Raw genomic sequence first — 242,612 nt, 5'->3', positions numbered from 1 at the left:
AATGTTTTCTTGGTTTATTTTGAGGCCAGCTCCAAACGTATTGGTTAGGACCTGGCGCTGCTGGTTGGAGTCCCAGCTGCTCCACATCCCATCCAGCTCCCTGCCAATGCTCTTAGGAAAGTAGTGGGGCCCCTGCACCCACGTGGGAGACCCTGAAGAAGCTCCTGGCTTTGGCCCAGCCCCTGCCATTGCAGCCACTTGGGATGGAAGCTCTCTCTTCTCTGTAACTCTTTTAAAAAAATAGATAAATAAAATCTTAAAACCGCATGTCAGTTGCTCCACTGAATTCTTGGAAAAAAAAAGAAAACATATTGATGAGAGGGCTGAGGTGGATCATGAACCCTGATTTCACAGGGAAAATTTGCTTCCTGGGCCTCCTGCTGCAATGGGGAGAGGTGAGACTGCCTTCTCTCCCACCAGTGGCCAGGGGAAGCGGACTCCCATGGGGCAGTATCTTTTCTTGCAGATTAATTCACTTTACGCCAAGAAGAAAACTGAGGGAAGTCCAGAGGGCGTTCTCAAACGTGGGGCAGTGATGGGTGGTCTGAGATCTGGTAGAGGGGCTTTATCCACAGCTTGTGGGCGGGGTCCCCACCCCCCAACCGAAACGCTGACCTGGGGGCCAGTGGGTTACACTTCCGGGTTAGGCTAACGACCTCAAGCGCCCTCAGCTCATCAAGGGCAGGACCGTGGCGCTGCAGGAGACAGAAAGGAGTCAGAGAGGGCGCGCGAGAGAACCAGTGGACAATACAGGAGATAACTTTATTGAAACGCAAATGGCATCGAACAGATGAATCCCGCTGGGAGGAGACAGGCCTGGTGGACAGAGGGCCTGGGGGAGGGGCCTCCGTGGTGATGATGGAGGAAGGCCTCTTCAGCTGGCCTCGGCACGAATTCAGTTTTCAACCAATGACTGAGGGGACAGCCCAGGTCTCTTCATGATTGTTACCGCAACTATATACAACAGTCTGCTTTCCACATCCCGCTTTGCTTTTTCTACAGTAGTTACACAAAGGGGGTTGGTTGAAAGAGAGGAGGGTCAGATGAGAAAAGAACATAAACACACAGAGACACACATATCCTGGTTTGGGGTTTTGCACCCAATAAATTAAGTGTTGCAAACATTCCGGCCCACCCTCCACCTGAGGAGCGCCACGCATCTGAGAAAGACTCCATCACACAGACTGCCCGAAACAGGCGGGGCGGGGAGGAAGCTAGCAGGGGCTGTGTTAAAAACAAACAACAACATTAGGAAATGGGAAGCCACTGCACAGCAGTAGCCCAGAGACTGGAGGCAACGCGGGAGCCCTGGCCGTATCCTCATAGTATGGACATTCTCAGAAATGGCCAGAAGCAGAGAGACCCCACGGGAGATGGTTAAAGGGCCCCTCATCAGCCTTCTGGGGCCTGAGGGGTGGGTTTAGGGCAATCACTTTGCACTGGCTTTCCCTAGGCCCCAGTCTTTCCCAGTCTTAGTTCCAGAACTCAGAAGAACTCCAGAGTTTCACTATGCTCTCTGCCCCACCCCCAGGAAGTTGACACGCTCGAAACAAAACCAGCTCTAGACAGCCTCGCTTCCCTCATTCCCATCTGCTCGACTGTGGCTCTGAGATACAAAGCTCTTTTCAGATTCTTTAAAAAAAGTATTTTATTCTCTCGCCTTGGCTGAGTGGCTCCGTGTCCAGGTTGCAATGTGGGGAAAGTCTGGGCTGTAGGCGAAGGCACCCCGCACCGTGTTCACTCACGCACAACTCTCTCCTGCGAGCTGAGGGGCTGGCCTGGGGTCCTGGAGCCCTGCACCTGCTCGCCATCTTGGGGAAGGGGTTCCGACCGGTTCTCAGAGCCAGCAGTGCCTTTTATAACTCAAATCAAGGGAGGGATGTTGCTGGGAGAACACGTTGTCATGGAAATAAGGTGACTTTTTTCACCGTCTGATGACATCATCAGAAACAGGCTCAGAATAGACACAAGTTTCCCAGCAGAAGAGGAATCTGGAAGAGACCTCCAACTGCTTTCCTCTGGCAGAGGCCCTCAGTTTGCAGGTGGAAGTTTCTGGGCAGATTTTTCTCGGAAAGCTGTCCCACTCACAAAGGTGCAAGCACTCCCCTAACTCTGCCCAGAAGCACACGTACTTTTCCTTTGTTCAGATCAAAGGCAAAACAAACACAGAGAAGGATGAGAAAGGTGACTTTTGAAATTCGCGTTGAAGTCTGGATTAGGACCTAGAATCTTCTTATTCGGTCCCAAAGCCCCTTAGTGTGAGAACACCGACGGCTGGATTTGCCTTACAGTCAGTCTCCAACTTCAGTCTGCATCAGTCATCAGGAGGGTTTGTTACAATGTGGCTTGCGGGGCCCTAGCCCCTGGAGTTGCTGACTCAGTAGATTCCGAGGTGGAGCCTAAAAAGCTCACTTCTAAGGCTCCAGGAGCTGCAGCTTTGGACCCACACTTTGAAAACCACTGATTTCAAGGAACCAAAGGGTTGACTCAAGGAACTAGGGGTTCACCTACTTCCACAACAACCCTTGTCACATTAAAATTCCTCGTGGCATAATCATCGAGAAAAATGGCCAAAGCATCAAAAAGGAAGGGTCCAGTAAACACTGGTTTAATTTCCAGCTGTCTTGGTCTCAATGGTGTCCTCCCTTCAAGATCTTCCAGTTTATTTCTACCTTTTCTAGGATCTGTGGCTGGCAGTGCTTGGGGCCAGAGCTAGGCTGAGCATTCACACATACATCGCCCTGGGTGGCGGGACAGCCAAGCTGGCTACCCCACGTGTTCCTGATCAGGTTGACTGAGGTCTCGTGAAAATCTAAAGCTGATTCAGTCATCAGGGGCAGCATCTTCAGGCTTTGGGGAACAGTGTCCCTAAGGTCTGTTACTTAACAGCTTTTGCTTGGCCAATGCCCAGTTCAAAGTGTGATGCATGAGGAGGAGCTGTGTTTGGTGGTCTGGGCTATTTCAGCACTTGAACCCTGTGTTAAATATGCAGTTAGGACAGCTTCCCTTCCCCAACACCTTGCAATGAAGACTCCCTAAAGTCTTGTGTAAGTATCTCCTTGATCCTGTAGGAGTTCCATTCAGTTTGGCAATTTTCACCTGTGGGTAGTGATCCCGAATATGGGTGCCTTCCCAGGTGATGATGTATGATGTGAGTTCTACTTTCTGCCCCTGAACGTGTGTCCCTTGTCTCAGGGAGCTGGATGTGGACAGCAAGATTAGGTCCACGGAGAGTCATGTAAACAAGGAAAATCAGAAAGGAGCACAGAAATCATTAGTTCATCTTACATCCTTAAGGATTATCGATAGATTACTTAGGAGGTTGGGAATTCAAGAGCAAAACATATTCTACCAACCCACACAGACTTCACCGTAGGGGCTGTCCAAGCTCTGGCAACAGATTCTTCCCTGTCAGCCTCTACCTTCCCAATGGTTAGACTCCATGAAAGACACTGGCATAAGGAGCTACACAGACAGAGATAAGCACCGTAGAGTTGCCACAAAGCATAGATTTTTTAAAAAATACTCTATGAAGCCTCAGAAGGAAACAGCAACAGCAAACTGCTCTTCTGTGACACACACACACACACACACACACAGACGCATCAGGTCCCAGGTTAGCCTCCAATTACCTAGTATTTTATTTTTAGTGCCTAGGCAGGGACTGAGAAACAAGTACATTGGACAAAATGTGTTGGTCGTCTTCATCCAGAGATGAGAGGGACTCTGCTGGGGAGCCTCTCCTGGACGTGTGGCTCTCCCCACAGGGTGACGTTGGGTACTGAACCAAGTCATGTACCAGCCAACTCTGGTGAAGGATGGAGTTGAGGGGCTGGAGAGGAGGGGTGTAGCACAGGTTCCAGCATTAGGCTGGATTTTTCTGAAGGTGCCTGGGATTGAGAATTTAGCCAGGGGACCCAGTTTCTCTTTGCTAAGGGATCCCAGTGTTCTCTACCAAAAAAACAGCCGTGAAGATGGGACACAAGTCTGTGGATTTGCTCTTTGTTGTTAGTTCCAGGGCAGTGATGGGGCAGCTCCGGTTTTCTGCTTCAGAGAAGTCTGATGAGCATCCCAAGGGGTTATAGCACCGTGAGGCTCAACGTCTTGCAGTTGCTGCCAGCCACGATTCCTCTGTGAGATGATTGATCCCCTTGGCGAGGGGCCCAGATGTGCAACTGTAAACAGGGTCCCAGGCTCCAGAGGCTTCACCAACACCTCCCCAGATGGGAACACACTTTCCGGGGGAAATCACTGGAGACCTGGGCTAAATGCAGAGGTCGACTCGAAGGGTGGTGGATCCCAGGCACAGAAACGCAGTCACAGCACAAGCAGCCTTCAGAACCAACCTGCCAAGGATCCAGGTAAGAGTCACGGTGGTATCCACAGTTACCAGAGAGTCAAGAATCCCTTTAGGGTCTGAGGCAGCTAGAGTGGAAGAAGGGTCTCCCCTCTCCTCCTTCTCAAGTAGCCAGCAACATCCATGACAGAAGGCACTGGCTGGGCAGCACCAGAAAGCAGAGAATTAAGGGCTCGGCTATCCGATTAAAATGGCGATAGAAGCCTGAGCCTGGCCATGCAATGGAGCTCCGGCTGGCGATCAAGAGGCCTAGGTCTGGTCTGGTCTTCTCTTCCTGCTAAGCTGGAACCCTTGGCTTTGAGGCCTCCTCATTCTGCACAGCAGAGACCTTAAGGCAGTGAGTTCAGCACCATCCTCGGACAGCTCCATCTCACCCCAGAATTGCACGTTGCACAGCCAAGTTGGTTGGGGATCTTCACAGCTCATGGAATTAGCAGCAATAGCAATAAGTTTCCAGCATAGATGACCCTGTCGTCCTCAGGACCTGCCAGGTGAATGCAGAAGCTTGGGGAAGGGAGGGGGAGTGTCACCTGCACCACGTCGCGGACCTAAATGAAAACGTTCTCCTTTGAAGATTCAGATGGGCAGAGCAGGGATCCAGGTTAGTACAGCTGAAGATTCTGATGGAGTCTTGTGCCACTTAGGAATCTGAAGAGCAAACACCTGGGTGCAGGCCCCGCACATATCCCTGATCTACAGAGACCTGAAACAGCTTCTCAGGCAGCTCAGCCGGGAATCTCGCCCCAGCAAGGCCTTCAGAAATGGCAGGGAGCAGACTTGCCACTCCAGACAAGCCACATTCCATAGCCCCGCAGGCTTTATCTTAACTGATCTTCCACCCTGATGTGCTGGACATCTAATCAAAGGTTTCTTTTTCGCTCACGCCCTGGGTTCCAGCTATGTTTCTTAGACGATCCCAATGTGTAGATAACGAGGAGGCATGCACTGAATGGAGCTTCCCTTTCCTACTAGACTTGAACTTGAGGACCCAGATCTTTTTTTTTTCAATCTAGAGTCTGCTACTAAGTATTCAGCAAGCACTTCTCAAGAGAAGAACAGACTCCCAGCTCTTCAGGGTAAGAGGAAAGGGGCCACAGGTGGGATCTTTGGAAGGCAGATGTTGGTCACCAATCAAACTCCCTGAGCCTCCTCTTCTGACTGTGGTACCTCTCATGGGAGATCCAGTCTCCTCTAAGTGAATATTTACTCGTCAGTCAGCAGGGGCTAGTCAGGAATTGAGATTCACTCAGGCAAAGTGGCTACTGTTGGAACAGTGCAGTGAGGAGCCAGAAAGTCACAAGACAGAGGAATATTTCCAATTCCTTGTCTTCCTCCAGTCCGTGATGAAGCTCAGAGTAGATCTGTCCAGCTGCGGCTCTCCCCTCCCACACCAGAGGCTGGCAGTTGGGCTCCCAGGCAGATTGTGTGCTTTTTCAGAAGGGAATCAAGGGAACTCGGCTCCTCTTCTCCCGCTACGTCTGAGCCAGAGTTTGGTGTCTCATCGAAGCCCCACAGCCACAGCTGCCAAGGACAGCGGCGTGGCAGGGGTCTAGCTGGTACCAGCTGGATGGCATCAGATTCTCCAAAGGATTTCCCTTGGAAAAGCCAAACCAGCCACTGGAAAAGTAGCCCAGCATCTTGTGGACAAGTGAGGAAATGGAAGAAGCAAAACAAAGGAAAATAAGAAAGCAAATGCGAGGGGGGAAAATAGAAACAAAATTAAAAAGCAGAAATAAAAAATAAAGAAGTAGGGTTTATTGACTCTCGTGTGTGTGTGTGTGTGTGTGTGTGTGTGTGTTAAATAGAGAGCAGGTGTCTCTGCAGGCTGCGATGCCATTTCTGTGGTCTGCTCACTTAGCCTGGCGGCCACGGCATCAACCTCCCCTTGTCAAGTGGAAGGCAGAGCGGGCAGCGCTCTTTCTGCCGGGGCAACTGGTTCCCCCTCTCCAGCTTCATCTTCTCCATGTTTTTTTTTTTTTTTTTTTTAAACCTTTTATGGGTTGATTTAAACATTGTGTGAACTACATGCTTCATTTTCTGGGCTCCAGCCAGATCTCGGGAAGCGTCGTTGGCAGCGGTGATGGACTTGGGGAGGGGCTGTGAGAAAATCTGGGGGCTTCCTGCCTCCCTCAGCTTTCCCCACACGTTCGCAAGAATCAGGAACGCTGCAGTTTTTCCATGTCTTCGGAATCCACCCCCCTCCAGAAAGCCCAGGAGTTTGTAATTGAGACAGGAAATGGAGGAAAAGACCTATAATCATCTTTTCCCCAAAGTCACGAGAGGAGGCCAGTACATGTATTTAGGGGACACAAGTTCCCAACTCGACCCCACCAATCCTGACTAGGAAGTCCTGAAGGTGCAGCACCAAGAACCTGCCCGCCTTCTCCCACCTCCTCCTCCCTCCTGTTCTCCTCCTGGGGCTGGAGCCGGTGCTTGAGGAGAAGGGAGGGCAGAGGAGGAGCTGATGCAGCCGATGCCAGCCCTCTGCCGTCTGGGGTGCCAGTGAGCCCTGTGCCCTCACAGCGTGGCCTGGAGGTTGGGGTCCAGGATGGTCTCCCGATCTGGAGACTCAATGTAGTTGGCAGCTTCTTGAAGTTTCAGCAGCATGGCCATCTAAAGGGGGTAACGAGATGGGTCATGAGTCAGGACTCTGGGCTCTGCCTGCCCACAGAAGGGAAGCAGGAAAACCTAGAGCATGGATCCTGATCCTTGGTTTGTGATTACGAGCTTGGAGTTTATGGGGGAACGAGGTGGGGGGGATTAGGTACAATGGTTAAGGAGCCTGCATTTCATATCAGAGTGTCTGGGTTTGAATCCCAACCCCACTCCCAGTTCCAGCCTCCTGCTAATACGCCCTGGGAGGCACAGGCTCAAGGAGTTGTCTCTGCCACCCATGAGACCTGGGCTGAATGCTCAGCTCCTGGCTTCAGCTCAGCTGTTGCAGGCATCTGGGGGGTGAACCAGCAGATGGGAGATCTCTCTCTTTCTCTTTCATTCTCTGCCTTTCAAATAAAGTAAAATTTTAAAAAATTGTTTTTAAAGACCTTGGAGGGGCAAGTGTTGTAGTGCAGCAAGTGGCTGCTTAGGCTACTCACATCCCATATCATAGTGCCTGCTTTGAGTCCTGACTACTGCAGGCAGTGGAGGATGGCCCAAGTCCTTGGGCCCCTGCACCCACGTAGGGGACCTGGAGGGAGTTCCTGACTTTGGATAAGCCCAGCTCTGGCCATTGTGGCCATTTGAGGAGTGAACCAGAGGATGGAAGACCTCTCTCTCTCTCTCTGCAACTCTGCCTTCCAAATAAATACATAAATCTTAAAAAAAAAAAAAAAAAAAAAAAAAAAGTGAGTGGGCACAGCCTCCAGGATTCTATCAGAGGAGAGGCAGAAGTGGGGCAAGGGCTCATGCATCCTACTGCTCCACTCCTCTGGTTGCTACCCTGCCGTGGGATCGGCTTCACATCTGCATCTTAGCTTAGTTGAAGCCCAGCCCCGAGCATGCGATCTTTAAAACCCAGGACTGTGACGTTCAGAGCTCTTTGCTGGACTCCTCCTGGCCCTGGCCTTGCCAACACTCCTCAGCGTCCAGGTCCCCATCAGGGCGTGTGACAAAGGGTGTGACAAACTCAGCCCACAGTGCTCTCACTTTTATCCACGAACGGCTTCTACTCACCAGGGGATCTGAGTCTAGAGAACTCGGGGTGCTGTCTTTGACCGTCCTGTCCTCAGGAGGTGAGGCGATGCTGTGAGGGCCTACGGTGGGCGGGGGCAGGTGGTACAGCTTGGACTGGTCTTGTTGAGCTGACGGCCATGGGAGAGTGTCCCGGACCCACTCCACTGGGTCCTCCCAAGCAGCTTTCTGTCCATGGACCTGGAGAGCAGGAGAGACAGGAACACTGAGTGGGGCTCCACAGAACAGAGGCTCATCCCTGTGCTCTCTCTCAAGTCCCCATAAAGCATATTCCTTGGAAATGTGCACTTCGGCCAACGTAAAGTTGTGATGCTGTGGTCCCACAGAACTTCCCCGAGTCTCCCAACCAGGAACTAAGTTGCTGTGGACCAGTAACACTGTTCCGGAGGGGCCGGCATTGTGGCACAGCAGGCTGAGCCAGCCTTGTGATACCTCCCATCCCACAGAGGAGTGTAGGTGGAGACCTGGCTGCTTTGCCTCGGCCCCAGCTCCCTGCCGATGTGCATGGTAAAGCAGCAAGGATGGCCTAAATGATTGGACCCACGCCACCCACATGGAAGACCCTGATGGAATTCCAGGCTCCTTGCTTCATCCTGGCCCTGTCCCAGCTGTTGCAGCCCTTTGGGGAGTAAACCAGTGGATGGAAGATCTCTCTCTCTTTCTGTATCACCTTGCCTTTCAAATAAATAAAATACATCTATTCAACAATACATCTATTCATCATTCTGGAGATTGTGTTAAATTGTAGTGAAACTTAAAAAAAACTTTTTAGCTTTTATTTTCTAATTTTTTTAGTTGGCAAGTACAATTGTATGTATCTTTGATGTGTAACACAATGTTTTGAAATATATACATGTTGTAGAATGGCTATATTGAGCTGATTAGCATATGCCATAACTTACAGATTTTTTTGGTGTTGTGAGGACACTTAAAAATTTTTATTATGTCAGTGAGTTCTAGAGGGTAATACATTGTTACTAGCTACAGTTACTATGTTGTACAACAGATCTCTTGAATTCATTACTCCTCTCAAACTGAAATTTTGTATACTTTGACTCACACCTCCCCAGCCGCTGGTAACTACTGCTCTACTCTGTCTCTCTCAATTCCAGTTCTTTAGATTTCACCTACAAGTGAAGTCATGTACCATTTGCATTTGCATGTCTGGCTCATTTTATTTCATGTAGTGTTCTCCAGCCTCTCCCATGTTGTTACAAATGACAACCTTTCTCTTTTTTCTTAAGGTTGAATAGTACTCCATTGTGATGTGTACCACAATTTTCTTCTCCATCTACTGGTGGGTACCTAGGTTTGTGCGTTAAAAATATGCACAAATCTCGTGATCCTGCAATTCTGCTTCTCAAGTAGGAAATAATACCTTTACTCAATACTTTTCTAAAACTTGGCTTTCATTTTGGAAAGGTTTATTTTTATCTACTTGAAAGGCAGAATGACAGAGAGAGAAACACACAGAGAGCGAGAAATCTTCTGTTGTCTAGTTCACTCTCCAAATGCCTGCAACAGTTGGAGCCAGGCCATGCAAAAGCTGGGGCCCAGAACTCCACCTTGGTCTCCCACATGGGTGGCAGGGGCTCAAGCATTTGAGCCATCATCTGCTGCCTCCCAGGATGTGTTCACAGGAAGCAAGATCCAAACTGGAGCAGCTTAGACTTAAACCAGCACTCTGATATAGGACCTGGGCATCCCAAGCAGCCTGCCCTTGACTTTGAAATAAATTATTTATTTATTTTATGTGCAAGGCAGAGAGACAGAGAAAGAGATGCTGAGACTTCTCCTATTCACTGGTTCACTCCCCACATACCTGAGAGCTGGGCACTCAACTCAGGTCCCCCATGTAGGGAACAAGGACCCAACCACCATAAGGAGTAGAGCCAGGACTTGAACCCAGGCACTCTGTCTTAACCACTGCACCAAATGCCTGCTTCAAAATTATTTTCTTAAACACATACTACGTGAAAATGCTTCTAAAACTGTCAAACATCACACAAAATTTCCCCATACTATCATAAATTTATAAATGAAATAGTGGTTTCTGGCATCACTCTGATAGACAGCATCTCTAGAAATTTACTAGGTCACCAAGAGATATCTGTCTCAATGACAAAGTGCTTTCAGGGGTGCCCAGTCATTGTATCCTAGCTCATTAGTGCTGGGATGGACTTTAGTGATCATAATGGCCTCAGGACATTTCAAGAAACGACCTCTGCCATTTGTACAAAGTTTTCATTCTAACTTCAAGAAAAAAAAAATTTTTTTTTTTTTTTTAACTTGAGAGAGAGAGAGGAAGAGAAGTGCCATCCATTAGTTCACTCCCCAAATGCCTGCCATGACGGAGCTTAGCTGGTAAAGGCTTAGGGTAAAGCCAGGAGCTGGGAATTCCAACCAGGTCTCTCACTGCCTCCCAGGCTCCACGTCAGCAGGAAGCTGGAGCCAGGAGCTGCAGATGGGTGTCAAAGCCAGGTCCTTTGAGGTGGGAAGCAGGCATCTTAACCACCTTACCTGCTAGGCCAAATGCCTGCTCCTAGTCTAACTTTTAAAATCTGTTCAGACATTTCATTTTGTTTTTAAAACAATCTACTGATTTAGGTAGAACATATGAGGCCATTAAAATCAATGTAACATGTTTTTAGCAGTTAGTAAGTAGCTACAGCTGAAATGGGTGGGTTACTAAATTCTTAGCCAAATTATCATTTTTATTTGCTCTGATTACTGGAGATGGTTTGAATTGGACTTAGAGCCAGCAGGCCAAGGACTGGAGAGAAGGCCCCAGAGCCATTAGCTGAATGATGGCTGGAGGCAGGACAGCGGCTCCACCCTTCCAGCGCCTTGTTCCACCTGTTAGGGGGCCCTGTGCCTAATGTTAAAGAAACGCTTCCACTCTCCTAAGCAGGACAGTTTGACCTTGAGATCGGAGTGGGGTCAGAGGGTGGGGCTCACCTTGATCCCATCCTTAGCCCCTTCCTGGAGATAAGGAATGATGGAGTTGTTCCACAGGTCAATGAACCAGGTCCGGAAGTCCTCGATGCCAATGGGACAGGACAGAAAGAAGCAAGGGCCTGAGGAGAGAGGAGGGGGCCAGGCCGAGAGTCGAGAACCTGGGTATGTCCAGTCCGGGGATTCTCGCACTGCCTAGGCACGCAGAGGGGTCTGCTGTGCAAAGGGCGAGAGGAGATGTAGAGATGCCGAGGCCACCGGGTGCTGGCTGCCCCGCTGCCAATCTCCAAGCCATGCCTCAAGGTGGAATCTCTTAAACTCCCTCCTGCACACCTTCGCTCCTCTTCCCCATTAACCAGGCGAGCAAAGATGAGGGAGAGGGGCTGGGAGTCCACGGTTAGCATGAAATACCCAGATCCCAGTGCTCTCTGCACCGGGAACAGCTGCCGAGACTCCAGAGAGCAAAGGGGCCCCCCCGGGGCGGCAAAGTAGAACAGGGCAGCTGCCTCCCGGCCCCGTACCGATGAGGAAGTCGGAGGTGCTGTGCTTCTCCAGGAAGGTGTGGAGGTGGTACCAGAGCTTGGGCACCCAGTCCAGCACCCGCAGCAGCTCCTCCTTGTTGGCGTTCACGTCGCTGTCCGACTCCACCAGCTTCCTCCGTAGGTAGCGGACCAGGAAGCCGTTGGCTGGCTCCACGTTGTTGGAGAAGGTCAGCATCCTGCAGCCCGCGATGGGGAGAGGAAGGTCACGACGGCAGGGGGCGCTGTCAGTGCTCACCCCCCGCCAGCCTGTCCTCCAGGCCACCTCCCTCGGCCAATAACCGAACTTGGCTGGCAGAGCTCACTCTCACATCAGGACTCTGCCCGCACGGGCCCAGATCGGGGTGAGGCCGAGAATCCTGCCCACAGCAGCCTTCCTAGTCGGGCTCAGTCTTGCAGCTCTCTGCTCAAGGGTTTTCCTCCACCCTGGGACTCACATGGCAAATACGTCCACTTCTGGCTACGTCCCTTTCCCTCCCCATACCCTACTTCCCTGCACACTAGGGCCTGGAAGTTAACTAATTTGCAGGCCCTTGGGTAGGGTCAGGGGTGTATCTGGGGCACATATCTTACCTGAAGCTCAAGTGCAAGCCATGGTTGGGTGTCATTTTTACCGGCTGATTGGTGGTGCCTATAATATATGGACTGTGGGGAAGGAGGGAGGTAAGATTCACTTAGCCTTGTCACACTTGCTTTTTTTTTTTTTTTTTTTTGACAGGCAGAGTTAGAGAGACAGAGAAAAAGGTCTTCCTTCCATTGGTTCACCCCCCAAATGGCTGCTACAGGTGGCGTGCTGCGCTGATTCGAAGCCAGGAGCCAGGTGCCCTCCCCTCCACCCCCCGGTCTCCCATGCAGGTGCAGGGCCCAAGCACTTGGGCCATCCTCCACTGCCTTCCCGGGCCACAGCAGAGAGCTGGACTGGAAGAGGGGCAACTGGGACAGAATCCGGCACCCTAAGTAGGACTAGAACCCGGGGTGCCGGTGCCACAGGCGGAGGATTAGCCTAGTGAGCCACAGCGCTGGCCCACGTACACACACAGCAGAGCACGGTGAGGCCGGTCCTGACCACAGCTTACCATTTGTGGTACTTGCAGGTGAGGGCCCCATTGACCAGCTCACTGATGGAACCTGCTTCACTCAGGTCGTCCAAGAGGATCACTAGGGGCACGTCCCCCATCCCCGTGTCCCGGTCTATCTGGTTGGCCAGGTTAGAGAGGTACAGCTGCAGATCCTGGAATAAAAGGGGGCAGCAGGTGGGCGCGCAGGAGTCAGCACTGGCAGCAGCCTCAGAGGGCGGACGCTGGCGAAGCTTTGCTGGTTCTGGAATTCTCGTGTCTGATGCACTCGGGGACATTTGATCACAGAACCAGAACCAACAATGCAGTGACCCGTAAGTTCTCCAAAGGTGGGGGCACACATGGAGTTTCCTAAATGGTTTTTTTTGTTGGGGGGGGGTTGGCATAAATTACCATTAAAGGATGAACCTCCCCAAGCTGGGCAGAGCCAAGATTTGAACCAACACCAGCGTACTCAGGGGACTGGGCAGGGTTGGGGGCAGGGTGCCATTGTGAGTGCTTCTTCCCAGAAAGCCCAAGGTGAGAGCGTAACACTGAAAAGGAGGGGAGAGGGGAGAAGACAGCAGGGACAGTGGCAGGTTGGAATGGGGCAGGGCGTGGCCACATCAGTGAGCCACTGACGGAAAGAAGCTCAGCAGAGCAAGGGAACGCGTGGAGTGAGGAGGCTGACGCGAGTCTCGGAGGATGTCGGGCAGTGCGGGGATGAGAGAGGGCGGGGAGGGAATGGACGCCTGAGGAGAGGGAGGAAGATGAAGCTGGGGCGGGGGAGGGGAACAGCAAAGGCCAGGGCAGGCTGGGGCTCGGGGAGGCTGTGGGGAGACCGAGGCGGGAGCAAGCAGGGTCAGGGCACGGTGGGGCAGGCACCTTGCACGACTGCTGGTGCATGTTGAAGGTGCTGACGATGCCCTCGGTGACCTCGCGGCCCGAGCGCTCCACCAGGTACTCGGCCAGCCGGTTGGTCAGGTAGGTCTTGCCCGTGCCGCTGGGGCCCGAGAGCACGAGGCGCCGGTGCTTGAGCAGGAGGCCGATGTAGTGCTGCATCATGGGCTTGGGGATGAGCGTCTCGAAGGCCAGGCTGTCCACGCACTTCTCCTTCAGACCTGGACCCGCCCCAGAGCTGTGTGAGTCTTGCCCAGCGCCCGGAGGGTGGCCAGGGACCCCAAAGAGTGCTTCTCTCTGCAGCTGGGAGCCCACTGAGGAAACCCTGAGCCACCCGCACTGGCGCCCTGCGGGAATCCTTTAACCCTGACTTTGATCTCTCTCTCTCTCTCTCTCTCTCTTTTTTTTTTTTTTTTTTTTTTTTTTTTTTTTTTTGCCATGCAGAGTTAGACAGTGAGAGAGAGAGACAGAGAGAAAGGTCTTCCTTCTGTTGGTTCACTCCCCTAATGGCTGCTACAGCTGGCGCTGTGCCGACCTGAAGCCAGGAGCCAGGTGCTTCTCCTGGTCTCCCATGCGGGTGCAGGGCCCAAGCACTTGGGCCATCCTCCACTGCACTCCTGGGCCACAGCAGAGAGCTGGCCTGGGACAGAATCCGGCGCCCCAACCGGGACTAGAACCCGGGGTGCCGGCGCCGCAAGGCAGAGGATTAGCCTAGTGAGCCGTGGCACCGGCCGAAAACTCTGATCTCATTTTCAAGGACACGCTGAGCTAGAGGTGAGGTGTGGCCTGGCAAAAATGCCTGAGAACGGATGCCGGAGCTGGTCTGAGGCACCTGCGTCTCACGTTACGCCAGCACCTTCGCACGGGAGCTTCTCAGGAAGTTCTCAGTGAATTCCATGGACGCATGATGGGTTCTCTCACCATCCTGCCCCTGCCTCCGAGCCACAGCCCTCACCCCACAGACAAGGACCGACCTTTGAGAGACACGGAGATGTTGTTGACACCGCGGCGACAAGGGGGCAGCTCGGGGGGCTCTGCGTCCAGCACACGCTTCACGTGGCTGATGCTGTAGCCGTGGATGGACTCAGTGCTGAGTCCCAGGGTGGAGGCTGGGTCCATTTTGGAAATATAGTCCTGCCAGAAGGAACAGAACGGGAGATGGCGAGGAGCGCGGGTGTCCACGCCGCACGGAAGTCTGAGTGCCAGACGAAGACTCACAGGTGCAGACAGACAAGGGCGCGTGTGTTTCCTGTTCTCCAGGATGTAGCCCAGGTCCCCAGGACCCCCACGCCCGCGTGGCTCCATGTCCCGTGAGTCCACATGTCCCTTTACCTTGAATACTTGGAAAACAGCTTCATCCAGCATCTTCCAGTCAACTTTTCCACTGACTTTGCTACAGCCCAGGAAGAACTCCTGCTGCTTCAAGTCCTGTGAGGACAAGAGAGCACAGGAGCCTCAGGCCAGCTGACTCCAGGAGAAGGGGAGCTTCAATGGCCCCAGGAGCTCGGTGCTCCAGCCGGGGGAGCACTGAGAGCCCAGAGCTTCTGGCATGGATATGACGGCACAGACGCTCTTACACTGCCAATGGTGGTAGGTCCCGACAGAACCATCCGAAGCTGACAATGTACGCAACATGCCTAACAAACACCCTGGCTGAGCCACAGAGTGTCCATAGGCTATTGGTCAGGTCTCCGTAGGACTGCGTGGCAGACCAGGGGCTCTGGCTTGCTGCCACTGCCCAGTGTGCAAAATACAACAGAACTGCACATCCAGAGCTCAAGAAAGTTCAAGATGCAAACTATGAAGCAGAGTTGCTCCTGAACACACATCACTCGTGCACAAGCGTGGAGGTGGGGACCATCTGTATCATGCCGGTTTCTCCACCAGCCCTCCCCGAGGTTCCTCACCCCTTTGATGATGTGCTGGGGGGGCATCCGGACCACCACCCGCAGGGTCACTTCCTCCTTGGGACCGCAAGTGCTGATGCCATCCATGGGTGACAGTTCTGTGGGGTTGGAAAGGACTAATTGGTGTTAGGAGTCCATGCAGCCTTTCTTGAACTTGCTGGTCCTGAGCCTCTCCCAACAAGTCTATTTACTACCAGGAAGAAACTCAGTCCCCCAAGCTGCCAAGGTCTTGGGGTGGAAGGTCCACAGTGACTCTTGGTGGCTCAGGACACCAGCATCTGCTCCTCACCACCCCGGTCCAGGGCTGAGCAGGTGGCATGGCATCACAGTGAGACGAACCCTTTCCTCCTTCCACCCCAACAGGTGCGTCTCCCGAACAGGTACCTGTGTCCGTGAGACTTGGGCTGAAGGACTGGGTGAGTGCAAGGCCCAGGGAGCGGCGAGGGGACGACAGAGCAGATGATCCAGGGACCTGCCCTGGGGTGCAGCCTGAGGAGGGGCCGGGGGCTACCTTCAGCCGGTCGTTCTCTGCTTTCAGCAGGTCCACCTCCAACTGTGGGGGACAGACAGGGTAGGGCGGCAGGGCTGGGCAGGTCTCAGGCCGCAGGCTCCCTCTCCTGCGCTCTCTGCCCAGACGCCAACCTGCATGTTGTGCATGGTCTCCCGAAGCTGGTCCAGCTGGTGGGCCGAGTTGAGGGCCTCCAGGCGGATGTCCGTCAGCTTCATCTCCTTCTCCCACAGTTCAGAGCGCAGCTCCGAGACCTCTTTTTTCTCCGGCTCCTCTTCCTCATTGCTGTGGAACAGCCTGGTAGTGTGGGGAACTGGGTGGGCAGGGCCCCTGCAAGAAACCAAGAGTTAGGCCAGGCTACAATGGAGAAGCGGCAGAGTGACCATGGGCGGCGAGATGTGTGGGTGGCAGCTGTGACTCCTGCCCGTGGCTGCTCGCTCATGGGAGAGACAGGGTCCACCTGCTGGTCCCACACACCCAGGGAGAGGGAGGTCTAAGGTGCTAATTATTGTCCAGGGCCAACTCTGGCCAGCTGCTGACACTGCTGCCAGGCTGCGGGGTGGGGGGGGGCAGGTGGCTAGACAGCACTTACTCGGGGACATCAGTGCCCACGGAGGAGGAGTTGGAGGACTTGATGGAGGGCGAGGCAGTCTCTGTGGAAGCGTGCTGGAGCTTGGGGGACGAGGGGGCGGACGAGTCGGGCGTGGCGATCTCCTCAATGTCCGAGTACGAGGAAGCAGACTTGGGTCCCTTTTTTATACTGAAGGCTTTGTTAAAGGAACTGCGTAGCTGAAAAAGAGCAGATCCGGGCGGAGAGCTCAGGGCTCCACTCTGCAGAGGTCTGAGGCGTCGGCCACAGAGGAAGGTGCAGGTGGGGGAGGGGCTTGTACTTAAGCTTCCCTCCAGGCTCCACTTGACTGGTGGAGGTGGGCAGAAGTGCTGGGGGTGGCAGTTAGGGTTGAGGGCAGGAGTGGGCTCTTGTGGTTTGCGGCTGTCGCAGGCCGTGGGGACCTCCTGGGTCTTCTCTCTCCCACGGTGGGGACTGGGTCCCTGATGGGGACAGAGGGATGTCTCCAGAGGTCCCGGGTCTATCTCTCAGTGATTTAGCCCTGCCTGCTCACGCAGACCTGCACTGCTCAGTGAAGAAGCCCACCTCCAACCTCAGGCTGAGGCCTGTGACCAACCCAGCACCTGCCAGCCAGAGACAGACAGCCTGAGTCTGCAAGGAGTGACAGAAGGCAGTGCGATCAAGTTTCTTTGAGTATTTCTTCTGCCCAGCCCAGAATGGTTGAAACAACCAGAAAAAGCACATGTTACTATTTCCAAGGTCCTAGAACACACAATGTTTCCTAGTATCTCCTTAGAACACCTGGGGCGCTACAGTGCGACCACGGCTTGTTGGATCTCGGGGTTGATGAGCGTGGGGGTTAGGGATGGAAGCCGGAGATGCAAACCAGAGTCCTGTCCCGCACCCATCCACATGCCTCCAGACAGCATGCACACACACACACACAGGGACACAGACACGGAATGGCAGCAAGAGACAGAGAGTAAAGGAGGGTCCACGGCTGCAGGGGACAAAGGCAAACCCATCTCGGAGGCAGTGAGAAAAGAAGTGAGATCTGAGCATCCTCTCTAAGTGTCTCTCCAGCGAGGTGACGGGTGGAGCTGCTGGGTGGTGTGTGCTGGGTGTCTGCTAGGAAGATACACAGGCCCACTCTGGCCATCTGGGGATGAGTGAGCCAGGGTGTGTGCAGTTGGCTGGTGGCGGGGGGCAGACAGGGTTCAGAAGTACAATGGCTGTGCACACACATGTGCATGCCCAGAGAGATCTTGTGACCACAATCTGCCTGGAGCATCAGTCCTCGAAGACCAATGAGCTCCCAAAGCCAAGAACAGTGTTCCATGTGGAGTTTTGTATCTGAAAGCCAAAACCACTGGGCAATGTTTGGTATCATGTGGCTAACGGCTCCATGGTTAAATGAATTCTGGAAACAGTGGATTAAACAACCTGAGATGGGATTCTCGCTTGCCTAGGGGAGGGCTCAGAACGTCTCCAGTGCAGACATGAGCTGCAGAAATGCAGTACTTCTCACATTTATTTCACAATGGCATCACTATTTAAGGAGTCTCATTGGACAGGTGATCTGTGGGACATGCTTCAGGCAACGCTATTCTAAACAACCAAGTTTAAATGACTACAGGTCTTCCCTGCTAAGCTGCGCCACACCTGGCCAAGGCTATGCCTTCTCCCTGCCCTACTGCTTCCCTTCCGACCAGTGTCTGCAGATAAAGTATTCCAACACTTTCCTCTCTGCCTATCACCATGCCCACTCGCTCCGTGTCCTCTGTGGTGTGTTCCATGTCCTCTGTCACCAGGAACTCCTGTAGCACTTACTGCTCCAGTGCTTTGTCACCACTGGATTGTTCCCAGTTTTATATGCACAGCTGTATCTGTCCGCCCAGCAATGCTGCAGCCTCCCTGCCACTGAGACAAGATTCCATCTTTTTTTTTTTTTTTTGAGATTTTAAAAGCAAGATTTATTAGAGTCAAAGACCTGCAGTCAGAGTGGCATAGAAGGGGGCTTGCAGGAGAAGAAAACACCTGAAGGGCTGGTGGCAGTGGGGTTTTTATGTACAATTTGGGGGAAGAAACTGTCGATCAATAAGGTAAGGACAAAACAACAAGACCCTGTCTGGCTTGCTCATAATAAAACAAAACAGCCATCACCGGGTGGGACACCTAATTAGTGTTACAGTAAACTGGGAGTTCAGAGGGGTGGAGTCACCACTCCCTTGCTGTTCTCATGCTAAGATGGGACACTCCCAAGGAGTGGCAGGCAGGCAGGCACTTCTGACCTTGCTAAGGATAACAGATTCCACCTTTGTTATCTTGACAACACTTAGCACAAAGGTAGGAGAGGGTTCAAGTGGACCTCGGGGTCTGGCTTGGAACAGGCACTCTATGCCCTCTTTCTGCTGGCCTTGGGCTATGGGCTCTGATCCCTGAAACACCTCCAGGAACTCCATGAATGCTTAAAGCTTCGGGGTGACTTCAGTGCGCCCCAGACTGGACCATGCCCCTCCTCTACCTCTGCTACATCTACTCTAGGGGGATCTTCAGGCTACATCCAGACGGAACTGTCCTCAGGGAATCGTCATTACGAAGAGAACCTTCATCCACTCTTTCTAGGTCTCATGGAACCAAAGTCAAAAAGGCTCATGTTGTGGACAGAGGAGCTCGATTTGTAACAGAGGAAGACAGCAGGAGACAAATGTGGGTTTTGGTTGATGTCCCCATTGACCCCCAGCCTGACCACTCCTCTGTTGTGAGGCGGGGCAGCTGTGGATGGACCATGCAGTGGAGTGAGTCAGGGGCTCTGGGGTGGTGGGTGTGGTTAGTGTTATGAGTGGTCGTTCTTTTTTTAGGAGGTGGGGGTTGCTTGGGAAACAGGTAAGGTATGGCAAAGGAGAAGAGAAAATAGGGAAAGGAACCGGGTCTCTTACCTCATAGACCTGGAAAAAAATAGGGATTTGAAGTCAGCATTTTGAAGGAAACAAAAACAAAAAAGCAACACTTAATCGCTCATTTCACACAGCTGGTGCCCATCTGCATTGCACAAAGGTGTGGCGGGGTGCTTCCTGAACAGGGGACAGAAGAGCAAGACACCTCACCCAGAAATGCTCTCCCTACCCTAGCCAGCAAGCTGCTCAGAGCATTCTAGACTCGACTAGAGACTTTCAGTAAAGTCGTCTCAAAATCGGGTTAGGGTCTTCTGCGGGGGGGGGAGAACACACACACACACACGCACGGACACACACACACACAATTACTTCTGGGTCAGCAATCTAAAGGGTCCTTTTGAAAGCTCCACAAATGCTCTACAGATGGAAGATATGACCTCCAGGATCATCACGTCTAACTGGCTTTGTCCATAATCTCTCCATAGTCTAGAAGGAGATGGGGGGTGGGAGGAGGGAACTGATAAGCCATTCCCTTCTGTTTGCTGCCAATCAGTATGGAGAGCCCAAGCAAAGCAGGTGGACATAAAGGCTGCAGGGATAGCCTGGGGACAAGCAGGGAATGACCTGGGGAAGGGGGGAGCTCAGCAGACATCCAACTGGCGCTTAGCACTACGGAAAACTACACTTCGGTTAATTCTGGAGGGATGCATCCCCGCGCCAAGGCGGAGATGGTTCTACACCATGGTTCTACACAGCTCCCTCCCCCAAAACCTTTACCTACCCAGCTCTTTTTCTTCTTCTTTTTCGCATCAGCATCCTTGCCACTGCCAATGCTGGAATGGCTAGTGATGCTGTTGAGGCTTGAGATGCTGTCTGAGGAGTTCTGTCTCTTGATCCGAAGTTCTAGGGAGCAAACACAAATGGGCAGAACACAGTATTAGCTGCAGAGGGTAAGAGGGGGAGGGAACCAACCAACTCCTAGGTCCAAGTTATTTACTGGGGCTGGTGTTGTGGCGCAGCGGGTTAAGGCACCACCTGTGATGCTGGGTCCCATGCTAGAGCACCGGTTCAAGTCCCGGCTGATCCACTTCCAATCCAGCTCCCTGCTCATGGATCTGGGAAAGCAGCGGAGGATGGCTCAAGTGTTTGGACCCCTGCACCCATTGGGGAGATCTCAAAGAAACTCCTGGCACCCGGGTTTGGCCTGGCTCAGTCCTGGCTGTTGTGGCCATTTAGGGAATGAACCAACAGATGGAAGATATCTCGCTCTGTCTTTCCTTCTCTCTCTGTAACTCTACCTATAAAATAAATAAGTAAATCTTTTTTTTTTTTTTTTATTTTTGACAGGCAGAGTGGACAGTGAGAGAGAGAGACAGAGAGGGAAAGGTCTTCCTTTGCCGTTGGTTCACCCTCCAATGGCCGCCGCTGCAGCCGGCGCACCGCGCTGATCCGATGGCAGGAGCCAGGATCCAGGTGCTTTTCCTGGTCTCCCATGGGGTGCAGGGCCCAAGCACCTGGGCCATCCTCCACTGCACTCCCTGGCCATAGCAGAGAGCTGGCCTGGAAGAGGGGCAACCGGGACAGAATCCGGCGCCCCAACCGGGACTAGAACCCGGTGTGCCGGCGCCGCAAGGTGGAGGATTAGCCTATTGAGCCACGGCGCCGGCTCAATAAATAAGTAAATCTTAAAAAAAAAAAAAAAAGATGAAGAGGCAGACATCACTTAGTAAGCTAATGAAAGGCTATTGTAAACACCAGGGTTTGTCAATGAGGCAGCTTAGACTGCAGTTTGTCAGTGAATCAGACACACCTGCATAGCTGGAACTGGAGGTGAAGACACAACTGGTGTGTTCCAGTGGCACAGACCATGTCTATTAACAGGGGAACCCGCTGCTTCACTCCAGAACTCCGATCTTGCAGACCAAGGATACACTCAGCGAGAACACTGCAGTGTGGGTCCATCACGTTCTGACAACTGCCCTATCTCATTTTCCCCTTCCCCATCCCGTTATTGTGCATAAAGTAACTGGTGTGTTGCATATTGCATTTTCTTTCTTTTTAACTAAACGGCTGATGGCATTTTAAATAAATACTTAACTTCTATGTATTTATTTATTTTTAAAGATTTATTTATTTATTTGAGTTACACAGGGGCAGAGGCAGAGGTCTTCCATCTGCTGGTTCACTCTCCAAATGGCCACAATGGCCAGAGCTGGGCCCATCCAAAGCTGGGAGCCAGGAGCTTCTGGGTCTCCCACGTGGGTGCAGGGGCCCAGGCACTTGGGCCCTCCTCTGCTGCTTCCCCAGACCATGTGCAGGGAGCTGGATCAGAAGTGGAGCAGCCAGGACTCCAACCAGCACCCACATGGGATACTGGCACCAAAGGCGGAGGCTTAACCCGCTACACCACAGTGCCTGCCCTGCCAATGGTATGTTTTGACTGACATCAAATGGAGATTAAATGGGGAAAAACGCTGGTTCTGGGAGAATATGCCCTTTCTCCATTGGTGGCACAGGCATTCAGCTCTTATCTTCATATTCCAGTAAGCTATCTCACTGTTTTAACAACAACCAACAAAAATTAAAAATCTTTGCATACCTTTTTTGATTGGAGAATTTTAATGTTTTTCATTTATCATTGTAAACACAAGGACAATTTTATAACTTTCTTGTATGCAGTTATTACATGTAGGGCAATCTCTCTTTAAGTAGGGGAAAATGACTCTTTTATTTGAGAGGTAGAGTTACAGAGAGAGGGAGAGACAGAGAGAAAGGTCCTCCATCTGCTAATTCACTCTCCAAATGGCCTGAGTTGGGCAATCCAAAGTCAGGAGCCAGGAGCTTCTTCCAGGTCTCCCACATGGGTGCAGGGACCCAAGCACTTGGGCCATCTTCTACTGGGTTCCCAGCCATAGCAGAGAGCTGGACTGGAAGAGGAGCAGCCGGGACTAGAACCAGCACTCATGTGGGATCCTGGTGCCACAGGCAGAGGCTTAGCTTACTATGCCACAGCGCTGACCCTGGGGAAAATTACTCCTCAAAGAATGCATCAAAGATAGTTGTCCCTTCAAGACAAGCATCTTGTTGTTTAAATAAACTTCTTGTTTTTAAAACAGTAGAGTTTAATATATTAACAACGAGGAAGATGAAGTGGAGGGAACTCAGCTAGAGGCTGGAGACCAGGTAGGGGGTTACTTCCTCTGCTGCTTTTCTTAGGGAGCTGGAGTGGGAGTGGAGGACCAGGGACTCGAACCGGTGTCCATAAGGGATGCCAGCACTGCAGGCAGAGGCTTAACCTGCTACACCACAGTGCTGCTCCCGCCTCATGAAATGGATTGTTAATTTTCCCTTGATAATAGACAGAAAACAGGATCCCCATATCTGATGTTGAAACTACCAAAGCTTACATAGCACCTGGCAATGAGTATCAAGTTTACGATATTACAGAGTACTTCTGTTATCTTAAAAGGTGCAGAAAATTCAAGAGAATATGCTGAGTTAAAGTGAAGAAATTTTCATCAGTATAAAAAATGATTATACGTATATATGTATATATTCGTATATAAAGTATGCATGGATAGGGGACCTTAAATTGCTGTGAGCAAATGGAATTAAAAAATCAGGGGTGAGCCTTTGCACAGTGGTTAAGACGCTACTGAGGCTACCCACACCCCATACAGGAATGCCCAGGTCGGAGTCCTGGTTCCACTGCTGCTACCAGCTTCCTGCTGATGCACAGTCTGGCAGGCAGCAGGTGATGGCTCAAGTAGCTGGGTCTGTGCCACCCACGTGGGAGACCCAGGTTGAGTTCTGGGATCCTGGCTTTGGTCTGACCCAGCCCTGGCTGTTGCAGGCATTTGGGGGAGTGAACCAGCAGATGGAAGCGCTCTGTTTGCCTGTCTGTCTCCCTGCCTCTCAACTATACATAGAAACTTAAAAAGAGGGGCCAGTGCTGTGGCATAGTAGGCTAAGCCTCTGCCTGCAGTGCTGGTATCCCATATGGGTGCCGGTTCAAGTCCTGGCTGCTCCTCTTCTGATCCAGCTCTCTGCTATGGCCTGGGAAAGCAATAGAAGATGGCCCAAGTGCCTGGGCCCCTGCAACCCACGTGGGAGACCTGGAAGAAGCTCCTGGCTCCTGACTTCGGATCAGCATAGCTCCAGCCATTGCGGCCATTTGGGGAGTAAACCAGCAGATGGAGGACCTTTCTCTCTGTCTCTCTCTCTCCCTCTCACTGTCTGTAACTCTACCTCTCAAAAAATAAATAAATAAATGAAATCTTTAAAAAAAAAAACTTAAAAAGATAAAAAAAAACTTTATATCGCAGCGTAAGCTCCAGTAAGTTCAAGACACTTCACATAAAACGTATACTTCTTATACCAGCACTTTACCCATCCCCAAAGAGACAAGGTCTTGTGATTTAGCCTTGTCAACAGTTTTTTACATCACTGACTGAAGATTAAACATTGTTAATGAGTAGGACCCCCCAGGCCTATCAGGTGGATACCTAATTACTTCCCATGGAAAGCCGAGCAAAAACTGCCCTTGTCTGAGCAGAGAGAAGGGGACTGTGCAGGAGAAGGACTCCGGGGAAGCTTCCCAGGTCTCCTCTGCTCCGGCTTTGGCTCACTTTCGCCACCCTCCTGATAGGCAGAGGTCATCATTCTTTGGCCTCCCAGACAGCCAGCAAGCCCGGTGCATTCAGTATCCCAAAAACCTGTTGCCATGACGTTTGCTCTTGGCTGGTCCACTGCTCTCGCTCTGCCCTCAGGAGGACACTGGAAAAGCCGTATTTCGTCACCTGCTACACTTTTCCAGAGAAGTTTCAGAAGCTTGTTTTAGAACTTCCACGCAAAGCTCTGCCCTTGCCTGCGGCTGATCTGGGCACCCCAGTTTCGGCAGCCATTCAGCAGAAAGTTTGCTCCATTTGGATTTTCCAGTGAGAACTGTGTAAGCTGAACCAGTTGAGATTGTCTGTGGTGTCGGCTATGATTTCTGCTGTTAATCATTGGTCACACGCAGGGCACAAACAAAATTAATTTTTTTCCTTGAAAATTAATGTGGATTGTCTGCCACTGCGGGCTTCATCTTCAACTTCACCTTGTCCCTTCTTAAAATGACTTCTGCATTCATAACCTGCTGACTTCTTGGTGGCATTGTTCCCATAAACTTGTCATAAAGCATCAATGATTTCACCATTCCTCTACTCAGGCTTCAGCATAAATCTGATCTTTGTTCTTGCTCTAAATTTAGCAGGATTCGGGTTGCTATGATAGGAGCTGTTTTTAAACCAATGTCTCACCCTCCTCAGTGCCTCAAACTAGATCCTGCTCAGACATGTCATAGCAGGTTAGTATGAGTTTATTTGGGTGCAAAATAATTCAGAAATCCATATTCAGAAATCCATGCATAGTTTTTTCATAATATGCACTTTGCACATGAAACCTTTTGAAGAGCTCTTGTATGTTTGTTTGCAAACATGGATTATTATTTCGGGAAAGAATTGCAAGAACTATTAGCAATACCTACCTCTGGGGAATGGGTTTCTTGAGGGGTAGTTGGGAGGGTAGGGATTTTGTGTTTAACCATAAACCCTTTTGTGCAGTTTCCCTCAGGCAGTGGCAAATGTTTGCTGTAGTCAGCTCTGCTGTGTTAGCACTAAAGGAGCCACAGTCGATATGCAAATTAATGATGTAATCGTGTACAACAAAACTATATTTAAACAGGGGCCAGTGCTGTGGTGCAGCAGGTTAACGCCCTGGCCTGGAGCACCGGCACCCATACAGGCGCCGGTTCATGACCCGGCTGCTCCACTTCCCATCCAGCTCTCTGCTATGGCTTGGGAAAGCAGTAGAAGATGGCTCAAATCCTTGGGCCCCTGCACCCATGTGGGAGACCTGGAAGAAGCTCCTGGCTCCTGGTTTCAGATCTGCTCAGCTCTGGCTGTTGTGGCCATTTGGGGAGTAGGCCAGCAGATGGAAGACCTCTCTCTCTGCTCTCCTCTCTCTAACTCTGACTTTCAAATAAAAACAAACAAACAAACAAAAAAAACTATATTTAAACACTGGTGTTAAGCAATATTTGGCTGATGGGCCTACCACTAGTTTCTATTTCCCCCCAGAACGTGCACTGCGTTTAGGACAGAAAGCAGTTTAACTGGGGACTGCCGTTGTAGTGCAGTGGGTTAAGCCACCGCCTGCAACACCAGTATACCACGTTTTCACTGGCTGCTCCTCTTCCAATCCAGCTCCCTGCTAATGTGCCTGAGAAAGCAGCACAAGATGGCCGCAGTGGTTTGGCGCCTGCCACCCACATGGGAGTCCCGGATGGAGTTCCAGGCTCCTGGCTTCTGTCTGGCTCAGCCCTATTTGGAGAGTGAATCAGCAGAGATCTCTCTTTCTCTCCTTCAGCGTCTCAAATAAATCTTCTAAAACATCAGTTTAACTGATATTAGTTAATTAAAAACAAAAAATGAAGGGTAACAAAATACGTGCATACATCTGTCTTCCATCAGTTATCTCTCTCTCTCTTTTTTGTTATTTCAATTTCAATGAGTGGTGAACCTATCAGGTATGTTATATAGTATGCTTAAGAGCAAAGGCTAGGTTGTAGAAACAATTTTCACAAAGTTATGACATCTTCGGTGCTTTTTGAATTTTGTGCCATGTGCCTTCAGTAAAACTAGCAAATAACCACAAGACAATAAGCTGGTATCATCTGTCATCAAGAATATAAAAATCAGGGCTGGCATTGTAGCACAGTGGGTTGCACACAGGCATCCCATATCAGAGCCATGGCTCTGTCCCAGATGCTCCCCTGCTAATGCACCTGAACAGCAGCAGAAGATGGCCCAAGTTCATGGGTCCCTGCCACTCACGTGGGAGACCCAGATGGGTTCCTGGCTCCTGGCTTCTGCCTGGCCCAGCCCCAGCCACTGTGGCCACTTGGGGAGTGAAATGGCGATTGGAACCCTCCTCGTCTGTCTTTCCCTCTCTCAAAGCCGCAGGGAGATGTCACTTCACACCTACTAGAATGGCTGTCAGAAGAGAGAGGGCAGGGAGAGTGTGGGCCAGGAGTCAAGGAACTGGGACCTGCACACAATGCTGGCAGGCCCATGAAAGGGTTCAGGTGCTTTGGACAGCAGCTTTCTACAAAGCCAAACCCAGAGTCACCACAACCACCAGTCCCACTCCCAGGTGTATGTCCATGAGAGCATACACCTGTCCGTGAACGTCCATGGCAGCATTACTCATGAGAGGCCAGGAGCAGAAACAACCGGGGTGCACCAACTGATGAACGGATAAACAGCCACAGCATATCCATGCGATGGAATACTGGTCAGCCCCAAGGAGGAACGGAGTGCTGATACAGGAAGCAACATGGATGGATCCCGAAAACGCTTTGCCCATCACAGGAGACCACACGGCCTACGATCCTGCCCATGTGAAGTGCCCACAAGAGGCAAATCCCCAGAGACCGAGCGCAGGTGCGGCGTTCACGGGGAGTGGGAGGAGAAGAGAGGGGGACTGGGGCTTCTTTGTGAGCTGCTGGAAGGGGGGTGGGATTACACAGAGGTGATGGCTGCACAACCCTGCAAACAGGCTAAAAGCCACTGAACTGTGTGTTTCACAAAGAGCGAGTTTTATAGCGTACCAATCAGATCTCAGCTTCTATAAAAATGTGCAGGAGCTATAGGTAGATACGAACATCAGGGAAAACGAGTAGAGACGTAGACAGAAAGGTGAGGATGGAGCCCTGGGAAAATCCAGTACTGGAGGAGGGTCCACGAAGGAACAGAGTAGGGGGAGATGGGAAGGACTCAGATCCCAGGTGAAGAGGCGCAGACAACGAGCCTTGTGGCTCCAGTGCCAGCTGAGACAACACGTCACGTGTCAGAGTGCCTGGATCCCAGCTTCCGTGTACCCCGGCAGGCAGTGCTGATGGATCAAGCGGTTGCATCCTAGCCACCAACATGGGAGGTCACATTGAGTCCCCAGCTCCTGGCTTTGGCCTGACCCAGTTCGATGCTCACTGTGGGCCTCTGGGGAGTGACCTAGTGCATGGGAACTCTGTATCTCTCTGTGTCTCCCATATAAATAAATAAAAAGAAGCTAAGGGAGGATTCAATGATGAAAGAAAGGGTTAACAGGGCTGCGTTTTGGGGAATGGGCAGTGTGCGTGCGTGGGAGAAGCGCTGTCTGAACACCATATGCCGGTGCTGTGGTGCCAACACACCTTCTCTGATCTCAAACAACAAACTTCTGAATAGGTGTTATCTCCGTCACACAGCAGCCAAGGAAAATAAGTGGTAAAAACAGTAAGTTGGATTTTGGAGAAATGGGGGTCACTGGGGACTTCAGAGAAAGTGGTTTTGTAGAGTGATGGTGACAAGAATAAAAATTACAGCAGACTTAGATGTGAGGTGGAGGTAAGGCTGACTGCGGAGGGGGAGAGAGCTCGGACGACAGAAAGTCAGGTCGATACACAGATATGTCTTTTCCCCCTTTGAGAGGCTAGAGCCTTAGCGGGTCTGTAACAGAGGAGAGTGCGTAGAGCAAAAGTCAGAGACGTGGGAGGGAGGGAGAGGGAGAGAGAGAGGGAGCAGAGTGAGAGGGGAGAGAGGGAGCAGAGTGGGCATCCTTGGCCAGAAGGAACAGCTCCTTCGGACAAAACGGGAGACAGAGAAATACAGGCTGGATAGACTTAAATCGATGCAGTGGACAGGAGTCGATGGGATTCCTGCTTGAAGATGCCCACTGCCCAACGAGGGAGGCAGGGGCTGCGATCAGCAGGCTGAGGTGTCCGTGGTGGGGTGAGGAGCTTGAGAAAAGTGAAAGCTAACTCGGATGGGAGCAGAAGTGCCAGTGTCCCGAGGGCCTCGCTGGGGGCACGGACCACAGCTGTTCTGGGCGTCAGACTCCCAGACCCGTGACTGTCCGCTACGGAGCGGCAGACCTGCCATTTGAACCCTGCAACCTGCAGCTGGGCTGCTCGCTGGCGTCCCCATTGAGGGGCACCCCGTGTGAGCGTGGGCACACGGCACAGCTGCATGAAGTGCAGCACAGCCTGAATGGTGGCCTCAGACAGCTCTTTGGCGCAGCCTGACGACTGATTACGGGTCTCCTCTGCATGCCATCACCCCCGGCACCTCTCGTTGACCAGCTGCTGGAGGGCAGCTCTGAGCCCTCACCTTCTAGGAGTTTGCTACAGCGTCTCGCGTATCGTGGGCCCAGACAACACTCCGCAAAAACCTCCCACTCTCCCTGCACCTGCAGCCGGGCATCTCACCTTTGGGCGTGGCTTCTGAGGCATTGAGGGCTCCCTGAATGACGGCCTGGGCCTCGGAGTTCTTCTTCTTCAGAAAATCGATGGTTTCTCGCAGATCCAGCAGTTCGGTGTCCTACGACAGAAGCAGGAAGGTGTCCCTGTGGGGACGGGCGGCAGCACTCACCAAGCACCAGGCGGTGGGCCGGGCACTGGAGCCCCAGGGTGGGGGCTAGGCACAAGGAGTCTGTCCCCGCTGTCCAGGGAGCAGGCTGAGAAGCCGGGGGACAGTCGGGCAGGGAGGAACTGGCACTCGTGCGTGTGGCAGGGAGGCGGGCTGGCCCTGGCTGGGCTGTTCAGGGGAGCTCCCCGCCCAGGCACCTCACCTTCTCCTCGGCTGTCTCTGCCAAGTGTCGCAGGCGGGACGTCATATTCACCAGGCTCTGCTCGAAGGCAGCCACGAGGTTAGCCTGCCACAAACACACAGAGAGGCGCCTCACTTGCACGGGGCTGGGCAGAGCAGTGACGGCCATGGCAAGTAGCCCTACTGGGTTTTCTGTGTCTCGGAGCTGACTGAGGCTAAGGAACCCCCAGGGGTTTACTCCTCGACCGTGTAGTGGGCTGGCCCCCGGGGGACCAAACGCCCTCTCTGGGGAAGCTGCTGGGACACCTGCCCCTCTGCTCCCAGGTGGCCTCCACTCTGAAGTTGGGCTTGCTTGGAAGCTGCTGCTTTGCAGGGCACAGCTCCACTTGCAGGGCTGGGAGAGCTCGTGCAGTTCGAGGGCATGCCACCGTTTGGCCACTAGGTGTCAGGCGTGTTTCACAAGAGCTGGAGGAAGACACAGAGGCAGCCCAGGGAGAGCTGAGCTGGGAGCCAAGGCCCCAGGGGTGCACGGTTCCAACTCTGGGCCAATCAGCGGCCAGAAGTCTAGACAAGTGAAGGGACGAGGCCCTGGACGACGCAGGGGGAACCTTGGGGACAGAGAAACAGCCATCAGTGAGCAGGCTGGTGAGCCCCGCAAGCGGCGATGGGCACAGCCCAGGATGCTCCCATGTTTACCCATCCGTCAAGGCCTGGACCCCAAGAGCTTTTCTGCAGGGAGGGCCTGGGCTCTTTGGCAGGAAGGCATCCCGACCTGGGCTGTTCCCCTCCACCTGCTGGACAGCGGCCTTCTGTCTTCTCCACCTCGGGCTCACCCCAAGAACCCCAGCTTCCCACGTGCTCTTCCCAGCTCGGGCCTGGGCTATCTCACCCTCCCACCTGTGTGTCTCCCTACTCTGCACTTCCCCCTAATCCCAGCCTCAGGCCACGGTGCCAGCCAGACCCCCAGGCTAAGCAGTGGGTCTGCAGGCAGGCTAGCATTCGGGTGGGCTCAGTGGCTGGAGCCCCTCCTGGTCCATCCAGGCTGTGCCCTCCACTTCAGCAGCCAGCAAGTTCCACAGAACCTGGGATCGCAGGACCCCGAAGAGGACTGTGGGACCTTCCGGGAGTCCTGACTTCGCACCTCCTTCCCAGGGGGCGGGGCTCCAACCCTGGGTGAAAACCTGCCTCTGGGATTCATGGGCCTGGGTGCCTGGGTGCTGAGTGAGTTCTTGCTTAGCCAAATGGAACTTCCTGTTCTAAGAAAAAAATCACCGTCTACATTCGTTTTCTTGGCTGCAACCCAGCCTTGACAGCACGATGGCTGGCAGATTGCAGCGTCAGTGAATCAGACATAATAAGGTTCTCTGCCTCCCCGGCGCCTCTCGCTCCGGCATCTCCCAGACATGAATTTCCTGGGGTGTGCGGGACGTGACCCAGCCACCGGCCATGGAGGGTGCGGCACCAGGGAGGGGGAAGAAGGTTCTTGATTTGTTAAAGGTCCCCCAGAGTGGGAGAAAGTGTGGCAACACGCTAGTCCGTGTGCACCCGGTGAACCGTGGGTCTGCGGGAAGCGGATCGAGAGGAAGAGCCGTGTACTGGGGAACTGCTGCCGAAACAGACTGGGAACACCCAAGGTCGGGGTGGGGGAGTCCTCTCCCCGACTCCAGGGGACAGACCCCAGGCCCGACAGCTGGGCTCCCTGGAGAGGAAAGGAAGGGAGAGAACCAGAAGCCACTGTGGAAACTGCAGACATGGCTCTTTTTGTGTGAACACTTGGAAAGCTCCCGCAGATCCGGCTCAGCTGTTGTTTACAGCTTTGGGGAAAATGGCTCCTGTGTTCTGCGTCTGCAGCTCGGCCACAGGGGAGGAACCGCGCGGTTAGAGGAGGTGGCTTCGGCACGCCCGACCTCACCACGCAGCCAGAGCAAGGCCAAAGGGAAAAAAAAAGGAAGTCACCGAGGGCGGACCCTGGCCGGGATCCTTTCAGCCAGCCGTCCAGGACTGGGAGAGGCAGTTGTGAACGAGGGAGTTGGGCTTCTGTGGTCACCAGAGAGGATTCTAATGACCAAATCAGTGCCTGCCCAGGGACAGACGAGACACACCCAGGGCAGTGGGCACAGGATTTCGGGGCCGTGTGACCACGGCCAACAGCAAGGTTGCTTGCACCTCCACACAGAACCTCTGACAATACCCTCTCTCTCCCTCTCCCTGTCTCCCTCTCTCTCTCTCCCTCTCTCTCTCCCTCTCTCTTCCTCTCTCTCTCTTCCCCTCTCTCTCCCTTTCTCCCTCTCTCTTCCTCTCTCTCTCTTCCCCTCTCTCTCTCTCCCTCTCTCTTTCTCCCTCTCTCTCTCCCTTCCCCCCTCTCTCTCTCCCTCTCCCTCTCTGTCTCTCTTCCTCTCTCTCTCCCCCTCTCTGTCTCTCTTCCTCTCTTTCTCTCCCTCTTTCTCCCTCTCTTCCTCTCTTTCTCCCTCTCTCTTCCTCTTTCTTCCCCCCTCTCTCCCTCTCTTTCTCCCTCTCCCTCTCTCTTCCTCTCTCTCTCTCCCTCTCCCTCTCTCCCTCTCTTTCTCCCTCTCCCTTTCTCTTCCTCTCTCTCTCTCTTCCCCTCTCTCTCTCTCCCTCCCCCTCTCTCCCTCTCTCTCTCTCTCCCTCTCTTCCTTGGGGTTTCCAAGGCCACCAGACACGAGCACAGCCATTCCTGTTTCTTAGGTAAAGGGGGCAAAACAGTTCTTTATAAAAACTGGGACTCGGAAAAGGGCAGTGCCCTGATCTCCATGTGTGAACTGGAAAGAAGCCCACGCCCTCGGGGCCCACGCCCAGGGCGATCTGTGTCAGATGGGTCTGCTCCCTCCGTGGAACTCATCCAACTCCGGCTAAAATAACTTCCCGGGCCGTTCCCCACACCACGGCACTCACATTGGCTGAAAGCTGAGACGTCAAGGTGGCCACTTTTTCCTGGGATGACTCCAGCTCCCTACGAAGCTTCCGGATTTGCTGTGAAAGGAAGAGAAAGAAACTACTGGTGGCAGAAGATGTACGGGAAGTGGGCGGACACGGGGTGCAGCAGCATTAACGAGCAGAGACGAAGCTTCGCGCCCTACCTCGGATTGCATCCTCTCCTCAGCCTGAAGAAGGGTGCAAGGAAGGAGAGAGAGAGGAGGTGGTTACTACGGAGGCAAAGCAGCCGGGCCCCGGAGCAAGCGAGAGGCGCCGAGAGGCAGGAGGCTGAAGACTTGGGGTCCCAGCCCCGGCTCCTCATGGGACTCGGCTCAGGTTTAAATAAATGGATTTCTCTGGAGTTCACCTCCAGCCAACTTTGTCACGGCCACGAAGGCTGGGCAACGAGACGCTGATCAGTTGGAAAATGAACCCTGACAGCCACCAACTAGAGTCAACCTAGCTCCAACAACCAAGGAAGCCCCAACAGCCAAGAGCCAAGGGCTGCAGGCCGCTCAGCCACCGCCCCATATCCACAAGGTGGAAGGAAGGCACTGCAGGCCCTGCCCAGCTATCCCGGGGAGCACAGAGCAGAGCGGGGCAGGGGGAGAAGTTCATGCTCTTACTGAGGAGTACGTGGAGGAGGCGCTGGAGGCCAGGGACAGCACGGAGCCGTGGACTGAAAGAAAGAGAACACACAGAGTTAGCAGGTGTTCCTGGTACAAGCAGGTCCTGGGTGCAGCCCTAAGGCAGGAGTTTGGATTCTGACTCTGGAGGGCAGCTGGAGCAAACAGGAAGAACCCAAGTGGTGTCACAGCAGCCCAAAGCCGGCAGGTAGCCCCAGGGAGACAGGGTCCCCAGCACCAGCCTCCTGTCTGTCTATAGTCTCTGGCAGCCCAGGGATGGCGTCCCGGCTCAGCCTGCTTGGAGGGGCAGAGGGGAAGGAGGTGTGCAGGGATGGTCGCATCTCATCTTCCCAGGCCAGAAAGGGCCTGGGCTGCGGGGAGGGGGGGGGAGGCTCTCATCAAAGCTGCTGGGAACCACAACTGCCTTCTGCCTGGGCCTCCTCTTCGCAGCCCAGGGGCACGTGCCTGGGCACCGCTCAGGTGGAAACAGTGAGGAAGGGAGGGATCCTCGTCTGAGGAAGCGGCAGAGAACGAGAGCCCATCTGCAAGCAATGCGTCCTGCCAACACTGCCAGGAGGTCTAGTCCACCACGAGGCCTGGGCTTCTAGCCCCTGAGCCACACCAACACTCAGATCACCACCAACAGCCAGATGGGCCCATGAAGCTACTCTTCAGAACATTCTGGAAAGAGGAATCAGATGCCTAACTCTTTGCAAGGATTGAAGAGCTGCCATTAGGTCCTGGTATCAGAGACTGTGGGGAGGAAAGATTGCGGCCAGAAAGAGGGGGTGCAAGACAGGGCTTTTCTGAGCACCCCGAAGGTACCACTTAACCCCTCCACGCTCGGTCTCCCACCCCAGCCCCAATGACAGATGCTCCATCCCAAAGGCCCGTGCCAGGCGGTGCCACCCAAGGCTTCTGGGCCCCCAGACCCTTCAAAGGTATGGGAAGAAAGAGCTGAAATGGCCCAGCTTGATGTGAATTGTGTGTGTGTGCGCGTGCATGTGTGGTGGTGGTGGTGGAGGTGGAGGCGGCTGGGGGACCCAGCAGGGCTGGAATGGGTGCGAACCGCGCTGGCGTGGAGTCTCACCATCATCCGCGGGGTCTCGGAAGGATCCTGACCGAATCATCCCCTTAGGTCTCTCGGCCAGGGACAGGGTGCTCCCCATTTGGGAGCCGCCGTACAGCTCGAAGGCGGCCTCGTGGGTGGGGATGCTGTTGGAGCGAGTGATTCTCGGCGTGGTGGCCGCAGTGGGACTCACTAGAAGGACAGAGGGAAGGGGACGGGAGAGGGAGGGGAGGGCAGGAGAAGAGGCAGGGTCATGAGCTCTCCGGGCCCTTGGCGGGTGGCGCACCGGGAGCGGAAGAGGCCAACGGGGGTCGGGGGACAGGAGAGGAGGGGTGGGGGGCCGGTGGGAGTGTGCAGGCAGCTGATGGTTAGGAGAGCAAGCCTGGAAGGGAGGGGGGTCTTCCCTGACCCTGCCTGCCTCGGGGCTGCAGCTCAGGAAGCCCGGGTTGGGGGCTTGGCAGCTCTTCGGAAACCCTGCCATCGCGGGGGTGCGCTGGTGAGAATGGGATGCTGCAGTTCTCTGGAGCACGGCTGGCGACAGCTTGGGAGGACTGGAATTCAGACCAAGACTCGGATCTGAACGATGCTAAAGATCCGGCCAGAGAAAGGGGCCAGGCTGCGACCCCCACGGGGCGTGGCCCTATGGCAGGGAGTCTCCCCACGAAGCTGTCTTGCTCTGTGTTGCTTCGGGTTAGCTCTAAAGCATCAGGAACCATGGCCCTCCATGCTCAGCCTTCCCATGTCTGGAAGGCCAGACAAACAGCTGCAAAGCAGCGGGCTCGGCTTGCAGGGTCCCTCTCACCTGCAGGACCCTTGCCCCTGCCCCTGAAGGGAGGACAGCCCCTCGGGGCACGCGCCCACACGGAGCTCCCTGCTCTGTCTCTGGCCTCCCCTTGGGTGCACGGTCTTCTAACCTGCGCCTGAAGACCCACGCAGAAGATTTCACACCTCTCTGGCCCGGCCCTTCCCAGTCCACCTGCTGACGATGGTCTAGCCCACTCCATCACTGTCCAGTATAAACACATTGTTCTCGCTTGGTCCTCAACCCTCATGGACAGCACACAGGCCCTACTGCGCCCTCAATGGTCCTTCAGAGGCCAGATGATCCTCCCTCCTGCCTTTCCTCCTCCTCCCCGCCGTCTTGCAGTTACAACTCCTTGTCCTGTGTCGACTGCTTGCCCTCACTCAGCTCAAAGAAGACACGGGTCTAGAGAGATGCAGCAGGCGGCCACAGGCCTCTCCCAGCTCCTGAGCAGGACTCCTAGGGCGCCCACCCTGGCAGCTGCTTCCCAAAACCAGGGCTGCCATGCTTCTGTGCCGGGCCTCCGCCCCCAGCGCCTGCCCCGCCCCGGCTCTGAATCACAGAGCCATTTCCTTCTGTCTTCTCGTCTCCCTGGCCTTCAGAAAGGGTGTGGCCAGCACAGGCCTTCGTCAGCTCTGGCCCAGAAAGGGCGGTTGGGGGATCTGGACTTTTCAGGTTCTGAAGGCCGGGCGCACCCTTGGCAATCAACGACTGCTCCCTGCTTCCTCCCTGCCAGCCGAGCCTTTCCGCACTGCCCTCCCACCAGCCGTCCCGGTGCTACGGGGTGCGGCTGCGCCCTTCCGGCAGCTCCATGTGCCAGCTCACCGCACTGGCCTGATCCCCAGCCTTTAGCTTCTGGCTCTTCCACGCCATCATTCAGACTCTCTGATGCTACAAGGACCCCCACCACCTGTGCTCAGGGGCAACTTTGTAATGTGGCATCCTGCAGCACTCTGCATCCAATCTCATCTCGGCGGACAAACCGAGGCTCCACGAAGCAGCCCATAGCATAGGTGCACGCCGCCTCGTGGGGCCCTCTTCACCCCATGCCACAGTTGGGAAACACTGACCTACGTTGGTAAGCTGGCCCTTTGCACTCAAGGACATGGAGAGTGCAGGGGGAGAAGGCAGCTCGGACTGGTCGTCGGACTCGGGCAGCCCGCCGATGGTGTGGGAGTGCCGCCTCTCCTTGGTGTCCTCCTGGGACTGCAGCTGGTACCTGTAGACAGCAGCAGCAGGACTCAGTCTGGGGCCTGGGCCTGGGCCCGACACAGCAGGACACAGTGCTGGCAGCACGGAGGGTGTGGGAGAGCAGGACAGGGGAGGAGGGGGGCACCAATGCCACTCAAGTCCCTTCTCCCAGGCCCTCCGTGTTCCCGGCAGGGGCTCACTTCAGAGCCTCCTGCTTCTGGCTGTGCACTCTGGCTGCAGGAGCCCCCGCCCCACGGAACGACCTCATGGAGATATAGTAAGGGAGAACCACACAGGGCTTGTGAGCAACCCCACAGGCAGGCTGCTCGCCTCACGCTAAGGGAGAAAGAGTACAACAGGCAGGTGCAGGCAAGTGTGGGATTCCCAGCTGCAAACTTGTCTCCCCTACGGCCCCACCACCATCAAGGAACCCCTGCTGTGAAAGCTGGGGCAGGCTGCTAGGTTTCATCCATGCAGGACCACACAGAAATGATGCGGCTCAATGGGTCACTGGACTCATGGCTGGGGCCGGGGCCGGGGCACACTATTAGTTTTCGTACAGACAAGGAGTCAGTCCCAGGCCCAGGGGAGAAAAAACACATTTAAGGGTTACCTGAGCCCTTTTTTGGGAAGAGTGTTCCGATCCCGCTGGTTACTGTGGAGACAGAGAGAGAGAAAGTCAGAGAGAAGTACATGGGTCCATCTTAGAAACCAGAGTTTGGGGCCTGCATCATGCCCATGTCACCGGCACCTCATGTGAGCCCGATTCAAGCCCTGGCTGCTCCACTTCAGATCCAGCTCCCTGCTAATGTGCCAGGGGAAGCAGCAGAAGATGGCCCAATGACCTGGGCCCCTGCATCCACATGGGAGACCTGGATGGAGTTCCAGGCTCCTGGCTTCAGCCTGGCTCAGCCCTGGCTATTACGGAGATTTGGGGTGTGAACCAGTAGATGGAAGATCTCTCTTTCTCTGTCTGTCCCTCTCCATCTCTGCAACTCTGCCTTTCAAATAAATAAATAAGCATTTTAAAAAAGCACAAAGAAACCAAAGTTTAGAACCACAGATTGGCCGGCGCCACGGATCAATAGGCTAATCCTCCACCTAGCGGCGCCGGCACACCGGGTTCTAGTCCCGGTCGGGGCGCCGGATTCTGTCCCGGTTGCCCCTCTTCCAGGCTAGCTCTCTGCTGTGGCCCGGGAAAGCAGTGGAGGATGGCCCAAGTGCTTGGGCCCTGCACCTGCATGGGAGACCAGGAGAAGCACCTGGCTCCTGCCTTCGGATCAGCGCCGTGCGCCAGCCACAGCGCACCAGCCGTAGTGGCCATTGGAGGGTGAACCAACGGCAAAGGAAGACCTTTCTCTCTGTCTCTCTCTCTCACTGTCCACTCTGCCTGTAAAAAAAAAAAAAAAAACACACAGACTGAAGGGATCTAGACCTGGAAGAGTGGACAGCAAACACAAGTCCATTTCCTCCCCATACCCAAAACAGAGAGGCTGCAGCCTTTGCCTGGCTCCAGCTCGGGAGATTCGTTGGGAATACTGAACGTTTTTTCTCCGGCTGGGACTTGAGGTGTGGTTAGCTATGGAAGAGCTCCTGGACAGGAGACCAAGACCAGGCTGTGACAGAACAGAAATGAATCTGGGCTGGGACGCAGATGCTCCGGGTGACAGGCTCAACAAATCCTGAGTACTTGACATCTCTGTGCACCGTGTCCCCATGTGGCAGACGAGAACAATAATCACACAGAACCCAAAAGATCCTAAGGCGTTGCACAGCAAATGAGATTACCTAATATATGTGAGCGTTTTTGAAAGTCACACAGAGACAATCGAATACGGAATAGCACTGCTAGGGGACAAAGGAGCCTGTAGCACAGGGACAGGCCGCAGCTCAGCTCTGGCCCGGCCACCTACCCGTCCAACTGCCCGGCTCTGGGGCTTCCAGTCCAGCTCAGCTCTTCAGCCTCTTCCTCTGGGGGGGCAGCAGCTGGGGCAGGGGGGGCAGGGACGGGTGGACTGCTGGGGAAGGCACTGGGTAGGCTCATCGGCATCTGGAGGGACTCCATGCTCCTGTGCAGGCCCGAGAGTTTGGGGTACATGCGGCTCTCCTTTGGGACACTGAAACCGCTCATGAGCTCCAGGCCCTGGGAGAAGCTGGCGGAGTTAATATTGAGGATGGGCGCTGGACTAGGGGTGAAGCAAGAAGGGAGAGCACCCCCCGAGGTGGAGCTTGTGGGATGAAGATCTGGGACTTTGGAAGCATGGGGGTCGCTGGACGATGGTAGGTCCAGGCTGTTGGAGTTGACCTTGTCCAGGTTGGCGAGTGAGGGCGGCTTGACAAAGCCCTTAGCCGTGGTCCTGGGAGAAGCAGAGAGAATATACTTAGGATAACAGAAGTAGAGAGCAAGAGGATATGGAACCTCAGCTTTAGAGGAACCTGGGCATGGTACCTTGGTTCCTGGCTATTCGTCAGGTTCAGAGAGGCTTATCCTAACACTGCTGCGAAATCTGATACCCGACTTGGGGCATCTTCGGTGTTAAGGAGGGAAGACAGCAGGTGCACACAGGAGACATAAGTGAGTTACATGCAAACAGGCATCCGTGTGTCACCACACATAGTAACGTGCTGAAGACAGGTTAAGGGTGGATCGGGGCATTGTGGGGAAGAGATGAGTGTCCAACACGGTTGTCAAAGAGGAAGAAGAGAATTGCACAGAGGATCAGGGGGTGGGGGGAGACCCACACACAGGCCTAGAGACAATGGCGGGGGGGAACAGGTCACACCCCCCCCAGTCTAAGCGGGGTACCTTACCTGAGAGGGGTCGGCGGCAGCTCCGCCAGCTTGGCGGCCGGCGGGTGGTTTGCTTGGTTCTTGGGAGTACTTTCCGGGGAGCCGATGCTCTTCAGGGAGATGTTGTCCGCGTCCAAGGCCACTGCCTTGGCTTTGGCCTTCTCCTTTTCCCGGTCCGTCTGGTTGACAGGAGCCGGTGGGGTCCGCCCACTGGCCACTTTGGAAGGCTCCTTCAGTCTGGAGGGAGTGAGGCCCCCTTGCTTGGTGCTGAGGAGGCTGGGGTCAATGCTACTGCTGACGGGGCGCGGTCCACCCCGCCCACCGGTCACGCTCATGGAGCTGGACTTGGCCGGCCGGGGCAGGCTGCGGTACTGGATGTTGGAACGGGCTCCGGGAGCCAGGAAGCCGGGCTCTGCGCTGTTAGACACATCCAAGCTCGTCTTGCGCCCGTTAACGGGCTTCACCGGGATGCCCGAGGACTTCTGGATCTTGCCCAGAGTGGCCGAGCCACCCGTCTGCATGACGGTGGCGGTGCCTGTGGCAGGAGGGGGCTTCTTGTAGCCGAAAGACCCCGAAGTGGAGGGCCGGGCGATGCCTGACGGCGGCTTTTTGGCATCACTCAGGCGGTCCCGGCCGGCGTCGGAGGAGGAGCGCTGCAGCCCAGTGTTTCTCACAGCAAGCTTGCCCTTGTCCGTGGCTTTGCCTTCTGGTTTGCCTGCAGGAAGTAGGAGGAGAGTGGCTGAAATGGACCAGAACCGTAGGAATTCTTCCCTCTTGTTTGTGAGAGCAGGGGAAGCCCTCAGGGTGTTGCAGAATTCTACGGGCTTCAGTGTGGGCAGGCAGCTACTGGACAAGCTCATGAAGCTTCTTGCCGGGGGACCCTCGGTGGGTGGGGTTGGGAGGGTAGGGGTTTCGTTGTTTTCTGTGGCAAGGTCCATTTTGGTTAAAATGAAAGAGGCAGGAGCCATCACAGTGGCACAGCAGGCTAAGCCAGCATCCCATATGGGCACTGGTTCAAGTCCTGGCTGCTCCTCTTCCAACCCAGCTCTCTGCTTATGGCCTGGGAAAGCAGCGGAAGATTCTCAAGTGCTTTGGCCCCCTGCACCCACGTGGGAGACCCAGAGGAAGCTGCTGGCTCCTGGCTTCAGATCAGCCCAGCTCCAGCAGTTGTGGCCATTTGGGGGGTGAACCAGGTGGATGGAAGACCTTTCTCTCTGTAACTCAGCCACAAAAGTGATCAAGAAAGGACTATATCTAATAAGCCGGCAAGGAAGAGAAGATAAGGAGAGGAAGTCGCGGGACAGAGCATCAGCTCCCAGTCACCCATGACTGGCTGGAAATGCCCGTCCCTGCTGCAAGGGCTGATGGGTCACCATCCTCCTGGGATGTCAAGCGAGTGTCTGGGGACAGGAAGAACACCGCTAACGTCATCCCTGCAGTCATGTGACTCAGCACGTTCCCAGGGCCTCCCGGCACCCTGCCAAGCACCACCTTGTGAAGACGAGCGCACCGACAGGTGTCTCGGGAGAGGAAAGAGCGAATGGCAGGGCCAGCCCTGGAGGGAGGCCGCCCCGGCCTCGGGACGTGGACGTCACATCTCACTGCGCTGCCTCTCAGGCTGCGCGCTTCCGGCCCAGCCACTCACCCTCATCGCATTTCTCTCCAGAGAATGTTGGCACATTTGTAAAGTAGAGTGAGTAACACTTATGCTTCCTGAGTCTCAGGGCGGCCCCGAGCCCAGACGGGGAAAGGCAGACACAGTCACCACCCAGGGCAAAGGACCATTAGGAAAAGGGCCACGCGTTTCCTTTCCTGCAGGCTTACCTGCGACTCTGAGGCCGCTCTGCGCCGTATGGGTGATGGGGGAAGTGACAGCCACCGGGGGGGTCTTGCCCTTCTTCAGGGAGCCGGGGTGCCCCAGGATGATGGGCTTCTTCAGCTCCCCACCCTTGGACGAATCGTCACAGCTCTCGGGCCGCTCCCTCCGCCACTTGGAAGTCCCAGGTTCCATCTTCAGGCTCCCGCTGTCGTACTCCAGTTTCTTGGGGGCCTTCTCCTCGGATTCGCTGAACCAGCTCAGCCCACTTTCTGCCAGGGAGCGCTTCTCTGAGTCAGTGCGTAGCTAAAGAGAGGGAACAAGGCAGAGTGAGACACTCACGTGAGTGAGACACTCACGTGGGGACAGGGGAATAGACAGGGAGGGGGGTCTTCTGTGGTGAGCAGGTGGTCAAGCGAGGGTCTCCACCCAACTACTCTGTGCACATGCAAGCTCCCCCCCCCACCCCCCCCCCCATCAGCACAGGTGCTGCCCTGTCGGCCCTGGGGCTCATCCTGAGCAGGTGGCTGCAGAGTCCCGTACCACTACTGTAGAGTTCCTGCGGGAAGCCGTGGGAGTGGTCGGGAGGGAGTTGAGTGAGGAGCTGGCGTTGAACTCTTCCGAGCTGAGGTTGTCCGAGGCATCGCTGAGCCCGCTGCTGATGGAACTGCTCTCATCCCAGCTGCAGGGAGAGATCAAGGTCAGCAGTTAAAACAGAAGCCAAGGCAAGAAGTAAATTTTTTGTCCTGATGGAAGAATGGCGCTGGACCACTGTATAGACTGGCCAAGAAGAGAAAGCTGGGGCTTAGTTCTGGGGATTGCCAGTAACTCAAATGTTTCCCTGCATCTGGGTGGTTTCTGTCTTTTCTTTTTTTTAAACAAAGGGAAGAGACTCTTTTTATCTGGTAAACGATGTTTTATCTCCTTAACAGAAAGCTCTGTTATAAAGACAAGGTCATTTTTGGATCAATTTAATTATACAATTTCCTCCCCCTATAACTGGCCTCCATCTTCAGCACTACCTCACCTTTGCTCATTTTCAGACGTGTTCTCCAGGTATCGCTTTCCCTCAAAATGCCCATTCCTGGTAACAAGGGGCCAGACAAAGACATTTCTAGAGTCACCTAGAGCTGACCTGCGTGTGCCCTCTCAAGGGCTCTCCATTCCTCCAGTCTACCCCTCCTGGACCAGATCCTGCCTCTCAACAGCTAGGACGGCTGTGCAGGTAAATGGGCCAATCGGGAGGGCTGTGCCAAGCAGAGGTGCCAGACCCACGCTGGATGGTTGCATTTCTCCAGCCGCTTGGGCTCTCAGCGTCCTGGCATCCAGCGAGAGACCGCTGTTAGGCGTCTGTCTCTGAGAACCCTGGTCCACGGACTAAGACCTTCCACAGCGGCCACATGTTTACAGCTGATGCGCCAATCATCTTCAGGTTTAAGCAGGTTTGTCTATAACATCTGCACGGAACAGCCTCTCTACCACTGACACCAGTTTTCTCTTGTTCTAGCCTTGCTGGTCCCATGTTTCTTGTTCGTCACATTCATCATTTTCTACCTCCTACAGTCTGTCTTCAAGGGCCTCGTTTTCCAAGTCTTTCACAATTCTTCTGGACCCTAACAAGTTCTTCAGATTTCACTCAAGTTTGGGAGCCTCGAGCTGACCACTGAAGTTCGGTGAGACGGCTCCACATTAGCATCTGTTTGTGCAGGGTAAGGGGCATCGTTCCATCCCGGTGTCTGAGTCCAGAGCGTGTCCGTTTGTCAGCTTCACACGTGTGCAGGAACGAACAAGGCTTGAGATGTTTTTGGTGAATTGGCCAGTATGTGGACATTTTTTTCTTTTTGGTTTATTTTGAGTTTCACATCATGGAACAAAAATCAGACATACAAGCCATCTAAGTGCTTGGCCCAGATTTCAGCTGGCCTCCCTCTAATTCATGTGCTGGGAATAGGGAAGTGGGTGGTTTGGACATTTGGCTTGGCTGCTCTGCAGTGATTTATCCAATACGTTGAGAAACAGCAAAGAAAGCACGGAGTTGAGAGCATACTACAGAGTTGTTTCAATAGCGCTGTTGTGACACACAGCCATTATCAAGTGACAACCAACCTCCCCTGGTTCTGACACATCTTAAAGCTCACATCTGTCCTGGACTGAGATATCCCACACCACCCATCCTGAAGAGAATACGGAGGACACATATCTGAAGCTGGTTTTATGACCCTATCAGCCCTTCCAGGGCAAGATAAGATCTCTGGCAAGCAAACAAACAAGTATTCACAGCATGCTTCTCTGAGGTCGGAGACAGAGGAAGCCTGGAGCGCCAAATCTTTCATCTGAGATTAATTACTGGGAAGCAAGGTCTTGGAGCAGAGCGGAGAAAGCTCTTACGGACTGGCCCTTCGAAAAGAAAGACTGCCAGAGCCCCAGAGTCCTGAAAGAAACCTTCCTTTGCCCTAGCTATGGGAAGCCCGACACTGAAATGGATGAGGGAGGTCTGCCTTCTAGGAGCGCTGGGACCTCCAAAGTGCTTCTTCCACAGACACAAAGCAGAAGCCCCAAATTATCAAGCAGGGTTGCTCTGCAGGTTCTGAACCCAAGGAAAATTCTGGTGTTGCTACCCAAGGGTTAACATCTGCATTGGTGAGGCACAGCTCCTTTCTTTAAAGAGTTAGGGAAGTAATGCACGCGAGGGTGGAGATTCAAGCAGCCCATGAAACTGTAAGGAGAAATGTCCCTTATCTGCCTTCCTATTTTTAATTCCACCGCAACCACCACCGTTAAGTTTCCCACGCTTCCTTCCAAAGCACCCCTGTGTCTCTGTCTGCTGGCTGTTTGTCCTCTGGCTCTGCTCAACAGGGCAGGGGAGGGGGCGGGGCACACCGCACCAACCTGGGGATTCGCCCCACGCCTCTGTTTCAGTGGAGTGCAGGTACGTGCCCGGGACAGGACGCTTTCTAAGACCTCACATATCACAAGATGCCTGTATTGGAGCTTGTGAGATTCTGGTTAGGCTGAAAACACGCCCTCAGGATGTGAAGGCAGCACCCACTGCTTCTGCCTCGGGCTGCTTCCACAGCCATTCTGCTTCCTTGTTCTTAGTGTGGGACCTGCTTTCTTCCTCTCTGGGACTTGTAGCATCTTCGCGTCCTGCCACACCATCAAGGGTGTGCCCTTTTACTTCTCAAGCTGTGTCCATCATTTCAACTCTGACTTTGGACGCTCTGTACCTTCAGCTCTGGGAGATCACCCTGAAACTGCTTTTTCTTCTTTTATCCTCTTCCTTTTCTGGTTCTCTCTTCTAGAACGTCCATTAATCAGGAGGTGGATACTCTGATTTTCTCATCTTCCAGTTCCATCTCCCCCCCCACCCCCCAGGATTTATTTACTTGAAAAGCACAGTTACAGAGAGAAGAAGGGAGGGAGGAAAAGGGAAGAGGGAGTGATGGGGGAGGGGGGGAGTTTCCATCTGTTGGTTCACACCCCAAATGGCCACAATGGCAGACAAAGGGCCAGCCGAAGCCAGGGGCCCCAAGCACCTGGGCCATGCTCTGCTGCTTTCCCAGGCACATGAACAGGGAGCTAGATTGGAAGTGGAGCAGCCGGGACACAAGCTGGACTCATATACACGCCAGCATCACAGGCAGCAGCTAACCTGTTGTGCCACACCAGCAGCCCCAGCACCATCTTTCTAGAAGCCCTACTTGTGGGGCAGTGGCCACGTGTTACCTCCCGTCTAGTAAGTTTTTCATGTCTGCTACCATATTTTTAATTTCCAAGGAGTCTTTGTTCTTGAAAATACAGCACCTTGCTCTTTCAGAGACTCTGTTCACTCCTTTGGAAGGCAGTTTACGATCTCTGCGTAGGTCTGGTTGCAAGCTGATTGTAGGTTCTGTCTGCATAGGTGAGACTTTCCTGCTAGACGCCTTCTCAGCCGTCTGATGATGCTTAGCTGTTTGCTCCCGTGAGAGCCTGGGCCACCCACTGCACGTTACTTGGAAGCTCTGCGCACACAGGGCTGGGCCTGTGGACCACGGCTTCAGTAAGGGGATGTGTTTGGGCTGATTCACTCAAGCTTTTTCTCCTGGGCTGGTCAGATTTCCTGGCGATGACTGTCTCAGACGCCCACCTTCAGGGTCTTAAAGACCACTGTCCTGAGAGCAGAGCTGCAGAAGAGCCTTGGCTGCTTCAACATTCAACATGCAAGCTTTCACTCAGTCCCCTGTGTCTGGGTCGAAGTCTATGCCCTCACCGCGCCAGGAGTCCATAGGGCCTGCTCCACCCTTTGCAGAGTGGGCTGCCCGTGTTAGGACAGCTGCCTTCCTGGCCTGGGAGCCGCAGACCCAGCGTCTGTGTCCACCCAGTCTTCCTGTTTTCAGCTTTACTTCCCCTGCCCTTGAGGTGCCCGAGGCCATCCAGCACCAAGCTTTCTAAGGTGCACAGAGCTGCCGCCCAGCTTCCCCTACTGCTGGCTTGGGAGTCGGCATTAAGTCTAACCGATGAGTTCACCCTCGCCGTTCTCATTACCAGAGCCTCATGGCTGGCATCTTTTCTTTATCCTTTTTTTTTTTTTTTTTTTTTTTGGTTCACCCCCCAAATGGCTGCTATGGCTGGAGCTGCGCCAATCCGAAGCCAGGAGCCAGGTGCTTCCTCCTGGCCTCCCACGTGGGTGCAGGGCCCAAGCACTTGGGCCATCCTCCACTGCACTCCCGGGCCACAGCAGAGAGCTGGACAGAACGAGGAGCAACCAGGACAGAATCCAGTACCCCAACCGGGACTAGAACCCGGGGTGCCGGTGCCGCAGGTGGAGGATTAGCCAAGTGAGCTGCGGCGCCGGCCTATCCTATTTTTTTTTTAGTTTTTTTTTTTTTTTTAATAGACTTATTTTATTTATTTGAAAGGCAGAGATACAAAGAGAAGGAGAGAGAGAGAGAGAGCTCTTCCATCCATCAGTTCACTCCCCAAATGGCTACAATGGCCAGGGCTGGGCCAGGCTGAAGCCAGGAGCCAGGAGCTTCCTCTGGGTCTCCCAGTGGGTGCAGGGGTCCAAGCACGTGGGCCATCTTCTGCTGCTTTACCAGGTGCATTAGCAGGGAGCTGGATCAGAAGTGGCGCACCAGGACTTGAAATGGTGTCCATATGGGATGCCAGCCCTGCAGGCAGAGGCTTAACCTTCTATGCCAGAGCGCTGGCCCCTCTCCTATTTTTTTTTTTTTTTTTCACCCTGTGGTTTTATGACTTAAGGGAAAAAAAAAACCAAAACCCTTTATTGCCAGTCTGCTCCTATGGCAGTTGTGAAATACAGTAAGCTGATTTTATCAGCCGCAAAATGCCCCCGAATGACACTTAACAGAGCCTGCTCTTTTGGAAACAGCGTCCTGGTGGGTAGGTGACCTTTGCGGGGAGGGAGAAAAGGGGACACTGGCTCGGAGTTTCATCATCACATCAAGCAGAGGCCGAGGGAGGCATCTGGATGGCTTGTGGGAGAATCGGCATCTGTGAGCAGAATGAGGCTTGGTGGACACTGCCCCCCGGAAACATAAAATCGCTTAGGGTGCAGGGACAGAAAATCTGGGGAAGAGTTTGCAGAATTGGTCTCTCAAGTAGATCTCGGGTAAAAGAGAACTGGGCAGCAGTGAGCCAGGCCTAAATTCATGAGGACTTGAAAACAACAGAGAACTGAGAGCCCAGTATTTCTTTATAATCCAATCTGTGCATAAATTCAAGGCACCACCGCCAACAGGCAAGTGTGTGTAAGAGAAACGGTGCAGGCCGGCGCTGCGGCTCACTAGGCTAATCCTCCCCCTTGCGGCGCCGGCACACCAGGTTCTAGTCCCGGTTGGGGTGCCGGATTCTGTCCCGGTTGCCCCTCTTCCAGGCCAGCTCTCTGCTGTGGCCCGGGAGTGCAGTGGAGGATGGCCCAAGTGCTTGGGCCCTGCACCTGCATGGGAGACCAGGAGAAGCACCTGGCTCCTGCCTTCGGATCAGCGCGCTGCGCTGGCCACAGCGCGCCGGCCGCGGTGGCCACTGGACGGTGAACCAATGGCAAAAGGAAGACCTTTCTCTCTGTCTCTCTCTCTCACTGTCCACTCTGCCTGTCAAAAAATAAAAAACAAATAAAAATTAAAAAAAGAGAAACGGTGCAGAAGTTTTCCTCCTGATAAGGTTCTTCTAAGACCACCGACACATCGCCACGTCCCTCTGCCCTCAGAGCAGGAGAGGAGACGAAGCTGAGCTGCAGGGCGACATGAAGCCCGACGGAAACGGGGTGACAGAAATGCAGGTCCTCGTCCATGGATACTTGAGTGCTGGACTGCAACGGGTTACAGAGCAAACTCGAGGAGTTCTCTCCACTGGACAGCTACTTCCCCACTCACTGCTCTCCTTCTCCCCAGCCCGCCCTCTCCGACTTACACCTGTTCTTTATTTCCACTGAAACAATCACCACTTTTCCCTGGAGCGCTATCAAAACGCGGTCTGTCTGCAGCCTCCCCGGAGAACCCTCGCTGCCTGCACTGCCATCGCGTCTTTGTCTCCTCTGCGCGTCCCCTGCCTTTGCTCTGGTTCAGCGCCTGCTCTCCTCTCCCTGGAACTCCTGAGGGAAGTCCTCATCAGCCCACTCTGCAATTCTGCCTCCCTCCAGACATGCCCAGCACATCGAACCCACTGGCCCGCAGGTGTCATGCTCAGCTCCTCGGATTCTATAGCCCATAGCCATCCCTAATGCAGTGGAGTGATTAAGAGCCCGGATCCTGGGGCCAAACTATCTGGGTTTAAATGTTACTAACTCAGCCCAGGGTTACATTCAACAGGCAAACATTCACTGGGCTCCCCATATCTACAAGGCACAGTGCCAGCTATTACGAGCACTCAACAATGAGTGGCTGCCCCAAATGAGCTTTTAAACCACAGTGGAGGAGCTGGTACTGTGGCATAGAGGGTAGAGCCGCCAACTGCAGTGCCAGCATCCCATATGGGCGCTGTTCCCATATGGGTGGCTGTTCCACTTCCGATCCAGCTCTCTGCTATGGCCTGGGAAAGCAGTAGAAGATGGCCCAAGTCCTTGGGCCCCTGTACCCACGTGGGAGACATGGAAGAAGCTCCTGGCTCTTGGCTTCTGATCAGTGCAGCTCTGGTCATTGTGGCTAACTGGGGAGTAAACCAGCAGATGGAAGACCTCTCTCTCTCTGCTTCTCCTTCTCTCTGTGTGTAACTCTGACTTTCAAATAAATAAATAAATCTTAAAAAAAATAAACCACGGGTAGAGAAAGATGTACAAACACAGTAAACCCAATGACAGATGTACAGATAATGTACATAAGGGAATACAAAGGGGTGACTTAGTTCTCCAACAAAACCCCCAAATCTGATTTTGCCATGTCAGCATACCGATTAACATACTGCTTATGCTCTCTCCTCTATCCCATGCCACTCCTACCTCCTACATCCCTTAGGATTCCTAATGGGTGACCAGCTCTCTCATCTAATCTCCTTTTAGAAACCCAGGCTTGCATGAGGAGACACTCCTGTCATCAGGAAAGCAGTGGAAGATGGCCCAAGTCCTTGGGCCCCTGCACCCGCCCACGTAGGAGACCTGAAGAAGCTCCTGGCCCCTGGCTTCGGATCGGCGCAGATCTGGCTCTTGCGGCCAATTGGGGGGTGAACCAGGGATGGAAGACTTCTCTCTCTCTCTGTCTCTCCCTCTCTCTCTATGTAACTCTGATTTTCATATAAATAAATAAATAAATCTTTAAAAAAAAATTCATTTACTTGACAAGCAGAGAGAAAGAGAGAGAGAGATTTGTCATCTGCTGATTTACTCCCCAAATGGCCACAATGGCTGGGAGCCAGGAACTCCATCTCCGTCTCCCCCATGTCTAGCAGGGACCCAGGCACCTGCTTTCCCAGGTGCATCAATAGGGACCTGGACCAGAAGTGGAGCAGCCTGGCCTTGACCCAGTGCTCCAATGCGTGATGTTTGCCTTGCACGTGGTGGCTTAACCCTCGGTGCCACCGTGCTGGCCCAGGGGCTGTGGTTTCAGAGCTGCTATTTTTACATTCTCCAAAACTGACCAGTATCGGTTTCCAAATAGTCCTCGCTTTGTGTGGGGGACAGGTGGGGGAAGGGAGGGGGGAGGGGGAATTCCTAAGCATTCTCTTTTTAGGACTTTCAGTTCTCTGCTGAAATTCCCCATCCGTTCAAGAACACAACTCTCCTTTTCTATCAGATCCTTAAACGTGTTTGTGAAAAGCATCTTACAACCTGTCTCCTAGTCCTAACGCTAGGTCACCCGTAGGTCGCTCCTATTGAGTAACTTTACTCAGTCATGTTTTCTGTCCTCCGCCCCAGGCCTTCGTAACCTTCTGTTATGTGCCAGTTGTTGTGTGTGAAAGAATCACAATGAAGGTACCCAGAAAAGGATGTACGCCTTCCTCCGTCCGGCTGTCAGCGTGGAGAACAGAACCAGGGCCAGGCCTGCTGTCGCTTTGGTTACAATCAGTTCAGCGCTGGTTTCTAGTGTTTCGAGGGCAAGATCAGCAGGGCTTGGGCCCTGAGCACGGTGACACTGCAGAGCTCTCCGTGTGCCACGCGGCCGGCCACCAGCTGTCTGGGCTGCTCCAGCACGGTGGGCCGCGGCGCGCACCAAGTGAAGGGTCCTCACGTTGGAGGGGTCTTTCTCGACCTCCTGCCCTGCTCTCAGACTTCAGCGTGTAGTGCTGGTGCTGTGTACTGGGGGAAGACCCTGTGCTTGCTGGGTGGAGAGGGGCTGTCTTCCTGAGCTTTCTGCCCTGCCCTCAGTCTTCAGCAGGTGATGGTCCAGCTACAGCGGTTCCTGCCACCCACATGGGAGACCCAGATTCCTGACGTCAGCACAACCCAGCCCTGGTTCTTGCAAACACTAGGAGGGGTGCAATCTGTTCTCGCTCCCCTCTCTGCAACTCCTATCCCCTGCCACTTCACTCTGTCAAAAAAAAAAAAAAAAATTTTTTTTTTGACAGACAGAGTGGATAGTGAGAGAGAGAGAGACAGAGAGAAAGGTCTTCCTTTGCCGTTGGTTCACCCTCCAATGGCCGCCACAGCTGGCGCACTGTGGCCGGCGCATCGCGCTGATCTGAAGGCAGGAGCCAGGTGCTTCTCCTGGTCTCCCATGGGGTGCAGGGCCCAAGCACTTGGGCCATCCTCCACTGCACTCCCTGGCCACAGCAGAGAGCTGGACTGGAAGAGGGGCAACCGGGACAGAATCCGGTGCCCCAACCGGGACTAGAACCCGGTGTGCCGGCGCCTCAAGGCGGAGGATTAGCCTGTTGAGCCGCGGCGCCGGCCGCGTCAAAAATTTTTTTCTCTTTAGTTCAGCTCTTCTCCCTTTCCTCATCTATCATGAGTCTGCCTGGCCACACCCCGAGATGAAACAGCCATCCATTTCTGCTCCCCTAGGAGAGCTCACCCCTTCCTGGAATTTGGTTCAGTGAGAAGACTTTGCATCTTTAGATAGCTTTTTTTTTTTTTTTTTTAAGTTACAATGTTGCTTCTCCAGCTCAGTCCTGTTGTCAGGGTGAGAATAACAGTGTTGTCATACTACACCATCTCTTTCAATAAACCATCCCTGAAGAATAAATAAAGCCCTTCAGCTAGGGCTGTAAGAAGGGCAACTGACTCCTCTTCTTGTTTGCTTGCCCACTTCCTAGCACTGATACCATGGTCTACGGAACTCTCTGGTGCACCCCATCTCCTCTGTAGGATGAAAAGCGAGACTGTGAGGAGGCCAGCTAACCGAACACTGCTCTACTTGTGTCTGTGCAGACACGTGGCCACGCACGGGGCAGGGAGCACCCCTCCCCTCTGGGAAGAGCACCAACACTAACACAGCTCTTGGCTAGCATTGGCCACCCCTCCCAGACTTCTCGCAGGCTGTCTGCTCCCCACATTTTGGGCCCATGGGTCTTGAATGGCCAAGGGAGCCTGCAGGCAGCCAGAGGGCCAAGGGTGTGGGCTTGGGCTAGCTAACTGGGTGGGTGGGCCAGTGTGTGACTGTGCAGGAAAAAATCCTCACTGCTTCTCTGCCGCAGCCTGCTTCCCGCAGGTCAGACCTGAACGCCGACCGGGTTCCCCTTCAGTCCCGAATACGCGTGCCTGCGGAACTGGAAACCAAGTTTCTGGGACTATTTACTTCTTAATGGATGAGAGTGTGTACGTGCAACCTTACTTTCTCCTCGGACAGCAGAGAAGCATCTGCAACAGGCTGAGAATAATAGCTGGGGACCCCCACCCCCAGATTTATTTTTATTCCCAAGTAAGGTTTATGGAATTGGAAGTCTAATATTGCATCTCCAAGAGGTACCCAGGGCTTCCCGCTTGTCCATCTAGGAAAGGGAGAAGAGCTGTCCTTGCAGGCTGAACGAGAAACAGGCACCCACAGGGAAGCTGCTGACCAACACAATGTGCCCAGCTCTGGGGAGCTGCAGCCCCAGAGCAGTCACGGGAAGAAGCCACAGTCAGAGCGACAAGGACTGTCAGGCTCCATCGCCCTACCATCCAGCTCCACGGCGTATTCTACCACACGTGCGTAGAGCAAATGGGGCAGAGGAGTGAAGGCCCCGGCAGCCCCCGCCTTGGGGTCTCACCTGCTAGAGCTGACCAGCGGTGGCCTTCGTTAGGTGGTTAAGTGGAAAGCAATGACAAAGTGGGAGAGAGACCTCGGGCCTGAGAGCGATTTCACAGCCAAGATAGGCAGGAAGTTAGCCACTGGGATGGGCCTGGCCCCAGCTTCCCTGAGGCCCAGAATGCCTATCGGTCAAAATACAGGAACATTCGCCGAAAGCCCAGGCTTTAGATGAGCTGTTGTCTCATGACATCTGCCCCTGAAACTCCAGCCACTCACAGCACTTTGAGACGAGTACATCAAGATGCACATGGGATTAGCCTGAGTTAGGAGAAAGCTATAGAGACTAAAAACTGGGTAACTACTGGCTAGAAATGACCTCAAAGAATCTGCTTCTACAGCCCCGAATACATTCTGATACCTGCTCTACTTTTGAAAATTCCCAGAACATTTTTGGAACTACACCAGGATAGAGTTAAGCAACAACTTCCCTTGCTCAGCACTTCAAGAACATTCTTGCCACATACGATGACTTAACAGGTTAAACCATAACGACACTGCCAATCTTGTAGGTAAAAACCAGTCTGACATGAGGTATGTTCATTTTCATAGTTAGCCTATGCTTCAGTATTTGTCTGCTACAAAATCGTGATGGTGGTTTCTAAACTCGTAACAGGAAGACACCAAGTGCTGGAATCTTAGCAAACATCAGAAATGATGGCCTGTCCCAGCTCACCCCTAGTTCAGTGCACCTGAACAAGGGAGCATGTCCTGGCTTCTCCTCAATCAGGAGCCACACAGCCTGTTCTCCGTCAGTCTTCTGGGCCCCTTCAAGGCCACTCCTGGAGGTGAGCCACTCGGTCCAGGCAGACCACGCTTCCCCAAAGGTCACTCCATCACAAAGATGTGGGTCCCTAATGAGGGACCTGGGCAGTCATGCTCCTTGTCTGGCCCCTGAGAAAGTGGACTCCCTTGATCTCCTTTATGGATGAGACAGTGATCTAGATCTGCATTAGCGTGGAAGCCACCAGCCGTACGTAGCTACTGAGTACTAGAAATGGGGCTGAGACAAGCAGTAAGGTTTCCAACATTCCATAGGAAAAGGAATCTAAACTATTTTATTAATGACTTCTCTGTCAGTGACATCTTAAAATAATATTGTTGTTCTAGTATGTTAAAGAAGACATAATTAATTTCATTTGTTTTATTTTTTAAACTGTTTCTACCGGAAAAGTTAAAATGACACACGTGGCTGGAACTGCACTGCCGTCAGAAAGCGCTGCTCTACATAGGAAACTTTCGGTCGATGAGATGTTCGCTGTGAAGACCTGGAGCCTGTTAGCTGCCACAGTGGTTACGTCTGTTTGGTTCATGACCTGAAAAAGCTACGGTCTGCACTTACACCTCACCCGTGCCTTCTCTTGGCGGCACCAAATGTGGAATTGTTAGGTTCACATGTTGAATGATGAGCCACAGTCCTCAGGGAACACTCAGGAGGTTAAAGAGGGCAAGTGATTAAAAAAAAAAAAAAAGAGGAATCAGAGTGGAATCGGGCAATTTTGTGATTCTTGCTTTTAAAAACACATCCAGACCATCTAGAGACTGACATTCCGCTGAAGGACTGCCAGGGCTCGCAGTCAGTACCCTCCCCTGCTCCCAGCCCCACGTGGCCTCAGAGACCAGGAGCGGGGGGTGCAGTGTCTACTTCATTACATGTCTGTGGCTTGGCAGGGGCCGCGGCAGGCAGCCTGATTTGGCCAACAAGGCAGGCATCGGAGAAGAGGGAGAATTGCACAGGGTAAGAGATTTAGGGAAAGAGAGGCTGGAGCAGCGAGACGCCAAGGCAAATTTTTGGGGAGCTAAGAGTGTGCCAAGTCTTCATCGAGGGTAAAGATCACCAAGAAAAAGGGACTCTGAAGAGCAAGGTAAGCGGTGCAGTCAGGGGACAGGTATAATTAGGAAAATGTATCTGGCAGTGAGCTAGGGCTGTCCCAGTCCTTCAGGAAGGCAAACGGTTTCAGTAACAAGTTGTTCATGCCTCCTGACTGCCACGTTGAATCATACAACCACCCGACCCATTTGCTCAGTTCTCAGGTGGAAAGACTGATTTCACGCCTGCACCATGGGCTGCAGGTTCCCAGTCTCGGAAATGAATCTTTCAGACGGGTAACACAGCACTGCTGGCACCACTGAAACACCTCCAAAAACAACCGCGGAGTCCGCCGGCTCCGAGCACCTGTGGCGGCCTCGGGGTGGCAAATCCCGACTCAGACACAGCTCCGATTCTGAAGACTGCTGCCACCGATTCTGAGGTGCAAGCCGACTGCGCCCCACTGCCCTGCTGCACCTCTGAGACCACTCAGCTGCGTCTTCTACAGTGACTTCCAAGCTCCCTGGGCCAGAGAGACAGGGGTCAGCGGGAGCGAACACAAGGCCACTCCCCTCCCCTCCCCTCCCCACGGAGAGGGGACCTCTGCTGGTACTTCTGATGACGGCCTGCTACAATGAAACAGTGAGCGCACACCTGTCTGCCTGGGCCCAGCTTCCTCACCTTGCCCTTCCTGGCTGGCGTTCTAACCACCTGCAGCACACGCCCACTTCGGGCAATCCCCTTCCCTCTGAGGGTCTTCACTTCGACGACAGCAGGACCACAGGCCCATCCTGGCAGAAGCCCACTCAGCCAACACACAGCCCTGCATCTCTGTGCCTGTGCTGTACAGAAGCCATCGCACCAGTAGCAAAACAATGTTTTTAGAGAGAAGTATCAGTCTCCTAGCATGGAGCACCTCGTGGGCCCGGAGAACCGGCTGCCCTGCAATTACAGGCAACCTTCTGTGCATCTGTGTAATTTTCTGCTATTTGGTCATATTTCCAGATTCTCAAATGTTCATGACCCAGAAAAATTTCTTTAAAATCATCGTCTTGCCTCCCAGCGTCCTGCTTCAAGCCGTCTCTTCTTTTCTGGCACTCCAAGGTTCAGTTTCTTACCCTTTGATGGTTGTTAGGTACTGATTCATGTCCCTCCCCAAAGCAAAGGCGGGAGCCCTGCCTCCCCGTGGCTGTGTGTGGAGACTGGACCTCCAAGGAGGTAATGAAGGCTGAATGGAGTCCTGGGGTGAGGGTGTCATCGGAGAGGAATGGCGTCCACAGAAGAGGAGGAAGGAACACCAGAGCTCTCCTTGTGTGTCCACAGGGAAGACACAGGGAAGAGACAGCTGTCTACTGGGCAGAGAGGAGGGAGGCCGCATCAGAACCAACCCTGCTAGCACCTTGATCTTGGACCTCTAGCATCTAGAACCACGAGGCAAGAAATTTCTATTAAGTCATCCAGCCTGTGGTGTTTTGTATGGCTGCCTGGGCAGTCCCGCATACACATGAGGCCATGGAATGAGATTATGTATTTGTACATCAATATCCCCCCTGGGCTGCATCGATCATGGATTACTTCCAGGATTCAGTAGAGTTTTCAGCTTAGAGATGTGTTCATCTTAGGTTTCCGACCACGATACCATAGGTCACTGAGCCGAAATAAAAGAACCCAACTCGGTCAGCTGGGCACAACAGAAGCTGCAGACTGAGAGAATCAAGGGGTGGAGCTTAGTGGAAGCAATTATCATTGCTGCTTTCTCTGGGCGGCCAAACCGCCCTAGGGAAACTCCATCTTTCTGCAATGAATCGAGGTTCTATGTTTGCTCCCCTAAAGACAGGATGCACAACCACCCGGCCCTGCAAACAGCTTGGACAGCACTTTGTGGCACCAAATGGATGTAATTGGATTAGAGGCATCGATATGTTTTATTGGGGTCTTACTGTGGGCAAGGGTAATTGAAGGGTAGCAGGGGACAGACTGAGAAGCGAGTCTAAGAAGGAGACACGAGAGGCTGTTTCCGAGGTGTGGGTTAAGCTTTGCCATGTCAGCTGGCGGCGCAGCGCGAGCAGAAAGCAGAGCTGTTTCACGCGAGTCTCCCTAATCAGGACCAACTGTGGGTGAGGAATGCTGACTCTGCTCCCGCAACTTGTTTGAGTTTCCCTTTCAGCCTGCCCCAGCCTCTCCCCGCCTCGACGTCTTGCACAGGGGTAGGAATGAAAAAACAAGGCACCGTCCTCTGTTTTTCAGACGTTTCCAAGACAGGAAATTGAAATCCTTCAGACACTGAAGCGTCACCAGGAGTCTCTCAAGAAATGAGAAAGTGCTCCGGGCTGCGTGCAGTCCTCTCCCAAAGGGTCAAAGGCAGCCCGTCGGGCCACTCCAGAACACTGAACCGTGCGCGGCTCGTCATGGTCATGGCCAGAGCTGAACTAGCGAGCTCCACCTGGCCTCCACTCCCCCGCATGTAAACAAGTAACTCCACACCCGCCAACCAGGGAAAGTCATTCTGGTTCTGGTTCTTTTTTTTTTTTTTTTTTTTTTTTTTGACAGGCAGAGTGGACAGTGAGAGAGAGAGACAGAGAGAAAGGTCTTCCTTTGCCGTTGGTTCACCCTCCAATGGCCGCCACGGCTGGCGCGCTGCGGCCGGCGCACCGCGCTGATCCGATGGTAGGAGCCAGGTACTTCTCCTGGTCTCCCATGGGGTGCAGGGCCCAAGCACCTGGGCCATCCTCCACTGCACTCCCTGGCCACAGCAGAGAGCTGGCCTGGAAGAGGGGCAACCAGGACAGAATCCGGCGCCCCAACCGGGACTAGAACCCGGTGTGCCAGCGCCGCTAGGCGGAGGATTAGCCCAGTGAGCTGCGGCGCCGGCCCATTCTGGTTCTTAACACAGTCAAGAGAGCATGTGCGAGAGTTTGGACAACATTTCCCTTCTCTTTCTAAAACCAGTACAGAGGCCCCATTTTATAGATTTTTTGGAAAGGGACGCAAGTGGGATTTGACAAGAAAATGTCATGAGGTAGTTCCTCCTTCCTCCCCACGGCTTCACCCACATTCTCCCTGCTGCTTCCCGAGGAGCCTGCAAGCTACCTGCCAAATCCCGGCTAACTGGAAGGAAACCAGTGTAGGCACCTCGACGTCGTCTTTAAACCAGAAAGGACGGAGGAGAGAAGCGGCAGTCTCCCGAAAGGTGGGAAGGCTGGGGCAAGGGCCCAGGCCGTGCAAAAGTTGGAGAATTATCTTCCGTAAGGGGCAGGAGAGGAAGCACTGCAGGCTTTGCAGGCCACACGGCCTCTGTGCACCCAACTCTGCCGCTGAAGCACGAAGGCAGCTGCAGACAACACGTAAGCAAATGGAAGCAGCTCTGTCCCCATAAAACTTTATATTCCACATCACCGTCATGGGTCACAGAATACTACGTCTTCTGGGGCGGGCGTCGGGCCTGGTGGCGAAGGTGCTCGTGACCCACAGAGTACCTGAGCCTGAGTCCCTGCTCTGGTTCCGGTCTCCAGCTTCCAGCTAATGATGACCCTGGGAGATAGCAGTGACAGCTCAAGTGGTTGGGTCACTGCCACACGTTTGGACGACCTGAATGAGTTCCCAGACCCCAGCTTTGACCACACACACACACACACACACACGTCTTCCGTTTCAATCATTTAAAAGTGTAAGAACCATGCATGCTTAGTTTGTAGGCCATGTACAAGCAGGCAGCGGAGCGGAAGTAGCCCAACAGGCCAAAGTTTGCCAGCCCTGCTGCCAGCCAAAACAAGACCCTCCTGAAACAAGATTCCTCAACCAACAAGTCCTGGCTAAAGAAAGCAACTCCGGACTAAGAATGATCTCTGGGATCTCCTGCATTTTCCCCCTTCTTTCAGTGCCTTCCTGACCTAACCTGCCCAGTCGATCATCAAAACATGGTTTTTCTTACTGGCTCAGTTTTGAATTCAGGAATAAAAACAGAGGACGAACAAAGAAGAAAAGAATCAAAAGTGTTGTGAGGCCGGCACCGTGGCTCACTTGGTTAATCCTCCGCCTGCAGGGACGGCATCCCATATGGGCATCGGGTTCTAGTCCTGGTTGCCCCTCTTCCAGTCCAGCTCTCTGCTGCGGCCCGGGAAGGCAGTGGAGGATGGCTCAAGTGCTTGGGCCCCTGCACCTGCATGGGAGACCAGGAGGAAGCACCTGGCTCCTGGCTTCGGATTGGCACAGCGCTGGCCATAGCAGCCATTTGGGGTTGAACCAACAACGGAAGGAAGACCTTTCTTTCTGTCTCTCTCTCTCACTGTCTAACTCTATCTGTCAAATAAAAAAAAAAAGTGTTGCTTGCCCCCTACTGTCAGCCCCCCATTCTGGAATCCAGCAACGCCTGTGGGCTTGAATATACGTAGCTTCTAGGGTGATCTCTGTAGGGCTGACAGAAGCAAACGCCCTTTTCAGTCAGAAACACACCCTGGCCCACACAGGGTGGCAGCAGTCACGCGCAGTGTGTACGTCCTGCACGCGTTCCCCTTACACACACAGCAACAGATCAAAGTCCTCCCTGCCCACCTGCCGCCAGGCATCTCTGGATCCCTGATGACCCCGCCAGCTCTGAGTGAGCAAGACGGGCGCAAGGGTGCGAGTCAGGCCCTGCCCTCGCACTAGGAGGCTAAGGATGTGTGCAGCTCGGAGCAGCTGCTGGCAGCGTGGAGAGGTTCGGGGCCGACTGCTGGTGTGAAACTCTGATCTGGCAATAAACACCTCTGGCCTGTGAGCTCCTCTCGCCTCACGGCCTGAGACTTCCCGCCACAGCGCCGACGGACGGCCAGGCCTCCCTCGGAACACACCACTCCCTCCCCTGCCTTCTCTGCCTCACATCTACCGGAATCCCCGGCCTTCCATTATCACCTCCTTCCTCTTTCACTCCATTAAACCAGAAGTCCACTTGCCAACCTCTTCCTTAGCGTCTCCACGTAAGCAATGCAGACCGTCCTTTTTCTGTTCACTGAGAGCCTCTCTGTTGGGTCAGAACTTTTAAAATCTTGACTCCAAGGAAGAAGGCGAGCGCACCACCCAAGCTTTGCTGGCCACAGCTACCCAGAGGCGGCACACATTCAATCTACAGATGCAAAGCAAAACAAGGAACTTCGAAAACAAAGCCAGCAAAACAGAAACAAGCAAGCCCCAAAGCCCAAAACCCGAACAGAAAAACACTGGGTGCTAATTCCCCAAGCCTATCTGCTTGACCACTCCACACTGAATCACCCTGCACAGAAAGACCACGGGGCCCCTCTGGGACTTGGCCAAGGGGAACGAAGCCCAGGCACGTGACAGAACAGGTTGTAACACACATGAAGAGAATGTCACCTGAACCCAGGCAGTCACCTCCGCCACTCAGGTGGTAAAGTATTTGTTGCAAGCCACACTGAGACCCCTCGACTTTCTCCCAGGAATCCTCATGAGAAAGTCCGGGACCGACCCTGGATGAAGACTGTGTCTCTAGCACAAGCTAAACGTGGGGCTGCACAAAAGCAGTTCTCTCTAACTCTAGAGGAAAACCAGCACGCGGCTGGCTGCAGACTGAGGAAAAGGGTCCACGCAGAGGCCGCGTTCCAGGTCACAGGAGCTTCTGCTGCAACCTCCGGACACGCTACGAGGCGTCCTCGAAGTGCGGACCTTGGCGACTCTGCCTGGAGCTCTCCACTCCCATAACGCTCACGGCTCCTTTCCGTGCGCCCATCCTCATGGACGTTCCAAACTGAAAACGCTGACCAGGTAGGGCAGCAGCCACGGGGAGCGAGCAGCAGACGCTCGGGTTCTCTTTCACGTGTCCACGAGGACCGTACGCTGAGCAGGGCGGAAGTCTGTGTTGCGCGGGAGGTTCACGGCTCCGCCAGGGGAGGCCCCCTGACAGCACTACTTGAAAAGAAACAGTCCTGAGAGAGCAGGGAGGACGGAAGGACTCATTTCATTACTCAGCACTTTTTAGTCCGTGCGGATTCAGCAAAGCCATCCACGAAAAAGTCCGAGACTGCTCTGGGGACAGCTGCTGTTCACAGAATCACCAGGCGGGCTGGGATCAGACAGCACGGGCTGTGACTTCCACCCACCCAAGCACCAGCCACATAAGCTCTGTGACCCTGGACAAACAGGCGGCACTAACCCGCCCTCAACTAGAGCGAAGTCTGCGGGTTCTGCCAAGATTCACGGCTCGGAAACGCAGCAGCAAAGAATATAAGAGCCTGAGAAGACAACGTAACGAGCACTCAGACCTTTGCATCCTGTTGTCTGACAGCAGACCCGGGATCCCCCTACAGTCTGTGGAGCTGCCGCAGTTAGCCCTCTCACTCGTTGGGGTGCACTGGGTCAAACACTATCTTACTTCTCTGCTCACCAAGCCGCTGGGGAGACCCAGCGCTTCTTAAACACTATTAAAGGCATCTTAATACGCTGCCTTTTATAATGACCCACGGCACTTGCCTTTGTCGAAGAGGCAGGCATTTTACATTATATTTCTAGTGGAGCTGCCATGGTCGTGTTTATCAATGCAAATATTCTGATCTTATCGTGGGTGTGACCATGGTCAGCTATCACTACTGGAACAATAGTCACCCTGTGGCTAACATCTAAAAACCTTTGCTAGGCACTCTTGAACCCAGTTTGTATTAATCCTGAGACACATATTGCTTAAGGAGAAACTTAGGTAAAGTTACATGCCTAAGGGTCACGGCCAGTAAGGCGAGACAGAACCAACTTAGTACCAAGGTCTGTCTGGCTCCGAAAGAGCCTCTTTCTAAGGACCACATACACTCCAAGTACTCCCAGCACGAGACACAGAACTGCAGTGCTGGGAGGCCACAGGGTAGCAGCAGCACTCGGCATTTACTCCTGGCACCAGGGGACTGCCTGCCATGACTGCCCAGTGCATTACGTCTGGAAGCTTTCCAGATCGTGTTGTGCCGGAGAGAGAAGCTCACTTACAGGATCTTATGCATCTCCAGGGGCTCTTCGAGCAAAAAGGTGGTCTCAGGTCAAATTTAATTTGTGTCCGCTCTGTCACTGCTACACCGCACCTCAGTTATTTCTGAGGTCGGGGAGTTAGACTCATGAAAAAGAAATGAGGTTCGTTCTCAACAAGCCTGCAAACCAAAACACGATTTGCTCGAAGGAGTGACATATGCCTGGCTAGCTACAGGAGGGGCCTGGGCACAAAGAAGGTCAGACAGGATAGGACCTTGACATAAACCTTCCACATTCGCACAGTCTGGTTCCTACGATTTCTAAAGGCAAACCGGCCCGCTCCTTTCAACAGCGTCACTGCCATATAAAATCCCCGCACCAGGCAACTGCAGGGAAAACCAACTGATGCCGAGGAGTCCCCCAGAGGGCGGCTCTGATCACTGAACCGCCACAGCACCCGGCTGCCGAGGCTCCCGTCTCCGACTGCTCCATTCCAACCTTGCCGCTAGGAAACCTTACGGAGGACCCAGCCTGGGCCTTGAGCATTCAGTTCTGGGCCTTGCTTCGAAAAGGAGGTCTTTACAACTTCCGGGCAAGAATCCAAACACCACTCTCTCAGGGTGGGGAGAGGAGGGAGCGCTGGAGCCCCTGTATTGAGGCAGTCATCTCTGGGAGGGAGTTCTGTGGCACGCGGTGGGGGGGCCCCCGGTGCGGCCAACTGACTTCATGGGTCGCCTGGACATTGGCTGCAAATCCACACGGTTTCTCATCCCACCTCCCGCAGGCTGGGCAGGGGGCCCCGGCGCGTTCTTTTCCAGCCTGGGTTAGTTTTCAGAGTCGAAGGCATCAGTGCTGCAGCTCCCCGTGGTGGAGGCACCGGGCTCAACAGCTCCAGCTTAGCGGCAGCTGCTCGCCGGGTCCTATCAGAGCAAGTCCTGCTCCCTGGCTTCCTCTCTCTTAGCGCCCGCTGATTAGTCTTCTAGGCACTTGACGTCTCAGCTGTTCATTGTCTTTCCTTCTGGTTGTCACCTTGACGGTGGTGCAAAATCCAGAGGCTTATTTAGGGAGTGGCACGGTTTAGGTGGATAATTTTTGCCACAAAGTATTTGTGATAAAGTAGGGTCCTGGGCTGGGTATGGGTACGAGGGACCTCTAAGGACTTCTTCCTGGGACTGGCGCTGTGGCACAGTGGGTCACTCCAGCATCCCACGAGAGCACCAGTTGGAGTCCCAGCTGCTCCACTTCCATCCAGCTCCCTGCTAACACGCCTGGGAAAGCAGCAGAGGATGGCCCAAGTGCTGGGGCCCCTGTCACCCTCACTGAGACCCAGGTGGAGTTCCTGGCTCCTGGCTTCAGCCTAGCCCTGTCTCAGCCATCACGGCCATTTGGTGAGTGAACCAGTGGGTGCAAGATATCTCTCTGTCTGTCCTTCAAATAAATAAGGAAATCTTTAAAAAAAAAAAAAAAAAAAGACTCCTTCTCCATGTAAAAGTTGTTCACCCAATCCTTCCAAGAACCACAGGCGCGGGAGCACTGGGCGGCTCCAAGGTCAAGAGGAAATGTTCCCCAGCTGCGCCGGTCAGCTGACGTGGGGGACTGAAGACGTGGCTTATGTGCAGTCTAGCAGGCAGGAGGTCACATCCGGTTCCTGAAAGAAGTCTCAAACCGGTGCGCAGGAAATGCTGACTTCTCAAGTGGGCCATGGCAGGTAGGGCATCCACGTCAGGTGTAGGGGCGGGGTTTAGAACGCAGACTATCGGGGACTGGGCTTTGTGGAACAGGAGTGCACCGTGCGCGGTGGGGTAAGAACCACAGCGTTGCATTGGTCAGCGTAACGGCAGCGGTTTCATAACAGGAGAGCGCATTGGTCAGTGTAACGGTAGCGCTTTTCTAACAGAGGAGCGCACTGGTCAGTGTAATTGTAGTGCTTTTCTAACAGAAGAGCGCACTGGTCAGTGTAATGGTAGTGCTTTTATAACAGGACAGCGCATTGGTCAGTGTAACGGTAGCGCTTTTCTAACAGAAGAGCGCATTGGTCAGTGTAACGGTAGCGCTTTTCCAACAGAAGAGCGCATTGGTCAGTGTAACAGTAGCGCTTTTCTAACAGGACAGCGCATTGGTCAGCATAACGGTAGCACTTTTATAATAGGAAAGTGCGCTTTACCTTTCTCTTAAGCCAGCACTGCTACCATTAAATTACCTGACCCTAGAAAGAAACCTTTGGGGCTAAGATGGCTAAAGTTAAAAAAAAAAAAAAAAAGAAGATTGTTAGTCCGCGCCCCTTTCGAAAGGCTGGAGAGAAGAAGGCCCCACGCGGGAAGGGAGAAAGCTGGTGTGGAGAAGGTGTTTCTCTTCAGGGTGAAAATGCAGCGAGTTCTGCTGGGTCAGATGACGGGGACACGCGGACACCAGGCCAGGCAGCAAGGCAGCGGGCGTCCGCGGCGTGTGGAGGCGGCCGCTCTCCCAGAGCCCCCTGCCCGTCCTGCAGGCCGCGTGTTCTGTCAGCGAACGTGGGGCCCTGGTAGAGACGACACGGTGTGGGGCTGGGCACTAGAGCCGCGTTTCCAGGCAACTTCAGAAACGCCAAGAGCCAAGGCTTTAGGCCTTTCGGAGGCGCTGCGCTGGGCCCCGTCTGCTTACTTCTCCCTTTGTTTTCTTCTGGTTCTTGGAACATTGCTCCTTGGCAGTAAACTGGTAAACGGAAAATCTGTCCTTTTCTTTTTCAACAATTTATCTATTTGAAAAGCAGAGTCACAGACAGGGGTGGAGACAGAGAGCGAGCGAGACTGACCATCCACCCGCTGCTTCATTTCCCACATGGCTGCAACAGCCAAGGCTGGGCCAGGCCGAAGCCTGCCGCCTAGACCTCCATCCGGGTCCCTCATTGGGTGCAGGGACCCAAGCACTTGGGCCATCTTCCCTTGCTCTCCTAGGCTCGTCAGCAGGGAGCTGGACTGGGAATAGTCGCCGGAACTTAACTGGCACTCATGGGATGCCAGTGTCCCAAGCAGTGGCTTAACCTGCTGCGCCACGATGCAGGTCCCAAGAGGCAACTTTTCCACGCTGGAGCTAATCTGCCCTCCTCCAAAATTAAAAATAATGATAATAATAAAGTTTTCCTTCTAGAAGTATCCTCCTCATTCCAGGCAACGGAGTGAGCTCCATCAGCTGCCAAACCACACAAGCTGCACTACCGGGATTCTTAGGTTAACGTCCTCTAAGTAAAGTCAAACCGAGACTACAAGTTACTTCTCAGCCCATATATGGTCATGGAAACCGACCTACTTCCTACCTTGTACCATCGTAGATGGCCAGTCTTCACTGCCCCCTTCAAACAAGAACCAACTTAAGCTAACACACGTATACCCTTCTTCCAACTTGTTTGTTTAATGTTTTTATGAAAAAGATTCTGATTTGGAATAAGAGGTTCTTTCTAGTTGTTGAAAGTAGTTGTAGTGTGTCGTGTGCAAAATGTCAGCTGGGACGTATTTAAGGGGTGGTAAGAAGTAACATGTTTTTACTCTGAATTCTTATTCCTGATATCTGTGGGCACTAATTTCTCTAAAGTTGTATCTCAACTTTGTTCCTGACTGACATTTGCGAAAAGAAAACATTATACTTGACAGTAGTGTAATTCCACCATGTGAAACAAATTATCCATCTACTCCACTGCTAGGTTTACTTGGGAAGACCATTATACATGCTGAATGAAATGGATTATTTCCCTATTTTAAAATAAATTCTACCCAGTGGTACAAAGAACGCAAAGGGTAACTTTCCAGCTCATAGAACTAAACGGTAGAAGCAGCCGGAGCAGGTGCTGATTCCATCTCGCTGATCCTGCTGCCTCAGGACCACATAGGAAGGGTTTTCCATCTACACGTGGGAGCTGCCTGTCCCTCAACCCATCCTCGTCCACCGTCCTAGGCTCCTCGCTCATGGACACCTGGCCTCCACTCCCTCCACTTCGCCCGAATCTCTGGCAAGAGCTACACAGACCTGACTTACTGCTGTTCTTTGTCTGCCTATCCTCCCAGGAGCCCTGTCTCACTGGTACCAGGACAGCAGGGTATCTTCCTGCCTAGGGGGACAGAGGTTGGTAGAAGGGTCTGGACAAAGCATTTTCCAGAAACACTTGTTGAGAGGTGGGCATTTGGCACAGCAGTTGGGACACCACTTGGGATGCCCGGACCCCATACTGGAGTGCCTGAGTTTGAATCCCAGCTCTGCTCTCCATTCTGGCTCCCAGTTAATGGGCACCCTGGCAGGCAGCAGCTGAGGGCTCAAGTAGTCAGGTCCCTGCCATCCATGTGGGAGACTCCTGGCTTTGGCCTGGCCCAGCCCCTGGCTATTGTGGGCATTTGGGAAGGGAATCAGTGGATGGGAGCTCTCTCTCTCTTTCTGTTTTTGCCTTTCAAATAAAATATTTTTTGCCTTTCGATCAAAATAAATTTGCAAATGCTTATTGAACAACTGAACAGCAGTCTGAGGGCAGGCGCCGTGGTGCAGCCTGTTGGGCCGCCACTTGGGGACACCTGCATCCCATGTCTGAGTGCCGGGGATGGAGTCCTGCTCCTCCACTTCCAATCCAGCTTCCCGCTAATGAGCCTGGGAGGCAGCAGAGGATGGCCCAACTACCCATGTGGGAGACCTAGAGGAGTTCCTGGCTCCCGGCTTTTATCTAGCCTAGTAGCCATGGCTGTTGCAGGCATTTGGGGAGTGAATGAGCAGCTGGGGACCTCTCTCTTCTCTCTCTGCCACTCTGCCTTTTAAATAAAGAAATAAATACTTTCTTAAAAACACAAAATCTTTCCCAAGAACACAGATGATGAGAGAAGCCTACCAGGCTTGGGGCAGGAAAGAAGGCAATATGGGAAAATGACATTTGCTATGTATTGTCTTCAAGACAAGTTTAGCCCGCAGGAAGCCCCAGGTCCCAGCTCACTCACACTTCTCCCTTCTTTGGGGATCCATCTGCCCGCAAACCAGCAACAAACCTGCTTCTGGCAAAGGGCTTAACAGCTGCACCACGGGCTGCTACAGGCGGGGAAGCCACGCCAGGGCTTTGCGGGAGCCATCTTTGGTGTAGCAATGATAATCCGACATATTTACCCACCGAACAGACGCCATCCCTTTACGCTTCTGATGTATTTCCAGAAAGTCATCCTAGGCGGAGTTTGCTAGAAAGCTTAGGAACGGCAAGGCGGAAGCCGAATTTGCTGTGCAATCATTTGGAGGTGAGACTGTCTGACCTCTCTCGACGAGAACACTTTCCCTGGCCCATGAAAACTCAGAGGCTCAGGTAGGAACTGCCACGTTGCAGGGATCACTGGAGGACCACTACTTTCTTACAGAATTTGTTTTTCATCTACTTGAAAGGGAGAATGAGAAAGAGAGAGACAGGCAGACAGAGAGGTCTTCCATCCGCTGGTTCACTCCCCAAGTGGCTGCAATGCCCAGAGCTGCGCCGATCCAAAGCCAGGAGCCAAGAGCTTCTTCCGGGGCTCCCATGTGGGTGCAGGGGCCCAAGGACCTCTGCTGCTTTCCCAGGCCATAGCAGGGAGCTGGATCAGAAGTGGAGCAGCCGGGGGAACTTGAATCGGCACCCATGTGAGATGTGGGCACTGCAAGCCAGGGTTTTAACCCTCTACATCACAGCGCCAGCCCCTGATTCCTCACTCTTCAAATGCCCACAATAGCCAGGGCTGGACCAAACCAGAGTCAGGAGCCCAGAGCTCCATCTGGGCCTCTCAGCGGGTGGTGGGGGCCCTAGCACTTTAGCATCACCTGCTGCCTCCCAGGTGTGCATTAGCAGGAGCTAGATTGAAAGCAGAGGAGCGGAGACACAAGCCAGGCCCTCCGATATGGGATGTGGGCGTCCCAAGAGGTGGCTTACCCCGCTGTACCCTGCCTGCCCTAGGGAAGCACCACCAAGGGCCACATCACCCAGCCCGCTCCTCCAGGAAGGGCCCCTGAAAGACGGGTCTGACCCCAGCTTTACCCAGACTTCGTGAAGTCACCAAATTCTCCTGTCCTACAGTGGGGAGTGGAATTTAATTAAATAAGAGGCTTCGCTAGTTACCCAATTATGGGCTGAAATTTAATACAGCCCAACTGCTTCTGCCTTGCGCATCTGTGACACACTCCACGTAGCTCTCACAGAGGCTCATGCGTTCCGTCTCGGAGCAGCGGCCACAGTGGCCCTGAGACAGCCCCCTTCGAGAGGCACTTCCATGATCATCCTCCCCGCCCCCTGCCCTGCAGTAGTCATTCTGCTTACACACACACAAGCTCCTCATCCAGGAACACGAGAGTAACCAAGAACGCCCCCTCTGTGTGGGGGATGTGGGTTTCCAATCCACGCTCAGACCCCAGGCACATCTGAGACTTCTGCCAGGTAATCTTTAATTACTGCCCCCGACCCCCGCCCAACAACCCATACATTTTTTCCCAATGTAAAGATTTCCAATAACAGCATAAAACTAGCAGTTAATAATAGGTCCCAGCATGTCAATTACAGCGGTCTCCAAAAATAAAAGCTTCATGCGGCAAAAATTTGCAAGTTACCGCTGGGAGGTGGTGGCAGTGCACCGCGGAAGTCTGGAAGTCTCTGCCCTCAGAGCCGGTTTTCCTGTGCGTGGAAACCCAGCTATGCCTCTCCCCCACCTCGCCCCTCTGCCTCCCTGTCCTCAACCAACCCCCCAGTTACACACCCAAGCCTAAGTCTTTCCTTTCTGGAGAACAGTAAGGCTAACCCGGCAAAGCTGTCCTCTGCTACCTCCTCGGGCCCTTTGTGTGAGGGGCTGAGTCGTTGGTGCCGCCGAGACCCTCAGACCAAGAGTGCTCTTAAGGATTCAAAAGCAGCGCTCCCTCCCGCGAGGCCCGGGATTCGCACATCCCAAAGCGCGAAGCGCCTCCTCCCCCACGGTGATTCTCTTCTCTTCTCTCAATTCCTCCAAGGAGCACCGGGCAGGAAGAAATCAGTAAAAGAATTGTGGCCTAGAAAGTTCGCTTGTCTCTTTAATTAAGGAAGGCTGGGGGGAGGGGGGCACCCCAGGGGAGGGGAGAGCAGTGATCCGGCCTAGGGGGCTTTGTAATTTTTACAGGCCTCTTGCCCTGCCCTTTATTTCAAAATTAACCGCCTTCTCATCTGAAGTCATTTAGTTCATGGCCGGCTTACTCCCGGAGAAATATCTTTGTGGAAGGCTCTGAAGGTTTCCACTTCAGAGAACAGGACAGCTGAATGCCACATTGTGCCCGAGGGTCAAAGGTCACCAGTGCAGTGAAAACCCAGCGAATGCATTGTGAGCCGCCTTCCTTTCCATGCATGTGAAAGTAGGCACATCGCTCACCTACTGCAAAGCTTTGAACAGAAAGAACGAACAGAAAAAGGACTCAGTTCTTAGGCGGCCGGCGCCCGAAGGGAAGAGCCTACTCTAGAGAAACAAACCTACGCAGGTGTTCAGACAAGGTAACCAGCCCCCGTCACCTGCCCTCCGGTGCCTACTCGCAGTGGAAGAATGAATGGAGGGAAATCAACAGCCCATGAAGAGCTGTTAGCTTCTCAATCCAGCGCTGGATTCCCCGAGCAGGGGGAAGCAGAGGCTTTGCAGCACCTGGACCGACGGCTCTGCAACTGCGGAGTTGCTTTCAACTCCCAAGGGACCAGATGTGTATTTCCGCAGGGAACCCTTGCTGAGCACATCCCGTCCACCCAGGACGCCTCTCTCCCGGATCCATCTCATCTCATCTCATGCTTGCCCTGTGCCCCTCAGCTGCTGGTGGTCTCCAACCGCCTTCAAAGGGGGAAACCGAGGCTGGAGGCTGTGCTCTGGGGGATGGAACAAGTCAGTGGTGGAGCCAGCCTTGGATTTCTGGGGGCTTCTCCCTTCTCTTCTTCAATGCCCAAAATGCACCCCAGCACTGGCTGGACACAAACACCCCCTTCAGCCCTCCTCCCTGCACCTCTGCAGGGCCCCCTGCTCCTCGTCTCCCCCAGGTGGAGAGAGGGGACTCTGGTTATCTAGATGCATATCATAGGGGGAAAAATAACAATTTTGAGAGGACAGGAAATGACTGGCTAGGAAATGACTTGGTCACCTGAGGGTGAAATCCCTGTTCTGAGGCTTTCTGGTCAGTCTGGGGCTTTGGGCATAATCCTCCAAGAAGCCCAACGAAGGAAGACTGAAATTAAAAGAAGGGAAAGTTAATCAAAATCGAACTAGAGGAGGCAGCCTCGAGGAGCAGACAGAACAAAAACAGTCCCTGCCTCCTCAGTCGGTCCTGGGGCAGGGGGGACCCAGACGCTTTCTGGGTTTATAAGAGGGGTCCTCACAACCCCACCCCACCCTACAGCCCTCCTCCAACAGAGCTCCGTGCCCAGGATTCCCGCTTTGTGAGAGCCCTGCAGCACTAAGTCCCTGCTTTAGAAGGTGACGCGGGCAGGGGCGGTGACTGTCGTTCCAAGCACCAGAACCCGAGCTGTCCCTTGCACATGGCTCCTTTTCCAGTTCCACGCTTCGCACGCACCCCACATGCACCACTAGGTCCAGCGTCAAGTTCTTTAAAGCGGATGGAGATTTTTAGCGACATCCAGGAAAATCCTGCTGGGGCTGTATAAGCTACTCTAGCCTGTCAAGTCCTACAGCTGCCTCAACAGTTTTCGTAGCGATTTGCCTTTTCTATGCAGTTTTTATAGAAAGCCTTATTTTTGATGCTCACATTTCATCAATGTGTGTGATAACTAAAGTGGTACAAGTTCAACAGGCAGGTCTGGGAATAAATACAACTTTGGAAAGCAGGCCCTCGACTAGGGGGAGCAGAGGACGCAGGCTCCTGGTAGCCCAGGTCATGCCTTGGTGTGCAAAAGGCACAGGCCAGGGATGTGGGATGCGGGTATCCCATACTGGCACGCCTGCTTCCCATCCAGCTTCCTGCTCACGTGCACCCTGGGAGGCAGCCGATGACGGCTCAAGTGCTCGTGTCCCTGCCACCCGGGTGGGAGACCCAGAATGGGCTCTGTCTCCGTGTCTGCCTTACAAATACAATAAATGCACACAGTTCAAAGGAAGAGCGCAAGTTGGGGCAGAGGGCCCTGCTGTATCTGATGCCCGGAACTGTTTTAGGAGAGTGAAACGCACAAGGCCAGCGAGATTCCCGGGCTCCTCTTCCAGCTTTGCTGCTTTCCCTTGTCGTTCCGGTTTACCTCTCACCTCCTCTGCTGAAGGCAAAGGCCAGAGGTCGCTGGGGGTGAGAAAGTGAAGCTAGCAGGAAGGAAAGTTCTTGCGATTTCCTTCCCGTGGAGGCTCAGCTCATGCGTCCAGCCTTGTTGTTCTACCTGGATGTCTCACAGAGCAAGCGTCTGAGCTCAACTTCCTAAGACATGTGGCTTAGCTACAAGGCTTACCACAGCAGACTGTCGCATGAAAACCAGACACCGAACCCAGGAGCCTCGACTTCTTTGGGGGGTCCTACAGGGCTCCATTGCCTCTCTGGCCCAGCAGACTTTTTTCCAAGGGCTTTTGGTCTCCCGGGATCAAAGCTCCGTTCACAATGACCACCTCTGTGCAAATTCCCAGAACTGGTTTCCCAGATAGGAAAGCGCCCAACCCAGGTTGCGCATGAGTGAGCAATGACTTCTTCCCCCTCAAAGAGGCCCCGGTTAGTTTCTCACACAGAGGAGGATTGGTCCCTTTTGCCCCCTGGGGTTCTGAGGCCAGGGGTGGAGTTTGGTGGAGGCAAATTTGCAGCCCAGATTCCAAATCTCTTTCTCAACAAGGGCACTGCTGATGCTCCGGGCACAGTGCAGAGTGCGGCCAGGGCTCTCCAGACAAGGACCCCAGCAAAGAAACCCACTAGGGAGAGGACGGCGAAGATGAGCCACATCTATAAAGGATGGAAGTGATTTCCACACATCGCAGGAACAGACTGGGGTACGTGTGCCTCCTCCTTCACATTTGAAAAAAGTAGTTTTTTATTTGAAAAGCAGAGCAACAGACACACATGCACATACAAATAGATCCACCCACCAAATGTCTGCAGCAGCTGGGCTGGGCAAGACTGTAGCAAGGAGCCAGGAGCTCCACCCAGGTCCCCGCATGGGTGGCAGAGACTCAAGCACTTGGCATCACGGGCTGCCTCTCAGATTGCACATCAGCAAGAAGCTGGACTGGAAGCAGACATGGGACTGGACCCCACGTACTCTAATGGATGCAGGTTTCCCAAGCATGAGTCTAATCCGCTCGTTCACCTTTAACTTATACGCATGGAGGATGAGGGTCCTGTTAACAATGGGACGAGGAAAACCAATAAATCAACACACTGCTCACTACACTTAAGCACCAAGAAGAGTGGCCTCCGTGCCCTCTCCCCATTCAGAGCCACCTTCCCTGGAAAAGCCAAGTCAGAGCTCTCTGTAGTGAGCTCAATGCCATTGTTGGCTTTGCAGGGCTGAGCACGGTTCTTGGCACGTGCTAGATCATTAAAAAAGTGCTTGCTGCTCGGGGCCAGCGCCCTGGCACAGTAGGTTAATCCTCCGGCTGCGGCGCTGGCATCCCATGTGGGCGCTGGTTCTAGTCCCCGCTGCTCCTCTTCCTATCCGGCTCTCTGCTGTGTCCTGGGAAAGCAGTAGAGGAAGGCCCAAGTGCTTGGGCCCTTGAACCCGTGTGGGAGACTGGGAGGAAGCTCCTGGCTCCTGGCTCCGGATTGGTGCAGCTCCAGCTGTTGCAGCCATGTGGGGAGTGAGCCAGTGAATGGAAGACCTTTCTCTGTGTCTCTCCCTCTCAATTAAATAACAAATCTTTAAAAATAAATAATACTTGCTGCTGGATTGGCTTTCATCTTCCATAGCTGAGGACATGTTTTGACTCCATCTGAAGAACGCTAAGTATAATGTGACACAGGATAAACGTGGCACAGCCAAAGAGGGACTGACACACGTAAGCTCTTAAGATGGTTTTCTTGGCCGGCGCTGCGGCTCACTAGGCTAATCCTCCCCCTTGCGGCGCCGGCACACCGGGTTCTAGTCCCGGTCGGGGTGCCAGATTCTGTCCCGGTTGCCCCTCTTCCAGGCCAGCTCTCTGCTGTGGCCAGGGAGTGCAGTGGAGGATGGCCCAAGTACTTGGGCCCTGCACCCCATGGGAGACCAGGAAAAGCACCTGGCTCCTGCCTTCGGAGCGGTGCGGTGCGCCGGCCGCAGCGCGCCAGCCGTGGCGGCCATTGGAGGGTGAACCAACGGCAAAAGGAAGACCTTTCTCTCTGTCTCTCTCTCTCACTGTCCACTCTGCCTGTCCAAAAAAAAAAAAAAAAAAAAAAAAAAAGATGGTTTTCTGAGGCCGGTGCAGTTGCTCGATGGGTTAACGCCCTGGCCTGAAGGGCCAGCATCCCATATGGACGCTGGATCTAGTCCCTCCTGCTCCACTTCTGATCCAGCTCTCTGCTGTGGCCTGGGAAAGCAGTAGAAGATGGCCCAAGTGCTTGGGCCCCTGCACCCACGTGGGAGACCCAGAAGAAGCTCCTGGCTCCTGGCTTCAGATCGGCACAGTTCCAGCCGTTGTGGCCAATTGGGGAGTGAACCAATGGATGGAAGACCTCTCTCTCTCTGCCTGTCCTCTCTGTGTAACTGTGACTTTCAAATAAGTAAATAAATCTTAAAAAAAAAAAATAAAAAGATAGTTTTCTACCAGCTATTCTTTTGTCGGCATCAGAAGACTTATTATCAAACTCTGCATATGCATTAAGTAAATGTCTCCAGCCTCTAGGAACTTGTGATTGGGCAAAACTCCCACCATATAATGAGCGACTCTGGGAAAAGTATAGACACAGATGTATGGAGGAGAACTTCCTCGTGGGGGGAATCTCATGAGCAGCTCTCCTCTGCAGAAAACTGCCATCTCAAAAGGGAGCATAGGTAAGCCCAGGCCTGAGAAAGGCAAACTCCCGGCCCTGGCATTTAGTCCAGAGAGGAAGGGCTGTGCAGCAGGCCAGACGGGGTCTGAACTTCTGCCCCACTACGCTGACCCAAAATGCTTGGGACCCCAAGTCTTTCAGATTTCAGAGTTTTTGTTGGAAATACTTGCATAGATTTTACCAGCTGAACACCCACAAATTTCAAAATTTGAAATCTGGGGGCCGGTGCTGTGGTACAACGAGTTAAGCCACCTGCTGCAGTGCCGGCTTCCCATATGGACGCCAGTTCGAGTCCCGGGTGCTCCATTTCCCATCCCGCTCCCTGCTAATGCCTTGGGAAGAATAGTGGAGGATGACTTAAGTGTTTGGGTCCCTGCCACCCATGTGGGAGACCCAAATGAGAATTCTGGCTCCTGGCTTTGGCCTGGCCCAGCCCTGGCCATTGCAGCCATCTGGGGAGTGAACTAGCAGATAAAAGATCTCTCTTTCTCTCTCTCTCCCCCTCTCCAAATAAATAAAATATTTAAAAAAACAGGTTGCGTCACCATCAGTCTTTCTGGGTAGCTGGAGGGGTACATAAGGCACCCAAAGCATCCAGGTCCGTCCCTAACAAACCTGGGTAGCTCCCCAACTTCCCTCTGCTCCCTGTTGTCGAAAGCACCCCGCCCCAGCTCAGGCGGCACCTGCAGCACTAGCTCACGGGGACGCTTGGCGCCCTTGCCAAGTCCGTGGGCTCCAGCCGGAGCAGCAGCCTGGAGGCCGTGCGTGTGCCGGCGGAGGTCCCGCAGAGCTTTCTTTCCCGTATTTCTAGCCCAGAGTCATCAGCGTCTTCTGGAGACTGAGGGTCCTCGGGCTTCCCCGTCCAACAGCGTCCAGGGACGGGGCATTTCTAGGAATTCCTGAAGCATCGCGAGAATATCAGGCGGAGGCCGGAGTCTCACGCTCCGCGCGGCTGGATTATCTGACTCTGCTTTAGGAGCCAAGGCAAGGGCAGTCTCTGGCTCCGTGAACGAGGGGAAACCTCTCCTGTTCCCTTCTCCCATCCCTCTGGAAAACTCTCTTCCACCTCCCCTGGGAAGCCTTCCACGTCCACGTCCACGCCAACTGTGGCTTCTCCCCGCCTGCTTCCCGTCGCTGCCCACGCGGCCTGGAACCACAGCCTTGGCTCCCTGGCCTCCTCTACCAACATGGCATCCTCCTGCACCAGCAGCCCCGCGAACATTTCTCCCACTCTGAACGAACGCATTGATGTGTTGGTTCATGTCTCCTTGTCTGTTGCCACGGTATGGAGACCCGCTTCCAGGAGGCAGGGGCTAGTGCTGCCCTGCGGCTCCCTCCGGCTCCCTCCACACTCCAGCTCTGCGCCTGGATCCTGGAAGGGACTGGAGTTTGCTGAATGCACGAATGCACAAATGCTTAGGGCCCAGCTCCGTTTCACCAGTCTCCAGGCCAGCAGCTGGCACAGAACTGTCACACAGGGAAGACTGAATGATTATATGGTTGCTTTAAAAAAAAAAAAAAGACATTTTAAAAAGTGGTTTATTTTTATGTAAACTGCTATCGAAAATAGGATGCATAAATACGCCATCCTAATTAGCACAGTTTTGGGCTGGATAGGAATCTGAAGATGGGTAACTACAAATTTAGGTAAAAACGAAGACATATTCTGGTTAGACTGCTACACCAACAGGCACTGCCATCTGAGGACTGGAGAAAGCAGGGGCAGGGCCTCACCCGCTCACCATCGCACTCACAAACACCCCCGGCTTCTCCCATCAACTTGCTGTCATTTCTACATCCCCAAAGGAGAGATCAGGCATTCCAGTCTACAGAGCAGCAGCCGGAGACCCATCGGTGACGTCACAAACCCACAAAGTGGTGCAGAAACTCCCACTCAGACACCCCCACCGGCGCCCAAGCCACCTCGAGACCCTCGCTCAGGCCTCAAATTGCCCTCAGCATCTGTATCCTCAGCTTTCAGTATTGCCAGGGCCTGAACAGTGTGCTCACGGCATGGCCAGGGTTGGCTTGAGTCAGACCTAGGTGTGGGGACAAACCCCACCCCTGTGACCTTGGCCACTGCTCTCCCTGCCTCAGTCCCTTCATCTGTGAAATGGGATAATCACAAACACACACACACACACACGCACACACACACGCACACACAGCAGCTCCTGGGCCAAGGGCAGGGCTTTTGCCGGAAGGGTGACTTGGCCTGCCCAGCCCCACATTTGTCCTCTCACAGTGGCCGCGCGTGGGTGCCAAGTGAGGCCCTCCGCTCCAGGGAGCCTCTGGCTGATGCGTAAGGGGCTTACCCCCACGGACCCCCAGGCTCGAGCTAGGAGTCCTTTCCTGGGAGGGAGTCGGGAGGGCTGAATGGGGCAGATGCCTGGGTTCCAAACGCTGGAGGCTTGGGTTTGCTGGGCAGAGGAGAGACCACAGGCTAAAGGCTGAGTGTGGCTCCTGGTGACAGCCTGGTGACAGCCTGCGGGGTGTGTGTGTGTGTGTGTGTGTGTGTGTGCAACGTTCCCTCCCGGGCATCTGCTTGCAGGCAAATGCAGGCTGGGGTGGGGCTGCGTGCAGCTCACTCATCAGCCCTCACCCTGCCCCTCCCTCTCTGGAGCTCCAGGGGGACCCTGAGCCAGCAGGGAAAGCGACTCTTTGATCCCTGCTGGCCTCAAAGAAACCTCGAGTACAGGGCAGGGTTTGAGTGGTCCCCAGAGCACAGGCTGGGGCTCAGCCCTCCTCGGCGAGATCGCAGCCAGCCTAGTTAAACTTTATACTCCAAGTGTGGCACTTTACAACATCCCGGCTCTGCTGGCCACCAGCAACAATGGGCCTGGAAGGGAAGGAAACCACAGGCCGGCCCCAGCCCCGCAGGCAGCAGACGGGGTCGGTGTAACCTGACCCGCTCTCCTCCCGGCCCCGCCCGACACACCTGCCCAGCAATGTGCTCCAGGGGAAAAGCTGGGAGAGTGCGCCACAACCCTGGCCCCAGGATAAGACACCCAGCTCACTCTGCAAGCCAGGGGCCCCGGGGGCTGGGGCGGGGCCCTGGAGGGGGGCAGGGAGGATGAGTGGGGCAGACTAGAGAAACAGGAAGTGAGGGGCGTGGGCAGGGGGCACTAGGGCACCACTCAGGGTCTTCCCAGAACCTCAGAGTAGAACCAGGGCAAACTTGGGCTGGGAGGCCCTAGTCTCCCCGGCACACCCCGCGAGGACCATAAAAGATTCCAACTGGGGTGGAAGGTGGGGGAGGGGCCCCTCCTCCTGGGCCGGGAGATGGACACCCACCTCCCACTAGTCATTTTTGCAAAGTGACCTCAAGGGTCCCAGGCACCCTCTGGTGAGGATGCCGGGCTGCAGTCGGCTGGTGTGTGGTGGGGCACACAAGTCTGGGGCCAGTAGGACTCCGGGTGCCCCTGGAGCAGAAGCTGTGTCTGTCTCCCCCCAACCCCCGCCCGTCCGCCCACTTCTCTGCTCCTAACCCCAGCCTTTGTGTGCAGGGTTCTCTGCAGAAGACCAGGCGCTCTCTAGGGAGCAGGAGCAAGCACCCGCTGTAAGTCTGCGGGGCCTCTCACCTCCATCTTCCAGCAGAGGGAGGCTGGGAGAAGGAGTGTGTACGCTGGGCTGAGAGCTGCCCCGGGCCGGGGGGAGGGGGGCCTCCCAGAAGCAACAGAAAGCCCCAGCCCTGTGTTTCAGGCTGCGGGAGTTTCCTAACCCTCCCTTGGAAGTGCAGCTTCCAAGTCAGCAGAGGGTCCCCGGGCTGGCTGTGGCCACATCACTTCCCCTTCGCGAAGGCACTCCTGTGTGTCACCCTCACCACCCCAAATTGCGGCTCTCACCCCTTCCCTGCATGGACCCTTGGCTTCACTCCCCCACACAGGATCCAACCAGCGGGAAGTCACAATTTCAAGAGCCCCCCCCCCCCCCAGGTCTCTCTTCCATCCAGGACGGCCCCAGGGGTCAGGGAGCCCCTTGCTGAGCCGGCCTAGGGCTGCAGGGCCCCCTCCGTCCACCAGCCTGGTCCCTGAGGCTCCCCGAACCCCCCATCCCTGGGCTCCATGCACTGCAGTAACCATGAACTTCAATCAAGTTGTGCCATTGTCTCAGCTCTGTCCAGGAAGTTCTAAATGCCCTGGCTTCTAGCCCCGCTCCGACACCCCCAGCCCCACCGGCCAGCAAGCCAAACGCAGGGGTCCGGAAGGCTCCCGCAGTCCCGGCACCCCTCCCTGTGGTGGAAAAGCCGGCGCTGCCAAGACCTTCCTTCTTGCGGACCCCACACCCAGAGGCTGCAGCTGTGGGGGGGGGGGGCTGGGGGCTGGGCACAGCAGGTCACCACCCAGCCCCAGCCCCCAGCCCTGCAGTCTGGCCCCCAAGCTTACCTGCAGGGGAGTTTCCTTGTCGCTCCCGACCTGGGCAGGGCCAGATGAAGCATCTTCTGCAGCTCAAGCGGCCATCCGCGGGGCTGGGCACCCAGCACCCCCCCGCCCCGAGACTACCTTTGCCTGGCACCCGGCACACAGCCACCAAAGTACAAGAGCTGCAGGCCACGCGGAGGGCCCGAAACCCAGCCCTCGCCGGCCCTCCGCTCCCTTTTCTCTCCACCACCCCGGCTCCGACTTACGGCTCCAGCTGTACTTAAAGCGACAGTGCCCCATTTCCCCGTCGCTGACTTCTGTCCCGAGCCCTGGTGATGCAGGCTGCCAGCGGGCTCTTTAAGGCCCAGAGCAGGTAGACAAAGAGCCACCGCAGCCTCCAATGCCCCGGTGGCCTTGGAAGCCCAGAGGTGCTGAAGAAGGCTGGGGGCCTCGACCTCCACCTAGGCTGTTCCAGAGTTAACCCCTGCAATGCCAGGTATGGCCCCTGGGCTGGTGTGCACGCTACAGGAGGCAGAAGGAGGCGTGAGCAGCCATGCCCCACTAGGTCCCTCCTTGGGGCTGTGCACAAGTAGGTACCGGTACCGGGTTGGGAAGACCCAGGCAGAACCCGACCCACAGAGGGCCTCCTCCTAGCCCCTTTCTAGACTTTTAGGCACGAGTCAGAATTGGAGCAAGAGATCATCCGCACATTGCCTAAAACCGGGTCTGCAGAGAGATGTGAGCCGGATGAAGGTCAGACAGGGTACAGATTGCCAGAGGTGGCTCAGAACCGCTTAGAGCAGGGGCGGCTAAGCTGGTGCAAGCGCTCTGGAAGTCCTGACACCCTCAGGGGATGGGCGACAGACGTCACCCCAACACCAACATTCGGAAGATGCTGACTGGGAGGAAGGTATGCCTGCTGGGGGAGGCTGTGGGGACAAAGACCAGTTCACAGCACGCAAGGCTCTGCACCTTCCTCCAGGAGGCATTTGCAGCTGATTTCTTGGGAAACAAAGATTTTGTTGTAGGGTTAAAAAACAAAAAAACAGTGGGACCCAGTAGCAGGGCCCTTCCACTGGCTGGCCCTCTTCCAGCCCTCACTCTTCACCCTGCAAGGGGCCCAGTGTCTAAGGCTGGTCCCAGTCCCACCATAAGCTGCACAAACAGGAAGACTCCATCGAAGAAATGGACTGAGTACACCTGCCTTCTTGAAGCAACAACCAACAGCAACTCCTTCTTTTCAAAGCCCTCCCCCCCAAAGCTGGGCCATCTGGTGTGGCTTGGGACACCCACAATCCCATCCTGGGGTTCCTGGGCTCCAGCCGCAGTGTCAGCTCTCCTCTGCTAACATGCACTCTGGCTCAAGTACTTGGGTCCCTGCCACCCACATGGGAGACCCTGGGTTGAGTTCCTGGCTTCCGGCTTTGGCCTGGCCCAGTGCTGGCCAGCGTGGGCACTGCAGGAGTGAACCAGCAGATTCAGCAAGTGCGCGCTCGCGCTCTCTCCCTTTCACACAATAATTTTTTAAAGGTCTCCGAAAGTGCTGGACTAAAGTGGGTGCAAAACACAGAGTGGCTGGCTGCCTTTGGCGCTGGGCAGCTCGGTGTGAGTGAGCCCCAGGTCTCACACCCCTGGAGCTTTCTGGGCCTCAGTTTCCACAAATGTCCTGTGTGTGTTTGGGGTGGGGGATTCACACTCCTCCTGAACTGCCCAGGCCTTGAAGAAAGTCCAGATGGTGCTTTGATGCCAGAAATCCTCAGAAGAGGGGGCTCTGTCCTGGGCCCGGGGCAGGCTGGGTTGGGGGAGAGGTCTTCTCCTGTCCCTGCGTTTCCCAAATCTCCCGTCAAAGGGGAGTAAGGTTCGGCAGTGACCCCAGACCCATCTCTCAGACTACCCATGCACACCAGGCAAACAGGTTTCCACTTCCTGCACTCTGCTGTGAATGGCTGGGTGGTGAGACTTAGGAGAGACACCGCGGCTCCCAGGCAGGCAGCTGTGGGAGATGGGAGAGAGGCAGGTGGGTGTCCTGTTCTCCGCCTCAGTCCAGCATGGGGTGCCTGGACCAGACCCTCTTGCTGGCTCTCCTGGTCCTGTGCTGTCCCAGAAGGGGAGGGCACTGGGTTCTCTGGGGATTTCTGTCCGCAGCCCGCAGCCGTGCTGAGCGTCTGCAGAGGCATCGGGGGAACAGCTCACGGCACACAGAAGGGATTCTCCTTAGCTTGAGCCAGCAGGATCCCTCGGCAGCAGGGTGCCTGCCCCCAGACCCAGCTGCAGGTTTGCCCTACACTTTCTTCCTTTGTGGTTTTCCGGCCAGGGGCCAGGAGACGTGGAGGGGGCACCATCTTTCCGGCCAGGGGCCAGGAGACGTGGAGGGGGTGCCATCTGAGGCCTGGATGGGGCAGGGCACAGAGGGGCTTACTTGGAGGGAACGGGACTGTCCCTGAACAGCGCTGGGGGCCCACGTGGCCCTCACAGCAAGCCCACCCTGCCTGCATTCACCCCCACCCCACTGGGGCTGGGGCACAAGTCTCAACCTGCAGTTCGGCCCAGGGGGGCCAGGGTGCTCAGCTGTCTGAGGACTCCACACCCCTCCTCCTGGGGCTCCATGCAGAGTCCCAGGCTGCCACCTCCATGTACCCCTGTCTCCTCCTGGATGGGGAAGGTGGGGCATGTGGTGGAGACAAGCCCCCTGCTGCTGGGGGCCAGAAGGGGCTTTTACAGCGCAGGGGTAGGGCCCAAGAGGCTTTGCAATCTGCACCTGCTATTTCAGCACCCAGGCCAAGGCAGCCTGGGTACCTGCACAGCCGCACCAAAGAGAAATGTGGTCTGGGGGCTTTTGGGAAGAGAGGAAAGCGGTCTCCCCATCAACGGCCCTGACGCTGCCCACCCCAGGGCTGTAGCCCAAGCAGCTGAGGCACACGCAGGCTGGAGGGGAAGACACCTACTGCTGAGAGGGAGCTGTTGTCCAGTAAACATTTTTCCAGGAAAAAAAAACAAAACAAAACAAAACAAAACAAAAAAAAACAAAAACCACAGCCACTGACGGGGAGAGGGAAGAGGAGAGGCCTGAGAGAAGTGGGAGCCCTGAGCTCATGTGGCCCCAGGTCTGCACCATCAGAGTGGGGGAAACTGAGGTACACAAAGACCTGTCTGAAGCAGAGGGCAGACCCCTGAGTGATGTGCACGAGGCCCCTCAGCCAGACTCTTGTGTGCCTGTGCATGCGTGTCGGGGTCAGGGGAGGCTCCCCCCACTTCCCCCACCTCGAAGGATGCCTGGAGCCACCCGGGCTCAGGTTCAGTCGTCCCAGCCAAAGTTCCATGTCCAGCACTGACATCCAGAGGTCAGTGAGGTTGGTTAGGGTGGGGCAAGAGGGAGGAGAGAGACAGAGGGAGGGAGGTGGGAGAGAGGGAGAGACTTGCCAAGCCCCTGGGTGCTGGTGTCCTGGGTTCCCCTGCTATCTGTCTGGGGCCTGACCGCGCCCCTGGTTTCTCGGGGGAGCCCCAGAAATGAGACCCTGGAGAAGATCAGAGGCCAAGGTAGGCGTCCACTCTGCCCCGCCCTTGTTTCTCTCTCCCTCAGTTATGAGCTGTTTAGTTCCTACGTGGAAAATCTCCTGCCCCACCCACAAGTCTGGGCCCAAGACCCCTCCACACCTCGGCCAGGCTGAGCTGGCAGTGTCGGGACAAACAGCCAATTACAACCCAGGGACTGGAAAGAGGAGGAACGGGACCAGAGTGGAGGATTTGTGGGGGGGGGGGGGGGGGGCATGAGAGGGAGCTTGGTAGATGAACCCTTTCCTTAGGGAATCACCTGGCCACTCCTCCAGTCCCAGCTTTCAAACCCCTACCCCCACCCCCAGACCCCTGAGTGACCCCACAGAACCCTGGGGTTGTGACCTTGACTGCAGGGTCTGGAAAAGTCACTGCCAGCCCTCTGCATAGCAGAAGCTTCCAGTACTTCCAGGTCGATGACATCATCCTATTTCCAACCAATCAGGATCTGAGGTGAGGCAGGTGCCACTGCACCACTTCAGCACAGTCAAGGCCACAGAGATTAGAAGAGGGGACCAAGACAGTAGGCCCAGGCCACGGCTCCCCAACATTTCTTTTTCTTTTCTTTCTTTTTTGAGAGGCAGAAAGACAATAAGAGGGGAAGGGTGGGGGGGGAGAGAGAGAGAGAGAGAGAGAGAGAGAGAGCGCTCCCGCATCCACTGGTTCATTCCCCAAATGCAAGCACAGGCTGAGCGTGGGCCAAGGCTGAAGCCAGGAATCAGGAACTCAATCCAGGTCTCAACTACTTGAGCCGTCACCACTGCCTGCTGGGGTCTTGCCTGAGCAGGAAGCTGGAGCGATGGATGTGGGACCCAGATATCCCAGCTGGGGTCACAGGACCAGGTCAAGTGCCCGCCCCCAGGGGATCTCCTGGCCTATCAGCAATGCTGGGTTTTCCAGGGTTCCTTGTGCACGAACCTGGCCAGCATCTCCCCTGCCCTGACCCAGTGAAGCTGTGACCTTCTCCACCAACTTCCAGGCTCTCCCCAGGGGGCCTGAGCCAGACCCATGTCGCGTGGTCGGAGAATCCAAAATGTCAGAGCCCAACAGGATTGGTTTGGACAGGAGGGGCAGGCACGTGGCTCAAGATCCCTGCACACCACCCGGGCTTCCTGGCTCCTTGCCACCAGACGGTGGCACCTGTTCTTGCCACCTTCACCTGTGGGGCCAGCCCAGGACCCAGTCCGGAAGCTTTTGAAGGCAGGCAGCAGAGTTAGAACTGGGGGCCCAACAGATGCACAGTGCAACGTGCCAGAGCCCGGCGGAGACCCCTCCAGATGGCAAATGGGCCAGCTGGAGGGAGGAGCCTGCTCCCAGCTGTGCTACCGCTCTGCAAATATTTACATGACCTTTGAGGGGACTCGCGTTTCCCACCACCGTCCTTACCGTCCTTACCGCTGGGAGCAGCAGCAGAGAGGGGAGCCCCTAGATCTCACCAGCTCCCACCATCCTGAGGACCCCGGGCCACAGGACGAGGCTGGGAGGGGGGCTGCCTCTGCAGTGGGGGCCTGCAGGGTCCTCAGGGCAGGTCACTAGGAGGATTCCTAGGGGTGCCGTGTGCATGCATCTGTCTGTGTACAACCGCTCTAGCTCAGGAGACCCCGACACCAGGAGCAACTACTTCAGAACAGCCCGAGCGCCCACGACCCCAGCCTCCCCGGTGCCGAGTGGGACCCCAAGTCTCTGGGAGGCAGGGCCGAGATCTCGTGCAGTTGAGTGAGGGTGGACCTCTAACCCTGCACCCTCCTGCCTCCCTCCACCCCGCATCCTGGGCTGGGCCACCACCTGCTCCACCTGGAGTCTCGGGGGCCCCTTCCCCTCATAGCAGAGCACATTAGATGCTACCGCCCCCTCCCTGAAGTCCTCCAGGGCTTCTCCTCGTACACGGGGCCCTCTTTACCTGGCCCCTGGCTACCTCCTGACCTCACTTCTGGCCACACTCCCCATTCCTAGCCCTGGGTCAGACACGCTGAGCCTCCTTGAGCTCGTGCCCACTTTGCCTCTGGGCCCTTGCACGTGCTCTGCTGTTTGCCTGGATGGTTCCATCCTGTTATCTGCATAATTTACCACAGAAGCCTTCCCTGGCCACCCTATCTCCACGCTCGGCCCCTCCCCCGGCACACAGCACCCCCAACCTGTACATTTAGTTTTGTACATAACTTGCCACGTTCGCTCTGTGTGAGTCTATCTCCCCCTTGTTGTATCCACAGTGTCTCCAAGTGTCTCAAACCGCCCAGATGAACCAACAGCACGAGGTGGCTGTCATCATCCTCTTGTCTTTCCGATGACGAGACTGACGCACAAAGCCACGCAGGGAGTGAGTGGCAAACGGGAAATTAAATCCAGGTCAACGAGACCCCAGAATGTTCCATTCACTGTGCCGTTTTGCCTTCCAAGAACAGGAAACGAACCACAGAGACAGCTAGAGACAGGCGAGCTTGTGTGGCCACTCCTGCCACACTTCAGGGCACCTGCCCGGCACTGGGAAGGGCGGGATCTCTTGGCTGGACCCTCCCATGGGGAGCTCCTTGCCTTGGCTGGATCCAGAGACCAGGGAACATCTGGGGAAAGTTGGCTCCAGCGTGGGCCCAGGGCAGCTGGCTCTCCCCCAGGGCCCTCGTGCAGAGGCTGTGGCTTGGAAAAGGGCAGTGACAGCCCGATAAGCTGTGTCCCTCCTCTTCCAATAACACTCGGCAGCCCTGGGAACGCCTGGGGCGAGAAGTCCCACCACCCAAGCCTGTCCACACGGCCATGGATGCGAAGATAGTGTCATTCCTGAACTGCCCCCTTGTCATCAAGCCCACAGGGGCCCAGACAGAAGCCAGACACGGAAGCAGAGGAAGACTGCCGAGATCCAGAGAGGCGACAACGAGAGGAGGGGCTGGGGACGAAGGCTGCAGGAGGGCGAGAGATCTGCCCGAGACACCCTGAGAAAGAAGGGACCAGGCCCAAGACGGACCCCTTGCAGATGAGCCAGCCAAGGGAGAAGGGGCGGGCTGGGGAGGGCACGCTCACCCTCGCCCTGGCTCAGGGCCCCAGGCCGAGCACTCCCAGGCACTCCCTGCTCCTGGAAGTCCCTGTACCTCTCAGACGCTTGGGGTGCCCGGCGATCTCATGCACACACAGCCTCCTTGTGTCCACGAGTGTCTGGATGCAGCTCACACAGCGTGTGTCTGTCTCTCATTCACGAGCACGCTGGCTCTGTGTGTCGATGGCACAGCCCGCGCGGCAGCCTCATCGACCTTCTCTCTCCATGACCCTGTCCCGCATATTCAGCGAGTGCTGATCCCTCTCTCAGGCAGCCACATGCTGGCCTCTGTCCTTCCTGCCTGCTTTCACACCCAGACTTTCACACACCTGCCTGCATTTGCTCCACTGTACGCCGAAGCACGGGCAAGCACAATTCAGTGCGCAGACTCTTTGGGGTGGCCCTGCACACAGCTCACTGGGTAAGCGCCCCTGCCCGGCCTGCTGGCCTTCCTTCAACTGCACTGAATGCGCTTTTGCTGCCTGGCCAGAGACATCTGAGCACCCAAAGCCCAGCGCTGGGCTCTCCCGAGCACCCTGGGACAGCTATGCCTTTGAGCTGCAGTCAAACAAGGACTTGTATTCATGCAGGCTGAGTCGGTTCCTTCTGCCGCTGGCCCAGAGCTCCTGGTTGTGGCTACTTTATGGCTCCCCAAAGCAAGACCCCCCTCCTGGAAGATGGAGAGGTCACTTAGGGGCATCCCAGGAGGGGGCCTCCAACAGCCACTCAGTGGTCAGTCAGCAGCATGGCTGAGAACGCAGGCTGCTGGGTGTTGGGGGAATCTCACTGGCAGAAGACAGGGTCTCTGTTCTTGGGAAGCTCCCCGGTAGAAGGCGTGAGACCCCCGCCCCTGGCATGCTCTTGGTGCACTGTGGGTACAGTGGGATGAGCACAGGGCATGGAAGCTGGGTCCTGTCACTCCCCGGTTCTGTGATCCTGTCAAGCCCGTTAGGACAAGTTCCACTTTCCTGCCTTGTGAGTGGAGGGGAGAAGTCCACACACGGTGTTGTCAAGGTTAAGTGACATAATGCCATTTCACGCGGTGCCAATCATACGTGCTGTGCACCGGTGAGCGAATCCAGAAAGCACCCAGTGTTACAGTACCAGTCACACATGCCAGTTCCAGGCCAGCACTGGGACAAGGGAGTGGGGCTCTCTGGAGGCGCAAGACTTGGCAACCTGGGCGTCACTGCCCAGGCAGGGAGGCTCCATTGCAGGTTGGCCTCTGTAGCTGTGGTTTTTCTAGGAACCAACCAGGAGGAGTGAGGTGACTACTGGGCACCTACTGGGCACCCGGGGCGTCACACACGCTGGATCGCCTGATATCCTGACAACGCTCCTCCTCCCAGGCTACTGTGCCCACTCACAGGGGATCACTGGCCTTCCCGGAGCCTCAGAGCTGGATCTGAACCCACGCCTGTCCCCTTTCCACGCAGGTGCTCTCCCCATAGCATCCGGCTGCAGGGGACTTCTGGGCACCGCACAAGCCCAGGTGGCCATCACAGGACAGCAGGTCTGTGGGTGAGAGGAGGGGGCCGGCCAGGAGAGGCAAGCGGACAGGTAATGGGGAAGCCACACCCATTCAGTAGCATCCTCCACGCTTTATCCATACTAACCATCACCCCCAGTGTACGTCATCGCTCTCAGCCGAAACTCCAGCAGCCCAATTGTAGGTTACTAGGACACCCAGAGGAGGGGCCACCCCTCGGGTGGCATCAGTTGCCATGGCAACCACCACACATCCAGCTGCCCCTCTGGAATACGTGGCTTGCTCCAACCTTCCACCAACCTCTTTGGATCTGAACAGACGTGGCATATAGATTAACCCTGCACTGGCTGAGGAGAGGCATCCCCCATTTTGTTGGAAGAATCCAGGGGTGGGGTGTCTGAGAGCCAGGGGCCCTCTGCAGCCATCCACTCCCTCCTGTCAGACCAGGAAACTGCCCCTTCCTAATTAATGGCATGTGTGTCCCAGTCACATTTTTCCTGCAGTCATTGCTCACCGACCCTTCCAACGAGCTCTATGGCAGGCACCTGGAACTGAGCCCGTGTGGAGTGGCCTGCAAATGCCCACCCATGCCCTCAGCCAACAGTGAACAGGGGCACACAGGGAAACACACAGGTGTCCTTGCCCGGGGGTGGGGCAAGTGTACGCCATGGCCTCTCCCGGAAACCCAGGCCCCCGGGTGCCTGCAGCAGTAACCTGTATGAGGGCAGCCCTCGTGCAGGTCCCTGCCTCTTCCCTGACTCCTCCCACTCCCCATCAGTGCTTTCTGGGAGCACCTCCCACACATCCCCGCCCCACACACACTCAAACCCTTGTCTTGAGGTTGCTTCCATGGCTATCCCGCTGCTATGGTTTAAGGTGTCCCCCAAAAGCACGCGTGTTGGAAGCTTAGCCCCCAGTAGAACAGTGGTAAGAGACAGGGACAGGGCCTCTGAATGGATTAATGCTGGGATCACAGGAGTGGGTTAGTTACCGTGGGAGAGGGTTCCTATAAAAGGTTAAGTTCGGGGGCCAGCTCTGGGCTGCATGATACCAGCACCACACTGGAGTGCTGACTGGGGTTCCGGCTGCTCCACTTCCAATCCAGCTTCCTGCTGAGGTGTCTGGGAAGGCAGGGAAAGACGGCTCAAGGACTTGGGTCCCTGTCACCCACGTGAGAGACCCGGATGGCGTTCCTGGTTGTTAGCTGTGGCCTACTAACCCAGATCTGGTTGTTGTGGCCATCTGGGGAGCAAACCAAGACAGAATCTCTCTCTCTCTCTGCCTCTTCCTCTTTCTCTGAGACTCCGCCTAACAAATAAATAAACAAGATCTTCACAGGAGACCAGGGAGGAGTTGGGCGCCCCTCTCTCGCCCTTCCCCCTCCCACTGTGGGGTGATGACACAGCAAAAGCCCCCACCGGAGGTGCTCCTTTGAGCTTAGACTTCCCAACCCTCAAGATCTGCAAGCCAAAGGAACTTCTGCTCATTACAAATCGCCCACTCTAGCGCTCTGGTGCAGTAGCGCCCAAAAGACTAAGACAGCAGCTCAAGGCATTCTTCACACCCGGGAAACACGCGTCCGACTCGAGGGACCGACGGCAGGAAAGGGGTCACGGCCACTCGAGTGATCCCGCGTGCGGTCAGCTTAGCTCCCACACGCTGCACTCACGGTCCGGGCCCCAGACCACCAGCTGGGCACCATTTGCCGCATGACAACATTGCACAAACAGGTCAGCGTGGGTCAGGATTTTCCGTCTCACTGGGCGACCAACTTTCCCTGTCATCCTCCTGGTGAGGACGGCAAGCCTCACTCTCAAGCCTGAAGGCTAACACACACTTTTGCAAATACCGTTATCAGTGTTCAGAACATGCGCGTGCCAGCCGAGGCCATCGACTTGCTGAAGTCTGTCACCAAGTGGCTCAGGACAGCCAGCATTCGTCACGCACCCGTGCTGTCCGAGGTACAGGTATGAACTAACCTGACCCTCAATTTCCAGTCCGCGTATTCAGCTGTGGAATCCGAATCAGCGGGAGGTGAAGACAGCAGAGGAAGAGGCAGGCTCCAAACCCAGGCAGAGAGGCCGGCAGCCCTCACCTGAGACCCGGCTGGCTACCACTCGGCCAGCGGGCGTCGCCAAGCCCATTCTCCAAGGTCTGCTTCATGAACTGTGCACTGCAGGACGGTCAACCAGTGAAACACCACTAGGCCTCGCTACAGACTCCAAATTCAATGTATTTATCTGCCAAGTTAAGCCGCCACCTGCGAGGCTGGCATCCCGCATGTGCCAGTTCAAGTCCCAGCTACTTGGCTTCTGGTCCAGCTCCCTGCTAATGCATCCTGGCTTCACTGAGGCCACTTTGCTCTCTGAACCAGCAGACGGAAGACCTCTCTCATCTCCCTCTCTCTGTAGATTTGTCTTCAAATTAATAAATAAATCTTATTCTGATTTCTAACAACTCCTAATGAAGACAGAGGCCATCAGTGAAATGAACAGAACATTAACGAGATCAGAACAACCCATTTCCAACCAAGGGCCCTTTACATTTTTCTAACTTTTTTTTTTTTTAAAGATTTACTTATTTATTTGAGAGGCAGAGTTACAGAGAGAGGGAGAGACACAGAAGAGAATCTTCCATCCACTGCTTCACTTGGCAAATGGCTGTGATGGGCAGGAGTGGGCCAGACTGCAGCCAGGAGCTTCTTCTGGCCTCCCACGCGGGTGCAGGGCCAGGCACTTGGGCCATCTTCCACTGCCCTCCCAGGCCATCAGCTTTACGTGGACTCAGCAGCTCCCCGCCTCCCTCTTAGGTCAGAAGTCCCGCAAAGGCAGGCACTGAGCTTCCTTCCTGAACTTGAACACGGGGCTCTCCCCAGGACGGCCCCCTTCTGCTTTCTGCCCCCGCCCCCCCCCCCCGACATCGTGTTCCGTGGGCAAAGCCACGCCTGGTCCAGCTCCCAGGGGCACGATGCCCCAACAATGGCCAGGAAGCAGAGGTGGTAGAAATGGGACGGACAGAGCCGGTGCTGTGGCGCAGCAGGTTAACGCCCTGGCCTGAAGCGCCGGCATCCCATATGGGTGCCTGTTCAAGTCCCGGCTGCTCCATGTCCGATCCAGCTCTCTGTTGTGGCCTGGGAAAGCAGTGGAAGATGGCCGAAGTCCTTGGGCCCCTGCACCCACGTGGGAGACCAGGAAGAAGCTCCTGGCTCCTGACTTCAGATCAGCACAGCTCCAGTCATTGCGGCCATCTGGGGAGTGAACCATCGGATGGAAGACCTCTCTCTCTCTGCTTCTCCTCTATCTGTGTAACTCTGACTTACAAATAAATAAAATAAAAAAATATTTTTAAAAAATGGGACAGACAACTCAGCTGCTTCCACTGGAATCCCAAAGGGTTCTCTTCTCTGGCACAGACACAGCACCCACTGCAGGAGAATGCCCGCCACTCACAGCGGCTGGGTGGCGAACCTCAGGGGCTGGGAGCCGCGGCCGAGGCCCCCGCCGCCCGGCTGGAAGTGTCTCTTTAAGGCTCGGGAGCACAGAGCCAGCCTGGGAGAAGGCAGGGGCCCACAGTTTGTTTTATTTGACATTTTTCAACGTCAGGACACTTGAGAGCCAAGGAGGAAACAGATCCCATCTGTTCCTGAGCCCCCGAGCGCAGTTCAAGAGGACAGGCGGGGAGGGGAGGGAAGGCGGCCAGCAGGAAGCAAGAAGTCGGGGCCAGCCAGCCACACACAGAGGCCAAGGACCCACCTGGGGCGGGACACGGGCTGTGGCAGTGTCACCAAGAAATCCCCATGTCCCCAGACCCACGCCCCCCCAGGCCTATGAGGCTGGGGCCTGCTGTCTCAGAACAAGGCGCTATGGCCCTGAGCGTGGGGGCTGGACAGCAGCCCTGCCAGGCCTGCAGCTGCCTATGTACAAAGTGACTGGCGCCCCCTGGAGTTGTGGGACTTGGCAGCTCCACTGCCGGCAAGGCCTGCGGGTTCCCACCAGTTACTGCCACGAAGCTTCCACATGGCCCACCCACCCCACCACGGGCATGGACAGACACGGACACCCGGAGAGGTACTAAGTAACCCACATGAAAGCAGGCGAGGACTCAGCGTCTCCCACTGCTGCCCCTGCATGCCTGGCCCCAAGCCCGGTGCCCGTGTTCACCTCTGCACAGGGACTGCTGTGGGCGCCCTCCCACCCAACCCTGGACGCCGGGGATGGGGAGGACAGACGGCTGTGCAACTTATCTTCTTCCTTAGATTAAATTCCAGACGGCCCTATTTTTAGAAAAACAAATTCCTTTTCTCTTTTCAAGTGGTAGAAACGTCCCGAGCTGTCAGCAAGGGCTGTCCGCAGTGTCGCGCCCGGCACGGTGCCCTGGCGGGTCCACTTCTCGGGACAAGCAGGGCATCAGCCTGGGTGCCAGTGCTGAGAGGCTCAGAGACAACCTGAGAGTCTGCAGGAGGCGGTGACCCGGCCAGAGAGAGGTCTGGAAAACCAGGCTACGCAGCGAGCGGGGGCCGTCCTCTCTCCCTGCTTTTGTCTTCTTTTTTGGTCTAAAGACAACTTGAGCAGTCATCAAGAACATGTTGAAATATTTGGGTGATCTTCCCAGATGAGAGGATGTGAATCACAGGCAAGAAGTGACAGGCCAGCAGACGAGGGCTGATACTCAGGAATTCCTTATAACTTAATCCTGTATGAAATGGAGGAAGCTCCCTGTCACCGAGCTCATGACGGTCAAGGCTGAAAGGCTGGCACAGGGAATACTGTCGAGATTTCTGTACTAGGCGAGAAGCCCGACTGGTCCCAAGTCATCAGAAAGAAAAATAAAAAAGCTTCAGAAAGACATGGATCCCGGGGGACACAGAGACTCCGCATTAGCAGGTGTGCAATGTGGCGTGGAACCGGCACTTCGGAAGAGACCCACCATCTACAGAACGCTCAGAAGGAAATGGGGAGGCTGCACGACATGGAATTTGGCAAAGATTTTTTGGATACGACACCGAAGCAGGGGCAAAACCAAGATGAACTGGACGTCAGCAAAATGAAAACCTTCGGGCAGCAAAGGACACGACCAGAATGAAAGGCAACCCATGAGTCAGAGAAAATATTTGCAAAGCACGTATCCGGTAAGGGCTTCGTATGCAGAATGTAAAATAAAAGCCCTGTCGCAACTCAGCCACGAAAACCGGACAACTTCGTGCAGACAGCAGACACATGGACGGTGGGCACGGATGGACGCTCGGTGTCACCAACCAGGAGGAAAGCGCAGACCCACCACAACCAGGGAGTGAGGGCTTAGCCTCTGCATCCCACACCCGACTGCCCGTTGTGCCACTCCTGCCTCCAGCTTCCTGCCAACGCAGACCTGAGGAGGCAGTGGTGGGCGGAGGCACTGGGTTCCTGCCACCCACGGGGGAGACACGGAGCAAGTGTCCGGCTCCCCCAAGCCCAGCACTGCCCTTTGCACGTACTGGAGGAATGAATCAGTGGACATGAGTGCACTCTCTCCCTCTCTCTCTCTCTCTCTGCCTCTCAGAGAAACAAAAAAACACAAGAAGCCCCCACTTAAAATCCATTAATATGCTCATATATACCTTAAAAACCCTCTAAGATAGTCAATGTTGGCAACAGTACAGAGAAATGAAGACCCTTGTGCACTGCTGACTGGAAAATGCTGTAGTCTCGGTGTTAAACGGTATTGTGGTTCCTCAGAAAATCAGAGGCAATACAGCACGGCTCGGCAATCCCATTTCAAAGCAGGGACTTGAACAGGTGTTTGCATGAGGACACCGCAGAAAACTTGTGGAAAAGTGGAAATACAAGGTGTTTACTTTGGTAAAAAAAAATTTTTTTTTGAAACCCTGAGGTGGGCACCATGGTCCAGCAGGTTCAACTGCCCCTTGGATGCCTGCATCTCATATCAAGAGTGTGGGTTCAGGCTGGCGTCGCGGCTCACTAGGCTAATCCTCTGCCTTGCGGCGCCGGCACACCAGGTTCTAATCCCAGTCGGGGCGCCAGATTCTGTCCCGGTTGCCCCTCTTCCAGGCCAGCTCTCTGCTGTGGCCAGGGAGTGCAGTGGAGGATGGCCCAAGTGCTTGGGCCCTGCACCCCATGGGAGACCAGGAGAAGCACCTGGCTCCTGCCATTGGATCAGCACAGTGCGCTGGCCGCAGCGCGCTGGCCGCGGCAGCCATTGGAGGGTGAACCAACGGCAAAGGAAGATCTTTTTCTCTCTGTCTCTCTCTCTCTCACTGTCTACTCTGCCTGGAAAAAAAAAAAAAAAAAACACCTGAAAAGAGTGTGGGTTCAAGTCCCAGTTGTGAGAAACTTGACCCTAGCCACCCATATGGGAGACCCAGATGGAGTTTCTGGCTCCTGGCTTTGCTCTGGCCCGGTCCTGGCTGTTGCAGGCATTTGGGGAGTGAACCAGCAGGTGGAAGCACTCTCTCCTCCTTTTTCTCTATCACTCTGCCTTTCAAATAAATAGATATATGCTTAAAACCCCTTACATAGTTTTCGCATAATACACATTTTCCACGAACTGTTTGAAGGATCTTCCCCCTACACACACCCTCCATCCCCCAATGTTCACAGCCAAAGAGCGGAAACAACCTACTAATGGAAGAACGCAAACACAAAGCAGGGTCCACCCCTACAATAGGATGGCACTCAATCTTAGGACAGAGAATGAGAGTTCTCCCTTCCACTGGTCCCTGCCTTCGGATGCTTCCAACAGCCAGGAACCCCACCCAGGTGTCCCCCACGTGGAACTCAAGTACTTGAGCCATCACCTGCTGCCTCCCTGGGTTCACATTAGTAGAATCGCAAGTGGGGCCAGGACTTGAACCCAGGCCTTCCAGGATGAGACCAGCAGTGGGCGGCAGCCAATGGATGGATGGGGGGTATGGCCACACGGGTGAGCAGGGCAGTGCTGAAGGCTGGCCCACAGGGAATAGTCCTCCCCAGTTCATGAATAGGAAAAACAATTTTCGTAGGCATAAGACATCTTCTAAATGGCAACACCCGATGGAAACCACAGTGGGGATGAGAGGGGTAGGAGGAAGAGGAGACTGAAGGCCTGACGTCTTCACCGGAAGACCTGCTGGAGTCTGGGGTGCCTTCTCCCTAATCCACACACACATACACCATAGCCACAAAAACTCCTGAGTGGCTGCTCACGTTAAAATTACCAGGGATTGGGCCAGCGCCGCGGCTCACTAGGCTAATCCTCCGCCTAGCGGCGCCGGCACACCGGGTTCTAGTCCCGGTCGGGGCGCCGGATTCTGTCCCGGTTGCCCCTCTTCCAGGCCAGCTCTCTGCTGTGGCCCGGGAGTGCAGTGGAGGATGGCCCAGGTGCTTGGGCCCTGCACCCCATGGGAGACCAGGAAAAGCACCTGGCTCCTGGCTCCTGCCATCGGATCAGCGCGGTGCGCCGGCCGCAGTGCGCCGGCCGCGGCGGCCATTGGAGGGTGAACCAACGGCAAAGGAAGACCTTTCTCTCTGTCTCTCTCTCTCACTGTCCACTCTGCCTGTCAAAAAATAAAAATAAAAAAATAAAAAAAAATTACCAGGGATTATAAATGGATGCCCTCAACGCTGACTTCCCAAACACATTCCTGGATGGCCGTGTTTGGCGATACTAATGACACTTAAACTCTAAGTGTCCAGGGCCACTGCTCGCCAAAGGCTGGCCACAGAAACACACGTGGAATTACCACGTGGCACGGCATCGTGGTTTGCAGAGAGGGCCACTTGATGGGCGCTGGATGCCAGCAGCTCACCGTCCACTGCCCAGGCAAACTCTAGCCAGCGGGTGTGCACGGCGGGCAAGGGCTGACTCAGGCCAGCCTCAGGGGCCTGTTTTTCTTTTTTTTTAACCGGTTCAGAAGCACACACACCATGCAGAGGAAGGAGGGTAGGGAAAGGCTGCCAGGACTCCGCGTCCCCACACGCCAGCCCCCAGGGCTACCAGATCCATCCCTGCTGCCGAGGCTGAGCGACGGGTGTCTCCATCGTCTGGGACTCGAACAACAACACCAACAGCAGAATGCTCCGAGCTAACCTCCAGTGAGCCAGGGGTGATTCCAGGCACTTGACACAGCGGGTCTGTTTAGCAGACAGACCAGTAAAACTTAACTGACTTGCCCACGGTCACAGCTAATTAAGGGCCAGCCGTGCTGACCCCTCCTCAGAGTGGGATGGCTAAGGCAAGGGCCTGTGCCTCCTAACACCTATGGGATTTTCCGCCATGCCCGCCGAGGGGCAGCAGGACGGGACACTCAGAGGACCCCCACCTCCAGCCGTGTGGGAGCACCCGGAGGACGAGGGTCCTGTCGCCCCCATCAGCCTGGGAGTGCTGCAGGGCTGGGGCCATGGTCCTTCCTGTCCCCGGGGGTCTGCAGGAGCCCCTGGCCCCACAGGTCGTGCCGGCCTCTGCCCCATCCAGCGCGGAGCTCTCAGGGACCCGGGAACTTCCTGGGGCGGAGCCCCTGACACCTGGGCTCTGCCCGCTGCACAGCACAGGCCCCTGACCTCAAAGGGGCCGGGGGCCTGCGCGCTGGCTGACTTCTCCCGGGTCTGAGCGTGAGGCTGGGCTGGCCCCGGGGACTGCGCAGGCAGTAAACAGCTTGTTCCTGCGTCACTTGTTTTGCTCCTGAGCTGCCTCAGCAGCTGGCCAGGCCCTGGCCAGACCCTGCCAAGTTCATCCCCAGGGTTGGGGCGGGGGTGGGGACAGGGATGGCCCGGAGCTGGCCCTGGGTCTCTTCCGAGGAAAGGCCGCCTCTGTTCCCTGCAGTCCGAGATTTTATTGGGGAGAGGCAGGCTCGGGCAGTTAGATAGGAAATATCTTACTATTAAGTCTCTGAGAGGTAGGGGGAGTGGTGCTGCTGCTACGTGTGTGGTCCCAGCAAACCAAGAAGGCAGACCGGAAGGGGCAGTCAGCTCAGAGAAGCTTCTAGAATCACTGTAGCTCCTTGGTTGCGGGGCTTGGGGCAGTCTGCTAGGACCCCCTGCATGCCCAGTGCTTCGTTCTTCCTGTCCCCTCCCCTCACTTCCCACACTGTCATCCCTTTCCTGGTGGTCTCCACGGCCCACCCGCTCACCTAGGCGGAAGACAAGAGGGGGTCCCTGCAGGGTAAAGGATGGGAAAGAGGGGGTTCTAGACTGGGGTGGGGTTAGGAAGTCACATTACGGGTGGGTGAGCAGGGACCAGGGACCTTACCACGGGGTAAGGTGGGGGGACAAGGTGGCTGGGATTCCTGGCCAAGGAAGTAGAGCCCCCACTACTACTTCTTGTCTGATCGCACTGTTCCCTGCACTCCTTCCCTCCTCTCGGCAGCAACAACGGGGAAGCAGTCAGGCTGCCCAGGTCTGCACGGAGTTCACAGAAAATCCGGAACTAGAACAATTTTTCACGACTCTCTGGGCCAGTTTTCTGGTGGGCCAAAGACCAGGGAAGGGGGTGGGGCACAGCAGAGAACGACAGCCACAGAGGCCAATGAGAGGGAGGCACCCTCACTGACCAATCAGATCCTCCAATGGAGGCCCTGCCTTTATCTGATTTCGAGTGGGGTCACATGGACGCCACCACCCCGCGCCCATTCGCCGGCCTCTCCAGCCCCTTCCCAGGCATCCAAGGGACTGCACTTACCCGGTGGTGATGTCGTCATCCTCTGTCATGGTCTTGCCCACAAGGTCACTGTCGCTCATGTAGCCAGACTTGAGGTCCACCTCGTCGGAGTCCAGGGACTCCACCAGCTCCAGGCGGGAGATGTGGCTGAGCTTGCTAGGGCTGCGCATGGGCATGGTGTGGGAGTAGTGGGCCCGCTCCCCGTGCATGTACCAGGCCGGCGGCCCCTCCGAGCGGCAGCTCCCCCCCACTGAGGGCGCGTCGCCCGCCTGCAGCCGCGGGCTGGACTGGCCGTAGCGCCAGGAGAGAGGCGATGAGCGGTTGGAGAGGCTGGACACGCTGCGAGGGTTGGCGTCGTCGCTGTCGTAGCAGGTCATCTCCAGCGAGCTGGGCGGAGAGCAAAGGGGGGCTGCCGCTGGATTCCTGGGGGCAGCCGCTGCACCCCCAGCCCCTCACCATCTGCCCCCCAGCCCCACAAGGCTGCCACATGTGTCTTAGCCTCGTGACATCCCATCTCGGCTTGTCAAAGAAAAATGTATTCTCCAGTCTACTCCCGAGAGCCTAGATTGTGGCATTTTGCTTGGGTTTGAGTCCTTTCTTGTCATTTATTAGTAAGTGAGTCCAGGGAAAGTAACAGACCCGGCAAAGCCTCCATTTGCTCATCTGTGAAATGGGCAGCAGTATGAGAGCTATGTCATGGAGTTGTGAGGGTCACATGGATCCAACAAACTCAGCGCCTGGTACACAGAAGGTGCTCACTGAACGGGAGGGGGCCGAGAGACCTCCTGGAGGAGGTGGGACGGGGCCCTGGTCACTGTTTTGGTTCAGGGTGTGGCCGTCACTTCTATCAGGGAGTGGATTCCCAGAAAAGCCTGGAGTGTGTGTGTGTGGAAAGCTTCGGAGACCGGAGAGGCATGGCAGGTCCCCAGGAAGACGGGTGCGAGGCACAGGTGCAGGGCAGAGCGGGGAGAAGGCTGAGGACATGGAGGAAGCAGGATGTGGGACCCCAAGGCTCAGGCCCTGTGATGATGCTCAGGAAACTGCTGGGGGCCTGATGCTAGCGGGGGCGGGGACCTCTCCCCCTCAGGGGCCAGGGGGTGCAGAGAGGAGAACTGCCCAGCATCTGGCTGGGGGTGGCCTGGATGCGGGTTCAGGCTGAGGGCGGTAATTCCACCCAGCCGAGCAGTAGGGCCCCAAGTCCCCCCTAGGTGGGGTCTCCATAACTTGCCCAACCACAGCCAGACAGGGGCGAGTGAGTGAGTTGGGGTCTGGGCCCCACACCAGCTGGGGAGCAGAGGAATTGGGGGCTGGGCCTGGGGCGCAGCAGGCAAGGGAAAGCTCTGCTCTGTGAACACACGCGTATCTGGTCACTTCACGGGGCGGGGACAGGAGTGGGACACCGAGCTCTGGTCTTTACAGGGTTCCCTACGAGAAAGCCAATCCTGCAAAATGACGTCTATGGGACCTGGGAACACTGGTTCTACTGTTTCGATCAGCGGAACTGGAGGGAGCCAAACGGCCTTGAAGCCGAGTTCTGGGTGCGAGCCGGGGAGCCCGGGCTGGGCACAGCATCGGCGACCACTGCGGCTTCCTCCCGGGGCCCACTCCCAGCTCCCGTGCCTCGGGTGCTAGGGCCCTTCAAGCCCCCTTTGGTGCTGCGTGGCAGCTCTGCACAGAGCCTCCAGGAGGCTGGCCTTGCTCACCAGCGCCCCCTGTGCTCTAAGCTGGTACACAGGGCAGGGGCTCTCCGTCCTGCTCCAGGCCGGCCCCTCCTGCACAGCTCTCTGCAGCCCCAAACTGTCTCTAGACCTACGGTGCCAGCCCCACCCCCACCCCAGGCCGGCCTTTGCTGGCCACCTGAGCCGCCTGCCCCAACCTGTCTCCTCGCTGGGTACAACAAGCAGCAGACGCAGGAAGCAGCCCAGTTCCGGTGAGGAGCCGCTGTCATGATTCAGGCTGAAACCAGACTCACCGGAAGCACACCCTGGGCGAAGGCTGTGCTTGCAGGGTGCCGGTGCCCGGCACACAGCTGCATGAGGTCTGGGCCTCGTCGGCTCGGACCCCCGCCCTCACCCCCTATCAGCCCGTGGGCCTCCCTCTCCCAGCCGCGGCTGCTCCTCCTCTCACCTGTGAGGCCTGGCCAGACCCTGCCACCCGCCTGCAGTAGTTCCAGCTATCAAAGTGCGGAACAGGAATAGCCAAAGGCTGAGAGAGGAAGCGGCTCTGGGTGCACAGGGAACAGAAAAGCCAGCCTCGGGTCTCTTGGTTCCTCTCTAAAAGGAGGCAGAAGCCTTTTGTGCCCCCAGCACCAACCCCAGGGCCAGCTTTTTCCAAAGAGTTGGTGAAGCCCCGCCTGGGGTCAGCTGTCCTGCCTCCCTGGGGGCAGGGGCTGCCGCCTCTGTCCTGCCCTGAGGTGTGAGTCATTTGGGGTGTGACCCTCTCTGCTACCCAGCACTTTCTGGTTTCCTGGGCACGAGGCTGGCGGGAACTTGGCATGGAGAGATGTTCCAAGTTCCCTGGGTGAGGGCCAGAAGATGTTTTAAGGTTTCAATACACCGGGTCTCTGAACCACTCAGCCCAGCGGGGCCAGAGCCACACCCCACCTGGGCAGCTGCTCAGGGTTGAGAGATGGAGGCAGGAGACAGACGGTAGGGGCCAGGGACCCGAGGCCGTGGGAGTCCACCGGCCACTCTTTCTCTCGGACCTGCTGGATCACTTTCAGCAGCCAGGGCCCTGCTGTCCCAAGCAGAACTGACCCCAGGGGGTGGCAGCTCTGGCTGACCTTACCATTTCAAGTATTTTCAGATGTCTAGGAGGGGTGGGGGTAGCCGAGGGGGCTGGAGAAGGGTGGGCTTCAGGAGGAAGAGCCAGGGCCATGGCTGAGAGCTACCAAGGACCAAGCTCAGGCCCACGTCAGTCTCAGCCATCCCATGACACCCGGGATACTTGCAAGGGAAGGAAGTCTCTCACTGGGATCCCACGAGCGTCTGGATACCACCCGGTGTGGCCGCACACGGAGCTTAGAGAAGCGCTCCCCTCCCCCGTCCCAACTGTGTTTGAAATTTTCCAGCCCAGGAACCCCCTCGCAGCCCCCCTGGGAGGCTTCCTAATCAACCCCCAGCCCGCCAGCTCCGCACCCCAGCTCTCTCGCAATCCCAGGCCGTCTGCTCTCCTCCCTCTGCCCCCTGGAGCTGAGCATGAGCTCATCTGGGCAGCCCAGAGGAGGCGGCAGGGCCAGCGGGGGGGGGTGGGGGGTGGGGGGGGTGAGTCACGACACAGGCTGTGGCCAGGAGCTGCCCCGGGGAGCTGGCCGAGGGACCAGTGCCCCACAGCTGGAGGCCAAACCGGGGCTGGACTGGAGCTGGGGGCACTGTGTGGCTGCCTCTGCCCACCCCCAACCCCAGCACCAGGTGGTAGCAGTGAGGAGAGCCAGGTGCTGGGTGGGACCAACACCCATCCTAGAGTTCCAGAAACCTGAGTGGGAGGGGCCGTTTAGCTACCCGCTCTGCCAGATGAGGAGACAGGGCCTGGGGAGGCAGAGTGAGGGCTGAGCACCCTGAGCTGGTGATGGCTTCTGCACACACACGCACACACACACACATGCGTGTGCACGCACGCACACGCACACACAACACCCCAGCGCCTAGCAGACTGACTGGTGGTGGCAGTTCCTGGTGGGGTGGCTGGCTGCCCCTCCCCCTGCAGCAGGGGCTCCGCAGGCCTGGCCCCCATGGGTGCACATTACGGGCAGGACGCCCTCGGCAGCCAGAGCTCACCTGTGCGTCACCTGGGAGCCTCGCAGGCTGGACATGGTCTCTTCCAGGTTCTGTCGGAGATCCAGGACGTTCTGCACTGTCCTCTTCCTCTGGGACTCTGGGTCTGGGAGGGAGACAGGGAGAGCTGGTGAGGCAGAGGGCTCGCCGCTGGGGCTGCGGTCAGGAAGCAGAGAGGGGCCAGGTGGCGGGGGTGCTAGGCACCTGCCCCTCTGCTCTTCAAGGTCCTGGACACATGCCCTTGAGTCCTCTGGGGCTGCAGACGGGGTCTTCTGTGTCTGGGCCTCCTGGCAGACCCCTCTCCCAGGTCACCACCTTTGCCTCTAGCTGTGTTTGGGGGAGGCCCTGGGCCTCCAAGCAGAGGTCACGGGCATGGTGGCCGAGGTCAGCTGGGACATCTCTGGCAGGGGCATGCTGGCAGGTCCTTAACAAGGGGCTCCTGGAGGAGCACCACGCCCTGATGCAAATCCTGCAAAGCCTGCGGTGTGGAAACCTTACTGAGTCCACCAACGTGACACACTGGCCAAGTCAGGGCAGACGGCAGCAGATGGCTCTGGGGAGCTGGGCACGTCGGCTTCCATGCACCTGACCCCGGGCCTGATGGGGAGCATCCCGGGTGAGGCCTCCCAAACGTGGGGTGGCTGGAGGGGAGCTGGAGGGGGAGGGGCTGAGAGTCGCTCTCTGGGGCAGGCACCAAGCTCTGGACAGACCCCACCCCACCCAAGTGGCGCAAGGCCCAGCGAGGACCATGCGCGGGTGTGGCCCCGTCTCGGAACACAACTGACCAGGGGTCATTCCATTCCAGGCAGGACACTGACTCGGTCAGCTGAGATACTCCAGCGGCAAGAGGAGATGCACCTCATCTCCTTTCCATGTGGCTGGGGTGCCTGAGCGTGAAGGGGCCCAAAGAACCTTCTCCGTATCCCACAAAGCTTGGCCCACACAGGCCTGAGTGTCGGGCGCCACGCCAGGCCCCGGGACGCCATGACGAGGACCTGGCCCTGCCCCAAAGTGCATCTTTCGCTTTGGAACCCGGAGTTGCTAAATGGAACCAAATCCTCCCGCAGGGGAGTCAGGGACTGGCAGGAAGACGACAGCAGAACACTGGAGAACACGAGAGAATTCTGGCTCTCGAGGCTTCTGCCCCGCCCCCCATCCCAGGCTCAGAGCCCTCTGCCCAAGAAGACTCCGCCCCCAGATTCAGCAGGCTGTGAGGCCCCCCACCCCCCCGGCTGCCAAAGGGAACATTCTGGAGTCCCTTAGGAGATCCTGTTCCCTAAGAGAAAGCGTGGGCCTGCTGGCAGGCAGCAGCTCTGCCTGTCTAGTGGGAGAGGCCTTTCCCCAGAACGGCCTCCACCCCTGACCCAGCCGCCTCTCCTGTGCCTCCCCAGGACGGCCCCCTCTGCACCCCAGCCAGGTGCTGGTGGCGAGCAGCAGGGACAGCCGGCAGGCCTCCAGCAGCCTGGGCCCTGTCCCCAGCCTGGCATGTCGTCCGTGGTTGCCAGCGCCTGTTTACCCTGGCTGTTGTCACCTTGTGCCCGGCTCTGTGGCTTTCGTGGCTTGGCACAGAACATGGACCGGTTGAGAACGTGTTTTCAAGTTTGGTTCTAAAATGCCTACGTGGGCAGAGAACTGGGAATCTGGGCCAGACAATCCATCCAAGGGGTGGCAGAAGGGCTCCCCCAGAGGAGGTGACCAAGAGACCTGTGTGTGCCAGGAATCAGCCAGTTGAGTCCTTATGTTTCTGGGAAGTTTGTGCTGCCATCCCATTTCACAGAAGACAAAACTGAGACTCAGTGAGATCAGGTCACCCACCTGACAGGCAGCACAGGGCAGAGCTGAGCCCAGGAAGAAGCTGATATGATGTGATGCCCACCACTGGCATCCAGACCACACAACGCAGGTGCTGAATGAGCATTTCAAGAATGGATGGACGTCACCACAATTTTTAAAACAAACAAAAAAATACATTTAAGAAGTGGATGGGGGTTGATTCAAGTCGCATTTCTCCACTTCCGATGCAGCTCCTTGCTAACGGCCTGGGAAAGCAGCAGAAGATGGCCCAACTGCTTGAGCCCCTGCACCCACGTGGGAGACCTGGAGGGAGTTCCTGGCTCCTGGCTTCCACCTGGCCGAGTCCTGGCCATTGTGGCCATCTGGGGACTGAACCAGTAGATGGGTGATCTCTGTCTCCTCCTTACCTTTCAAACAAAATAAAAATCTTTTTTTTTTTTCCTTAAAGAAGTGGATGGATACCCAATGTATTAGAAAGATGTCTTTTTTTTTTTTTTTTTTTTTTGACAGGCAGAGTTAGTGAGAGAGAGAGACAAACAGAAAGGTCTTCCTTCCGTTGGTTCACCCAAATGGCCGCTATGGCCAGAACTACACCGATCCAAAGCCAGGAGCCAGGTGTTTCCTCCTGGTCTCCCATGGGGTGCAGGGCCCAAGCACTTGGGCCATCCTCCACTGCCTTCCCGGGCCACAGCAGAGAGCTGGCCTGGAAGAGGAGCAACCGGGACAGAATCTGGCGCCCTGACTGGGACTAGAATTGGGGTGCCAGCGCCGCAGGCGGAGGATTAGCCTAGTGAGCCATGGTGCCAGCCAGGTGTCTTTTTTTTTTAAAGGGGAAAATATTTACACACAGAAGAGCAGTGCAGGGGTGTGTATGAGGGGGGAGGTGGGACGCTAATGCCACAGCAGGGACAGGGACGGGGGCTGGGACACCTGCCTACTCTCCCTGCCCAAGCCACGCTGCCCTCTTTCCCCAGATGGCTTCCCCAAAGACTCCTTCCAGCACCTCCCTCATTTCCATGTCGGCACCGGGATGGGGCTACCCCATAGCCTCCCAGACTTGCCAAAATTCAGAGCCACAAGGATCCTAAGAAGCGGCCCAGGAACTGGAGAGGGGCAGGCTGGGAGGGGCTGACCAGCTGGGGAGGGCAGAGGTGCTCACAGGAGACTCCAAGCAGGGCTCCCCATGAGGCAGGCTGGGCACTGCAGAGGCTACACCCTGGGGCTCTCGCCATGCCCGGCAGTGCCCCCTGGTGGTCATCGTAGGCATGCCACTCTGCTTCTCCAAGGCTCAGCTCTGGGAAGGGGGAGTGTCTGGTGGGTGGGGGCTGTCCTCCAACCTCCTCGGGACAGACACATTCTTGGGGGTTGGGGGAGGTGTCCACAGCCCCAGGATTCTGAAGCTTGGGAGGCTGCAGACACAGCCTAGGGTAGGGAGCACTTCCCATTCACACCCGCGACCCTGAAGGCGCATCTTCACACGTTTAGATTAAAAAGATGAGTGAGGGCATTTACAAAAAGGTCACCACACCTCTCACCCTCCTGCACCGAGTCTCACCCTGTTCTCCCCTCACCCCCGTGAGGGGGTCGGGGGATGAGGGGCGGGTCTCTGAGGCCCCTGCTGCTCTGTGAAGATCACACCCAGGGACGGTGCAATGATTTGTTTGATTGGCTGCGGCAAGACGCCTTGGAGGAAGTGTTTGGGTGTGGGGCACGCCTTGGTGCCCCTCAGTGTGGGGGTGCTCAGGGTGCTGCAGGGCCCCTTTGTGCAAACTAGAGCAAGGCCCCCACCCCCACCCGGGCCAGCAGAGTGAACCTTCCTCCTTCATTGGGTGCCGGGTCGGGACACCCCCAATCCTTACTCTGAATGGCTCGAGTGCCACTCAGCTCTTACAGACAGGATCCTGCTGCAAAGAATGAGTGTGTGTGTGCGTGTGCGTGTGCGTGTGCATGTGCGTGCGTGACTCAGGGCTGGAGGGAGGCCAGGGAGGGCTCCCAGCAGCCCCAGGGGTACACTGAGGTCTGTGAGGGACACTTCATGCGGTCATCCTGGGCTGCCGCTCCACGCCTTCCCTGCACACGGAGCAAGCCAGAGGACCTGTGTGCTCCACCATCACCATGGCAACTCACAGTGGCCAGCAGAACAGCACCCTCCCAGCAGGCACTGGGGCGTGGGCAGGATAGGGCTTCTTCCTTCACATGTTAGCTCGCACACAAGACCACCGAGAGCCCACTGCCCCACCACGTCAAGCATCCTTGGGCTGAGGAACAGCGACGGGACACAGCTGCCACACAGGTGCTTGGGGACACACACACACACACACACACACACCCCACAGCCGCAGGTGCACTGTAGGGTCCTGGGAGTCATTCCCTGCTCTTTCATCTGAGCCAGGTAACTCAACACAGGTTTGCCTGCCTCCAAGCCCCTGAACAGGGGAGGGGGAGGCCCAGGTGCAGTGGGTGGAAGATGGCAAGCAGGGTCTTCCTAGGTGCCCTGAGAAACAGTGCACAGAGAAACAGGCTTCCCCGGGAGGGCAGGGCCATAACTTTGCTAACAAGAAGCTGAGACACAGGGGGCAACCGGACAGGAAGGTCTGGATTCTGGCCCTGGCACTGCCCCTTCCCCGTGAGTCTGGCCTTGAACAGGCCATCTCACCTTGCAGCCATTTTCCCCATGTCACAGAATGACAGCACCTGGTACGGTTAATTCATAACATGCTTATTTGTATGGGGCTTGGTACACAGTAGGCGCTCTATCATTGCTGTCAGAGGCACCAAGGGGAGGCGAGCGATGGGCAGACACCCCGGCTGTGCCGACTCTGGGTCTCTTACTTGCAAATGGGGGTGCACACCTTCCCCCACCCCTAAGACAGTGCAGCTCGGAGGGACCCAGCATTCTCTCGGGACCTGGCTGTGGCTGGGTGAGGCTCTCGGACTTGCAGTGAGGTTAGGGTGAGGCCCCCCGTCTCACCCCTGTCCCTGGGAGCCAGGCTCGGATGTGGAACACGCTGGGCCTTGGGGGGCCTCCGGTGGCCACTCCAGGGAGGGAGGGGGAGCCCCCAGCGGACGGAACTAACCCTATAGGCTCAGGACACTTGGGAGGAGGGGCTCCAAGGGATCCATCACCCAGCAGCCACATTCCCTGTTCTCGGAAGCATTAATTATTAGCTGACAATTAAGCAAACTGCAAAAGCCGGCTGCCGAAGCCTGAATTCCCGCCCTGGCGTTTCAGAAGCCACGCGAGTAGTGCAGACACAGAGGCCACGGAGCCTCTACACGGGCTCTTGCTGTGAGTGGCTGCTCGAGGTGGCAGCCAACAGGAGGGACAGACATGAGCCCCCAGAAAGAAGCTTTATGTTGCAGCGTTCCAGAGCCACCTGCGACGCCAGTATCCCACATGGGCGCTGGTTCGAGTCCCGGTTGCTCCACTTCCAATCCAGCTCCCTGCTAATGACCTGGGAAAGCAGTGGAGGATGGTCCAAGTGGTTGGGCCCCTGCACCTACATAGGGGACCAAGATGAAGCTCCTGGCTTCTGCCTGGCTCAGCCACGGCCACTGCAGCCATCTGGGAAATGAACCAGCACATGGAAGATCTCTCGCTCGCTCTCTGTCTTTCCCTCTCCCTGTAGCTCTGTCTTTCAAATAAATAAAGAAACAAATATTTTAACAGAAAAAAAGTCACAGCATTCCCACCACCACAGCACACACTGTCCTGTTAGTGTTCTGACAGGGACAAGCAACCTGTCCCTGGGACCCAGAGCAAGCCTGGGCTCGCCCAGGTCACAGAGGGCAAGGGTGAAGGGCAGGGCAGGGGTCACTTCTGGCCCAGCGCTCTTCCTGCCCTCGCTCCATGCACTGGGCAGGGGCTGAGCCACCCCGGGATGAATCCCAGCACAAATGAACCACGGAGGGTGGCTTGTACCAATCACAGATCCAGACCCGACGAAATGTCCTAGAAATGGGGGGCTCCAAGCAACACTCACACACACACTCACACACTCATTCTCTCATACACACACTCATATACACACATGCTCATTCACACACGCATTCTTATACACACACTCATACATACACTGATACATGCTCATACACTCACACTCACACACACATGTACACATACATACACTCATAACACTCTCATACACACGCACAACACTCATACACAGACAAACCCACCCACACAAACACACACACACTCATAATACTTTCATATGCACTCACACCCATACTCATACACACATGCACAATCACACATGCATATACACACGCTCATCACACCCAATCACACTCAGTCACACACATACACTGATACACACATATGCACACACACATGTACAAATACACTCATACAACCATACATACTCATGTACACACTCATAATATACTTTCATACACACTCATACATTCATATGCAATCAGACAAATGGACACACACACTCACACTCATACTCATAACACTTTCATACACTCATATAATGCACTCACACTCATACACAATCACACACTCATACACACATACACATGCTCACAATCACACACATGCACTCACACACTCTCACATATACACACACTCATACACATACCTACATACATGCTCACATGCTCACATACAATCACACTGATACACACACTGTCACATATATGCACTCACATTCATAAACACATACATAATCACATGTACACACATAACATACACTCATATATACATACACACTCACAGACACACGCCCACACACACACTCAACCACTCCCAGGAAGGAAAGACCCTCTTTCCTGACCCTACCTGACCCCCAGGATGGGCTCCACGTCTCCCCTAAGTTCTGAAATTCGTCACAGTTTGGGGTCCCTGTACACACACGTCAAATACCACTTTGACAAAAGCCATTCCAAACACCAGCTTCTCTCCAACCAGGAGACTCCCCAGTCCCGGGCCGCCTTCTCCCAGCACCACGCAGTACCACGGCGGCACAGGACGCCAGGGGTGGTCCCTGCACGTCACGACCGCTGGCTGCCGAGCGAGCCGTTCTGTTGACGACGTGACCGTGTCTGGGAACCCGAACCATCTTCATCCTTCCTCTCCGTGAGCCTTCAAACTCCAGACACAGCACTGCGGGCCACCTTGGTCTGGACATAAACTCCAGGTCACCACCCACGGCCCCGAGGCCGGGTTTGAGGATCCCCCAGGTTCCCTGCGTGGATTTCCTGGGGCCCATGCAGTCGGCAGGGGCTCGGTCCTGCGGTGCAGCTGGAGGCAAGGAGCTGAGACCCTGCACCCGTGTGGGAGACCCGGAAGAAGCTCCTGGCTTTTGATCAGCTCAGCTCTGGTCAATGCGGTCATTTGAGGAGTGAACCAGCGGATGGAAGACCTCTCTCTCTCTCTGTAACGCTTTCAAAAAAATAAAATAAATCTTAAAAGCAAAGAAAGAGCTCTGGCTTGGCCGTCCGAGGGCACACACGGGTCAGCTGTTACTCCCCTTGCATGGCCTCAGTTCCCCACCCACCTAAGGGAGTGGGGTTAGAGGATCCCCAAGCCCCTAGCCAGCTTGACGGCTGTGTGTTGGCTGAAGTCCCAGCAAGCATCTTCCCCCTCCCCCTCCGAGTGTGCTAAAGGTACCCACGTTGGTGCGGCACCCCCAGAAACTGACTCGGCAGCCCACAGGTTCCATCTGGGGAAGTCCTGATGGAATAGGACGTCCATCACCGCTCGTTCCGGGCAGCTGGGCAGTGCCCCCGGCCTTCAGACCATGCCTACGCCCCGGGCACCAGCACACGGTGTGTTCTCCTGGGAGACTGTGCCGCCATCTGCAGGCTTTGCAGAGCACCTGCTGCACAGCCTCGCAGCCCAAGGACGCCACCCACGGCCAGCGCAGCCACAGTCCCTGGGGCTTGTTGCTGAGCAGGGTCACAAGGCAGCGCAGGTCCTCACCGCGGCCTGGCTGCTGTGGTCCTGGCAAGCCGGGCAGCTGTGTGCACGTGGGCCTGGGGGCAGCCGCTCAAGGGTGCTTTTTCCTGTGCATCTTGTCTGCACAGCTGCTTCCTCCCAGGCTTTCTGCACTCCCTGGGCTGCCATCCGTCCACCTCCCACCCCAGTCCTCCTGTCCTGGCTGCACCGGGGCCTAAGAAAACAGCTGAGCGTTTGCAGCACCTCCTCTGGGAGCTTGGGTCCTGGGCAGAAGAAGGGGCTCCGGGGACCAGTGAGAAGCCCAATTCCAGGACCAGAGTTTACAAGACTCCGGCTGATGAGGAGGGAGGGTGGTCACCCCCACCCTGCCCCCATCCCCAGCCCGGCAGACCTTGCAGCTGGGGGCAGGAAGTGAACGGAGGGTGCCCTCCCCGCCGCAGCTGATGGGATGAGGCCAACGCCCAGCTGGGGGACAGCTCAGCCCTGTGCACAGCGTGGAGGACTCTGCAGCCACTTTCCCAGGACTAGTCAGCTCAGTGGAGGCCGAGGCTGCAGGCCAGGAGGGGGCGCTCGGCCGCCAGCCCAGTGTGGAAGGAGGGCTTGGGGCTGGTCCCCGCCCCTCTCCATCTCCCTTTGAGTGCCGGGCTCCAGGATGGGAGAGCGGGTGCAGGAACGGATCCGGTCTTCTCACCTGGACACCTGCGGGGGACACCTGGGGCCACGACAGGCCCCGCCTCTCCCGCCTGGCCCGTGAACCTCAAAGCTTACTGCCAACTGTTCCCCACTAGCAACGCTGCCCAGAACCTCACGTGACGTCCTCCTCCAAGGAACTGCCTGCTGCTGGGAGCTGGGAGTGGTTGTTATAGCAACAGTTGACACAGCGGAGGGGGCGGGGCGAGGAGCAGGTGTGGCTGCACTTGGAGGTGGCCCGGGAGTTCTGGCCGTGAAAGCAGGGATGCTAGTCTAGGAGTACAGGTGAACTGTTCTGGAAGCTTCCTGAACCTGAGCCCGTTTCAACACTGTGACAACCCTTTGGGATAGTCCAGTTACGACACCCGCTGACAGAGGAGACAACAGAGGCCCGGGGGGGGGGGGTGAGGAAGCACAGCAGCTAGTGGCAAAGCCAGGGGTCCAGCCCAGGTCTCTGGCGCCACCCACACTGTCGGAGGCAGTGGTACCCACTTCTGCAGACGACACAAATCAAAGAACCGCAGGATCCAGCCTTTGAAACTGTGCAACACAACGGTTTCAGGTACATCTGCAAGCCGTGCAACCATCGCACGGTCCAGCTCCAGAATATTTTTAATCACCTCTAAAAGAAACCCTGTACCCAGGAGTGGTCATCCTCCCCCGTCTCTTGCTCCAACCCCGGCCCCCACCACCCCACTTCCTGTCTACAGATCTGTCTGTCCTGGACATTCACAGCAGGCAGCCGTGCTGACCGCTCTTTGATTTTGCACAGGGTTTTCAAGGTCCCTCCGGGCCGCAGCATGCTGACTCAGCGCGCCTTTCCTGTCCACGGCTGACCATACCCTGCCGTATGGACACACCGCGGCTCGCTGACGCAGCCGTCACCTCGTGGGCACTTGGGACATTCCCACTTCTCGCCTTTGTGAACACTGCTGTGAAAACCCACGTCCACGTGTCTACACGTTTCACTCTCTGGGGTATTTGCCTGGAAGTGCAGCCCTGGACCACAGGGGAGCTTGCGTTCAAGGTTTTAAGGAACCGCTGGGCTGGCTCCACCGTCTCTCGACCCCACAGGCAGTGTGTGCGCGTCCCGATGTCCCTACAGCCTGGGCAGCACGTGTCGCCGACTGCCTTATTTATTACCGCCACGCTGGTGGGCATGCAATCACACCTCATCGTAGGTTTAGTCTGCATTTTCCTAATGACTAATGACGGGAGCATCTTTTGTATTAAACAGCTTTAGGAATACATTCATGTCCTCTTTTGCATGAGCCGCACTTCAAGTGCCCAGCGGCCACGTCCTGACATTGGCTAGAGACTGCACAGACAGCAACCATCACACTGCTTCGGAGAGCTCCACTGGACAGTGCTCCGGAGCCACGGCCGGGCTGCCCTGCCGCCGCCAGCCCTGGTGCACTTCCAGGTTCATTTCACAGAGGGGCCTGTCTTGAGGTCCGTGGGCCCTGACACCAAGGCCCAGAGTGGGTGAGACAAAGACTTGCCAGAGAACACAGCCAGGGTTCGTGGCAGAAGAGAAACAGCAGCTACGGTGAGGCTGGGCTTCGGTTCTGGATACTCTGGCCTTTTAGCCACACCCATGCTGTCCACGCTCACCCCCAGCCCAGGCCCTCACCCTCAGGCCTGCCCCTGACATCACATCACTTCTCTCCCAGAACCTTCCAGTAGCAATGAGTTGCTCAAGACGACACTGCCTGCTGCTCCTAGCACCAAGCTGGGGGGTGAAGGGGGGGAGGCTGGGATTAGGAACTCGGAGGGAGAAAGCTGGGGCAGGGACGCTCCACGCGGGGCTGCTTCTCCACCCACGGAGGCTGCCCCTTCCCCCAGCCCTGGCTCTGCCTGCAGCTCATCTGCTCCTGTGTCAAAGAGTTGACATCTGCCCTGCCTGGCTGCCTCCCTGGGGGGCTCCCCTTTCTGCGAAGGCCTTCTGTGTCAGCGATCCGGGGACCCTTGGGCTCAGCCCATCTGCCGCCAGGCTGGTCACACCGCCCACTGGAAGGACCAGGCTCGGACAAAAGCACGAACGGAAGGAAGGAGGAGCTAGGTGAGCTCCCAGGAAGGAGGCGGAGAGTCGCGAACAAGAAGGCTTGCTACAGCAGGCAGTGCACTCTGGGGCCAAAGCCCAGGAGCCGGCCTTTTCCCGATTGAGCAGGTGCAAACCCCGACGTCCATTCCGTCTCAGCAGCCCCGAAGCCGCAGAACTGCTTGTCTTCCACGTTTGGCTCAGAGAGGCCAGTTTACTTCCTAAGGTCACGCAGCTTACGTAAGCGGTAGAGCAGTGAGCTGCACTCCAAGTCTGCCTCTGAAATCCATGCTTGTCCCAGAATAAATTCAAAATGACAACGGAGACGAGACAGCCGGACACCATGAGGCCCTTCCTGACCCACACTCCTCGCAGATCGCAGGATGAGGCGGGGCCCGACTCGTGGGATGAATGAGATACAGCAGTGCCAGGAGACGGGGGAGGCACAGGCTGCAGGCCAGGCCACGCATTCCCCACCCCCAAGACGCAGGGCCGCCAGCCAGCCGCAGCCTTGCTGGCAGCCACGACTCCCGTCCGGCACTTCCTCGAGGGAGCCCCCTCTCCCCGCTGGGCTCTGTCCCAGCTCTGGAACCTGCACAGCTCTGGCCTCGGAAGAACCTTCCTGGGGTGTCTGGCAGGCAGGGTGTGTGCCTGCCCGCCAAGTCCAACGGCTGTGCTCAGCGGCCTGGTCGGGCCATCAGCGCTTGCTTCTGTCACCCAGTTCTGACACGGGCCTAGGAACCAGCTGCGGCCAAAGACAGGGCTTCAGCCCCACCCCCACCCCCAACCCTCTCTCTCCCGCTCCTGCACGGGGAGCACATGCGTGGGACTGGGGGTGGAGGAGCCAAGGGGCCCCCCCACATCTGGAAGCAGCCGCTCCTGGGTCCCGGCCCCAGCGTCTCCTGGAGCCTGGAACCAAGCTGCTCTGTGTCGCTGGGCCTCAGTTTCTCTTGCTGCTCCCACCGGGCTAAGAGCTGGGCAAGCGGAAGGCAGAAGAGGGAGGTGGGGAGGGTACAGCAGCTCTGTCTTGGGCAGGACCAGAGGAGAGCTCGGGCCCCTGTGCGGGGCCGCTCTGGACAGCCTGCAGACCCCAGGGGAAGCGAGCCCCAGGAGGGTCAGGAAGAGGCACCAGGGCTTCTCCCAGCTCTCGCTCAAGCTCTGATGCAGCCCTGGGGGCCCAGGCCTCGTGCTGCCGTCACTAGCTCACCATTTAAATGGAGCCAAATTCCCAGGAAAAAGGATCTCCAGGTCTGGAGAGATTAACGGGGTCCTCCAAGCCACAAAGCCATGGCCGACTTTAGCAACAACACACACTTCCTGTATGGAACCTGGCCACGCACCCCGCTTCCTCCCAGCTGGCGGCCAGCACTACTGCTGGAGCCCTCCGAAGAGAAGGGGGTGTGCCGAGGGGGAGCCCCCACTGTGCGTGCTGAACCAGGATGGCAGGGGGCTGGGAGGGGTCCCAGTGAGGCCCTGGGAGAGGAGAGGGTGGTCGGGAGTGCCCTGGGTGCAGGAGTGGGGAGGCCGAGCCCCGGGTGGATGGGGCAAGGCCAGGTGTCACTACTAACCATTCATCTTCCGTCCCAATCCGCTCAACGCCAGCCAAGAGGCCTGAGCACAGAATAGGCGAAGTCAGGGTGAATGTGAAGTGAGGCCGAGGCCAGGCTCAGGGAGGGAGGAGACAGAGAGGAGAGGTAGGTGGGACTTAGGGTCTGGCCAACCTGATTCTTTAAAGTACCAGCGTGCTTTAGAAAGTTCATGGAGCCGGCGCCGCGGCTCACTAGGCTAATCCTCCGCCTTGCGGCGCCGGCACACCAGGTTCTAGTCCCGGTCGGGGCGCTGGATTCTGTCCCGGTTGCCCCTCTTCCAGGCCAGCTCTCTGCTGTGGCCAGGGAGTGCAGTGGAGGATGGCCCAAGTGCTTGGGCCCTGCACCCCATGGGAGACCAGGAAAAGCACCTGGCTCCTGCCATCGATCAGCGCGGTGCGCCGGCCGCAGCGCGCCGGCCACGGCGGCCATTGGAGGGTGAACCAACGGCAAAGGAAGACCTTTCTCTCTGTCTCTCTCTCTCACTGTCCACTCTGCCTGTCAAAAAAAAAAAAAAAAGTTCATGGAAAAATGAAATTGAGGGAAAGTTTGATGTAAGAAATCCTTCAAAATCCACAAATAACTTAAAAAACGTGTATTTGTTTCCATCTACTTGAAAGCAGAGTCACACACACACACACACAGAGAGAGAGAGAGAGAGAGAGAGAGAGAGAGAGAATCTTCCACCTGCTGGTTCACTTCTCAAATGCCTCAACAGCCAAGGCTGGGCCAGGCTGAAGCCAGGAGCCTGGAGCTCCATCTAGGAAGGCGAGCAGCCAGGACTCAGACTGGCACCCGGATATGGGACGCGAATGACAGCCTAACCACTGCGCGACCACCTCGCCCCAAGTCATCATACACATTTTTCAGGACAGACTGTATGTCATCCATCTCTACCTTTGCAGCAAGGAGGCAAATAACACGGATTAATCGTCTACTGTATGCCAGGACCACAACGACCTCCGCGGGGGTGGGTGTGAGGGGAGTTTGCTCCGCAGGTCACCTCGGGTCCCAGCTGAGCGGCAGGGCTGGGACTGTTTGCCGTGCTCCTCCCAGGCGCCAGTCAGGAGTCTGTGTCTCCTCCTCCCTGATTTTCAATGCAGACGCAACCTGCCAGTGCCCACAGCCCCGGCACACAGACCCCGCACACTCCCACAGGATGGCTCTGCTCTTGGGGACGGACGTGCTGCCGACCACCACCACGCTGGTCCCTGGGACGCCCTCTCCAGCCTCTGTGGTCAGGGCTGGTGGCCCCGGCTGCCTCCTGCCTGCAAACAACCCCCAGCAGCTGGTGACCCCTGCCCCCACCCTCCCCAGAGCCATCTATCTTTAATGAGGGCACCCGGGCTGGGAAGGAGGATGGAGCAGAGTAGGGGACCGGCTGCCCGCGCCTTGCACTTTGTCTCCCTCCTTCCAAGAACAAAGGGTGCCCCTCAGCCTCCAGTCCTCCTAACCACTGCCCTCACTTTGCCTGTGCTCCTGCACCCCAGTAGGGGGAGTCCCCAGTGATGACGGGGTGGCGTAGGGGGGTTGCCGCCCGTCTCCTCCAGCGCTCCCTGCTCCGGCACCTCCTTCTGCTTGGCGCTGACAGGCGGTTGCCATGGGAACAGCAGACCAGGGCTTTGCTTGTGGGGACAGGCAGAGCCGTCTTGACGGAATTGATGTCTCTGCGTGTCCCCTCCCCCCAGGAAGCCAAACCAGGGGACACGCAAGGGACAGAGAACTCTGGCCAGGAGCCCCGAGCCCTGGCTGGAGGCTGGGGGATGGCTCCGGTGGCTTCAGGCAGGCCCTGGTCTCCGCCTCCAGTCCCTGGAGTCTGAGAACGCATCCCACCCACAGAACCTTGGGCCTGTGCACATGGCAGAGACTTCAGGCGACACCGGCCTGGCCTTCGAGGCCTTCCATGATAAAGCTGTGCCTCCTCTGGCCAGTCCAGCCAGTTGCCCGCTGCCCCCGCTGCCCCCTCTGCACCTTTGCTCCTGCCACCCCCTGCTGCTCCCATCGAAGGGGCCTTCCTTGCTGGTGGCATGTCCCCAGCGCTCACGGCCCAGTTCAGGTCATGCCTCCTCCTGGAAGCCTTCCTGGGCCAGGGCAGAAACCACTTCTCCTTCCAGCTCCTGAGTGTTTGCTCTCTGAGCCCCTCATATCCAGGAGCATGTTCCAGTCTCTGCTGCCCGCTGACCTCGACTCCCCCTGGACTCCACCTCCTCGGGCAGCCCACAGACAACCCAGCAGCACCGGGGCCTGGGAAACAGTGCTTGGGCGACCGCGAGTGCACGCCTGGCTCCTCCTCAGGGTAGCAATCGCTCGCCCTTTCTCAGGGTCCCTGCTGGTGCCTGGCTCAGACTTCCACCACAGCCCGTGTGTCCCTCTGTCACCCACATATCCTTGCATGTTCACTGCCTCCAGGGTAAAGGTCGGCCGACGGCTGGCCTGCTGCCTGAGCTGGGGCAGGTCCTCCGTGCCTCTGACCAAACGCATCCCCGGGGCAGCCCCACTGCCCACCCACCCAACTTGCTCACAGGCCTCTGTGGCTAGTGCTTGGGCAGGGAGGCAGCCTTGCCGCCCCATCTGCCACAGGGCAGCCCCTTCCCTGCCCTCACTCCAGCTCGCTTCCCCCAGGAGCCCTCCCCACCCCAATTTCCCGAGCTCCGTCCCAGTCTTGGCCTTGCACGACTCCAGCACCAGCAGTCGCCGGATGCCCTGGGCTTCACTCCCCGACAGCCGAGCCTGCGTGTTTCTTGAAGCCCTCTCGGTGGCGCCCACCGCGGGTCCCCTGCAGGCAGACTCAGACCCAGGCCCAGTGACCCCCCTGAGTCCCGGTCTTCCTCGCTGACATCTTGGCCTCACCACTGCCGGCCAGACACAACTCAGAGGGCAGGGGCTCCCCAGGCGCCGTAAACACCTTTGATGGCAACCAGGAGCTCCCTCGAATTTTCCAGGCCGTCATAGACACCTGTTAGGAGAGAGCCATGGCGACTTTCCCTGGGCAGGCACACCTACATATTTTATTGGACATACAACATAACACACGTGGAATGAAAGGGCAGTAAAACTCCCCGTCCCTGATTCTGAACCGGCGCTGTCTGGCACTGCTCCCGAGTGCCCGCCCTCAAGCTGCTCCCCCTGCAAAGTCCCCAGAGCCTCTCAGCCAGCTCTCTGGGGACAGGGACCCCACCACTCAGCATTCCTGGCTGTCACGCAGCCGCCTGCCCGCTTCTCCCCATCCACACCTGGCCGCCACCTCTGCTGTGTCCACTGCTGTATCTCCCGTGCCCGTGACCCCGGCTCATTAACCTTGTGAGTGGATGAGTTCCCGACCAGGCGGCACAGACAAGGGACGCCCTGAGCCACACAGCAGCTGAGAGCCAAGGACCAGGGCGTGGTAGAGGGAAGGGGACATGGTCCGGGAGAGGGAGCCGCACATCGAGGATGAACGGAGACCCGGGGGCTGACCTCGCACGGAACAGGACGCCCAGCTGCAACACCAGGCCGGCCACCCGCCCACAGCCAGGGACGCAAGCAGGCTGCACCTGGTGCCCCAACTCCTGGTGCTTGGCGGTGGCTTCTCGATGGGTTGGGTTGAGAGGTGTCCCAGGCCATATTCAGGTTTTCCCTGGGAAGGAGCATGGGGGCCGGGGGGGGTTCTACAAGGAAGCCGCCCCCTTTCCTGTCCTTCAGGGGGCACGCCGTAACGCTGGTGGCGAAACGGTGACTTTGCTGCAAAACATTTCTGAAATGCACGCATACGTGGAGTCTTCAGACAGTTCCTAGGGGTCGGCTTGAGTCCTAGTTGCTCCTCTTTCAATCCAGCTCTCTGCTAACGTGCCTGGGAAAGCAGGTACTTCCGATGACCCAAGTGCTTGGACCTCTGCATCCACATGGGAGACCTGGAGGAAGCTCCTGGCTCCTGGCTCCTGATCAGCGCAGCTTTGACCACTGTGGCCACTTGGAGAGTGAGCCAGCAGATGGAAGAGACCTCTCTCTCTCTGCCTCTACCTCTCTGTAACTCTGCCTTTCAAATAGATAAATAAATCTTAATTAAAAAAAAAATGCCTAACAACATAGCTGCCTTCCCAATTTGGTTCCCAGCTTCTTCCAGGAAGCCTTCGCTGATTCTCCCACCCAGAAGTAACCACAGATTCTGTTGGGGCTGTGCCATGCAGAGGGCCTCTGGGAAGAAAACAGGGACTTTGTCCCACAAGGACTTTTGGCTGTGCCTGGAGACATCCGCAATGTCATGACTTGGGAGGGAAAGGCGACTGGGACGCCAGTAAACAACACTCAGGACAGCCCGAAACCAAGAAACATGGCCTGCGTCGAGGCGGACCCAGCATCGCACCACTTCCTCCTGCCCTGCAGGCCTCCTCACTCTGCCTCCAGGGCAGGAACCAGGAACCGAACACCTGGAGATGCTGCCCACCCAGGAATTACATGCAGAGTCTGGTACCCCTGGCCCGCATTCTTTTCTGGGGAGAGGGCCAGGAATGCTAGGAGCCATCAACCACCGACCTGGAGCCTGCCAGGGTGCCCTGGACAGCCCACGGAAGAGACAGCTATGCCCCCGGAGCCACCTGCTCTAAGAGCCCTCACAGGGCACACGTGCTAGGGGGCTGCTCACTGCCCATGGCCACTCATCTCTTCCCAAATTTAGGTTGGGGGTTTGATGGAGGTGACCTGTCTTCCCCGGGGTCTACCCAGCAGTCCTCCTGGGAGGTACTTGGTTAATCACTCAGTTCTCCCCACGTCTTCACTGGGTAAACTGAGACCCAACAGTCAAGGTCAAGGGTGCGTGTGGAGCAGGCAGTACATCCACTCACCCAGGTCCCAGCCTCCTCTTTAAGGGAGAGGCAGGGCCATTCCATCATTTGTCAAGTCAGAGACAGGGAGGAGAGATAAAAGGACATTTGACTCCTGCTGTCAGTCGAAGTCGCTAATGAATCCTCCACTTCCGGAGACGATTATCGGACAGAATAATTCATCGCTAGAGATTAATTGGACTAATTACGCTGGCTCTCAGAATCCCCTGAATAACTGCGTTCTGGGGGCGGGCGTCAGTGACGATGGCGTGACATCTGAGCCTCGTCCCCTAAGTGCAAAGCTGGAAGCCAGGAAGCCGGGGTTCTGAGCAGCGCGGAGGGCGTGCAGACCCTGGGGGGGCCGCGTTTCAGCTCTGAGCGGCCATGCGGGGCCCGTGTTCCGTGTACAGCCACCCAGGCAGGGAGGTGTCGCCACTTCTAAGAGCCCAGAGAGCCTCCGAGCCCTCTTCCACACACTGCAGGGGCTGGTGCTGTGGCCCAGTGGGTCACGCAGCTGCCTTGACGCCGACACTGCATAGCAGCTCAATTCCGCAGCTCTGCTTCTGACCCAGCTCCCTGCTAATGCACCCGGGAAGGCAGCGGCAGAAGGCCAAGGTGCTTGGACCCTTGGATGGAGTCCCAGCCATTTGGCGAAAGAACCGGTGGGCGGAAGACCTCTGTGTGTGTGTGTCTGTGTGTCTGTTTCTGTGTGTCTTTCCCTCTCCCTCTCTCTCTGTAACTATGCTTTCAAATAAATTTAAATTTTTTTTATTTTCCTGGATGTCTGTGAAAGACATCACATTAACTGAAGTCAAAACCAGAAAGACAGGAGGTGGCGCTGTGGCGCAGTTAGGTTAACGCCCTGGCCTGAAGCACCAGCATCCCATATGGGCGCCAGTTCTAGTCCTGGCTGCTCCATTTCTGATCCAGCTCTCTGCTTTGGCCTGGGAAGGCAGTGGAAGATGGCCCAAGTCCTTGGGACCCTGCACGCACGTGGGAGACCCAGATGAAGCTCCTGGCTCCTGTCTTCGGATTGGCACAGCTCTGGCCATTGTGGCCATTTGGAGAGTGAACCAGCAGATGGAAGACCTCTTTCCTTGCCTCTCTGTAACTCTGCCTTTCAGATAAATAAATAAATAAATTTTTCAAATTTTCAAAACAAAACCAGAAAGACAAATACCACGTGTTCTCTCTCCCTAATGGCAGCTACAAGAAGCCATCTGAATAGAGCCAAGCGACATCCAGATGCGAAGAGTCAGCTCCGGCGGCACCGCGGGGTGACAGTGCCCCAGGATCTTCTGTGTATTTCGTGAAGAGCTGGAGGAGAGGTGAGGCTTCTGACATAAACAAGGAAATGGAAATGCTTGTGAGCCTGGCTTCACCACTTTACACTGTACGAATATATGGAAATATCACTGTGCCCCATTAAATGCACAACGATTTTATGTCAATTTAAAAAAGTAAATTAAAAAAAACTCACTTCCCTAAGGAAGTCCTGGGTCCCACGGGGTCGTGGGGAGGAGACTGGCAGCTGCATGACGTCACAGCCTACCTGCCCCACAAGCACCCACCTGGCTTCCATCCCCTCTCCCGCACTGTGGGCCTCTGAGAGCCAAGAGCCCAGGACCAAGCAGGCGCGGAGAGCAAGGAAGGCCTCGTTCTGCCCGGAACACCCCTGCCGTCCCTGCCTCCTTAAATGAGGAGCTGGCGGCCTTGCTAGGAATGACCACCAAGGCCAAGGGCAGGCCGAGAGCATGCAGCGCTTGAACAAAAAATACGGCTGGGTTAACCCAGCGTGTGTGGCACTGTGCACCGTCACTCGGGCTATGTGGCAGTCGGATGTGAAGTGGCTACGCCGTCTCCTCCCTCATGTCCCGTGGGATCAGCACTGGGGGATCCAGCACGTGAGGGCCTGTGCTTCCACAGCCCCCCGCCCCCAACCCAAGGAGGACTTCACAGTCTGGCTTGTGCGGGGATTCCCCAGCCTGCTTCCGGTGCAAAATGAACACAGCTTTCAGGAAGGGGTGGGGTTCCAGGAGAATAGGATCCAGGGCCCCCACTACTCAGAACCAAGGCAGGTGTGAGGGGTAGGGTACGCATGGGGTGGGATCTGAGTTCGAATCCTGGCTCCACCATGAGACAGGTAACCTTACCCAGGAATCCTGAAGTTCAAAGGTGGAGGTAATTAAAACTCTTTAAAAATTTTAATTTTGACTTCCTTATTTTAAAAGCAGAACAATAGACACAGAGAGATCTTCCATCTGGGGGTTCACTTCCCAAACGTCTATAACATCCAGGGCTGTACCCAGCCGAAGCCGGGAGCCCGGGACTCCAGCCAAGTCTCCCATATGGGTGGCAGGTTACTCAAGTACTTGAGCCATCACCTGCCGCCTCGTTGGCACACTAGCAGGAAGCTGGATGGGAAGTGGAGGCGGGACTTGCTCCCAGGCACTCCAGTATGGGATGAGGGTTCCCGAGAGGCAGCCACCCCTGCCCCTACTTCTGTGTGAAGCGCTAGCCCTGGTGCCCAGTACCCGGTACCAGCAGGAGCTCAGCCGACAGTCAGTGGTGCTGTCGTGACTGGTAGTGGAAACCTGTCCACCTAGGGCCCCCGGGCCAGGAACTTAGAGGAGTCTCCGCTGCACACTCCCCCACCTGCCCACCTCGCTGCAGGCACAGAGCTGCAGGGCCAGATGCACCACAGGTGTACGCACAGCAGGTGTATGCCGGGGGTGGGGGAATGGAATGAAAAGATAAGCTTATTCAGGTACAAAACCAGCTCCGAAATCCATGCACAATTTTCTCATAATACACGATGGGTTCAAGATCCCTCCTATGCATGGATTTCAACATTTTTGGCAACAAAACTAATTTATCTTTCAATTCTACTTTCTGCGACCTTTCTGAAGTGCACTGATACACGAGGTCGGGTGGGGATTTGATTTGACAGGACACAGCCTTCCCCATGTCCAACCACTTCCTTAAAGGAAAAGGAAAGGAAAGGAAAGCAATCCAGAAAACCGCGTGGTCGGAGCCGCCCGGCCTCCACCAGTGAAACCTGTTTGGATTCAGAGTGACATCCTTGGAGGGAGGGCCACTAGCCAGTCACTGCACACTTCATTTACGTAATTCTAAATACACAACCCAAGGAGACCTTCCTGCTGCCCCCTCGGAAAGACCCCTGAGAGCAGAGGGGAAAGCACTGGTCTCTGCTAATGGCTAACTTCACAGAACCGCGAAATACCTTTGGCCCCAGGAAGGAGATCCCGCACTGAGCAAGGAAGCAGCTGTCGATGGGGTTTGTGCCAAGGCTCCCCAAAGTGAGCCTGCTCCTGCCTCGGACAGGGAGGGCCAGATGGGTGCGGGCTGAGCTGCCGTGTGCAGGCTCTCCGGGAGGCCAAGGGCAAGACATCCAAAAAGAAAATACCCAGACAGGTGCTTGGTGAGAGGCAGAGAGATTCCCGAGGTGCTGGCGGGGGCCGGGAGAGGGGGGCAGACGCAGGTCCATAAATGCAACTTGGCAAGAGAAACCCGGGATTTTCAGGTCAGCCAAAAGACCTGGGATGCGCTAAAGACCAAGGATCCAGGGCGGTTAACAATGGGTATCCCGGCGCAAGGGAGAGAGGGCGCTCTGAGAGCTACAGCTTCTGTCCCGTGGCTGCCTCCCCAGCCCCTGGCCTAAGGACATGGCAGAAGAGTTAGCCTGGGGGCACAGTGCACTTGGGCAAGGCCTGCTCTGGATGAGGGCTGCAGGAAGGCAACCTGGGGAGCTGGCACTGTGGCACAGTGGGTGAAGCTGGCACCTGCAGCACCAGCATCCCATATGGGCACCAGTTTGAGTCCCGGCCGCTCCACTTCCAATCCAGCTCACTGCTAACGCGCCTGGGAAAGCAGCGTAAGATGGCCCAAGTATTTGGGCTCCTGCCACCCCACATGGAAGACCCAGAAGAAGCTCCTGGCTCCTGACTTCAGCCTGGCCCCACTCTGGCTATTGTGGCCATTTGGGGAGTAAGCCAGTGGTGGAAGATCGCTGTCCTTTCTGTATCTCTGCCTTTCAAATATATCTTAAAAAAAAAAAAAAAAAAAAAAGGCAGTCCAGGAGGAGTTGGGGAACTAGGAAGAGGAGCAGACACAGATGGGAGAGCCCTGCAGGTGCTAATGACCAACTTTCTGCTTATGACCAACATGACTCCCCACCCCCACCCGGAAGGGCGGAGGGCAGAATCTGGACCCTCATGCTGTCTATACCTCTCGTGCCAGAGCTTCATGTGGGCATGAAGGGAAACTGAGGACACCTTGCCCTGGTGAGCGCAGGGCAATCTCAGGCGCCCCGCCCTCTACAGGCAGCCCACCATGTTGTTCCGTTCTGTAGTAACTGTGGGCTTCAAGACACACGGCGGAGGGCATCCCAGTGTCCACTGTGCACCGCTGTGACTTCAGCTGAGGGCGTTCACAAGAGTGGACTTAAGAAGCACAGGGAAAGACCAGCATTGTGGCGTGGCAGGTAACGCTACCGCCCGCGACACCAGCATCCCTAGGGCGCCAGTTCATGTCCCAGCTGCTCCTTGCTAATGGCCTGGGAAAAGCAGCAGAAGATGGCCCAAGTGTTTGGGCCCCTGCCACCCACATGGGAGACCAGGACGAAGCTCCTGGCTCCTGGCTTCAGCCTGGCTCAGTCCTGGCTGTTTTGGCTATCTGGGGAGTGAACCAGCAGAGGCAAGATGTCTCTGTCTCTCCCCTTCTCTCTGTAACTCTGCCTTTCAAATAAATAAATAAATCTTTGAAAAGCACAGGAGCTTGCTGGGATTCTACTTCTTCCCCTGCCACTCTCTGGCAGGGTTTCCTGGAGCTGTTCCTGCTCTGTAAAACGATCCGTGCGTCAGCCCAAGCTCTGTGGGCTCTGTGTGGAGGCACACACCTGCCCTGACTGTCACCGCGCAGCCCGCTGAGCCAAGGGGACTGGCAGGGACTGTCACCACAGTTCTGCCACAGGCAGTAATGGATCCCAGACAGCCTGGCCTCACACCAGGAAGTATCAGGTGTTTGGGAAACCAGACACAGGAGGAGATGAGCAGAAACACCCAAACATGGGGTAATGGACACCTTGGTGGGGATCGCAGGCTACTTCCGACACAGCATCATCACCTGGGCGAAGGTGAGAGCCCCTGTGCCTCGGAGCCCCAGGAGAAAGAGACGCATTCCCAGGTCAGCAGCTCCTGCACATCTGTGGTGGGGCAGGCCTGGGCTTCTCTGAATCTAATCAAACTTAATCAGCACTGGAGCTGGCTGGAGGGGTTGTCAGCCCACAGGATGTGTCTCTGGCCCTGTTTAAAGTGCACAGGAAGGAAGGCTGGAATGGACCACGGTCTACTAGATTAGGGTTGGCGAGGCCAGGGTTAGCTAATGTGTGGTTATCTGCAGGTACTTCACAAAGTTGTGAGAAAACAGAATTAAAAGATAGGCTTATTGAGACCCATGCATAGTCTTTTCAGAATATGCATTTTTCATGAAATTCTTGAAGACTCCTTGTATGCATGGGTTTTGAATTTTTTCCCATGTATCAGTGCAAAACTTATCTTTTAAAATTCCAACTTTGCACAAGAAGCGCCGTGTGTGTGTGTGTGTGTGTGTGTGTACAGAGACAGGTGGGTCAGTACAGACGCGTATTCACAAAGTCCCAGTGACAATGGTCTCCACAAGCACACCGAGCACTTCTCCAGTGAAAAGAACAAGGGCTCCTTGGAGAAACGGCCGATTCCTGGGGCACTGGCGAAGGAAGTGTGCAAGGTGACCCTGGAGCACCTTGTGGGGCCAAAACAAGGGAAGGAAAAAAGAAAACAAGGCCAGGTATGCCGGAGGGACACAGGTGTCGAGTGAGGCGCTCGCGTGGTGGCCAAAGCTGAAGTGACCTGAACAGCAGAGTAAAAAGTGTAGGGCTGGGCCGGCGCTGTGGCACAGCGGGTTCAAGCCCTGGTCTGAAGTGCCGGCATCCCATATGGGCGCCAGTTCTAATCCCAGCTGCTCCTCTTCCAAGCCAGCTCTCTGCCATGGCCTGGGAAATCAGTAGAAGATGGCCCAAGTCCTTGGGCCCCTGCACCCATGCGGGAGATCTGGAAGAAGCTCCTGGCTCCTGGCTTCGGATCAGTGCAGCTCTGACCGTTGCAGCCATCTGGGGAGTGAACCAGCAGATGGAAGACCTCTCTCTCTGTGTCTACCTCTATAATGCTGTCTTTCAAATAAATAAAATAAATCTTTAAAAAAAAAAAAAGTGTAGGGCTGTATTATAACCCAACGTCCACGAGAACATGCGGACGTGAATGAGCCCAGTCACAGAACTGCCTCCCCTCCAGCAGGTGGCGCCCTCCGAGACAGCAGATTGCACATGACGACTTCTAGAGTGCCCTGCAAAGTGTAATTCTGCAGTGGACAAATTCTAGACACCACCTTAGCCAGACAGATGATCAAGAGCCACATCAGGGGTGGGCATCTGGCCTAGGAGTTAAGCCGCCGGTATCTCACGCGGGAGTTCCGGCTCAGGCTCCTGACTACTGGAGATTGTGGGAGGCGGCGGTGATGCGCTAAGTGGCTGGGTTCCTGCCACTCACGGAGGGACACCTGGGTATAGTTTCCAGCTCCCAGCTTGGTTCCAGTGCAGCCCAGGCTGTTGCAGCCATCTGCGGAGTGAACCAGTGGATGGGAGCTCTGTTCTCTCTCTCTCTCTCCTCCTCTCTCTGCCTCTCGAATAAAAATGAATAAGACTAAAGATCAATAGCAATCACCCATGATGTCATGAGAATGACTTTTTTTTTTTTTTTTTTTTTGAACAGGCAGAGTGGACAGTGAGAGAGAGAGAGACAGAGAGAAAGGTCTTCCTTCCGTTGGTTCACTCCCCAGTGGCCGCTGCAGCGGGAGCACCATGCTGATTCGAAGCCAGGAGCCAGGTGCTTCTCCTGGTCTCCCATGCAGCTGCAGGGCCCAAGCACTTGAGCCATCCTCCACTGCCTTCCTGGGCCACAGCAGAGAGCTGGAATGGAAGAGGAGCAACCAGGACAGAATCCGGCACCCCGACCGGGACTAGAACCCGGTGTGCCAGCGCTGCAGGCAGATTAGCCTATTGAGCCGCAGTGCCAGCCAAGAATGACCTTTTACTGCAGTGATCTTCCTCACCTAAACCCACGGCCCCTGTTTAACCACAAGGAAAACATTCACTAAGCCCCACACCAAGGACACTGCCCGGCACACTTCACAGCTGTCAAGGTCATCAGAAACAAGGAAGATCCGGGGAATCACAGCGGTCTAGAGCTGAAAGTTGCTGCCCAATCATTGCCCTGCACGGACGCCTGGGGCAGAAAAGGGACATCAGGTAAAAACGAAGGAAATGCAAACGCAGGATGCACTTCTGGTGCAACCAGTGTTGTACCCCGGACAGGCAAGACGTGGGCAGCAAGGAACCCGGGTGCAGGTGACAGCAGCTCTCTGTGGTGCCCATGCAACTTCTCCATGAATCTGAAATTATCCTCAGACTAAGAGTTTAGTGATGCGTGGACGGCTGTGGGGCACAGCCAGGGCGACACTCAACGTGGAAGATACAGGTGCTGGGCGCTGAACACGGCTGCTGGGTAAACATCAGAGCTTCCAGGGAGGTTCAGAGAGGTTCAAGGAGCAGCCGGCCCCAGGTCTGCAGGGCTTCAGCTAACCAGGGACTGAAAAGACTCAGAAAGAGCATGTGCAAAACTGTTTCCTTGTCATTATCCCCTAAGCAATACAGTACCAGGACTATTTACATAGCATTTACATGGTATTAGTATTATAAGCAACCTGGGGGTGGTTAAAGTGTACTGGAGGGGCTGTGGGAGGATGGGAGCAGGTTATTTGCAAATACAACGCCAGGGACTGGAGCTATCTGCATGGATGCTGGGAGCAATCCTCCCGCGGACGCCGAGGGACCACCGTATTCATAAAGGATGGCAGGATGCTGACAGGTGATGTGGAGGAAGCAGGCGTTTCCAGGTTGGGAATACGACTTAATCCAAGACACAGAGGCTAAAAAACGGGAGCAAACATTGGGCAGGGCTCAGTGTGGTTCCCTGGACCACCAGTGCTACAGGACCCTCGGCTGGGGGATCCGCGTGCCCTTAACCCATTCCTGGAATCGCAGTGCCGGCTAGCAGTGAGCCTCCAAGTCCCACAGTAAGGAAACCTTCACCTTTCTCAACTTAGAGTTTCCTAGATTAATCTGGCCGCAGGGTCCTTTATTTTTAAATAATGCCAATTAACAAGTTTCACAGAATTCCCTCCGGGAAATGCTGGCAGATGGTTTGTGGAGGGAGGAGAATGGCAGGCAAGGGAGAGTCCCTGGAGACCTGGGTGCTGGGAGTGACAGGGTCCCAGCTCTGCGTCAGGAAGGCACCCCAGTGGCAGGACACGGGGAGGGAGGTGGGGAGGCAGGAAGCTCGCATGGTGAAGATGATGCAGGAAAGAACAGCAGGGTTTCAGGGTGACTGGACCACAGGGGGGGTCAGGTGCGAGAGAGGGAGAAGTGCGGGGGGGGGGGGTGGAGACCTTGCAGCTGGGGGGACAGGCCAGCCCCACTGGTCTACAGCGAAATCCACTCCTTCTTTCTCATCCCAAAGGCCCCACCAGGTCCCCACTGGGCAAAGGGTACAACACAATTCATTTAATTTGATCAACAAAATAAGACACACTGTATTGGGTTATAACCCAAAGGGTAAGGTAAACACCCCAGAATACATTCTGATAGAAATCAGTTCTGGATAAATAAATGGGCGAGAAGAGCCAAATCTACCTGCAGAAAGATTGCCAGTAACGTACATAGACTGATGGATAACAGTGCCGCGGAACCTGTGCACCTGCTCCACGGCCCCCTCGATGCGTCCCGACAGGGCCCACCCTGGCTCCGGTCACTCTCTGGTGACCTCAGGCAAGTGACTCGGCCTCTCTGCCACAGTTTCCCCATTTCCAAAAGGGAGACAAAAACAATCCCAGCTCTGCAAGCTTATCTGAGGAGCGAGTGCTGGAGACAGGCTTAGCACGGGTCTGGTGCCCGCAAGTGCACAAGATGCTCAGATAATCAGTTTGGCTTGAAGGGGGTCAGGCTGAGGGGCTTGAGAGGAGAGAAGGGGTCTCTGGGGACCCAGGAGAAGGCTAAATACAACAGCTCTCAGGAGAGGCGGGCCTCAGGGCGGCGCCCAGACGCCAAGATGCAAAACTCGGCACTGCGCTTCCCACCCTTCCAGGGGACAGCAGCTCGGGGCTGTTCATTTGCACGGGGCGGCCTCCCAGATGCTCCCCAGTAATGAGACCGCCAGGGTTTCTCACTCTCCATGCGCCCCCCACCCCCGGCCCTCAGGGAGGTGAGCAGCAAATGGGAGCACCTCCAGGCTTTGTCAGGGGGACGGGGCTGGCAGGACCAGCTGGTCTGGACTGCGGCCGCAGGCTCTGCAGCTGGGCAGCGGAGGGTACAGGGGCCGCACTGTGCCTTCCTGTAGCCCAGGCGCCCGGCAACCTGACCACCCCTCCCTCCTGGGCACCCCCTGACCTCAGTCCCCATCAGCACTCCCTCTTCCCCTGCCTTCGGGGCCCCAGCTGGAACCAGATGGAGGGGAGGGGCTGCCAACCCCCCTCCATCCCTCAAAGGCTCCCTGGAGGGTCCTTCCTGCTTCAGGCTTCTCTCTCAGCCAAGGCTGCTGAGTGTGGGCTGGGGGGGGGGGGGGGGGCGCGACAGACAGGAGGCGTGTCCTTGGAGGAGCAGTTGGGAAGACGCAATGAACTTGGAGGCAGGAACGGAGCGGGAACCTGGAAAAGCAGCCTTTTTTGTTGGTGACGTCACTCCCTGACAGCGTTCCCCCTTTCTCACTTCTTCCTTCCTGCTCTCCAGGAGAGGAGTTAGGGAGGCCGGCCCGATCACCAGCTCTGTGCCTCAGCTTCCCAATCCGTAAAATGGGAGCAAGAGCACCTGCCTCGGAGGCAGCAAGGACGGAGCAAGCCTCATGTGTGCACACAGGAAGCCCGGGAGCACGGCGGCCACAGCGGCTCTGCTCGGGAAGGGCCAGCTTGGGCAGCAGCGGCTTGCGGAGAGGCAGGACGCAGGGCTTGCATCCTGATGTCACCGCGGCCCCACTGCGGCCCCTGCCTGTCTAGGGCCGATGTCAGTGCTCATCCCAGCAGGCCGGTGTGAGAGGAGCGTGGCCGGACACGGCAGGGCACATTTCTGACAGGGACTCTGCTGTGTGTCTGCATTCCAAACTCCTAACTTCAAGAACATCAGGTAGGGTTCAGAGCCAGCCACAGCATTTGGTGGGAGCTTCAGGCTATCAAGAAAGTGGTTTGGAGGACTGGAGTTGTGGCGTGGTGGGATAAGCTGTTGCCTGTAGCGCTGGCATCCCATATGGGCGCCGGTTCGAGCCCCGGCTGCTCCACTTCCAACCCAGCTCCCTGCTGAAGTGCCTGGGAAAGCAAAGGAGATGGCCCATGTGATTGGGCTCCTGCACCCACATGGCGGACGTGGAGGCAGTCTAGGTCTGGCCTGGCCCAGCCTTGGCTGCTGCAGCCATTTGGCAGTGAACAAACAGATGGAAGATCTCTCTCTCACTCTCTCTCTAACTCTGCTTTTCAAAAGAAAAATAAATAAAGCTTTAAAAAAAAAAAGAAAGTTGTTTAAAGGGTGGGCATTTGGCCTCATGGATAAGATACTCTTGGTACAACAGCACCCCACATCAGAGTGCCTGGCCTACATGCAGATGCCTGGCAGGGGAATACGGAAGTCGCAGGAGGACCAGGAAGGGTCAGGGCTGGAGCCCGAGACTGGGCTCCCCTGCCAGCTGGGCTGGTTTACGCAGGGGTGGGGAATGGCCTTGACCCCACCTGGATCCGCTCAGGTGAAGCCGCTTCCTTCCACATCAGTTCCCAGCAGCCACCTGTGCCTATTCAGCCTCCCCTGACCTCCCTCCCCTCCAGCAGCAACGGGGGACAGAGTTGGGCCAAGCCCAGGAAACCTACTGGGTGGCCTCCTCAGCACGTCTGGGCAGCTGCTCGTGAGTCCTGCCGAGGAGAAAGGGAGAGAGGAAGAGACAGAGCGAGTCCCGGGCCCTGATGCCAGGGCAGCCCAGCTGAGCAAGTGCAGGCCCAGGAGGCTGCAGGGCAGGGTCTCCGGGTGCCCCTCCACCCCTCCCCTCCCGGGTGCACGGGTCCTCTCGCTGGCCTGGAGGAGACAGGGCAGGGTCTCCGGGTGCCCCTCCACCCCTCCCCTCCCGGGTGCACGGGTCCTCTCGCTGGCCTGGAGGAGACAGGGCAGGGTCTCCGGGTGCCCCTCCACCCCTCCCCTCCCGGGTGCACGGGTCCTCTCGCTGGCCTGGAGGAGACAGGGCAGGGTCTCCGGGTGCCCCTCCACCCCTTCCCTCCTGGGTGCACAGGTCCTCTTGCTGGCCTGGAGGAGACAGGGCAGGGTCTCCGGGTGCCCCTCCACCCCTCCCCTCCCGGGTGCACGGGTCCTCTCGCTGGCCTGGAGGAGACAGGGCAGGGTCTCCGGGTGCCCCTCCACCCCTCCCCTCCCGGGTGCACGGGTCCTCTCACTGGCCTGGAGGAGCCGAGGAAGCCAGGGAGGAATCCTCAGCAGCGCCATCTTGGGCAGTGGGGCAGCCATCATCTCTGTCAGCACAAGGGAGGGAAACTGAGGCCCAGAACGATGATGGGGGAATCAGCTCTAGCTGGGAATGAGGACTGGGCTGATGGAATGACAGGTTCTGCCACAGCAGCTGTCCTGGAGCAGTCTTGGTACCATCAATGACCTAGAACCCTAGGCCAGGCCCTGGACACTCCCCTTGCCAGTCCCAGGAGGAGCCCAGGGGAACACGGGACAGGATCATGGACAGCGTGCCACTGCTGTGGAGGTCCCCACCGCCCTTCCTCTCGGCTGCAACCCCTTCCCCCAAACACTTCTTGATTTTAGACAAGTTTCCATGGCAACTCAAGTCCCCATCCGCCAGGGGGTTACCATGGAGACTAAACTTGGCTCCATGTCCACAGCTGAGGAAGGCCCTGCACCTTCAAGGAAGCAAAGCCCACAGGAAGTCAGGCGAGCGGGCGACTGAAGCCGGCCACCTGCCAAGGGAGGCAGGGAGGTCTCAGCGCCCACCCGGCTCAGGCCCTTCCTGCTCCCGGCCGGATGCTGGCTGGGCCACGCCCTCGGTGGAGGCACCTTCTCCAGGGCGGCCTCTTCCAGGCCTGCCCTGCCCTCTCTCACCCCACCCTCACGGTCTTCATGGACTCGGGGCACACAGCGTCCACACGGGGCAGATGCTTCCCTGTTGACACCTGCGCCTTGTGTCCCTGGGGCTTTCCTCTCCCATCAGACTCGAGTTCCTCCCCCCTCAGACTGGAGGCTCTCTGAGGGCAGGGCCTGCCTTCCTGCCCCGAGCTTAGCTGAGGAAGCGGCAGGCTGGGGAGTTGAGAGCAGCCATCAGCTCTGGGCCGTGGGAAGGAGAATGAGGCCAGTTCTTGCTCTCGGGAAGGCCTGTCTCCATCTCCCGCGCTCCCTCCCTTCCATTTTTACCCCTCAACAGCTACGATGCCAAGAGAAGGGAACAGAAATGAAATCTGCTAAGTGTGTGCCTCCCACGACCATCCCTTACAAACGCACCCTCGCAAACGCAGCCTCTCGGCTGCGGCACAGCCCATCTGTGAGGCCCGGCCTGCCCACACGCCGGAAGCCCTGGCCTGGAGTCTCAGAAGCAGGCCGTGGAACGCGGGGAGACTCCCTACTGTGCTCCGCAATCCACTTTAAAAACTTCTAGCTGCATTCTCACAGAGCCTAAAACAATGCATTCATTAAAAAACAGTGCGAGCGTATGATTAAGCGCACTTTTTTTTTTAGCCTGTGATAGCAGTGTTATGTTTAAAATTAACCACAGTGTTTTTTCAAAGACCAGAATCAGGTTTCTCTTTGGTCCTACATGCCCAGCGGCCAGCAGGCAGTGTTTTGCATTTGGGCCTAACTTGGACCCCAGATGTTCTCCCGTCACCTCCACGGGTGCCCTCGTCGGTCCTGGGGCAAACACATGCTCTCTGAGGGTTCCTTACAACACACTAACCAGGCTTGCCTCCCTCAAGGACAAGCGGGTCTCTGGCCACAAGGACACCGGCTGCTGGCCACCCCCTGCAGGGCCACCGTGTTTCCGTAGCGTCCTAGCATCCAACAGAGCCCACGCACTAAGTGGACAGGGAATGCGCTCTGTCACCTAGGCAGTAGCTTAGCTGAGTAACTCCGTGTCTGTGTGCCTCAGTTTCCCTGAGGATGACAGCACCCTACCTCACAGAGCGGCTGTGATGACTCACAGAACTCTTACCCAGAAGCACCTAGGACGGGGTGTGGCGGGCAGCAAACACGCCATGATCCCAAGCCTGCACAAAGTCTCCTCCGTCCCCAGGGGCCCTTGGTGCTCCAGAAGATGGTCCTTTCAGGCCAGGCCTTTTTAAACCACAGGGTGCACCTCATCTGAGGATCGTTCCATCAATTTAGTGGATTGCAGGCCACAAGTAAATATAAAAAATATATTTATATACGACAAAGAAAAAAGAATCAACTGCACTGCGCTCCATATTGCTTCATACAGCTCGGGCTCATTTGTAGACTGGGTTTGCTGGAAAACGCACTTCTCACTGAGGGTCGGGGTTTTCAACCCAGCGTACTTCACAGGGCTCATGGAACATGGAATGAGAAGGGCTTTGTTTTTTCATTCAAAACGATTTATTTGAGGGTCTGGCACTGTGGCGCAGCAGGTTAAGCTGCCCATATCGGAGGTGCGGGTTTGAGTCCGGGCTGCTCCTCTTCCAATCTAGCTCCCTGCTAATGCGCCTGGGAAAGCAGCCGGAGGATGGTCCAAGCCCCACCCACTGCAGTCATTTGGGGAGTGAACTGATGGATGGAAGCACCCTCTGTGTGTGTCTCTATCTCCCTCTCTCTGTCACGCTGCCTTTGAAATAAATAAATCTTTTAAAAAATTATTTTAATGTATTTGAAAGGCAGAGAAACAGATCTGCCATCTTCTGTTCCATGTCTGCATGCATCCTCCTGCTTTTTCAAGAATTTTTTATTTGAAAAAGAGAGAGGGAGGGAGGGAGGGAGAGAGATTTCTCATCTGCCGGTTTACTCTCCAAATGCCTACAGCAGCCATGACTGGGCTAAGCCAAAGCTTAGCCTCGAACGAACGCAAGTCTCCCATGTGGGTGACAGAGCCCCAGGTACCTGAGCCACCAGCTGCCTCCCAGGGTGAGCACGAGCAGGAAGCTGGGAGTGGACGCGGAGCCGGGGCTGGACCCCAGGACTCTGAGACGCAGATGTCCCAAGCCCACCAGTGTCTTAAGTGCTGCATCAAAACAAATATTTTTTGGCCCAAAAAATAGAAACTCCTGCACAGTTTGTTCAAAGTATTACTTTTCCGTGACCTTTGTCACCTTTGTCACTCCCTTACACGGCTTTGTATGTCATTGTCAGCCCCAGTCTCAGTGTATTCCTGGATCTGTCCTAGACACAGGTGGGAAGGAAAGATGGGACTTCCTCGGTGGCTGATGGGGTGGGCGTGGAGGGAGCGCGGGGTGCCGGGTGTCAGGACAGCAAAGCCAGCCTGGCGACTCTCGCATTGGTGGCCTAGGCAGGCTGTTTCCTGTGGAGAACTGGAAAGCCTGCCTGACACCACGCATCAGAGACAAAGACCAGTATCTGCAGTGGTGGTGTGGTTCCCCACGGGGAAGCCCAGACAAGGGCCCCTTTGTGGCTGGGTCTGCTGACCAGACAGCTGGGAGACCCAGTGAGCAACACACAGAGCCCTGGGCGTCTGCATGGTTCTCCGCACGCCCAAGGGCTCAGTGACGTCTGTCCGATATGGCAGAGTGCCAGGAGCATTCACACGCAAGATCCCACCTGTTCTTCCCAACCCCAAGCTGGGTGGGGGGTGGGGCAAAGATTATCTGAATTTGAAGAGATGAGTGGACTGGGGCCCTGGGAGGGCACAGAGTAACCTCAAGGTCAAGGGTAACCCTGTTGGCCCCAAGTCCACACTCCTCCCTGTTGGTCCAGCAAAGCTCCACTTCTCACCCTACCCCAGAGACTGGGTAGAAGGGGTGGGGCAGGTCGCAGGTAAGGGGGAGGGCACCCCTTAACAATCTGGAGTTTCTCAGCTCAGCCCATAACAGGAAGGTCTGCGAGAGGTCAATGCCAGCACAGTGAGATGGACACCGCGATTTGCCTCTTCTTCACATCCGCCCGGGGGAGAGGCAGAGGCCACCGAACACCTGTGCTGTAGCCCTCAGCACCCGGCAGAGTCTTCGGCTTGGTAAGACCTGTTGCCTGAGGGAGCGAAGAAAGCGGGCCCTGCCTGAAGCTCCCTCAGCTGAGCACACCTGCAACATCACAGCTGCCCGAACACGGAGTCCCCTTACTGACCTTGCCTCCGAGGCTGCAGAGGGCATGGCCACTCCAGCCGCCAGCACTGCCACTGCCACCACAGAAACCGTCAACATCGGCACCATCCTTGCACCTGCCACCATCTTCACCGCCACCTGCCCCATCATCGTCACTGCTGCCACATCACCCTCACCACGGCCATCACCATCACCTCTACCATGATCATCACTGCCACTATCACCACCACCACCCCCCTCACCACAGCCACCACCGCCACCTGCCCCGACATCGTCACTGCCACCACGGCCGACGCTCCGAACACTCCTCTTTCCTCTGCTAGGTTTGTATGGATTTCATGTGCCCTAAGCTCATTTGTGATCTGACCTATTTATTTATTTTTAAATACTGATTTACAAATTTTAAATACTCACAGAGCCCCCACTGCTGGTTTACTCTCCAAATGCCCACAACGGCTGGGGCTGGGCCAGACCAATGCAGGGAGCTGGAAACTCAATTCAGGTCTCCGACGTGGATGGCAGGGACTCAAGTACTTGAGCCATCCATCACCGGCTGCCTCCCAGGGTGTGCCTTAGCAGGGAGCTGGATCGGGAAGTGGAGCAGCTGGGACTCGAACTGGTGCTCATTTGGGATGCTGGCTATGCCACAACACTGGCCCACCGGGCCCCTCAATAAGTGTCTCATTTTCCTCAAATACCTCTGCATGCTCCCACTTCAGAGCCATCGCATCTCCCGTCCCTCTGCTGCCTGGCTTCCTTCTGTTCCGCCGCAGGGCCCGGGCTAGCGGCATGCTTCCTCAGCCGAGTCCTCTCTGGCCAGCCCCCCAGAGCTAAATCCTCGCACCCCTGGCGATTCCACGGGGCGCTAACCCAGCATGAACGGAGGGTTCCTTCTCAGTGACTGCTTGCTAAAGGTGCCTCTCCCACAGACCTGTGCATCCCCAAAGTTAAGGAATGCGTCTGTTTTGTTCACTGCTGTACCCTCAAGGGCCAAACAATGCCCAACAGACAGCAGATGCCAGGGGGCCCCAGCCCAGTCCACCGATGGTCGCGGCTGGGCTCTTAACCAGGGTGCAATCTGGCCTCGCTCTGCTCCTGCTGAGCCACCGTCTCTCCTTTCCGACCCCAGGGGCCATCCGGCTCAGGCAGTGGCCTCGTGTTTTCCCGAGGAGCGCACACGCTTTCTGGGATTCAGCATGTCGCCTGTGGTTCTGCTCCACGGGGGTGCACAGGGGTGACTCTGAAACAGCGCACGCAGATGACGACGACGCTGACGACAAAGATGCCGTGAGGAGCCCGGCTCCCTGCTGTCCACACCACGGCGGGGGCCTAGAAGAGGGAGGCAGGCGAGCGGGAACGGGCACCTGCTTTATGCACCACAGAGGGAGCCCCCAGCAGCCTCCACCCTCCCAGAGCTGGGCTAGGTCCGTCCTCAGCACCAATCTCACCTCCCCTTGGAGGCCCGGTCCCCAGAAACTGCCTTCCACAGCTTCTCCGACAAATGAGCAGTGCCGGGGCCATGGCCCACGGCCCACAGCCAGTGCCCCTGGCCCACGGCCCAGCAGGTCCATTAGCAAACCTGCTCTTGAAGCCTCAGCCTCAGAAGAGGTGTGGAAGCGCAGCGCCCACAAGGCCAGCACAGCGCCCACAAGGCCAGCACAGCGAGGGCTTGGGATGTGGGTGGTGGGCAGCTGCTGGGCTGCGGGGATGTGAGCCACAAAACGAACCCTTGCCCACCTCTCTGGAGAGGGGCCTCCACGGACCTCATTTCCTTGGCCTCCTGCCGTCCCGACCCTCCTTTGTCTGACGAGGGAAACTGAGGCAACCTTCCAGACTCCAGGGGTCCACAGCAGGAGGAAGACACAGGCGCTCACACCTGAGACCACTGGCCTCAAAGCCCCAGGCCGGGAGAGGTACAATTGTTATCTGACCCCAAAACCTCAGCAGACACAGTCTGAGTGTTCACAGATCCGGCCAGCAGCAGCCCTGGCTGTGATGGGCAGTGTGTCCCTCCCGCCTCCTCGCCCGCAGGTTGACATCTAAAATAAGAGGGACCACAGACAAGAGTGGGAGCCAGAAGACCTGCAGCCGGGTCCTGGATCTGCTGGCCGTTGGCTGTGTGGCTCTGGGCAAAGTCTGCATTTCCTCATCTATTGAACAGGGGATGGGATGGTGACGGTGGAGGTGCCACCGGCCCTGCCATCCTCAGGACGCCCGGGGCCCCACCAGCGCCAGCCTGCACACCTGCCAGGTGGGAACAGGACTGACCACACCTCTGTTTCAAGGACCCACTGCACATGCCAAGTCAGGGCATGCAAAACTGCAAACTGACAGGGTAAGGAAGGGGGCGTCTTGACCAAACTTCCAGGGAAACAATTGCTGGAGTGGGGGCCAGGCCAGCTCCAGGGACCCCGAGCCAGCTCCTCGTCCTCTCTGGGCCCCAGCATCCTCATCTGCAAATGCAGGGTCTCTCTTCAGCAGGCCCCACAGATTCAGGTGGTGGACGGCTGGCTCCTGAGCTCACCCCGGAGCCTGGCTCCACGGACAGGGAGCTGGCTGTCCTTGCTTCTATCCTTGGTTCTCCTTTTTGAATCCCATTCAGAGAAATCCCGATAAGCAAGACGCCAGAGAGAGGCTGCCTGCTGGCTCTGCACACCCCGGTGCAGTGCACAGGACCATGCCTCCCAGAGACCCCAAGCCCCCGAGTCTGCAGACCCTCAGGGTCTCAGCAGGAATGAGGATGAGAGGAACCAGTGCCACCGGCTTCCCCATCCTCCAGGCTGTGGGCGGAGGGAGCCGAGGACGTCAGCTTCCTTGGTATGGCCATCGAGGGAGAGAGCCTTGGCGTGCCCCACCCTTCGCTCCTCGGGTCTAACCCCAGCCCTTGCTACTATCATCGTCTCCCGGTCTCCGCACCATAGATATAAAGGGCCCTGCCACCCTCACCACCATCCCCCACCCCATCTGTCTTTTCTTCCAGACTTATGTCTCCTATATACAGAGCCATTGGAGATAATGCATGATTTTTTTTTTTTTTTTTTTGCTAAAGAGGGAGGCAAGACAAGAGTGGGGGTGGGGACAGATTCCCTTTCCAATTACGTCTGGCTCAGGCTGCTGCTAGTGTCAGTTTGCATTCCCTGAACATATGGGAGCCACGAAGCAAGTGAGAGGTGCTGGCCTCCCCAGCCCTCTGCATCGGAGGGCCCAGTGCGGCCAGGGACAGGAGGACCAGATCGACGGTCTGCTGAGAAGAGGGGGTCTGCAGCCCACGACCACTACCCTGGCCCCTATCCCCATCCAAGGAGTCAGTGCAGCTCCCTGTTCATCACTTCCTTTCCACAGTTCAGGGAATCCAAAGGATACCAGTCGGGATGAAAGGAAATCAGACAAGGAAACCCCAAGGGCAGCTCAAGGTTGTTCTTACTTTTCCATTAGCACGGATAACTGAGAGGTAAGTGCACCTGCAGCCAGGCTGCTAGGAACTGCGAATCACAGCAGGCCTGCGGCCAGGCTGGGAGTGAGCAGGAGGCAGCGGCAGTCCCAGCCTCTTCCTGAAGTCTGCAGGGGTGGGACTGCCAGCAGTTCTGAAAATCTCCCCGTCTCCCTGCCGAGCGAGGAGCCATGGGGACCCGCTGCCCTGCCACCTGTGCACCTGTGGCCCTCGCCCTTGGCCCTCCAGAAAGATGAGATGACACAGGAGGAGGCTTCTCAAAGCTGCTTCTTCTGCACCTGCTGGTCTCCTAAATGTTTAGCACTGGTGGCAAGCAGGGACGGAGAGGGAGGGTGGACCCCAGCAGCTGGACTCCTGACGATGCGCCCCAGGAACTGGTGGTGGTGGAGGTCCAATAGAGCAGGCTGCACCCAGGCAAAACCTGCAGAAAGCTGGCCCCAGAAATCATGCAAGAAATGGAGGTGAAACCGAGCTGCAGGAGTGGTGGAGGGAGCCAGGGGAGCCCGCCGGGATGACTTCCCAGCCAGGCAAAGGGAGAGGGCGGGGAGAACTCCGGTGAACCTGGGGAGAGGAGAAGTCGGGGAAGGAAGATCCGTGGGTGGGAGCATGCTGGCGCCTCTCGATCAAATGCAAAACCCATGCAGACAGCGCACAAACTGACAGGGCTGATTTCCGTGTCTGCGGGAGAGGAAGGAGCCTGGGGGTGGGGCGGGGGTGCTTCCGGGGAGCAGGCTCAGCTCACTCAGGCAGGCCCTGACAACCCGGTCACCTGGCGGCCTCAGACGCCAGGAGACGGCACACACGAGGCAGGCAGGGTCCAAGGACAGGGGGCATTCTGGAGACAGGGCCTGGCGGTGGGGCGGGGGAAGGGTGCGGGATGAGGGCAGCTGAGGCTCGGGAGGAAGGGTCCAGGAAAACGCAGGACAGAAAGGGCTCCCTGTGCAAGACCCCTGCTTCCCCAGCTGCCGAGCGCACGCACGAGTGCAGGGCGGAGTCTCCCCTCCACTCATCTCCACAGCCATCCCACGAAGCAGATGTCATGTGATCCACCTAACAGACGAGAAAACTGAAGTTCAGAGAGGAAAAGGGCCCAGCATCTCAAAGCTAGTTAACGCAGGGGCTGGCACTGTGGTGCAGCGGGTTAAGGCACCACCTGCAATGCCGGCATCCCATGTGAGCGCAGGTTCGAGTCCTGGCTCCTGCACCTCCAGTCCAGCTCCCTGCCAATGTGCCTGCGGAAGCAGCATGACAAGGCCCAGGTACCTGGGCAACTGCCACCCATGTGGGGGGACTCAGACGGAGCTCCTGGCTTTGGCCTCGCCCAGCCCTGGCTGTTGTGGACATTTGGGGAAGGAACCAGCTGATGGAAGATCTCTCTCCCTCTCTCACATAACTCTGACTTTCAAATAAATAAATCTTTTTTAAAAAAGCTAAGTTGGGACAGGAACTGTAACACAGTGGGTTAAAGCCTTGGCCTACAGCTCTGGCATCCCATATGAGCACAAGTTCAAGTCCCAGCTGCTCCACTTCCGATCCAGCTCTCTGCTATGGCCTGGGAAAGCAGTGGAAGATGGCCCAAGTGCTTGGGCCCCTGCACCCAACATGGGAGACCTAGAAGAAGCTCCTGGCTCCTGGCTTTGGCCTGGCCCAGCCCCAGTCATTGCAGCCATTTGGGGAATGGATCAGTGGATGGAAGACCTCTCTCTCTCTCTATCTCTCTCTCTCTCTCTCTCTCTGTCTCTGCCTCTGCCTCTCTCTGTGGCTCTGCCTTTCAAATAAATAAAAATTTTAAAAAATTTAAAAGTCAAGTTAATGCAGAGCCAGGTTTGAAGTCAGATCTGCCCGGCCCCACGGCCTGTGATGCACTTGGCCACTAGCCCTTGTGTCCATCCCCCAGCACCCCGGGCAGTGAGAGCTATGACCTCGGCTGTGCAGTTGCTGCAAAGCTTGTGCTGAGAGGCTGAGAACTTTACCACTGTGGTCCAGAGATACAGTTTCAGCAGGAAACTCAACCCCCATGCAGAGTGTGGGAAAATGGCCGAACTCCACCTCTTGCCCAGGCCCAGGCTGGCCTCCCCTGGCTCAAAAGCAAGGCTGGATCTTCTGTGGCAAATTCCTCCCCCTCCGATGGGGAGCGGACACTGCACTCTCTCAGGCCCAGCAGCCGAGCCCCACGCTTGTGAGAAACCACGGTCAACACCAAGCCCAGACACCTGTTCCCCCATGAGAAGGAAGGGACTGGGCGTTCTGGCCTTGTTCCTCCCCAGATGTCCTCCCAGCTGTGTGACGATGCAGCCACGGCGGCAATTTCACGCCTCGGCCTTGGGGGGAACCTGCTTTAAAGGCCACCAGAAGGGCCGCTGGCCAGTGGACAGGCTGGGGACAGTTTCAAGGGACCCAGGGCAGACGGGGAACAATCAGGCGCAGGATGAGGCCATCGCCATGCAGCGCCCCGTCCAGAAATGAGTCACCGTCAGCTTCCACCCTCATCTGGATGGGAGCCGGGCTCTGCGAAGGGGCAGTGAGCTTGAGCAAAAGGTGCGTGGCCCCTCTGACAATCTCCTCCACACCCCACGGTCTGTCCACTTTTCACACAGTTGCTACTGTTATGTCCTCATGATCAACAACCACCAAGCTGACATGACCTTCAGAACTTTGGACAAAGTCCGTGCGATGGGGTCAATCAGAGCCCACTCGCCCTCTCCCCAGGCAACCTGGCAGGGAGCTGTGGGCAGCCATGTAATGGCAAACGGAGTGGGGGCAGAAGGCAGCCTGGGGCAGTGGTGGGGGGTCATTCACAGGTGCAGACAAGAGCAGTGGGGAGAACAGGAGCAGGTGAAGACGCCCCATAAACCGAGCTCCTGGGCCCCGAGCTCTGGCCATGAGCCACACTTGCGTGTCCCGTCACAAACCCTCTCCCCGTCACATCCACGCACAACCGAGACCAAGCTGAAATGAAATGGAAACAGCCATTGACGGGAACCAGTCTATGCACGGAGTCCATTGGGACTACCGGTCACCACCGGCCTGCGGGTGCGGGCCAACCACGGTTAGACGAGGAAGCACATGGTGTCTGTGGGCCAGCGGGGGAGGCGAGACCAGACAAACCGTATCGACCGTCTTCGGCGTGCCAGGCGCGCTGCCCTGGCTGTTCTATTTAACCCTCACAAGCACCCCCAGGTGCCGCCCTAACACACAGATGAGGAAGGGGTCCTGAGAGGCCATCAACAGACAGCATCAGAGCTGACCACACCCTCACATGTGCCGATCTTCCTGTTGCCCCAGGTGGTCATGGGACGAGCATCGCTCCAACATTTCTGACACAGCCAAAAGCACCAGGCGGGAGGCTGATGCAGAGACACACAGGGCTCCTGAGAGGTAGAGTTACAGAGAGAGAGAGAGAGAAGCAGAGACAGAGAGAGAATCTTCCACCTGCTGGTTCACTCCCCAGATGGCCACAACGGCCAGGGCTGTGCCAGGCCAAAGCCAGGACCATCTTCCGGGTCTCCCATGTGGGTGCAGGGGCCCAAGGACTTGGGCCATCTCCTGCTGCTTTCCCAGGTGCATTAGCAGGGAGCTGGATCGAAAGAGGAGCAGCCGGGACTCAAACTGGCACCCATATGGGATGCTGGCACTGCAGGCCGTGGCTTAACCCCCTGCCCCACAGCACTGGCCCCACCCCTGAGCTCTTCCAGGGGAGCTCAGGGTGTGACCCCCGTGCTTAGAATAAAAGGTCTGGGCAGCTGTGTGAGGGCCTGCCGTGCCTGTGGGAGGCCACAAGACCAGCTCTCCTTGCTCCCGCAGCCGCACAGGTGAGGGAGGCAGGCACTCAAGGCAGACTGACAGGGGGCCATGCCCAGGTCCCTCTCCTTCCTGGCTGTGTGACCTTGGAGAAGTCACCAAACCTCTCTGTTTCTTCATCCATAAAATGGGGGAAAAAACCGTAGCTAATTTGCTAGGTTGTCCTGAGGATTAAAAGAACTGCTCAGAACAGTGCCTGGTGCCTAACACATAGTCAGTGACAGACACCGTTCTCATGGGTGCTGGGGTCTTCCACGGGGCTATGTCCTGGAGCACTCTGGGCAATCTAATCGAGAACCCAGCGGGGAGCCAGCGTGCCAGAGAAAGGCGACAGGCGCCCTGAGACGCAGGCGGGGCAGACAGGAGCAGCGCCAGCCCTTCCCCACGCAGAGCTGGCGGCCCGGGAGTCTAATCCCCGTTTTAGCAGCAAAGAAGCTGAGCCTCAGGAACTAAGTGGCTTATTCAAGACCCACAGTGAGTGACACATCAGGACTCACAAGGAGGAGGGACCAGGGGAACGGCTCAGCTCAGACGGACGGCCTTCCAAGCCCCACTCACCCTGGCCGTTCCTGTTACCCTCCTCGCAGCCACCTGGGAAGCCTCCCCCAAGGGTCAGGCTGCAGCCCCCTGGGCTTTGCACCGTGCAGCACCAGCCGTGACATTGGGCTATAACTGCCCGCATGCAGTCTGTGACCCCAGCAAACAGGCAGAGCAGGAGAGGACCACTTCTTGCAGGCCTGGGCCATCAGGGCTGCCATAGGACAGGTCTGGCCCAGGGGTTCTAGGATCACAAAAGAGCGAGGAGAGCACAGAGCGGCTACACGGCGTGCAAGGTGCAGCAGGCTCCAGTGGCTAACGTACGAGCCTGAATCAGGCCTCAGTGGGATCTTAGCTTTACCGTGAACTTGCCCAGTTGCTCTGCACCCCTGAAGCTGCCTGGCATCTAAGTCTCGTGTCACAGAGGAGTTACCACTCAGCAGGGCCATACGGGTCGTTCAACACGCTCGACACTCCTTATCAGCAGGCAAATGCTTTTTTGAGCCCTCGCCTGTTCCCTCTGCCCCCCATCCCCCTGGGTCCTTCTTCTGGAGCCGTCCACAATCCAGCAACCACAGCATTAACATCTGGCATAACCCAGGGCTCCTCCAGCTCTGGCGCCTAGGAAGGCTGTTAACATTGTGCACATGACCTTGAACAACATCCCATAGTGAGGATGAAATGGGTTTACACAAACAAAGCGCTCCACACAGCTGGCAAACAGTGAGTGCTCAATAAATGTTATTCATTATTGTTGCTAATCTGGGGTGAGCCAGACAAGGCTGTGAGTGTTGCATGGTCCCCCACAGGCCCTCGGGACGAAGGGGCCTGCTGGTCTGTAGAGGCCCCAGCCCCGACTAGAGTCTCAGGAGCTGTGTGCCTCCTTCCAGGGAGCCCAACTCTGCAGCCAGGTCCTCGGCGGCCTCATAGTCACAGGTTGTGCTGTAGGACCTACAGCAGGCCTGGGGTGCTGAGCAGAGAGTTCCCTTGGTGGTGGCAGGAGCAGCAACAGCCCCTCTGTGCTGCATGCCAAGCCAGGAGCAAACCCGACCAGGTGGGCAGCATGGGACTGAGCCCAGCCCCGCAGCTGAGGAAGGCCAGGTGCTGCGGCTGCGGGAGGCAGTGGGGGCCAAGCAGCCCTGGGTTGTTCACCTCCCTGGCCTGGGGGGGGGGGCACTGCTGCCTTCCCAGCTGCAGCCCCTGGAACCCAGGTCCCCATCAAGGCCCTGCGGAGGTACTAAGACAGCGGGGCAGGGGATACACCTGTGTCCACCCTCTGGGGACACCTAGACTGATGGCAAATCCAAATCCTGTAACCACCAAATGCCATGGCCATGCCCAAGGTACAGCCACCGAACAGCCTGGTGGCATCCCAAAGGTCTAGAGGGAGACAAAGACCCGGGTTTAAGGTGGGCGGCGCCCTGACCCCGTGGACCCTCCAACCCGAGGACTGCCTGCTTCCTTCACTCCCTGAAGGACCACCCTGTTTCTTCTACCCTCATTGAAACAAAGCTGGATGACTGGGATGCCTTCTCTCCTTATGTCAAGTGTTTCTGATTTCTTTAAATAGCTGTCCAACTTCCAGCTCCTCCAGGAAGGCTTCTTGGATTGAACAAGCAAGATGGGCACCCTACCCTACTTACACCTGAAAGACACCCATTTGGAAAACTCCACCTAGTCCCAGCTTGGTTTGAGGTCTTGGTTTGGCGATGCACAGCTGGTTCGTGCTTTGCTGTAGGGGGTGGGCCTGCCTTTGAGGGGGCAGTCCCCGGGGCTGGGGCTGTGAAGCCCTGATCCCTGCACCTCGGCAGTGGGGCCCATGCAGAGCTGCTGCTGACTGGAGCGACAACCCCTGGGCCCAGAAGCGTCCTCTCGCTGGCTCCCCCAGGGCAGACACCGCAGGGGCTAGGACAGCAACATGCAACCCCTCTAAGGACCAGCAGACAGGACCCTCTGGGGCAAACCAGGTTTGTGCTTCTCCACCCAAACGTCTGCCCCAGGCCATTGCGTCCCCATCATGTCCCACCCCACCCTGCTTCCCCAGTCTCCTCTCGCCTTTCACTGCCTCTCCCAGCCGGGACAGAACCCCTCTCCACAGCGCCCTTGAGCCCCACACTTACCCTCCCCCCTTCTTTTCCGGTCCTCCCCACCCCCCACCCCGGCTCTGCTGCCAGAGCCGCTCCCTTCAAATCCACATCACTCCCGGGGCGCAGCCTCTCCCCTCCCACCCTGCACACAGATGTCGGCTTTGCCTTGCGTGGTGGTGGCAGCAGCCCTGGCACTTTCTAGCCTCTTCACACCTTCAGCCTGGGACAACCTGGGATTCTTCTATCCTCACTGAGCTGGTCAGAAACCAGCAGAGCGCCCGTCTCGGGAACACGGCATGGTCCACACTGATCACCCGACAAGCTGTTCCCGAATTCAATGGAACCCCAGTCGGTGTTCGGGGCGTCCCGAGGCTCCCGAAAGCAGCGCATCAGAGGGTGCAAGAGCAAGCCCTGGTTCTGCTCGCTCACTTGCTTTCCTGGCTTTGGGCGCCGTCCTGTGTTTCAGTGCCTCAGTGTCCTCATTTGTAAGCCCCAGGATCACCAGATTACGGACATTCAGTGACAGGGAACAGGCGCAGTGCATGTCGCAGACCAAGCGATTGGCAAGGTGGGTGATTATTGGTGGGTTACTGTATTTTCAAGCCGATTCCCCCTGGAGAGTCAGAGCGCCCCAGGGGTGGCTCCTGGGCCCTGTGGCAGCTCAGGGATCCTGGGGAGAGAACGCAGGGCCTCCTGGGCCGCTGCCAGACTCTTCAAAAGGAGAAAGGCTGTGCAGCAGGCCACTGAGGGCGAAGGGAGCCGGTGTCCTGCCTCTGGGGAGGGATCAGCACCCTGGTTCTACTCTGGTCGTATTTCAGGCTTCCAAATCTGCCCAGCTTTTGCATACACACACACAGACACACAGACGCACACCTTCAGTACGTGTGCGTGTGCAAGAGGCTGGCGTGTCCAAGGGCATGCTGACCCACGGGAACGTTTGCACACCCGTGTTCACACCCTGCCACTAACCTCATCCACCCTCTAGGTGTGTGTGCCATAGGTCACGGAGCCCATCAAGCCAATACCGCTGCCACGTTCACCTAAGTCTTGCTCTCAGCCTCCACCATCTTCCTACTCGGCCAAGGGCATGGCTTACAATCCTGGTACTCTGTGCAAGCACTCGGAGCTTGTAACACGCCACCTCCCAGACCAGACTATCCTGGAACAGAGAAGCTTCCAGACAACTCTGCAATTGCATGGGGACCAACGCCAGGGGCACGCGCAGCCCAGCAAGGCCTGGGTCTATCCTTGCTCCTGGTTCCCACGTCCCTCACTCACAGCGCCCCAAGAAGCCAGAGTGAGAGCGGCTGCCAGTAAAGACTGTGGAGGGCCCGCCCACAGCCGGCTGTGGCCCCGAAATGTATCATTGAGTTGTCGAAAATAGATTCCAGGAGGACTCGGCCAAGGCTGCCCTGGCTGCCTCCCTGAGGTCTGGCTGGAGCCGAGCTGGAGAAGAGCTGTGTGTCAAACAGATGCACAACAGTGCGGCGACCACAGCCTGGAGCTTGCTGGGGCCAAAGCCCTGGTACGATGAACCTGCCGGGCTGTAGTCTGCGCCTCCCCATCCCTGCCTCGGCACCACCATGGGCCTTGGGACTCTGGGGACCTCAGTCTGCCCTAACAGCAGGCGCTTCTCCCCTCTGTCATCTGCACCCCCCATGCCACAGAGAACAAAGGCACTGATACAACGAGCAAGCACCTGGCCCGCCCCACTGGGCACAGGCACACACTGCTGCGCCCACGCTGGACAGCGTGCTGGGCACATCCTTGGCACAGCTCTGCTTCTGTCTCCAGCAAGGAGCCAGAAACGGTCCCTGGGACATCTGCCCAGTCTGCGCCCTGGTCTCTGCTGGCCAGACGGGAGCACGGCTCTGTGTTCACTGAACCAGGCAGAACCGAACCCAGGAGGCCCAGGCCCGAGAAGTGGAGGTGTGGGAGGTGGTGCCCGCCTCAGGGCCAACCCAGCAGCAGACTCTTCTGTGCAGGAGAGACAAGGCTGCAGGCCCCGGGGACATCAAACACACCGGGGCAATTCACACAGGGTGTGGGGGGAGGTCAGCCAGTGCAAATGAGAAACAGGTGGCGTCCATTTCCCCCGCGCGCTGGCTAGGACCAGGCTTCCAGGAGAGGGAGAAGGCTGCGGCCAGGAGAAATCACAGCCAGGTGCTGGGGGCCCCCTGCAGGGAGTCACGCCAAGGGACAGACACTAGGAGGAGGCGGGAGGCAGGGTCCAGGCCGGAATCAGGGCGCACATGGCAGGGTCCTCCCCCATCGGGTCTACTCCAGAAGGAAAGACAAGTGGAAGAAAAATAAAACAAATCTGCAAAGGGAGAAAGAAAAGACAGAGCACGGAGGGATGTCTGACCTCAAAACTAAGAAATTGGGGGCTGGCACCGTGGTGCAGTGGGTTAAAGCCCCGGCCTGCAGCGCCGGCATCCCATATGGGCACTGGTTCGAGTCCCAGCTGCTTCACTTCTGACCCAGCTCCCTGCTAATGCTTCTGAGAAAGCAGCGGAGGATGGCCCAAGTCCTTGGGCCCCTGCACCCACGTGGGAGACCTCAAAGAAGCTCCTGGTTCCTGGCTTTGGATTGGCTCAGCTCCAGCCATTGCAGTCATTTTGGGAGTGAACCAGCGAATGTAAGACCTCTCTCTGTCTCTACCTCTCTGTAACTCTTTCAAATAAATAAAACAAATTTATTTAAAAAAGAAAAAAAAAAAGCCTAAGAAATTGATGAGAGGCAGGCTAGCCTGATCCATGGGGATCAAGAGAGCAAACCTGGACCCACAGGGGCAAACCCTCCGAAGACAGAATCTTAGCTCAACAGAAACAAAAAAGATCTTTCTAATAATGAGAGCTTTCCAAGAAAATAAGGTGGCGAGCCCTGTGTCACTAGGAGTATGTAAATACAACACCCACTTACCCATGCCGCTGCAGAGGGATTAATTGCAGTTTGGGTGGGAGGCTCGACTACTCAGTTTCCACCCCAGGGATCTGGGAGATCTGGGGAAAGCTGAGGGAGGCGGCGTGCCCTGTAGAAGGAAGCGCCTTCTGTGCCCCGGGCTGGGCCAGGACTGCAGCGTCTGTCACCCACTTGGCGCAGGACTGGGAGACCCTGTGACCCACGGAGCAGCCTGCACGTCAGCCCGCAGGGCCAGGGGCTCTGAGGTGTGTGTGATGAAACTCAGCAGCCGGGGAAGGAGTCTGGGAACGGGTGTGTGTGTGTGTGTGTGTGTGTGTGTGTGTGTTGGAACAGCAGAGGCAGTCTGGGCAGAGAAGGGTGGGAAGAGGAGGAACAAGCGGGACGCTGGCCCCCAGCGTTCCTGGTACCCATTCAATCCAGGCCCACGGCCTGGGGCTGCAGCCATCAGTGATGGTAAAAGACACCTCCCTGGGCTGGTTTATGCTCTGGGGAACTGCAGAAGCTCCGGGGCTGCTGTGGTACCCACACCTTCTCCCCAGAGCAGGGAACTGCCAGGGAGACCAACTGACCCACCCGTGTGTCCCTCCCAGCAGCACAGCCGGGCAGCCTTGGGAGGAGAACGGCTGTGCCTGCAGCCATCTCAACAGGGCGAGGTCCAGCTGAGAGAAGCAGGACCTGGCAGGAGCCATGCCAAGCCTTGGAAGCAAACATTCTGCCCATGGAGCGAGCGATGACCTGAGGAAACCGGGCGGCCTCCCAGCCCACGGTCCTGTGCCAGTTCCTTCTCCATGCACCACATGCACCTGCAGGCCCCCACACCTTGCCATGGCTCTTCCTTCAGCCTGTGACTCCACAAGCATCCTGCCCAGAGGAAAGGCAGACGTGACCTTTGTCCTCATTCTCCTGCCAGCCCTCGGGGAACCCCTGGAAGGCCCAGGGACACCGTGGGTCTGGAGCCTCGGACATCAGGTGCTCAGGGAGCTTGCACCCAGCACCCATCTCCTCCAGGATCTTCTCTCCCCCAACCTCGCGCCCATGGATAAGAAGGCACTGGTGAGGCCACCTCCTTGTCCCCTACTCAAATCATCCCAGAGCACCTGCTCTGCAGGAAGCCCCTCTTACACTCCACAGAACCACACAGCAGCCGACTGGCTTAGCCCTGCACAGCTTCCTGCCTTCTCTCCTCCTTTCTATGCGGCTGGGCTGCGCTACTGTCGTCATGGCAACCGCTCACGTGGGTCCAGACACCTTCAAGAGGCGGGACTAGGAACCCCAAGCTCCTGGGCTCTTCTTCACCCTGGCCTGGGGTAGAGCTTAGTGCCTTTTCCCTGGAGGATTGCAGGGGGGAACGTGAACATCTTGGGGGCATCGGCAAACTGGTTTTGGCTGAGATCCCCAGGCCCAGCTGGGGTCAATGAAGAGGAAGATTGTGTGTGGTCTGGGATACTAGTGTGGTTTCTCATTGCTCTGCATCTACATAGGTCCTCTTTAAGCCATCTGGGACATTCTCAAGGTTTAATTATCTTAAGTATGCACACAGCCCATTCCTAAGGGTAGGAACGGGCCGTGCCAGGGTCCCTTCTGTTCATAAACAGGGAAGCAGCCACAGAGGAGGTCACAGAGATTAGGACTTCTGCACCGGGAAGGCAGCCACCGGCCCCGCGCCAGACGCAGGCCAAGCAGGGACCCGGCGGTCTTCCTCTCCTGCCTGGGATTCCTGGAGCTGGCCCGTTTCCCTGGGGTCCTATCCCACAGACTTCCAAGCTCCTAGGGTCCCCCAGTGAGGCCCTCCTTACCCAAGGTTAGAGAAGGGACAGGGAGCCGGCCCAGCCATCTGGGCCCCAGCTGGTTTCTGGGAAGGGGATGACAGGTCTTCCGCTCTCCCTTCTTATTCCAGAAAATTCCTGTTTGGGGCTGCGTTACCCACCCACCCCCTCAGAAATTGGGTCTTGGCAGTTTCTTGGACTTGAAACGGTACCAGGGAGCAAGAGTAACCTGACCCTGGGCTCACAGAGCAGGCCAACACCTAGTGTCTTCAGCCCCCATCCTGATGGCAAGCCAGCCATCCTCTCCCCTCCAGCCACCCTGCGGTCTCCTGAGGGCCTGCCCTGAGCCCTCGACACCCTTTCGGGCCCCGGGAGACAGAGCTGCCCCAGTGTCCCCATCTGCCCCCACCTCCACCTGCATACAGGCGAAAAGCCTGGCCTGGAAGGGATCAGCTCCCCAGAGACCAAGTGGACGTCAAGCACTGCCCTCCCAGGGCATGACCCCGCCCTCCCCGCCGCCGCCTGCCTTCGGTCCTTTCAGCTGGACAGAGTCCACCACGCCTGGCAGACTGCCCACCCTCTCCCTCCCTCAGGGAGTAGAGGCTCAGCCCTTCGGAGGGGACATCAGAGCAGCTCTGCTGACCCCTGCCCTTGGTCAGGCCCCTCATCTGCTGACCCTCACCCTTCCCCATCAGGTCTCCTAGGAGCTGTGACTTCCGCCACCAACTCAGAGATGGCTTTAGGTCCTCAGTGACCTCTCAACTTTTTTTGTTGTTGTTGTTAGAAAGACAGAGAAACACTCCCATGAGCAGGTTCACTGCCGTGATGCCTGCAAAGGCCAGTGCTGAGCCAGGCTGAAGCCCGAAGCCAGGAACTCAATCCAAGTCTCCCACAAGGGTGGCAGGGACCCAACCACTTGAGCCAGCGCCTGCTGTCCCTCAACCCCTTGGATCCTGCACTTCCCCACCTGGAAAGCAAAGCAGGCGCTCTGTCCTCTCCTTCCAGGGAGCAGAGGGGCACTGGTGCGGGTGTGCTTTGCCAGCGACAACTGCTGGGCAGGAACAGGGGGCCAGAGCTCAGCCGCCCCCGCCCCCCAGCCAGTTCCCGGCTACCAGTCAGGGTTTCTGCGGCGACCACCTCTTGAGAGGCAGTCAGGAGGACCTGCAAGGACAGCTCCCCGGGCCATGTTGGGGCTTCCCGGACCCGGGAGGCCCAGGCCAGCTAAGTCAGCTAGGTCTGCCTCCTGCTACCCTCCCCAGGGCAAGGGGAAGGCCCCTTCCTTCCCCACCCTCCCTTCAGTCCTCAGCCTGCCTGGTGCTCCTCCCTGTGCCTCCATCCCAATCCCATTACCACCTCCTGGGAGACGCCTAAGGGAGGCCCCCCTCCCAGTCCCATCACAGGTCCCATTGCGTTTTCTCCACAGTCCTCCTTCCAGTCTGTCTTCCGCCCATTAGACTGTAAGCCCCTCCAGGGGCAGGGCCCAGCACACACCCCTGGCGCCTTTGCCAATGAGGCTGCCTGTGGACAGCTTCTGCGCTCACTGTCCCACCCCCACTGGCCTGCCAAGGTGGGGGCTCTCAGGAGGGCTCCAGGGAGAAAAGGCAGCTCTCCCCCTTTGCCTGTCTGGGCTGCCCCCACAGCTCCCTACACACAGATTCAGTCTCTGAATCACACTCCATCCGGCTTCGCCTTCTCCAGGGCCGCAGGACCAGCTCTCCCTGCTTTGCCCACTTGCCAGCTGCTTGGCCCACAGCCCCTTGCTCGGCCCCGCCCCTTCACACGCTCACGGACACGCCCCTCCCCAGCCCCCAGCCAGCCAGGTACCCGCAAGGCTCGGGTCCCCAGGCGCCCGAGCCAGAGGACCCACATCCCAGCCCTGCCCCGCAACAAGTCCGCGCAGCCGTGGGCTCGCCGGGTTCCGGCCTCGTAGCGGTCCCGCCGCGGCCCAGCACGGCTGTACTGCGCCCGGGCCCCGCAGCCTTGCGTGCAGCACATCTCGGGTCCAGACCTCTGCGGGAGGTGGGGGCTGGGGGGCAGACCCTCTCCGGGGAAAGTCAGCACAGTCCCGAGCCGCTCCCGGCTTTCAGCACACACTCCTCAGGCCCGGAGAACAATGGAGCAGCTCTCCGTGCTTCCTCCGCCTGGAGCGAGCTTTGTCCCTCCCTTCCCGCCTGTTCGGTTTCCATCAGCCACGGGGCAAAGGCTTCCCGGTCCTCCGGGAGTCACGGTGCAAAGGCCCAGACCTTTCCACACGCCCCAGAAATCCTGGGGGTGGAGGGGGGGCAGGGGCTGAGGTGGAGGAGTGCGTCCAGATGCGTGCAGCTGGCTGCTGGCCCGCCCCTGGCCCCAGCCGGGGCTCCTTGCCAGAACCCCCACACCCGGGAAATCCGCCCCGCACTGCCCCCCGGGATCCGCAGAGGAAGTGGGGCCTCGGCGGCACTGCGGGCCCGCCAGCCGCACATCTGCCGTCCTCACATCTGTGTCTCTATCCGGGCTCTGGCCGGACACTCCCCTCGCAGCGCTGGGCGCTCCGGTGCCAGCCCAGACCACACCACCACCGAGGGCTCCACCGGCCCAGATTTTTTTTTTTTTTTTTTTTTTTTTTTTTTGCCATCTCGGGATTCTGGGCTTTGAAATTCAAGGAGGCTGAGGGCGCTCGGCCTGAGAACCTAGGACCCCCAGCCGCTGGTGCCGCCTCCCCTCCAGGAGACCAGGGTGGAGCTGCGACCCAGGCCCCCGGTAACACATCTGGAGCTGGGCCAGCTCGGCACATCTGGGCTCCACGCCGCTCCCACCCTGTCCCTCGATCTGGACAGTTCTGAGAGGGGGAGCCGCGCTTCCCCGCGCCTACCCCAGCAGCTGAGAAAGCCCAGGGCGGGGTGGGGCGGGGCAGCAGGACTCACCCAGCATCTGGCTGAACAGCAGCTGTTCCAGGTCGCCCAGCACCGTGACCACGAGCTCAGGGTCCACCTTGAGGAAAGCGCGCTCCTCCTGGCCCTTCGCGGAGGGCACCGGCCCCGAGCCCTTTTGCGCCTTGGCCTTGCTGGAAAGCAGCTCGTCGTCCGACTTGCCGTCGTCGCTCACGGCCGCCTCTGGCGCCTTGCTGAGCGGCTTGACCTCTGCGTAGGGTCCGCGCGGGATCCGGCTCGGCTTTCCCAGGCTGGGCGCGAGCGGGGCCAGGGGGGTCTTGGCGCCGCCCGCCGGGGCGCCCTTGGCCTGGAAGAGCGAGTGCTCTGACTTGGACAGCGTCTTGGACATCAGCGGAGCGTCGCGGCCCTTGGAGCCCAGCTTGCCCAAACCCTTGGGCGCCTTGGCCATGTCGTCGCTCCATGCCGGCTCACACAGCTGCAGCTTCTTCTCGGAGTCGGTGAGGAACGAGAGGTTGGTGAGCGACTTCTGCTTGCGCAGGTTGGAGGCCGGCGGCCCGCCGGGGACACGGCTGTCCACACTGCCGGACTTGAAGACCTTCAGCTCGGCCGCGCTCGTCTTGGCCATGCCGCCGCCGCCGCCGGGCGCCTTGGCGCGCTTGGGCAGCATGCCTCTGCCGTCCGCCGCGGCCGCCTTCCTGCCCGCGCCCCGCGCCTCGTCCGCGCCCTCGTCGCCGCCGCCGCCGCCGCCGCTCAGCTCCACCTCGGGCTGCGCGCTCTTGACGCCGCTGCCCAGCATTCTGCCCGCGAGGAGCGCATGGACGATCCGCGCGTCTGCAGGCACCGGGGGAGGGGGCGGGGGCGGGGGCGCGGGGAGGAGGGGGCGGGGGAGAGAAAGGACGGAAGAACCGGGGGAAGAAGGGGCGAGCAGGAGGAGGGAGCACGGGAGGAGGGGGAGGCGAGCCGGGGACGCAGGGGAAAGAGACGCGAGGAAGGAAGCCGGGGAAAAGGGAAGAGCGAGCAAGCCGCGGAGCGATGGGGCGGGGTCGGGGGGAAAGGGGCGGGGCGGAGAGAACACAAATTAAAATTTAGAAATCAGTCAAAGGCAGCAAGGAAGCCCCGCGGCCCCGTGGAAGCCCGGAGGTGCGGGGCGCCCGGATCCCGGCCCCCGGCCCGCCCGGCGATCCGCGGGCAGCGCCCTCGCCGCCTGCTCGGGTGGAGGCTGCGGGCTGCAGCTCGGAGCCGCGGCAGGCGGGGAGGGAAGGCGGGAGCGCACAGGAGGAGGGGAGGAGTGTGTGCGAGGGGCGGAGGTGGGGGAGAGAGCTGTGTCTATTTCTGGCTCGCGAGGGGAGGTATCTGCGAGCCCAGCTTCGGTGGCGGGTGGTGGGGGTAGGAGGAGAGAAAGGGTCCCACCCGTTTTTTTCGTTTTTTTCTTTTTTTTTCTCCAAGCTGTCCAGCAGATGGGGCAAGCTCTCAGAGGACACGGGCGGCCCCCTGCCGAGTCCAGGAGAAAGGCTCCGCTGAGCAGACCTGGGGTGCAGGTAAAAGGCCTGAGAGAGCACGGTTCCAGCATCCCTTGCAGCCTGGGAGACAGATTGGGAAGTGGGCGGGGAAGGGATACCCAGGTTGCTAGATCTGCGCCCCTCCCCCACCCCAAACCATCATGGGGTTCTTCCCCCAGGAAACTCCAACCCTAGCGGACTTCAATTTCTGGGGCACCAGGTGGCCCTCCTGAGCCCAGGAGGTAGGGGATACAGGGTAGGACAGGGGTGGCTTGGCGAGAGGAGGGGGCTGCGGGCACGGAAGGAAAGACTACTCCTGGGAGACTGAGCTCCCGTTCCAATTGCCTGTGTGACCTTGTCAAAGTCACTGCACCCTCCGACTCCACCATCTCACAGTGGTTGTGGTGTTACGGTGCGGGTGCCAGCCGGGGGGGGGGGAACCAGGGACTCAGCCCTGAGCCTTGCCTGTCAGAACTAAAGCAGGGCTTCAGGGCAGTTTAAACACACGTCCTCCCGCCCCTCCTCCCCAGGCCCAGGGAGCCGGCCAGCACTGAGGGAGGCAGCAGTTGGTCCGGGCCCGCCCCTCTGCACACCTGCCCACAGCCTCTCAAGTCAGGGCCAGGTTTGCTGAGTAGACGGCTTCCAGGAGAGGTGAGGACAATGTGGAGGGGAATTCTGCAAGAGCAAAGCCCGCTCCAGGATGGACACACATGAACGCACACCCATGCAGGCATGGGAGACTGCAGAGCCCTAAGCACTCTACCAGAAGTAGCTAACCTACGGGGTCTGAGCCTCAGGGGTCACACATTCTCCCTCCCAGCACCAACCACTACAATGCACCTGCTGCGAGAGGGCTTGTGTCTGGGCGCAGGAGCTCTCAGAGGCCAGAACTGTGTCTCTCAACACCCTGCCTGGAGCAGGTGCTGCACCCACATTGGTTAAACGGGTTCAGAGGCCTGAGCGCTGTACACTGGGTCTGTGCCCCGGCCCCGCCTAAGCTCTCCCAGGACTCTGCCTCCCATGATCCTTTGCGGGATCCAGGTACTGCAAAACCTGCCAGGACAGGGGTCCCAGAGAATGTGTGGCTCCCACAGTACTGAGGACAGAGATCCCGACTGGAGAGCTGGTGCTAAGACGTGTGGACCCCCGCTTGGGCCTTGGAGATTCTGCCTTCAAGGAACTCAGTGTGTGGCAGGGAATACCAGACAGAAAATGCAAGTCACCCGGTACCTGTGCAAAGCAAGGTCACAAGCAAGGACACAGTCGTCACAGGTGAGTGTGTCCTAATGCCAGGAATGTCGAGGCACTGCCTCAGAGGAGTGGAGGAGAGGAGCTGAGTGCAAGGACCCACCGGGAAGCCCCGGGGCAGACTGGCCTGGGAGGGCCTGTGGTTCCTGGTAGGAAACCGAGCGACGTGGAACTGGCTCACGGAATGCCTGTACTCCTGTGCCTGAACTGGCCAGGACACAGAGAGCACCCGACACAGGAGGCCTCTCATGGGACTTTCTCTCTGGGCACCCAGGAGGGACCCAGACACGCGTCACAGCGCACGCGAGGGCTGCAGCCCTGGCCTGGGTGCCAAATCTGCTTCAGTATGACCGCACGCTTCTTCCCCATCCCACTGGTGATGAAGGCGCAAACCATCACTCCTAAGGTCCTCATCCTTACCCACCGGTCACTCTCTGCTTTACACAAGACCCCCCCCCCCCAATCAACTGTACGGGAGCAATCAGACCTGCCAATCCCTCCTTAGCAAACACCAGGAACTGGTTACCATCCAGGCTGGGAACGCTGCGGGCGAAGCATCCTGCCCCTTCCCCTGGTTAAATCCAGCCCCTCACGGCTGCCGAGGACCCGTATCTGGGGTTAGCGCCTCTCAATACTTTAGATGCACTGTGGGACACTGCTCCACTCAGTGCCCTGCCTACCTGTGCATTCTTGTTGCTGGATGCCCTCTGCCCCCAGGACCTGACCTGCCTCCCTTCCGCCCTCACTATTTCCCTGGACTTCAGGTGGGTCACTTCCCCTCGCCGCGTTCCTCTGTAGCCCCTCTCAGGAGGGATCACAGCCCCCAAACCCCAAGTCCCTTCCCTTCCTTCAGCAAACAGCTCCTGGAATTCTGCAGGTTTGGAGCCAGGAAGAGATGGCTATGCACAGACAGGCACCGGCCACTCTGTACCGTCTGAACCGAGTGCCCCTCACTCTGTCCTGTGCGACACGTCACCTGCCAGTTTATGGGATGGAAAACACTCTGTGAGCACCTCGTGGGTGCCAGTGGCCCCTCTGTCCTCCGTACCGCTGGCCTTTGCATGGTCATTCTTGAAAGCAGGGGTGGGAACCTACTCAAAATCACTGGGTCTGGCCCTGCCAAAGACTCAAAATTCAGTAAATCTACAGCAGGCTCATTTTTAAGCTGGTCAGTTTGTGTGGCCAACAAGTGCTGTTACAAATACCCAAATGGCTCTGGGCAGAAGAGAAAGTTCCTCAACCCTGGCTTCAAGGGTCTGGCCACAGTCAGGTGGTGGTCCCTTTAAATAGTCACCCTGGCATCCCGGAACTTTCTGATGCTCCCTACTGCCACCTCTGTCTGGCTCTTTTTTGATTCCTTTCACATCCCCGGAATTTCCCACCATCCTCCACTGCAGTGGGAGCACTCTGCTGCCGTGGCAACGGCCATTCCAGCATCAGTCGATAAAGCCAATATGTACAGGACATTTCTCTGAGTGATTCCTAAAAAGAGAGGGTCCTTCCCTGTCCCACTTCACCCAGATCCAGCCAGAGCCCCTTCTGCTGGGCCGTTCTCCCCGTGGGCTGCATTAACGTCCACTAGAGAGAGATTCAGCTGTGACCGGTGGGGGCTAGGGCACGAGGGGAAGCTGGGCCAGGCAGTGGGCACTGGATCCTGCCCCCATAGGGGAGGTGGAGAAGGAGGCTGGCTTGGAAGCAGGGAGGTCCCCGGTACCCAGCTTCCCGAAGGCCGGCTCAGCACCCACCCCCTCCTCTCTGCCAAGGCACTGGCAGCTTCTGGGGTGCAGACAGGATTAATGATTTGACCGCAGCTGTCGACTGATAACTTAAAGCAATTTGAGGGATAAAGACATAAGTGTACAGCCAAGAAAAAGCTTGTTGTGGGGTTTTACGTTCTCACACCCCTGGGATGGGGCCGGATGGAACCCAGGGTGTCTGTGGGTTGGATTAGGAGAGCTGGGTGGGCAGTGGAAGACAGAAGAGGGTAGGAGGGAGGGCTTGGCTGCCCCTGCCCTGTTGACCTTGAAAGTGACCTTAGCAGGGGGCGTGTCGATGGGAGGGAGTCACGGGCAATGAGTCCACAGCTGGGTCCCTCCAGGGCTAGAGCAGGAGGCAGAGTTTTCCTGATTTCCGTGCTCACAGCCGAGACCTGGAGAGCGAGGGCCAGGACGCCAGCCACACGGTCCGCAAGTCCTGCCTGCCCTCCCTGGCCAGGGCCGGGGCTGTCGCCTGCCCCCGAATGCACTGCTCTTTCTTTACATTTTCCCTGCTTGGATCCCTGTCTCTTCCGCACCTCCCGAGCAGAGGCTCAGCAACGCCTCTGCCTCAGTGGACAGCCCTCCCCTGCTCTGCCCTTTTCTCCGCCTGGTCATACCACCCCCACCAGCGGCTTCCCGAGCGACCAACGTGCGCACAAGACCGGGCTGGAGGCTGTGGAAGAGGCTGGTGCCTGAGCACAGGACCCGTCTGCACCCAAACAGCTCCTCATGGCGCCTGCCCTGTTCAGTGATGGTGGATGCTGGAGGATGCGGGCAACAGCGAAACACACCAGGATTCTTGTCCCCGAGGGGCTTCTGTCCCTATGGGCAGGGCAGACATCACCCCAGGAAAAGGATCACGGGATATCCGGGGGAGGGGCCCGACTTCCCAAGGAGTGACCAAAGAAGGTGCCACCAAATAGGCAGGGTTTGTGTGGAGCTGAAGAGGGAGTGGGGATTGGGGAGAGGGGTAGAGGGGCGAGGCAAGCAGTGGCCCTGAAGGGCAGCATGCCAAGTGCACCCAAAGGATGGCCAGGTCAGCAGAGGCGAGAGAAAGGAAGGGTCGCTGGCAGGGGAGGAGGTCAGGACGGCAACAGAGGCCAGTGAGTGGAGAGCCTTTTCATCCCCTTGAGCTGGGAGTGGCGGGCAGGTTTACAACAGGGACCCATGACCTCGCTTCCCCCGGAAGACTCACTCTGGCTGCGTGGAGAACAAATTGCCAGCTGCAGTGACCCAGGGAGCGATGGTGGTGGCTTAGAAGGCAGTGGCCACCGTGGTGGTGCCGAGCAGTGGTCAGACCCGGGATATATTTGGGCCCAGCAGAATCTGCTGACCCACCAGACGTGGGTGGGCGAGAACAAAAGGAAACTACCGCTCGTCACTGGCTTCGCGGATGCTTCCCGAGGTGGGGCGCTTTGTCCAAAGCCGTCCCAGCTCCGTGCACACGGTGGGCTCTCAGAAATATTTGGTGAATGACGACTGATTACATGAATGAATGCATGACTCAGAACAGATGTGTGGGGATTGTAAACGGCAGTGACCTGCCAATGCCCCGTGGCGAGAGACACTGCAGCTGGCGTGGGGAAGGCAAGCCAGGCCCCTGCGATGGGGCCCCAGTGGCATCCGGTCTCTCTCTTCTGAGGCCCAGGCCAGCGAGAGGCCAGCCGATCCTCTCCTTGGTCCTTCAGGGAAGTGACCCTGGCATTCAGGGCCGAGACCCTTCCTGTCCCAAATGTCTCCTCTGCTCGGCGCACGGGGGACAATTTTGCTGCACCTCTGAGAGATGGCAAGGGGTCCCACAGCCCAGGTCCCCATTGGGAGCTGAGCGTCTGCAGAAAAAGAGACAGTGGACGCAACAGTGTAACACAGTTGCTCTGGTTAGCTCAAACCTCCAGGGCCTCATCCAGGAAGCCCTCCTAGGTTGGCTGTCTGCCTCCTACCAGCCCAGACACCTTTGCTTTGCCAGGGTGTTGGTAGCTAAGACACGTCTGTGGGCTCTGCAGGTCCCTGGCTCACCCTCTCCAGCCCCAGAGACTGCGTGAGCTCAGGGGTTGCGAAGTCTCAAGGTCAGGTGTACAGCTCAGGAGAGATTTGTTGTCTTCCTGTCGTTTGGGGGAAGTGAGGATCAGCAGAATGAAGGCTGGGAGTGGAGCCAGGCGGCGCGGGCCCTGGTCTGCTCTCCGGCCCCAGTGTCTCCAGGGAGCTCCCAGGAGGGTGGAGACACCGAGAAATTCTGAACTACAACTCACATGGCTCAGCCGCTGGGACACAGCTTCCCCCGAGCATCTATGCCTCCAGGGCAGGGACGGGCCTGCGCACCACAGGGAAGGAGACCGAGAGGCCCTGAGAAGGCACGCAAGCGGCCAGCGCCACAGCCTGGAGCCCAAGGTCCCCACAGAGAGAGGCCAGGGCTCCCCCGGCTGGGAGAGGGCGTGGAGCCCCCCTTCGGAGGGAACAGGCACTGTGCTAAGGGCGACTTGGGGGCCTGCCCCAGACCTGGGAGCAAAGGGCCGGCCCCTCTTTAGCCATGGACCCCCAGCTGGCCCCAGGGAAGTCCAGGGCCAGTGAGGCCGCCCTGCTGCTCCTTGTCCTGCCAGGTGCACTGACCGCCAGGCAAGCAGGGAGCCCCAGAGGTCCCCAGGGCGTGGGTCTCTCCTTCCTTCACCACAGCGGGAGTCTGGGACCTCCCAGCACCGAGACCCTCGTTCCCCTTCAAGGCCGGAGCTCCCCGGTCTCCTGCAAGGGGCTGCATCTCTGACTCAGGGTCCCGCATGGCCTCCCAGGAGGCACAGTCCCTGCCTCCGGCATCTGATTGCTACGGCTGCCGGTGCCAGCTTGCAGCACCTGAGCCCTGCACCTGCCTAGTGAACTGGCCCTCTGAGGCTCCCCAGGCCTAACCCCAGCCTTACCCCCTTTACTTTGCCCTACCCTTCTCCTCAACGACTTCCTTATAGGAATTCAGACCCAATTCATTGTTTCAGGGCCACTCTTCCAGGAAGCCTTCCCTGACTACTCCCATGCTGACCTTGACCTTTCCTTCCTGCAGATTTTAGGCGAGGGGGCCGTATGGTCACATTCTGCTGGCTTGCATGTTAGGGAGACATCCTCTCCTGCCAGCTAAATTGTACAAGGCCTACATATAAGACTCAGGGTTCACTAGTGCTTACTGAACGGAAGGCAGGGATCATTTAGCTACCAGGCACCTAACTGTTGCCTCAGACTCTCGTGGACACATCCTGGTGGAATCAGAACCCCAATTCAGGTCTGCTGGGGACCCACAGCATTCCAAAACTTCGTGCTGTCAGCACGCAGCTGTTTCTAAGGACTTATTTCCTTGCACAAGAGGCGTGGCAGCCCCCACCCCAACCCCCAGCAGGAGAGTCCAGGCTCTGGTCTTGGAGGAGCACGGAGAGTGGGGAGGAGGGTCCCGCCTGTCCTGCCTGACCCACCTGCTGCCCCCGAGCTCTGAGGGGGCTCTGGCCTGCAGTCGCATTAGAGCCGGCCACAGACTCCCCTGAGCAAGCAGGGATGGGGGAGCTGGTGTCCACAGCACGGCCCCTTCCTGGCTCAGCCCCTCACTCTCTGTCCTGGGGTCCTGACATCCCAGCAAACCTGGGACTCTCTGGGGCCTTAGGGTGCTGGGAGAATGCCTGTTCCCCGCCCTGGAGCTGGTCATGCAGAAACCAGGCAGGGTGGGGGCGGAGACTGCTCCCTCTGCTCAGGGAGGAAAATGCCGAATGGCGGGAGCTCCGAGATTGGACTCATTTAGAATCAGATGGAATAAGGAGCCCAGGATAAGAGGCCCAGATGTTTGCCACATGTGCTTGTCCTGGTGTTGCCACGGCAACTGCCCCATACATAGGGCTGGGGTGGCTGCTGCACACTGGGCCCCCAGCTGAGCTCAGCACCACCCAGGTAGGGCACCCTTCGACCAAGAACAGCCCAGCTCCGTTGTCATGGCAACCACGGGCCTGGGCACTGGAGCCGCAGGCAAGCTGCACCGGAGCACAGGATGGACACGCACACACACACTGCCTGTGTGAGCGAGTGTCCTGGGGCACGGGCCCACCTAGGGTCAGGCCACAGCCGTCTATGCAGGCTTGCTTGTTTCAAGGTCACAGAATCAGAACCTCAAGTGGGACCTTAAAGGTAACCCTACTCCCCGTTCCACCTTGGGGCAGAACCGATCAGACCGTAACAGACCCTGTGACCTCACTGTGGGCCAGGCACGGCCCCCAAGGGAGGAGAAACACAGGCGGAGGCCTCAGGTTGTCTTGCCAACGCAGTGTGGACACCGCTAACTCAGAACAGACTGGCTGAGCCTGTGCTCACAGAAGCCACCATCGGACGTCGGCAGATGCTGTGTGCATGGTCACGTTCCCCAGTCTGGGGAGCCCCGGGTGACATCCACCAGGTTCTCAAATCCGTTCTGGACCCCAAAGAACCAGAGACAAGTGCAAAGGAAGAGACGACTTCGCTCACTGGGGCCGGAGCCACCAGGGCCGCTGGGCGAGAAACCTGGCCCCACCCCCCCTGAAAACAGACTTCCTGTCTCTGTGCTGCACCCCTTCTCCGTTGGCATCTCGGTGCCTTGGTCCCGGAGCTCCTGCCCACCGCCCGCCTGCCTGCTGCCCCGGACTTTGTCTCAGGAAGGCCACGGCGGGCGCGGGGGTCAGCCCCTGCCTCTGGACAGCGCCTGTCTCCCCAAGGCCGGGCCTGGGGCTGCTCTCCATCCATGTCCACAGGGACTGTGCGTGCATGCTAGGGAGCCCCCAACCTTGGGATGTCCGTCACGCACACGGCAGAACACTCTCATTGCCTCCTGCCCAGCATGTGTGCAGGGGGTGGGTTTTCCCACTGAAGGCTCGGCTGAGCGTTTCTTTGCCCTGGGGTGTGGGGGGGGACCATAACTCGCTGACCCTTCCTGGATCCTGCCTTTGACTCTGCAGCTCCCTCTGAAGCCTAGGAGCAGGCATTCAGGAACCACGCACAGGAAGTGGGTTTTGACCCCTTCTGTCTGGGGTCTCGCAGCACTTCATCTAGAGAGGGGGCTGCTGTGTCAATGTCACCCCCAGAGCTCTGCCTGTCAAGCAGTGCTATGGGGTGGGGAGCGCCTCTCAGCAGGGGACCCCAATCCTCTTACTGAGGGGGTGGGACCATGCGTCCCAGCTTCTGTCCACTCACTGGTGCCTTGGCCTTGACCGGTTCAGGAGCCGGCACTCCTTGGGATAAAGCCCGCTTTGGCCTCCCCACGGAGACCCTCATTAGGAGCGGGGCTCGCCAACCTCTGCAAAGACCACCAAGCCAGGGCCCGGAGGCCACGCTGCATGAGCCTGGAAGTACAGCAGTGGTGAAGTCCGGCAAACGGTCTACCTCCCACGGCTGGGACCGCTCCCCGGCCCCTGGATCACACCCTCAATCCACCGACCCGAGGGGGGCACTTCAAGACAAGTTTCTCGTGGTGTGAAGAGAATCTGAAATCCACGCCCCCCTTTTCCACCAAGTCACGCCCATGAACATTCTGTGGAGCCCTCGTACGCGTGGCTTCCAAGTTTTCTGGTAGTGAAATAAACTCATCTTGCAACCCCGTGTCCCACATCAGACAGTGTGCCCCGGCCTCTCTCGAAGTCATCTTAGCCCCAGGGCGTGGCCTGGCCCCGGGGCACAGGGAGAACCCAGCAAGGGGCTGGGGCTGAGCTGTGTCCCTGGAGACCTGCCAGGAGGAAGGCGAGGCCGGGCGGACAGGTGCTGGGTAGGGGGCTGATTCTCTAGGATTCTCTTCCTCACCCATCCATCTTGTCAGCCTGAGGGACTCAGAGGGAGGGGCGTGGCCCCCAGACGGCCGGCCGTTGCTTGTATCCCAGGGCGTGTCAGGAGGCGGGAACTCTGCTGCTGCTTTTTGGGATGGGAGACATACGCTCCAGAGGCGCCATGTACAGCTGCACAGGCTGCACACTGCACAACTCCAGACTACAACGTAACCTTCCCAGGGTAGACGTCTGGGTTTGTCCTGAGACCCCCCACCCCTGCCAGGCTTCTGGGGTAGCACCTGGGGGCACTACTTGGCGGGCAGAACGTGAGTCCCCTCCGCAGCCGGGTCTCGCAGGGCAGCACCAAACACAGAAGCGTGGCCTCGCCTGCCCTCGTGTGCACTCAGCCCCGTGCACAGCCTCGCACACACCTTCTCGAATGGGAGCAGTCTGGGGAGGGCCCAGCACAGGGACGCCATGGGGGAAGGGAGCTCCTGGCTGTCTGTCACAGCTTTCCTTGACTCTCCACTGAAATGGCTCCTATGGGGCCCACGTCAATGCATGGAGAGAAATCCCGCCCCCAGCAAAACGCTGGGATGAGGCAGTCACTCAGCCTCTGCCCACTCAACCTCCCCCAAAGAAATGGAATCCAGATCCCCCCAGAGTCCACTTCAGGCCCCTGCAGCAGGGACCTTGGACGACCTCACTCCCCCCGGTCTCTGCCTCCACGGACCCTGCCAGAGCCTGGCTCTGCCGTGCCAGGCACCTGCACCCACTGCCTCCCCCAGCCTCCCCGGGCACCCCCACACTTGAGGCCTCTTCCCCTCCAATGAGGTCATGACTTCTGAAGACTGGCTGCCTGGGTTCCCGTCCTGGCTGAACCACCTTGGCCAAGTCACTTAACCTCTCTGTGCCAGTCTGCTCACCTGTAAAGGGGGCGTGACCATAACAGCACTTCCTTGGGGCTGATGTCATGGTGCAGCAGGGGAAGCAGTCACCTGCAGTGCTGCCATCCCAGCGCCAGTTCAAGTCCCAGCTGCTCCACTTCCCATCCAGCTCTCTGCTATGGCCTGGGAAGGCGGCAGAAGATGGCCCAAGTCCCTGGGCCCCTGCACCCACGTGGGAGACTAGATGGAGTTCCTGGCTCCTGGCTTTGGCTTGGCCCAGCCCTGTCTGCTGCGGCCATTTGGAGAGTGAACCAGCAGATGGAAGACCTCTCTCTCTCTCTCTTTCTCTCTGTCACTCTGCCTTTCAAGTAAATACATAAATTTTTACAGAATAATAATAACAGCACTTCCTTTGGCAAGTGGATGAAGCAGTTCTGTACACCAGGTACCCTTCTAAGCCCTTTACCTACACTGATGCATTTTATCCTCAAGGAGCCCTGTGACCGTCCTGTGCACAGTGATCCAACGGCCTGCCCAGGGTCACCCAGGGGGAGGTGAGAAAGCCGTGATGCGGGCCAGAGAGTCACGCTCCACCCTGAGAAGAACAAAGGTGCCACGCCAGTGCCTGGCTCCTGGGACAGCACAGGAGTGGCCGCTGCTGCCGCTGGGGTGAGGGCGACCTCCTGTCTCAGCACCTGGACGCCTGCTCGGCCCAGAGGCCAGGTCTGCTTACCAAGCAGGTCCGCACGCCCCCTCCCCAGCCTCCACCCCGCACTCCCACGCCTCCTCTGCTTGCAGCGGTTCTGACCTGTGCAGGGCCCTGAAAACACGGCTAATTTCATCCGCCCCTGAACTGCTCTGGTTTCTAGTCAATTGTTTGCATGTCCTCTCTCCACGGATGGCTGGGACTTCAGGCTCATCCTGGCCTGGGAGTCCCCAGAGGGCAGGGAAGGCAGCGCTGGGAACTTAGCATGGAATGACACAGCCTTGGAGGGACAGAGAGGCCAGTGACATCCTGGGGCCTGCTGGGGCTGAGGGGGCTGCCAGCAGGGCTAGCTGACCCCATTTTCTTCCCCACGGCGTGGCAGGGGCTGAGGGAGACCGAGGCGAGCTGGGAGGGTGCAGCTAGCACAGTGAGCACCCCTGGCGGATGGAAGACAAGGGTGGGGGCAACAGGAGGCTGATGTGGCCTCTGACAAGCAGGGGCTCAGCGCCTGCCACGGCCCCCAGCTGTGTATCTTCAGACAGGTGTTCTCAAGTCTCTGAGCCTAAGCTTGCTTGTCTGTCACGCAGGGTAATAATACAGCCTTCCAGGGGCCAGCGCTACAGTGTAATGGGGTTAAGCTGCCACCTGCAACACCAGCATCCCATATAGCGCCAGTTCGAGTCCCGGATGCTCCACTTATGATCCATCTCCCTGCTAATGCGCCTGGGAAAGCAACAGAAGATGGCCTGAGTCCTTGGGCCCTTGCACCCACGTGGGAGACCTGGATGAAGCTCCTGGCTCCTGGCTTTGGCCTGGCCCAGCCCTGGCCATTGCAGTCACCTAGGGAGTGAACCAGCGGATAGAAGCTACCTCTCTCCGTCTCTCTCCTTCTTTTTCTCTGTAACTCTGCCACAAATATAAATCTTAAAAATAATAATAATAATAATAATATCACCTTCCAAGGGCTGAGCCAGGTTTCATGAAGGACCTCATGTAAAAGGCCCAGCACAGAGTGGGTGCTCAGGCCATGGTCACCGCTGTGTTTTGGGAGTTTGGTGTCTGGGGAGTCGCGGGGCAGCGATGCTGGCCCCAGTCCATCTGCTGGCTCCCCATGCAACCACCAGCAGCCATTTCTCCTCTCTCCCCACGGAGAGTGAGGGAACCTGAGTGACCCGAAAGGCTCAGCTGCCCATGTTCAAGCCCAAGCCCTTGGTAGTCCAGGCCTGCAACTCCCGGGGGCCCAGCACGAGCCCCTCTCCCAGAGGGTGCGGGCACCAAACCTCCCTCCTGCAGGAGCACAGTAGCGCTGCGCGTGTTCCTAAAATGGACACCCGCGCCCGCTCCCAAAGCCGCAGCATAATTGCAGCTTGAAGATGGAGTCGGCTCCACAAGGGAGAAGCAGGCGGAAGAGGAGCACAGCGAGGCCAGCCAGAGGCCAGTCGCCCTGCGGCCCGGTGCTCTCCCCACGCCAGCCCTGGGAGGAGGAGGAGGAGGCAGGGGCAGGCTCTGGCTGGCTCCTGGCGACAGATGTTAGGACGAGAGAAGATCCACTCAGTGCTCACTCAAACATGCCACAGAGTGGAAGTAATTAAGGAATCCGTGTAAACCCCAGGGCGACCTTTCCCGGTCCTGCTGCACACAGCCTTGTACATGTGGGCACGTGGCGGCAGCAGCGGCGGCGGCTCCGGCTCCCCTCGGTTGTCCAAACAGAGATCCGACAGCAGCCTGGACACCACTTGGCCTGGACAGCAACCGTGGCTATGGCCAGCACGGGGTTCTCAGCAGCAGAGGGCCAGGGCACACGTACAGACACCCACGGGCTGGGCACTTGCACACTTGTCCCAGGGCACAGGCAGCAGGAGCAGCTGCTTGGGGACGCAGCCTTTGGGATGTAGGAAGGCCGTCCCCATCACCTGCTTGGTGGCAAGTCATCATGGGACATTCTGTCCTTGCTATAGAATGAGGGCAAAGCTTCATGTGGACTCCGCAGGGTTCAGGCAGGGCAAGGGAGGAAGTGTCCCAAGGCTGAGAAAGCTCTTGGACCTTCTTGGGCTCCCCTCAAGGACCCTACCTCCCACCCCCAAGCAGTGAACCTGGAGGCCAGAGAGGACCTGGCTGGCCACAGAGCAGGGGAGGGCTGGGGGCTCCTCCCCAGTCGGTGGAGCAAGAGGAGGCTCGCAGAGGGCAGATGAGCGCCGGGGCTGCTGACTTTGCATCCCTCCCCTGAACAGTCAGCTGACTCATTCACCCAGCACGGATCGCCTGGCCCCGAACTAGGCGACAGAGATCAAGCCGAGTTCATGGACAGGAAGGGAAGACATCTGAGCTTCGGGAAAAGCACTGTCCCCTGCCACCCCGACACTGCTACGGGGACAACACGATCGGTAACTGTGAAATAACTGTGCTGGCTTCTGGGAGTGCCGCGACACTCGGGTACGACACGGTCCTCCCCCAGGCGCCCAGCTCTCCTCCTCCAAGGCAGCGGTCACAAGGCCAGTGGCCCCCTCGTGGGAAAGACCCGGCGAGCGAGACAGGACTGGTTGCCGAGTTGAACCCTCTAGACAAATCTCGCTGGAAGGAGTCCCCCGACCATGAACTCCTTGGAGGCAGGACAAAGCTGTGCCCATCTGCTACCCCGGTGTCCAGCAGTGTCCGGCTCCAGGTGGACACTCGCCGAGGGTGTGCTGGTTGGATGAATCAGCTCTGGCAGGCCCTGAGTGGCTCGGCGGTGGAAGAGCGAGGTGTAAAATGGAACTCTGGGCTGGCTCCTCTCTTCTCTGTTTTCAGGCACAGAGGAGTGGGGGCTCCCGCGCATAGCAGGCCAGTCCCAAATCTCTGTCCATCCAACCCACCAGAGAGCTCGGTGTGTCCTTGGCGCAGATGGCGCACCACGACATCTGGTGAGTGCCAGAGTCGGGCAGCACGGGGAGCCTTGCTCCCTTTCCCGAGGAGCCTTGGAGGAAGCAGCGTCTCCACTGCTCTGGGTGACAGCCACCTCCCAGGGGGCACGGGCGCACAGGGGCCCGGCACCCTCCCCGGAATCTGCCGGACGCTCTCGGCTCTCGCAAGGCGAGGTGGTCTTCCAGCTGGCAAGCCCGGGGCGGTCCTCACGCCAGGCTGCCGCAAATGTGAAAAGTCTTCTCAGCAACTCATCGGATAACAATTAGGCTCCGACACTGTGGCGGCCACATAAGGAAGCCATTACACTAACAAAACTGCAAATGTAAAAATAGAGCTCCACATAGTTTCCTGGTTACCACATTCTAATTCTGATGGTTTTTCAGTGCCAGCAAAATTGAGTTTGCTTTTGTCCCCTGCCATGCCCTGGTTCCTCTGTGTGTATACTTATTGTGGGCGGAGAGCTTGCTTTCTAAATGCCGGGTCCCTGCCCACAACCCTCTCCCTCCTCCCCAAGGCACGCCATGGAAGAGCAAGGCTTGCCACTCAGTTTGTTCCACGAGCACTGCCACAGACCAGGGCTGTGGGACCCCCAGCTGACAGGCCTATGGGACCCCCAGCCACCTGCTCGGTGGGGCACAGAGAAGAGGGCGTGGCACAGCCGCAGTGCCCAAAGGTCTCCGAGTCAGGCTGTGTCCTAGGCTCCAGCTCTGCCCACTAGAGCAGGAACTGGATGAAGGTGTAAGACAGACCCTCTGGACATTCAAAAGCAAGTTCATTGCTTCCTCAGGGGCAAGTTTCCCTCTGGGAGAATAAAGGACAGGGCTGGGGCCCTGCAGTGCACAGTCTCCTGTGCCTCTGGTGTGCATCACGGCCACCTGTTGGCCTGCTTGCCATGCTGCAAGAAAATCAACTTGCATCCCGAGATGCTGCCGGGTTTAGAGTCTGACCACTTAGGACCGCCCTAGGGTACACACCCAGATCGGCCACTCACGCACAGGGATGTACTTGCAACAGGCGGTGGCTCTGGCCATGGGCATCTAACTGCAGGTGTTCTTGCTGACTCTGCTGCTCCCAAGGCTCAGCTAACAGATGATGCAGGGGCGGGGCCATGTGTGGGAGTGGCCTGCCGGGGCCTGCCTCCCTGGCCCCCAGCACCTTCACCTTCAACATGGCCCTCGCTCAGAACCTGGCTCTCCCTCTCCAGGCTCGTTACCATTGTCACGACCTTGCACACGACACACACGCAACACCTCCTACAACATGAGCATCTACACAACTCAGCGGCCACTTGCCACTGTGCTTGTCCTCACCCCGAAGTGCCGCCAGATGTGACGGACAACCCCTGGGGTGAATCGAGCGTGGCAGAAACTCAAGGTGGCATGTCTCTGTCAAGGGATGGACCTGCTCAGCTTGGGTGACTTCCTCCATGTGGACAGCAAGGAGAGCTGCAGCATGGTGCCTCCAGCCCAGGAGGAAGTCTGGCCCCCAGAGCACTTACCCATGCAGGAGACGCTCTCCTCAGCCCTGCCGGAGGGTGCAGAGTAGCCATCAAGGGCCCAGCTGCCCTGGGGCGTGGGGCCCGGCTCCTGGTCTTTCTGCAGCCTGTGGGAAGGAGAGGGGAGGTCACTCAAATGACAGAGGTTATCTTGGCCTCAAAGCCCCTCCATGGAGCTAAGAAAACTGTCTCTGAGCTTGGTTCTGCGCCCTCGCCTGTGCCCTGCACCGGCCCGGGCAGGCCCTGCCTGCTAGGTGTGTGCACGTGCAGGCCTCTGTGCAAAGCTGGGCCAGGCAGGGAGCCCCGAGGGTGCTGCCAAGCCTGAAGCCAGTCACCCTGCGGCGTTTTACCCATTCCTGGGGACATGCACAGCCCCCAGGGCAGAGGGAGCCCCCAGTACCTCCAGGCCTGAGGTCCTCCGTCCTGCCATGATCTCTACCCTCAGGATGTGCACACACACAGGGAAGAGCTCCCGGGGAAGCTGCCGGCACTGGCTCCTGGGAGCTGGGGGGGCGCACCGGCCTCCTGGGGTTTGCTCACAGCCCAGGCAGCTAGGTCAGGAAAGGAGGAGGGGCAGGCTCGGCGGGAAGCACAGCCCATGGAGGGCCTGCTGTGGCAGCAGGAAGGAAGCGTGAGGTCTCTGGGTACCAGCTCCCAAGTGCACACAACCCCAAACCTACAATCGCTCCCAGGAACAAAGGCTGGGGGAGCTTTCATTACAGCAATCACCCTGGGCTCTCAGAGCCGGCCCGCCCACCCGCCGCCCACTGTCTCCAGCTAAATGGACCCTTTGGCAGCTGGGCAGGCGGGGGAGGGGAGGGCGGTACAGGCAGCAGAGGAGATTGGCAGGCTGGGCCCAGGGATCCTGGGACTCTCCAGCGCTACTGAGGTTTATCTTTCTCTCTCCAGTTTTCACTTTTGCCAACACCTAGATGGCTCGGGCTCTGGGCCCAGCTCTGCCATGAACTTGGGGTGTAAGCGGGACTAAATCTCTCCTGCTCCCTGCATCTGGCTTCCAAAAAAGGGGCACAGGAAGGCCCAGGCTGATCTGACAGTCCCTGGCTGTGCTGGGTGTTTGCTGCCACTGCTGGGCTCCTTCTAAGCCACACAGGCCATGCTGAGCTCTTACAGGGCAGGGCCAGGGGCACTCAGGGGAAGCAGAGGCCTGAGGCTGGCCCCAGACAGGGCTTGGTAATGCAGGAACAGTCACCATGCACTGCTGTCTGCCCCGGTACAGGAGCACCAAGGGGACAAAGAAACACTGGAATTGGCTATTTCTTGGAATAAAGTAGCACGGATCTAGGTTTCTGATGCAACATATGGGGAAGAAGGTAATGGATCATTCTACAGGGAGAGCGACTTCTACACAAGGCAGCAAATGTTTCATTGAAAAATATCATCTATGTAAAGAGCTAGCCACAGAGCTGCTCTCCGACCCAGGGCAGACAGACAGTATCCAGTATAAAAACCAGAATAGGAGTTGGCACTGTGGAGCAGGGGGCTGTGCTGCCGCCTGTCACAACAGCATCCCATATGAGCTCTGGTTCAAGTCCGGCTGCTCCACTCCCAGTCCAGCTCCCTGCTAAGGAGCCTGGGAAAGCAGCAGAAGATGGTCTGAATGTTTGGGCCCCTGATGCCCATGGGCAAGACCTGGATGGCGTTCCAGGCTCCTGGCTTTGGCTGTTGCAGCCATTGGGGAGTGAACCCAGATGCAGGAATCTCAATCTCTCCATCTCTCTCTCTCTCTCTCTCTCTCTCTCCTTTTCAAATAAATAAATCTTTTTTTAAAAAACAAAGATCTAGAGTTTTGCTGTTGTGACCATTACTGCCATAGTACAGTACAACAGCAGGTGAGGGAGCATGGGCCAAATGCGTCAGGAACTCCAGTCCCAGGAACACTGAGGAAGGCAGCCCTCATCCGTCCTCCATCAGTGGGTCTTGCACTGGCATCTACACCTGCCTCCTCCTCCCCAGGCACGGCCTCCATGGCTGCCTGACTTCTCAGCCTGAGTGGACAGCACCATCTACGCCGGAAGTCAGACACTGGTTCAGCCAGAGAGAAGAGAACCACAGTGGCAACACCATCACCTGCTCTCCTGGCCCCTTAAGCAAGCCCGGCTTGTCCAACAGGGGAAGGAGACAACTGCTGGGCAGAGGCACAGGTGGCAGCTGGAAGGAGGTGACCAGGCGGTTCTGGGGTGAGTGAGGTGGAGGCTGTCTCAGATGCGTGAGACAGGACGACCAGGACGGTGCCCCGAGGGTGCACATCTCCTGTCCAGGGAGAAGGGTATCCAGAGGCAGCAAAGCCTCCGTGGGAGGAGCATGCCGGACCCTTGGCTGTGCAGGAAGGGGCAGGCGGGCTCGTTCCCTGGAGAAGCAGGTCAGGGACAACTGGCTGGAGACATGGAGGAGAGCACAGCAGAGATTTCCACGAAAACAGGATGTCTGTGGCTTCCAGGAACAGATGGCAGCTCCTTGGCCGGGAAGCTTGCAAGGGTGGCCCAGCCTGGCCCTTGGCAGAGCCGGCCGTGGCAGCAGCCCCGGGCGCTGCAGGGTGTGCTGGCTCCTGCCCATCTGCCTGTAGCATCTCGGGGTGTCCATGGTGCTAATCTCACCCTTGCCTGAGCCGGGAGCCTCCCTCCAGCCCTGATCCAGGGCCTGGAAGGTGGGCTGGGGAAGGAACAGACGTGGGCATATGCCTGTTTAAAATGCAGACAGGCGATGGATGTTTGCTGGATGAGGGAGACATGCATTTGGTTAAGTGGCGCCGACATGTTCGGATGAAAAAGTTCTGACCTCTTCGGAAAATGTCAGGTTCGAAATACAACCAGGGGACTTGTAGGCTGAACAACGTAAAGTCTCAAACAATTTCATACTTTGCCCCCAAAGAATGAATTCAGAATGAAGGAATCAGGTAGAAGAAAGTCGGCGTGCAAAACTGCACTAGTGGGAAAAGGCATCCACAAGGTCCACCCTGCATTTCTGCCGCTTGGGTTCCCACAACAGCTTTGGAATCGAAGCGCGGCAGATCCTGGGTGACAGAAGTGGGCTGCCTTGCACAGTGGGAACCCCCCGTGGGCAGCACAGCTGGGCATCACTCGGGGAAGAAGTCAGCCGGGATTATGCAATAGCAGGGGGTTTGCTGCCTGTAACCCTCTCTCGTTGTTGGAAAGCTCTTCTTATTGACCTCAAATCTGTCTCAAACTAACTTCCGTGAGGCCGAATCAGCTCCTGGAGCTGCACCTAGCAAATCTAACTCACCTTCCAACACGGCAGCCCTTCAAATAGCGGAGAACCTTTCTCGGACTTCCGCTAAGCATTCCCTTCCCACAGCAAACTTCCCAGTTCCTCTCATCATTCTTCTAGCATCTTTTCTGGATCCCTCATCAACCTGTGAGTCTCTCTCTGAATCTGTCTGGGCAATGCTGCCCCTGTAAAGGTGGCGTCCACAGCTGAATGTGACACTCTACACGAGGCCTGAACACACACAGAACACAGTGGGAGCCCCAAGGACGTAGGACCATCATGGAAGATTCCACTTGGGTTTTCAGAGCTCAAGACTCGCACATGTTGGCTCCCAGTGGAAGCTACAGGTCCAGCTGCTCTGACGCCTCCCAGGGCCCCAGTATCTGGGAAATGACATACAAGCTTTTCTGCACCCAAAATGGGAGAATCTCTCTTTGCCTTAGCAAAAGGGGGAAAACAAAGCTAAACACAGGAGGTTGGTTCCGTCAGGAAGGCACCCGGGGTGCATTTGAGCTCTCATAGTCATTAATTCTAGTGGACTTGGTGCGGTCATGTCAGTAAGGAATGTCAACTTGTTGCTTGGAAAGTGTAGCTCAGTAAGTGCTTGTTATCCTATGCACTCAGCCTGCCAGGTCTGAAAGAAGCTGGCCAGCCCGGCTTGTGGACCATGGTGCTGTGAATACGGGTCCGGCCGCCACTGCTGCCACCAGGGCTGGCGACCCCTAGGGGTCCACTGAAGAAGCAACACGATTACCCACAAACACCAGTTACGTGCAAGGCGCTACAGCAAGCGGAGTAGGGAAGCGAGTGAGACAGACAGACGTAAGTATCGCGAGAGGCGTATCGCGAGAGGCACCGTGCCCACGCCCACACAGGCAGTCCAGTTCCCAGTGATGCAGGAATGGGCATTTGTGTGTGTGGCGGGGGGGACATCTCCCTTATGTGTCTGCTTGGTATGGAGTCCCGAGCTGAGACAGACCAGAGCTTGGATGCTCAAGTGTGGCCCCAGCACCACTGTTCCTCCTTCCCTCCCTGCCTGCCCCTGCCCCCAGCTCACCTGTACTGGAAGGGCGCCACCGTGGCAGTGACCGGCTGGCTCTGCTGATGGACGGAGGAGAAGCTAATGGCCCCTGGGGTGGGGGAGGGGCGTGTGCTCCGTGCTGGGCTGCAAGCGGGAGAGGAAGCCACCGAGGCTGCGTCTTCCTCAGGCTCCAGGGACCTGGGCGCCCCAGCAGCCGTGTAGTCGATGTCCCTGGGGTTTCTTCCTGGCCAGCCGGGAGGCTTCTGGTCTTCGGGAGCCCCCGGTAGTTGGGCCTCTCCGTGAGAGCTGGTCCGGGATGGGCTCCTGCCGCGGGTCTGGCGCACTGGGGTCCCTTCCTGGGCCTTCTGCCTCTTTGCATGGGTGCTCGGTGTCTCCCCAACTCTTCTGGACCCAGCCCGGCTGCTGGAGGGGACGGCTCTCGGGGTCACCCGGGGGCTGCTCCATGGGGAGCCAGAGAGACCTTCAGCACCCTCGGCCGGCTCCTTCCCTACCCTGGCAGCCTTGGGCGAGCCCCTCCCCACGGAGGCCTTTGGAGACGAGTTTCTGGCAGGGCCTGCAGCCCTGCCCAGTCTTGGGGAGGCTGCGCGCTGGGGGCTGAGAGCCAGGCCAGCCTGGCGCGGCCGCAGCTGGGGGGAAGCAGCAGGTGTCCGAATCCGGGGCTGGGAAGAAGCACGAGGCACAGGGATGGAGGAGGCATAGTGGGGGCGGCTGGCAGAATTCACATTGGCCATCCCATTCATGGTCAGCAGGGTGGCGATGCCGGCTACTGCCCTGCAGAGAGAGGTGAGGAAAGAGAACGGTTAGGTGCGGCCCCAAGCTTTGGTCCCTGAGCGTGTAAGATGGTGCTGGAGCCCCTGGGGAGGCACAGGACTCCTGGGTTCCCATCGTCCACCAGGACTCTGTGTAATTCCTTCTCTCTCTTCCGGGTAAGGCTGACGGGAGGCTCCTGGGCAGCACCGATGGGCACTGCAGATGGTCTTCACTGACCTCTACTGGACCCCGCCCTGTCTGCTGACGCACAAGCTCCCCTTCTCACAGCACCTCCCTCTAGGTCCTCTCACTGCCTTGCACCCCAGCCTTCTCGCAGACGTTCCTTCCACTCACTGCCCCGCCCACCTGGCCCTCCCCCAGCACATGTCTCTGCAAGCTTCTTCCACGTCCCACTGGGCCCACCCCAGAGAGCAAATCTGTGAACGGATAAGCCTCCCCCTTGAGCCTCTGCCAATCACTGGTCCTCACGAAGGCCCCTTTCCCCCATGGCCACCGCCACCCAACCATCACCCAACCCAGCTCAGTCGTCCTTTCTTGCCCATTCCCCAACTACCTCCTGCCTTAGCAAAAACAATCCCTGCCACCTGCAGCCCCCCACCCCCCAACACACACCGGTAGCCTCAGACACTGAGTGTGCCACCTTCGGCTCAAGGCACGGAGGAGGTAGCAGCAGCAGCCGACTGGCCATTCCCTGACCTTGGACTCTGAGCTCTGGGCCCATATGCAGGATAAACCGTGAGCAGTCAGGCTGCAGCTGGGGCATTGGTGGATTTATAGAACTACCACTCAAAATGAGTCCGACTTGCTCTCCTGACTGATAAAATAATTTCCACAAGAAAGAGAAGTACGATGAGCCCATCCCCCTTTCCTCTAGCGTGCATGCTTTTTAAAACCATATTTATTCATTTAATTGGAAGGCACAGGGACAGAAAGAGGGCGAGAGTCCATCCGCTGGTTCACTGCCCAAATGGCTCAACAGCCAGGCCACCGTCTCCCACGCAGGGCCCCCTGCCCTGTCCTCAGCCCCAGCACGCAGGGACAGCCCCCACAGGAGGGACTGAGAGTGAGAGGCACTTTCATAAAGGAGCCTCCAAAGGTGTCAGGCAGGTACTTCACACATCTGTGACGATCTGGGTGAATTATTTAACCTGTGACATCCCGGCCTGCAAAATGTGGGTAGGATGAAAACCCAGAAACAGCAGTCAGGGAGAGAAATGGGGGGGGGGTCTTTCAGCTAAGAGAACACGGTGGCCCTGGAACTAGCATTCTTCCCCAGCACCGCTGAGAGTCCTTTCACTTTGTCTCCCCCGCCTACCCAGCCACCCCTCCGGGGGTCAGCAATATGCATCTGTGACAATCCAAGCAGGACCAGAGGTTCAAGGGCAGACCTGCCCAAAGGCTCACATGGGCCCCAAGCTGCTGACCTTGACCTCTAGCACAACACCGGGCTGAGCACTGACCACTTGAACTGGGCTCTTGGACCAACTGATCCGTCACAGCCCTGCCCCTGGAACGTCAGCATTCCAGGTTCAATTCCTTGCACAGGCAAGGTGCCAATGGCCCACTTTGCTTCCACCCCCAGCCCCAATCCTCACCAAATCCCGGTGTAGGAGCCAAAGCCAATTAGGACCCCAGACCACCCCTTTGGGGGCTACATCGGGTGAGAAAATCAAAACTGCTTCTCAGCTTTGCCTACGGCTCTCCTGGGAGTTGCCCTCCCACCCGGGTTATGCTGCCCAGGACACCACCCCTCCCCACCCCAGGAGCCCAACTCACCGACCTTGTCCTGCTAGCATCCCCAGCTCTCAGCTCTGACCCCGACAGCTCAGCCCTCCCCAGGCCCTCTGGCTAGGGCTGGTTCGACTTCCAGCTATGAGAGCCCTAAGGCCGACCAGGCTGCTCTACCTCACTTGCTAATGGAGCAGACGCAATGGATGCTTTCACTGGATCATCATTTTTTCAAAAGCTCGATGGCAAGAGGGTTTTAAAACATTCCCGTGGTAGGTCACGGGAGCCCCACCCCTCCCTCTCCACTGCAGTTGGGGCACTGCCCTCCGTCCTCAGATGCCAGCCCTCGCCTGGCCTGGGGGCAGTATGTGCACAGAGTGTGACAACCACTGTCCCTGCTGGGAGCCTTGGAGCATCAGACCATGCCTGGGTGCTGGAGGAGGGCTCCCCACAGGGCTACTTCGGCCTGACAGGAAAGGGGCCACAAAGGAGCCTTCCTGGTTTGCCTCCCGAATGACAAGCCACAGGGACGCAGCATCTTCAAGGGAACCCCCAGCATTCGCCTCCTCCCCCTTTTATTGAGACATTGTTTCAAATCCTGACAGTAACCTTACAAGGTAGGTTTGATCATCCCTATTTCACAGGTAGGAACAATGGCATTAGAAGGTGATGTCACCCAGCGAGAAGGAGGCAAACCTGTGCAATTCAAACACATGGGCCACACCCACCCAGGACCTGCCCAACCTTAGCCTGCACAGCCCCAGCCTTCGGGATCAACTCTCTGCTTGCTAATGGGCAGCTCTGGCCCGTGGTGGGGGTGGGAGGCGGCATCCAGCTTACAGGGTGGAAACCAGAGGGGAAGAGAAATCAGACACAGGCAGCTCTGGATGGGAGGAGCCTTTTTCTTCTCTTCTCCCCCCCTCCCCCACTCTCAGAGGCAGCAGTTTTCCCCTGTTCCCACCCCCAATCCTGTTTGCCTTTGGTGGTGCTGGGAGGCAGGTGGCCCGTGTGTAGGCAGCATGGAGTCAGGGGTCTGATATGCCCAGGTGGCAGCAGTAGCAGACCTGGGCTGGGGTGGAGACTGAGGAAGACGCTGGGGTTATGGGTGTCTGGCAGCAGGCAGTGGGGGTGGGGTGGCTGAGGACGGAGAGGAGAGCATGCATATCCTGGCTGGGATGCGGACAATGAAGTCTCCTAGGCTCAGGGGTAGAAACCTCTGCCCAGGTGCTCTCTCCCGGGCCAGGTTCCTGCGCGCACTCTTCACGGACCAAATGGTGTAGGGGACTCCATGCTTCTACTTGGACTCAGTTTATCTGTCTGTGAAACGCGGGGAATCTTTTCTGCCCACCCTGTTCCCTACCTCCTCGTGCCCTGAGCAGACAGAATGATGTGGACAGAGAATGTGGCCTCCCAACACACCCAGGGGTCGCTGTAACGGTCCCCCATCCCCTGGACCTCGGGGTCAGTTGAAAACGCCCCCAGAGAAACAAGGACAGGGCTCTGTTTGTGAAGATGTCACAAAAGATGATCAATACTTGGGCGATCAGGACTGATCATCTTTTTGTGACACCCTCACCATGGGCCTGGGGGTCTCACGTGTAGAAGGTGGGGGTGGTGCTTAGGCAGGGACCCATTTCTTTCTTATGTATGTATGTGAGTATACATGTGCACTTGCGTGTGTGTGTATGTGAGCGTGCATGCATGATCCTGCCAGACCTGCTACCTCCACATGCTCTCTTTGCTCTTCCTCCTTCTAAAACTCCACTGACTCTCAGTGGACCACAGGAAAGCCTCAAGTATTCTCTAGTTTCCTTTCTGGGGACCCCTGTCCCCAACAACGGACTGGGGGAGTTAGTGCTCCCCCTTCCAAGAAAGCAATGCATTCGCAGAATGGTTCCCGACAGGCTCCCTCTGCTCCACGACTACACATTCTGGTTGTGCACTGTCCGTGTGCCAGGAGCTTTGGCAGGTGCAGTGGCAGCCGTGACAGGATCCAGAGCCAGGTTCTGCTCTCAGGGAGTGGGCAGTGTGGTGGGGAAGAACCACAGGCACGCTATTCTCCAAGCAGCGTGTGCGGTGTGCACTGAGAGGCAAAACAAAGCAACACGGGGATGCATGTGTCACGGTCCACCAACGAGGCAGAACCGGGAGGCTCTAAGGAAGAGGCGGCAGCCAGCCTGGTGGTTTCAGGTCTGGGCGCCTCATGCCCGCGGAGCTGTCTATGCATTCGTGCCTCAGCACAGACTCTGCTCTCCCAAGAGGTGCCGTGTGGTACAGTGGTTAGAGAAGCAACTCTGGGGGCAGAGCACTGGGGCCAAAGCTTGGCTCTGTCATTTGCTGATGGTGGGACCCCAGGCAAATCCAGGATCTCCAGGTTCCCTCTGTAAAAGGAGACTGAGACAGGAACCTGCTTTGTAGGGCTGATACCTGTACCATGCTCAGAACAGCGCCGGGCACGCCTAAGGGCCCAGCAAGGGCTTTGTTACCAAGGTCTCAAGGACAGAAGAACCTTCTTTGTCAAGTGTTCCTCCACCCAGGGAAGGCAGCCAGGCTGTCTGGTTCTCCCGGAGACTCCACAGGGGCGGGGGTTAACAGCACCTGCTAACCTGCATCAGAAACCTGTATCCTCAACAGGAAAGGCACCATCCGTGCCGCTTATAACACTCAACTGCTCACCGACGGAAGGTCTGGAAAGTGTGTAGGGGAGGAATAAAGGCTTCCAGTTCAAAAATCCTAACTCTGCCACTTCTCACTATGTGGCTGCAGACACGTCATTTCTGGGTCCTCATCGGCAGTGAGCAGTCCCGGGTTTCACAAAGACTGAAGGAGAGACTGAAGTGAGGCACCCAGCGTGGTGACTGGCACACAGTGGGTGCTCAAGAAATGGCACAAATTCCGCAAAGGAGAAGGGCTGCCCCTCCTCCGGGAAGAGGAGCCAAATTCAGGCGGTGGGCCACGCTGGAGGACGGCAGGTGGGTGGCTCCCACGGCCAGGGAGAGGCGGCCCAGCCGCACACCCGACCCAGCTCCTGTGGGTGCCTTATTTGTAAATCGAACACTTGTTTGCAGTTACAAACCGCGAGCCAGGCACTGCGCTAAGAGCTTCACCTACACTGCCTTGCAGTTGTTCGGCGAGGTGGTGCTGCCGCCTTCAGACCCTCTTCCAGGGCAAGAGCCCTGGGGCACAGAGAGGACTGGGACAGCGCCCAGGGTCACACAGCTGAGCTTCTAGAAGCCTGCAACGCAGCGCGGGTCGAGGCCTCGCCCCCGCTCGTTCCTCTCAACTCACTGGAAACGCCCAGAGCCAGGGGGAGTCCTCTCCTGGCTCGGAAGACGGTGAGAGCCCGAGGCCGGCCGCCTCCCGTCCGCGGGGCAGGAAGACCCCCGGGCTGCGGCTCCCCTGCCGCCCGCTCTGCCCTTGCGGCTGCGGCTGCGGCCCGGCGGGCGGGGCGCGGGGCGCGGCCGTGGTGCTGATTGGACAGCTCCGCCCGCAGCGCGCCGTTAAAGGGGCCGCGGCGCGGTCGGGGCGTGCAGTCAGGATGCCCGCGTGGAAAAGTCCAGAACGTCCCCCACCACAGCACCGAGAGGCTGGAGATGACGAAAGAAAGAAGCAAAGCGAGCGAGCAAGCGGGGCGGGCGGGAGGAAAAGGCACTGGCGCGCGCACTGGCGGCACCCGGGCCGCGGCGGAACGGAGAAGCCTCGGAGCCTGAGCCGCCCCTCGCTCCCTCCCCCAGGACCCTCTGCTTCCTGGCCCCAACAGTGGCACCCACCGTCAACACGAAATAATGACAACAATAGGCTCCCGTTACTGGAGCCCCCATCTCATGCCCCATTTCTGAATTTCCTGTTAGCACCTCCTGTCAATCATTCAGGTCAGAGTAGCACAGAGACTGTCACCAGAAAGCTTCTTCCGCCTACATTTCTGTCTTCTCACTGGAGTGTGAATGCCACGGCCGATCTATGCGGGACAGGGGTGAGGCCGGTCAAGAGCTTTGCACAGTAAGCTCACCACAGACCCCAGCAGGGGCTGGCAGGAGAGATGCGGAAGTGTCATCTCCAGGACCCCGTTCTGAGGCACTGGGATACAGGGAGCAGGTTCAATATGCAGAGACAAGGAGGGACAGGGTGGCCCTCCGCGGCCCAGAGCCCCAGACAGCACTGCCGGACCACACCCGGGTCTCTGCATTGGTCCTCCGCCCGCCACATGGCTGGCTCCCTTGAGACCCTGACGATCCCAGGACCAAAACCGCCTGCTCCCCAAGCGACAGTGAGGGCTCCACCCATGAGGAAGACTCCACAGCAGACACGGGCGTCTGCCTGGGCCTTGACCTTGCACTTGCCAGCCTCCAGGGCTGTGAACTGTTTTGCTGTCTACAGTCACCAAGTGTCAGGTATGTTGTTTCCACAGCTGAAGGGACTAAGGCACACACACACGTTCCAGGACGTATGCACACTGCCGCACACATACACTGACACACGTGGGCACACGCACATCACTCACACCTGCACATTCTCGTACACACCTGAGTGTGGTGTGTACGAGAGCTTCCGTGTGGCCCATTTCCCAGCCGCCTGGGGGCGGGGGAGGGGCAGTGCTCAGGCTGCCTGTCCATGTCCATCTCCGGAGACACGGCACGAACCACCCCTTGGTACACAGTGCTCAGCTGAGTGTGGAATAAGACCACACTGGCTCACTCACGGCGCCAGGGTAAGGCGGCCACGGCAGGGAGAGCAGCCCCGATGTCCAGAGGAAGGGGCCTGTCCAGGCGCCCGCACCGCAGCCTGGCTGACTCCAAGTTCAAGGCTCTTCCCCCACAGTCTGCTCTCCACACAAGACCCCAGTGTTCTCAGCCTGGGCACCGTGCGCAGGTCCCCAGGGCTGGCGGCAGGACTGCAGTGGCCACTCCCTGACCGTTTATCCTTCCTGTCTGGCCTCTCAGCTCAGAGAAGAAGGAGGGTCGGTGACAGGGTGGCGGGGAGGCCACTGTGCTCGAGCTCTCAGCCGCCAGGCGCTGGCTTTGGGCTCCAGCAAATCGGCTACGGCTATTCAGCTGGGCCTGGGCCGAAGAGGGCACCCTCCAAGTCAGGGTCAAGAAAAGGACAAGGATGGGTATTAAGCATGGTGCTGTCCCTTCAGAGTGGGCAGGGAGCTGCCAGGAAGCCGCGGTCGGCTGGCTAGCATTTGGCAGGGGAGAGGGGCTCAGTACCCCCAGCGCCCGCCTGGCTGGCTCCCGGCTCCAAATGGGGATCAGGATTGTCCACAAGCACTGGGACTCTGCAGCTGCAGCCCCGGAGTCCGGGGCTCTGCCAACACCCCCAGGAATCCCCCTCTCCACGGGCCTGTGGCCAGGCCTCCCTTCTCAGCAGACGGCACCGTGTGCTGCACAGGAAAGATGTGGCTGGCCGTGCTCATGTCAGGTGACGCCAGCGTGCTCAGCCTCTTGGCGCCAAGAACCCTGCCTTGCACTCCTGGGGCAGCCGAGCCCAGTCCTGAGCCCAGGAGAGGCCTCTGATTCCTCTACTGCCCAGGCATGGCACTCCTGTGGTACTTCCTCCACCTGCTGCCCCGAACAGTACTCCAGCCCCTGAGTCTGTCTGCCTGAGGCAGGAGGTATGGAGACCCCGACACATCTACAGAGAAGAGCTGCTCACTGCATGCCCCTAGCAGCTCTCTGAGACTCCATCTTCCTAGGCTGGAAGTTCTTCCAAGCGTCTGACCGCTGCCTCTCCTGCTGCAAGTCCTCCGTCCTGGGGGCCTGTTTCTCACAGCCTCCGACCTCGGAGGGAGAAGCGGATTTTGAAGCCACGCAGCTGAAGGCTGCCGTGCTTATGTCAGCACGCCGCGCGCTGCTCCCGATTTGATCCAAACAGCTCCACGCTCGGGCTCCTTGGTTCCTTTTCAATTAGCCAAGAGAGATGATTTAGTGCTAATGAAAATCAGTGGTTTAAAACCGTCCCACAAATCACAAGAGGCTGCAGGCCTTGGTTATAAATACCTCCCAGGAAGCAGAGCTGCGAGGGATACACGTGCAGACACACACGGCTCCCTCCACCCCAGCTCAGCGGAGCAAGCGCCTCCCTCTCCCCACGCCCAGGCCCCTTCCTCTGCTCCAAACAGCCCCGGCTCCACACACCCCAGCTGTGCAATGTGGGCTTGCAGTTCCAAGTCACGAGCGTGCATTGCCCAGGTCCCCGCGGGTGCCCTGAAGACACCTCTCTCACGCGGACACGTATACGAGTAAATATTTCACTTTCGTCCTCCCAAGCAGTTACCAAACGCTTCCATTCCAGATGGATCGGAGCAGCTCAGTGGAGGGGGAGCAGAGGGAAGTGCAGCCTTGGGGTGGGGGAGGGCAGCGCAGCTGAAACTGGAGCCCTCTCCACGGCCCCCCAGGCAGCCGGCCAGATGACCGCGTCTCCCACCAGACCTGTCAGCTCCTTCTTTCTCACGCTCACTTTATTATGTTTTCTCCCCCAGCTTAAAGCTTCCAGTGTTCCTCTGTAGATGGCTTTTCCAGCCAGGCAGATGGGAGGTGGCATTGCTCGACAAACTCCACCAATCTGCAGGGCTCTGCACCGGGGAAGGGAGAGGTCTGGGGGATCCTAGGCTGTTCTCGAAGTCCTCCAGCCCAGGGGCCAGCTCTCCCCTGTGGCCCTGGGTGGCTCAGAACGCCTCATGGGTACGCGTCGGGGGTAGGAAGCCTGACCAGGAGCTGCCTGGGAGCTGGAACAGAGGATGGGACGCTAAGCGTCTCTGAGTTACTCGGTCTCCAGGAGCCTCGGCTTTACAATCCGGGCACTGACGAGAATCCAGGTCCCTTTGCCTCTGGCTCCAGAACAGTGGAGAGTGTCCACTGCCTGTCTTGAGCAAAACTCAGCTCCTGGGCCAGCTGGCTGCACCACCTCCCTCAGAGCCAAGTCAAAGCGCCCTTGGGCCCCCACCCCTGCCAGCCCACCCCTGCCAGGCTGGGAAGACTCCCTGCTCTCGGCAGCAGCACATGTGTCGGGTGTCACGCACAGAGGAGGGGGCCGGGCCTGGCTGGTGCCCAGGCTGTGGGGAAGAAGCTGACCCCAACCCCAGGAAAGGGGCCCTAAGCTGGGAGGTTCCCAGAGGGGCCCCAGGGCCTTGTATCATGACAGACAACGGCAGGCCAACAGGTGAGCCGGTGGGGGACCTGCCTAGGCACCCCCATCCCACTGGGCAGAGCCAGGACTTCACTGCCCTGGGCATCCCTCTGCCCAGAAGGGTGATCAGGTTTGGCCAGGGCAGCCCAACAATCAGAGCCGAGGCAGGAGGCTTACCAGGAGGCACCGACGGCAAATGTACACTCAGACCAGGGACCAGCACCACTTACTGAATGGCCGAATGAACCATTCATAACTCGTCAGGGTGATGTTCAGAGTCTGGCTCTGTTCAGGAGCTGTGCGGCCCTGGGAGAGCTGCAGCTCGTCAAACTCTGCGGCTTCATCTGAACAAGGACCACGCCTACCCGGCAGAGGCTCCAAACGGATGAGACGGGGCGTGGGAACTGCTCCACGCGGCAGGATGGGGCGGGGTGGGGCGGGGGTTCTTATCAAGGGCAGTCCTTGTTACTCACAAAAATCAAAGCATGCACATTAGAAAAAACTTGGAAACGTCTTAAAAGTATAAATAAAAGTCTGCAACCCAACTAAGCTGACCCTTAGCAACTGTTAAAAAGTAACACATTTTAATGCCATGAGGCTTTTTTCTTTTTAAAAAGGTAGAGAGACAAACACACAGAAAGCTCTCATCTGCAGGTTCACTCCTCGAATGCCCAGGAGCAGGCGACTCCACCCAGCTCTCCCAGGTGGGTGGCAGGGACCCAGGGACTTCAGCCATCGCCCGCTGTCTTCCAGGGTGTGTGTTAGCAAGAAGCTGGAATCAGGGGCACCTGAACCCAGGTGCTCTAACCCAGGTGCTCTAACCAGGCAGGCAGGTGTCCCCACCAATGCCTCCATGAGCAGTTAAAGTGTTCTGGTTTCTTCCACGCTTGTGGCCATTCATGCATTCTATGGGACTGTGACTATACATACATTTTATATCTTTTCATTTACCACGTATTTGCATTTTTACCTCTCATTTTAAAACCTTTAGGAACTATTCAAAAGAACACTTTTTTTTTTTTTTTTTTTGAACAGGCAGTTAGACAGTGAGAGAGACAGAGAGACAAGTCTTCCTTCCGTTGGTTCACCCCTCAAATGGCCGCTACGGCCGGCATGCTGCACCAATCCGAAGCCAGGAGCCAGGTGCTTCCTCCTGGTCTCCCATGTGGGTGCAGGGCCCAAGCACTTGGGCCATCCTCCACTGCCTTCCCGGGCCACAGCAGAGAGCTGGACTGGAAGAGGAGCAACCGGGACAGAATCCGGCACCCCAACCGGGACTAGAACCCGGGGTGCCGGCACCGCAGGCGGAGGATTAGTCTAGTGAGCCGCGGCGCCGGCCCAAAAGCACACTTGCTATCAGATACTAAGGTGTTCCACAAATGCATCACGCCAAGGCCTCACTGGGTCACTGCAGCCTCTCAGGCCACTTCGCTCGTTTCCGGTTTCCCACTACCAGGCCCCACACTAGGACACCCACTGTGCCGCAGCATCGCCCATCTCAGCTGCCTGCTCCGCAGCAGAGCTGTGGCCTGTGCTGGGGGCTTGGCCCTCCAGAGCGTGAACACCATCCTGGGGCAGCCGGGCCACACCTGGGAGCCAGGGGAGGAGGCCCCACAGCCAGCAGACCCTGTTCTGTGCTCACCCCCCACACAGCACAGACAGGAACGAGAACTGCTCTCCTTCGGGGACTGCAGTGGGAAGAAGGCACCGAACACTGAGCGTGGGGTCCTTCTGGCCTGTCTGCTCAGAGTCTGGAAGGGCGGAGATGGCCCCCTGCCCAGAACACCTGGGGCCAGGTACGTGGACCTAAAACCACTGGTCTAAGGAGAGCCACCTAGGGAAGGGCTAGCAAAACGGGGTGGGGCTTCAGAGTCCCTGTGAGTGACAGGTTCGGGGGGGGGGGTCGGTTGAGTCCCTGTGAGTGACAGGTTCTGGGTTGGGGGGCTCAGCTGAGTCCCTGTGAGTGACAGGTACTAGGTTGGGTGGGTTGGCTGAGTCCCTGTGAGTGACAGGTTCTGGGTTTGGGGGGGTTGGCTGAGTCCCTGTGGGTAACAGGTTCTGGGTTGGGGGTTGGCTGAGTTCCTGTGAGTGACAGGTTCTGGGTTGGGGGTTGGCTGAGTCCCTGTGAGTGACAGGTTCTGGGTGGGGGGTTGGCTGAGTCCCTGTGAGTGACAGGTTCTGGGTGGGGGGTTGGCTGAGTCCCTGTGAGTGACAGGTTCTGGGTGGGGGGTTGGCTGAGTCCCTGTGAGTGACAGGTTCTGGGTAGGGGGTTGGCTGAGTCCCTGAGTGACAGGTTCTGGGTTGGGGGATGCGGTCTTCCATGCACTGCTGACCGTGAATGGTACACGCAGTGCAAGCAGCCCGCCTCTGCCTGCAGCAGAGGTTTTGTGACAAGAGCCCTGCCTTCCCGAGGCCACACGGCCAGGTAGGTGGAGCTTAGGTGCTCTGATTGGCCTGAGCTTCCTCACCTTTCTTTTCCTCATTCCCCTTCCTAAGACATTACTCAACGTTTCCACCCCATAGCTCCCTGGCAAGCAGGTGCCAGGGCCTCGGAGCCTGGGCTGCGCCAGCCAGGGCCCCCTCTGTACACTCAGCACCTGGAAACCCAGTGCTGCTCTCCCCTCCTTCCCCTCCCCCTCCTTCCCTCTGCTTCCCTGCAGGTTCCTCTGGGCCTTTGGAACAGGAAGGCAGAGGGGACAGGCAGTGACTACAGAGACGAAGCCCACCTGCAACAGCACAGCCGGAACCTTTACACGGCTCTCACAAACTCAGGCAGGAGCCCATGTGGCCCTAAATCTCAACACCACCCCTACCTTCCATCTCTCTCCCTAGCCCTTCTCCAACGGCAGCTGGCCCTTTCAGACACTCCCCACCCCCACCCCCCAACCTGTGTCCCACCCAAAACACTGCATTGCCCTGCTCATGGGAAATCCTCCCTCCTCCAGGCTGCCCTCCAGAGCTGACCCACAGAAAGGTGGCCACGTGTACCAGCCCCATGTGTCTGAACAGAAAACGCCCCTGGCTGTCAACCTGGCCGCTCACATGAAGCTTTGTCTCTGCACACCTACTTCAGGCCCGCGAGGTTTGGGCTGGGACCATCTGTGGCCCCTCTGGGGACCCCAAGAGTGAGCAAGTCATTGCCAGCCAAAATGCACAGATGTCCTGAGATACAGGGTCTCAGGCTCCTCCTGCCACCACCTAACTTTTTTTTTCTTTCCCTCTCTCTTGGCAACACTTGTTGTCATGGAGATTCTAACACAATGGGACAGGTAGGAGCCGGTTGCTTGGCAACGAGATGCTGGCGGTACAGGATTGGCTGCCAAGGACTAAAGGAGCGGAAAGGATGGTGAGGAAGGTGGGAAAGTAGAGAAACACCCTGGGGGCGCCAAAGGCTCTGGCAAGAAGCAGGAGACAGCCCCAGAGTGAAGACGGCAAAACAGAGGCCAGAAGAAGGCGCGCCTCCTGGGGCCGGTGGCTGTTTGTGGATGTGTAGGCTGCCCTCGGCAAAGACAACAAAGCAAAACAAACACACATGGATCTGTTTTCATAGCTGTGTGTACACTGCAGGGGGTGGACAGACCTAGACAAAAAACAAGCTCCTGAACGTCAGGGTAGCCGAGTGGTGCCAGCAGACACCATGGTACGGTAGAGGCGGCAGGGACTCCACCCCGCCCTTCCTTGATGTGTGGCCCAATCGAGTGGCACCACCTCCTGGAGCCTCAGTGCTCTCACCTGTAGAATGGGAACAGCGGCATGTATCTTGCAAGGTGGCTGAAAGAACCGATGTGACGAAGTGCCATTCTGGGACACAGAGTGGCGTTCAGGAAGTGGCCCATGGCCCTGGCCTTGCCTGAAGCCCTATCAGTAGGGCCAGAATTGAAAGGCTGTGTGGCAGAGTGGAAAGATCCCAGGGACCTGGGGCCTCCATCCAGACCAGTGCACTTAGGTCTGCAAGATTAGGGCAAACCGTTAACCTCAGTCTCAGCCACTCATCTGTAATATGGGAATAATGACCAATGACTCCATAAATGAGGACCAATAACCACGCCCTGCTAGCTTCCAGGAGACTCTTACTCAAGTAGGTGGATAAAGAACCTAGCACCTAGCAGGTGCTCCCCTCCTAACTGCCTGCCTGGCCCACCCTTTGGAGAGGAGACTTGTGTAGGTCTGGGCTGGAGCCACGGCCCATCTTTCTCCAGGAAGGGCTCCGTGACTCCTGGGTGTCCTCCTAGGCACTCACGTACGTGACCCTGGAGAAGCCGGTGAAAGGGTGCAGGCATAGGGAAGACAGACAAAGCAAAGACACACCCTCCAGGCTGGCTTTCCAGTGAATTAACTTCACCGCAGCAATGACTGGAGTCCCAGAAGCACAGAGGCGGCAGGGGCGTGGCCTGACCGCAGATATGGGGGGGGGGGGGGGGGGACGAGCCCTTCTGCGTGTTTCACAGGTAGGCGGCAGTTCCATGCTGGGGCTCTGCAAGGTCTGCTCCCGAATCAGGAGTCACCAGGTCACAGGAGAGATCTTCAAGGGGGTGGGACTGACCCAGTTTCCCAGGGCGAGTGGCGATGCCTCCCAGGAAACCAACTTCTCTTTCAGGGCCCGTCAGGTTCCGCAGGCTGCTTTTGATGTCCGGCCCACACCCTTCCTGCTGCTGTTTTCCAGTCCAGTCCTTCTGGGAGGCACTGAGCAGGTAACTGTGTCACCAGTTTCCCGGTTCACGCCGGGACTGGGGCGGCAGGCAGGCGAGCAGCGACTCACACAGACACGACTGAGTACAGCTGTCTCGCTGTCTACACCGCTCCCCCAGCTCTCACCCACCCCCGGTGCTCGAAATCCCTCTGTGGCTTTGAAGCCAACTTTTCCAATAATGCCAACAGGCACCAACAGAGGACGGCTGCCACCAGAGCTGCGTGGCCTGAACCCGGCTGGCCAGGGTAGGGGCGGCTGGGAGTGGAGGCGAGTACGCCCAGGGGAAGCCAGAGAGAGGTGAGAAGGAGCTGCAGAGGCAGTGGGCTTCTAGCTTGGCTCCTTGCAAGCATCTCCTGCCTATGGCAGCTCACATGGGGGCTCAGGAGGCCTGGCCCTGTGGCCTAAGGCCGCTGATTTCGTAGTCAAAAGATGATCAGAACACAGGGTCCTTTGGGTCCAATGGTGTCCGACTCTTCTCCCGCACTGGGAAGAAACAGGAGGGAAAGAACTCACAGGTGCAGCCACAGGGATCTGGGGACAGCTGCAGGAGGTGGCCTTGCTGATGAGGGTGGGGGGCAGCCCTCCCACGTGCCCCTCTGCAAAGCCATTCTCTCTGATGTGGCAGCAGGGGCTGGAGTGGCAGATGCCCCTCTTAGGGGCTCTGGGCGGGGGCAGTTCCCCCCACCCCACCCCCGGAGCTGGAGCTGTGGCTGTGGGGGGTGGAGACGGGCCTGGCGGCAGGGGTGAGGGTGGGGGTGGTGCTCCCCTGCTTTAAGGAGCTTCAAGTTTCTCAATTTTAAGTGCTGGCTCTGCTCTTAGTCTGTTCCAGCTGCTGGGACAAAATCCCATACAGGGAGTGGCTTAGAAACAGCACAAAGACATTTCCCACGGTTCAGGAGAAACCCAAGTTCAAGGTGCCGCAAACCCCGGGTCTGGCTCGTTACACGGCTGCCTCCAGCTGTGTTCTCAAGGTAGGAGGGACACGGTGGTCCCTGGAGTCTGCTTCTCAAAGACACCAATCCTGTTCACGAAGGCCCTGCCCTAGGTCTGACCGCCCCCCAGAGGCCCCACCTCCTAAGACCATCACCCTGAGGCTAGGGGCTCAGTGCAGGAAGTGGGGGGCTCCACCTGCAGACCCTGGCCGCTCCCCCTCCCCTAACAGCAGCCTGAAGACTCCTGAGGTTAAGTAACACCATTTTGGCTTAACCGGGTCTGTCTCTGGCCAGAAGCTGGGAGGAGCAGCCCCCTCCCCCGGCGGGGGGGGGGGGGGGTCCTGAGAGCTGGGAAAAAGGAACAGAAAAGCAGGTTCCCTGCCAGCTTTCTTGGAGGCCCAGGGAGAGGAAGCCTCCCAGGAGCTGGCTCCGAAGAGGGAGACTCCGGGAGGGGAAGCCGGCAAGGGCTGGAGGCGGTGATCTCGGTAAAGCTGATCCGGAGGGCTTTGGGCGCAGGCCAGCCCTTTGCCCTTCCATTAGGACAGAGGGATCAGACACCTGGACGTCGTAAGTCTCACTCGTCCTGAATTTTCCCATCTGTCTCTGTCCTCCCTCACTTTTTTTTTTTTAAGTTTCTATTTTGGAGTAATTTTAGATTTACAGAAAAGTTGCAGTGATGGCCCAGAATCCCCACCCACCCTGCATCCTGCCTCTTCCAACGTTAAGGTTTCACATAACCACGTCCATTTGTCAAAACTAAGAACTCAACACGGCACTTGAGTGCTAACTAAGCTGCAGGCTGGACTGGGAGGGCCCAGGTTCGCCCACTGACGGCCTCTTTTTGCTCCAGGACACCCCACGGCATGCAGCTCCCCTTTTTAGAAGTTCAAGTTCTTTCTGAAAATTCTAGTCTGACTTCACCATGCTTCTGGGGAAAAGAGAAGGCATCTGGGGGACTGTCTGCCCTTGGCTCAGAGCAGGGTCACTCCAGCCAGCAGCCAGGGCATGGAGGCATGGAGCTGGCTGGGATGTGATGGGAGGGGAGGGGAGGGGAGGGGAGGGAGAGGAGGAGGGGAGGAGAGGGGAGGGGAGGGGAGGGGAGGGAGAGGAGGAGGGGAGGGGAGGGGAGGGGAGGCTCACACAGTGTCCTCCTGCACTTGCACCTTTACAGTCTCTCTCTGGGAGCATTCCTTTGCTCCAGCCCTGGGGGCCCCTCCTGTACAAGGTCATCCAGGTCAAACTTCCAGAGCTGACTGTGCAGTCTCTGTCCAAGGGCCACCAGAATGAGGTGAGTAGGGTCACAGGTGAGCAGCCCTGCTTAAGACCCTTCCCGGGGGCTGGTGCTGTGACGCAGTGGGTAAAGCCGTCGCCTGCAGTGCAGGCATCCCATATGGGCGCTAGTTCAAGTCCCGGCTGCTCCACTTCTGATCCAGCTCTCTGCTATGGCCTGGGAAAGCAGTGGAAGACGGCCCAAATGCTTGGGCCCCTGCAGCCACATCACATGGGAGACCCAGAAGAAGGTCCTGGCTCCTCCCAGCTTTGGATCAGCACAGCTCCGGCTGTTGCAGCCATCTGGGGAGTGAACCAGCAGATGGAAGCCCCCACCCCCCCCCCCGGCCCCGCCTATGCCTCTCTGTGACTCTGCCTTTCAAATAAATAAATAAATCTTTTAAGGGGAAAAAAAAAAAGACCCTTCCCTTCTAGGGAGGTTAACCTGGCCGGGGCAGCCTGGCACCGTTCCTGCAACTTTGAAGCCAGCCCCTAATTTTGAGCAGTTAGCACTTCACAACAAACAGCAGGGAACAGGAGCCGAGCGAGCCTGTCTCTCGCAGACTGTTTCCAAATAAAGTGTTGTTTTTCCCCCACAGACTCTCCACCGAGGGAGATGTTTACAGCGCTGAGAAACCACCAAGCCGCTCTCCTGGCCTGTGACACAGACGCCCTTCCCCTCGCCATCCCTGTCTCTTTGCCCGGCCTGGGCTGAGGTGGGATCAGAGCAGGCGGTGGGAAGCATGACCCCGGGTTTCCCTCCCAGCGACTCACTGCAAGACCCACACAAGAGCCACAGGGAAGCTCGGCGTGGGCCCCAAGTCCTGGGCTTGCCTGGCTGCTACCCGAGAACCCACCCACCACCCTGCACAGCCCTGGGTCAGGACCGCGAGGGACGCCTGAGAAATTCGCACCGTGTTCCGAGGCTCGAGGGTGCAGAGAACCAGAACTGAATCAGGGCAGGGGATGCCGGGCGGGGGGAGGGCCTTGCCGGACATTCAGGGACCAGGTCTCTCAGCCCAGAGTGACGTCACCCGGGTCCTGGCTCAGGGGCTCTGCAGGTGTCACGTCTTTAGGGAAGTCCCTATTCAGTCACATGATGGGTTGGACATGAGAAAGCCACAAAGGCCCCTCACGTGATCCAGGGAGGCAGAGCCCTCAGCCTCCCAGAGGGCCTCCCAGGGGACGCTGCAGGGATCAGCCCAGCAGGGTGGGTGACTGCCCGGGCCAGGGAGCTGGCCCCATGCTCCTCGTGTGCTAAGTGGGGCCAACCCAAACCCTGGCCCCACGAGCAGCTCTGAACTCATGTTTGCTGAACGAAGGGCAGGCCCCTCCGGACTCTCACGGCCCCACTGATGACATCACACCCCTCCCAGGGAAGCAGCTCCTTAGGGGGCTCTGAGACCCCCACGCGTCACCCTAGCCTATCCACACACCACGAGGTCCAGCCTGTCTGCAGCTCCTTGTTGTTCGTGCTGCAGACTGCGTGGCTCCCCAGCCACTGTGCATCCCTGGCTCATGTCCAAAGCCGCCTTCTAGAAGAGTGCACTTAACTTCGATGCCTGAGCCATTCACTCCCAGCGCCTGGCACGGAGCAGCCGCTGAATGAATGACAGACACCTGGGCGCCTGCAGCTGGCCTCGCCTCCCCTCCCTTGTGGAGGTGGCTGCACCCCCAGTGTCCTTGCACTCTGCTCTCTGCAGGCCCCGGGAACGGCTCCGGGCGGAGAAGTCACGGCTCCCGGGGAGGGGCAGGCCTCACCTCACTGCATGGAGCCCGGGCCGCAAGCACGCTAGGGGAAGGGCACAGGGCACACAGCTGGCAGGGAAACAGACCAGGAAATTGTCCCGCTAAACAGGAAGTGTGTGAACGCAGCGGGCAGGCTTCCTGGGGAGTGGGAGGGAGGAAGTCAGCCTTCCCACGTGCTGGACACAGCACCCAGGTCCTCTGGCTCAGCCCTCAGCCCAGTGCAGCAGGATTCCCAGGCTGGGGGAGGGCTTTAACCAGAGGGCAGGGGGCCTGTTAAGAGGTGATGTAACAGGCTGTGAGCCCTGACCAGGAAGCCCCAAGTCCAAACACCACAAAGCCCCGAGGAAGATGGCCGGGCTGCCCTTATATGAGGAGGAAGGAGAGATGGAAAGCGTAGGGGGGCCGGTGCTGTGGTGTAGTAGGTAAAGCTACTGCCTGCAGTGCCGGCATCCCATATGGGCGCTGGTTCGAGTCCCGGCTATTCCACTTCCGATCCAGCTCTCTGCTATGGCCTGGGAAAGCAGTAGAAGATGGCCCAAGTCCTTGGGCCCTCGCACCCACGTGAGAGACCTGGAAGAAGCTCCTGGCTCCTGGCTTTAGATGGGCACAGCTCTGGCCACTGCAGCCATCTGAGGAGTGAACCAATGGATGGAAGACTTCTCTCTCTCTTTGCTCTGCCTCTGCCTCTCTGTAACTCTGCCTTTCAAATAAATCTTTAAAAAAATAAAGCAACCATGGGGAGGTATTCTGCTGAGGCAGGTGTATGTGACTCCCAGGCAGTGCTGGTCCCTGGGCCCGGCACTGTGGCGTAGCAGGCAAAGTCGCCGTCTGCAGCACAGATTTGTGTCCCAGCTGCTCCACTCCTGATCCAGCTTCCTGCTAATGCACTTGGGAAAGCAGCAGAGTCAAGGCTGGCTCAAGTCCTTGGGCCCCTGCACCCATGTGGGAGATGTGGAAGAAGCTCTTGGTTCCTAGCTTTGGCCTGGCCCAGCCTCGGCCATTGTGGCCATTTAGGGAGTGAACCAGCAGATGAAAGGTCTCTCTTGGGGCCAGTGCTGGGGCACAGTGGGTTAATCCTCTGTCTGCGGTGCCAGCATCTCACATGGGTGCCAGTTCTAGTCCTGGCTGCTTCACTTCCAATCCAGCTCTCTGCTATGGCCTGGGAAAGCAGTAGATGGCCCAGAAGCTTGGGCCCCTGCACCTGCGTGAAAGACCTGGAAAAAACTCCTGGCTGCTGGCTTCAGATGGGCTCAGCTCTGGCCATTGCAGCCATTTGGGGAGTGAATCAGCAGATGGAAGACCTCTCTCTCTGTCTCTCCCTCACTGTCTGTAACTCTACCTCTCAAATAAATAAATAAAATCTTTAAAAGGGGGGGAGGGCTCTCTCTCTAACTCTGCCTTTCAAATAAATAAAATAAAATCTTGGAAAAAAAAAAAAAGAAAAGAAGTGCTGGTCTCTTGGGAGGTAGGGGCTGGGACGTCTGTGGGGCTGCTGAAGGCAGAACAGGGCCCCCCTCATCCCCCTCACGGATCCCCCTCCTCATTCTCACCTTGCGTCATGGTTCACGTTCTCAGCGATGATTTCCCTACCCAACCAGGTTACAGCTGTGCCGCCATTGCTTCACCCTTGTTAAAACCCACCCCACTTGTTCTGGATCTTGCCACTGGACCGGAAGCCCCTTGGGGGCAGGGGCCCTCTCTCCACGCCTAGTACAGCCTCGCCTCTGTAGCAGATGCTCAACAAACAGGGCTGAAGAGATGACCGCATCCGGTGCACTTCAGAACCACAGAACAGGGAGCCTCACAACCAGGCCCTCGGCCCGAGGGAACAACAGTATCACCCACAAACAACAAAAGACGGCCATGCGATTCTCTGGAAGTCTTGCCCACGTGCTGACCTTGTTTCTCCCACAGGGCCCTTCCCCAACAGTGGTCCAAAGCCCTGGGCTAACCTGAGCTACCCTCAGGATTGGGGTTGGGCACCCCCAAAGGAGGGAAGCGTCTCCATCATCAGGAACCTCCTGGACTGAAGGGAGAGGGGTGGGGTGCCCCTGGCGATTTCCCAGAGTCCACAAGTGGTGCAGAGGCTGGGGGGAGTGGGAACAGCAGGCAGCACTGTGGGACCCTCGCCCTCTGCCAGGTACTGCACCCAGCATCTCACGCAGAGCAGCTCACTGCTTTGCACAGAACCCCAGGATGCAGATCACGTTGCTGTCCTCATCTCATAGGTGAGAAAACTCAAACCAGGCCTTGCTTTAACCACACAACTAAGAAGTGGGCAGCTCTGGGCCCAGGGCCAGTGCCCTGCGCCTCTGGCCCGCAGCCTCTCTGGGTATGCGTGAGGCAGACAAGTGCTGGGAGATCATCACAGAGGCGCTTCACCACAGCTGGGTCCCCAGAGGAGAATGGGGGTGGGGTGCAGTGGGAGAGGCTGGGGAGAGGCAGCTCGGCTGCAGGGGACGTGGGGGTGCTGCCTGCAACTTGGCCAAGAGCGGTGGGATGGGACTTCTCGGCTGGGAGACAGAGGCCACGCTGGAGGGCCAGCCTCTCTTCCCGCCTCCAACCAGCTGTGACAGGGTGCACAGCAGCCCCAGCTGTCCCCGAGTCTGTCCCCACCTTGCCCCCAGGCTGCTCAGACACTTGGCGTGCTCTGCAGAGGAGGGACCAGGTGACCCCCGGCACTGGGGAGAAGGCGAGGGAAGCCCTTGAAGGAAGGCTGGCGGTTGAATCAGAGAACGGGGAAGGCCAAGCCAGGAGAGCCTCCAAGGACTGGCGGTACGGTGAGAGCTTCAGCTGAACCGGAGGGGTCGGGTTCACTGGTTGGAGACCAACACAGCACTAGTCAGGGTCAGATGCCTGAAGATTTCATGCCCTGTGCCAGGGCTCACGGAAGCACCTGGAAACTGAATCCAAGTCAGTGAGCTTGCAGCAGGAGCAGACACCTGCTGAGGGTCTGAGATCACCTGGGTCATCCGTGCCAAGGGCTGGGGGCCTCAGCAGCCGGACTGCCTCAGGACCAGCCCAGCCAGCAGCCTTAAAGCTGTGCTTGGACACATCAGCCCTCAGACATGTTGTGGGTCCGATGGCCACTCCAGCGGGCCATCCAACCGTTGCCGTGCAGTGAGCCAAGGAGGCAGGAGGCAATGTTCAACCGCCTCACGTCCCTGCCCCTGGACCTCCTAACGGTGCTCAGCACCTTGCCCGGGACTCACACTGAGCGGGAGCACTGCTGCTCCCCTTCCCCGACCCACGCCCTTCCCCATAGAGAAGGTTCCGGTATCTCTGCTCAGTGTCCCCCCGGTCAGCCCTGAGCCTCTAACGCGGGTCTCCCAGTCCTGGGAGCAGAGCTGGGCAGTGCGCTGCCAGGGCTCGCAGCGGGTGTCTCCACGCTTGTCCTCCTGGACTCCCTCCGGCCGGGCCCCTGCTGGTTTCAGCAAGTTCCCGTGCTGGACAGCTCCCAGATCCCAGGGTGGAGGTGGGGCACCCTTCCGTTCCCGCTGCTGCTTGGCCAGGGGCTCTGGCAGGCAAGGTTGGCTGAAGAAAGAGCCAGCTCCCGCCACTCCTTCCCACTCCCATCTCCCGGTTTGAGGCTGGGATGCGCCACTCCCCTCCCACAGACTCCTCAGTTCCCAGCACCACGTGGTGCACACACTCATACCTGCACTGCTGGTGGTCCCACTACCCTGGGCCCCCGGGCCTGAAGTCAGAGTCAACACCTGCTCTTAATTCACCACCATCCCGGTGAGGCCCCCATGGCCTCGGGCCATCCCTCTTCCCTGCAGCCGCAGCTGGAGCAGAGGCAGGAGGGACTTCCTGGACATCAGGGCTGGGAGGAGGCCGGCCCTCAGGCCACTGGGAAGCTCTGATCTGATGATGGTCAGGGGAGACACAGACGTTCTCAGACACAGGCTAAGCTGTCCCCACCCCTACCCATGGATGCTCAAACAACTAACCGCAAGTGAGATGCAGGCCCAGTGCACAAAAACCCGGGAAACTGCTGAGAGAGGAGGAATCAGAAGCGAAAGGGGCCGACAGAGCAAGGTCCCCGGCACTTGGAGCCACTCTGGGTGCTGGATCCTCTGACTCACCGGCGTCTCGCCACTGCCCCGGGGCCTGACTAATTGGAGGACAGGGCCAAAGAAAACAGGGTGGCTGTCGGGCTGGGAGGCAGAGCAGATGTCTTAATTTATGGGCCTGCATCAGTCCCCCGGGGGGAGGGGAAACTGGCGCTGGCCTGGAGTGGACGGAGGCCTGGGAAGGAGCAGCCCCACCTGCTGACAAGCTTGTGGGCTGACAGATGAGTGGGGCTTGCAGCTGGAGACAGGCTGGGGCTGGGAAAAGCATCAGTCAGCTCAGGACTCATAAAGCCAGAGACGGGCAGCTGTGACGGAACGCCTCTCTCCCCACCCCTACCCCAGTCTCCTGCCGGCAGCCCCAAATCTAGAAATTTCCACCTTCCAGATGGAATGACACTGCTCAGGGTCGGGGGCCACCTGAGGCAGGGCTTGGCAATGTCTCTGGGGGGAGGGGGGCCTGTGCAGGCTAAACAGTGTCCACAGAGGCCCCCAGCAACCATAGGAGGGGGTGGGATGTGGCTCAGAGGGGACAGCGTCCAGACTGACAAAAAGCAGCATTGAGGGTGGCAGGAGGGGGCCCCTCTCTGTCATTCACGCCCCGTCTGATGGGCAGAGCTCTGAGCTGGAGGGAGGGGCCTCCTGCCCCTTCTGCAATGTGCCTCCGCTGGCCTGGCCTGGCCTGCTGGGTACAGCTGATCATCTCATCTCACCATCTCTGTGCGTCTCCACCTTCGGGGCACAATCCTAAGACCACCTCTGCCGGGAGGCCTTCCAGGTCAGGCCGCCCATGCTGCAGTTCGTGAGCCTGACTACCTCCCCCCGCCCCCCCAACTAACATCACATGGAACACGTGAGGTGCGGCCTACAGACCTCCACCTGGCAATCAGGAGACCCTGGCCGCAGTCCCAGTGCCACCCTCCCGGCTGTGCCACCTGAGGGAAATCACTGGCTACCCACAAGATGGGGGCTGGAGCTGGGAGCTCTCCAGACTCCAGCCCAGGCCTTGGGGGGCGGGGGGCGGGGCCGAGTTCTGCTTCTCTGGGATCCTGGGAGCTTCCTCAGGGCAGCGCCGTGTCCTACCCACAAACTCTGGATCAGGATGCATCCGCTATTGCTGGTTCTGCAGATTCACAGACAGCAAACAGGAGGAGGGGCGCCGCGGCTAACGGCAGCGAGAGGAAGGGCAGGCAGGCTGTGGACCATGAAGGGAGAAGTTTCCTGCACCTTAGGAGCCTCCTGTGGGACCCAGCGGGTATAATCTCCTCCGGGGATTGGAAGGAGGCGCCTTTGCACACATCCCCCCATCGCTCAGCCGGCACAGGGACCCCATCATCAAAGACATTCCTGGGCGAGGCTTTGGTGCAGCAGTTAAGATGCGACTTGGGACATCAGCATCCCACAGCGAGTGCACGGTTCCAAGTCCCTGCTCTGCTCCTGATTCCAACCCCCTGCTAATGCAGATCCTGGGAGGCAGCAGGTGATGGCTCAAGTACCTGGGCCCCTGCCACCCTCGTGGGGGACCAGGATTGAGTTCTGGGCTCCCGGCTTTGACCTGCCCCCACCCCCAGCTGTTGCATGCATTTGGGGAAAGAACCGACAACCTCCCTGTCTCTGTCTCTCTGCCTTTCAAATGAACTAATTTAAAAAACATTACTAAGCTCTAAGAGTGTTCCAGACCCTGAACGGCGGCACCCCATCTGGAAGACAGCGATTTTGATATGGGGCCTATTATGGACTGCCACCCAGAGCCTGGGGCCCCGCCTGTCCTTTCAGGCCACGCCCCCGACTCACCACTCAGCTTTCTCACTTTCCCAGGCCTCTGGTGGGGGGTTGGGAGACCAGGGCAGGGGGCCACTGCCAGGAGGTGCTCTGGAGAGGGACCAGAAGGAGAGGCACACGTGGAGGATGGGCCCTGGGTCTCCACCCGAAGAGCCAGCGCTGCAGGCTGCAGAGCTGCAGAGATTTGCATACATCTGCATACATTCACACGGCTCCTTCTCTGTCCCTGTGCCAGCCCCGCGCCCCGCACTCTCTCGTTCCATGCCAGGCCTGCCCAGCCCCTGCTGCTCAGGCAGAACCAACACCTGGCTGGGCGCCCCCAGGGCCCCTCAGCTGCAGCTGAGCCCTGGGCAGGGCTCTGGCCCAGAGAGGCTGCGCCAACAGCCCTTTCCCTCCTCCGGATACACAGGCCCTCTTAGGGGACCAACCGGTCACTGCTGAGGGTTGACAACGCCCACAGCCCCCCTCCTCCACTTCTTCTCCCCTGGGTGACCCCATCAGACATTGAGAGTGAGAAGAAATCAGTGGAGAGCCAGGGAGAAGCCTTCGAGATCCCTGGACCCCACACCCGCGTGTTCTCAACGAGGAAAGGAGAGGGCTGGCCCGGTCATCCATGCGTGTGCGCGGCCGGCCATGCCAGCGTGGTGACGGATGCCATTCCAAGGGCCTGGAATTCAGCAGGGACCCAAACAGCTCCAAAGCCTCAGCCTGTGGAGCCGACTGCACACTAGTGAGGAGAAAAAGAGGCAGCAGGCTTCCTGCCTAAGTAGGCCAGGACACAGGGCCAGAGAGGGGTGGGGAGACCAGGAGGGGGCGACGCGGCCATCAGGATGACGCCTCACCGTCTGCCTGCGTCGGTGAGGCAGGTGCAGCCAGCTCTCCTGACGGCTGGCTCTACCCTCCGGCACTGCAGGCCCCATCCCACCTGCCACCCCTTCCCTTCCACTCCCCCAGGCCTGGAAAGGGGGCATTTCTCAGAGGAGCAGGAGGCCCGCCTGACCCTGCTGATAAGGGCAAGGCCGGCCCAGCTCATTGGCTTGTGATTAAGACCGACTCCCACCCGTGCCTCACCCAAACAGCAGCTTCCTCTGCAGCGCACACACTTCACGAGTCATTAACACGCGTGTCAAAAAAGCAAGGCGGGAGCGGGGGTGGGGGCGGGAGTGGGGCTTAACTGCAGCTGTCTTGGAGAGACGGGGGTGACTGTGGTGGTGGCTGAACAACGGGACACAGTTGTCAAAATTCAGTTTCGTTCCACATAAATTATACCCCCATAAAGCTATCAGAATCAGGGGTGGACCCTGGGGCACAGCAGGTCAAGCCCCACTTGGGGTGCCCACATTCCATATCGGGGCGTCGGGAATGGAATCCCACCTCTGCTTCCATCTCAGCTTCCTGTTAACGTGCCCGGGAGACAGCAGATGATGGCCCAAGTACTTGGGTCCCTGCCACCTCTGTGGGAGACCTCGATGGTCCCGGCTTCGCCCTGCCCAGCACGAGCAGTTGTTGGGACCATCTGGGTAGTAAACCAGTGGAAGATCTCTCTCCCTCTTTCTCTCTTTCTCTCTAACTCTGCCTTTCAAATAAACAATTTTTTAAGAGTTCCATTGCGATTTCTTCACATCCTCTCCCTTTTGCTTATCTTCTGATAGGGCCATCCTGTTGGCGCTGACTCACCCTCCCGTGATGACCACTACTGTGGAGCGTCTTATCATGTCCCTGTGGGCCACTTACACACACTCTTGGAGGAAATGTCTATTCGAGTCATTCACCCATTTAAAAAGTATTCATTTTCATTTTATCTGAAAGGCAGAGAGAGATGGAAAGAGATCTTCCATGCCCTGGGTCAGGCCAACACCAGGAGCCTGGGACTCCATCCAGGTCCTCCACACGGGTGGCAGGGACCCCGGTGCCTGAGCCATCACCTGCTGCCTCCCAGGGTGCATTAGCAAGAAGCTGGATAGGAAGTGGAGGAGGCACTCAACCACCACGCAGAACTCCCGCACCATTCATCCACTTGAAAAACTGGGTTGCGTGGGTTCCTCGTATCGCCTGGATACTGGATCCCTGCCAGAGCTCTGTGCTGCAATTCTCCTTCCATTCTGTGGGTTGCCTTTTCACTTTCTTGCTACTGTCCTTTGAGGCACAAAAGTTGTTGATTCTGGGGAGGACAGACTGGCCTCCCTTGCGCCGTGGTGTCTGTGAAAGAACCTTCCAGAGCATCACCGCCTGCCCAGGTGCACAGAGATTCCAAAGACGACGGCTCACTGCATTTCCCAAACTCACCCGCCCACCGCGACCTGGCTCTGTGCCTCTCCCACTGCCTCATGGAAGAGCTCCCAAGGAAAAAGCCCTCCGTAGAAGAGGCATCACAAATTCAGGATCCTATACCCAGCCCACAGCCCGACTGCAGGAACGAATCACCAAGGACACGCCCCAAACGTGACAGACTGGGTGCTCATCCCGGACAAATGGGGAACCCCTGTCTTAGGGGTGCGCGGGGCAGAGCCGGCGGGAGCCTCCAACGGCTGCTCCCCGAGAGAGGACATCAGGCCTGGCTCCCACCCTGGGGGTGCTCAGCTGGGAAACACAGGGCTCCCGGTTCCCTGCCAGCTGGCCCGGCCCTGCCTGGACACCCTCCTTCCTGTCTGGCCCAGACGCCCAGCCCCCACTGGTGGGTGACTCAGCAGCAGCCCAGAGCAGACTGAGCCAAAGGCCGGGAATCCAGACCCGAGGCGAGGCGGTCTCTGTGGCCTTAGGGGATTCTAAAGACACCCAGGAGAATTCCCAGCAAGCTGCAGTGGCCTCTGTCCCACACCTCCGCCTGCGGCCAGCCGCTGAGTTACCCCTGGGTTCCATCGCTGGGCCTCGGTTTACCCAGACAGCACTGAGAGCCCAAAGCCTGGAGGTGACACAAACTTCCTTCTCTTCTTTAGGAGCCTCCCCAACCCCCGCCCTGCCTCATGCGGCCTCCCAGTCACACGGGGAGACCACAGACAACGCGGCTCCTTCCAATTTTCTTTCCTAAACACGTTACCACCGCAGCATCCACGTGCAGCTTCCTTGTCGTCACACAGCTTGCTCTTGCCTTCTCGTAAGGGGCCAGCAGACAGAGCCTCTTTTTTATCTTTTTAAAGATTTATTTATTTGAAAGGCAGAGTTACAGAGAGAAACGAGAGATTTTCCATCTGCTGGTTTACTCCCCAAATGGCCGCAACAGCCGGAGCTAGGCCAGGCCAAAGCCAGGAGCTTCTTCCAGGTCTCCCGCACGGGTGCAGGGTCCCAAGCACCTGGACAATCTTCCATTGCTTTCCCAAGCCAAAAGCAGGGAGGTGGATTAGAAGAGGAGCAGCTGGGACTCAAACCAGCACCCATATGGGATGCCAGCACTGCAGATGGCAGCTTTACTCACTATGCCACAGTGCCAGGCCCTGACAGAGCCTCTTAACACGTGGTATCAAGGGCCCAGTGCTGTGGCATAGTGGGTAAAGCCACAGCCTGCAGTACCAGCTTTCCATATGGGTGCTGGTTCGAGTCCCGGCTATTCCACTTCCAACCCAGCTCCCCACTAATGCACCTGGGAAAGCAGGGAAAGATGACCCAAGTGCTTGGGTCCCTGCACTCATGTGGGAGACCCAGAAGAAACTCCTGGCTCCTGGCTTTAGTCTGACCCAGCCCTGGTGATTTGGGGAACAGAATCAGCGATGGAAGATTCTCCATTCTCTCTCTCTTGTTCTCTCTCTCTCTCTCTGCCTTTCAATACATACATAAATTTTTTAAAAAGCCATGGTGTCGTGAGAGGAGTGGAGGGGTCCACAGCCTCATTCATGCAGGCTGGAACCCAGGCCCCCACCCCGGGATGTCCGACCTGAGACAACTGACCCAGCCTCCCGGAACCTTCTTACTGTCACACTGCAGAAGGGAACCATGACAGTGATGAACGATCGGTGCCCATTACGCCAATGTCCTTGCTTCTCGAATCACGTCACGCACAAGAAGCTTCGCAGGAACTGGGGTTTCTCGGTCAGAGAGGATCCTGGAGATTATCCAGCTGGATTCTCTCACTTTCCAGAGAAGGAAACTGGAGCACACAGAGATTACGTGACTTGCTGGGGCCGCTCTGCGGAGTGCGGTGCTAAGCCTTGCAGACTCCCGGTCCCTCTGGGCGGCACAGGGTCCCACTGGCTCCCCATCTCCGGGTGTCAGCCTACCTAGGTGCATGCTACATCTCGAGGCTTGAATTTTGTATACTGGGAGTATTATTCGCGTGATAACAGAACACTGGGATGGACAGCTACATGAGGGAGCTGGCAACCCGGTCAGCTTCTTACTCATTTCCAAGGCCAGAAGAGAGGGGAAGAGAGGATTTCCAAGGCTCAGAAAAGTGTTTGCGCAAGGTCACCCAGTGAGCTTGTAAGAGAACCAGCCAGGGCTCCAGGAGCCGCCTTCCCCCGCTGAGCCCTAGCATCCAGGCCCAGCTCCCCTCTTCCCCCTTTCCCCAGCTCAGAGCTCCTGATTCCAGCAGGGAAGGGGTTAATGCCAACTTGTGTTGGGCTCTGCAGGTGCCTTACAGGGCCTGCAGATCATGGGAGCTGGCGAGAGAAGGCGCTTTCTGTCTTCATTGCAGCGGGGAGACAGGGTCACTTGTTGCAGGGCTTGGACAATTAACACAGCTGGGGCACAGGAGCTGATGAGCCCTGGCTGGGCTTTGCCCGGCCGTCTCCTCTCAGGGCTATTATACAGAGGCAGCGAGCCTGGCGCCGCAGGAGCCCTGCCGAGCCGGCGCACAAAGAAATCAGCCAAGCAAGGAGGAGGCTGAGAAGCCACCAAATGGGTCACGCCCCGGAGGGTGCAGAACCACAGCACCTGGCGCTCCCCGGGCACCTGGGCTGACAGCAGACGGCTGAGACCCCAGGGCCATGGCAAGGACCCTAGGGATGCTGCACACGCCGTCTCCAAAGGCTGGAGAACAGGGAGAAGCGGTGGCTGGGATGGGGGCAGTTTATTGGTGGCTGTCCCGGACCTGGCCCCTACCAGCAGCTCTGCGGTCAGCAAGCCTAGGACTGGACCTCTGCACCTTGCCCACATCAGGGTCACACACGCTTTCCCAATTCCCTGACCCCACGACGCTTCCTAGCTGATGGCCAGAACACAGGACAGCGCAGAGGAACATCCCTCCTTGACCTCCGTGCCAGGCCTCGACTTGTCCTCGTCTGGTTCTCCCCCACTCCCAGCTCTTCCCCAGCCTGGCTGCCTCCCAGAGGCTGCTCCAGGACTAGGACTGGGAGCTTGGGCTGGGCTCTGCCAACAGGAGGCACTGGAACCACGCAGGGGCTGGGAGGGAGGGGCCCAGGGGTTTCTCCTGCTGCCTGGAATGCCTCAGCGGGAGTCTCCGGCAGTTTCTAAGTCTCTTTGGTGGCCCCAGCCCCCTCAGACTGGCCCTTGGAGGTGCCAGATTCCACAGTCCTGGTCACCTTCTGCATTAGTGGTGGCCGCCACCTCCTCTGCCTGCCTCTGCAGCTGACCCAGAGCTCGCACGGCCAGGTCCCTGAGTTAAATTCCCTCTCCTGCACATACAGCAGCATGATTGGACCAATAATAATAATAATAGAAGGGAAAAATCCTGCCTGTGTACGAATACATACAGCCTTTCCTCTCGTCATTACTCCCCACCTATTACAGCACAGCTATTCACACAGCGCTTACATTGTAGCAGGTGTCTCAGCCATCCAGAGATGATTTAAATACACACAGGTGGCTAGGTTCTGTGCAAACACTATGTTGCTCTACACCAGGGACTTGGTGTCCGCACAGGGGGCGTGACCAGTCTCCGCAGATACCCAGGGACGATTGCCGGTCATGTGGCTAATAGGAACTGGCTTCTCCCAGACCCCCACATGCATCTCCCACGGCGTCCCCTTAGACACGGCGGCTCAGTTCTGGGTCATCTTTTTCAAATTCTCACAGCCCCCCTGCTGGCTCTCTGTGTTAAGGCACCAATTTTCGGCCAGGGTTCCACGTCTGTTCTTCTTGGACCTCCCCCTCTCAGCTGAGTCCAGGGTCCCCCCCCATCCCAACTTCCTCCAAGGCTGCTCACAGACTCTCCGCAGTCAGCACACCGAGCCGAGCCGAACACCTGCCCATACCTCCCTCCCTCAGGTGTGGACCGGGGCAGGGACAGCCGGGGAAGCACGGGCTCTGGGTGTGGCTGGAGGCTGCTTCTGGCATTTGAATCAGTGCAGTGAGGAAGGAAGAGCTGCCCTTGGTGTGGGTGGGCACCGCCCAGTCAGCGGAGGGCCCATGCAGAACAAAGAGGCAGACTTCATCCTCTTTCCTCCGGGGCTGGGGCTCTGCTCCCAGCCATGGATGTCAGAACCCCAGGTCCTCCAGCATCCGGACTCCGAGACTTGCAGCAGCAGGCCCCCAGGTCCTCAGGCCTCAGCCCCGGCCTGAGGGCTACACGTCGGCTCCTTTGCACTCACTGGGTCAGGCTACCAGCTCCCCAGGGGTCTCCTGCTTGTGGGGGGAGGGCCATCGTGGGGCTTCTCAGTCCCCAGGACCACAGGAGCCAATTCCTGTACCAGACCCCCTTTTGTGGACCTGCATCTCCATCTGTGAGCATTTCTGCGTCTATAGGTATCCATAGCACATCCATGAGTATCTCCACCTTCCTCTTGGGGTTTTGTTTTGTTTTTCCCCCCATAAACCTCTTATTAAGAAACACAAACTTCATGCATTTCATAAATAGAACTTTAGGAACATGGTGATTCTTCCCACCACACTCCCAACTCTTCTTCTTCCTCCTTCTCCTATTCTTCCTATTTTTTACTAAGATTTATTTTCTTTTTTTTTTTTTTTTTTTTTTTTTTGACAGGCAGAGTGGACAGTGAGAGAGAGAGACAGAGAGAAAGGTCTTCCTTTGCCGTTGGTTCACCCTCCAATGGCCGCCACGGCCGGCGCGCTGCGGCCGGCGCACCGCGCTGATCCGATGGCAGGAGCCAGGAGCCAGGTGCTTTTCCTGGTCTCCCATGGGGTGCAGGGCCCAAGCACCTGGGCCATCCTCCACTGCACTCCCTGGCCACAGCAGAGAGCTGGCCTGGAAGAGGGGCAACCGGGACAGAATCCGGCGCCCCGACCGGGACTAGAACCCGGGGTGCCGGCGCCGCTAGGCGGAGGATTAGCCTAGTGAGCCGCGGCGCCGGCCCAAGATTTATTTTCAATTAACTTTATACACATATGATTAACTCTACACTAAGAGTTCAACAAATATTATTTATTAATTTTTTTTGACAGGCAGAGTGGACAGTGAGAGAGAGAAGAGACAGAGAGAAAGGTCTTCCTTTTCCGTTGGTTCACCCCCACCAAGGGCCAATACGGCTGCAGCTGGCATACTGCGCCGATCCAAAGCCAGGAGCCAGGTGCTTCCTCCTGGTCTCCCGTGTGAGTGCAGGGCCCAAGCACTTGGGCCATCCTCCACTGCACTCCCGGGCCACAGCAGAGAGCTGGACAGGAAGAGGAGCGACCGGGACAGAATCCAGCGCCCCAACTGGGACTAGAACCCGGGGTGCCGGCACCACAGGTGGAGGATTAGCCTATTGAGCCGCGGCACCAGCCTCAACAAATATTATTTAAAAAAAAAAAAAAAAAAAAAAAAAAAAAAAGGCTGTTCCTCAATTCAAGACCAGGGCTGTTCAAAGTCATTGCATGTCAAAGTATCAATTTCACTTCTATAAATTATCTTTTAGGTGCTCTGTCAGTTATCATAGATCAGGGAGAACATACGGTATTTGTCCTTTGGGACTGGCTTATTTCACTAAGTATGATGTTTTCCTGTTGCATCCATTTTGTTGCAAAAAACAGGATTTCATTTTTTTAACCACTGTGTAGTATTCCGTGGTGTACCTATCCCATAATGTCTTTATCCAGTCATTGGTTGATGGACATCTGGGTTGATTCCATATCTTAGCTATTGTGAACTGAGCTGCAGTCAACACGGGGATACATACTGTCTTCATTCATTTCCATAAAGTTTTTTGATTTCTCTTTTGATTTCTCCTATGGTTCACTGTTCAGGAGCGTCTTGTTCAGTCTCCATGTGCTTGCATTTGCTCTAGAGATTCTTCTGTTGTTGACTTCCAGCTTCATTCCATTGTGGTCAGAGAAGATACACAGCATGATTTCGATTTTTTGAATTTGCTGAGACTTGCTTTATGGCCTAGCATGCGGTCTGTCCTAGAGAAATCCATGCACTGGTGGGAAGAATGTGTATTCTGCAGCTATGGGATGAAGAGTTCTGTAGTTATCCATTAGGTCCATCTGGTCTGTAGTGCCCGTTAACTCTGTGCTGTTTTCTTGCTGACTTTCTGTCTGGTTGATCTGTCCATTGCTGAAATGGGGTATTGAACTCCCCCATTACTATTGTATTGGAGTCTATGTCCCCCTTTAGATTCACTGACGTTTCTCTTAAATAGCCAGATGCCCTGTCATTAGGTGCATATGTGTTTATTTTAGTCACATCTTCCTGATGAATTGATCCCTTAATCATTACATAGTGCCCTTGTCTCTTTTGGCAGTTTCTGTGCTATAGTCTATTTTGTCTGATATTAGGATGGCTACACCAGCTCGTTCTTGGTTTCTGTTAGCATGAGGTACCTTTATCCATCCTTTCACTTTCAGTCTGTGTATAGCACTGTTGTACACCTGCCTCTTTGACTATATCTTTATAGTCTTCCTGTATCTACGCATGTTTCTGTATCGGTATCTCCTTTTGGTTCTGTTTCTGAAGACCTCAAATACGAGCACATTTCCTTATTCTTCCCTCTAAATACAACTAAAAACCCAGGACGTTACACCCAGAGCAGACCTGAGAAGACCCTGCAGGGTGGCTGGGGACCTCCGGACTTGAGGAGTGGAATAGTGCTAAGTCCCTAAGTGTTTATTTTTCGCTTCATAATTCCCAGACTTGACACTAACAAGATCAGCAACCCAGGAAGTGCCAATGGACATACATTTTAAAAACTTCAACAAAGGCCTGCTCTCTCTAGCCCAAAACCAGGGAAGCAGGGGCCCAGCAAGACAGAAAACGTTCAGACAATAACCATTTCACTGCAACCAACACCATGGAACATGCCACGCCCCTACCTCTGCCCATGTCATAAAGGCCAGGTGGACAGCCTGCAGTCCACCCTCACCAGGCTGTGACTGGGGCCCCAGTGACCCCACGGGGCAGTCAGAGGAGGCTGAACATTCCCTCCTGCTAACAGTGAGCCCACGCCTTCCCCTTCACTGCCAGCACACCCCACGGGGAGCCTAAACTTCCCACCCAGCAGCCACGGAGCGTCCTTCCCCGGTCTCATACACACACAGGAGGGCTGGGAGGAGGCTGGCGCAAAGCAGAACACTACCCCCAGCCCAGCTGTAATGAAGAGCCAAGACTAGGAGCCACAAAGAAGAATCAAATTCTGAAAAAGTGCAAGAACTGGAATATAAAGCTCAGTGGATGGGCTCCATAGCAGACTGGAGGAGGCAGACCAAGAATTGGCGAACTAGAAGACAGAACAGGAATTCCCCAACAGGAACAGAAAGAAAACGGACTGAAGATAAATGGGGCAAGTCCTGAGGGACCTGTGAAACTTTCACAACATCTCAGACGTTCGCATTACTGGGGTTCTGGCCAACAGAGGCAGAGGAGGACGGTGCTGGGGTGCGGGGGAGATCTGACAGCCGGAATCTTCCCAAGGTCAGCAGGGGTATGAACCACAGAGCCAGGGAGCCAAGCAAATGCCAAAGAAATCGCTAACAAGGCACACGGAAAATTCCTGAAAGCCCACAGAGAAACAGGAGTCCTTATCTACAGGGAGAGAGCAATTTGAAGGACAGCAGATTCCTCGTCAGAAGCCATGGAGGCCAGAAGGAAATGGCACGTTTCCCCAGTGCTAGGAAGAACTGTCGGCCCAGAGTCCGCTCCCAGGCAGAAAGGGAAGACCCACAGCGTTCTCAGAAGAAGGGCACTAAGAAACTGTTGCCAGAGCTCCAGCCTAAAAGTATAACCAAAGGAAGCAGGTACCCTGAGCAGAAGGAACAGGACAGAGAACGCAGACACAGGCTCATACAACAGGGCAATGGAGCTTTTAAAATAGAGATTTATTCGGTCGGTGCCGCGGCTCAATAGGCTAATCCTCCGCCTGTGGCGCTGGCACAACGGGTTCTAGTCCCGGTCGGGGCACCAGATTCTGTCCTGGTTGCCCCTCTTCCAGGCCAGCTCTCTGCTGTGGCCAGGGAGTGCAGTGGAGGATGGCCCAAGTGCTTGGGCCCTGCACCCCATGGGAGACCAGGAGAAGCACCTGGCTCCTGCCATCGGATCAGCACGGTGCGCCGGCCACAGCGGCCATTGGGGGGTGAACCAACAGAAAAAGGAAGACCTTTCTCTCTGTCTCTCTCTCACTGTCCACTCTGCCAGTAAAAAAAAGAGAGGGAGGGAGGGAGGGAGGGAGAGAGAGAGAGAGAGAGAGAGAGAGAGAGAGAGAGAGATTTATTCACCTAATGAAATGCAGAGCTATAGAGAAAGAATAAAACAGAGAAAGAGAGAGAGAGAGATCTTCCATACTCTGGTTAACTCTCTATATGGCTGCAATGGCTGGAGCTAGGCCAGGATGGAGCTAAGACAAAACTAGAAGCCCAGAACTCCATCCAGGCCTCCCACGTGGGTGGCAAGGGGCCCAAGTATTTGGGTCATCTTCCGCTGTCTTCCCAGGCACATTAGCAGAGAGCAGGATTAGAAGCGGGGCAGCCAGGACTCTGGCATGGGATGCCAGCACTGCAGGTGGCAGCTTAACCTGCTGTGCATTAACACTGCCCCCCCGCCCCCCGCCGAGACAAAGATGCCCAAAAGCAACTCAGTGGCAGAAAGATGTGTTTTCTAACAAACAGGCTGTAGCAATTGTACCTCCATTGACAAAACCAAAACAAACCAGAAAACTCGTAACCTAAGTCTCATACCTTATACAAAAGCTAAGCCAGCATGGATCATGGGCTTAAATGTGAAACATGAAACGGAAGAACTTTTAGGAAAAAATATAGAACCACATCTTCAGGATCTAGGGCTAGGCAAAGAGTTCTTAGACCTCAGCACAAAAGGAAAATCCATAAAAGGAAAGATTCTAAATTGTGCTTCATCAAAAGTACAAACTTTTGCTTTGTAAAGGACTCTGTTAAGAAAATGAAAAGACAAGCTACTGAATACAAGAAAATATTTACTAACCTCATATCCAACAAAGAATTACATACAAAATACACAAAGAACTTCTGAAACTCAACAGTCAAGAGCCCAATAATTCAAATAGAAAACAGGCAAAAGAGGAGAAGAGACAGTTCCCCAAGAGGACAGTAGGATGGCTAAATAGACACACAAAAAGAAATTCAAACTCTTTGTTCACTGGGGTAATGCAAATTAAAATCCATGATGAGCTATCACTTCACACATACCTGAATGGCTACAGTTTTCTTTTTCTTTTTTTTTAAGATTTTATTTATTTTTTGACAGGTAGAGTTACAGAGAGAGGAACAGACAAAGAAAAATCTTCTACCCACTGGCTCACTCCCCAAATGGGCCCAACAGCTGAAGCTGGGCCAGGAGTCAGGAGCTTCTTCCAGGTTTCCCACATGGCTTCAGGGGCCCAAAGCACTTTGGGCCATCTTCCACTGACTTCCCAGGCCATTGAAAGAGTTGGGTCAGAAGAGGAGCAGCCAAGACATGAACTGGCGCCCGTAGGGGATGCTGGCACTGTAGGAAGAGGCTTAGCCCACTACGCCACAGAGCCAGCCCATGGCTACAGTTTTAAATCGGTGACAACACCTGGCTCCCTCATCCATCAGTGGCAAAAATATAAAATGGTGCACCTTCCATGGAAAACAATCAGGCAGTTTCTTTAAAAGCTGAACACAGGACTCGGGGTTGGAGTTGCAGAGCAGTGGGTTCAGTCTGTGACTTCAGCATCCAATATGGGCACTGGTTTCGGTCCAGGCAGTTCCACTTCCAATCCAACTCCCTGCTGATGCACCTGGGAAAGCAGCAGAAGATGACCCAAGTTCTTGGGCTCCTGCACTCACATGGGAGACCCGGATGAAGCTCCTGGCTCCTGGTACAGCCCTGGCCATTACAGCCATTTTGGGAGTGAACCAGGAAATGGAAAATCTCTCTCCCTGTCTGTAAGTCTGCCCTCCAAATAAATAAAAACATCTTCAATAAACAAATAAAGAAACACAACATCAGCACAACCTACAGAATGAAGACTTAGCATCATACAAAAACATCACTACAAATGAATATATCAGCTCTTTTTTTTTTTTTTTTTTTTTTTGAAGATTTATTTATTTACTTGAGAGGCAGAGTTACACAGAGAGGGAGAAAGGTCTTCCATCTGTTGGTTCACTCCCCAAATGGACACAATGGCTAGAGCTGGGCTGATCTTAAAGCCAGGAGCCTGGAGCTTCCTCCGGGTCTCCCACGTGGGTGCAAGGACCCAAGCACTTGGGCCATCTTCTGCTTTTCCAGGCCATAGCAGAGAGCTGGACCAGAAGCAGAGCAGCTGGGTCTGGAACCGGCGCCCATACGGGATGCCAGCACTGCAGGCAGAGGCTTGACCTACTACACCACAGTGCCAGCCCCTATCAGCCATAATCCTAACAGCCCCAACCTGAAAGCAACGTGGCACCCACAGTGAATGGCACTGGTCCTTCCACGCTGCGGATCACCCAGCGGCAGAAAGAACAGGGACTGTCGACCGACACACAGCAACCTGGGGCCGCCAGCCACACTCAGGGCAACCAGCGCTTCAGGGTCAGCTCCCTGTGGTCTGCCTTGGCTTGATGTGGTGCTGTCTGTGTCTCCTTGGGAGAAGTCAGAGTGTCTGGCTGAGACAGGCCCTGTACCCTTGCGATTCAATTTGATCTTTAAAAAAAAAAATTTACTGAGGTCAGTGCTGTGGTGTAGTAGGCTAAGCCTCCACCTGCAGAGCCGGCACCCGATGTGAGCGCCAGTTCGTGTCCCAGCTGCTCCTCTTCTGATCCAGGTCTTTGCTACAGCCTGGGAAAGCAGTGGAAGATGGCCCAGCTTGTTGGGCCCCTGCACCAGCATGGGAGACCCGGAGAAGCTCCTGGCTCCTGATCGGCCCAGCTCTGGCCATTGCAGCCATTTGGAGAGTGAACCAGCACATGGAAGACTTCTCTCTCTCCCTCTGTGTATAACTCTACCTCTCAAATAGATAAATAAAATCTTTAAAAATATGTATTTCAAAGGCAGAGTTAGAGGTAGAGATTAATCTTCTATCTACTAGTTCACTCCTCAAATGGCCACAACAGGTGGGCTTGTGCCAGGCCAAAGCCAGGAGCCCGGAACTTCACTCAGGTCTCCCACGTGGGTGCAGGGTCTCAAGCACCTGGGCCATCTTCCGCCGCTTTCCCAGGTGCATTAGCAGGGAGCTGGATGGGAATGGGAGCAGCCAGGACTCAAAGCAGAACTCTGAAGTGGGGTGCCAGTGTCGCAGGTGGAAACTTAACCGCCAACCACAACCACAGGCTGGTGCCTCAACCTGACCTTGACCAACAGAGTAAACTCTGCAGCAGGCTTTAAACGAAGCTTGATTATTTATTTCCACGGACACTTCCAGAGGTGCAGTGGCTGCAGACAGAGCTGACCCTGGGCTGCTGGGCTCACAGCGCCCGGCTCGGGCTTCTACGAGGTACAGTGGGCAGGGAAGGGACAAAGCGAGGAGTGACAGGAGACAGAGAGGACAAGCAGGGACGGCTGCTGCATAGGAAGATGAGCGATTCTCACAGCAGGCACAGCTGGACGCCACCCGAGGCCCTGGCAGCTGCTGGGCAGCGAGGATGTCACTGTCTCAGAAGACATACTGATAGTGTCACTCACTCAAGCTGCTCAAGCCCTGGGGCCTGCACTGTGGTACAGCTTGCTAAGCCACCACCTGCCACTCTAGCATCCTATATGGGTACTGGTTCGAGTCCCAGTTGCTCCACTTCCGATCCAGCTCCCTGCTAACACGCCTTGGAAAGCAGCAGCTGGTGGCCCAAGTACTGGCCCCCATGTGGGAGAGCCAGATGAAACTCCTGACTTGAGCCTGGCCCAGCCCCGGCTACTGCAGCCATTTGGGGAGTGATGGAAGATATCTCTCTCCCCCACCTCACTCTTTCTCTCCCTCTCTCTCTCCTCCTGGGCCCCATCCCTTCCTGTAACTCTGCCTTTCAAATAAATAAATAAATCTTTATTTTAAATATGTTCTGGGGCTTTGTGGGATAGTGGGTTAAGCCACCACCTGCAACACCAGCGTCCCATACGAGTGCTGGTTCAATTCTTGGCTGCTCCACTTCCAATTCGACTCCCTGCTAACGCGCCTGGGAAAGCAGCAGAAGATGGTCCAAGTGCTTGTGTCCCTGCACCCATGTGGGAGACCTGGATGGAGTTTTAGTCTCCTGGCTTCAGCCTTGCCCAGCCCTGGCCATTGCAGCCATTTGGGGAGTGAACCAGCAGCTGGAAGACCTCCTCTGTCTCTCCCTCTCTCTCTGCAACTCTGCCTTTCAAATAAAAATAAATAAATCTAAAATAAATAAATAAATAAATTGCTCGAACCCTTGCACTGCGATAAGTGTCCTGCAGGGAACATTCTTGCAGCTCTGCCTTTGCACATGGGGGGTCAGTTACTTGGGATAAATTCCTATGTAATCCCACTTTAACAGCAGGATAAACAAAACCAAATTAGGAAGGGAAACTTGCTGCAAAAGGAAGAAAAAAAAAAAAAAAGAAAAAAGCCATAATAAGCAATTGTAGGCAAAACAGAAAAGCCAGTCTCAGGCGGTGGCAAATTGCAGAGCCCCTGCAGCTACACTGCTGGGCTCCTGCAGCCAGAGCCGAGCACAGGCCCAGGAGCTCACGCTGCGGGCCCCTCTGTCTGTGATCGCACTGTGGCGCGAGCCTGGCTCCCCAGCCGTGTGACAAACTCCTGCCAGCAGGGACTGCTCTACCGGGCGCCCGGAGCCTGGCAGACCTGGCCCTGCCAGCATGGGCAAGCGGCTGTCACCGATCCAGCAGGTACTCGGGATGTGTCGGGCCCTGTGCTAGGAGCCCCGCGCGCATGATCAGATTGCATGGCCTCATTCTCGCAGCGGCTCCCGCCGGCGGGAGCCGAGACTCGCCGGGCCAGTCTGACTCCCAGCATGGACACCAAGCTCGCAAGTGTGTTTGGGCCCCGGCTGGGCTGAGACGCAGGGACCTGGGCCACGCAGCTCTCGGGCGTGGCTCCCGCTGTGCTTGCAAAACCCTGAGGCGGCCCTGGGCAGGAACAGATGCAATCACAGGGCACCTCTATCCTGGCAGGGGTGGCTGTGGACACGGCAGAAATGGGTGCTGAGCTTCCCGACGCTCAGGAAATGAGAAGACTTGGTTCCCTTAGCAACGGGCGCCAGGGTCAGCACAATGCAGAGGCAGCTGCAGGCTAATGATAGAAAACAGGTCGTGTGGCCAGGCCGGAGGGTCCGCAGGGGGAGACCCCACAGAGATGCCCTCCTTCCTACACCTGGGCCCCAGCCGGGAGACACAGCCTGAGGGAGGGAGGCACCAGCTCCAGGGGCACCTTCAGAGGAGGAAGAGGGTGCAGCGGCCACACCTGCTGGGCCCCACCCACACCCTGGCCCTGGCGCCAGCCTCGGTCACAGCTCTGTCAGCAAAGGGAGACCTTCCAGCGCCCGCCAGGCTGTCGGTATCCTGGCGAATGTCCCCATGGCACCACTGGTGTAGGCTGCACGCAGCCTACAGACTCGATCCCACCCCCACTAAGGACAGCCACTCTGAGAACTGCCAGCCAGCGGGCTCCTGGTGTCTTCCCATCTGCAGCCATGTCCGTGTTGCGGGCTGGGCCTGCAGAGACCAGGGGCGAAGAGGGGGGCTGTGCCAGGTGCCCCTGGAGCCGCAGAGGACAGACTCGGAGCTGGTTTGCCAGTGTCTCGGCAGTGGCCAGAAGGAGGGCCTGACCTGCGCAGTGCTGGGCCTCTGGCTTGCCCAGGAGCCGCCCTGGGCATGGCCTGCATGTGGGTCACGGTCTCCTACCCCCCACCTCCCACCTGCTCCAAGTGTTTGGTTTGGCATTTTTCAGGTCAGCTTAATCAGGGCACACAAGAGACCAGAGCAGCATGGCTGCAGTAGCTTCTCTTGACCGGAATGAACAGAACACACACGGTGTCTTACAGTCCTAACGTCTACACACACACACACACACACACACTGGGACAGGCGCTGTGGCAGAACAGGTTACGCCACAGGCTGGGCCAAGGGCATCCCACAGCAGAGTGCCGGCTCAGTCCCGGCTCCTCTGCCTCCAGGGCAACTTCCTGCCGGTGCACAGCCTGGGAGGCAGCAGATGATGGCTCAAGGGCTTCCGTCTCCGCCAGTCATGCGGGGAAACCGGGATGGATCCGGTCCTGTCCCGGCTGTTGTGGGCTTTGGGGAGTGAAGCAACAGATGAGGATGCTCCCGCCCGCTCTCTCTCTCTCTCTGTTTTTCAAGCAGATGAAAATAAACTTTTTCAAACGCCATGTACACACACATGATCTCATCTGACGCTCATGCTCCAGGTGGGCCAGGTGGTCTGTTCATTTCACAGGCCAAACAGCACCTGAGAAGTAAACTGCCTTGTCCAAGACCAAGTCCCAGGTCAGACGCCAAGGGTTTGGCTTTCAGCCTCCACAGCCTGTGTTCTTTCCGCTCTGCCAGGGGCTGGGAGAACCCAGGACCGCCAAGGGGAGACCTGTGCCCGGAGACAGCAGGGGCTTCGTGACGCACGGGCCACTGGCCAGCTGCTTTCTCCCGCAGCCTGTCCCAGGGTCACAGCGCCCCCTTGCGGGCTGCCTCAACAGGGCAGGGTGCAGCGGGCCGGCGCAGGCACCCCAAAGTTTCACAGGCTGGGCTGCCCTTGACCGTGTAGTACGTCAGCCCAGGAGAGGCAGGGGGTGCCTTCCCTAGCCCTCACGTGAAGAGGGGGTGAGCATTGGCCTCAGGGTCCCGCATGGCCTCGGAGTGCCCATGGTGCGGGGGAAACTGTGTGCTTTGAGACCCCTGGGCCCTCTGCTGTCAGAACTGAAGCTGAGGTTCCGTTTGCACACTGAGTCCTTCTCCATCAGGACAGGCGTTGGAGCAGCTCGGCGTAGCTGTGACGGCAGCGCTGCCAGTTGCCACAGTGGCCCGGGACGGAGCCAGGCCGGCTCCAGTACCCTGAAGCCATCCCAGGACAGGCCAGGGGTCGGCCAGGGACCCATGCATAATGTGCTTGATCTCCAGCCGGAGACAGCTGCTCTCACTCGGGTTATGGTGAGGACCTCTGCACGGTCCCCAGGCTGCTGATGGCTCCTGGGGGCTGGGGGGGGGGGGCGGCCTGGGTCGGCCCAGATCAGGGAGGAAACACGCTTCTCTAGGGGGCCCGTGGCCAGGAAGCAGCTGGGGGAAGCAGGGGGCACAGCTGTCCCGGCTCAGGGCCCACGAAGCCTGACCTTCCTCCCCAGGGCCTGTCATCCAAGCCCGAGGACCCAGAGGGACTTCCAGAAGCTTCTGCACAAACATGGGGACACTGACTTTGAGGCCAGGCCAGCCCTGGGGAGCCAGGGGTCAACGAGCAGTCCAAGGCGCCAGAGACACCTGCAGCAGACCTTAGCGCACGCTCTGAGCCAGGGACCCCGCAAGCACACACTGCTCCAGCGACATCACCGACCCCTTCCAACCATTCCTGGGCTACCACGGCTGATGTTCCCACTGACAGATGAGGCAGCTGACGCCCAGGAGCTCAGAATCGGTGAGAGCCGTGTCTGCCTGAGCTCCCTCAGCAGCCGGCGCGCGTGGGTCATGTGTGTGCCTGCAGCCTCCCAGGAACCGTGCTGGGCCCACCAGGCCACAGCCCCTGACTGGGAAGGGGCAGAGATGGCCCCCAGGGGACTGAGGATGCCGTGGGTCACACACATGCTGCGTGAGCAAGTGGGCAGGCCGGCAGCCCCTGGCTACGCGACTTGGGGGCACTGGATAGAGGGTGGCCGGCAGCAGACAGCTGGACCCCACTGCGGGTCTGACCACCCAGTGAGGCTCCGCTTCCCAGCTCAGACCGGAGGGGCCTGCCCCAGCTGCGGGCCACCACACAGAGAGGGTATCCTGCATGTGCGGCTGGGGATGTAGGGACCCACCGCCTCGCCGGGGCAGCAAGCTGTCTTTGCATGCTGAGCAGGCCCCCAGCTTCCTACACAGAGCAGCGGCAGGAAGACGCTGGCCATGTGCGTCCATCTCTGGTAGCTCTGAGGACCTTGGGCATGGCCCTGCGGCCCCACGGCCAGCAGGCTCTTGTTCCTGGCTCTGCCCTTCCTGTCCACTGTCCACTGTGGCCCACCCCCTGTGGAATGCTCAGATCCCCACTCCATCTCTGCAGGACCCATCCGTCTGTGGGCAGCCCCATGAGAAAACCAACAAAGGGGTGTGCATCCAGCAAGTGGTTAAGACGATGGCTAAGACCTGCATTAGACTCCCAGCTCTGGCTCCTGCCAGTGCAGACCCTGGGAGGCAGTGAGTGGTGATGGCTGAAGCAGCTGGGTCCCTGCCACCCACGTGGGAGACCATATTACATCCCAGGCTGCCGGCTTCAGCGTTGCGGGCACTGGGGTCGGGAGCTCTATCTGTCCAGAGTAACGGCCCCGGGCACTGGCAGGAGCTGTTCCCCGTGGACAGGGCGGGATGTTTGTGGGCCCCTGCAGGGAATGGCAGGAAGGGGCAGGGTGTGACACTCATTCCCACTGCCACCCAGCTCAAGATCCTAATCAGAGTCCTGTGGAGAGCAGCTGGTTATGGGTTTTGTCTTCCGGGGGTGGGGCAGGGGAGGGGCAGGCTAGCTCAACACAGGGATGAGGTCTCCACCCAGGGCTGGGAGTTGAGCGAACCACAGCAGGTACACAGGAAAGGTGGTAGTGGTGACGTGCACCCCACTCTGAAATGGAAAACCACCTGGGATAATATCAACTGTAAACTTGCGTGCAGAGCCCGGTTCCAACTGGGCAGGGACAAACCCATCTTCAAAAGAAAGAAAACAGGTGGGACCTCGGAAAGTGCACAGAAAGATAAGCTCACTCTGGTGGAAGTCCACGGGCACGCTCCACACGGCAGGCGTTCGGCGTGGACTTCGGCAGCCCCTCGGCAGAAGCAGGTGTCTGTCTCAGCTGGGGACCCTGGCTCCTTGCTAGGTTTAGCCCTCACTAAAACCCAGGGGTGAAAAGGAAGTGGGGTGGGGGCAGGGAGGAGACCTGTGTTCTCCGCCGTCCACGGGGAGAAGGGGGGGGGTCTGTGTGTGTTTGTGGGTGGGCGGGGGCGCCGCCTGAGCTCAGGGAGGGCTGCAGCATCGAGGGGTGGGCTGGGGGCCAGGGGAAGGGGAGAAAGGACAGCACAGCTAAGGGTGGGTCCCTGAGTAGTCCCCGCGTCAGGGTGGCAGGAGGAGGTGGGGTTGGGGGGGTTCAGAGGGAAGCCTTCCTGGCGGTGGTGGCTGGTGAGGGCTCAGAGCCGCGGCTGGAGCAGGACACACGAGTGGGCAGCTGCAGTGCCCTGGGCCTGCTAGCAAAAGGCCGAGGGGGAGGTGCCCGGGGCCGTCTGGGTGTTCGTTTTTGTTCTCTGGGCTAGAACGCTGGGCTGAAGTCTCAAGGCGGGCCCCTTGAGGCCAAGGCCTGGCTCCCTCCCTGCGGGCAGAGAGGCGGGGATGGGTGACAGCCCCTCTCTCATCGCTGGCTCTCAGGGGCCATGCTAGGAGAAATGATTGTTACGCGCTCCGCGAGGGCCAGGCTGTCTCACAATGGGGCGATTCTTCCTGCGCAGGGGCCCAGTGCCCGCGGGGATCGGCGGGGAGTCCCCCTGCCTCCGAAGAACGGGCCCTTCTGTTCCCTTGTGATCTCGGCGACCCGCGCGGCCCCGTGCCCACTGCTGGCAGCCGCCGGCACACAGCACAAGGAATACTTTGTGCACCTCCTGGGCCCGTGGCGCGGCTGCCAGGAGGCAGGGCAGTGTCGCCCCTGCCCACGGAGAGCGACGGCGAGCTCAGCTGAGGGCAGGACGACGCCTTCTCCTTGGGAGCTGGCCCTGACCGGCACAGCATGGTCACAGGGGGACGCTAACGGCAGCCACCAAACAGGGCGCGGGCACTTGTCAGGTGCCTCTCTAAATACACGTGTCGTTCCCGCCAACGGCCCACAGCGGACGGAGGGAGCAGGCGTGGTTCCAACACCGTGGCACAAGGGCGCGCCGAGGTGACCAGGGCTCAGGGGCTGGGACGGGAGGCGGTCGGGTGATGCCACCACGACACACGGGTCCTCGGCAGCACACGCCCCTTCCGCAGGGGCAGAGCACAAGGGCTGGCCCCGCCCCTGCTGGCTCTGCAGGACAAGGGGCCTCCACTCTGTCCCCCCTACCCCACTGCCATCTCCCATCCTCACTACCACCTGGGACTTAGGGTCTGGGGGTGAATGAACCAACTCTCCCGGGCCATGGGGACGAGGGTCTGCCTGTCCTCTCCAGCTCAGCCTCGCAGGGTGGCAGTCACGGGGCCCCACGTGGCCCCCACGTGGCCACGCCAGGCTCTGAGCAGGGGCTCCAGGTTCTGGGCTGCTCCTCACCGCGGGGGTGGAGGGATCCTGGGGGTTTGCCTGGCAGCACCTGCGGCCCACCTCCACCCAGGCTGCCAAGCCGTGGGAGGGGGCCACAGCCCGCTCTGCCCTCAGGGCTGGGTCCTGTGGTGGGGGCTTGGGGGGTTCTCTGAGGGGCCTCTCTGAGGACAGATGTCCTGCACTGCGGGTGTGCAGGAGGCGTGTGACCACCGGAAGCAAGCCCTGGCTCACCCTGCCCGCTAAGCCTGTGGGCACCCGATGACGCTCCTGTCACCTCCTGTACTCTACCGCTGCCCACAAGTGGTCCCTTAGCACCGCCCACAGGCCTGCACGGCTCACCCGGGGGCCATCCACTCTGGCAAACCTGCTTACTAGGCGTGCTCTCTGCACTCCCAGACCGGCCCACCTGCCCCGGGGCTGCTGCCACCCCTGCATGCAGAGGCCATGACGTGTCCAGCGTCGGCCAGGATCTGGATGAAGGGCCCTGTCTCAGTGGCCCCTCCCTTCCTCACAATTCTCTGGCTCCCTGAGGACAGACAGGGTGGACAGGACCCTCCCACCCCACGCTGCCTGCTCATTGCCACTGACCCCTGCCCAGGCCACAGCAGGAACACCCTGCCGGAGTGACGGCCACTCCGCTCCCACCTCCCCGGAGCGCCCTGACCTGTGCGCAGGCAGAGTTGGCTTTGCCCAGTGGCCAGTCCCTTCCCGCAGAGAGGCAGCTGTGCCCAGGCCCGTCCCAGCTGGTGCCGTGAGGCAGGATGTCACGGGCCTGGACTGCAGTCTCCTCTGTCCACAATGGCCCCAGGACGTCCCCACACCAGGAACCCCTGCTGCCAACAAGGACCCAAGGCCAGGGGCGAGCTTGACCTTAGAAAAACACCTGCCGAGCCCCCAGGTGCTCTCATTGTCCAATCCAACATTCCCGAACCCAACGGGCCCAACAGCCTGGGCACCCTTGCTCCGACTGTTCAAAGTCTTTAGCCACTGCTCCTGCTGCTCAGAACAGTCAATCCCAGGGCTGTGTTCAGAGTGCGGCCATGTGTGCTGGGGCCCAAGGACTTGGGCCATCTTCCACTGCTTTCCGAGGTCATAGCAGAGAGCTGGATCAGAAGTGGAGCAGCCAGGACTCAAACCGGCGCCCATATGGAATACCAGCACTGCAGGTGACCGCTTTACCTGCTACACCACAGCGCCGGCCCTTCAAATATATTTTTAAAAGTGAAACAAATGGGGCCAGCGCCACGGCTCAATAGGCTAATCCTCCACCTAGCGGCGCCGGCACACCGGGTTCTAGTCCCAGTTGGGGCGCAGGATTCTTTCCCGGTTGCCCCTCTTCCAGGCCAGCTCTCTGCTGTGGCCCAGGAAGGCAGTGGAGGATGGCCCAAGTGCTTGGGCCCTGCACCCCATGGGAGACCAGAAGAGGCACCTGGCTCCTGCCTTCGGATCAGCGCGCCAGCCGCGGCGGCCATTGTTGGGTGAACCAAAGGCAAAGGAAGACCTTTCTCTCTGTGTCTCTCTCACTGTCCACTCTGCCTGTCCAAAAAAAAAAAAAAAAAAAAAAGTGAAACAAATGAATCTGTTGAGTGCCGACTGCGTGCCAGCTGCGTGAGGTCGGACCTTGCCGCACCCCAACTCTGACCGGAGCCATGGCCCGGCGGCCATCCCCCAGCGGAGCCAGGGCCGACTCCGCAGCCCACGCCTGGCCGCACAGCCGGGTCCCCTCCTTCCACGGCGTCCTCTCCCTGGGAGCTGCTCTTTCCCACCTGTAAGTCCCCATTCTCACCACATCAGAAGCCACTGCATTGGAAGCCAGGCAGACTGAGTCCCGCTGTCCCAGCAGCAAGAGGGCTGCCGGTCCTGTCCCTTTAAAAGAGCCCTCAGCCCACCTGGGGGTCCTCCACCCGCCCCAACCCCGCCCCGGGCCCACACGCTGGGGTCAAGGCAGGGCTGCTTGGCGTCTCAGGGTGAGAAAGTCCAGGGCGCTGGAGCCCCAGCTTCAGCCGGCCCCAAGCCAGGCCCTGGATGAACACTGCTGGGCACCCTGGTGACTGTGGTGCACAACCGGGAGCCGGTGGTGGCCGAGTTCCTGAGGCCCAGGGTCTGCTCAGCAGTATCCAGGCTGGGACGGTGGCCTTGCCGCCGTTGTACCAGGACCCTGGAATATCTCGGCTCAGAGCTACATCCACAGATCCCGAAGCTACTCAGGGGAGGGGCTCTGCAGACAGGGGGTCAGGACAGCGGCCATGCACCTGCGGGAACAGGGATTTGGGCCTAGAAGGAACAGGAGCCAGGAGTCCACTGTGCCCCTCTGCCTGTGGGGGCTGTTTCAAGGCCCCGTGCCACTCCCAGCAGCACCTGGGCTTCACTCTGGCACAAAACCACCCCGGACGCCGGGCCTCTATGCTCTTGCCTGTCGGTCACTGGCCCCAGGTGTCGAAGTTATGCCAGCAGTGGTCTGGGGAGGCAGCAGCGGGCCCCATAGCCCAATGGGGAGAAGATTCTGGAAGTAGCCAGGCTGAAAGCTCTTGAATCTTTTGCTCCTGCCACCCCGGCATCCCAGCCTGCTCCACACCCTGTCGCCCAGGACTCCAGGGGGGGCTGATGTGTGCTCCTGCAGGGAGAGGCGTGGTTTCTGGCAGACAAGAAACCCAGATGGAGAGCAAGCGACTTTCGGATGCTACCCAGCAGCTGCAGGCTCCCAGGCCCCTGGGCCTCTCCGGCTCACTCACCGGCCTGGCTGTTCCACACGGCCCACGGCTGCCCCAGCCGGAGCCTCCCACTCTTCCAGCCTGGAGAGCAGGGGAGCTTTTGGGCGACAGAAAGCTGCAACCCGCAGCCCAAGGAGGGCGTGGGAATTGGGCTGGGTTCTGCTGGGCAATGGCGCCCTCTCGTGGCCGCAAGGAGAAGATGCTGGGACAGGCAGACAAAGGCCAGCCCGCATCCTCTTTGCCCTTCCCAGAATCCCTCCACTGCCTTGGGAAGCATCTACTGGAGGCTGGCACTGGGTCTTGCCCAGAGGGAAGCGGATAGGCCCTGTGCTGTTCTCCAGGGCTCTGGCGATCAGGCATTGAGTGGACAACCTGCTCCCCTCTGCCTACACACGTGGCCCCTTGCCATGCTCTGAGCCAATGCTCACTTCCCACCTCCCTCAAAGGCCTGAGACCAGGGTGGGACTCTCCATGTGGACCAGGCCCTTCCCAAGGGCAGGGACATTGACTATTTGACCCCAGACCCCTTCCAGACACACTCTCACTACAGCCTCTCAGCAGGACCATAAATAACCCTCATTTATGGAGAGGAAACTCAGATGATGGAAGGTTCCAGAAGCTGCTGTGTGTTTAGCAGCCACCACCACCACTTTCCATAGGCCAGCACCACCCTGCGAGGTTTATCAGCAGTGTTATCTCATTGTCTGATGAGCTGGGTGAAAATTATGCCCATTTTACAGGTGGAGACGGGGAGATGTTGAGGGCAGACAAGATGCACAGTCACAAGGCTAGAAGGTGGCAGAGGGACAGAATTCCAGTTCTGTCTACCACCTTAGGCCCTCCCTGTGGATTTGGGAAGCCAGGTCTCCGCCTTCTCGCCCCCCACCCCCGTGCCCCTCCTCGGGGCTGCACCTGCCTCCGGCACTGCCCAGCACACGGCCCCTGAGGAGTCTAAACTCCAGTGAGCTCCGGGAACGACACAGCCACGTCCTCCCTCTGTATCCCCATCGCTCCCGCTCCTACTGGGACCAGACCCAGCCAGGGGCGCCTGGGCTTCTGGTGGTAGGTGGTCTCCGTGGGGTCCAACGCCCTGAAACCCAGCCCTGACCAAGCTCTGCTTGGGACACACATTTCTCATGGCTGTGCTGTGGGCTGGGGGTCAGGGGCCACGGCCCCCGCAGCCCAGGTAGCCTCTCCCACCCCCCACTGCCTAGGCTACTCTGCTGTACCCATTCCGGCGGAATAATTCAGCACCCTGGCTCGCCTGTCGCAAGCTGGGGCAAATGCCCAGTGAACAAACGGAGGGGTGAGTGAGCAGAGAATGTGGGCCCGTGCAGTCCTGGCTCTCGGGACCTGGAAGCCACACCCTTCCTAAGGGCAGCCCCCCAAGCCGCACCCAAGCAGCCCCCGACCCCACCCATCCCCCCGAGAACCCATCAGGCCCCAATCCCTGCTCCCCCTTGCTGTGCTGGCCTCTCTTTCGGAAACACCTTTTTCCTGCCCCAGCAGGCCACGGTTTCCTGCGCAGGAAGAGGCCTTCGGAGTGCAGGGGCTATTTATATCACACCTCCCTCCTTCCAGACCCCACAGGGGAAGGTGAGGGTGCAGCGCGGGGCACGGAGGCTGCTGGGACCTCCCAGGGCCTCTGCCACCAGCACCCGGAAGCAGAGCACACGAATAAGGGACAGAGTCCAAAGGAAGCCCCTTCTGATCCCCAAACACTCCTCCCTCCCACCCACAGCACCCCCGGACCCCAGACTCAAAACCTCAGACCTCAGGGGCAGGCGCTGGTGCAGCAGGCAAGATACCCTCGGGACGCCCAGGGCGGAGTCTCAGCTCCGCTCCCAATCCAAGATGCCCAAGTGCTTGGGCCCCTGCACCTGCGTGGGAGACCCGGATGGAGCTCTCGGCCCCCTGGCCGCAGCTGGTCCATTGTGGTCACTGTGGGAAGTGAACCAGCAGATGGAAGCTCGCGTGTTCTCTCACTCTCTGCCTTTCAAAGTAAAATAAATGCTGGTTGACAAAACAGCAGAAGCAAAGGCAGAGGTCCCAGATTCCTGTCTGGGGAGACCTGGGAGATGGAATCGTGCGGGGTCCCAGGAACCTGAGTCGGAGAGGAGGGGTCGGGGTGCGGTCAGGGAAAGATAACAGCAGGTCCCCAGCTGGGGTGACCCGAGCCCGCCTAACAGGTCACGGCGACCCAGGGGCCTGCATTCAGGCTCCTGAGATGCCGAGGACAAGCTCCCGGTGTCTCGGAGCAGGACCTCGGTGGGAAGAGGGTCCTCGCGGAGGTGATGCACGGAGGTCGTGTGGCTTCAGTCTGACACAAACATCTGCCCAGGGACAGGGACAGGGACAGGGACGTGAAGACGGTGGGAGGGGCCAGGAGGGATTCTCTGCGATAGCTTTCCGGGGGACGAGGCCCTGCTGACACCCCGACTTTGGACCTGCAGCCTCCGGAAAGGGGACAGTTAAGTCCTAGCCATTGTCAGCCACCCAGGGCAGCCCGAGCAAACCCATTGGACAGATGAGGGCTCAAGACTGAGGCAGGGGAAATGAGTTACTTAGGTTACACATAAAGAGCACTCCCAGCGCAGCCTGGGTTTCCTGCGGGCAAAACCTCGCCCACCTGCTCTGCCCCTTCTTCCCTAGTGGGGCCCCTAGCTTGGAGGTTCCCCAGCAGGACTGGGGCAAGAGAGCCGGGGGCACCTCTCGCCCTCCTCCCAGCCTGAGTCACATCTGCTCTTCCAGGTTCCATGCTGGGCGCTGGGCTCCCACGTGGTGAACAGAGCCCGGCCACATGCACTGACCTCCTGGGAAAGCCCGGCTCCAGACAGGTGATCAGCGGTGTGCTTAAGTCGCCCGCAACCCACAGCAGAGTGCCTGGTTCAAGTCCCAGCTCCGCTCCCAATTCCGGCTCCCTGCCAACGCGCACTTGGGGAGACAGCAGAGGATGGCTCAAGTCCTTGGGGTCAACTGCCACCCATGTGGGAGACCCAGATGCAATTCCTGGCTCCTGGCTTCAGTCGGGCCCAGCCCTAGCTGTTGCGGACATTTCAGGAGTGAACCAGTGGATGGAGGATCTCTCTCTTTCAGATACATAAAAAAGACACTGATTTTTTTTTTTTTTTTTCCAAAAGTAAGAAGCTCTGTTTGTCCATTGCCTCCTTGCTCGGCTCTCCGTGTCCTCCCACCACCTACAGGCCCACGTCCTGCACTCGTCCGCGTGTCTCCCGGGCCACCCCAACCCGTCTATCCACGGCAGTCAGCTCAGGGCAGGCCAGAGGATGACACCTCCCTACCATCCATGTAAACACCTGGCTCTAGGAGGCAGGGGCTCCAGTCCACAAAGGAAAGAGGAGGTACTATGGCCTCATACAGGAAGTCGCACGCAGACTGGGCACAAACAGGGGACCCCGGGAAGCCCCCCAAGAGCCCACGGAGGACCCAGCCACTCATGTTCACGCTCCAAGCTGGCGGGCACTCTACGGATGCTGGACAGATGTGAACCCCGCACGACACAGTGGGGACAAGAAGGCATAAGGGCCCCATCGGGGATGAGTCTCAAAACCAGACGTCGGGCTAAGAAGCCGGACGCGGCCGGCTCACTAGGCTAATCCTCCGCCTAGCGGCGCCGGCACACCGGGTTCTAGTCCCGGTTGGGGCGCCGGATTCTGTCCCGGTTGCCCCTCTTCCAGGCCAGCTCTCTGCTGTGGCCAGGGAGTGCAGTGGAGGATGGCCCAGGTGCTTGGGCCCTGCACCCCATGGGAGACCAGGAAAAGCACCTGGCTCCTGGCTCCTGCCATCGGATCAGCGCGGTGCGCCGGCTGCAGCGCGCCGGCCGCGGCGGCCATTGGAGGGTGAACCAACGGCAAAGGAAGACCTTTCTCTCTGTCTCTCTCACTCACTGTCCACTCTGCCTGTCAAAAAAAAAAAAAAAAAAAAAAAAAAAGCCGGACGCAAACTAGAACATTCCACATGACTCCACTTACACCAAGTTCAAGAACACACAGCACAAATCAGTGGTGACGTAAATCGGAGCTGTGAGACAGCGGTGGACAGGAGGCATTGTGGGAGGGAGGGTACTGGGGCCGATGGGAACGTTCTAGACCTGCACTGGGGCGTGGCTTCCACGGGTACCTTCATCGGTCAGCAACGCGTCCAGCTGGGTGCTTAAGTGGGCGCGTTTCGCCGTCACTCACAACAAAAGCAAGGGGCGCCCCTCTCTGTGTTGGAGCAAGTGCCCCCTCCCCCAGCCCGGCCTGGGGGTGCTACGAAGGTGCGCAGGCCCTCGGTACTCTCTCCCGCTGAGCTCTCAGACCTGAAATCTTGCTGCCGCTCTGCCCAGGGCCCTGGCTGCGCTGAGCAGAGAGGCAGGTGGAAGCAGGCAGGGCAGAGCGCCCTGGCCCGCGGCCCGCGGGGCACAGGCTTTCTCTGGCCTCAGAGGCACCCAGGTGGAACTCCCCCAGATGTCCCATTGCCATGGAGACGCCCCCAGGCCTTGAGCTCCTCCTCTCCATCTCCTACCTTCCCAGGCACATCTGCGCCTCCCGCTCCGGAGCTGGTGCTATTTATAATGGCCTGGAAACAGCCCGGGCCAGATAATCGGCAGCCGTTGCCAAACACAAGCCCAGGCCTCTCTGCCCCCAAGGCCTGCCATCGAGCCCAGCGGCCACGGAGGAACCACCGATCCGGGCCACACCACGGGCCCGCCCTGCTACCCCTTCCGTCTGCCCCTCAGACAAGGAAGCGCCCCCGTCCGGTCATCAGCAGCCTCTGGGCACACAAGTCCAGCCGGAAGCCTGGTCTGCGGGGCCTCCCTCACTGTGCTGGCTTTGCCGCTCTCACAAAGACGCCTGCAGACCCCGCGCTCACGCACGGGCGGGGAGCAGCGAGCCAGGGGCGTCCAGAGCAGGACACAAAGGTGACAGCATCAGCTTCCCCCAGGGCGGGGCCTAACACCTCCTAGGACCTAGAGCCGCGGGGGGGGGGGGCAGGCACTGCTGTTGTCCCCACTTTACAGACGAGGACACTGAAGCTCGGGACCCCAGGCCAGGCTGACCCGAAAGCCCATGCGTGTTCCGCCAAAGCACCCACCTCCCAGGCCCAGCATCAGGGTGAGGCTGAGGAAGCGCGGAGGTGGCCCGGAAGCAAACAGAGAAGTTCGGGGCCTGCGGTGGGCAGGACACAGGGCAAGGACATCGGTCCTGCCTGCCCCTCAGGTGCCTCAGCCTCCAGGCGGTGGTCCGCAAATGACTGTTGAGACCCTACCACGTGCCAGCGCCCAGGGAGGCCACTTCCGCATCCCAGGCCAGCTGGGGGCAGCCTCTCCCAGGCCCTGGCAACCCACCAGCTCCCACCAGGCATGTGGGCCCAGCCCTGCCGCCCCAGACACTAGCTGGCTTTGTCTGCAACTCCATGTGGCTGTGGCAGCACCGATCCCACCCTGTGGTCGCTTTCTGGGGCTCCTTGGTGGCCTCTGACTTCTCCCTGGCCACGGCCAGCCGGAGGAAGCGGGCAGATGACTCGGTGGGGGCGACGGGGCGGCTTTGTGAGACGCGGAGCGAGGAGGGCGGTAATGAGTGGCAGGCAGACGGGGGTTTCACAGATGTGGAACTGGGCGGGGCCGCTTGATTAAGTCCAGACCCACTTTAAAAAGCAAATGGGCTGCAATGGGCTGCCAACCTAAATCAGGCCCAAGTTCATGAGCACAAGGTTTATTTGCAACTATGATGAGACAATGAGAAGCAGAACTCAAAACACAACACTTATATGCTGTTTTCTTTGACTAACTGGCTACCAAAGACAGGGATGGGGGCGTGTTTGGCGCCCCGGTTAAGACGCTGCTTGGAGCACCCGTGTCCTGTGTCATAAGGCCTGAGTTCCAGTCCTAGCTCCTCTGCTTCCAATCCAGCTCCCTGCAAATGCACACCCTGGGAGGCAGCAAATGATGGCTCAAGCACTTGGGTCCCTGTCACCCTCGTAAAAGACCCAGATTAAAATCTGAGCTCCTGGCTCCTGGCTCCAACCTGGCCCAGCAGACAGAAAATCTTTCTCTCCTCCACCACCTCCCTCTCTTTCAAATAAATAAATCTTTTTTTTTTTTTTTTTTTTTTTTTTTTTTTTTTTTGACAGGCAGAGTGGACAGTGAGAGAGAGACAGGGAGAAAGGTCTTCCTTTGCCGTTGGTTCACCCTCCAATGGCCGCCGCGGCCGGTGTGTTGCGGCCGGCGCACCGCGCTGATCCCATGGCAGGAGCCAGGTGCTTCTCCTGGTCTCCCATGGGGTGCAGGGCCCAAGCACTTGGGCCATCCTCCACTGCACTCCCGGGCCACAGCAGAGAGCTGGCCTGGAAGAGGGGCAACCGGGACAGAATCCGGTGCCCCGACCGGGACTAGAACCCCGTGTGCCGGCGCCGCTAGGCGGAGGATTAGCCTAGTGAGCCGCGGCGCTGGCCGAGAAACATACATCTTAAGGGCCTGTCACAATAGCAAAATAAAAACACCACGATGTCTGCATTTTGGGAACAGACACAGATCTGGAGTCCCCTGGGTCACCACGGACACTGCCCAGCTCTGCTACACGTGGCCCTCAACCAGGTCCCCTGCCTGATTCCCTGAAGTTCTGTGGCTTTGGGCAGGCTACACAGCCCCTCTGAGTCCTGTCTCACCATCAGTAGAAAGCGCAGTGCTAGTCCTGCCCATCTCGTAGGGGACCTTGAACGAGACATCGGGTATAAAGTCCCCATCACTGAGGCTCAACACTAGGCCAGAAGAACTTCTGCACTAAAGGCCTGGGGAAGGGCCATGATAGGAGGGTGTGGATGTCAGTCAAGCTTAGCTCCGCCCATAGGACCAGCCTGTAAGTCCTAGAGCTGTGTGGGTCTCCCCAAGGGCCACACCTGCAGTTAACAACCACCCGACCTGTTCCCAGGCACAGGCCCAGGGCCAAGGAGTTTCTCAGAGGCCGATGGGAGAAACTGTGATGGGTTCCAAGACACAAAAATAGAACCACAGAACTGAAACTAACCAAGACTAATTGAACATCTGTAAAATGTTGAGCCTTGTGTCAACTGCATCCATCGTTAAGTGAATGTGCAGAAAAATGCTCTATCTGAAAAAACTGAGGGGGGCTGGCACTGTGGCACAGTGGGTTAAAGCCCCAGCCTTGAAGCACCGGCATCCCATATGGGTGCTGGTTCTAGTCCTGGCTGCTCCTCTTCCGACCCAGCTCTCTGCTATGGCCTGGGAAAGCAACCGAAGATGACCTGAGTGCTTGGGCCCCTGTACCTGCTCGGGAGACCCAAGCAGAAGGAGCTCCAGGCTCCTGGCTTCGGATCAGCGCAGCTCTGGCTGTTGCAGTCATCTGGGAACTGAACGAGCAGAGGGAAGACCTCTCTCTCTCTGCCTCTGCCTCTCTGTAACTCTGCCTTTCAAATAAATAAATAAATCTTAAAAAAAAAAAAAAAATCCTGGCAGGTGTTGCGGCTCACTTGGCTAATCCTCCGCCTGCGGCGCCAGCACCCTGTGTTCTAGTCCTGGTTGGGGCGCCGGATTCTGTCCCGGTTGCTCCTCTTCCAGTCCAGCTCTCTGCTGTGGCCCAGGAAGGCAGTGGAGGATGGCCCAGGTACTTGGGTCCTACACCCGCATGGGAGACCAGGAGGAAGCACCTGGCTCCGGGCTTCGGATAGGCGCAGCGTGCCAGCCGTAGCGGCCATTTGGGGGATGAACCAACGGAAGGAAGACCTTTCTCTCTGTCTCTCTCTCTCACTGTCTAACTCTGCCTGTTTAAAAAAAAAAAAATCCTGTAAACACTTTTGCAACAAAACAAGAACCCTCCATGTGGGGTAAGGGGTGTGGGTGCAGCCCCCGGGCAATGCTGGGTCCCAGGACCTCCAAGGTTAGGATCCTGGGGGCCCCCCAGACCCCAGCACTGCAGGGAGTCCCCCAGGGCCAGGCCTTTCCGCTCCCCTCTCGGTATTTAGAAGCCAGGCCAGGGAATTCAAAGCCTGCCTCTCACCACTCGCACGGGTGGTCCCCATCAGCTCACACACAAGGCCTTGGAACAACAAGCAAGGACTTCCTGCCCCACCTCTGCCAGCCCCATCCTACTGTCCACGCTGTTTCCTGGTTTTGGTTCTCTCGTTGGTTACCTACATCATCTCCAGACAGCACACCGACGGCCCTGCTGCTGGTTTCGCCACCAGAGACTCTACAGGGCACTCACTAGCAAACAAAACAGCCGGGGACGGATCACGTACGCTCAGCTCCGCTCTCGTCCTCCTCTGCTTCCCAGTACAAGATCCGAGTTCCTTTAACTGGCTACTTCAGCTTTTTTAAAAGAAAGATTTATTTATTTGAAAGGCAAAGTTACAGAAAAAGAGAAAGAGAGAGAGAAAGAGAGAAATCTTTCATCCACTGGTTCCCTCCCCAGACGGCTGGGCCAAACCAAAGCCAGGAGCCAGGAACTCCATCTGGGTCTCCCACATGGGTGCAGGGGCCCAAATACTTGGCTCATCTGCTGTTGCCTTCCCAAGTGAATTGGCAGGGAGCTGGATCGGAAGGTCATCGGCAGCAGCTTAACCCACTGTGCCACAGCACGGGTCCCCATACCTTTCATTTTTTTTTTTTAAAGATTTATTTATTATTTGAAAGTCAGAGTTACACAGAGAGAGTAGAGGCAGAGAAAGAGAGGTCTTCCATCTGATGGTTCAGTCCCCAATTGGCCACAACGGTCTCCTCCAGGTCTCCCACGTGGGTGCAGGGGCCCAAGCACTTGGGCCATCTTCTACTGCTTTCCCAGGCCATAGCAGAGAGCTGGATCACAAGTGGAACAGCCGGGTCTCGAACTGGCGCCCGTATGAGATGCCGGCACTTCAGGCCAGGGCATTAACCCACTGCGTCACAGCGCCGGCCCCATATACCTTTCATCTTTAAATTTGCTTTCTTGTCAAATGTGGTGAGGGAGCTGGGAGCCCTCCCCTCCCCTCCCCTTTCCTCCCCTCCCCTCCCCCCCCCCCCCCAGCCTGCTGCAACTCAGGGGACTTGGTTTTGCTCCGGAAATGTCGCTTCCTCGAGCTGGCCGCCTTAGGTATTATTTAATCCCAGCCTCCAGTGGTCTCAGCTCCACTTCCGCATTTGTAAAATGGGGACAGCACAGTGTGTCCTGACACCCAGTCTGACCTGGTGGGGGGAGAGGAACATGGACGACATGAACTTTACAACTCCAGTAGCTCCGTCCACCTCTAACCAGCACGGGACACACAGCCTTGAACTCCTACACTGGCTCCCACCACGGGGCAAGGTCTCACCAGGAAAACGGTCACTGCGAAGTCCCAGGGATGAGAGGAAAGGGCGCAGAACAAAGTGCTTCCCCCACAAGGCACCACTGTCCCAGTGACAGGGACCCCCGCCTTGTTCCCCCGCCCCCCAGCCAGGAGAGAGAAACTCTGCTCAGGCCCCCGCAGCGGGCTGCACTCTCGAAGGCATCTGGGGAACCAACGGGAGGTCTACAGGGGCCCACACGCTGGATAATCCCGTTAAATCCAGGCTGACTGCGTGAGATCAGGAGGTGCGGCTGTGGCAGAGAAGGCTCTGGGGCTCAGGAAACACGCCGGAGGCCTGGGGTCAAGTGTCGCAGTGTCAACAGACTGCAACTGGCTCAGAGATGCTCATACGTATACACGCAGGTGCACACAAGCCGTGTGTGTGTGTGTGTGTGTGTGTGTGTGTCTCAGGCACTCAAGCGCTGGTTCCAAAGCCAAGGGGAGGGCGCGGAGGCGGACCCGGTGGAAGTGCCCAGAGGAGAGCCGGGCAGGCAGCTGCGGAGCCTGGGTCCCGCCGCAGCTCCTCCATCAGCTGTCTCCTCGCCGTTGGAGGGAGGGCAGGAGGGGAACAGTTGGCATCTTGGCACCGCCTGGAACCAGGAGACTCCTTCCCAGTCAACTCAATTATCCGCACCACTGAGCTGGGAAAAGCACAGACAACTGACTGGGGCATGACGGGGAGGACCTGGTCGGTGCCCTACTTGCCAGCTCCCAGAAAACGAGACGAGAACGAAACGAAACAACTCGACAACTGACACAAAGCAAAAGGGCGGACGTGCCTTCCTCGACGCCTTCACTGAGCCCTCCCCGGTCGGCCCCGTTCCTGGGGCCAATCCACAAACGGGAGGAAAGATCCAACCGACACGGGACGGTCTTCATGGGGATGGCCGGTGCTTTCTGAACACACCACGCTCAGATGCGGACCAAGCCCCCGCATCCTGAGGACGATAAGCGTGAAGGCGGAGGGGGAGGAGGCCCCTTGGCTGTGGGTGTCCCAGGGACCGGGTCAGGTGTTGCGTGGTCTCACAGAATCACGCAGTCACTCTTAGACTGCATCTCCCAAACTTGCCAGATCCCAGTGCGGGTGTGTGTGTGTGTGTGTGTGTGTGTGTGTGCGTGACTGCGCATGCGCACACAGAGGGACCGTGAGAGAGCTCCATGCACTGGTTCACTCCCCAAATGCCTGCAACAGCTGGGGCTGTGATGGCGACAGACAGGAGCTGGGAACCGGACCCGGGTCTCCCAAGTGGGCAGCAGGAACTCAGTCACTTGAGCCATGACCGCTGCCTCCCAGCGCTTGCATTCGCAGGAAGCTGGGGTCAGGAGCAGGACCTGGGATCAAACCCAGGAACTCTGCCGAGGGATATGAGGCAAAGGCCCAGCACAGTCAGCCATTTACAAGGCCCTTCTGCTGGGGAAGAGGCTGAGACTCTAAGCGGCTCCCTGGCCCACCTGCGGTCCCCCAGCAATGGCGCCAACAGAGAGTATGCCCTTGCACCTGTCAGTTTTTGCTGAGTGATCATCACGTGCCAAGGACCCCACAGGCAGACAAGATTTGAACCTTGACCCCAAGTCCGACTCTGTGACTCAGACCCTTGCTCTTTCATCACACACCTTGCTGGGAAATGGGACGTGTGCAGTGGAGACCTGCAGGAACCAGGGCTGTTGAGCCCAGAGAGGCTGGGACAGGCCCAGCATGTGGCTGCTTCCAAATACCAAAGGGCTGGCACTGTACCGGCAAGTGTGCTTACTCTGAATCCCCCCTCTTGCTTTATTTGGGGGTGCATTTTGGTGACACCACTGGCCTTTCGGTATGGAGCACATCCATAACAGATGCACTCAAGCAGCGCCAGTCCAGTACAGAGTGGGAAGATTTCAGCACGTGCTGTCCGGGGCTGGGCACAGCAGCAGAGGCGTCCAAGCAGAATGACCCCCAGCGGGGATGCTGCAGCGGGGGAAGCGGAGGGGGCCTGATGCCTCTAGTGGGGGTGGGGGAAGCCACATGACACCAAGGTTCTTTGTGACTTCCAAAGTGTAATTCTGGGGAAGTTGGCATTCATCTACTTACCAATGGATTTGAAAAACAGGGGAGGCATGAAAAGTGGGTCAGCGCGGCTGACCAGATGGGGAGGGCGCTGCGTCACTGCGAGCTGGGAGCTGAGGGTTCCAGGGATAAATCAGCTCAGCCACGGAGCTGTCCTCTGGCAGTGTGGCACAGTCACCTGGGGAGCTGGCACAGGACAGACGCTGGGGTGGCATTCCAAAGAAGGGAGGTGCTGCTTTGGGAACGCACCAAATGCACCCCACCGATAGTGGGGTCACCATCGGTCCTTTTTTCCCCCTTTTTTGAAAGGCAGAATGACAGAGAGATAGACACAGACAGACAGACAGAGTCTCCCCCATCCACTGGTTCACTCCCCAAATGCCTGCAATAGCCTGAGCTGGGCCAGGCGCCAGGGTCTCCATCTGGGTCTCCCACGTGGGTGACAGGGACCCAAGTCCTTGAGCCATCTCCTGCTGCCTCCCAGGTGAGTCTCCATCCCAGCCACTCCAAAATAGCGTGCGTTCCAAGAGGCAGCTTAACCCACAGAGCCGCAATACCGCCTCTGGGCAATCAGTCCCTCCCAGAAGCTCCCCAGAACGGAGGACCACAGAGCCAGAGGAAATGAAGGGCAGGCTGACTGGCGTCCACGCCCCCTGGGCCTCGCGCAGACCAGCAGCTGGTCCAGTTCATCTCTCCATGGAGGGCCTGTCCAGGGCAGATCCCCTGCGGGATACTGTTGGGAAGACAGGAGAAGGAGGCCCGTTAACCCTCTAAGGCCTGAAACCCTGACTTTTCATTAGAAAGTGTTCCCAGGTTCACAGAGACAGAAGCACGGTGCTGCCAGGTGCAGGGCGTGGGGAGTTCCTCTCTAAGAGGTACAGAGTTTTGACTACACCGAAGTGCACACTGAAGGAAGTCAGAATGGCAGACTTCATGTTACATACATTTTAGCATAAACAATTTAATGTACAGTAACTATAAAGAAAAAGATACTCAACTGTAGAACACTAGCACTGTCTCCACTTTTCTTGTCTTTTGCAATTTAAATAAAATGAAACTTTGCAAGTAAAAGTGCAAAAAAAAAAAAAACATTCAGAAGGATTCCCCCCGCCCCAGGAATTCAAGAAAGATAGTCAATGCCAGGGTCCACGGTCACAGAACACAGGGAGCGGCAGGATCGGCTCACGTGACAGGAGAAAACAGACTCCAGCACCTTTCGTACCACAAACACTCAGGAGGCTAGAAGTGGGAAGGAGCTTCCCCAACGTGATAAAGGGCACTTAGGAGAAACCCCAGGGCCAGCATCACCCTCAGCAGGAGACAGGGAAAGCCAGCCCCTAAGAAGTGGGGAACGAAAAGGCTGCCTGCTCTTCCCTGCTGTTTTTTTTTTTTTTTTAAAGATTTATTCATTTGAAAGGCAGAGTTAGAGAAAGAGAGAAACAGAGAGAGATCTTCCATCCGCTGGTTCACTCCCCAAAATGGCCACAAGGGCCGGGGCTGGGCCGATCTGGAGCCAGGAGTCAGTAGCCTCTTCTAGGTCTCCACGTGGGTGCAGGGGCCAAAGCACTTGGGCCACCTTCTGCCGCTTTCACAGGCGCATTAGCAGGGAGCTGGATTGGAGCAACCAGGACTCACATGGGATACCAGCGCGGCTGATGGCGGCTCCATCCACTACACCACAGCACCAGCTTCCCCACTGCTCCACTGCTACTCAACAATGCATGGGAATATTTAGCCAGGGCAATCTAGCCAGGAAAAAAAAAAAAAAAAAAAAAAAACAAGAAAGAAAGAAAGAAAGAAAAGGAGACAGGGCCAGGCAGCATTGTGGCACAGCAGGTTAAGCTGCCACTTGCGATGCCAGTGTCCCGTAACTGCAGCACCAGTTCAAGCCCCAGCTGCTCTGATCCAGCTCCCTGCTAGTGTACCTGGGAAAGCAGTGTGCTTGGTTCCCTTCCATGCACCTAGGAGACCCATATGGAGTTCCTGGCTCCTGGCTTCAGCCTGGCCCAACCCCAGCAGTTGCAACCATTTGGGGATTGACCGGCAAATGGAAAATCAATCAATCGATTGATCAATCAATCTATCTCTCCCTCTTTCTCTGGAACTCTTCCTTTCAGTGAAATAAAGAAATCTTTTCTAAAAAGGCATCCAAATTGGAAAGGAAGAATTCAACCATCTCTACGCACAGCTGACATGATCCTCGCTATAGAAAATGTCGAATAATCCATACGCAAAAAGGTTACTAGAGCAAACAGGCAAATTCAGCAAAGAGGCAGGGTAAAGATGAGCACACAGAAATCAGAGGGGTTTGTCCACACCAGCGGGGGGCGATCCGGAGAGGAAATTCAGGAGAGATCCTACGTACACAGGCGCTCAGCATCTGAGGTCGGCCATCAGGACCGCCTGAGCCCCCTGAAGTGGAAACATCTTGTTATTAACGGTCCTTGCTGGCATCGTGCCTTTCATTTTTCATGCATATGAGTGCATCTCATATTAAAATTAAGTAGAGCAAATAGATTTGATGTGGATGGCAGTGTGGCCAGCACAGGACCTGCGTAAGCATCTGAACCGTGTCCACAGCCGGTCAGAGCAGCCCAGGGCCAGCCCTCCTGCCTCCTTTCACGTCTCAAAGAGTCACAGGAAGCTGGGAAACAAAATCCCAGGCCCCTCGGAGGAAATCAGGCCTGAGTCAGCCTCCGAGGGGGCAGCGCGCACGGCTCAGGCCCAGGAAGCTGTTTACCGAGAACGCTGGTTTTCACTTGCGAGCTCGGTGGGGATTTTTGTTTTTAAGTCGAAGAAGGAATGAAAAGTGTTTTTAATTATCCCGTGTGTGTACGTGACGAGGGGCCAAGGATTGCCACATTCCTCAGCTCCCGAGAGTGTCCATAGTGGGAAGCTGGTGCCATCCCACATCACGGGGAGGCTCTCCGGACCTCGGGCTGGGTTTCTGTTCCTCTTTCTTGCAAACAGCTGAGTAACATCTGCTGAGATACGGACAGAAACACGAGGGAGAGGGCCACTCTGAGGACAAGGAGGCCCTGTGCTGGGACCGGGAGGGAGGCCTGTGTCCTCGGCTGGCCTTCAGCCCATCCCTTCCCTCCAGCGAGCTCCGATTCAGGTCTGTAGAGGGGAGGGGGCTGGCCAGGGGGTTGGGAGGGACTTTTACATGCGAGTCCTTCCTAAAGGCCAAGCCCTTTAAGAACTCAAAGGAACTTTATAAAAAGGAGGAAGTGGCATTGATCAAAATGGGAAGATGAAAAGAGAGTCACATTTGAACAGACAGACAGACGGGGGCTTTCTCTATTTCTTCTCTACCAGCCCGACTTCGGTTTGCAGCAGCGGCTTGCAGGAACTCAGGAGGGGCCCCATTGGGCCTCGCCGTCAGATCCAGAACAGGTCCAAACGCTAACACCAGCTCAAGTCCCAAGCTGCGGGGTGAACAGGGGAGCAGGTGCAGGAGACAAATCCCATAGTTCTCACAGACCCGATCAATCGGGCATCTGAGTTAGACCGGAGGCCTCTGTGTGAGACTTGGAAGTTTTTCCAATTTTATTTTATTTTATTTATTTATTTTTTTACAGGCAGAGTCAGACAGTGAGAGAAAGAGAGAGACAGACCAAGAGAAAGGTCTTCCTTCCGTTGGTTCACCCCCCAAATGGCTGCTATGGCTGGTGCACTGCACCAATCCGAAGCCAGGAGCCAGGTGCTTCCTCCTGGTCTCCCATGCGGTGCAGGGCCCAAGCACTTCCCGGGCCGCAGCAGAGAGCTGGACTGGAAGAGGAGCAACCAGGACAGAATCCGGCGCCCCAACCGGGACTAGAACCAGGGGTGGCGGCGCCACAGGCGGAGGATTAGCCTAGTGAGCCGCGGCACCGGCCTCCAATTTTATTAAACTGATAAGAACAGATACTACACTTGATCTTAGCCAAAAGGCTGAGAAGCAATATCCTCCAATTTTATTAACTTGGCAAAACATTTCAAAAGTTCCTACTTAGTGCTGCCCCCATTCCACAGAAGTGAAGACCGGGGCAGAGAGGTTAGGAACCTGGTCATCTACCTGTCAGCCACACAGGCAGAGACCTGACTGGGAACTTGCCCTGGAAAGCCAGGACGCAGGCTCCTACCAAGAAACTCACCGTGACAGCTCTCCCCCACCCCCTTCCCAGGCTAAACCCGGCAGGGCCAACCAAACTTCAAAGCAGTAATAAAACTTCCTAAGAGTCACCTGTACCACCCGGCAGAAGGGAGCCCAGGTCTCCCGCGAGGCAGCCCCGCCCACCTGGGCAGGCGTTTTTGGTGCCCAGTGCTCCTGCCTCTCTGTAGGTGGCAGGAAAAGCCCCCCAGACGGAAACCCCGGGAAGCCCCTGCTTTCGCGGAGCGAACTGCGGCCGCCGGCTTCTCCGCGTAGAATTTGAACGAGCCAATGGTGTCCCAACCCTGGAGACAGGAAGCCAGATAAACAGCACGCTATCAAGGGGGGATCCAGCGCCCCCCTTAAGCCGGCGCCAGCTGCGCCCTGTGACTGTCCTAACAAAGTCCCATTGACTCACCAGCTGATTCTCCGGCCCTGGGCGGCGGCAGACAAGGAGCCCTCTCTGCTGGGCGGATGTCAGCCCCGCACGCGGCCCCTAGCCACCCACCTCTCACGCCCTCCCCGGTTCCTGCCCCCTTCTCCGCGGACTTGCTGATCCTTCACGCTACGACGCATGAACTCTAAGGATGACAAGGGGCCCCGAAGGGTCCGCGCCCCCCGCGCCCCCAGGTGAGCGCTCCCTCTCCTCCGGGAGCGCTCGCTCCGCTCCCAGGCGCACCCGCACCCGGCGGGCGCCCCGGCGCGCAGCCTGGGAGAGCCCGGCGGCAGGGCGCTCTCAGCGCATCCCGGGGGCTCAGGGACAGTTTCTGAAGCGGCCGGGCAAGGTCCTGTGCCCTAGCCATTCCGCTCGCTCCTGCTGGGATGGGAAAAAAGTTGCTTTACGGAGAGGGGGCGACGTGGACGGGACGCGCGCGGTAAGTGTAACGACGCAGCACCTGGTGCCCGGGTCACGGGATCCCGACACGGACATTTCACAGTGAAACTGAGTCTCGGGGCTGGCGTCAGGGGCCCCGAGAGAGTGGGCTCCGGCATCAGGAATGCAGTCGGCGGGGACGCCGAGGCAGACACCTTCCCGGCCAGCCGCCGGCCCCCGCGCCGGGATTCCGCCCCAAGCCTGAGCCCAAGCCCGGCCACCTCCCCGGCGGCTTGGCCCCCGCGCCGCAGACCCTCCGCTCCGCGACCGCCCGCGCGGGTCACTCACCGGCGCGCCTGCCCTCCCGGGCTCCGGGTCCGCGTCCCCGCCGCCGCCGCGCGTCCTGGCGCATCCCGGGAGCGGAGCGGCGCGGCGCGGGGCCGGGCGCGCTCTGCCCGCCGGCGCAAAGTTTCGCGGGGCTGTCGGGTGCGCTCGGCCGCTCGGCGTGAGCCTCAGCGTCCGCCGCGCGCTCCGGGTTCCCGCCTCTCGCTCGGGCCGCCGCCGGCCGCGGCCCCACAATGAGCAGGAGGCGGCGGCATCCCGAACAAAGTGCCGGCCCCGGGGCCGGCGGCCGGGGCGGAGCCTCGTGACCCGCTGCCCCAGGCACACGCCGCCTGCCTCGGCGGCCAGGGGCGGGGCGGCTGCGCTCGGCCGCGCTCCCTCCCCCGCGCGCTGCCCGCCGAGCGCGCACAGGGGCGGAGGCACGCGCCCCTTCCAGACTCTGTCATTGGAAAGCTATTCCCGTAACCCTTTCCTGCCTCCGCCCGGCGCCCCGCCCCGCCGACAGGCAGCGAGCGCTGCCGGCAGGAAGCCTTGGCACAATTGCGCCCTTCCTCTGCCGGGGACCCGCCACCGCCTCCAGGCCGGCCCCCTTCCTGCCTGCCCCGCGCACGTCGTCCGTGCGGAAAGCGGACCGAGGGAGCGGCCGACCTCGCTCTCGGCCCCACCCTGCGCTCTGGGCCCCTCTCGGAGCGGATTCGCCCCACGCTCCGGCCCCTGCCACTTCCAGGGCTGTGGGAGGGGGAGGTGGAAGCGGGGACAGGAAATGAGAAGTCAGCCCTCCACCGCGGGCGACCCCTGCGGGGCTGGCTGCGCACCGGGCCCCGCGTCCTGGCCTGGGGGCTTCCGGGCCCTGCGGGCGGCCTGGGTCGGGGAGCGGGCGGATTTCGATCCTGCGCTACCCAGCCCCGGACGAGGAACCGCAGGACCTTGGGGTTGCAGGTTAGGGGTCGAGGTACAAAAAGCGAAGCCGCTCACTCCCTGGGGGACAGGGCGAGCCTTGAGTCCTGCCGAGCGCCCCCACCCTAACCGGCAGTCCAGCCGTGGCGGCTGTGGACAGAGGAGGGACAGGGGACTCCATACAGTGGACAAGCAGTGACGATGAAGAAGTGTGATGGGGAAAGGATTCTTTCACGCGGTTTTCCGTGAAGGGAAAGAACTGTCCCCGCGAAGTGGGAGGAGGTGATCGGGGTCTCCCGGCTAAGGGTGGGCTCTTCGGGCGGACTGCGGGGACTTCCGCTTACTAGCCACGGGAACTTGGACGATTCCCTTCACCCGCTGATTACCTCAGTCTCCTCATCAGTCAAATGGGGTAATAGTGGTTCCTGTCTTAAGAAGGTTGGGAGGGTTAGGTGAGGCGGTGCAGGAGACGTGGCCCATCCTGAAGTCTCAGGCATCACCCGATGCCTGTCTGTTCTCCAGCTCCTACGCTGCTGCACCCAACTGCACTCAATTGTGTGCTGCTTGGAATCCTTGCCCCTCTTGAATAAAAGATTTATTTATGGGGCCTGCGCTGTGGCATAGCAAGTAAAGCCGCCGGCATCCCATATGGGCACCGGTTTAAGTCCCGTCTGCTCCGCTAGTGATCCAGCTTCCTGCTATGGCCTGGGAAAGCAGTAGAAGTTGGCCCAAGTCTTTGGGGTCCTGCACCCATGTGGGAGACCCAGAAGAAGCTCCTGGCTCCTGGCTTCAGATCAGCCCAGCTCCAGCCCATCGTGGCCATTGGGAGAGTGAACCAGCAGATGGAAGATCTCTCTCTCTCTCTCTCTCTCTCTCTCTCATTCTGCCTTTCAAATAATAAATAAATCATTAAAATATTTATTTATTTGGAAGAGTAACAGAGAGAAAGAGAGATCCATCTTCCAGCTGCTAGTTCACTCCCTAAATTGCTGCGATGGCAGGAGCTGGACAAGGGTGAAGCCAAGAGCCTGGAACTCCATCTGGGTCTCCCATGTGGGTGCAGGGGCCCAAGCTCTTGGGCCACCTTCTGCAGCTTTTCCAGGAGCATTAGCAGGGAGCTGGAACTGCAGCACAGCAACTGGGACTCTCACATGGGATGCACATCACAAGCTGCCCCTTGACAGGCCCCTGGGGTCCTTTCTTGCTTTCCCCAGCCCCTCAGCCTGCAATGGGAGCCTGATTCTTCCAGAAGAAGCACTGCTGTTTCTTGCACTCACAGGATGGGGCCGGCTGAGCTCCTTGGCCCTCCTAGGCCCCTGGGACCAAGGACCATGCAATAGGTACACAAAGGGCTATCAGAGATGGAACTGCTCCCAACCCATTATGAGGCTGGTAGTGTTGGCATAAGGACGGTCCCTGGATGGGACTCAGCATGGAAAAGGCTAGAACCCTCATTATGTGAGGGCTAAGTCTCTTCCATCAGTGCACGGGGTCTCGCTCCCATTTGTGAGTGGCTGGACATATGGGTCCTCCCTGACCCTGCTGCAAATGTGCCAGCCACAAAGCACCACAGTGCAGGTGTCCACGTAGACAAACAGGTGGGTGGGTGTGGCCTGCTGGAGTGAGGGCGTGGTGGTGGAAGATGTATGTATAGGCTATGGAAAGAGCAGGTGGCTAGGAGAATCAGCGTGGAGAAACCACAAGTGACCCTGGGCCGAGCACTCTTTGGACAAGAAATTGGGTCCCTGTCCATCCCAGAAGTGGCTTCTGCCAAGTGCCTACTTTTCATCTGAACACATCGATGACTCAGTTGCTCTGAATCAAGCAAATGAATTTTCCTTAAACATAAAAATCAATAAGAGGCGAAGGCAAGGGCAGGGCTGTGGGGAGGGAGGCTGGGGAGAGCCAGAGGGTGCCGTGGGTGACGGCAGCACTGAGATCCAGGCTCGCCGCAGGGCCCCCACCATGCCTCCCACCAGCACACCAAGAAGGGGACCTCCCTGAGGCTCCCTAAAACCTAGCAGCGCCCCCTGCACTCCCTCCTCCCCAGCCTGGAGCCAGTCCTGCTTCGCGGCTGGAGAGGATTAATGTCAGTATGACACACGGGTCTTAAGATCAGCCCCAAAGCCTGTGGTCACCCCACAGAGCCTCCGCCTGGGCCCTGAGAGCCTGGGACATTGTGAGTCCCAGCCAGAGCTCTGTGCGGGGCTCTGCCCCCTCGGACCCAAGCCGATGGGTGTCAGCGCCTGGGTCCTCTGACGTGGGGACTTGGACAGAATGGGAGCCACATTCCCGGCGGCCCTTGGGGGAGCCGCGTGGAAAGCCCTCGGTGGGGATGTGAGGATGGCCCCCAGCTTTAGGCCCCCCAGCACTTAATAAACGTCCTTAAAGCTGCTGAGGTGGAGTCCTCGGCTTCTGACTTCCTCCTGCGAAGCGCAGTGGAAAAACACTGGGGCTGGCTGCAGAGGCTCCAAGCCCGCGGCGCCGCCACGGTGTGCACATCCGTAACGTGGGGCGTTGACAACAGGCAACATCGAGACCCACGGGCCAGGGCAGGGCAGGGCAGGGCAGGGCAGGGCAGGGCAGGGCTGCGTGTTCAGTGAGATGGTGAAAGAGCAGATGCAGTTCACACAGACAGCCTCAGCTCCCTGCTCCAGCCCCAGCCCAGCCAAATTCACACTCGTTACCAGCGAGGCGCCTGAAAACCCACTTTTGGGTGACAGAAATCTGGCTGCCCACTCCCAACCCTTGTCCTTGCTAGCTTGGGTCCTTGCTGACTGTGGAGGGGCTCCTGGTGTGGCTGGGATGGGGTGAGTGTGGGCAAGGCAGAGGTCTCCTTCCTTGGCCACTGTGGCCCCCTCACTGGCCTCGGAGGGGCCCCCCTTAAAAAGGCGCCTCTATGCAGGACGTGGGAGAAGTCTGCAGGGAGCCGCGGGCGGTAAGGAGAGCCGAGCGAGTCACTGCCTTATCGGGAAGATGCGGCTTCTCCCGCCCGCTCTGGTACCGGGAAGTGGGATGTGCCCAAAGCACAGTGTTTTTCCAAAGATGGCCTTTGGCGAGGAGGTGTTGCTTTAAGGAGCCAGGAAAGTAGGGGTGGGGTCGGCAGGGAGGAGCACGCCCCTTTAAGAAGCCCGGCCCTGGCTGCGCAGTCCCAGTCCCCGAGAAGATAATAATAGTCCACACTCAGAGCTTTGCTGCGGCCAAGCTGCTCCACAGCGCTCAGCCTGCACTGCCCCAGTTAACCCTCGCAGCCACACTCCGAAATGGGCATCGTGTTTGTCTCCGCTTTAAAATCCATTTTTATTTATTTATTTGGAGGCAAGTCACACACAGACTCACACACGGAAAGAGCATGTCCATTGGCTCGCGCGCTCTCCAGATGCCCACAACGGCTGGGACTGGGCCAGGCTGAAGCTGGAATCTGGGAACTCTACCCACGTCTCCCATGGGTGGTAGGAACCCAACTAGGCGAGCCTCCCAGGGCCTGCATTTTCTTAAAATCAATAAATAAACAAGGGAAAAGGAAAGCAGCAGAATAGTGGGACTCTGCCCAGGTCCCTCTGATATGGGATGTGCGTGTCTCCAGGGACGGCTTAACCTGCTACACTATGCCCTCCCCCTCCTTCTCTCCATTTTACAGGGGGAAGAAATTGAGGTCAAGTGTCTTGTCTCGAGCCAGATCTAAGTGCTGGAGTCAGGATTTGAACCCAAGGAGTCTGACTCCTGTGTCCCTGCTTCCCAGCTCCAGCCTGGGCCGAGGGCTCTGGCAGTCGCTGATGTCAGCATATTTCTTTCTTTTCCTTTTATTTCCTTAAGATTCATTTATTTGTTTGCCAGGCAGAGTTACAGAGAGACAATTGGAGAGATCTTTCCTCTGCTGCTTCAGTCCCCAGATGGCTGCAATGGCTGGAGCTGGACCTATCCGAAACTAGGAGCCAGGAGCTTCTTCCAGGTCTCCCACATGGGTGCAGGGGCCGGAGCACTTGGGCCATCTTCTGCTGCTTTCCCAGGTACGTTAGCAGGGAGCTAAGAAGCAGAGCAGCCAGGACTTGAACCTGTGTCCATATAGGATGCTGGCATTGCCGGTGGTGGCTTAATCCGCTGTGCCACGATGCTGGTCCCCCATTTCTCTCTTTCCAGCGGCTTCATTTACATAGTACAAAACTCACTCTTTGTAAGTATACAACTCTGTGCCTCGTTGCAGACCTGTCACCACAGCCAAGTTTTAGAACGTATCTGTCACCCTAAAAAGTGTCCTCGCTCAGTGCATTTTTTAATCTGGGTCTCGGTGTCCTCGTATGTCAGGTGGGAACCACAGGGGCTGCCTCCTAGGAGTGCTGTGACCGTGAGAGGACTGCATAATTGGCACACGGTCATAAATGGCTGGCTGCTATGAACATGGTCTCTCGGAGTCACTTAAATGTGGACTACTGGAACTAGGTGTGGTCTTAAAGATTCTAATTCCTCCTCCTCCTCCTCCTCCTCCTTCTTGGATTTATTTGTTTGTTTGAAAGGCAGAGTTACAGAGAGGCAGAGGCAGAGAAAGAAAGGTCTTCCATCCACTGGTTCACTCCCCAGATGGCTGTAACAGCTAGAGCTGCACTGATCTGAAACCAGAAGCCAAGAGCCTCCTCTGGGTCTCCCATGTGGGTGCAGGGGCCCAAGGACTTGGGCCATCTTCTACTGTTTTCCCAGGTCATAGCAGAGAGCTGGATTGGAGCAGCCAAGACTTGAACCAGCACCCATATGGGATGCTGGCACTGCAGGCAGCGGCTTTACCCGCTACGCCACAGCACCGGCCCCACCTCTTCTTTAACAGATAGAGAAGCCAAGGTGCCAAGTTATCAATCCACTTGCCACTGGAGGGCACAGTAGATTTAGTGGCAGGGCTGGGACAGATACCAGGTCTCTTGGTTGTTAGCTCAGTGCTGTCTTATCTCCTGAAGGACATCCCCCAGTTGCTTCTCAGCTCTTGGCTAAGATCAAGGTTAGGACTTTCTCCCCAAGGCACAGGAGGTCATTGTCCACCCCTCCCCCCCATCTTCGTGGGTGCCTCCAGAGCGATGCTGACCCTGAGGTTTGCTTGTGCTGGAATGCCCTGCACTCTGGCCTTGGAGCCGAGGATACAGTTGGGCAGGCAGGGCGCAGAATCAGGGGACGAGAGCCAATGTGGAGGCTGAAGACAGGAATGCCCACAGCAGCCAATGCACATCCAGCATAACAGTCAGCAAGTCTCCGTGGAGCCCATGGGCGGGCGACCGTGCTTGGAAGGGCCTCTTGCCTTTTGAGGCTTTGCTGTTGTCTTCTTGAAATTCTTCATAATTAATTATTTACTTACTTTATTGAGAAGCAGACAGATAAAGTATGCTGCTACCCACTCTTCAAATGCCTGCAACAGCCAGGGTTGGTTCAGGGACTCAATCCGCGTCGCCCATGTGAGTGGCAGGGGCCCTAGTTCTGGGGCTGTCAGCACTACCTCCCAGAATGTGCACTGGCAGGAAGCTGGGGTTGGGAGCAGAGGCAAGGCTGGAGCCCAGGCACGTCCACATGGGATACAGATGTCGCAAGTGGAGTCCCACCCACTGGGACAAATCCCCGCCCCTCTCCATCAGTTTTAACAAGGAATTCCACGTTTGTATTTTGCACTGCATCTGCCCATGGAACAGGGAGCAGAGCTGGAGTTAGACTGGTTAAGTTCCCCATAAGGAATAGTTTGTACACTATATGGTCTGAGGGTCTTAATACTGAGAAGTAAGAGAAATAAGATTTGCAAAATGATGTGCACACTAGGATCCAGTTTACATCAAAAGATGCCGCGTCAGGCTGTGCGTTTCCAGGTGACATAGACTTGTGCACGAAGACTTGTTTTGTTTTGTTTTTTCCAAGCCTGAAAAAGTACTCTGAACTGACAGCGGGAGCTACTTCTGGGGAGCTGACCTCATCTGGGGACTCATTTTTTTTGCTTGAGTTTGTTTTCTACAAAGAGAATAGAGTCATGTATTACTTGTAGAATTACGAATAAAATAGTGAGACACTCTTAGTATATTCTGCTAACATTTTCTCATGTTGGTAGATAATCTTAAAACACAAAGCAGGAGCCAGCGCTGTGGCGTAGCGGATAAAGGCGCTGCCTGCAGTGCTGGCATCCCATATGGGCACCAGTTCAAGTCCCGGCTGCTCCATTTCCCATCCAGCTATCTGCTGTGGCCTGGGAAAACAGTGGAGGATGGCCTGAGTCCTTGGGCCCCTGCACCCTCATGGGAGACCTGGAGGAAGCTCCTGGCTCCTAGCTTCGGATCAGTGCAGTTCCAGCCATTGCTGCCGGTTGGGGAGTGAACCAGCAGATGAAAGACCTCTCTCTCTCTCTAACTCTCTCTCTTTCTCTCTCTCTCTCTTTTTCCTCTCTCTCTCTCTCTCTCTTTCTCTTTCTCTCTCTCTCTCTGCCTCTCCTTCTCTCTCTGTGTGACTCTGATTTCAAATAAATAAATAAATCTTTAATAATAATAATAAAAAAAAAAAACACAAAGCAGAGAGGTGTCTGGAGAGGGGAGAAGGAAGCGGGTGTGAGGCGGGACCCTGAAGAGTGACAGTGGCCTGTAGGAACCCAGAGGTGGCTGGCTGGAGGAGGGGTGTGAGTGGCAACCCTGGGAGGAGGTAGAGGCTGTGACGTCCACCCAGGTAAAGGTTGGGGAGGCTGAGAGCTGACCAGAATCTGAGATACTTTGCTCCTTGAGGTTGGTTTTCTTTTTTTTTCTTTTTCTCTTTTTTTCTTTATTTTTTTTTACAGGCAGAGTGGACAGTGAGAGAGAGAGACAGAGAGAAAGGTCTTCCTTTGCCGTTGGTTCATCCTCCAATGGCCGCCGTGGCCGGTGCGCTGCTGCCGGCGCACCGCGCTGATCCGAAGGCAGGAGCCAGGTGCTTCTCCTGGTCTCCCATGGGGTGCAGGGCCCAAGCACTTGGGCATCCTCCACTGCACTCCTGGATCATAGCAGAGAGCTGGCCTGGAAGAGGGGCAACCGGGACAGAATCTGGCGCCCCGACTGGGACTAGAACCTGGTGTGCCGGCGCCGCTAGGCGGAAGATTAGCCTGTTGAGCCGAGGCGCTGGCTGAGGTTGGTTTTCTAAGGAGGTTCCTGGAAAGCCCATCTTGCAACTATGTGCCCAGAGTGGTTGGGACTGCCTATAACAAGGAGAGTTGGAGCAACCATGGAGTAGTTTTAGATACAACTTATCTCCGCGCATGTTGCAAGCTGGAAGTCCTCCCTCTTCTACCTCCTGCACAGGCCCCTAACCCAGGCTATAATAGCCCCAACAATGCTCCTTGTAGGTGGAGACAGTGTCCTTGGGGACTCTACCTCCCCACTCCCTCCTTTGCCTGCCCCAAGGAAATCAACTTCTCTGAGTGGTTATCTGGAGACACCACAAACCCGCAGACCCCTGGTGGCCAATAGCTATAGGACTTGCCAAAGGAGATGGGGACCAGGCTGAGTGGTGACTTGGAGGGGGCTGCTTGGGTTACGCAGGACCTGCCTGCCTGGGGAAGAACAGGACCCAGGTGTTGGCATGAGGACTGTGAGCGAGTCCCACATCCCCTGCACCTGAACTGGGTGACTGTGACCTTGGGTTCTCCCCTGTGTAGTAGCCGCTGGGAGCATCTGATCTGGCGCTGTAGGTAACACACAGGACACGGTGCCTGGCACAGACTGGGAGCCCCGAAATATTCCCTCTCCCCTAGACCTCTTGCTGTCGCTTGGGCTCTGCAGTGGCGAGGAAGCCTTTGCAAGTCCAAGGAGCCGTTCTCTGAAGCGCCCCCTCCTGTGTCTCTGGGGCAGCCACTGGGAGCGGCGAGTGCTGAGTCCCTCTTACAAAAGGGTGGGAGTGAGCAGTCGGGGAAGCCCTAGGGCTGGGGAGCCAGGCGGAGGAGGGGGAGCCAGCCCCCCGCCTTTCCTGCTGCCTCTGGAGAAAACCGGGCAGGGGTCCCACCCTGGGATTTCCAGCAGAAAGGCGCTGCAGGGGTGCTGACCCCACATCCCCAAGGGGCTCCCACCCCCACTCCCCGCCCCAGGGAAGTAAGTGGGTGATTGACAGGCCCTGCTGTGGCTGGGAGTACAGATGTACCCGGCAGCAGCTGCAGCGCGGCGCCCACACCTGTCGCCCAGATCAGCTGCTGTGACTCCACTCCTGGGGAGGCAGGCCAGGTGCCCGGGGCCTCACCTAAGTCCTCCTTTGCACAGACAGGAGCATGAGCCTGGAACATCCTGGGGGCCCTGGGAGGCTCAGCGCCAGACTGGGACCCTCTCCCAGCACAGCCTGGCTTCCAGCTGCCCCATCCCCTAGGCCCTCTGCAGTCTCTGACACCTGCCCCTCCCCCCTGCAGTGCCACGCTGGGGTGGGTGAGATGGAGGAACAAGGAAGGGGGCAGGGAGTGTGGCACAACCGCTTCCAGCCCTCTGCAATGCCGGAGTGGCTTTAGGCTTTCAAGCCAGGCAGGCCTACTCCAGGGGGAGGGGCGAAGAGAGCTGGGAGAGAGCTAGCTGGAGGAGTTCTTGCTGGCCTTGGCCGCCAGGGGTGAGCATGTGTCGGGGGTGTGGCCGGGCAGCCTGGGTGGGAGCGCTGCAGAAATGCTTCCCACAGCTGAGAGCCTCGTCTGTGGGAAAATTTCCAGGAGGCAAGGGGGAGACACACACCCTCCGACCGCCAGACCCACACGATGGATCAGCCGCACATCAAGACGTGTGAAATCCTGCATGTGCCCAGCCAGGCAGCTGGCATTGCTGATCTCCGTAGGGCACACCCACCCCCTCCGCTCACTCCACGTCCAGGGAGAGGAACCGTGAGCCGGCCGCGCTCAGAACAATGCCAGGGGCTCCGTGGGAAGGTGCTGTCCGGTCCCCCAACAGGCCGGCAGTTCCATGAGAAGCCACACATGTGGCGGGCTTCTTGGCCAGATGTGGGACTCTGCTGACCCCTGCTGGTGGACTTTTTGCCTCTGCAGCAAGCGGGGAGAGCCCCAGGGAGAAGGCAGTGGTGGAAAAACCTTGCAATCTGTCTGGGAAGGGCGGGAAGAAATTCCCCAGCTCAGAGAATCTCCCTCATCTGGAGCTCTTTTAATGAGACCAAGAAAAAAAATTAGAATAAAACCGAGACTGAGTTCTGGGAGGAGTGAGACACACCACAGCGTGTCCCCTGCAGCCACTGTGGCCTGATCGCTGCTGCCAACCCCCTGGAAACTCAGTCGGGAAGCTGACAGCAATGCGCCCTTGGCCAAGCGCCACCGGGAGTGGGGCGGGGTGAACGGGGGGGGGCATCCCCAAGTGGCCCCTGGAGTTTTCATTTGCAATCTGGCCTCCCTCTCTCTCTCCCACCCCTCTCATTTCTTCCTGTAGGTGCAGAGCCTGTGTCTGTTTCCACCCTCCCTTCCTGTGGGTCTGATGCTTTCCTTAGCGGCTCCACCCCACCCCACCCCACCCCACCCCTCACTTCCCCAGCGAGAGGCTGCTATTAACCTCACTGGAAAACCCTGGCCAAGAAAGCTGACATCTTGAGTCTTTGCGTCTGCGGTGAGATGTCTTAGAAATCATTTTGTACACGCACAGGGAATGAAGTTCAGTCTCCCAGAACCTCTGCTGGAGTAAGCACACCAGCACCCTGCTCTTCCAGCAGAATCAGCAGGGCCGCCCCAGGAGAAGTGAGGTCACCCATGTTTAAACCCCCTTCCTGGGCATGGGTCTGTGGGCTCTGCTCCTGGCTCCAGCATCCTGCCGTTGCACACCCCAGGGAACAGATGATGGCTCAGGCGATGGGCCCCTGCCACCCACATGGGAGACACAGATGGCGTTCCAGCCTCCTGGCTTCGACCTGCCACAGCCCTGGCTGTTACAGGCATTTGGGGAACGAACCAGTGCAAGGGAGGTCTTTCTGTTTGTCTGTGTCTCCTTCTGTCCAT

The 242,612-nt window shown here is 57.4% G+C and overlaps 1 protein-coding gene, 1 long non-coding RNA gene and 1 pseudogene across 12 annotated transcripts; 1 reads left to right on the top strand and 2 right to left on the bottom strand.

Moving 5' to 3' along the window:
• Window positions 1–743: 743 nt before the first annotated feature.
• NAV1 (neuron navigator 1) lies at window positions 744–232,003 on the bottom strand. 11 transcript variants are annotated; one of them, XM_051820452.3, is made up of 32 exons: window positions 231,776–232,003; window positions 167,614–168,369; window positions 163,314–163,417; window positions 147,101–147,898; window positions 97,384–97,486; window positions 93,629–93,994; window positions 40,774–40,912; window positions 40,239–40,536; window positions 38,436–39,129; window positions 37,538–37,981; window positions 36,238–36,279; window positions 35,504–35,652; window positions 33,653–33,823; window positions 32,563–32,615; window positions 32,101–32,124; window positions 31,916–31,993; window positions 29,025–29,108; window positions 28,663–28,774; window positions 20,158–20,279; window positions 16,504–16,700; window positions 16,046–16,241; window positions 15,788–15,956; window positions 15,404–15,501; window positions 14,829–14,924; window positions 14,471–14,630; window positions 13,482–13,717; window positions 12,618–12,772; window positions 12,115–12,186; window positions 11,524–11,720; window positions 11,006–11,124; window positions 8,030–8,227; window positions 744–6,970 (listed from the first exon to the last, which is right to left on the bottom strand). In XM_051820452.3, exons 2-32 carry the CDS (start codon window positions 168,336–168,338, stop codon window positions 6,875–6,877), a joined length of 6,495 nt encoding a protein of 2,164 aa, XP_051676412.3. In that variant the 5' UTR covers window positions 168,339–168,369; window positions 231,776–232,003; the 3' UTR covers window positions 744–6,874. The 11 variants fall into 11 exon arrangements, with proteins under 11 accessions (XP_051676412.3, XP_069911184.2, XP_069911183.2 ...); XM_070055083.2 differs by lacking the exon at window positions 231,776–232,003 and adding an exon at window positions 195,623–195,761; XM_070055082.2 differs by lacking the exon at window positions 231,776–232,003 and adding an exon at window positions 195,600–195,730.
• On the top strand, window positions 148,471–151,278 carry LOC127483419 (uncharacterized). Its single transcript, XR_011381331.2, has 2 exons — window positions 148,471–148,605; window positions 149,097–151,278. It is a non-coding gene; the product is annotated as an uncharacterized LOC127483419 (long non-coding RNA).
• LOC127483641 (U2 spliceosomal RNA) lies at window positions 230,277–230,426 on the bottom strand (annotated as a pseudogene).
• Window positions 232,004–242,612: the final 10,609 nt, after the last annotated feature.

Source organism: Oryctolagus cuniculus, chromosome 13, assembly GCF_051225735.1.
Source record: "Oryctolagus cuniculus isolate XC-2025 breed Fujian yellow rabbit chromosome 13, ASM5122573v1, whole genome shotgun sequence".
Classification (NCBI taxonomy): domain Eukaryota; kingdom Metazoa; phylum Chordata; class Mammalia; order Lagomorpha; family Leporidae; genus Oryctolagus; species Oryctolagus cuniculus.
This window is presented reverse-complemented; position numbering and strand designations above follow the sequence as displayed.

What these genes read in the sequence shown, in the direction of transcription:
- NAV1 (XM_070055082.2), bottom strand. Translation starts at nt 195,646, where the DNA reads ATGGTTCCCTTCTGCAGTGTGACAGTAAGAAGGTTCCGGGAGGCTGG. An exon ending in GATGACGACATCACCACCGG is followed by an intron (nt 40,913 to 93,628) that starts GTAAGTGCAGTC and finishes CTCTCCCTGCAG; the next exon opens with CTGGGATGAGAGCAGTTCCA. An exon ending in ACCTGCAAGTACCACAAATG is followed by an intron (nt 12,187 to 12,617) that starts GTAAGCTGTGGT and finishes CCTTCCCCACAG; the next exon opens with TCCATATATTATAGGCACCA.